The following is a 276385-nucleotide window of genomic DNA, read 5'->3' on the forward strand; positions in this document are numbered from 1 at the left end:
GTACTGCTATTGTTCTTTCTGTGATTTGCAGTCTTATATAAGGTAAGTTATAGTTTTCAATACGAAAATAATGTGATACTTTATTTAATTGTTAAGAAAGTATTTCCCTGAATAAGTTGAAGAAAGTCAAGGAAACCCAGCCTCGTTCTTAAATCTCGTTTTGCTGAAAGCGAACTTCAGATTTGGCCAAGACAGAGCTTATGATGAGATTTTAGCTGCATTTGTTTTGGCCTTTTCCCAGTGAAGGCCGCTCTGCTGTCCAGGATTTACTGCGTATTCTGGTTGCTTTGGCAACGGCAAAGCCGTTTGAGGATTATAGAGCTCCTCCGGCAGACCCTTTTGCGGTCAAAAGTTTTCTTGCCGGGCCAGAGAGCTTTCATGTTGCCTAAGGAAACTGTGAAAATACAACTAAGGAGCCTGCAGCATCGCAAATCTAGTTCTCTTAGACCCAACCAACTATGCAGATGCATTAATGCCTCAGTTTACACTTATGCCCATTTAGGGAAATTGTAATATACATATTGTAACAATGCATAAGAGGAAAAGCGAGCCCAGCAGCATGTAAATCACTCAATAATGGGCGTTTACTTTTACGACCACTGTATTTATTTGCGAGAATGCTTAATTGAAATGGACGCAGTTTGGCACCTATGTGCTGATCAATATGTGAATAATTAAATTGTAATTATTTTATTTACGCACATGGGTGCACAGAGAGCTCAGCCACAGCCGATACTATCAATCATATTTACGGCCATAACACACAACAGTGAGCCTGAATTGACAGCTGGGCAGGCTCTGGTCGTAAATTGGGGTTTGTCATTAATTACCGGCACAGTACCTTGTTGTTCAAAGTGCTAAATAGTAAATATGTTGAATAATTGCATAGATCTCAGTAGAGATCAAATTCAAATACCGATAAATAACGAACGATCGACAAATGTATATCGAAATCACAGAGCTACCACTACGTTTTTTGGTGTTTTAAGGGTACAATAAAATCGCGAATGTGGGCACACTGTTTAGCGAAGCGGCAATTTGCGGCGTCGAGACAAAACATTACAAGTTAAATGATATTTCACAACTCTTAAACAATTAAACGCCATGGAAACGATCAACTTTAATGAATTTACGCCCAAGGAGCGCTACGAGATCATCAAGGCCTTTCTGGTCAAGATGCAAGGGGCCAACTCCGTGCCCAGCCAGGACTGGCATGTGCAGAAATTCTTCAAGCATTATTTGCGTAAATTCTACAAAGTGCCCGCTAAATTGGTGAATGATATAGCCTACTGCCAGCGAGCCATGAAGTCTCATCTTGTAGCACATCAGGTTTGCCTTGATCTAAATACTATTATTAAAGAAACCATTTACACATGTTCTATCTTGCAGACAATTGTTGATGCTTTTGGGCAACAAGAGGATGCCGTAAGTACTCCTAAGATAGTTGTGTTTCTTTTATTTAAAGCCCCATTTGTCTTGCAGGCCAAGATCAAGATCAAGAACAACTACCTGCACGAGCTGGAGGAAATCTTGTACCAGTTAAATGCAGAATGCCAGTATTTAGTGCTGCGTCTCCAGGACGACATCGATCGCTTCTGCTTGGCCTTCACCGAGCATGACCTGAAGCCGGATGAACTGGTCATCACGGACATTGTCAGTCAATCCATAGTGCCGCTCATCGTTGACCCGGAAGTGTCCATCAAACCGTATTTCGTTGTGGAACGTCCCACCGAGGATCAGTTGCTGAGGAAGTATTTCGTCATGGACAATCCAGGGGAAGAGTCACTAAAACCCGTCGTGGCTCCGGAACCTCCACAACCGCTGCCGTTGGTCTCCCCAGCCAATGTGGTCACAGCAAGCCGTCTTAATCTGCAGGCAGCCCTCCAAAGAGCCCGCTCGCAGAACAAGCCAGCCGAGAAGATGCCGGAAAATGACCAGCCGAAACGCACCAAGGAGTTATTTCTGCAGTCCGTGGGACTCTGCACGCACAAGGAGTACCAGCAGCTCAAGTTATCAATGATACAGATCCAGAAGCGGAAGCTGAAGCCAAGCGAGAAAACTAAATAATGTAAGCAAAGACCAAGTGTATATTTAAAGGTTGAAGAAACGAAGAATTATCTGTGTTTTAACGATACATTAAAGATAAATTATTTAATTTACGTTATAATTAAATTGAACTGAAATATATTCCATTCATTTGTGATAAACGTGTATATTGCTCAGAAGTATTGTTTGTTTTTGTTTGTATTTTATAACTGCATCAAACTTGTATTCTAAGGTATAATAAAATATAAATATAAATATAAAAAATGGCAAAATTAATGGCTTAAAATGAGTTAAAAACAAGTATTTTACATTGAACCGAAGAAAACTGTAGTTTATTGAAATATTTTTCCAGTGTAAATACAAAAGATATAGTATCTAACAGATACATTAATGTATTAAACATATTATTCTCCTTAAAAAGAGATATTTCTGCAGTTGGTTGGTTCAATGCAAGGCTAGCGGAAGCCAACAGGCTCAAGTAGTAGCTTACATCCAGGCACATCCTGAAGTGTATAACCCCCGACAGTTGACTTCACTTCAAGGATCCCGAACTCTGAAAGTTGGCTGCACATTTTATTGCCTTTTTGGGGGACTGCTCTTCCTCGCAAGGTAATTGAAGAGCCAGAACCTGTTCGGTCAGCATGTCAAAGTCTTCATTACTCTTGTTGTTTACCTTAGGGGGGCCAGACTTTTTTAAGAACGTGCTCCACTGCTTGAACTTGTCCATGTCCAAGTCCTTGCCGTGCAAAGTGTACATTTTGATGGTCTTCTTGACAATGGAGGCCTGCATCTTTAGATCGGTTACCGTCTTGATAATGGCCACCAAGGCAATGTGACAGCGACTGTGCTCCAGATAGTAGCCATCGGTTTGGCAGCTGCTGATAATGGCCACCACCACATCGGCCAGAGGTTCCCCCACATCCTCGGCCAGCTTGGGTATCTCGAATTTCGAGAACACTGCTCCGGCCAGGGGAGTGAGCACCACCTCGCCACGCTTCACTTGGTGGGGCACCAGCTGGCAGTACTTGGCCACTGCCAGCAGGCTGGCCTGTTTGAAGGACAGCACCAGGAGGCCGCGCAGCACGAAGGGTTGGTTCTGCGGCGGTTCGCGGACCCAATGGGTTTGGATCTTCACCTCACTGCGGATCAAGGTTCCTTTGGAATTTTTCACAGCCAACTGCATAGACCATGACACGTCCTTCTTTTTAGCCTTGGCTGCAGCGGCCTCCTTGCTGTAGGCGAAGATCACATTCTCGGCAAAGCGACGACTGGTTGTGGATTGGTCGTAGGAAGGCTCCTCACTGAAGTCGGGACAGATTTCGGTAAATGTCTGCTTGAGTTTTACGAAATCAAAGACGAATTTTGGTTTTGAAAGATCCGACATAGCGCTGAAATATTAATATTTTAAATGGTTGTTTACTTGAAATGTAATAATCTAATTTATGTAGAGACTTGCAGGGAAGTGAATATATCAGATTTCAGGCAAAGTTCGATTCAAAATAAAAGAAATTTGTATTGGGTATTTGACTTCAGTAACAAGTCACGTACAACTTTGTAAATAATAATAGAGAAGAATTGTTTTGCTGGTAAAAAAAATATATAAAGCTCTCAATCCATATAGGAGTATATAAGCAAAGGTTCATATTCTTCCTCAAGATAATGCCTCTATGAAGTCATATAAAGTAAACAAACAAATCGCTGATATTGGACTTTTTTTAAAGCGTTTCTTGGTCGGTATATATTTGTGTGTTTATGAGTATATATACATACTTTGTTTTCACTTAAAAAAAAGGGGGGGAAATATATTTATGGAGGCTTTCTTGATTTTGCAATGCCTTGTTTTGAATTCATGGAAACTTTTTATAATTAAAGAAAAATTTTTAAATCAAGAAAAATATTTTTACGAGTGTATTCGCAGTTAACTTGCTTTCCGTTGTTCACCATCTGTTTTCCCTTTCAGTCCAAAGCTTATCAGCTTTTTAATTATTTACACTATTTAAACACAACACTGGGGTCTCAATATATATATTTTATATATATATACATATATACTTTTCTTTATCTTTGCACATATCTAGATGCCTTTTTATACACCCCAAAAATCACATAAAATGTTCACTAATTATTTGCAAAGATTCATGCCTTTTAGTAATAATTTAATTGTATTATTTAGGGCGCGAAAAAACTTTACTGAATCTTAAATAATATTTGTTTATTTATCTTACAAATATAGTATAAAAGCTGAGACTCAGCGATTAATGACGTTTTTATATAGCTTGCAATGCGCCCAGTAGTCGGAAACTGACTGAAATCCGAATGGAGCGCTGAACAAAGCCAAAGGCAATCCCCCTAAACCACATTCATACTATATAAAATGCATGCACACATGGATATATCCAATACTTTGGACTGGGACACGATCACTTGAGTGCAGGGCTGGAAAAATATATAGCCAATTATCGGTACTTATTTTTATATATTAATACTTTTACTTTTATATATTATTAGTTTTGAAATTTAATTTCTGCTATAGATAGTTTGTTGTTTAAGTTTGACTATGCTTATAATTTTTTACTGATTTATAAAATCCAAAACAATTTAATCCATAAAATCTTAAAATAGTGAATAATTTGTATATAATTTTTTAGAGTAAAGGGATAACTTTCCAGATTAAAATATATTTAGATATTTAAACACAGTAGCTAGAAAGTTAATTGTTAATAACCAGAAAAATCTCCCTTTTTTTGTTTTCAAAAACCGCACCGACCTAGTCAAGAAATCATAAATCCTGAGCTCCTACTGTTGAATTCTGCTCATGTAACATCCAGATGAAATGGAATAAGCCTGAGATTGTGCCACTTCTGTCTGTAGTCTGTATGGGTGGGCTGGGTGGTGTTCTCCTCTGGTCTCATTTGCATATGTGTGGGTTGGTGTGGGTGGTGTCTTGCTTTTCTTTCTTTCTTTTTTTTTTTGTTATTGACTTGCCCGTCTCTGACTTGCGAGCAATTTGCATACGAAATGTATCTGCACTTCCCCGCAGTGCCGCCACTATTCCGGGGTATTGATATGCCGCATCCGAAAAATGCACAGCAACAACAAAGGGCATGACAATAGACTGCTGTGACCAACTGACAAGTGACACTTTTTCAAATTGAATTTCCCCACCGAACGCTCCGTGGTGAAGTGGAAAACCCGATGGGATAGAGTTGAAGTGGCCCTTGCCGGGCATGTCAGATGAGTTGTCATAAATTCACATAAGCACACACAGGGCAACGAGTATTCTAAATTGAGCTGCAGTTTTCATTTTCATTTTTTGTTCTATTTTGACGAAACGGATTTAGCCCAATGGATGGTTGCGCCAATGACATCTTAGCCCCCATTATCCTGGCGGTAATGGTGGCCAATGGGCATCCCCTGACTCTAGACGAGATCGCCGATGGAGTGTCGGAGGTGATCTACTCTCAAAGCTTCGGTGAGGGTATGCTGGAGCCAATTGGCGACGCTAAACATAATCAAAAGAGGTCTCACCATAGGATAAACAAGATGGCAAAATTGTGAATGCAGTAATACCCTTAAAATTTTAAATAAATAAAGTAAAAGCTTTCAAGACCGCTTACAAAATTATTTTTAAAACCATATAACTTTAAATTCATCATTGTTTAACCTTTAAATTCATAAAGCATCACAAATTTTTAAAGCTAGGTGAGGATGCTTTGTATATTTTTGTACATTGTAAGGACCTAGTATATATACCTTTACATATATGTATTTATGTGTATGCTCTCATACCTTCCTCCTTGAAACACGTGTGGAAAATGTACGGACGAAGCGAGTTAAAAGTTTTTCAGCGTCGCGAAAAATTGTTTATGTTCCCGCCCTTAAAAAGGAGCAAAAAGGGAAACATTTTTTGAATATGTGAAGATGGCGGAAGATGGCAACCAAACTACGAAAATCGCACCCATGCGGCTCCGGCGGTGCGCCAATGTGGATGTGGTTAAGTCGTCGTCCGCGAAGGAGAACACACTCCCCTTGGGGAGCCGGGGTGATTGTCAGCACCTTTTGTAAGCGGAACCCCACACGTACGCTCGTTCGCCTAATAATCACGTTCCGTGGAAGCTCATTAAATTCGAAGGTGAAAAGCAGCCTTGCCTGTCTGTCGCCAAGTTACTGCATACTTTTTCACATAAATATATCCGCGGGCAGGTAAGTAAAAGCTGCGAAGCTCAATTACATTGTTGCTTTTTCTTAACACACGGTAAAGGGCTGAATTATTAAAGATTTATTTATTAAGAACGATAGGCTTATTACGAAGATCTAGGCCAAAAAAGGTACTAATTCAATTAAAAAATAAAATATATATATTCTAATACCCTTGCATGGTATTTTAATTTTAGTCAGAAGTTTGGAACGCAGTGATGAAGACAGTACATATTTTTGAATAGCATCAACAGCCGAGTCGATATAGCCATGTCCGTCTTTTCGTTTCTATGCAAACTAGTCCTTCAGTTTTTAAGCTATTTGAATGAATTTTTGCATTTAGCCTTCTCACTATCTCACTCATATATAAGTCGGAACGGGCCAGACCGGATGACTATATCATTTACCATAGAAGAGATTGACAAATAAAAAAAAAAAAAAATATTATTTTGCTGTTTTTCAACATATGTATGTATCTTAATCTTCTTTAAACCCGTAGAAGGTTATCAGTAATACAATTTCTGAGAACTTGACCGTTCTCGAGGTTCCGTCCGATAGGAAAACTTTCCCTCTTTACCCATGACTACAGTTAATATTATTTTAATGTTGCACATATATCTTATATGATTATTAAAGTCATATTCAATAAAAGCTTCGTTGTAAGATTATTGAAGAAATAATCAAAGTTATTAAGGGTTAAGTAAAAATAAATGTAAAATATTCAGTGTATTCGAATGTAAGATACCCAGTACTCAAAACTTTCTGAGTTCAAGTATACGACATACTCGTTTTCACCTAAAAATAATGGATAACATTTCATAAATGTTGTAGAAAAGGAAATAAACATTTATGTTTTGCTTATCTGAAATATTTATACTCTATGGTAATTCTCGGTCACCACAAACCTATAGAACCCTTGTTCCCTAGGGTAGCAAGAGTCAACCCTCGTTATCACTCAAAACAATAAAGACAATGTATGAATATTCGAATTCAGTTCACTTTTCTTCGTGGTGCAGTTACATTATGAAAACGGGTGTTTTCGTGTTTTTTCTGTTGGGTTTTGCGTTTGCGGATCCAGACAATGCTTTACGGCAGGACTCTGGAGGATCTAGAGACCAGTGCGAGGGATATTGTTTATCCATTTGCAAACCGTTTATTGATCATTTCGCTGAATTTAAAGAAGCAGCTGTGAAAGTTACCAGTGATTTGAAGAGTCAGTTAGCTATTGCTGAGGTTCAAATTGAGAACAAAAATGAGATAATCACCCAAAAAGATGAGCAAATGAGAGACAAAAATGAACTAATCAAAAACAAAAATGAACAAATTAGGGACAAAGACGAGCTATTAAGTACGAAAAACAAGGAAATCCAAGCCAAAAGTGAGCAAATAAAAAATATGGAGGATGAAATAAATTCCCTAAGGAATCAAACTAATTGGATTTTCGAGTGGTGTCCAGTCGTCGATAAAGAAGACATTTACAAAATGTATGTTCGAGGAATGAATGTCTCTCAAGCTCCTTGCACTAAGGAAGGCTGGTTGATCATCCAAAAGCGGATTAACGGAGACGTGGACTTTAATCGGACCTGGGAGGCTTACAAGAATGGATTTGGGGACATACATGGAGAGTTTTTCATTGGCCTGGAAAAGCTGCACCTCATAACCCAAGCTAAAACCTATGAACTTCATATTCAGCTGGGAGATATAAATGGAACTACTAGCTACGCTCACTACAATGATTTTGAAATTGGCAGCGAAAAGGAAGCTTATTATCTAAAATCGATTGGAAATTATTCAGGAACAGCCGGAGATTCGCTAGATCATCACAAGCGAATGAAGTTCACTACTTTTGATAGGGATAATGATATTGATTCGGGAAATTGTGCAGCAGACGCTAATGGTGGTTGGTGGTTTAAAAACTGTGCATACAGGTAAATGCTTTTAATAATTTTAATAAAATCAAATTCAAACAAATAATTATAATTACAGTTCGCTAAACGGAAAGTATTTTAAAGATGGAAAATCGGAAGATTTGAATGGAATTGCTTGGGGAAGTTGGCATTATTTCAACTATACGATCTCCCTTACCTTTGCTCAAATGATGATAAAACCAAAATTCGTACAAGGCGAATAATAAACCATCAACTAAACGGAATAAATGTAATTTAAAATTAGTAATATACATATATAAAATTTGGCAATAATGTAATGTTTCTCTAAACGCTTTTGTAATTTTGTTTTACTGATTTTTAACTTCAAAATTACACTTTGGTTCTATTTGAAAGCTATTTTAAGAACAATAAAGTGGAATGTCATTTATAAAATCCAATATATCTGTAGTACAGATTCTATACCTGAGGTAAAAAACCCTCTAATTGTTTTCTGTGTTCCATATATTTATCGAAGAAGAGAGCCTTTATTGCGATAGCTTTGTCGATCATTTTTTATTGCAGTCATGATTCATGAATCCAAATCAGTTACAGCCTGACTTCAAGGGGAGCCAAACGTTTCTGAGACGAAAACAAAACGCAGAAGTGTTTGTGTGAGTGCTTAAATCTTTACCCCAGATTATATACATAACTCAGCATTTTTTTGTAAACAAGACATAGCTTCATGATATACATATATGTGTACATATTGTGTAGAAGTTCCTGAAAAATCATCATTCTGCAACCAATCTTTTTAAAAATAAATGATTATGGTGTTAACAATTATCTTAAATATGTTTAAATTAAATAAAGCTTAAAAGAAAGTTTACTGACATAGCTTACAAGTTTCATTTGAACTTATACATCTCTACATTATAAAATATTTTAATGCCTTACGTATTAATTTTGTTTAATATTCTCCAGAAAATCATGGCCAGCGGATCCCAAAGGCGTGCCAACGAATTCGACTTTAAGAAGCTTTGCGACACTTTTGCCGAGATCTGTCCCGACTTTCGTCGTGGCCCGGAATCGCAAGTTCTGGAAAGCCTGGACTTTGCCAATCGGGTTTTATTCGAGCTGGGTCCCAAGATGCGCCAGCTGAAGCAGAGTGGAAGGGATCAGATGTGGCGCCTGGTCTTCAATGGTGGAGGAAGCGTCTATGTCTACACTTATACTTTCCAGAAGCCAATCACCGGCCAGCCTCGGCTTGGCGGCGGAAAGCTCTACCTGACGTTGAAGCAGGCCGGCCTGCTGGCGGCCAGCAGACTCTGCTCTCTTCTGCCGGTACAGCACAATCCTCGGGACAAGATTCTGCTGACGCCGCTCGCAAGGGCCGTCTTTGATCCGTCGAATATGTCGAGGATTGCCCTTGCCCTGGGCAACCTCTTTCGGCAAACCATCGACACTGGCGATGTGGTCCGGGCTGTGATCAGCAGCTGCCAGAGCGACGGCTTCCATCTGAAGCATAGCCAGAGTCACATTGCCTTGGTGGCCGTGGGTGTCACAACCCGTGACTCTTTGGATCGTAAAAAACTTCGCAAAAAGACCATTAAGCAGTATATAAATTGCGGCAAGGCTTTTGACCTTAATCAATACAAGATATACAGTCAGTACTCCAAGATGGACCAACAAATCGCTGCAGAGCCTCCGATTCCAGATGCAGATCCTCCCAAGGTTAAGCAAACCGGGCGTAATCTGAACGTGAGCGGTGTGCTGCGCTCCATTGCCAAGTCCACCGATGATCCACTGAGTGGCGAGACCATCGATATGAAATTCAAGCCTCCGAATTCGGAACAGCAAATCAAAGTGGAGGGCATGGCCATGTCAACAGAGGTCCTGTTGGAAGGCACAACCATGGAGCTTATGAGACGCAAGCAGTTGGGGTAAAGGAAGGCTTTATCTGGCTCGTCTGCTGGTGGCTTGTAAGACTACAAAACTACAGAGAGTTTGAGATAATCTTGCTATAAGTTTAATTCTTTTATTTTCAAGAACTTTTTAAGTCTCTTTTGAAACCTAAAACTCAATAAAAATATAAAATAAAATCTATATCTATATAAAATCTATTTAATAGAGAACATTTTTCGCTCAAAATGTATTTTCTCAAGTGTCCACGGGAGTTCCCATATGTATGTTCCCTTCGACCACATAAAATGTGTTTTGAATTTTATAATTTCCGCCGTGTCCTTGCCGCGCTTTGATGGTGGTGTCAATCAGACATTAATTTCAAGTGCTGAACAATATATATGGGTCTCAGAGGCGATGCCGCCGCAATCCTTAGACCGTAAAATTTTACGGCCAGTCTCATTTTTATCATCGAACCGGGGCGGAAAGGGGGTCGCATTGGTGCCAAAATAAAGGCGGTTAAGTGCACAAAAAGGGCGAATGCGGAAGATGAGTTCGCAGTTCATAAAACGGCAGACGGGCTGGCTGCTGCTCCTGCTGCTGCGACAACAAAGCAAATTGGTGGACAGCCAGGACATGGAACCTCCGATCCGGCGCAGGATGTCCGCATGGGCGAGTGTTGCTGCTGCGGGCGTTCCCTTTTACGGTCATCGGGTCACTAGTAAAAATAATCTTATGACCGCTTATCTGCCCCCACAAAGCGGGGGAGAGCTCTCTCTGTCGGCCTGCCATCTGCAGTGCTGCCTTTGAGGACGCACGCGGCTTCCGGAGCACCGAAGGACTCCTTCACGGCACTTGAATGGTATCAGACGAGGCTTTTATTTATGCTCAACGTGCATCGTAGCTTCAAGATGGAATAAGAATTAGTTATAGAATTAGATTGCCCTAAAAAGGGAGGTTGAACCTTGTGTTCTGGTAAATTAATTTTGAAATAAGAGAGAATTAAAATATTTTATAAATCATCTTTAAGCTTGTAGCATTTATAATTATATTACCCTAATTAGGTTCACTTAAATTTTGACTTGAAAACCTTTTGTTAAATGGGATTTGTTAATTAATCTTTATATATGGTTAAGACTTTAGGTATCTTCTTAAAATCGTCTTAAAGTGTTATGGCACTGTCTTCTTTAAATTAAGAGAAATATCTCAATCTTTCTCTCAATCTCAGACCATAACTTAGATGCATCCACATTACCTGTCTATATTTAAGCACAATGCAAACTACCTTCATTTTCTCATCAAATGTTTCACATTCTGTATGTGCCCATAAAGGATGGATGTGCGGTGGTGGTGTAGGCGAGGTAGCCGCCCCAAGAACATACATAAAAGCCTTTGGAATTGCGAACCAAGTTTGCAATGTACATATGTACACATGCGATTGGGTTTGTTACGAGTATTAGGCCACTCTGAAGGTGAATGGGTCCCGTGGGCGTATTTTGGAATCTCAACGAGGCCCGCGGATGTGCTGACAAGACCTTGGGCGTGTTTGCGATGCGATACAACTTTGCCGAATTTTAATTGATTCCTTGTACTTTGTTCCACGTACTTTGTCTATCCGATAATGAAGCTGGAATATATATATACACCCAAAGTGTATTTACCTGTGGGGTTGAGGCATATTCGGAGCCGATATTTATTGCTCAAAAGACCATTAAGCCAGTGCCATAGTCATTTGGATAATTGAGTCATCAATTCGCTTGAATAAATCTTTTCTACGACCTTTTGCTGCAACATGAAGAGGTGAATTGATTAAAAACATACATTTATTTGAATGCAGAAGGAGTTCTCAGTCTTAAGTGGATGAATGTCGTTGGATTTAAGTCAAGAAAACCTGCCATGGAAGGCCGAGGAAATTTCTTATTGATTTGCCTTCGATATACACTTGACCCACTCTCGTCGGGACCCACTGGGATTTTCGTCTTCCCCCATTTAATTTTATTTGTTTTCGGCGTGCTGCCAGGATTTTATATTTATTTTTTTTAAGGCAGCAATCGGCGAAGGCCAACATAAGTAACTACATACGTATAAAACCATATATATGTACATATTGGTTACATTTATCTATATGGGCTTGTACTTTTATTGGCGTATCTGCATCTGTGTATCTTTGCCATTTGAATGGCTTTTTCTGCTTTGTGTATCACCGATTTCAGCATTCGATTTCAGCTGTCTCGCCGTTTGCAATAAAAATGTTGATGGAATGGAATGCTGCTAGTGAATTTTATTGGCTAATCCGACTCCACGAAATAAATTCTAAAGGAAAACAAACAATTAAAGGCGTATTTATATTATGTTTTACAATGAATAAACGTTCAAAAAAAGGTATGTTTAACTAATTCCGACTTGTTTCAGACTTTGCAATCAATTGAAAACTATTTGAATTTAATTTTCTTTATTTTTAGAGCCCTTTTTATACCCTTGCAGGGTATTATAATTTCAGTCAGAAGTTTGCAACGCAGTGAAGGAGACGTTTCCGACCCTATAAAGTATATATATTCTTGATCAGCATCAACAGCCGAGTCGATCTAGCCATGTCCGTCTGTCCGTCTGTCTGTCTGTCTGTCTGTCTGTCTGTCTGTCTGTCTGTCCGTCTGTCTGTTTCTACGCAAACTAGTCCCTCAGTTTTAAAGCTATCTGAATGAAACTTTGCATATAGTCTTCTATATGGTCTCACTGCTATATATGTCGGAACGGGCCGGATCGGACGACTATATCATATAGCTGCCATACAAATGTTCGATATATTTTTCGGAAAAAAATTTTAACTTTGCTGTTTTTCAACATTTTTGCACCATTTTTTAGATGTTGCCATTTTATATTATTTCTGAATTTTGGTAAAAATTTTATGAAAATCGGACGACTATATGATATAGCTGCCATAGGAACGATCAGGAAATTAATAGGAAAAAAATTATAACTTCGTTGTTTTTCAACGTATTTTCATCTAATCTGAGATATAGTCTTATTTTATTATTTCAGAATTTTGGTATAAATTTCATAAAAATCGGACAACTATATCATATAGCTGCCATATAAACGATCGGTAGATGTAGAGAAAATGTAAAGCTGGGAATGCAAAACTGTAACTGTCAAACTGTAAACATAATAAGTATAGGTAAAATGTAATGAAATAATATCTGCAAGGGTATACAAACTTCGGCGTGCCGAAGTTAGCTTCCTTTCTTGTTCATCAATAAAATCATCAATCAAATTGTTTACGATTTTGGAATTAATTTTAAAATATTTGAATTTATTGTTGTACATTTTTAAACCACTCTTCTTTTTGCCTAAAAAAATACCTATTTAAAATGCTAAATATTGTAAGATTCAAATTTGCTTTTTCCCAGTGTAAGCTCCCTCAAACATAACAACACTTGCGGAAAATGCCGGTTCAGGCTCGTAAATCGCCCAAAAAACACGCTCCATGCATAACCAGACCATGAGTTTCCGCCTCTATTCGGGGCCAAAAACGAAAATCAATTGAAATGTAATTGAATTGCAAGCACTTGAGAGCGAAAACCGCCGAGGAAACGCATGCATATTTTACGTGAGCGATTTTCCTTCCAAGGCGAAGCCTTCGCGAACTAAAACGAAAAACGAAAGCCGCAAAGTTTGGGGGCAGAGTGTGGAAATCCTTTTACCCAAATTGCCCGCAAAATATGCAAAAACGAAAAACAAATAGGGCCCATGGAGCAGAGGATCCTCTGCTCTCTCTCTCTCTCTCTCTCTCTGCTTAAAAAAAACATTCGCCGACGGCGTCCCACAGTGCGTATGAGTAACGTCGGCGGCACGTACTCAACGTATTCGTCATATACGCCGACAGGACAGAGTCTCGGGCAATTGGCAAAAAATCGAATCGAAAATGTTCCTTTTTTTTCCGGTCTCCAAGGACCCCCAAAGGCGACATCGTCTACTTGCCAAAGAAGGAAGCGGAAATGTAAGCGATGGCAGAAAACGAGAACGGATGGCGAAGCGGCGAAAACACTGGCGTGGCCATGCATGAACGCCGGGCGACTACGAAGGCCCTACGGCCGTACACAGGCAGCCCAAGTGTGTGAGTGCTTGTGTGTGTGTGTGTGTGAGCAATTCCGCCGGATGCGCTGCAAGTGCACGAACGCGTCCACGAGAAGATGAGCAAATTAACCGACCTCACGCGGATGATTTTTTGAATTTGCGCCAGCCAGCCTTCTGTTTCTGATTCTGTTTCTGTGAGGAATCATTGATGTTCGCCTAATTGAAAATTCAAAGCATTTGGCCCATAAAAAGAAAAATGGAAATTCATTTCTCGCTCAGTGGGAGTCGTGGTTCTTTTAATTCAGAAAATATATTGACTTTGCATTTGGATTTATACTTGAAGATGGGTTTTAAGAGTAGTCTAAGAGGGGATTTAGTCTTTAAAGTATACTTTAAAAGAAGGTTAAAGAACAACAGAAAAATCCCTGTAAAGTAAGTTAATATTATGAAAAATATATGTATTAAAACTATTTTATATTTTGTAAAGAATATGTAATTCACCTGAAAAGTAGAATTTGCTTTGCCAGTTTGTTTTTCTCTTCATGAAATAATATTTACTAAAAGCTGTTACTAAAGACCCATGGGAAACCTAGTTAATTAGGTAACAGCTCTCCAACTTTAACGTTTTTCCAACTTTTTTTTTAATATAATTTATCTAAATTTTGTTTTACTAACCTTTATAAAAAGCTTGGCTGTGAATTAGCTGCAAACATCGTTGGATTCCCAGTATATGACCGGGCTTCAGTGCGCTACATAAACATTCCAACTTTACTTTAGGGTGGGCTTTGGGTTGTTTCCAACTTCGCGACGTGTCTCTGAGAGTTGGCGTTGTTTACTATGCGTTGTGTGTGTGTGTTTGTGCCAGAAGCTGGTAATTCATTTTTAATATTTTCCTTATGAATATTTGCATGAGCTTGTCTCTCACCTTCAAGCGCCAGCCTTTCGCTCCCATGAGGGGGTGTTATTTTCCCTCTCAACTTGAATCCGCCATTATGTTGTTCATAAACGTGCACACCTGAGTGGCGGGAGGACTGCTCCCAAGCAGCTTCCTTCCACATCCATTTTAGTTATGCCTTAGATTGTCATATTTCAGGATGTAACGACCAGGCAGATGGACAAGTCGACAGCTAGACAGTTTGCCATAAGTACACAAAAAATAATAATTACAATGGAATAATGGTAGCTTTAAATCAAGGAAATATAAGTTATACTACCTTCTTACTACTATATTTAGTATAATTTTAAGTATTAGTATGATTATATTAAATAATAAATATTATTTCATAATATAGTTTGCCATTTTCCCCGGTGTACCTGTTCCATTGCTTACATGTGTCGATGATAGGCCGCTCCTGTCGCATCTTTGCAACGTTTCCTTCGACTCGGTGCCGTAGTTTCCTTGGAAGCAGAAAAACAACAAAAAAAAAACTTGCTGATAGTGCAGTTTCCCCCAGGAACCTCCATCTCGTAAGGAAAGTGTGTTGAGTGTTGGGCTTTAAAGACCTCGCTTGGTCGTAGCCAAATTACCTTATCAACTACAGCCAGAACAGGCCTTTTAGAAGGGGAAAATTACCAGAACTACCAGATGGTGTGCTCCAGTTTTGATTGGACCAATATGTCCCTCATCAATGGCCAGGAAGTTATGTGGAGTCTGTGTGTTGTATAAGATGGTTTGCTAATTGATCCTAGGATGCTTTAAAAGTATAACTTAGTTTGAGCTTCTTAGCAGCTACTAAGCTTTAAATGTAATTAGTTTTCACCCACACAAAACATAAGCAAGTTTCCATAAGATTTGTATTTTATTCCCCTCCAGGTGTTTGGCAATATTCAATCCGAAAACGCTCTTAGCTAGTTGTTGTGGCCACTGCTCCCTTTGCTAGTTTTCACCTGACAAATGCAGCAGCCACTCGTAAATAACCCAATTCACAGACATTGGAACACAGACAAAAGTCAAATTTATGGCACCACAGCATTAACTACACCCCGGGGACGCAGCAGCGCTTAATTACGAGCCATGCTGGCCAACTCTTACAACATGGCCCGGCCAAATGAGCGTGCCAAATTGGCCTGCAGCAAAAGTAAATCAATTTCAAGTTGTAAGCACACGCACAACCCCAAAACGCTGGACACGGAAGGTAAGGTATCCTTGAGCTTGGGTCTCTTAAACTATTTGTAGTCCTGCTTCACGTACATTTCGAGGTTGAACATTTTCTATCCATTAAGGTTTACCGAGGCGGATATATTTAATACCTGTGTAGGTAATATGTGAACAAAATCAAAGCTCTTATTATATAGTACAGGAGAGCAGGGTAGAAAACGTATATGTAAATATAGCATAGGGTTTTTTAAGAATTTAAAAAACTAAATTCTTTATTTTAATGTATAAATATAACAAATATTTCTTGGACTTTTAAAAAATCATTCTTCTTAGATACAAATCCCATATAAAATATCTTAGAATCCATTGCAAACGTTAAATTATTACAAAAGCTTACATCACCTAAAACAGAAGTAAAAATATATTAAAATCATGACTGAATCTGTAATTCCCTTGGCTATATGCCATCACACATAACTGCCAATTACACAAATGTGTGTCATTTGTAATCCTACACCCCAAATACTGTGGGTAAATATCGAAGACCATGGGCAAATATCAATAACAAGTGTTCAATGTCTGCCCAAGATGAATTATTATAAATGGATTAAGGACGAATTCTGTGTAATAATTAACTGCTATTTGTCTTGCAAACACTGGACTGGCCATGGCCATCGCCAGGCCAAGTGTTCAATGGGAAATGGGATCCGCCTGTGTGCATAATGTGGTTTCCCAGCGTTCAGATGCAAGGATTGGCAGACAGGACACAACGCCTGATTTGCAGGGTCATCTGTATGTGCGGCAAATGGAAAATTTTGCAAATTTCCTAATTACTTACGTCTGGTTGGTTGGGGGGGTGGAGTGCGTTCAGTGGTCAATTGTCCTGGTCCCAGGAACTGCACCGCAAAATTTACTGTCTGATTTGCCCGGGCACACAGTTCGGAATTGATGTCTTTGACACACCATCGAGGGTGAAGTGGAGTGGTCCACTGAAGCAAACAGATTAGTGATAATTTATATTTGAGCTGACCAAATAGTCAGCAATTGCCCAGGAGTCTGGAGTTCAAAAGGAGGGTCCAGATCGTTGATGGAGAGGGTACAGGCAGGGAGCTGTTTTAGTTTTATAGGATATATTCCCTGGAAAAGAAAGTTTAGATTTTGTATTAACAAATTTATTAAATATTAAAATTACGCTATCCTTTTCTCGGGCCTACTGATCCATATTTCTAGATTTTTTTGTAGGAAGAATTACCGAGCGGCGTTCTTTAAAGATGCTGAGGATGCAATGTAAACATAAACATATTTTACATACATACATTTTACGTACATACATATATGAGCTTTAAGTTACTGGATCCTCAGTCAACTGAATAAACATAAACAATTTTTTCTATGAGTTAGCAGAAATTTCTTTATATCAATTCGGTATTTAAATACCCTCTCATTTCTTGTTTACAAGCATTATAATATTTATATATAAAATGTTGTATAATTTACTTATCATGGACTATTTTTATTAATTAATTAAATATCAAAGTTTAAGTTTTGCTATTTCGTTTCATAAAAATACAATACCACAAAAAGTCTTTTTAAACATATATACATGGTAATTCATTGTAATAAAGCTTTAATAACGAAATAAAGTTAAATAAAATATTTACAAAATATAATTTATATCTGCTTGTAATAAATAATTAATTAATTTATTAATAATTAAGAATTATATACTACACTACAATAGTTCTAGCAAAACACTTTAAAATTAGCTTAGAGGCATCTCCCCTTTAGTTTTATGGATTTAAAACAAAAATATTTTTGTTTTCACTATACCTAAAGCGTGAAATGATCCAGTTCCACCAGGGACCCCTGAAATGGAATGGAACTGATACGATTAAACTGTTTACGAAGTTCAGATCTTTTCGAAGTGTCGTTAAGCTTGGTTGTGCGAGAAAAAGCTCTGTAAAACTAGGTATGTATTTAGATATGTGTATAGTATATTAGTAAATAAGTATGTAGTATATAGATTCACGGTTTCTAATATCTGGATGTTTTTATAAGTGCTCGCTAACAGAGTTCTTTACCGAAAAACAGACGAGGAACTCATAGTTTCATTAAATAAATACAGACGTATAAAATACAATGTATATTATACATACATATGTACATACATTCTTAGATACCCTGCAGTACCATTCATCAACGTTTCATCAATAGCCGAAGCGTTTTGTTGATGAAAAGGCCGATGTGGTACTGCAGGGTAAATCTTGGAGCTTGAAACGTACATACATATGTAAGTATATATTTATATACATATATACGTACGAGCGATTTAGTTTCATCATTTCGTACGAAGTGATGATGAGACATGCAAAACTAAATTATATAAATTCTTAATTTTTGGAGTGTTTAATAAATTGATTTAAAAAATAAACTCCTGCTAAACTTATGCTATGACACAAGAGAGGTTTAGACAATATAAAAACATTATGAAAAAACAGTTACAATATGTTTGTATTAATTTCAGCAGATCAATCGTATTATCCAAAAGAAAACCAATATGGATGTTTGGTAAGTATAGAATAAACTAATTGAAACACCTCCTCAATAAACAATTATACATTTATTGGCAGGCTACAACCCGTCTTTGCCAATTTGATCGAGAACAAGAAGTTCTCCGACTGCCGCATTCTGGTGGAGAACGAAGCCTTTGATTGCCACAAAGTGATCCTGGCCAGCTGCTCCGAGTTTTTCGAGCGCCTGTTCCTGGGCTCCTTCCAGGAGGCCAAGTCCGATGAAATTCGTCTGCAGGAGATTAAGGCTAAAACCTTTGCCATGTTCATTCAATACGTGTACACCTACAGCAAGGAGAAGCTCAACGAGTGCAGCAACTCCATGATAATGGACCTCCTTACCTGCGGAACCAGGTGGCTGGTGGATTCTATCGTTTCTGAATGCGTGAAGATCCTCAAGGGACGGGTTAATGATATGATGCTCGACGATCTCCTTGATCTTTTCCAGAACGCGCACAGCATCAACCACCAAGAGCTGATAGAAATTTCGGTGAAGGTGAGATAACGAAAGATCTACGAGGTATGAATATTAAATCCAACTCTTCGTGTATTCTTATAGTTTCTGCGAAGCCGCTTTTCTACGGCTATGAATTGCTACGATGTCCTGACCATGACCTCGGATGTCTTTGAGCAGTACACCATCATTACTGGTGGCTACTTGCCCGAGATCGAGCGGTTCAAGATGATCGAGGCCTATGTCACTGTTAATGGTCTGATTGATTCCGATCCAGCCAAGACCTCGGAGGTTGAAGTGCACCGTAAGAAAGAGGGCGATAGTGGCATTGGTGAGTTGGTGGCCGCAAAAACATCATCCGATGACGACGAGCAAGAGTCTTCTGAGAATGAGGAATCAGAGGACAAGGAAGAGGATGAGGCTAAGGAACGTGGCACGGTTGAAAGAAATAATACAAAAATAAAAGTGCTGCACTCGAAATATGTAGAAATGCTGCTGAGCCACATAAAGTTCAATAAGATGATGAAGAGCGAATTTTACCACATCGTTGGCAAGTCTCCATTGTTGACCTTTAAAGAGAAATACGAAAATATGTACCTAACTCAACCAGATAAACTGGAATAATATCATAAAGATTTATAAATCTTTATTAAATTAATCTAAAAAACGATTATTCGTTGCGTTATAAAAATGAATTCATTGAAGTAAAAATGTAAATGTAAAATGCATTAATTTATGTTGAACATAACAATTGTGTTATAAAAATAAAGTAAAATATATACAAAATGCTAAATAAAAACTTCAAGCTAATTATTTTACCACAAATTTCTTTTCGGGCTGTTTTTTTTAATAAATAATTACAATTATATGTACTATACCAAAGTAGTTTAACCCCATTTAGTTACGGACTTGAATACTTTATCGTTTTTTGCCGTGTGTTCCTAAACTAATGATAAATTTCCTAACGTGTGAAACAATCCAGTTCCAGCAGGAATCATAGAATGGAATGGAATTGAAATGGAAAAATTCTTTTCGTAGCTCCGGTCTTTTTGAAGTGAATGTGGTTGGGGTTGGTTGTGCCGACAGAAGCGAGGTATGTACGTGTGTGTTAATGTAGTATATAAGCAAATAAGCATAAGTTGGATGTTTTAGTTGGTACTCGATTTTTTTTTAACTAATAAAACATTAACAGCTTATGAAATATGTTGGACAAAAAGAAAACTTACCAAAAAAGAGACGGAGACGTTACATACCGACGATTTAGTTTCATCATTTCGTACGATTAAGGGGGTTCCCGGAAATGAGACTTGCACAAACGAATAATTTAAATGCTTAATTTTATTTTCGATTTATAAATGCTTTTTATAAGACAAATTTTGGACAATATAAACTTAACACAATAGAAAAATAATATTTATATACACAAATGTATGTATGTTTATAGTACTTTCAGGAAATCAATCGTGCTATCCAAAAGAAAACCAATATGGATGCTTGGTAAGTATGTAATAAACTAACTAAAACACCTCCTCAATAAATGTAAAACTAATTCGCAGGCTAAAACCAGTCTTTGCCGATTTGATAGAGAACAAGAAGTTTTCCGACTGCCGCATTCTCGTGGAGAACGAAGCCTTTGATTGCCACAAAGTGATCCTGGCCAGCTGCTCCGAGTTTTTCGAGCGCCTGTTCCTGGGCTCCTTCCGGGAGGCCAAGTCCGATGAAATTCGTTTGCAGGAGGTTAAACCGAAAACCTTTGCAATGTTCATTCAATATGTGTACACCTACAGCAAGGAGAAGCTTAATGAGTGCAACAACTCCATGATAATGGACCTCCTGAGCTGCGGAACCAGGTGGCTGGTGGATTCTATCGTTTCTGAATGCGTGAAGATCCTCAAGGGACGGGTTAATGATATGATGCTCGATGATCTCATCGATCTTTTCCAGAACGCGCACAACATCAACCACCAAGAGCTGATAGAAATTTCAGTTAAGGTGAGCTAAAGACTAATGAAGTGTGACTTTTTAATTAACGCTCGTGCATTTTTATAGTTTCTGCGAAGCCGCTTTTCTACGGATATGAATTGCTATGATGTCCTGACCCTGACCTCGGATGTCTTTGAGCAGTACACCATCATTACTGGTGGCTACTTGCCCGAGATCGAGCGGTTCAAGATGATCGAGGCCTATGTCACTGTTAATGGTCTAATCGATTCCGACCCAGCCGAGGCCTCGGAGGTTGAAATATACCATAAGAAAGAGGGCGACAGTGGCATTGGTGAGTTGGTGGCCGCAAAAACATTCGCCGATGACGATCAAGAGTATTCCGATGCGTCTTTCGTTGAGGAATACGAGGACAAGGAAGAGGATGAGGCTAAGGAACGTGGCACGGTTGAAAAGAATAAGATGAAGAATACAAAAATAAAAGTGCTGCACTCGAAATATGTAGAAATGCTGCTGAGCCACATAAAATTCAATAAGATGAGCAAGACCGAATTTTACCACATCGTTGGCAAATCTTCATTGTTGACCTTGAAGGAGAAATACGAAAATATGTACCTAACTCAACCAGATAAACTGGAATAATATCATAAAGATTTATAAATCTTTATTAAATTAATCTAAAAAACGATTATTCGTTGCGTTATAAAAATGAATTCATTGAAGTAAAAATGTAAATGTAAAATGCAGTAATTTATGTTGAACATAACAATTGTGTTATAAAAATAAAGTAAAATATATACGAAATGCTAAATAAAAACTTCAAGCTAATTATTTTCCCACAAATTTCTTTTCGGGCTGCTTTTATTTAATAATTAATTACAATTATATGTACAATACCAAAGTAGTTTAACCCCATTTAGTTACGGACTTGAATACTTTATCGTTTTTTGCCGTGTGTTCCTAAACTAATGATAAATTTCCTAACGTGTGAAACAATCCAGTTCCAGCAGGAATCATAGAATGGAATGGAATTGAAATGGAAAAATTCTTTTCGTAGCTCCGGTCTTTTTGAAGTGAATTTGGTTGGGGTTGGTTGTGCCGACAGAAGCGAGGTATGTACGTGTGTGTTAATGTAGTATATAAGCAAATAAGCATAAGTTGGATGTTTTAGTTGGTACTCGATTTTTTTTTAACTAATAAAACATTAACAGCTTATGAAATATGTTGGACAAAAAGAAAACTTACCAAAAAAGAGACGGAGACGTTACATACCGACGATTTAGTTCATCATTTCGTACGATTAAGGGGGTTCCCGGAAATGAGACTTGCACAAACGAATAATTTAAATGCTTAATTGTATTTTATTTTCGATTTATAAATGCTTTATAAGACAAATTTTGGACAATATAAACTTAACACAATAGAAAAATAATATTTATATACCTGTGTATGTATTTTTATGGTACTTTCAGAAAATCAATCGTGCTATCCAAAAGAAAACCAATATGGATGCTTGGTAAGTATGTAAAAAACTAATTAAAACACATTCTGAATAAATTTAACACACATTCGCAGGCTACAACCCGTCTATGCCAATTTGATAGAGAACAAGAAGTTCTCCGACTGCCGCATTCTCGTGGAGAACGAAGCCTTTGATTGCCACAAAGTGATCCTGGCCAGCTGCTCCGAGTTTTTCGAGCGCCTTTTTCTAGGCTCCTTCCGGGATTCCAAGTCCGATGAAATCCGTTTGCAGGAGGTTAAACCGAAAACCTTTGCCATGTTCATTCAATATGTGTACACCTACAGCAAGGAGAAGCTCAACGAGTGCAGCAACTCCATGATAATGGACCTCCTCAGCTGCGGAACCAGGTGGTTGGTGAATTCTATCGTTTCGGATTGCGTAAAGACCCTCGAGGGACGGGCTAACGGTATGCTGCTCGGCGATCTGGTCGATCTTTTCCAGAAAGCGCACAGCATCAAAAACCAAGAGCTGATAGAAATCTCTGTGAAGGTGAGCTAAAGACTAATTAAGTAAGATTTTATAATCTTATCGGTCTTATAGTTTTTGCAAAGCCGCTTTTCTCCGGCTATGAATTGCTACAATGTCCTGACCATGACCTCGGATGTCTTTGAGCAGTACACCATCATTACCGGGGGATATTTGCCCGAGAGCGAACGGTTCAAGATGATCGAGGCCTACGTTACTGTTAATGGTCTGATTGATTCCGATCCAGCCAAGACCTCGGAGGTTGAAGTGCACCGTAAGAAAGAGGGCGATAGTGGCATTGGTGAGTTGGTGGCCGCAAAAACATCATCCGATGACGACGAGCAAGAGTCTTCCGAAAATGAGGAATTAGAGGACAAGGAAGAGGATGAGGCTAAGGAACGTGGCACGGTTGAAAAGAATAAGATGAAGAATACAAAAATAAAAGTGCTGCACTCGAAATATGTAAAAATGCTGCTGAGCCACATAAAGTTCAATAGGATGAGTAAGACCGAATTTTACCACATCGTTGGCAAATCTTCATTGTTGACCTTGAAGGAAAAATACGAAAATATTTACTTAACTCAACCAGATAGTACACCTACTTCTACTCTTTCTCGGAATACATTTGGTAGGGCCTATGAATGTCAACCTTGAATTTAATAATAATAAAGTTTTCTGGGTATAAACATAGAGATGTTACTCTCAGGGGTGGTGGGTGGAGCACAGATTTATGATGCCAGGGAGCGCAAATTTCGGCCACATGAAGCGAATTTCCACTTATCAACAGAGACAGCAAGGACGAGCAGCAAGAGCAACAACATTTTGCTCATTATAAATGTCATCAGGCATTATTTTGTCCATCAACTCGTCGCAGTTGTCGGAGCGCATTGTTTATGGCTTTCTGCCACATGGGGAGGCGGAGTTGGAGCAGAAGCTGGCGCTGGCGCTTTCACTGGCTTTACGAGCCAGAGCCATTTATAATGGAAAGAAAAATTAAACAGGAAATTGAAACCGGACTGGCGTGTTAATGAGAATGCGATGCCGTGCCGTGCCGCTCGTCTCGTTAACGGCCAGTTCTTAATTTTCGCCTGGGGACGTTCATTGTCCTTTAACGGTCGACTTCCAGTGGATTGTCGCGTCCTTTTACACGGAGGTGTCCCTGAAATTGGGTAATTACATTTAATGGCGAATGTAACCATAAACAAAGTTATGATGATGTCCTCTAGTTCCAAACTTTGCGCTAAATTTAGCTAACAAAAAAACTTTGTTGTGCTAGTTACAAATAAAAAAATATAATTTAAATATGTTTATAATTTCTTAGAGCTTCTGTTAAATATTTATTTACAGAGTTTAGTAAGTTTTAAAGGGATTAAGCTTCAATAAAAGTCATCTTTCTTACCATAAAAACGCCTCTCTTGGCTTGGCCCTATCCTGGCTGAATTTATATACATTTTACCCCCCGAGACAATATTCGCTGATTTGCGTGAGATTGTTGGGAGGACACAGCTTTATCCTGCCGCCTCCTGCCTGTATACAACAATTAGTGACTCTATTAAGTCGTCGCAGAATCAACAAAATTGAACAAAGCCCAGCGGAGTGCTCCGCTGCGGGGTCCTAAGCCAAAGTGAAAGCAATCAAAACAGAAACTTGTAAACAAAAAAAAAAAAAATTAAATAGAAAAAAAAAGCTGATATTAAGCTGGAATGGGTCTGTCTCGCCACCCCGAAAATCATTGGGATGTGTGTGTGTTTGTGTGTGTGGGACCGCTTAGTTTCATTAAAATTTAAGCAAAACTCAATGGACTGCAAATGCACGAAATTGGATTGGCGAGGATGTTCTGCTCCTCTGGGATCTGCTGGGAGTTCTCTCTTCTGGAAACAAATACCAGCGCGAGAAGGACAATGAGAGTTGACTCTGAACTTTGGCGAACTTTTCTATTCTTGCACAATTTTGATTTACGACCACTTAACGTTTTTTATGTCTCACAGACTTGGCGTTTGTATAAGCATTCGGGTGTATACATCAGATATTTCATATAACAAAGCTAGTAGAGTAGACATTCCATAGGAGCAGCAGCACTTACTTACTAAACACATAAATAAGAGCCAAAGTATACATTGCCATTGATTGATTAGGCATAAAAACTAAGTGGCTGGGCGGGAGGCAGGGGATATTTGGGATATTTTCTGATACTACTTCAAACCTAACTAAGGGGTTAAGGTATTTAAATATTTTTTCGTAATTTTTATTTTTTAAATATCAATTTTCAATATCTTAAGAATATTTTGTGAAAGTTTCACATCGATCATATTAAAAATGACCAAGTTATTCGTAGTTGCGAGCAAAAATAAAGCCAACAAAATATATCCAGAACTCCCTTAAGCTGAAATAAAATAAAACAACGTAGATTACAATTTCTTTTTTTGTTTTATTCGATTTATTTTTATGGTAATGCGTATCCCTCTATACGATTCTGCTGTTTTTTTTGTATTTTTATTTATTTTCTGTGTCTGTGTGTGGAGTATATGTAGCTATGCATACACGAATAATGTTTAGTTTTTTGTTTTTTTGATTTTTCCTTGGGTTTTCTTTGGCTCTTAACTAACCTAACACAGAAATTAAGAGAGATCCGCATATGCAGACCCCAATGAATAATCTCTTTTTAATTGCCTTTAACTGCAGTGCTGTGTTGATTTTTGATCCTGGGCTTAACACTAACTAGCTGTGTGTGGAATCTCTGTTGCAATTAATTCATTTTGATGATTTATATTGGTGATGTGATGTTTTCGTGATTAAATATATTGCGCTTAATTGTTATAATTAGCGTGAATCATTGATGCGTGTGCCCTACTTGTATAATACAGTCACAGAGAAAGCCAAGAAAGATTTTTTTTTTTGTTTTTGGTTTGCGGTTCGGAGGTCAGAGTTCGGCCGGTGGCTGCGTTGCGCATACGCCCCGTGGCACAGCAACATCAATAAGTATATGCGCACTGTGCATAATTTATGCAGAGCCACAACACCAATAAGAAGAGCTGCAAAACAAATATGGGCTAAATACTAGTATATTTATTATTATTTATTCATACGCCTATCAATGCATCCTACGGAAGTAAATTACGAGTACACACTAATTATTCACGAGGGTTGCCGCAACAGTTGCTTAAATGTTGGGTGGAGGAAGAGCAAATGTTAATTGTTTTTTTTTTTTGTTGAAAACTTTTCAAACTCAAAGCTTGTTGAACTACGTCTTTTCTGGAAGAAGTTCAAATATATATACATGGTTGTTTTTAGAGTTAAATAAAAGGAAGAAACAATTTAATTTTATGACTTGAAAATTATTATAAAATAGTTAAATTAAATGAATATATAAAACTAAATTTTATGATTTGATGATCTTGTTTTTAGTTTAAGTTTTCGTTTTGCAAATTATAATTTAAACTAAAAAATCATCAAATAAAAGTTAATCTCTTGTTTAACTCAAATTATTAGCAAAAAATTAAACAGAAATATTTTTAAATTTATTATAATAATAATATTTAAAGTTACACTATTGCCACTTATCAGAGTTGGAAAAGTTTCTATCATTAATCGCTCTCCTCCCTTCCCAAAAAAAAAGATACCCTTCAAACTGAACCGCCAACCAAAAGGCTTAACTCTGGTTTCATAATCCAAACTGGATATATTTTTACTGGAGCAGCTCGCTGACCGTAAAACTGGTTGCCGTGGCCGCAATCACTGCCGGATCTGTGTGATTGGAGTTGGAGTTCTCCCCCGACCCAGTGGGATGCCAGAAATGAATCCCAGCCAGCGTGGCCGTGGTTCGATTTGCCCGCTCTGTGGTCGGGTTTGGCTCCTCTCGTCGTTGTCTCACCGCCTGCGCCTGCGGTCACGAGGACATGTAGGTGCACTGCGTCTTGGGCTGCGGCTCCGTCTGCTCGATGGGCTGGATGGCCGCTCGCTTCCAGTAGTCGCGCACCGTCTCCACTGTCTCCATGATACGCAGAAAGTTCCGGCCCGCCAGCATGGCCACATCCTCCTCGCTCCAGTTGTGATCCTCCAGCAGGGCGGCCAGCAGCTCCGGGTATTTGGAAACATCCTCCAAGCCCAGTGGAGGCAGCTCAATGCCATCGTAGCCCGCTCCCAGGCCAATGTGCTGGATGCCGGCAATGGCGCGCACATACTTGATGTGCTCGATCACATCCTGGAGCCGCGCCTGCCGCCCGCACGCCACGTCCTCGGAGTCAAAGCTCAGCATGATCAGGCCACCGTTCTCGGCCACCAGGCGGAGTATATCGTCCGGCACGTTCCTCGTCGAATTGCACAGCTGGCGGGCGGCGGAGTGCGAGAAGATGACCGGCGCCCGTGTCACTTGCAAAACATCCCGAGCAGTGGCATCCGAGCTGTGCGACAGATCAATCATCATGCCCAGCCGGTTCATCTCGCGGACAATGGCCTTGCCGAAGGGCGTGAGACCCTGTTCCGCCGGCGAGGCACTCGAGCCCGCCCACGAGACATCGCAGCGATGGGTGAGGCTGAGGTAACGCGCTCCCAGGGAGTAAAAGGATCTCAAAACCCCCAAGGAGGAGCCAATGGTGTGGCCCCCCTCAACGCCGATCAGCGAGGCCAGAAGCCCGCGGCGGTGTGCCTCAACGATGTCCTGCGACGACGTGGCCAGCACTGTTTCCCGGGCATACATGTCGGACAGGCGCCGCACAATGTCGATCTGCTCGAGCGCCAGCTGGACGGCGTCCAAGCCTTGAGCCTCACACGGCACATATGCTGACCTGGAAAGGAGACCATAAAAGGCGAAAAGTTAGCAAAGTTTGGTTGGACGGCAAGGCAAAAATATGGTGAGTAAGTACAGGAAAAAAATATATTTTTTTGGATACTTGTTAAACATAAATCTAAGCTTGGACTCGTCTTTGACAAATTAATGCTGTTCCTGGAGGATTAATTTAGCTCCTGTCTGCTTCAAAAACTTTTACATTTCCAATGAGCAAGCATTTTTTACCCCAATAGACCCTCTCTTGGCCCTCACTAACGACCAACGAGTGCTGTTTAATTGGGAAATGCAAATTGAAAGTGCCAAAGTGGTTAGTTAGCAAGGATGAACTTTGGGTTTTAGTTGCCAGTTGCAATGATATGGCCATAAGCGGGTCAGAGGAAACTGCCGGGCAAGTTCAACGATGCCAAACGTTGAATTGAAAGTCGAAATTGGCGAAAAGTTACGCTTGCGCCATCTGGCAGTCACAGGCAGTGGGCGGTGGACAGTGGGCGGTGGACAGTGGGTGACTGGTGTTGGGCGTTGGGACTCCCCACGAAATGAAGTCAAGTCGATTGCCCATCAGCGTTTTTCCTCCAAAACTGCAGCTGTCTGCCGCCTGTCAGATTTTGCTTCGGGACCAGGCTCGAAAAAAAAAAAATACTGGGAAAGGGGGTACTTGGAGAAGCAGCTGAGTGTGAAAGGATTACACGGCCAGGATACAACAAATATTTAGATTTTGCATCACAAAATAGAAAATGTATATTGTAAATGTATATGAATTTTAAAATATTTTTTAAAAATATTTTGAATGCTTATTTAAAACCTAATTTATTTACAGCTACCTTATTGGTCTTTTCAGATTTTAGATACAACTTTTTGAAATATTTTTGTTCAGTGTAAGTAAAGCCAAGAGGGGGAAATGGGTGGGAGTAGCAGGAGACAGGTTGGCTGCTTGCCCTGAAGGCCTCCAGTTGGTTGCCAAATTTTATTTAGCAGTCAAATTGTTGGCAGCTTTTTATTGCCTCGCGCGGAGGGGTTGGGCGTAGGCAAGTTCAGGAGAGGGGGGCGGCTGGCCCCGGAGGGCGTGGCATCTGGTTGCATGTTGCCATGTTTTCGGCTAGCACTCGAGTGCATGCCACCCGTAGATGGGGTCAGATCTCTGACCGGGTCGCCTCCGCATCGGCCTGATTGCAGTTTTATGTGACTTTTCAATTTTCATGACTTGGCCGCCTGCGGGCGAGTCTCCATTGCGTAAATGTTGTAATTCCACTTGAGTATAACAATGGACTCAATTGGATTTAAATCATGGCCAATGGCCAAAATGATCGCAACGTAATTGGTTTACTTAGGGATTATAAGTCACAAACTATTTTTAAAATGAAGTAAGACAATAACTTGTTGTTTAGGAAATTCAGTGAAATCAATTTTATGGTGTTGAATAAGGAATTAAACCTTTCAATAAATAATCATTAGGCCTAAAATGACTATTACATACCACTTAAATAGTGAATGTTTCTGATATAATAATAATAAAATAAAATAAATAATCAATAAACAAATTAATTTTATAATAATATATATGATTATATAATTATATATTGATAAAGATCAACTATTTTCATTCTAAATTTAATTCACGTCTCTCTATAGAATATATTTACTAGATATATATTAATATTGGAAAACCTGTTTGAAAAACCTCCATTAAAATATACAAATTACAATTTATTATGATTTTCGTAGTGTTAATATATTTTTGATTAGCATTTCAGAAAGAACTGAAGGTTATCAGCAATACAATTTATGTAACGGTTCACGTGTTTCCGCGTGATAAGAAAAAAATCCCCTGTTAACCCATGACCATAGTTAATATTATTTTAATATTGCGCATATTTCTAATATGTTTATTAATGTCATATTAAATAATATCTTTGTTGTTTATAAATTAAGTTAACAATCGAATTATGTATTGATTTATTTAAAGACATGTAATAAAAATATTCAACAATACAATCAGTTTTGATCAACTTAATCGTTAAAAGCTAAAATAAAATAAAATACACATATAATTATTTTCAGATTTATTCAATAATCAAAGAATATTGAGGGTTAATAGAAAAAAAAAAAATAATAATATTCAGTGTATGCGAATGTAAGATACCCAGTACTCAAAGCTTTATGAGTTCTAGTATACGACATACTCGTTTTCTACTACAAAAAATGGATTTTATTTCATAAATGTTGTAGAAAAGAAAATAAACATTTAAGTTTTGTTTATCTGAAATATTTATACTCTATGGTAATTCTCGGTCATCACAAACCTATAGAACCCTTGTTCCTTAGGGTAGCAAGAGTCAACCCTCGTTATCACTCAAAACAATAAAGACAATGTATGAATATTCGAATTCAGTTCACTTTTCTCCGTGGTGCAGTTACATTATGAAAACGGGTGTTTTCGTGTTTTTTCTGTTGGGTTTTGCCTTTGCGGATCTTGACAATGCTTTACGGCAGGACTCTGGAGGATCTAGAGACCAGTGCGTGGGATATTGCTTATCCGTATTCAAACCGTTTATAGATAACTGCGCGGAATTTAGAGAAGCAGCTAATGCCAAAAACGAACAGAATGAGAAAGTTATCAGTAATTTGCAGAGTCAGTTAGCTATTGCTGAGGGTCAAATTGAGAACAAAAATGAGGTAATCACCCAAAAAGATGAACAAATGAAGGACAAAAACGAACAAATCAAGGACAAAAATGAGCAAATAAAAAATATGGAGGATGAAATAAATTCCCTAAGGAATCAAACTAAAACGATTTCCGAGGAGTTATCTACTACAAAAAAACGGCTCTCAGATTTAACCCAAGCCGAGTGGTGTCCAGTCGTCGATAGAGAAGGCATTTACACAATAAATCTTCGAGGAGTGAATGTCTTTGAAGCTCCTTGCACTAAGGATGGCTGGATGATCATCCAAAAGCGGATTAACGGAGACGTGGACTTTAATCGGACCTGGGAAGATTACAAGAATGGATTTGGGGACATACATGGAGAGTTTTTTATTGGCCTGGAAAAGCTGCACCTCATAACCCAAGCTAAAACCTATGAACTGCATATTCAGCTGGGAGATATAAATGGAACTACTAGCTACGCTCACTACGATGATTTCGAAATTGGCAGCGAAAAGGAAGCCTATTTTTTAAAATCGATTGGAAAATATTCAGGAACAGCCGGAGATTCGCTAGATTATCACAAGGGAATGAAGTTCACTACTTTTGATAGGGATAATGATATTGATTCGGAAAATTGTGCACTAAACGATAAAGGTGGTTGGTGGTTTAAAAATTGTGCAATGAGGTAATTACTTTTAATAATTTAATGAAATACAATTTGAACAAATAATTGTAATTACAGTAAGCTAAACGGAAAGTATTTCAAAGATGGAAAATCGAACAAAAAAAATGGCATTACTTGGGGAACTTGGCATAATTACGACTATACGATCTCCCTCACCTTTGCTCAAATGATGATAAAACCGAAACGTCTACAAGGCGAATAATCTACTATCAACTAGACGGAATAAAATTGTGTTTTTTTTTAATTTTTTTAAATTTTATACCAGCACTAATTAGTTTTCAAAAAATATGTTTTTACTGTTAATAAAATTAAAATAAAATTTGTCAGTAATGTAAAATTTTTCTAAAAGCTTTTGTAATTTTCTTATCTTAACCTAATAAACAAATTTCATTTTCTTGAATAAGCATTATATAAATGAATGACATTTATTTATTTTACAGAACAAATGCTGATCTTTATTTTGAGGTATTGATAAAAATATAATTCATGATTTTTCTGTGAATCTTTACTCACCACACTTGCACGCTGACCAGTCCCTGCTTTAGCCGCTCCATGTCCGTCTGCGCCCACGCCGGCCGCGCCCACAGCGACTTGTGATCGAGATCGTGGCTGAGATGGAGCTCCAGGCTGCTGTGGGCATACTTGCGCACATTCCAGGCATAGTTGTTGTGCCCATCGACCAGCGGCACCTCGCGCAGTATCCGGCGAACGATTCTCAGTCTTTGGGCATGGGAGTTGCGGCTGGGCGCCATGAGAAAGTGCTGGTACGCCAGCGTGGCAGCAATGGCCAGCAGGCAGATGGCACTGACCAGGGTGAGGGCCACCAGCCAAGAGCCACGCCTGCCTTTCTGCCCGCCATCAACACCGGCATTGGTTTTTCTTGAGGCCTTTCCCTTGACTTTTCCGACGGTGCCGCCGCCGGCCGTCGCCGAGTTAAGCGAGGTGGGCGACTTGGCGTCCAGTCCAACAATATCGCCACCCACGACCACGCCGCCGGATATGGCATTGCCGAAGTTGACCTTGGACTTTTGGATGCTGGCTATTTCACCGCCAGAGTCGCTATTGGAGATGGAGTTCTGGCGGGACAGAGTGCGGCGAATGTTGGAGTGCTCGGTGACGTCAGGCAATCCACCAAAGCCAGTGGTCTGCAAGGGGAGAAAGGATAACAAATTAAAGATCAGTATAACCTTTTTCGATTATGTTGTTTTCTAATGTTAAAAGACCCTAATATATATGTACTATATGTTTCTATATATATGCTTCTTCGGTTTCGAAACAAGGCTTAACTTCGAAGGGGTGGGTGGCAGCCGTGCGTCGAAAAGTTGCTTCATTAAAAGTGCGTCAAAGTTTCTTCGTTGATTTTGTGCCCTAATTAAAACTGCAGCAGAAGAAGCAAACTTTCGGCGCTCTGCTATATTCATAACTTGCATGAAACATCAACACGACTCATGGGGAAACTTTTTAATGAACCGAATAACCATATCAGAATCAATATAATGGCCCCAGACCTCCATTCCCTCTTCACCTCAGCACCTGCCCTTCATGGCGAGTGATGGAATCATGGCTGCCGTTGGGCTAATCTTGGCCTGACATAATTAAGCCTTAGTCATAATTCATGGACTTTGGGGACACATGTGTTCCAAGGGGTCCGAAAAAGCCATTTTCTACATTCCAAAAGGGGGGCGGTGAACAACGTACGAGAAGGGAAAGAAAGAAACTTTGTCGTGTGAAAGTTGTGACATAAAGTTTGTGCCAGGGGCAGGGCAATGATTTGTTTATATTGCGACTGCCAGAGGAATTATGCCAAACTGTGCAAAGTACAAATCAAATCTAAATGCGCACATTGCCCTTCCACATGCCTGGGAATAGTACCAAAGATGGAGACATTTCCGAGCATGAAATTAAATTGAAAACAAACTTTGAAACGTGGCCCTGTTGGATATAAAGATAACTATATTCCTCGGAGAGTTGTTAAATATACAAAATATATGCGCCACTTAGGAAGAGGTTATCTAAAGAAGTATATGCATTTTTTAATATTTAATATATTAAAGAATTATATATTATATATTTCCAGATAAATCTGTAAATGAAAAAGCTTACATAAAAAAATATTTGTAAATTAGAACAACTTCTAATTATATGTATTTTGATTTAATTAATTAAAAATTAAATATTAGGTGAACTTGTTAACATTTTTAAAAAAATCAAAAAGGTTATTTGTAATTTACAAATGTTTACCTATAAAGTTTATATATTTAATTACGTAGCCTTCAATTTAGACCCTTCTTTAATGCATTTTAACTTAAGTTTACAAGCTAATAAAAAATGCAGGCCTTTGGCAAAACAAAAAAGTATTTTTCATAGGTTCATTTTGTAATTTAAATAATTTATATTCAGGCTTCAACACCAATAAAGTTGGCTTGAAAAGTAAATTCAATATATTTTATTATTTAGTTTCCTTTTCCCTTTCCACCCCACTAACTACGCTACACTTTGGTGAAATGTTTCTATTTCTACATGAAAGCTTTTTAAATTATATTCATTCATTCTTTTTGCTGCGAAATAAGTATGGTTTACAGTTGTGCATTTTTGTAAAAGACACTGTCCTTCGCAGAGTTTTTCACTTGACGCTTCCGGGCCATGGCTAATTAGGTGGAAAATCGACGCCACACGGCGTATGAGCCTGATGAAAAGCACAGCCCTGGCCACAGAATTAATTAAATAAAATTATATAAAACGAAGCACCACAAAGGGACGATGACCGCTACTTGCTACATTTTCAACTATTTTTAATTATGAATTTCAAACATCAGGCAGCAGCGAAATTAACTTTCATAAAAGCTGCAAACTTTTTGCTGGGCTCCGCGAAAGTAATAAAACGATAACAAGATGACTGAGGGGAGAACTTTTTGGCAGCGCAAGAAATATTCATCTCAATTTATTCAATTTTTAATAAAAATGCAAATATTTTACGTGCTTCCGCTATCGCCGGCACCCTTGCATCGCACAGTGCATAATTTTTTCCCTAGATTTCCTGCTAACAAAAAAAATATATATAAAGAGAGAGAGAAAGTTTTGGAGCCACCGTGGGCTGCTGCTTAAAAGGCGCTTCATTGTACAGTGCACTGCACTTTTCCGCTGGGCGCAAGGACGCGGGCTGGCTTTTCCGGGCACAGGACAGCCAGCTGGCTGGCTGTGACGCGAAAAGTTTGTGTTTGCCAGCAGCAGCGGCAGCAGCGGAGGAGGTCGTCATCGCAGGCATGACGTTGTGGGAGCTCTAAAGCTGTAATCCGGCCAGCAGATTTGGCCACATTTCCCACAGACTTTGCTCGCATTTTGGCAGGCGACAGAGCCCAGGAACCAAAAAGCATGACCACGGCCGCTGCCAGTCGCCCCACAGGTTTGCCTTTAGTTGTGCCAACTTTATAATTAGTTTAGTCCGGGTGATGCCCTCCATTGACACGTTACTGGGAACCGAAAGTAAACCTAGCACTTGTGGGGAAATTAGTTTGTTTTTAGAAAGGTCAACTAATAGCAATTTAAAAGGGGAATTGGAACTAAACAAGCTGGGAAGGGGAAGATTTAAGAGGAGATATAATAAGCTATAATATTTTATAATAAAGGCTTTCTAGAAAAAGATATAATAAACCCCGCTTTGCTGTTTATTTACACCCACATAAAGTTTCCACTTTAAAGTGAGTGCAATAGAAATGGATGATGATGGCGGACGGCGCACAAATTGGCTCCATGTTGTTTGCCTGTTGCCTGATCCCTCGACCCCGGGGCAGAAATTCGTCCAATTGAGTTTTTAAATAAAAATGAGCAGACGATGCGGCAACAAGAATGGTAACTACTCCTGGCTCCGCACCAGCAACAGCAGCAGCAGCAGCAGCTGTAGCATCAGCAACCTGCAGCATGTCAGCGGCAGCAACATCAGAGTCATTCAGTTCGCACAAAAGGCGAAAGGCAGGCGGCAACAGGACCAACGTCAACAAGGACAATAACAATGAAAATGGAAACGGCAAAAAATAGAAACGGGAGCACAAGAAAAAACTGTTACGGAATGCTTTATAGTTTCCGCCATTATTTTCCCTTTTGCAGCTGCAGTTTTTAGTAGAACCTCTATATATATTTTTTCTTCATTTCTTTCTTCTTTTTTTTCTAGATGCAGTGAGAATTTAGTGCGAGACTAAAAACAAAACTAAAAATCTGTGCCGCCGCATGTGCAACAGCCAAAAAAGGGTGGGTCTGTGGGTCCGTGGGCTCTTTGCTGAAAAGTATTTGTCATGCCATATCTCATACCCGCCACATGCATATATCATGTTATACGCGCGGCACTCAGGGGAAACAAAGCAAATCCATTCCATAAATATTCCCCAGCAGCTCCGTGGAGGATTTAAGGAGCGGACTGGAGGGCTTCCAGCTAGGTGCGAGTGCCAAAATGATTCCACTTCCGGCGAAAGCTTACAACAAAAAAGAAGGGTAAATTGGTTGCATAACCTAATCTCTTACCCTTGGCTAGTTTGCTTTTGTGTAAGTTTTTTTGATTTACTATCGGGCTTAATGGGTTAAGAAGAATATTTAGTGAAAGGTTTTTATAACATAAAAAATTCATTCGAAATTAGTTAAACTTTAAATAGTAACTAAGTTACTTATTATTTAACTAGTTCTAGACAAGAGGAATTCAGCATATATCAAAAAACACAAGCTTAATTTATTACGATGGCTCTTGGTTCCTTGTTTTTGTCAAGTCAAGTTGTTATGAGACTTCCGGCAGCTTTTACAAAACTCTAGCCTTACAACTTTTGCCTCGTTTGGGGATAATAGGGAACCTAATGTACAAAGAATTTGCGGTCAACTTTATCAATTCGCCTCCATTGTATGGGTAGTAGTCCTCGACCGGATGCCAGGGACCCCGGAGAGTGTGCGCAGCAGGATGGCCCGGAGTTGTCGAGTGCGGTCGTTGCCAGCTGCTGCTGCTGTTCCTGCTGATGCTGTTTTTAGTTTTTCAAATGTCATTTGGCCATTTCACGCTGATGGACATCAGTTTCATCCTCGTCCTGCCAGTTTCCCTCCTCTCTCTTTTTCCCTCTCTCTCTGGTGGTCCTGCCAGCCCACAAATTGCCTTGTGGCTGCTACGTAATTTCTGCCTTCCGCACGGAGGTTGCTCCGACAACAGCCACATTCAAATATTGCAATGGTGGAAGGACCCGTATCCAATCCAAAAATGCACAGGAAAATAATCTGAGATATATATTTTATATTTCAATGAGTACAAAAGTCTTTAGTTGTTAGTAAAATAAGGGATTTTTGTATTTGTTGAAGGGTTTATACAACTTTTTCCCATTTCTCAGAAAGGTAGCCAAAGTCACTTTCTTTCCTATCTAAAAATAGTTTTATATAAACACATACATTATTAATGAGAATTTCTTTCTGTGCAGGGGCAGGGTCAGGGTTTGGGTCTGAAGGAACAGCAGACTGTTGGCCATCGGCGTTAGCCACAATGGCTGTGTTAGTGTTTCGCATTTTGTTTGTTTACTCTGCCGTCCCATTGCGACTTATGTGGGCGATGACCGGCGTCTGTCGGCACTCCCCCCCTGCCCTTTTTACAGCCACTTTCCGCCCACTTTCCGCCCACTTTTTGCCCGCTTTTCACCCACTTACCGCCCACTGTTGCTGCTTGGACCTCCGTCTTGTGTTTGCTTTTGCCAACGGAATCGAAACGTTCTAAGTGTTCATTAAACAATTTAAAGTTGATTGGCCCTGCCAGGGACACAGGAGTAAATATATATGTACGTAGGTATGCTGCTGCTGTCTCTATGGATTTCGACCCAAATGTAATTTGGCCTCCGATTGTGTTAAGCGGACGAGCGCTTTCCTAATTGTAATGCCTTGTGGCCGAATTAATGCATTATCCTGACCAGATTGATGAGTGTCTGTGTGTGTCTTATCATCCGAAAAACAGGCAACTTTCGATGAAGAAATGTTCTTTTTTGTCAAGGGAAATCGAATAAAAGTTTTGTTGTGTCTAAGAGAATGTTTGCTTGAAGATTTAATTCATGAAAAACAGGGTGGAAAATAAGAGGTCTTTGATTCAATAAAATCAATTATATTTCTAGCAAATAACATTCAATATTGTACTATTTTTATTTATATTTAATATTTACTAAAAAATGAAACCTGCTTTCTAATATTCACTAAAATCCCAAAAAAATTTTGTTCTCTGTACAAAACTTAAATTTCGAATGAATGTGTTATTCCCAGGAGTCACGTGCAGGCTCATGCCAGAGCTCTTCATCACTTCCACGTTGAATTCCTGGATCCGCACAGCCCTCAACACCCGTGAACAGCAGCTGGAGCGCAGGACAATGGATTTGGAGTGTCTGGTTTTGCCGAACTTGACACGCAGCCACTGCCACATCCATCAATCAAAACTCACTTGGAGCTGCGGTGAAAAAGGAAAAACTCCTTGAATGAATGGCGGAACCAGGAGCAACTCCTCCTTTCCAGAAACTATTTGCACACGAGAAACACAGGAAATTTTTCGGGCGTTTGAAAAGTTTGCCTACAACGGAAAGACGGAAAGTGCGGACTCGACGATTTTCGGCCAGAAGGAGGGTGTTTCAATGGAAAAGGGGCGGAGTGTCAGGTCTAACTATTGGCAAACTCAATGAAGGAGAGCATTGGAGCGAAGCCATCGACACGGATAAGCCAAGGCAGTGAAAGAAATTAAAGTACAATTTAAACATAAATTTTATGATTTTTAAATTAAATTAAATTAAATGATCTATTAAATATTTTCCGCGATTTAATTTAATATTCTAGACTTTATTCACCTCTAAATGATCTATAAATCCATATTTTTCTCCGTGTCCTGGTAAGTCCTGACAGTGGACAAGGCAACAAAGCGCGAAATGAAGATGGGAGGAGGACTGAGGCTTGTGGGGGAGCTAGAAAATAATGGCGATTTTTATGGCTTTGGCGGAACGCATAAAAAACCAAAGCACCGAGAAGCAGGAGCTGGAGGAGGAACAGGAGCAGGACCAGGAGCTAGTCCTGGACAAATGCCCGGGCTGCTGAAAGGCAACTGAAACTGAAAACTGAATCTGCAACTGCAACAGCACGACATTTGCAACATTTAATTTATTATTCAAATGTGAACAAATGGCGCCGGCGACCAAAGATGACAGCGTACCCGGTGAGTAATGGCACCGAAGGACAATTGCCCCGGCCCCAGGATTTTACCCCAATATTCCCCCTTTTACTATATATATTTTTTATTCCTTTTCGGTTCTTGAGCTTGAGTTTGCCAGTTCATTGTTGGTGGCTTTGGCAGTCGGATAGGAATCATGTCCTGGATTTGATTCACCCCAGCCAGCAGCCAAGTCCTAGCAAATTGAGTTACATGCAAATAATCGTTTGCCCGATTTGGTCACAGGATGTGTGGGTGTCCCTCGCAAATGTAAATAAAATCGGTAGTATTTATCAAACCCGCTTTCCCTGGCCAGTTTCCCTTTAGCTTTTCTGTCGAACAGCGACAGCAAATATAAACTATTGGGCTTTGAAATTTCACAAAAGGACATTTAGGGTTTAAGGAGGTATTTGCATTTGAACTATCAGGGCTGAAAATGGGTAACTTTAGGTAGTAACAAGGATTAAAAGGATTTAAGTACAACTAATTTCACAGAGTTTAAGTGCTTTTTAATGGATTTAATTAACTTTTTTTCAACATTCAGATCCTTTTATTCACTATTTAACCGCTAAATTATTTCAATATATTTTTTTTTTGCCACTTGTCGAACTTTGAATAGATTGATATAATCTTTTTTTTGCTGTTCAAATCAATGTAACCGCAAATAATTAAACATTCATCCGTTTTGGGTGAGTTATATTCACTTCAGTTTATACAACTTTTTGACTCCACACCTCGAAATTCAAATGCCACAACTGACAGAGGCAATTTGCATATTTCAGCAGGTGAATGAATGCTCGTCTGTCTAAAGTGCACTCCTTTCAATGTATGGATAAACGTTGCATATATTTACATGTATTTTTAAACATTAAATAGAAGGTTAAATGTTAAATTAAAGGTTGAATTTCATACAAAGTAAAATTATAACATTTGATATTATTTTATTTCCGATTTAGCTTTGATTTGACCTCTTTGTGTGCTCCTTATGTCGTCACCGCCACCAGTGAGCACATAAAATCAACTACGGGGAATACCGTTTAACGAAGGGATGCGGATATAGCGGATATAGCGGATATGTGCGGCATAAAAGTATACGAGCTTCTTTATGGCGGAATCTGCATAACGGATCCCTATCTGGATGAAATAAAAGCGGAGCATCTTCCATTCAAGGCCAGGTCGTTTGATTCTGTTAGGACAGACTCCACACAGAGGGAAAATATTGATTTTGAATTACCAATTCCATATTATATATTTCTAATATTTATTTATGTAAATGAAAAATATAACAGCAAGCGGAAAATTAATTTGTAACTAAGTTCTGGAAGCCAAGCTTTAGATTTCGGTTCTTCAACAACTTTAATTTGAAATTTTCCTATATTACAAGGCGTATTTCTCTCAGTGCCTCCATTGTCACTGGCTGTGTCGTCAGTGAAATCGCGGCACGAACACAAAGACCCGGCAATAATCGTAAATGCTTCCCCAACTCCATATCCAATTTCTGTGGGACGAAGGCCATGAATGCCAATTAGAGTAGCAGGAGCTCTCTCCTATCCTTATCAGAGTTTCACCTTCAAATGAAGATAGCCCAATTCTTTAGTTGGTTTTAATGCTTAAGCCAAAAATATATATATATTTTTAAATCTACAAAATGTAGATTTTAAACCTTATGAATTCTCTTATTTAATTTCCCTAATATTTTATTTTATCAACCACAAGTTTCAACGCTAATAAAATACACTTTTTAATGTTTAATAAATTTAAAATTAATATAATAATGTTCCCCATTTAAAAAACTCTACACTTTATAAGCAATTTTATACAATTTTATACTTCAAATATTTTCCATTTCCACTTTCCCCAAGTGCACCACCCACCTGATAGTCCATGTAGTTGTCAAAGTGCATGTAGGAGCAGCTGCCGGCATCGCCTGGCCCTGGTATAGGCAATCCATTCTCATCCAATTCCACGGCTGGCGGTGGCGGTGGCGATGGCGGCGGCAAATTGTCACCCTTGAAGGACACTCGCTTGGGCTTGCCCCCGGTCAGTCCGCCGGCCAAACGCCTGCCCCGACCCAATGTACCAGAACTCATCATGTAGGCCAGCGAACCGCAGCCCACCACTGCATCCTGTTGCTGCTGGGGGTGGTGTTGCAGGGACTGATGGCCGCAGCCGCCGAAGCGGAAGTGCGGCATGCAGGTGGTGGTCATTCCGCCGGCCCCGCATTCGCTGCCCTCGAAGTCCGACTCCACTTCCGCAACGAAGGCAGCCGGCTGGAAACCGCGCGGCAAGGTGGCCGCCACCGAGGGATTGGGATTGGCGGCGGCATTGGGATTAAGACTTGGATTATGCCCGGCTGCCGACGCCGGCATTCGTGGGCGTCCCAGCGTTCCTGTGCACAGGATATTCATCTGCTGTGGATGCTGGATTGTGTGTGGAATCTGTTCGATGCCTTGCAGGAGCGCCAATTCGCCGGGATTCGGTGTGGAGGCGGTGGTGTTGGTGTTGGCTGCCCCCTCGGCTGGCAGGAGGTGGTGCGTGGGCTGCAGCTGATAGTAGTGCTCCACCAGACCGCCGCCTGGGACACCACCCACCGCCCCCTCGGCTGGAGCCGGCAGGAGAGCTGTGGGTATCACCATAATAGGCATCATGGCTGGCGGCGGTGCCGATGATGCGGCCGATCCACCGGCAGCCTGCAGCATCTCCATTTGGCACATCTCCTCGTAGCTCATGGGTCGTAGGTGTTCCATGTTTGTGGATTTTTAGGGCGTGGTTTTACCTCACTATTTATGTTCTCACTTCACTTTTTTTTTTTAGCAATAACAATTACAATTCTTTGAATTCTTGAAGAGAAACCACTCTCCTTTGGCCTGTAAGGGTGTTCCACCTGTACAGAGACACCAATACACTTGCTCTTGGGGGGTGGCGAGAGTGGGTGGGAAGTTTTCGCGCGCGTTCCCTTTGGCTTCTGCTCACATCGCGCCCGGAAAACTTGATGCGCCTTTGTCCTTCCGACAATCTTTATCCCGCGACAGTCCTGCAGCAACTGAGCCCGTCTGGCCATCTCTAGAGATTTTTGCGCCACCAATTCGCCGGAGTCTGTGCAGAGGCGGAGCATGCGCCGGGAGAGTACTCAGACCAGGCTTGGCTCTTCGCCGCAGACGCACCCCCTAGTAACCCCCACTTGACGGGTTTTGTTTTGATTCCGTTTCGTGCACAGGAAAAATAAGAAATATATGACTACAACCATTTATAAAAGACTAGAATACTAAATTTTAACAGAGAAAGCCTTTTTTAACACGACATTTATCTTACTAAATTCATTCCTAGTTAAATAACTGACCAAAAATATATTCCCTAAAAACATTTACATCACAAATATCAATAAATTTCTTTCTTTAAACAAAATTTCAAATAAATTCAGCAAACATTTCTTCCTCTTAACAAAAATTTCAAATAAATTCAGCTGAAATTCCTTGCCATTTTTGTACATTCCCACAAGTAATTTATATGCAAAATAAACGTTAAATACGCTTTTTAATTTTCCCAAGTGTCGGCTTAGTCGGAAAGGGTTGGTGGAGTTGATTGCTTCCCCTCGTCTGCTTTGAAGCCATGTTGATTCTCCTACGTCGTGGGAAATTAAAGTGCTTCCCAGCTGCTCCCACAAAACTCGAATACGAGATTTTAATTGCCGCTCGCCGGGATATGCGATGTGGGAAAATTCCCAGTAGAACGAAAGGGCGGTGCAGTGCATCACGTCCCGTGGTGCTGCTGCTGCTGCTGCAATGCGCAGATGTACAACCAACTGTTGGGCCTGAGAGTACTGCAACTACTACCTGTTTATGCGGATGAAGAGCAGTTGCCGCCACCCGGCTCCAAAGGGAATGACCTGGCTGAATGGCCGCTGATTGCATGGCGGCGGTGGTAGCCTGCAAATGATTTTCTGATACGGCCAGCAAAATATTGACTGTGAGGGCTGAGAGCGTACATAAAATTCAGGAGGGAATACCAGATATTACTTTATGTTGGGCACTGAGCGAAATCGTTATGATAGTGAAATTGATTGAAAAAAAAACAAATTTAGGATGGATGCAAATTTGAAAAAATCACTCAACTGCAAAAAAGGTCCCAAGTGCCTGTTAGGGGCACCAGTGCGGATGAGTAATATTTGATAGTGGAAAAAACACTCATACGCAATGGAGAACTTGTTTATTTTGATTTAAAAAAGAATGATATAAGAGGACTTTATTGCTATGTATTTTAAAGGATAATATTTAAAGCCTTTAAGCTGCACATAATAAAGCATTCCCTTTGTACTTTTCATAATTAAAACTTCTGTTCCACACAAATACAATCAATATTTCTTTTTCAAATAGTTTATTGCAAGTATAATCCATAAATGTCCCCCTGCAGAGGTATTAAATGTCGTGTTAACTGAATTTTTTATGCTTTTTATAGTAACAAAAGAAAATGTTTTTGCATTGCAATATATTGTCACATAATTGCCATGGCATCAAATAATAAAAATACAAGGCAAACCTTACAAAAAAAAAAGTTTATATGCATGCAAACGGAATTCGTTTGATAAAAGCACAAATGAAAATAAAGAAAATGCCCGAGCTTGTGTGCTAAAAAACATTTTGTATCTCGACACTTTGGACGACCAGAGCCTGTAAATTTGTACATCCAATAAGTGAATTCCGACAGCATCAAGATAGAGCTTAAAATATTTGTCGTAGTCTGTGCAGTATCGCAACATGGAAATCTAGACAGGACCAACTTTTCACTACTGTTTGGGGTTTCCCATACCAGGTTCATAAATCCCGGAGCCACGCGTCGCGATTTCTGCTGCTTTCTTTCTTTTTTTTTGTCCATGGACACGACACCTGCGGCGATGTTCCATTTGGGACACAGATGCAGGAATAAAAAAAAGAAACACAGTTGGAGATGTCTTTAACAGATTTTTGAGTCAACGTTTCTGTGTCCCGATTTGTTGTGTTCGTGTCCTGTGTGTCCCGTTCTTTTCTTTTATTATTTTTATATCCATTGATTTTTAAGTTGGAGGGTATTTTAAATATATAGTAAATAGAGGGGGAAGAGTTTTTATTACGATATAAAAATCGTTACCATGTTTTTCTATGTTTTTAATATTTTAACAAAATTGGTAAGCTACTGAATTTTTACTTTCCCTTTTTAAATTAAACTTTATAACACTTTTCATTAAATTTTAAATGCCTTTACTGAGGGTTTAATAAACCTCGAACTTGGTATTTTTCTGTCGAGACACTAGAGTTGCCTTTGTTTTGTATTGTTTTATTTTTGTCGAGGGCACATTTCCCATTGCAACCGGCTCCCCCTGCCTCATTTACATTTGTTTCATCCTATTATCCTGGTTAACCGGCTCGCCCCCCTTGGAACTCCATTGCTCCACCGCTCTACCCACCGTTGCCATTTGTCAAGTTCTGCTCCCAACTTTAGCCCGCGGCTTTTTTGTAATTACACAGCCAGGGAGGAGACCCCCTCCTACACCCCCTACCCCTTACACCGTTTGGGCCGGGTAAATGAAAGCGGCTTAAAAAAGCAGAGCGCTGGGGTTTTGTGGTGCTCGTTAAAATTTGCCGCTCTCATTTCGATTGTTGCTGTGGTTCTGATGTTGCTGCTGCTGATGTTGTTGCTGTTGTTGCTGTTGCTTCCAGTTGTTGATGTTGCTGCCTTTGCTCTTATTGTTGGCGCTGCTCTGTTGTTTCTGGGATTGCTGTTGGCGCCGCTGTTGTTGCCGCTGTTGCTACCGATTTTAGTGCGATTCCTGGCCCCCGGCAGGCATAAAAGTTGGTCTCGGATTGAAGGCATTACGCTTAAATATGCGAACCAGATTGAAAAGCTTTCGCATGAAGTTACCCTCCGACCATGATTCATGATCCCTCCCGGGCTGGTCGCCGGGCACTTTAATGTTCATTCAATTTTCCGGATCCCAGATCCCGACAATTAAGAGTTTTTAATCATCGACTAGCCGGCCGCCACAGTGGAGGCCCAAAAGTGCCCAGCTGGATGGCAAACGACGGATGGCCTTTGTATGGCTCCATTATGCGGTTGATTTACTACCCAAACAGCTGTGAAATATCATGGCCCTCCAGGAAGCCTCTTGACCGATGCCCAACGGAACGGAAGGCGGATGGAGGGATTTGCACACACATATGTTTCGTAGATCCCCTTTATAGTTGTCAGAAGTTTTGCCAAGCGGGATTTGCCAGTGTGTGTTGGGATTATAAATGGAAATCAATATTATTTTGTAATAATTAGGTTCTTGCTGGTTATTTGTATAGCTTTGGGTAGCAATAATAAGCTAATAAATATTGTTCAAGAGAGCTAGTATAGAAATATGTTTTCATTATGAATTTTATTAATTTGTAATGACTTTAATTTTGTTATAATAATAAGGATTTAAGTTGTGATACTGTAAAGTATATTTATGTATTATAAATTTGGAATATTCTTAAAGACATTGATTTCAAAAATATTACTATGGGTTTATAGGTGTAACTATCACAAGCACTCAATCAACTTTGAAAGAGCTAAAAGATTCCCCTAAAAAAATATCCAAGTCTCTAGTAATGACTGCATTTCTTCTCCATTTACCAAGCCAAGTTAATACTTTGATCCCTGGCTTATCTTGGCTTGAATGAAGCAGCAATAGAAGCAGCAGCAGCATCAGCAGCAGCAACAGCAACAGCAGCATCTTGTTTACACCCGTATTTATCAATTCTGTCCGCAATAAGACTTCGACACAGCCAAGGAAACGCTGTCTTCTCCAAAAAGTTTGAACCACTCTTCCCCTAGATAAATCAAGTGGCATTAGGGCCAAGGGGTCGGGCGATGCTCCTGCGGCAAGATAAATAAATTAACTCGTTCAAGTTGGCTGACAGATGGACTTAGTGCCATCGTGATGGGACAGGGCCATCATTCCCTCCGGTTACCCCGCCCTTTGGTCCAACAAACAAGTCGTTAAAAACGCGTGAATCCTGGCTAATTTATGGCTAATTAAGTTGACGCAACTTTTATGCTGCAAAAGATGGTGAAGGGGAAGCAGCAGCAGCAGCAACAACATATGCCACGTGCTTGGAAGGCAGGCAGTTATGTCGTTTTCAGTACGAAAAGCGGTTAGGGGTTCCTTGTATGCACCCGTGTTCACTCCTCGTACACTTGGCGAAACAATGGCGGACTGTCTCTAGTGCTGGCCCATGAATACCTCGTTAATTAAGTAGCCTGTTATGAGCAGCTTACCCTCGTAATACATTTTTATGATCGCAAATGGAATTATAACTGCTGGGCATGTGGCTGCACAATGCGTTGCCAGCCAGCTTCCTCTTTTCATTTTCATCCTTGTACCCATTTCGTACAGTTCAAGATAAAGAGATACAATGAGACTAACAAATGATAAGTGAAATATATAGGTAAAATTTTAAATAAATAAGAAAATTATAGTCTAAATTAAACAACAAAACTTCAAAATATCATTCTGAACTTAAGAAGATCCTTTAACTTTTTGAAGAGTAAAGCTTAGGTTTACTTTCCCTATTTAATTCACTTTTTTTTTTGCTCTCTGTATTCGCACACAATGCCATTATGAGGGCATAGGTTATGGTCGGAGCCCCTTAGACAGACTCCCTGAGTCCGGAGTTTGGACGTAGCCCTCCGTCGTACGCAGCAGGCCACACATGACAGGCAGGGTTCTCGTAGGGTCTACTCCCTCTCGCCGGGGTAATTTCGTAGACAAACATCATTGGCATTTCTGTTTGAAGGCTCTGAGTGCCAATTAACTGAACGTGGCTGGGCCCCACCTGAACCGGACGGATGGAAGGATGGGTGGATGGATGGGCGTCCGGGCCAGATGAGAGTAGCCCAGGGGTACTCGACCCAGCGGCACCAGATATCGATCGTAGTACAAACTGCCGAAGGGTGTTAAACTAATTGTAGCTACAGGAAGTCTTTAAAGTTTAATAAATTATAAATGATAAGGTTTAACTGGTTTTTATTTCGATTAATAGACATATCAGTGGGGGTAAATTCATTATTACAGGCTAAATAATAATTAAATAACTGCCATTGTCTTCATTAATTTCCTTATCAAGAAAACATTCTATATCCACACTTATCTCTTAATTAATTAATGCCAAAGTGCCAAAGTGTTGGTGTTTGTGCCAAGCTATGGCATTTCCACTTGCTGATAACTTTATTCTACACTCGTTTTTTTTTTCTTGGTTAGCCAGCGGCGGTGACTTGGCAAACTTGGTCATCAACACGTAGTCTCATTTGGGATACTTTAACCACACACAGACACATACACAACTCATCAAGGACCCCAGCCGAGGCCACGTGCCGAAAAGCCCCCACAACTCCTTAGCCGGAAAAGGACTTCGCCGAGGGAAGAGGGACTGAGCTTTTAAATTAAATCACAAAATGAGGATAGAGCGACTAAAGCTACCGAGGCAGCCGCTAAACCAAATAAATAAACCCTTTGGCCGCAGTCCTTGGTGTCCTTGGTCTTAGCAGGCGTGTCCTCCTTGGGAGAGATAACAGTAAAGACAGGAAGTCAACTTGCCACTGGCAGGGAATGTACAGTGGGGAAAGGAAATTCATAGAATAATCTTAAGGAAAAATGTAACAGGAATAATAAATCTAAGACCATTTTTTTTAAGTTTGTAAAGGAAAATTTATTAAAAAGAATTTTCTTTTAGAATCTTCAAGACATTTTACTAGATTTATTATTACTTAAATTTAAAATATTTTAAACACCTTTAAAATATATTAATATTCAAGAGCCTTGAAAATTTCACCCACTGTGAGAAGAAACTGACTTCTCCTTGTGCCTGGCAATTCGGTAGCCAAAAGGACACACGGAGACCAAAAGGGATAATGGCATAAAATCCAACAAAATGAAAAGAAAGCGGCAAATCATGTTAAGAGATTTAAATTGGATTAGTTGACATGTGTGTGTGTGTGTGTGTGAATGGGTGTGCACATCCTTCGTGACGCTGGCCGTGAAGCCAGGTCGGCGTCTGCCTGTGCATCTGGATGTGGCTGTGAATGTCCTGGCAGGGCCGCCACTCGCTCATCTTGACATCAATTTTGTCACTTGATTTCCCTTTCTTTTTACCATTTTTTTTTATCCCAGGGCCGAGCCTTTATTTATTTTGTATGCTTGACACAATTCCTTGTCGAGGGCTCACGGCTCGAGTGTCCCTCTCCGGTCCTCGATGCCATTCACCATTCGCTGAGTATCTGCTCTTTCGCAGCCCTCGACGAAGGTCCGCCGAGGCTCTGCATCTGACAAGTCACCCACCCCGGACTCAGGGTGCCTACCTCGGCTGGGGTCACCTTCCATCATCGTCCGAAACGAGGGAGCGATGCTTGACACCCGGGGACATGGTGTCAGGTTGAGCTAGCGTCGACACCCAATAAAAGCATGTGTCTCTTTAAGCATGCTCGGCCATAGGGAATGATTTATTACGAGCTGGGGAATTTAGCAATTTTTTTAGTGGGAGATTTTATGTGTGTATTCTACTTTATATACAACACATTTTTTACTATTTAAATATTAAGCATTTTTAGCAAATTTCTTGCTCTTGTTATTTCCCCTTCTTAGGCTCAACCTCCTCGGTGGGCTTCTTGCGGTACTTGACCTGTGAGGTAAAGATGTCGTAGCCCAAACTTATGGTGTTGTCATACAAGACCCGATACTGGGGCTTGAGCAGCAGAAAGTTGATTAGCTGAGCCACAGGCCACACTGTCCACTCGGCAGCGTAGAGTATAAGAGCCTTCTCCCGGATCTCCTGCTTCAGTTCTTCCCAGGTGGTGTCCTCCAGCACGGCCATTGTTAGGAAAAAGACGGCCATGTAGAATGGTGAGCAAATAAACTGATCTAGCAGGATCTTGATTATCACTGTCTTAAGGGTACGCTGCGGATAATGATAGTCCAGATACTGGTACCAGTAGTGGCACACCACGCCCACCGTCAACCCGGAGATGCCCATCCGCACGGTGCGGGTACGGTTCCATTCGGGTATCTCGCCTACCATCTTTTCGTAGGTCTGCTCCATGGCATCGCCCACCATGCTGAGGCCCACCGAGATGCCAATGTTGGTGTAGAACAGATACTTGGGGCTGAAGGCTGCCTGGTGGAAGCGTTCCAGGAAATGTGCCAGCCTTTTGCCCAGCAAACGGCCCGCCATCTGGGATCCCTAGTGTACTAACAAGTGTGATTACAATTAACTCATGGCATCCTTAGAATATCTGGAGAACTGTCAGAGAACCTTCACCTTTAGATAGTTTCAAAAGGAGAGTAAACAAGGCTTAACTATTGGAATTTTCTTACTAATATTTGTTAATAAATTATAAACATTTCAATACTAATCTCTATATTTTTATCTTAGTTTGATATTTTATTTTTTATTTTATTTCAGTATAAACTTTAGTTTATTTAAAAAATTGACTAGCCTTTGGTTTTGAGAACTTGACCAACGAATTCCAATCAAAATGCTAACCAAATGGCCGCAGGAATCTCCATAAATATATTTGTTCAACTCAAAAAACACAACCGCAGCTAGAATATTTTCCATTTGAGCGCCAGGATATGAAAGGATTGAGTCTGTTAGGCATTTAGCTTAGGAAAACAAAGCACAAACAGGCAATGAAATCAATTTGGCGCCGGCAAACACGAAATGAGTTTTCGAAGGATTTGTTGAGGTAGACTAAGCAGGCTCCACCAACTTATATCTAACGCCTTGAGGCCAGGACTGGGTGCCGTTGAAAGGATCAAAAAAGGGTTGCTGTTGGCCACGCACAGAAAAAAAAATATATAGAATCGCTTGGCTCGGCATTCAAATGAGGCTTTGGCGCTCCTAATCCCTCCCTCTCCACATGTTGCTCCTCCGCATCGGCATCTGCCTGGGTATCCTCCTGCTGTTTTGGGGACGTGTCCTGGGGCTCGACGCCTTCGGCAGCGAATTTGTTGGCAGCCCGGTGTTGGGGAGTTAATTCTGCCAAATCATTCGCACGCGATTCGCAACCGCAGAGCCGGCAGCCGGGAACCGGGAACCCCTTTTCCCCTTAGGGAAATCAATGCCCCCTTTTGCATATGTGTGTGTGTGTGTGTGTGTATGGCGCCCCTTTACATCCTTCAGCCCCAGACCGGGGCCAGTGAATTGAAAAATATTTACGGCCTTCTACAATCTACGCTAAAATCCAATTTTATTTTTATATTTTCGTCGAAATCCGCCATAAAACCGGGTTCCACCGACATACCCGGTTCCGGCCTTGCCTCCTTCTCCCTCCTCTCTCCCCACCCAGTTGTCAATTCAAAAGCGGCAACCGTAAATTCAGCTTTGCAGTTTGTTTGCCCGGCTTTCCCATATCAACTCTGACTCTGACAGGAACCGAGAAGGGGGTGTTGGCGCCTCAGGGGGGATGGAAGCACTTGTTTCATTAGCGTTTATATTTCGGCATCCTCTCCCTCACATTCGTTGCAATCGCTGCATTATTTGCAGGCGCTAAATATACGAATTTTACAATTGCCAAAAAAAAAAACACGAGAGTGTCAGAAATAGCCATGCCATGACATCAAAAATAATAAAGGTAAACACCAAATCAAAAACAATAAAGGGAAAATGCATGAAAACAAATTTAATATAGTCTGGCAAAATAAATACAGTTGGTAGTTACACTGCAGTTCAGTTCAGGAATGTTTCTGTTTTTAATTTAAACCTTGTTATGTTGAATAGGATTTTTGAAAATTTAGTTTACTTTGGTTTTAATTATGTAGCTTACCATAAATAACTTGAAAATATAAATAACCAAAAGAATTTAAAGCAAAATTCTATACTGATAATCTACAAATAGTAATGCTTATTTTATACATTTTATACCCTATTCTTGTTACCTTAAAAATTTGTTGGCTCTTTAAAAAAAGGGTCGACAACAATAAACGCTGATTTTGGTGAGTTTCAGAGCAGAACCTCTCCCTTACAGGACCCCTTTCAGGAACCCCTTCTAGGTCTAATTCTTTGTGCAAATGAAATGTGTTTACAGCCCTCGCCTATTTACATACTGGAGCTCGCATCCGTTACCCTTTTCTGGGCCTAGAGTTGCTATAGTAACTATATGTAATATTGTGTTGGCCCGGCCTGTCCCCCGAAGGAGGTTCCTGGACATGGACACATGAGTATGTCTGGCTGGACGGCAGCCAGGCCTGTGGAGCATGACGGAAGACTTCCCGGAAAAAGGGAAAGAAAAAAAGGGGGGAAGACAAGGAAGAGAAAAGTGAAAGCGGCCATGCCGGGCGAATGCATTTTCATAGTTTTTCCCACTTTGTTATGCTGATTTTTCACATTTTTCGTTTCGTTCTTTTGCTCTTTTGCTGCCAGGAACGAGCCGGGTTCCTCGTTCGTTCCGCTCCCATTTTTTTTTGCTGGCACGGGTTCCTCTGGCCAGTTTTAGGGTTGGGTTTTGGAGCATGTGTGCATTTTAATTGAATTTTTCATTTCGCTCAATAAAAGCAAAAGCCGAATATGCGAGCAGCGAGGCGCAAAAAGTGTCATAATCCTTCCTCATGTCCTTGGACCCGTTGAATTCAACCGATAAGGGGAGGGGTTGGTGCTAGGGATGTAAATGTATATTGAGGAGAAAAATCTGATATGATATATTGATTAAAATAATAAATGAAACTAAGGTAAAGTTGATATGGGTAATTTAATTTTTTATATTTTAATTTAAGAATATATTTAAAGAGAGTGAATTCCCTCGGATATACCTGCCACAACATCACGCTATTTAGATTAATCCATTTCGAAATTATCGTAAACTTTAATAAAATTTGCATTTAACATTAAAATATATTAATAAATTTAATTTACCATTACTATTATCGATTTGTTTGATTTACTCCCCTGCAACTGAGCATTTCACTTAATACGAGTCTATAGTATATAAGTATATTTTGCAAAATCACTCTCTAATTGATTTTGAATCGCTTTTCAATGGCATTTTAGTTTATGTTCAGACCAAAGAGAGGGAGAGCTACCGTTCGGCCTCATTTTCCAGCGGCTGACTCGGCTTCAATTTATGCAAATTAAATCGAAATGTGATTTTAATGGTATTTCAGCTCGGGCCCGGGCTCAAATGATGATGAGCATGCTGGCAAATGAATGGAATGGAAGTCAAAAAGTTTAGTTAGCTCGAAAGGAAGCCAGCTATAACCGCACAGATTCCGTTCCGGAACAACTAACTTATTCAATTAGTGGACGGGAAACTTTGATTATTTACACTAGGCAACAAAATTAGTTTAAAGATTTCCAGTGCATCCGAAAATAAAGTATTATGTCCGATTAATCAAGTGATTCCACAATGGGTACGATAAATCACACATGGATATGTAAATTTATCATGTTTCTTTGGCAGACACATCTGCGGGTCAGCATCAAACAAACATCAACAATTTTTTATATATATATTTATTTATATATCAGAAAATACACATGGAACTGAGCAATCGGATTACCGAAAAAAATGCCTTAATTCTGGTAGTTTTTATAAACACAGCGGCACAGTGGCTCTGTTTAATCTTTTGTTAAATAAAATTGATTGGAATTAATTATCAACAGAAACTATTTTTCCAAGCTAAATAATTTCATCCAACTGGCAAACAATGGGGGAATTTCCAAACAAAACCCCGACAAATGCCAAAGGTCAATTGACTTGGATCGTGCAATCAACCGGCTGTGGGTAAAGGAACTCCCGGCATATTTGAATTGCAACGCCGAGGAAAATAAGTCAGCTCACTGTTAACGTAAACGAGCAAATAGTCAAACAGTCAACACGGCGGCATCATCCTCATCCCAGTTCCAGTCCCGCCCCGCCAGCCGCCAGCCGCCAGTCGTGCCAATTTCGTCAAGGCAAACAAAAACAAACAACATGGCACCTCCCCGGGCCTCAAATAGTAGAGCCCACCCCCTGCAAAAGGGGGCTGTCTGGACGATGCACAAAAACAAAAAAGAGCAAGAGCAGGCAGGTGGAACAGCTGCACTGGCAGAAATTGAGGATTTAAATAAGAGCATATGATTATATAAATTTGTATCGATTTTTGATACTTTGCTAGATCCTATGGCAAACTGCAAGGGTATACAAATTTCGGCTTCTGAAGTTAGTTTCCTTTTATGTTGTAAATATTAAAAAATAAAGACTGCGCTAGAGGCACAACATTAAGAACTCTGTCCCTTTGTTAGAGCTTCTTTTTTGTATCACAATTTATTTTCTTTACAATTTTCGATTCCCTTTCTTTAGTGTGAGTGTTTGTTATTATCTGGGCTAGAGGACAGGTGTTTATGAGGCGCAAAAATGTCATACATCATGCGACACGCGATGCCAGATGGGCACGGAAACCAGGACTCTGCCCGGAGTCCTTCCCACCTTCATGGAGCGCAACGAGAGCAGATTGGCTTGGTTTGCGAAATGGAACAAAACGGCGGCGGGCATGGGCATCACCGTCGCGGATTTGTAACTGAGATGGATCTGCTAACGCCTGGAACGAAAAATGAGTGCGCCAAAGGATGGGTTCCTGCTGACAGACTGCACCCATCAGCTCCTCTTGCAGCAGGGCAACATTACCACCATGAGTAGCGGAAAGGGAGAGATGTGACTCCTTGCCAGAATAGGCATTCATGGCCCAGCTAAGTGGCACACGAAGCGTTAAACTATTAAGCACATGTTGCCACTCCTCGCTGCTTGCTGGGTGAATTATGGAGGAGGAGGAGGATGAGGTTGCAGGATCACGCACACAGGAAGTGCTCTCACCGCCTTTGTTATGCGGCTTAGGATAAATCATTTACACAAGTCCTGGGCACGGGAATATGTCTCCGTGCCGTGAGATTACTACATAAATTCCGCTTGCCATCACATTTAAAAATTTCATTTTGTCAAGACCCGGGAAGAAACCATGTTTTATTCAGCTGTTGGTCCACGTGACGAATTATTGGATCGCAATTTTAGCTGAGCAGATGGTGCAGGTCTGGCGCCCTTGCAAATAATTTCATATTTTATTAAAATGTTGTAGCATTAATTTTAGAAGAAAAAAAAAGGCAAAAGTATGGGCTGATGAATGTAGCTAACTTAAGAATTTATTGTGTTGCCCTTATTTATTTACTAAGTTCTTTTAAAATTAAAAAAATAAAAGAAGATAAACAGAAATCAAAACCATGTTAGTAGGTTTGGAAGTTATATCCCACTAAACTTTAATATTAAACTTTTCTGTACATAAAAAAAAGACGGAAAACTACGTTGGGCAACTTTTTAAGGCCACAAGAATATCCAGAAAACTTAAACGTATATTAACCCACACATCTGATTACTTTTTTCCCCGCAAAGCTCTTATCCACACACACATTAGCTCTTTGAAGGGAGTGTAACTACTGGTAAACTAAAGTGCTTAGAGCGAAAAAAAGATATAGAATAAAACAGCCAAATTAGAAACATACACACAGACAGGGGTTTTTGTCCCGTTCCCCTGTCTAACTGAATAACTTTTCAAAGGCACTGTAAGGGATATCATGGAAGGGCGGTAGATGGGGGCTAGGGTTGGGGAACTCTAATTAGAATAATTTTGCGCTGCGTTGCGCTTGACAGCCCTGCAAAGGTGGCGCCATCTGGCGAACGGCGGCAACATGAAGGCTCTGCCTGCAGGACCTCCTCACACACACACACACACACACACACACTTCAATTCACAAAACAAATATAAGCACTAAGAAAAAAAACTTTAAAAAAGGGCTTTTGAAAAAATATTTCTCTTATAAAAAGTAATAATTAAAAATATCATAAAAATAGTTTGTTTAATTTTGAAAATTAATTTATAAATATAATATTAGTTTTTTTTTTATGTTTCAACTATCTTTTTAAACTTTCCTCAGTGTCCAGTGCCTACATTGGCCTGGCCTGCATAGCCCTGCATGAGCAGAGTAAATGTCAGGACGAAAGGTCACTGAACCCAGGTACAAGGATCCTGCGGGAGGCAGGCAGATGTGCTGCCAAGTGACACAACATAATCATGATAAAAGCTCACCCCCCCAAAACCCCAACCAGGACCCAGTTGCAGGCCGCCCGGGCCCGGGCTGAGCTTAAATTACAGAATTTAATTAATTTCGCAGAGATTTTTCATCGGTCGCCGCGCACTTGACTTTGTACATTTGACTCATCTCCTTTTTGCTCTTTCCCCGGCCACTAATTTCCCCATCATCTGCGGTTGAGTCGTTTTCATGGAAATCAACCAGGACTTGAGCCTGCTGCCACATGTGCAGCATCGCGGGGCTCCATTTCCATTTCCATTGCTACATCCCCATTCCCATCCGCTTCTCCGTTTCCATTTCCATTTCCACTTTCATTTTAATTTTAATTAATTTCAATGTGTATATGTGGCAGCTGGGACTGTCGCTCGCCAGGAGCCATGGCCATGGAGATGGGAGGCTGTGTCCTGGAGGCAGTCAAGCAGTAGCCAAAATGATTATGAGTAATTAGTTTTAATGGGCTCGAAGCCTGTCCTGGCAGCTGCAGAATATCACACCTGGGCCAGGTCTGGTACTACCTTTCGACCAGGTTGCCTTGCACACTTCAAAGATGAAAGATAACTCAAGGACCCGAGGGGTTGAGTTACCAAGAGCTAAATATTTCAGTTGTCTCTGCAAATTACCATGTAATGTAATCCTCATGGTTGTAATATATATTCGTTGTGGCTAACTGGAAAATTAATAGGGCTTAAACTAGGTATTCTGGTTAAAGTTTGGCTTTAGTTTTAATTAACCTTATGAATTTCAGTCTACTTAATTATTTTATAATAAGAAACTTGCATCTCTATTCAGAAAATGCATTAAAAAAGGTTAGTTGTTATTGTATGAAATTTAAAATATTTGTAAACTTAAGGAAGACGGATTTTTTGATAGCTGATTTAATTACAAGAAATATGTAATATTCATTTTCATTAATTTCAATTTATTTATTATTTATTTAACATTAGTCAGGTTCATTAAACTCTCTGATTATAGATTTCTTAAATTCTTTGTTTGTAGATTTATTAAATTATTAAATTAAACCAAAACATCACGTTTTTCACAAAGTAAAACTACAAATTATTACTATATATTTGCACATTTGCATTTTCCCCTAATTAATATTCAACAAATGCTAATTTATGATTGCGCCAAGCCGCAGCAATAAAGCAAATAAATAAATAACAAATAATTATATGTGTTTGCCATTTACAGAAAACTAATTAAAAATGGGGACATTTTAAGGCTACCAAGAGCAAATAGCATAATCCAGTTTCGTCGACGATTTGTGATCCGTATCAATGCGACTTTAGCTGGATTTTGTAAAAACACAGACTCTAGTTGGATTCTGTGAAAACAAAGTCATAAATCAAGGCCAATTTGTGTAGCAATCATAACTGACATTTCGCTGTCTCGGCGCTTTGATCGGTTTTGCAAATATATAAATGTCAACCGAATATTCACAAGGATTCCAGAGACTGCAGCTGGGGAAAATGGGGGAAAAAATCTAAGAATTTGGTGGGATAAAATTGAGTTGCGGAAATCAAGACTTTGAACATTGAGGAGAAAGTCGATTTGGGACACACAAACCCACACACACACTCACAGGGACATATGGAAGAGTACGAGGAAAATGAGAATGAAAATTGCAAAACCCGGGGGGAAGTGCGATGGAACGAGTACAATACAAAATTTAATGGTGCGCAAATTTTGATTGTTTTACTTTTCGAGATGGGAAGTTTTCTTGGTTGTTTTTTTTCTCCTCTTTTTTTTTGTTTTCCGCTTTCTGTTCCCATTTTGTTTGCATTCGCTATTTATTTATTTCGCAGTGCTTTGAATTCGTTTTCCCACATTTTATGCATATTTCAGATTCAAATATTTTTGCTTCGCTATTTGCTTTGCCTGGGCTGGTCCTGGTCCTGGTCCCTCGCGTATTTGTTTAGCTGCGGGGCTAGGGGCTAGGGCTCCAGCGGTCTTCCATATATATATATGTATACGTACATTTGGTATACTCATCTCACTTGGAAAACAACAACGCAAAACCGGGCAAATGTTTTGTTTTGGCCTTCAGGTGCTTTTTGTTTTCTAGCTCTCATTTCTCTAGTCTATTGAAAAGCCAGCGAAAAGTTGTTGTCAATGTAATTTGATTCCCATTCCCCCTACAGCCCATCCTTCAGCTTCCTTTTCCCGTCTCTATGATTACGCATACGCACCGTTGGACAGAAAGCAAATTGTAATTAGACGCAGGGGCCGGACAATGAGCGGAAGCATTTCCCAGATACATTTTCATCTCTAGAAAACTGACCTGCGAGTGAGGCTAATGAAAAGATACGATTACAATAGATGGACGTACGTGTTCCGGAGACAGTTTCAGCTTTGACAGAAAATACAAGGGCCGGAAGACACATTGTCATTGTCCTGAAAACCTAGATATCTAAGAAAAACCTGTCATAATCTAAACACTTTGGTGTAACCTTCAAATCGACTCAACACTCAGTAAATCGGTAAGTCATTTTGGTACAAAATCTCGGTCTATTTAAAGTTCGGTTTTTTTTCGATAGTCACATCCCGCTTAGACAATGTTGGACAGCCATGTGGATGGATACAATGTGGTTGGGCAAAGCGAGGCCCCTACTAGGGAGGTCTTACCATCAAATGTCCCCAAAGTCAAGCCCATTTCGGTCGATGTTCAGACCCAAAAATCAGATGTCGAGCGCTGCACGGCATCCATCTTGCAAGAATCCTATGAAGCGGACTATAGCCTGCCCGACGTTCCATTGAAATCCCTTATGACCCACATGGATATCATGGGGAGGTTAAGGGAACAAGGCAAGGTAAGGAATTTCCTTGGGTTTGAATCATCTTCCCAGTTGGAACGTGTGGCCGAAGATGATGCATGCCCAGTCCCTTACTTTATTCCGGAACTTGAGATGTACTGCGCCCGGGAAGAAGCTGGACACTTAAAAGAGCTAAACTTGGCAACCGTTGAAGAGACAAAAGTATTGGAAATGGAGGTATTAGAGACAATGGAAACTTGTCCTTCACAAGAAGAAGAAATAAGTTTTCACAAAATTGAAGAAGAAATAGAAGTGGCAGAAATCAAAGATGCACTTTCCTTCGAATTTGAGGATATTAATCTTACGAATCTCGAAGTATCCCAAGCACCCGAGATGGAAGAATCTTCAGGCGTGGAAAACACTCCAGAACCATTAGTAACAATACCAGTGATTGAGGAACCTATATCACCTATCACCATTGTCCAAGAACCCATACGGATCGAGGAACCAACGTCAAAACCTCTGCCAAGTCGTGGTATTGGTTTCATTAACTCCTTGATTGGTCTCAAACCCATATGGAGGCCTAGTGTGGGGCACTGTTTTGGCGACAGAGAGTGGAAAAAGATCCAGCACAATGAGGAGATTAAACAGCAAACTTGCAGGGCTTTGAAGAGTCTAATTCTGTGCATAAATCTATTCAAAAAATTAAAGGAATTGAGCCAGGGTAAGTAGACACAAGAATCATTAGAGCTCTTTCTATATTAACTAAAAATTCACAGAAGAAACCCAACCAAAGCAGTTGGAAAGAAGCAAAGGCACCTTGACCTACTCAAAGATATTCAAGCAAAACATTTTTCAAAACCATCATGGGGAACTTTCAGAAAATGCCTTGGCCGGCGGAGAACCTGTTCAACGAAATCCTCTCGTAAATCCTGAGAGAATACGATTATTTTACAAGCTAGATGCCAGCGATGGATGGTCCAGAAATGCCCCAGATTGGGATTCCAGTGGTAGTTGCGATAGCGAGGACTCCGGCATCAAGACCAACTTGAGCGTAACTAATAACTATTCCCGTGAAATCATGAATATACACCATCCGATGGCCGATCGGCAGGACATCGAGAGCAGCGGCAGGATTCTATTCAGCAAGCCTGTAACACTGTTCCGTTTCAGCAGCGTACAACAGGCGGGTAACTTACCAGGCCCCAACAAACATCCTTACTCGGGTGACATCAAGATCTTGGAACGCCATGGCCTGTACTACATCTTACTCCACGAGAAGGACTCTAGTTTCCTGCTCGTTTACACCCGCATCGATGGCAATTGGCACATTGGTTACAAGGCCAACAGGACGAATAGCTGCGGCTGGTTTAATTTCAATTATGCCTTCTGTTCGGAGGGGACTCCGGAGCACTTTGTGTGCACCTTCCAGGAGCCTAGTCATGCGGCCGAGTTCGTTGCCAGGGTGCGAAATCTGGTTATAAAGGCTCGTTTTCTTAATTTGCCGCGATTTTAAATTGATTTCTGATTAGCCACAAATTATTGTAAGCTTTGATTATATTTTGTAATTATTAAAAATATTTCAAATTTTAGCGAAAGGCGACGATATAGTTACATATAATTGAGTTTTGGATAAATTTTGAGAGGTATTTCTAGTGGGTATATAAATATAAAATTTTAGATTAAAATCCTTATTTATACTTCCTTGTTAATTTGCATAGATTCATATTAATTTCCCTAAGAAAAAGCTAGCAACCAATCTCTTTCCCCACTGTTGATTTAATCGTTGCCACAGCAACTTCCACATCGATTTAACAAAGGACAAAAGCACAGGAGAAATATCCTTTAAACGCTTATTCAAAGCAAACAGCACACAGATGAAGCCATGGAATCCGACAAGCTGAACGAGTTAAACCGACAAATAAATGAGATTAAAAAGCGCATTTTGTTGGCAGGTGAGTGTCCTTGAATCAACCCAAGTCAAGTGTTTGTTTCATTAAAGTTCCATCACTTTCAGAGGGCCAAAAGACTGCCAATGCAGCCGAGTGGCAGAAACAAAACCGCATTAATTGCGACACTATCGGCACCCTGAAAAAGGACATCAAGGAGCTGACTGTAAAGGCAAGTCGCCTCCGCAATCCCGTCCAGCGCCCTTTGGTTATCAAGGAGTCGGGTGGTGAGCAACGCCGGGCGCAGAGTTGCACGCCCACCCTAATTGTGGGCAAGGCTACGTATCCTGTTGGAGCCAAAAATGCTGACGATGCCATCTTCCTCACCGATCTCAAGATCACCGAGAGCCGAAAGCAAATGGATCTGCTGCGGCATCGCTTCAAAAGCCGGCAGCAACACTTTACCAAGCTGGTGGAGAAATATCGTGGTTTGCTGGCCAACAAGGAGGCCCAAAACCAGAATTTGGGCGAGAAGCCACCAGAAACTCTGGAGGAGGATGCCAATAGGAAGGTGGGATATTGTAATAAATAGGTATTTAAATAAGTAATCTTATAATTCTTTAAAAAAAAACCCCAAACAGCTCGTTTGTCAACTTGAGAACGAGATCCACCGCACCAATGTCCAGTGGATGGAGGCGGAGCACATTCGCAAGAAGTACCGATCCATTGAGGCATCCCTCATGACGGATGCCGAGCGCTTCGAGCGGAGTCTGCGGGAACTGGAGGCATCGCTTAGCGACCAAAAAGCAGAGGTCGAAAGGCTGCAGCAGGTCCACAATGAGGCTGTGGAGATGCGGGATGCTGCCAAAGTAATCCTGCAAAGGCAGGAGCAGCAGGCCAATCTTTCACAGAAGACACGCGAGCGACAGGCTCTCGACTTCCGGAAACAAGTGGAGGCCCGCAAGCTGGAATTAGAGCGTATAGGACGCAAACTCTTTGCGGAAACCAAGACGTTGATCCATCAGGACAGCGTGGGTTCCAGTTCCGGTGACGGGCAGCACACGGCCAAGACGGAGAATGGCGAGGAGGAGCCGGCTTCTCAGCTGGAGAGTGTGACCAGCGATATGGAGTCGCTGTTCAAGCAGTTGATGGAGGCCTCTGGCGCCACCTCGCCTTTTGAGGTCTTCGAGCGTTTCAGTGCCCAAAAGGAGTCTGCTGCCCGTTTGAATTATTTAAGAAAGGCAGCCGAGGCAGAGAAGGCCAATCTGGAGGCAGAACGCGAGGCTCTGACCAGCGAACTGGAGGCCTCCAAGTTCTCCGATGTCAAGGAGAGTGAAGTGTTAGTATAAAAATATTTATAAAATATTTAATTTAATTTAATTTGTAAACTATAAATGTATATAGCAACCAGGAGGTCATCGAGCAAATCAAGAACAGCATTACAGCCAAGGAGCAGGACCGCAAGCTGGACACCGATGAGGCGGACAAATCAATGGGTGTGCTAAAGTATCTGAAAGAACGCATTTGCGAGATTATCTTCAAAGTCCAGGAAGTGGATGAGAGCAATATCGAGATACCCGAGAGAAAGCTCCATGTGAGCGTGGCCGAACTGCCCAATTTCCTGGCCCACACTGCTGTAGATGAGGACATGATTGAGGTGAAGTTCTGCTTATCCAATTATTAAATATTCTCTACAGAAAAATTCCTTCTTCCTCCTTCTCCTGTAGATACTCAAATTAAAGATTAAGCGCTGTCAGGAGCTGAGCAAGACCGAGGATGTGCCACCATTTGAGATACCCAAGCTGGACATTGTCGACGAGGAGGAGGAGGAGATGTACAAATCGGAGCAGCCCAAGTCCCCATCTGCGCCCGAGGGCGAGAAGCCCCAACCGATGCCCATGTGTTATTACAATCTCTTTGCCGGACGAGCTCAGCGGGCAGCGGGCACCTCCTCATCCTCACCGGAACAGGCGCCGGCGGCGGGTAAGAGATTGATACCAGTCCCAGTTCGTGCCAAGCCCTTGGTTATTCTAAAATCATTGCCTCCCCACAGTGGCCACCACGGACGACGATAACGAAGTGCCCTCACGTAACTTCCTCAAGCGACAATCTGTACTTATTGTTGACTCCAAGTCCAGGCGAAAACCATTTAGACCTGCTCCCGGAGGAAGGAGAAAGTAAACGAGAAGCTAGAGGGAGCAGATGATGCCTCTTGGATTAAAGCATCAAAAGATTCATAGTTGTAATGCTTGGTGGAATAACTAAAAACATAATTATAAATAAACTTTAAAAACTTTATGCAAATAACAGATTAAAAAGGTTTTATACCTTTTTTATCTCTGAGGTTTGTTCTTTCGTTTTTAGTCCCTCTATAAATTTTAAATAAATTTTAAATAGCTCTTTAAGGCAGATTTCTTCCCTGAGGAAATGCATTTAGAGCTGCTCTTAGCCTTAACAAGTCTTGGACAAATTTTAAATAATTAATGGAGCTTCCATGAAATCCAATACTACTTCCTCTCTGTCACTATATATTTTCAAGGCTGAAATATCTAACAAAAACTGCACTGCAGTCTCTTATTGCCTAGAGGCGATTTAATATCTAAGGCGAGGCTTCCTCTGCATATTCCTTCGGCTGCTGGATAAATGTCAGCAGCTTCAGTCAAACGACATAACAAATAGCTGTCCCACCGATGCATCCACTGCAAAGACAACGACAGTCGAGCTGGTAAACAGAATTTACTGCCCCAAGAAGGATGACTATGAGGACTATGACGACTAGCAGGAGAAGAATCAACTGGGAGGATGGGCTGGCAAATGAAGTGCAAAGCGGAACAAAGTGCGGATCGCGTCTGTGGCAAGCAAAAATAACCTTTCAAAAATTGTTTACACCAACTTAAAGACAGTAGCCGAAATCAGTGATTTTTTTTAGGCCAAAAAAAGGAAGTGGAAAAAGGTTCCTAGAGTCCTTGAGTTTTTAGTTTTTATTGCCAAGAAACTTCTAGTTTCTCCGGGTAAACAAAAGCGAAAATTGCGATTTATTTCTTGTGGCAAAAATTTCTTTAAAATTCATACAAAATATTATTACAAAGAATTCGACAGCTTCAACCACTGTAGACCGAAGGACATTCTGATGGGCAAGAACGGACTCGGCTCTAGCCTTTCTAGTTAGCAACAATGAGAGAGCACCAGCTGACGAGGAACAATCAGGAGGACGAGGACTGCTGCCAGCTTCGGTGGCGATGTGTAAACAAAGGCGCCGATGATCCATTGCCAGGACCTCGACTCTGCTGTGTTGCCGGAAGTCCTGTTGGCCGGGACGAGGGGCATCCGAGGGATCCGTGTTGTGTGTGTCAACTAAATGTCAACAACGAGGACATAAACCACAGCAGACGCATACAAACAACCCCAGCCAAGGCAAGGAGAACCACTTTCAATGGCAACTCTCTCTCTCCGAAGGAGAAGGTGGCCGCAGTCAACCAGTTGGAAAAACAAAAGCATAGCCAGGAGCCAGGAGCAAAAGAAGCGAAGGAGTACCAGTGGCAGTGGCATTGGCCCTGACTGCATTGAGTAAACCCGGCCGGAATCGAGGGTAACTTGGGTGGCTTGGCTTTGTGCGGTTTTCACTGCCATCCAAAGAAAGCGCTTAACACTGGAATGTCGCAGCCTGCGGTTGATGGTGCAAGCTCCCATTGAATTGCACTGCTTGGCCCCGCCAGCCTTTGTCCTTTCCCGACTGCAGCATAATATTCATCCTTAAATGAGTCTGAATTATTTTTTAAATGGGGAAAATGACGAAGAACGAAAAGCCTGCAACAAAGGCATTTCTATGGAAATTGATTAAAAACCAGCCAGTCTGAGCTGAGGGCTTAACGTTAATGAGATTTAATATGGTTTATTTTTATGTACAAAAGATGCATGAATAAAAATGTCACATATTAATTATGATTAATTTTAATTGTGGTTCTAAAAAATGTAATAAACATGTAAGCTAGTTTGATGAAAACCAGGATTATGTGTAATTTAAATTAATAATAAAATTGCATAAGTGGGAGGACTGTTTCCAAAGTAACACCTACTTTATAGCCACTATAAATCCTCCCATCAAAGTGAAGTGAATTTCCTGGCTAAGCTGATAAATATAAGTGCAGAGTTAGCTGAAAGATAACATAAATATATCCCTATTACTTTTCTTGGCCGCTTTACTTCCTCCTTTTTTCCACAGAAACTTTCCGCGGGACAACTTTCTTTTGCCTTTCTACTTGTAAGGGCACAAAAGCCGAAAAGTCCTCTACAGCAATTACTAAACTCTAATCCCCGGAGTGCGCCATCGGGTAATCCCCGAACCACAATTGAGGGGGCCCCAAGACCTTAAAGGGAATTAGCTAATTAAAGGTAAGTGATGGCAGAACCAAAACGTCTTACTGCCTTGAGCCCGCTACATCGTGTGTAATAGGATAGTCACGACTTTTATCCTGCCATTAATTCCCCCTGCTCAGGCCTGTGCCTTCGCGGCTTTCCAACCCCCTCTCCCTCCAGCCACACCCACTTTTAAGGCAATTAAGCGATTCAATCTCTCGGCGCGACCGTTAATCAAACGCCCATCGATTCGCAGCAAGACGACGCTACTAATTTTAAGCCCATCGACTAAAGGTGGGCGTGGCCATTGGCTCCGCCTGGCAACCGCAAACAATAAATTTGAATTTCTGCTGGCGTCGCGGAAAACTTTTTAACTGTGCACAAACTAAGAGGGAAAGGGCCTCAATATATGGGAAAACAAAGAGAAAATGTTCAATGAAAATTCATAGGATTAAATATTTTATTTATAATATCTAAAGCGAAACTTAAATGGTCTTAGAATAAAGATACTCGGTTTGGTTTTTTTAGATTTTTAAATAATATTTATAACATATTTATATTTTTAATATTTTCTGCCTGTGTACGAGTGTGTGCGCTTGACAGTACGGCAAATAAATGAGCGGATACGGAAACGGTTTGGGCCACGTCTCGGGTCCTCTCTTTCTCGTCCCCTGTCGTTGGGTCGCCGCCACTCGGCAAATGATAAATAACGTAATTTCTTTACAACTTTTCATTCAAATTTTCGCTACTTTTAACCGCACTCGGTGGCTCCATGGATGGCAGCCTGTTGTTAAGTAAAATAAATTGCGATTCCGTGTAATAAAAGTCAATCATAATAATTCAATGACGCGACGTATTGTTGTGCCTCGTCATTGGGCTGACTGGTGTGCCCTGCAGCCATGCCAACCAACCCACTTTAAGGCCGTTTACTGCGCCACCCACCCCCTCAAGGGTATTTCATAAAGACAGCAGTCCCCAAGAGCAGCGAATATTTGAATTTTTCGTTGATTCATTTGATTTTCTGGCAGGACAGGGAGACTTCAACCAAAATATGTCTCTTGTAGGAGACGAGTTTTGAGTTGTTCAGGCACTTATCATAATTAGATATCATTAGAAAACTAATCAATTACTTTTAACATAAAATAACATTTATGTAAATATTAAAAAACATTTCAGCAGAGGCTTTAAAAAATGTCTTATATTGTAAGATTAGTAAAACTCAAGCTCCCAGGAAACCCTACTTCGATGATCCCTCAACCATCCATATAGCACACCCTGTGATTGGGAAATTTCCGGCTACACTGACCAGTAAGCTCGTCAAAGTACGGATAATCCTCGGGGCACTTTTCCGATTTCGTGGAGCGATAATCCCGGCAGACGGTGTACTCCCGGCAGCCCGTGTTAATGGTGGCCACCATCAGCCGGTTCATGTTCCCACAGCGATTGTAGGAGCAGCTAATGCCCTCTGGCGAACCGCAGCTTTCGCTCCACCACAGAAAGTGAGTGCCCCAGGGACAGCTGTTCCACTCGCCCACGTCGAACTGAGAGGTGCAGGTGTAGTAACCAAAGCAGGTCATAAGATCCGAAAAGCGCTGCTCTCCAGATCTATCCGCCTGATAGTACTTGGAGCAGATATGTGAATCCTTGGAAGGCGGCGTAATAGGCACCGTTTCGTCATCCTTGGAGCAGTGTTCCGGCAACCAGGACTGGCAGTGACCTGTGATTCTGTTGAAGTACCGACCAGCGGAGCAATTCAACGCGGTGGCAAAACCATTGTGACATTTGTAGTACTTGTTGCAGGTCTGGGGATCCGCCATAAGCAAGCCGTCTTTCATGTGGGAGCAGATGTTGTTCTGCGGGCAGCCGGCGACCTCTGCCACACAGGTTTGCAGCTTGTTGCTGAACACCTGATCCTCGCCACAGTCACCACCGGAGGCATACTCTCTGGCCTCACAGCTGACGAATCGCTGGCAATTGGCCGGATCGGCAGCATAGTCACCCGGCTGCAGGGTGGAACAGATCTCATCCAGGTTGGAATAACACTTTGTCTCCATGGCATTCTTGCAGGTTCCATCTCTGAAATTGTACAGCTTGCCCTCCGTGCAGCTACTTCGATGGATGAGCCTGTTGTCCTGGCAATAAGCCCAGCCCTGGCAGTCGCTGGGATCTCCTATATAGTCCTTTCCAGCCAAGAGTCGGCACTTCTCCTCCAACGAGTAAGCCTGGCATCTGGTTAAGTAGGCCAGTAAAAAGACCAAGTGGATGTGACATTGCGGAACTACGGTGAGCTATCTTTAGTCTTCCAGCACATATCTGACTCGGCTTTTAGTACCTCTCATTTTCTCGGTCAGACCGTCAGCTCTTCCGGAACTTAACGAACTGAATTCGTTGGCCAACTCTAGGCTATATTTAAGTTGAGAGGCCTGACAGACTTGTGTTGTGTTTGTAGATACCACAACAAGCTGATAAGAAAAGTGTTTCTTTGTTTTTACAACGAAATTAGAAATGTTCGGAAGTGAGTGACATGCGGATAAGACAGTATCGATAGACGAAAATAGAGGTCTTTTATGAAATGTATTGGGTAAACCCTCTAAAAATACTTGATAAAAGGGTGATACAGAGGTAATAAAATGGTTAAATTACCCAATACATCAGTTTCATAGCAATTAATAATTAATATTAGTTCAATGTAGTAAACTTATGACACTTTTCTAATTAATTTAAATCCAAAAAAAGTATAAAAGAAACCACTTAGCTCAGTTAATATAATAATTAAGCTTTAAGCTTTAATAATTTGAAAATATATAAATTTCACCTTTAAAGCTGCACTGATCATCCACTTATTCCTCAGCTCAATTTGATACCCGTGCAATTTTAGCGAAAATTCGCCTTTTCAAATACGTTTATCGGAAAATATGAGACGACTGCATAAAGATAAGCTTCAAGCATGTATAAGTATGTGTGTGTGATTGTGCTCTTCCGAGTTCTTTGCATTGTTAGCAAAGTTCCTGTTCAAAATCGAAGGATATTGGCAGGCAGGAGGGCACTGGAAAGTGGCAAGACGGTGCCTTAGTAGCTTGTCGCAATGTAAACTGCTTAGCATCGATTGGGTGCACTTATTGACATTTTATGCTTAAGGACATGCTTAATATCCACAACGTGCTCCACGCCTTTTAAGCCCCTTTTAGCCAGCTCCACTGGCAGTACAGTGGGATAAAATGAGGTTAAAGACACGAAAATATATAGAAAATTAAATAATATTTTTACAAATTTCAGAATTCAATTTAAAATCGATTTAACTAGTTTATATAATGATTTTGATATATGTAAAAAATGTGAGCTAAGAGTGAAGAATTGTCAAAACCACAGTAAATGTGAAAAAGGAAACCTGTTCTCTCGAGCAGAAAGAAACAGTTGCCATCAGCGGATGCTGTCTAGGGGCATAGACATCTCAATGTGTACTCTTAAATGCAAATGGCTTGGAGCATTGAGCATGGAGAACCCCCTGGCCCCCTTGGCTTTTACCACTTCCGGAGCACAAGGCTGCTGCTGGTCCCACTGGCGGCGCCGCTTGCTTCCGTTTCCTCTCGTTCCTGCCCTTCCGCAGGACATTTATGCTGCTCATCAGCAGCAGCAGCACAGACGTCACCGTGTCCCGCTGTCGTTGTCGTTGTCGAGACCATCTGGCGACCACCCGGCCAACTACTTGCCCGTAATTTTCTTTTCAATCAGTGGCTGGCTGCCTATTCCCCGGGGCAAGGGTAAGACCTTCGCTCCCTACCATATATATACACGCCCCCTAAACTCACAATGGCAAATTGTGTGACTGCGACTTTTTCAGAAAACTGTAGGAGGTTTAAGGGTGCACAGAAGAAAAAGAGTGACAACTGGATATTAAAAGAACCTATCAAAAATTACTAATTACCAAAAATATCTAGGTTAACTATTTATTTAAAAATATAGGAAATTTATTAAGAAAAATAAGGGGAAAAACTAGATCTAATCAATAGTTTTTCTTAGCTTTTCCGAGGTTATTTCAATAACCTATTCAAGCTTTTTTCTCCCAGTGTCTTTGTGTGTAATGCCTACTACTTAGGATTTCGTTACTCTGTCGAGTATCTGTCCCTCCATCTTTTTTTTCTTTTCTCTGCTTAGGTTTTCCCCTGCTTGCGTGCCGGATTCCGGATTTTTGTGCGCCTTTTCCGGCTCGCTCTTTGTAATTTTCCCCACATGTTCACGGCTTGAGTATTTTATGGGCTTAAGTACTTTCAGTTAGAGAGCCTTTGCCCGGCCCTGTGCGTTTTGCACCTTGCACCTCGTACATAAATTCATTAGTTTAGTTTGGCTCTTCGCTCTTGGTCATTGTTTGCTCCTTGTCCGGCCCAGAAGGAGATCCACTTGTTGAGGAGAGAGTTGGCTCTATTAACATACCTGCAATGATAACATACAGGGGATAAAGGTTAGAGAAAGGTAAAGGTAACTTGAAGGTGTAGGGAGCTGTAAGTGTGTAGATGTAAGTGCGTAGCTGTAAGTGGCTAAGCTAGTTTTTCCGCATGGTTGAAGGTGACTTTGACACCCTGGTGACTTATATTTTCAAGGAAATTTTATTCAATCGAAATTTTCCCTTATAAAGAATGCAAATACTTTTATATTTTTATAACTGATTAAGAAAGTTTTATTTAAAATATCCCACAAACAATACTTGAACTAAAAACACAGCTTACTACTTTGATTACAACATTAATTATTGATATTTTGAATATGACAGCTTTAAGAATAATCAATTTGTTCAAGAGGAAAATGACTCTAAAGTCACTACCATTTATTCATCATCTAGACTTCATCTTTTCCCATATTTCTTCTATTTAAAAATCCAATTTCAAATTGCCAGGCAAGACTTCTCCACCAGACCATATCTAAACGGCAAAGAAAAACGTTGAAAACATTTAAAACGAATGGTAAACATTTTGTGTGATAGCAAAGCGAAACATCTTCAGCTCAAGGCGCCACTTGGGCGACTGGTAAAATGAGCTCCGGCAAAGTCAGCAGGTCAAGGATTAACACGCTCTCCCCACCTGTCTCACATAACTCATTTTAATTAGGTTAAATATGCAATGGAAAACTGAAAAGTGCGGAGGAGTCAGGCAAGACGGGGAAAAAGGCAAGACAGGGACCAAGACCCGCAAAGTCTCTACCCTATACCGTCCCCTTCTGAGATACCGGAAAAGCATTTGTGAGGCAGGCAAGTGTAAGTGGGCGGGAGCAGGCGAGCTCAATGAGATGCAAAGGACGATAAACAAGCCCGCCAGCGACGAGGATGCTTCGCTGGCGAAATAAGGTTACGGGTCCTCGACTCAAAGACGCTGAAGGAAAACTGCACGGCCACAGGCAGCCACCAAGTCATATTTCTCTTGGCCAAAATGAAAACACCAGGCAAACACGAAGGGAAGACCCGGACCCTGACTTGAGCCCAGGCCCGGACCCACTCCGAAAGCTGGTCAAAGAATTATGGTGGCTTCGTTTCAAGTTGAAAGGCAAAGGGAAGCGGTGAGGGGCTCGGGCACGTACTTGGAGTATTTTGCCAAAATTAAAATTTATGAACAGATAAAAAAGCGTTAATGGCCACTCGCAGAGGTCAAGACTTAACGGACACACAGTGGTTCTAAGCTGGAGAGGGAAAGTATATTTACAGGGATTCTTGGAATAACTTTGAAAAGAAGGACTCAAAAAAGTCCTATAATTGTATTACTTTTAGTTAAAAATATTTTAAATTAAAATTACATTTAAAGTATAGTACAAATTACCAATTAAATTATTATCTTACATTTTTCCTTTTTCCTTTTAAGTAACATTTATTTTTAAGCAAAATTTTCCATTTTAAACCTACTGTGCATAAATGGAGTGTTAGTGTGTTACAGTTTCCATTGGAGAGTGGCAAATGGAGGCATGGGGCTTGAGGTGGACTGAACGTGGCTGCGGGGAAACCACAGCAAGGCTACGACAGCGACCAGCTATAAACGTTGCATTTTTATTGCACAATCCCCACGAAATTCTAGGTACCTCTCTGAAGGTCCAGATGGGCAACCAAAGTGCTACCATTTCCCATCTGGTGAATCTGATGGGAGGCAGACAACGATGGGTATGGGTGTGGTTTAGGCACTTTGCCAGAAGCCACGTGTTGACTTAGGTGGGTATGGCACCTGGGCAGAGGTTGAGGTAGTCCAGACATAAGTTACCTGGGTCAAAGTCCAAGCATGAGTGGTGGTGGAGTAAGACAATAAGATTAACATGGACTGGCTTAGGTTTTTTACATTTTAGTTATGGTTTTTGTTTATATTTATGTCTTACGGTCAATGTTTACCCTAAATTATAATATTTCAAGGAAATTGGTATTAGAAAAGTATTACTTTTGGTTTTATTTATTTGATAAATTGTAATAAAAAATTATTGGTTCAACTAGTCGTATACGTTATATGTTAGAACTATTCGTATACGTAATATCTAAGCAAAGTACACAATCCGCCCCGTAATACAGTTTACCAACATCTCATATAATTCATCTTAATAGCTATTGAACTCTTAAGGAGTTTGTTTAAATTTATTTAGGAATAAAAAAGCCATTAATCATATCTTTATAACCATTAATTTTCCCTAAAAAGCCTTGAAGACGTTAATAAAAATATATAAAATCATTTCAGCCATTAAATATTGCCTAGATTAATACATTTAATTTCGATTTTAACCCGAGGAGCTACTGATGCTTACATCCCTCTCCCAAAATGTAAGAATGCTAAATTTTGCTTGACTGAGTTTTGCATTGCGTCCGTGTTCATAATTCAAAACTACAGGACAAATGTCGAGCTGCCTTGCACACAGTGCATGTTGTCATTGCTCTTACGATTTGCTGGCGAAGGCGAATGCGAGTGTTTCAAGGCTTCAAAGTCGCATTTCTCGCTCTTGAAACAATGTCAAGTCGTTGACAGCGCACTGAAGTGCACCTTTAGCACACACTTCCCAGTGGCAGATGTAGCTGTGTGCCACGACTCAACGATGCTAATGGTGTTTACGTGTTGTTGTTGCTGTTGCAGACATTAAGGATGTTCTATTGCCAATGTTAACGCTGTTGCTGAGGCACTCAAAAAAATATAAAAATATTACAAAAAAAAATAAATATAAAATATAAATTATAAATCTATTTTTTTCAAAATATTTAGGAATATATAATGAATAGTAAAAGACTTTTAATTCCTTGACAATTATAGAATTTTCTCTGTGTGTTCACTCCACTTCTGTGTCGCCAGCAGTTTTCATTTTCCCAGTCACGCGCCGACGAGGGCAAAGCCATGGGCAGTGGCAATGGCAGGCACTTTGGCCAGATGCAAATACGCGCGAGTGGCGCCTGGGTCAGCTTCTGGCTAGGAAGGGCCCCCAGAAAAAGGGGTTCCCTGAGATGGGTCGTGTTGTGTTGCTTGCTGCGGCGTTTAACGACCTTTTAAATGTGCGTCTAATTATGTTTACGTGCCGTCCCGTGCGACACCCGAAACCCGGGAATGGATGGCTAAATTGCCGGACGGGTTTTGAAATGGGTAAGCTGACTAGGAGACGTGGGTGGGATGTGGGCCTTTGCGCAAATCCATTTGCTCACAACTTGTTAATAATGCGAGTTTACGGTCACTACGGCCGGCATCCCAACGTGACCTGTCCTCGGCGAAAGTATTGTTTTAATTTTTAATTGGATGTGGACCTTGGGTGGAAACCCAAGTGGACGAAAAACCATAACCTTTATGGGCGACCTTGATGGCTTTTCCGGGCCTCCTCTAACACTTAACTTATGATTTATTAATTGATGTTTTTTAATTGCTCTCTTCGAGGAATTTTGGCTTCTTACATCCTTTTTGATATTATAATTTCTTTATTATTCAGTAAAGAAATATAAAGGAAGAACTTTGTTTATTTTAATAATTTTGAATAACTTGTTTAGACAAAATATATTTATTTCAAATACAAAACTTAAATGAGGCTTACATTTAATGTTTTTTAGTTATATTTTCATGAATTCCTTTTCCAGGAAAATTCATATGAGCAAAAGTTAATTTCTTGTAGTTCCAAGAGGGCAATTTTCTTTTCAAGTTTTCTGTTTTCCCTCGAAGCAATAGAGCAATATTCAGTGAAAGGAAACTAATATCCCTTAAGGACTTGCCTTCTTTCGTGCCCAATGAACTAAACAAAACGCTATCAAATTACGTTGAGAGGGTCGGAAAATCCCTCACGTACCATCGTATCCCAACCACCCACTCGACTTTTTACCTTAACCTCGTTTCAAGGCTGACCCCTGACCTTCGCAGCTGCCTGCCTGGGGGCGTGATATTAATTTCTTATTTTAAAAGCGGCCCCTGCCATTTCATACGACCCTCCCTCGGGGGGTTTTCCTCAATATCGCGATGCATTTTAAAATAATTTCGCATGTTGCCACGCTCTGTAAATTAATAATCTGCATATTGAGGCGGGTGAAAAGCCGCTCGGTCTGCCTTTTCGCAATGAGAAGCGAGCGAGCACAAAGGAAAACTCGCCTGAATTATTCATAAATTGAGGACGGGCCAAGGCGGTATATATTGCGTTTTAATAGCCGCCAACTGGGGCAACGGTGGTGGTGGACGGCCGATGAAATCGAATCTTCCCCCGAAATGCATATAACTCATATCCTTTTGCGCCGCGCCGAAAATTCAAGCGTGAATTGTGGAACTGCCCATATGCGTTGCGTTTATTGCTGCGCCCGCAACAAAATGCTTTATGCGGCAGACAATAAACCATAAATGCAAACATGAAACAGGATCCCGCAAATCTGTGCCGGCATAAAGTGAAAACAGCTGGAAGGATGCTGTCGGAATAAATACGCGAATATATATATATATTTTATTCTCTGCACGGATAATTAAAGACGCACTGTGTTAATGGGCCGCATCAAGTTTATTGGCTCATCCTTTTGCAGGTTTCTCTGGTATCCTGAGAAATTTTTAATGTAGATACCAAGGCATTTTCCTTTTTATGCGAACAATTAACAAAGCGATTCGAGTGCTTGCATTTTCCTAAAAGCTAATTTAAAATTTAAGGGTTTTTAGAACAAGCTGCTTTGTCCATGAGCCAAATGTGTAAAGATGTAAAAATAATAAGCAAGCGGTGAGGACTTCTTCCAGCTAAGTTAAATGGGAATTTTATTTCGGAGAAGAATAGCTCTTTATATATTTAAAATTCAAATGAGAAATATTGTTAATTGTATTTTTTTATTTAGAAATGAAAACAATTCATACAAGAAAATTCTTTTGTTGCTTTTAAGGTTCCATTTATTTCTCTGTTTTCTAATTTCCTCCTTTGCAACTTCCTTCTTAATTGAATCCTGCAAGGAAATCTTATTCCTAAACTTCTCAGAAGTGATCCTTGTTCTTGGAATTTTCCACTGCCTTTGTAGAAATACCTTCAAAACAGACGGAGTGGCAGCCAGAGAGGTACTCTAATGAGGGAAACTCATTTGGTTAAAAGCACAAAGCAAAGCATTTCGCCCATTAAGAGGCATAATAATAAATACTTATCACCGGAGCAGCCAGCCGGCGGGGAGTTGCAGAGGGAGAAGAAACGCAGCAAACATATTGTCGCCGCAGCACCGCCCACAATCCACAAACCACCCGAACCACCCAACCCAACCACCTTTCTTTCGCGGAGCACAGATGTGTGGCAGCAAATGCCGTAAAACAAATGTAAAGTGAAATTGCTTTCGCTGTTGCCAGCAAACAGCGACCGCGCCCACCGACCTGTTTGCTCTACGCCCCAAAGAAATGAATGAATTTCTGACAGTGTGTGCTGCGGCACTGGGAGAAAATAGTACTTTAAAATCAGTTTAAAATAAATAATAATACAATTATTTAAGGAATAGTTCTGGCTTCTTTATTTACGTTAAAAAATGAAACAAGTTAACGGTCAGTTAAACTTTTCCCTACTACAAAACGGAAAACTCCGTTAAGGTTTAGTCCTAAATGGTTAACTGACTGACCCCATAAATACGAACTAATCATTCTGAAACCACTTTCAATTTCTTTCAGTGCCCCTGCACGTTTGTGTGGGCGTGCCGACAGACGGATGCGGAAACGGATGTGAAAAGTGCAGTCATAAATGTGCCGCCGCCCTTTCGGTAAGACGTTAATAATTGTCGACCAAAGGCGCTGCTGCGTTGGGTGTGGCTGGCTGAAAACATATTTGAGGCTGCCATGCCAACCCAAAAGAGATGAAATTTTCAAATTCGCGCATTTTCTTTTCACTTTATGGTCTTTTTCCCTTACCCTCCGGTAGCTCCTCACTCCTGGCTCCTTCGCCACAGGCTTCCCACGGGCGTGGCTTTGTAATTATGACAAATGCTAAAATATTGCATGTGTGCGCACACATATTTGCCTCAGTGTGTGCGTCGTTAGGGGATTTCTGATTTTGTACTTTGCTTTGCTGCTGTGGCGGATCTGAGCTAAGTCCCACAGTAAACATAAAAATCCGCGGGAAATCCGGGCATCCACACAAACTACTAAATCATAAAATTCAGAGCCGCTGGGAGCTAAAACAAAAAAAGTGTAATGTTATTATGTAAACAAAGAATAATATTTGAATTCTGACTGGGGATATAAATTTGTTTTGATTTTCATAATTTAGTAATAACTCTTAGCTGAATTTCGGTACTAATTTCTGTCTAAATTAATGTCTAAATTAATATAAAAATATTTTTAAAAATTCCTGTTTTATAAGAAAGGCATTTATGTGATATTTCTATCCAAAGAAATGGTTTTAAAGGAAAATACCAATGCCTAATTGTTATGTAAATATGAAATTGATGGAATCCTTCGGCCTGCCAATCATTCCTATGCTCATGGCCGGATATCAATGGCCAGAGTCTTATCGAATGGAGCCATGAATTTTGCATTTCCTTGCTTACTGTTTCTGACTTGGCTGCATCCGAACTCTGCTCTCAGGCATAATAAATTTGCCGTGTCCGGATTCCTTGGCGTCGGATGGTAAACTTGTTCACAGTTCAATATTTTCCAATTACATGCACGTATCCCTTGGCACTTGGTTCGATGTTCTAGCAACTGGCTTTCCCCACATACACACACAGACGCACATTTGGAACGCGGGCTGTGTGTGTTTGGGAACTCGGCATTGAATTACAAACTTTAAATTGAATTTTTGCGGTTTGTCATTGTTCACATCCGGCATATATGCCGCAGCCTCTTGCATCTACCATCAGAGCAATGCGACTCTCACTTGATCTAAGGGGTATTTTCTGCCTTAAAATGATTTTAAATGCCTTCAATCGATGAGTCATTTTTGATCGATTTATTTACTTAGTAAAGAATATAAATTATAGATTTAAATAAGAAAATATGGACCCATAAAATAATTTACAAATAATTTAAATTTTCTCGTATTTCGGAAAAGCATATCGATCATTTATCGATGCCTCTGTAATAAATCGATAGTTTTGCCGCTAAATCAGATCCCACTAACAGCACTTCAGCCTTGTCCCCAATACAAGCGGTCAGTTTTGTTCGTGAAAATGCGTTTCTAATTCAATTTGCTGTCAACGCGGTGAACAAACCAAAAAAAAAAAGGGAAAAACCGAAATCGCAAACGCCAGTTGAATTTTCAGAGGACAAAAATCGTGTGGGTGTGTCATGTTTGCATTGCTCTCCGCCCCTCTGGAGGCTAACTTTTTGCGGTTTGGAAAATTATTTTGCTGTAAGTGATATCTTTTAATTTGCGGAAATTGCACCACGAATGCTTCCCGCTGTCACATGGGGCAGCCTTTAAAAAGCCATTGCCATTGCCACTGCCACTGCCACTGCCATTTCCATTTCAATTTCGATTTCCATGGGAATATGTTTACGTTAAGCGGATTCCGCGTTCAAATCAAATAATGAATGGGGGGGGGGGGACCTCGTGGTGTTCGTCCTTGTGTTTAGTTATGTAATGCAACTGGCATAATGCGATTGCCACAATGTAAGCGCGACAATAGAAATTTAATTAGAATTTCAGTTTGTCTAATTATCCCTTTGATTCTACGATAATTTGAATTCGAAAAAGGGGTGAGCAAAGGATTGTTATGTCCTCGTATCGTAATATCCTAGTCAAGTTATCCTGTATCCTGCAGATTAGCAGACAATTTCCGAAAGAGTTCTCGAGTAAAAAACTTTAAATTGGATAATCGAGCTGATGCTAAAGTCGCTTCTGTCAGTTGGCAAGCATTTACCAAGTGCTTAGCACACATTAAGCACCGTTCTTATCAGCCATCGTTCGGCTAACGCTGCGTATGCGTAATTTTGCCAACGACTCGGTTGTTTGCAGAGCAATTTGCATGTTAAGCCAACAATACCATCCGGATTCCAGGCCCCGGGCCAAGCATTTATGAAACGAGGTTTTGTATATTTACGTCTTAACAAGGGAAACCACCAGCAGAGGGGTTTAAAAAAGGCAAAGATTAAGAAAATAAGTTTGCATAGATTAAGGTTGAATTAGCTCTAGGGAAAATATATTTTTTAAATATATGTAAAATATATTTTTTAGGATGTTCCACAATCCTTTCATCTTGTACATAATTATGTATTAAAAAAATATTTAGCACATCTTGTTGCAAGTTTTTACAGGTTACATTGAGGATCTTCAATCGCCTTTTCCCTATTTCTTGCCAATTTAAAAAGAACTCTTCATCAATATAAATTGCAGGCATTCACAAATGCAAATGAAATTCATGAAATTAAGGCGAGAAACCGCCAAGAAGAAAAGTCTTTCGGGCTTTCTTCCACACAATGATGCGGCGCCTTGAACGTGTCCGCAATTGTGAGTCCCGAATTTGAATTTCAATTATTTTCGTTCCGTCAATCGGCATTTGAATGCCAAGCGAACGCCCTGCCCCGTGCAGACACTCGATGCCGTGGCAATTAAGGAGCATAATTAAGTGTATTCCGGCCAGCCAGCCAGAATCGGGGTTTATCACGGACGTATCGTCGGGTTGTTGTGGCCGAGTTGATGCCAATTTAAATGCAAAAAGCCTTTTGAGCCAGTGCGAAGAAGGATGCCGGTCGAGTCGAAATGTGCCAAACTGGCAGTTTCACTAATTGCGTGGTGAGGTGAAGCTGCCGAGAGGTGGAGCTGTGGAAAGGTGAAGCTACGGAGGGTCGAAGCTGCGGCGAGGTGAGCTGGAGCAGAGGTGAGTGTCAGCAACGGATGCTGGGCAGGACATGACTTCTGAGCGCGTCAGCAGGACAAACAATGCCAAGTTATTTGGAACACAGAAAAAAATAACAGGGTAAGCCAGTAAAATATCAAATTTAAAAAATAATAATAATAATATATGGTACTAGAAGAATTGTTTAATAAAATATAAAATTTCTTTAAATAAAATTTATCTTACAAAAATTAAATTCAAACCCACAAAACACCAATGCTTTTCTAAAAATAAAATTTAAATATAATTAAATAAAAATCCTTAGCAAAACAGGTAGTTTTGATTTTGTTCTCTGCAGGATTTGCTGCCTTGAAAAGTATGCTACGTTAGTTTTACGAGTCCTGTAACTGGCTAAATGAATCAAACGAGGATCTAAAGCCTCGTCTCACTACTGACAGGCTTTTATTTCAGCCACTTGACATTGCAGCTGGCGTCGAAATGGCCGAGTACCAGCCTTGTGGAATTTTGTAATTAAAAGGACGAGGCTTACATTAGCACGTACTCGCCAAGGGCGAACACTCAACCAGGCCCACACTCATACCCTGCTGGCGCACATGGGACAGCAACTAGTGGTCAGTGGTTAATTAAGGAAGCCTGCGAGCGGCAGGATGGAGGACCTGTATGTATCCTGGCCAAACAATTGGGATGCCTCGTGCGCCGCTGGGTCAAAAGTTGTTTTCTATATGAAATATTCGCATTGACAGCCAGTTGGCCGCAGGACAGGTCTGCACTGTCACAGGAAAAAAGTACAAAAAAAAGGCAGCCCTGCGAGGGCTTTTACTTTGTAAATTTGTAAATATTTACACACCAGTGTAAGCAGGAATTTTTTTTACGAAATTCCATTAAATCAGTGGCAAAGTTTACCAAAGAAATAATTGTTTTGAATAAAAAAGAAACTACTGCGTAGTTCCTGTTGCCTTTAGGACAGGTGTTGTGGTTTTTTGCTTCTCCTGCAGTTATGCTTCTGCAGGTGAATGACAGGATTTCCCAGCAACAGGATGTGTTATGTGTGTATGTGGAGCAACCTCTGTGCTGCAACTCCTGTCCATAAGTTTGCCTTTCAGCAGAAGTAATCATCAGAAAGCTGGCATCGGACATGGCATACGATCTGCTGGAAATATACGTACTGCTGCTGTCGGCGAGCAGATAAAAACGTCACAGTCGATGGCGGGAAATTGAAAATGTAGCATATATACAGTGGTGACGAGTCAGCCGGCGCAGTATTGAATATCCTTTGATGAAGGATGCAATTCTATGTGGAAGCTTAGGCACTGAGAACTCGCTTGAATGCGGTTTAATATTTTATTTCAACTAATCCTGAATTCTGTCTGAAAAATATAATGGGATTATTCTGTTAGGATCTGGATTATTTGTTTTATCCAAATTTTCGGATATTCTCTTTTGGAATATTTTCTAGAAAAATAAGCAAGCAAAATCCATAACTCTCAGGGTATATACATATTTAATACATTCTCAACTTCTTCTCTTACAACATCCTTATGCTAATCTAGAGCACGTGGCCCTAGAGCACGTGGCCCTTGGCTGTTATGCTATTGTTTTTGCAGAAACATCGTAGGCCGTGGTTTCACCAACGAATATACTATTGCAATTTGGCGCGGCGACAACCGTAATTAATTCGAGAAACACATTTGGCCTGTGGGCCTCTTTGACTTCTCTCTGTTGACATTGAGGTTGAGGCCATGACATTCAGTCAACACAAACAAAATCAAGTGCCCCCCATCTGAGGGCGCATAAATGTTTCCAAGATGACATCAAATATGGAAAACACAGGATAACAAATATGAAGGCAGGCGGCTTATAATTGGGGAACCTGCAAGGCGGCCTAGGGAAGATAAACAAAGTGTAATAATATATTCCAATTTTATCATTCTACAAGGTCAGGAAAGTGGTTCAAGTTGATCATTTATAATGTGAAACATTATTACTGAGAGTAAGCTATTTAATAATGATTTTATTAATGGTTATCTTGAAAGATCTTTCTCATTTACGATGGCCACACTGCGTATGAGTGATATTTATTTAAGAGTCCCTTTAAAGCCTCTTAAAGCTGATTATTGATTTTTTTATTGCCTTTAAAAATGTAAATAGAACATTAATTATTCGCGAACAAACTAAAGTAGTTACATGTAAATCCCCTTTTGGCCACTGCGCCTCTGCCAGTTGGTAGGAAGCGCGGATGTGAATTGTACTTGGCGATAAGTACATATGGCTGTCAGCGGGTGTGAGTGTGTGCGTCATGTGCGGTCTTGAAGCTTTGTAAGTTTAAGTGGTAGATATTATTCAAAAGGAATTAAGACTGAAATGAAAAGCTTGTCGACGGCGACAAGAGGGAAAGTTGAAAAGTGGAAAGGCGGCAACGAATGCCAACCGCAGGACGAACGCTTTTAATAAATATGAATGCGCCTCAGTATGTGTGAATAATGTGTGTGTGGGTGATGTGTGTGTGCGCCTGCCAATGTTTACCTTTTGTTTGTCTGTTGATTTTGTGCGGCTGCTTGTGATGCAAATGTCGAAGGAAATGAGCAACAGCTGCCGCAGGGCCAAAGGGGGGAGGCAAGGACGCCCAAGGATCAGCAGAGGGCAAACTAGTTGAATAACTTTTGTGTGTACACAGAACCAAAATAACTTAAAGGACCTAGGACCTTAGGTATGTTACTCCTTCTTAAACATTAGTGAAATTAAACTTGAACTTGAAGGTTTAGGGAATTTAAAATACTACAGCTTCTGGTTCTTTTTGTCTTCTATTTCAAACATCAACTAAATTTGATTACTATAGTAATTTTCTCAGTGTAGTCTGAGCCGCACTTATATAACGAAGCCAAGTGTCAACAGGATAACTTCATTCCAGCGGGAGCGCGAGGCTATTTCGCCAAGTGCCGCCAAATGCGATTGTGGAGGATGCATCGCCATCGGCACTCGCCCAGCCGAAGCCAATTTAGGCACAAACAGCGCCAACTTTGCCCATTGCAGGGCACCCCCCTGGGAGCAGCAGTGGAAGGATCGAGGTCAGGTCGTAAGGGTGAGGCTCTCTAACCAGAACTGCGGCTCAGTGCCCGGCCACATATTCGCCTCGCTGCCTGCTAAATGAGTTTAGATTGCTGCACATAAATTACCATGGCCAGAAGGAGGAACAATCGCCGGCCCAGAGACAGGGACATCGACAAGGACAGATGCGGAGCCTGTCTATGACGATGAGGACATTAAAAAGGCAAATCGAGGGACGTACCGACCAAGTGGCAGGTCGTCTATGGCGATTAATCCCAGCCACATACAATGGGTGGAAATTAAAGTGGATTTATGAGAGCATCACCATTCTAGGAGAGATTTTTGTATTTTATATAAAATCTAAGGGTAAATTTGTACTATTTTTGATAAAGATTTAATAATGAAAAAATTAACACAATAGTAAATATAATTACGAGAGATTATTGCTTTATTTAGTCTTTATTTTATATAAATTAAAAATATTATCACTTAAAATTGAATCCCTAACCCCAGTAAAATCAAATTCCATCAAATCAATCTCTTTTGATTGCATTTAAATCTAATAAATTTCAAACCAAAAGCTGATAAATAGTTTCATGGACTGCCGCTTTATGTAATTGTAATTAACTTTAGTTTGCATAGCAGTTATGATTTGTTATTTTATAATTAGATTGCCATAGAGCTTGGCAAAGCAACAATCAAATCAAAATAGTTGGAATTAAAATCTCGACAGTGGCTAGACCTAATTAGTTTCCCAGCATATAAATCAATGTGGAAATTTCAGGAATTTCATGCAACCCCATTGTGCTACCACAAGATTTGGTTTGTCTCCCCGGGAAGGCACACACGAAAACACTGCTCACATGCCACAAACTGGTAAGCAGGACAATACAAATAGACACAAGGCACAAGGTTCCTGTGATTTACGCACTGGGTGACGGTGGCGGTGGGGTGGTGGTGCTACAGGATGCATACTGCAATCCTGTCAGGAGCACAACCCAGTCATACCTATTCATTAAGAAGCAAGACAAACTGCCGGTGTCAAAACAGAGGGATATACACTCGAATAAAGAGGGAGAAATAAGTAAATATTAACTAAAATTCTAAGAAATAGTATATATATATTTATATTGATTTTTATATAATATTTATATAATATTCAAATATTTAAAGAATATTTTCTTTAAACCCCTTTTTTCCAAGTGCATTCCAACCAAAAACCTAACATTTCCTACACCATTTGTGCCGCCACTGCTCGTGCCATTCGTAATTTGTTTTTATGGCACCCGAAGCGCATTAAACTTTTACTATTTTTAATTATTTAGCATTTATATACTCTATATACCGTGCTGTTCCCGGGGGAGCCATAAAACCCTAACTTGTTTTATGGTCACCTTCTGGCTGGCAGCCACTTAATGCGAAAATTCTTTGGCGGGCAAAGTCGTTTACACGCTTCACTCTTTAAATTTCGATCAACAGTGCGTATGCGCAATGTTCGGCTGTCAATTACAGGCGGCTGTCAAATGTTCGACTCGCAGCAGTCACGAAAATCAATTCCCCCCGCCCCTCTGTCAACTTCAATGGCACTCAATCAATCATAATTAACTTTCGAGCACTTTCACATGAATCGCTTTTTAAACTGCCTTCCACCTCCGTTCTCAAACTGAACTCATTCTGAGCCAAAAACTGAGCAGAAGGGTAGTGGGTGGTGCTGCTGCTAGCATTCCCCAAAGGTCTTAAGGCCCAAAAGGGTTGCCATATCATGCGCAAGGCAATAAATCTCCATGTAATAAGATTAAATTAGAACAAATGAGTTCATTTGTTCCAGAGCCAGCTGACGCAGCGCGAAAGTCGTTTGAACTGCTCAAGGCTGAAGGCTATTAGGCCAAGGCCGACCGAGTCTTTGAGGGGCCTTTTAACGGTTTGAGTAGTAAGCAAAGCTTGAAATTGGCCCATGTCACAGGTCAGGGCTTACGCGGCAAGTCTCTGTCTCTTTAAGAGTTTTCCCTTTTTTCCAGATCAAAGAAATTCTTGTATAAAAGGAAAATTCCTTTGGCCTTTTAGCATTGACTTTCAGTTGGCAGATTCAATTACTATTGATTTCTCAGCTACTTGCAAAATTGTAAGGTACTTATTAAAAGGGAAAATATATTTTGAAAATATTTTCACATGAAAAGAGGATTGGATGTCTTAACGAGGAATTAATATTCTAAAAATATACAATTATCTATCATTACTTGTCTACCTTTTTTTGTCAAATAAATATAAATAATAAATATTTAAATATTTGATCCTTGATAAGTAAAGAAAACTATGCTCAGTGTATGTCTTGCATATAAAATAATTCACAACATTTTTGGCAACTGTTCACACTTCATGGACGTGTCAAAGGCAATGTCGATAAACTCGCATAAAAATCACTTACAGATTCATAAACTGTCATGAATAAGCTAGTGGAAAAATCGACCCTTTTCCCAGTCTCAAAATATATACAAACGTAGCCTTGTCCTCTGTTATTCCTACAATTCAGTAGCTTATATAAGCTGAGTTATGAATAATGTGCAAGTGATGGTGAATTATTGACAACAGGGAAAATTCATTGGCATCGCCTAATTTCATTAATTTTATGCGCATTCAACGGCATCTGCAAATTTCCTATTCCCAATCCTCAACAACATTACCATTGCTATTCCCCTTGGTATATATTTACCTTCGATCTGACAGATTTATGCCCCCTGTGGCCGGGATGGTTAGGCGACATTCAAAGCCATTTGACCGGAAGTGACAAGTCAGCAAAATTGGCCCACTTACCTTCGGGGGGGGATGGAGTTTTTTCCCTCGGCTGATTGAGCAGGGAGTTGGGCAGGGACCTAAGCCCATACATAATGTATGCTATATGGGTGTGGGTGCCGCCTGCCTAATCATCCATGGAGGCGAATGGCAAATGTCATACGAGTTATCGAACTGTCCCTCCTGCGCTACGGCTTCCCTGATGTGCTTTGCCTGTCTCCTACTTCAGCATACATTAAGAAATCGATTCATTTCGGCTTGGGGCAATAAAAATTGAACATTAGGTCACAGTTTTGCCTCCGCTTCCAGTCTTCGTTTAGCATTTATTCGTATTGGTTTGGGGCACGTTTATGATTTTGATTAATGTTCTCCGGTATAGTCACCCAAATGTTTCTGTCCATCAGCATAATCATAATGTCGTAGCTAATGTTGATTTACATTTAATGTGTTGTGCTCAATTTTTTGTAACATTTTCGTTTACTCATGGAACTCCTGGAACCTCACACCACACAGTCACACACATGACTGGATGGATGGTTATTTAAAGAGGTAGACTTTGGGTTGTGGCAAGTGGCAGATGAACATGGTTTTTCGTTAAAAAAATAAATGTGGAAAGACAATGCTTACATGGTAAAATTTACATTTGTGATGTATGTACTTTTGGGGGAATTCTTTGTTTTAAAGCTAATAACATTTTGTGAAATTAAAAATTAAAAAGCTGAGTTAAAAGATCTAAATGAATGACACACAACAGGTAACAAATCAAGTTTATTCAGATACCAAAAACTTTAACTAACCCCCTTGACTTGCGATTACTCCGCTTAACTTTTATCCAAGATAGCAAGGATGTCACCGACTATGATAATGTTTACCGGGCACTTCCGTTTTCCGCAGAATTTACTGGAAGACTTTGGAGGGGGAGCGTGTCCTTAGCCTCTACTCTTTATTTTCGTCCTTCCGTTATGTTTGACACTTGTCCGACGTTGGGGTAACTTTTTGTGGCCTCCGCCCGGAGTCGCCACCCTCTGTTCTTGTCGCCATCCTGCGGGCACGTCCTCGCGGACAAACACGGCCATTGTTGTGGCATGTCCTGCTCGTCCTTGCTGCAAATTGCTGCCGCTGTTGTTTTTCATATTTCCTCGAACTTTTTGCCGCATCCTTCCATTTTTCTTCGTTTTCTTCATTTCGCCGGTTTTCTTCATCACTTTTTTCCGCCACCCACTACACCCTACTACTCCCATTTATCTTTGGGGGCGTGTCAGTGCCAAGGGTCTTTAATGTGCGAAGGAAGCTAAGGGAGCGCTTAAGGACCAGGGGTCCAGTGCAGCAGTTTTAATCTCTTTGAAATAAATAAAACTGCATTTAACAGTCGATTGTTCGCATAATTGGCCAACTGTCTGGGGCTCCATTAAAGTTGGATCTACTAAAGCGTTGGCACTCAGCCGACTTAAACTGGGAAACACGAGAGGAGAGAAAGGATTTTCACTTGAAATATTTTCAGTTGCATTAAGAAGAGTGTCCTGGGAGTAGAAAATACTTTCAGCATATAGAAAACTATAAAGTTAATCTGGCAAATGAAGTTCCAAAGCTCCTGAAATAATTTACTCCTTATGCTATGAACTTTAATTTTTTTTTTTGAATTTTTTCCATCTAGAAATATATTTATTTTATATATTTAAAGGAGCTAAATTTTCTTTACAGATATATTTTCCCTCTGTGCACAAGGTTCTCCGGATTAGCATCCTTTAGGACTACACAGCAGACGACCCAACGATTAATCAAACAAATCAATAATTCATCAAATCAACGTCAAGAACGACAATCAAAGTGAGTCCTGCATGGACCTAGTTGGACCGTCAGGACATGAAAAATCGAATCACTTGCATTTTCACATAAATTTGCTCACTTTTCCTTCAGGTTGGTCCTGGGTGGGCACACTAATTGCGAGGGGATATGCTGGAGAAATGTCTGCATCCAGCAGATGCAATCCTTCTTCCAAGGACTCCCACCCTAACTCCAACTCGTCCAAGGCACATTGATTGATGAGGCGGATCTGTATCTTGTGACTGCGACAAGAAAACAAGTCTGAGCGTTTACATTTGTTATTTGTTTCTCCCTGGCAGCGGGTTAACATGCTTTTTCAATTTCATTGACTTCAGAGCAACGTCGTTACGTGGTCGGCAATTGAATTGGAAGTCATATTTTCAATAACTTGTGTGTTCAGGATTCCCTCGCGGAAAATCCAGCCCAGTAGAAAGTAAAAGTTGAGGTGCGCATAAAACTAGTTTTTATGGAAAACCGGTGACCTGATAGGGGAGTTACTTGAGTTTAAAAGTTTTTTTTTTAAGAGGAGATACAGTGGTTGAAGTAATATAATTTTGTGTATTCTTTATTGATTGACAAATATTATAAATATAATTTAAATTGTTAGTTTAAAAGCTGTCAAATAATTGTAAAATATTATACACACTTTTTCTTTAAATCCCATATTTTTCTTAAGTATTTTGGACCATTGTATTCTCCCCTTTTGACAATAGCTCTTATTTCTATTTTATTACAACCATGCCAATCATAAAGTCTTTCCCTGTTCCGTGTGCTGTTTGAGTTCACAAAACAGGACGTGAAAAATGACTTTCAATGTCTCTGCCCTAAGGTAAAGTTGTGCGCATTGTTGTCCCTGTTGATGTTGCACATGCACAACAGCAAAACGAGGATATTGCCAAAGGTAGGTAGGGGACTCGCACTGCGTGCCACATCGTTAAAGGGGGAAAATCAATTCCCCGGCAGGCAACCAGCGACTCTCTCGCGTTGTTTGTTGCCTTTCCCGCAATGCAACTGCTGATGCTGATGATGCTGATGGTGATGGTGATGGCGATGAACGTTATGCTGATGACTATGAGGATGGAGGCGGCAAGTATGGTTACGGAAGAAAGCCCACTGCCTCAGAGTCAGGGAAGGGATCAGGAAATATTTTTAGGGATTTTTTAAGGCATTAAAAATATGCCAAAGATGGTGATTTTAAAATAATTAAATCATTTTAAAAGTTTGTACATAACAATCTTTATTATTTAAATATCTATAATTAATTTCCCTTATTTTTCAGGAAACAAAAAAATATTTTCGCCTCCCTTTTTGAGACACCACTGCTGACAGCTGGCGGGTTGATGCTGACTTGCAAAATGTTTGCAAATTTATGCAACACTCACCTGGGCTGAAGCTGTAAGCTGAATTACGGTAAATACACATACACCTCTACACACCAACCACCCGCATATATACATACATACATACTATACGCGCTGCAAACATGATTACAGTGAAAACAGAATAAGGAAGCGCGGTCCGCCGGGGGCAGGGATCAATCCGCTTACATAGCGAAGCCAAAAGGAACGTGTAACCACACGGTGAGAAAATATCCCAAAGTAATTTCATACCTTTTGGGGTTTTAAAGAGGTATTTAGAAGACTTAAAGACCTAATGTTGTTTTGTAAACTAAGTCACCTAAAATATGTTTCTTTTTATGACCTAAGGTTCATATTTTTCCCCAATTTTTAAGTGCAGCTTTCCTTTACCTTTCACCCCCAACGCGTGGCTGGCAATGCCTTTCAAGCAGCTGTAAAAACTATTATGCAAAGCTATGCAAACGCAGGCCAAGGCATTGCCACACCGCACACGCCTCTTAAATGCGGCGAGCAAGGAAGCCACAGGACTCGGCAAGGGAAAGTAAGAGGACGACTGGGGGTTGGGGAGGAAAAAAAATTTAAATTTCATTATCTGCACTCTACGGCAAATGCAATGCTGGGAAGCCCATTGAGGAAAGTCAATTCATAACGGTCAAGTAGTCAAGCAGAGCACAGTGGAGTGTACAGGTTAAGCCAAAGAGCTAATTTGTAAACTAAATTGTATAATAAATACAAGGAATATTTTATTAAATGAATTCAATTTATTAAATATGTGAACAACAAATATAAACTATTTCCACATGTAAGAAAATCAGATAAAAGAATATAAATACACTTTACAGTATCACTTATAATTCCCTTGAGACTATATATAATTTCTTCATAATTAACCCAAGAAAATCAATATTCATATTAATACATTGCAGTGCCAAAGTGACATACATTAACGCATTGGTCTTACATAGTCATACGTTTACCACTTAAGCTCTCCATGGGTCAAGGATTCTCCAGTCAAAGATTCCACTCGAGTGCTGAGCATTCGCCCGGAATATCCTGGCATTGCGCAAAGCTGTCTGTGGAGTATGGAATGGTGCGGCCGATACCATTCTTATTATCCTGCCATTTCAGGCCCCAACAACAACTACGATGGTCTGTTGTTTGGTGAATATTGCCGACCAATTGGAGATGGCGAGCCCAGAAAAAGGCCTTGATGGCCACTTCAGAACTCGAGCGGCGATTTATGGGTCAGCCGCCCGGCGGCGGCGGCTTCAATGGGTTGAAGTACCCAGGAGGCAGGCCAGGCCATCTTGGATTCTGAGCTTCCTGGCATTGATTTTCAATTTGTATGGCGGCACGTGAAGTTCTTCCGCTTCATTTGGTATGCGCAGACAAAGCGGCGGATCGAAGAAAGTTACCTTAAGTGAGTAAACAGGCTTTGAGCAGCCAACACACTAGTGCTGACGAATTTTTTATATGCTGTCTTTTGTAGCTAGTTTTGAGTTTATAAAATTTAAGTATAATTTCCGTTTTTAGATAGGTTTAAAATTGTTATATTTTAAATATAGTATGCAGAGCTTTAAACATACTAAAAACTAGCATAGAAATGCTTACTGAATTCTAATTAATGCATTTTTGGCTAAGTTATGATAGCTTTAATATGCGATTTCGGCTTCCCTAAGTTAGTTTCCTTTCTTGTTTTATTATAATAAATACCAACCAACTCTCTGTAATAATTGGTTATATATCCTTACCACAATTATGTTATATTTTTGCTTTATTTAACCCCATATGAAACCAGCTCATTAACCCCATCGCAGCACTGGCAATGGCAACTCGGTCTCGCGGCCACAACTATTTATCCTGCGGTTACTGCCAGCCAGCCAGTCAAGCGGTGAGTTCAACGCAAAACCAAACAGCCGCCTATCATCCGCCATGCAGAAAAGCTCTCCTTTGAATGATTAATTCCTCCACCCACCTTTACAAGGGATCTTAATGACAAATATAAATTGATAATTATATATATGAGCCGAAATGTTTTCCTTCCTGACTCATTCGACGAAAAAAAGGGCATTTTCAATCAGCTTCCCGAATCGCTTCTGTGGAAAACCTTTCCGACTTGCCGTTGGTTCCGGCAGCAATTGTCTGTCACATTCATTCCGGTTTTAATTGGAAACCACATTTAATTTGCCAGCTACAGATGCATGGCTATCGGATATTGTTTCATAAAATATGGAATTTCGCCGTATAATAGTTCGCTGATAAATGGATTTCAACGCCTGCCCACACAAAATAATTATGCATTGGGCGCATTTCAATTGAGTCCCTTGTTCTTCTCTTATTTTTTTTCCTATGGGCTTTAACCACAGCGAAGGTTTTTGCCAGCACGATTCTGAATGTTGCTTATGGCTGCATTTAATTTTTAATTAAATTATTCGACCAAATGCGTTTCAACTTAATGCCTCAATGATCGGCAATTTCAATTGAAGGCTCTTTCCCAATCAAAGTTGCGTGCATTTGTATTTATTAAATGTCAATAATTGCCGGTAATGTTAGAAATCAATTTGCAACGGAAAGCGAATTGAATAAATCCAGGCGGCAATAATTTAAATTTATTACCAATGCTAAAAGGAATTATAATAAATAACTAAGCATAAGTTGGTCTATGATTTAATGGAAGCAAATATGAGGTTTCATTAGAATTTATTTCTAAGAGAGATAAGTCACAACGAAGGAGAGAAATCATACAGAATTTAATTACACCAATTAATATTTCAGGAATATGCAGCTAGACTTAATACTTCCCTTCTTAAAGGCAGCCTTTATGAATGGAATGTTCTCAGCCATTGCCAAATGCCATGCAAAATACAATTTGTACATTTCCCTTCAACAATCCCTTCCCACTTGATTATAGTTTGCCAACAAAATTCCTGTCAGCAAATTCCCCATCGGGTCTGCAACCAAATACCTTCGATTAATAACGGAGAAATACTTTAGAGGTCCTTCGGTTTTATATTTTCTCGATCCGCTTGGCTGGGAAATCAATTGACAATGAACTTTCTGACCGAGCGACAGTTTCAAAATATTTTCGATGCCAAACAAAATTTATAAATAGAAATTTTTCATCTTTTCCCTTCGCTTGCCGTTTCACGCTGGAATGAGTTTTGTCGAACAACAACAGCAGCAAGGTTTTTTTCGTCCCGATAGTTTTCCACTTTCTCATTTTTTCCCATTTTCCATTGTGGGTCAAGAGCAGAGCAGTCCATAGCCATCTCTCCCGCACCTCTTCTGCTCCTGCAGCATCCCTTTTCCAGTCTCAATTACGAAACTAAGCACAAATCATTAAACAAAATAATAATTTCCGCAACACAGGACAGAGGACGATGGCGAGGTCGAGTGGGGAAAGCTGACAAATTGCAAGGCCCTCCCCCACAAGGAAGCCGAAGAAGGGGTCACCACCCTGCCGGACACACCTAAATCGGATGGGCAGGCCAGGGTCCGGGCTCGGGTCCGGCCGAATGTCAAGAGCAGGACATTAAATTGTCGCAACGTGAAAGGCACACTAAGCGAAATGGAGTGAAGGCTTAAATCAACAAGTTTAAACTTCCAAGCACGATTTTTGACCTTTTTTCTGAAGTAAATATCGAGAGTAATTAACATTTAAAGACAAACTCAAGCTCTTTGATCAGTTTAATTTGATTTTAAAGTAGGAAAAAGTTTACTAATTTGTTACTGTATATTTCTCGAAACCTTAAACAATACCTTACTATTTAATTTTCCAGTGCAGAATCTAGAACCAGAAGGATGTCCCCCCAAACCTGACGTTTGCTGCCTTTGGCCAGCCTGTGACTGTGTGTGTCCTGGGGGGCCACAAGGCACCACTGGCTAGTGAGGCACATTAATAATTTAACCTATTTTTGTGCGCACTTAGGTCCTCCTGCCACTTACACCGTGTCGCCCCAAGATGTGGCAACCAACGAGGATTGGGCAATTGTCAAATGTGAGCAACTCAGTCCTGCCAGCCGAGGAGCAGTGAAAAATGTGAAAAACTTTCCTAATAATTTGCGTACTTTTCGACGCGTCGAGGGAAACTTTCCCGCACGCACGATTTCAGCCATGCACCGTGACTTTAAGCCAATAAGTTTTTAGCGGAAAAACTATAAAGTCAAAGGGGAATAAAAATTTACTCTAAAGAAATGAAATTACTGCTTTTGTTAAGTAGAAAATTTTTAGCTAGCAGTAAAAACTGATTTTATTCGGACTAATTAAAAGTTCAGTTCATTGTTTTTTGGGAAAACTGTTAAAATATAAATCACTAAACATTTTAAAGACTTTGATTCACTCTATTTTATTTTATTATTATTATATTTTCCGTATTTTATTTAAATAATAGAGCTAATTCCACTGTTCTCACGCCAGTCACGGTACCGGCCACAGAAATTAGAGCGGGCGAGAGCTTAGAATAAATTTTCAGACTCTTCGCGAGCGCAAACAAAATTAACGGGCACGCAAACTTTAAGGCAGCCAGCTGACACGCCCCCTTAGCCCCCGTCAGCCCCCTTTTCTATCTGTGTGTTGTGTTGCCACCATAAAACGCAGAGCTGCACAAAAAGTTGCACGAATGCAAAAACCTTCTGCGAAAATGTCACAAAAAGTAGCAACAGCGGGCGGAACAGGCGGAGCCGCAAGGTTAAAGCGACCCGGACTCGGACCCGGACCCGGACCCGGATCCGTAACCGTAACCAAACCCCTGTCCGCCTTTCATGCTCTAAAGTCCGGACAGCGACAGCATTTTTACGGCAAAGCACGCTCTTTTTCCCCCGGAGCCGGCGGCTACTGGCGGCACTCTTTGTTGCCATTCCGCTGCTTTTCCTACTTTTCCCTGAGTTTTCCTTTCCCCAAAAAAAAAAAAAGAAAAAATCGAGGGACTAGGAGATACCTGATACTAATTTTAATGGTTTTCAGACCTAGTTTAGATTGGAAAGTGAATAAATAAATATAAAATACATAAAAATATAGTTTAAAGTACCTTTTTTTAGTTCCTTTTTAATAAAACAATGCCAAAAAATATTTTTATAAATATATTTACCCAATTTAATATCCCCCGACAAAGCCTCTACCAACTCATTATACCTCTTATAATATCTAAATACCCTGCACCAAAACGACGCGAGATCCTTCAGCCTCCGACTACTACTACTTTAGCCACATTATAGCGGTAACTTATCCAACTTTTCAGTGGTCGAGCTTTTGGTGGACTGTCCATACCAGGAGGAGGAGGAGGAGGTGGATTGTGCCTCTGGACAGCTTGTTGCTTCTTCCCTGTGGACAAACTGCAATTAGCAATACTTTCGCTTGTCTAAGGCAGATGCGGAAATCTTAAGCACAGTTTTGCTGCCTGTCCGGGTTTTGTCCCTCGAAAGTTTCTCATTTGAAAGTTGAGGGAAGTAATGAACAAGGATGCAGTATTTGATGGTGCTTAAGAAGTTCCCCAAATAACTTTGTTTGGAGTGGAAATGTGAGTTGGCAAGTGTTCGATCTCTTAAAGGTAAATAAATGGGGAAAAAGTTGGAAAAATTGGAAGTAAGAGTAAAAGTATCATTAAAGTTTTTGCTGGGGAAATAAACAATTCAATTAAAGGCAATGTGTTTCTTGTTTTCCAAAAATATAAGGAAATAGTAAAATCAAAAAAGGATAAACATTTCCTCAACGGAAATACCAACTCCTAGCAAACTGGAAAATATGTAATTAAAATTCTAGCCAAGCGATAACACCCCAGCTGATCCTTGGGGGACCTCAGAGGAATATCTTTAAATATATTGCCCCAATTCCCAGACCAGGAAAGCCAAACAAATACCCAATTAATTAGTTGGAGGCCACAAACTTGGTCATCGTGTTTGGGGTTTCAACTTCTTTTTTTAGCCAGCAGCCCCACAAAAATATATATATTCGGCGATAACTTGGGGAATGAATTTGGTTCGCGTCGCTTCTTCCCCCCCAAAAATTTCTAATGCGGGTATTTTCCCCTCGGCTTTCTGTGGAAATTATACATACACCTAAAATACACATGCACACACCCGGACGCCGAGCTGTTGTTTGTTGCTGCGGTTGAGCTGGGTAAATAAAACGGAAAACAAATGAATATAAATGTGAAACAAACCAAGTCCTGAGAAAAGAGGGAGCCCGATGCAGGACAAGCGAAATGAAATTGCAACAGAATTTAGTTGTTCTCAACACTGCGAGAATATTTGTATATATTTTTAGAATATTCAATTCAATTAAAATAATTTAAACACAAACTTAATGCAACTAAAAGTCAATATAAACATTTAACTGCAAGCTTTCCTTTGTTTATTCTGAAAACTCATTGTATTTAACTTTCCCAGTCTTGTTTTCAAGTGAACCGAACCTCCTTGGGCAACCTAATAATTTCTTTTTATAATATTTTCCTTGTTTATAACTCAAAGAAACCCAGAAACTTCTCCTGGGTGCAGCTCCTGATTGCTGCTGTACGTTCTCGCTATCATTGTCCAGAGTTTTTCCTGCTCATATTTGCTGCTGAAAACAAAGGATGGGAGTGAAGGTGGCTAGTGACCATTAATGGAAATCTGCTGAACGAAATTCGCATTGCAGAACGGTTGCTGTAATAAGAAAACTCGTAACATGGAACACAAACACAACACACACAGGTCGGCAGACAACAGGGCAAAACTTCAATTCCAAAATCGAGGCTAGTGTGCACAATGTGCTCGCATTACTCATGCGCCCCGTTGGCCGGCACGTAATATTCGAGAGTGCGCAAGAAAACAAAACGGTCAGAATGGAGAAAAACTCCTCTCCGCCTTATGCCATCCTTGTTGCCTTGGCCATAATAAAATGATAAATGAGTACGTGTACTCCAAGCTAAACGTATTTTAATTTGAAAAACGGAAGCAAACTCGGCTGCTGCAGGAAGTCTGCAAAATGTGGCAAACGGCACATAAAAAAAATAATCTGAAATGGCTGGCGAGGGCTTGCTCATTTTTCTTGTTTGCCTTAATTATGCATTGCCAGCTAGAGCATTGAGCTGATTTTTTTTTTTTTTATGTTCTCCTGCACTCCTGGCTGAATATTTGTATGCCCGGTAATTGCAGAATGCAGGTAATAGTGTGCTTTACCTGCTTTGGAATCACGGAAAGGCAGAAATTTAAAACCTATAAAACTCCTATTAAACTCTATATATTCCTCAAAGATAATAAATACTATAAAATATTGATATTTTTTAGAGAACCTCAGTATAAATGTAATATAAATAATATCAGAATTATTAGAACTTTAGGAATACTAAATTACTTTTGATTGACCATATATCTAAGGTATCTCCTGTTCCAGACCCTGGACCATACCTTCCCCAATTGATTTACCAAAAGGTACCAAGGGACTACTACTGGTCGACAATGTTTGTTTATGCAAAACTCATTTGACTCCCGAGAGCAAGGCAAACGCAATGTATTTCCAATAGTGTCAACTCGATGTGTGAGTGCAATCATCTGCACTTTCTCCGGCACTTTCTCCACCAGCTCCTCCTTCTGGCTATGCAAATATTGTCTGGCACCCAGCACCCTCACAGTCGGAGGCCTATTCAAATTTTGCTGCCTTCTTCCCTGGAGCCATCTCCCCAACCCTCAATGGCTCGACTTTTGAGCCGTGTCTGCCTTGTCACTACCTCCATCTGAATATCGACATTAAATTCAGTGATTGGCAGACGATATAACGACTGAAATTCCCTACGAACTACATAATGGTTAGGACTTTCTTTTTTGCTTTCAACTGAGAGTGAGTTAGTGGTCAGGGAATGAAAGGGGTTTTATAAATTTAAGTGGTTCTGTTGGTAATAACTAGTAGAAATTCTTGCAAGTTTTTAACGTGTTTTTAAATAAATTTAAACTGTAATTATATACGTACGAAGTAATAAAATTAAATTAAACAAATATATTAATTAAGAGTTATCAAAAAACTATCAATAATGGGTTGCTTTTAACAAAATCATACAATTTGATCTTAAGAAAACTTATAGATTCAAAATATAGCACCTATAAACGATGTTAAAGTATGGAAAAATATTTTAAAATTACCAGAAAATAGTAAACAACGAAATAGCAGACGTCCCACCGAGCGTCACCTTGTAAATCGGCTTAAGAGCCTACACGAATATATACATATATTCCTTTGCCATTGCATACTTTTCTGCAGGTGGCTCGTGAAAATAAAATTGTTTTCCGATGACCTGCTTTTAGGCTAGTTGGAATTATAAAAACATATATACATATATATACATATATATTTACAATGGTTTGTTTCACAAACAGAGGCACTCCAATTCGCTTTAGATTTAAACATCAATTTACCGGAAAACATGTGTAAGTGCCCAGATACATACACTGGCAATTGAATTTTGCGTAGATTTCAGAGCACGGATTCCAGCTGGCCTCGCTGCCCGAACTCACCTGCAAGTAAATAAACGGAAATAGAATTGAATTTCATTTTTGCGGAGAGAAGTGTATAATTTATTAATAAATCAAATTTATGCAGGCGAAAGTTTTTGGGTTTCTCTTTGTGTGAGTTTGTTGGGAAAACACAGTAAACCCAAACCGTAACCCAAACCCAAACCCAAACCGAAACAAACGAACTGAACGAACAGCTAAAACTGCAGTTTGGCATAGCCGGAATTGTTGGCTGCCAAAGCGGTCAAAACTGGGAGGCATTTGGTTCGGAAGCTGCCTTTGACTGGACTCTGTATAGTTCAGGCCCAGGGCGCTTCTAATGGAAATTATGGAGCTCCGGCTGCCTCCAAACGAGCAGATGATTGAGTCAAAGGCAGGAAAAGCAACATATAAATGATGGGCCACTCGAACAGCCCCCAGGCCAGTGAACAGATATATTCCGGGACTCGTGTCCTTCGATAACGAGCTGGAACCGAGAGCACTAGAGAAAAATCTACCCAGAATAAGGAAATATAGTTTTTTATAATTATTATAAATAGTTTTTAATCAAAAGATAGAAATCTTCTTAAACTCTGCATAATATTTCTTCATTTCCTGCTTTCTTATTCAAATATATTCTTTATTTATTGCTTCTCCTTTCGCTCAGTGTACTGTATATTCAATTTTCGTGTATCATCACCCCTGCAGGCCAAGTGCACTGCACTCGTTCGCCAACTGAAGAGTCTGGGTAAAAGCTTAAATTGCAACATTTTGTTTTGTTTCCCAATGAAGTGCAGAATCAACTTCGAGAGCTTTAGCAAACTTGGCAGCGAGAAGAAGCCAAAAGCCAAGGGTATACAGAAGAGCATAAGAGCCACAAGATTGATAAGCCCCAGGCAGTCACAAAAAAATAGATTACAAAACATCAATAGGGGAATACAAAAAATTCTACTTATATTAAAGGAATTAAATAGTTAGTTTAAGTTAAATTCACTTAAATTGGCTTTTTATAACCCAAAATATATAATTTATGGTTCAATGTCAACGAAACTATTTAAAACTTGAACCAAGTTCTTCAAACTTCCTCAGCAAATATGAAACTTTTTCCTACTAAAGATATCCACAAAAGTTTGAAGCTCAAGTTTAAGTCGGGCAGCCACACGGGAAAATACTCCTCAAGAAGCCAATTAAAATGTTTAAGCTAAGCAGATCATAACAGCAGGAAGGTAAGCTTTAGATATATCATATATAAAGGGTAATGAAAAAATGCCACACCACACAATAAACACCATCAAAAAAAAAGCCTTCATCAGATACAGATATAATATTACATGGCAACCGAATGGGCATCTGCAGATTTCCCTTCCATTAGGCCCAGACTCGAATAAACAAATTCAAAATCCCCAAAAAAAAAAAGAGAAAAATAACAGAAAACAAAATACATTTTATCCAGTAACCAGGAATCCTCTTTCGGCCGAAGTAACCAACATTTGTTGCCGCAGGAAAGTTGGATTGGGCGAACTATTTTTTATGGCCGAGACCGGGGCTCTGTAACATGTGCTGATGGGGCGGGAAAATGGGCATTGTGGGGCATTGTGGGGAGGCTGGGGCATCATAAAAATAAATGAAAAGGTCACTTTGTATTGGTTGTGGGACAATTTAACACAGGCAAATGTGTATGCAACTGTAATTTTTCTGTCGGTGGCAGCAGCAGCAGCAGCCACAGCCAGAGACCATATGAAACAGCAACAATTGTATCCACACACCGCACACACACACACACACACACACACACATGAAATACATACCAAATAGTTGGGGCTTGTCCTTGGTGTTTGGGGAGGGGTTTTGTGTGTTGTGTGTGGGATGTGGGATGCCCAGGCAAATGCTTGGCAAGGTCCTTTCATTTGCTGTCCCACGCACGCACACACACAAACATTTACTCATAAGCCTTAACAAGCGCCATTATTATTGGGCCCACACACACTGACACATACCCCAACAATTTCCCAACACACACACAGACACACATGTTGGCCAAATGAACATGTTAAGTTTTCAACAGCTATAAATTATTTCTTTACCAGCCACTCGGCTTTTTCTCTATGCTAAATGCCCCTAAATGAAAATAATTTATTGTGGTCATTAGAGCAGGTCCTCCCACCGGTTCCTCCTTCGAGGAGCCCACATCCACTCCCCCTCCGCAGCCCACCAGTTATTATTCCTGTTGCGGGTAATTATTTACACTCAGACAGGAGAGTACGAGAACAGAAGCAGCTCTCGAGTTGCCTTGATAGCCATCTTATGCTAATGTCCTGTCAGCGTTCGATGGTGCCAACTGTACTTATAGATAAGAAGGATTATTAATTCCATTTTGCCAAATTTTTATTTATGGAATTGTGATGAACAATTTTAACTAAATAGTGATTTAACTGGTAAGCTTTTGGGGTATTTATATTATTATTTGTAATGTATTTTATTATTAACTAAATAATGATTTTAATTTTAAGGTATTGAGGTATTTATTTGATTAATAATTATATATTTTATTATTATATACCCTTAAAGGGTATTATAACTTCGGCCAGAAGCTAGTGAAACAGTGAAGAAGTCATTTCCGACCCCATAAATCATATATATTCCTGATCAGCATCAACAGGCGAGTATTTCTAGACATGCCCGGAAGAAAAAAATTTTTCCGCATTTTTTTCAAAATTTGATAAGGGGTCAAATATCTCAAAAATTGCCAAAAATTTTGATTTCTTAAAATTTTAAACATAGTATAAGGATTTGTTAACCTTATAAAAACTAATTCAGAACAGTTTTCCGAATTGAAATAAATGCATTTTTGGCTTAGTTATCCATTTTAAATCTTTGAAATTATTTTATATTCTACACATTGTTTTCTTTTGTTTTTCTGTCATTCGTAAAATTAATTGTCTCTTAAACATCTCAAAGATTCTTCATTTTCTTGTGTTATTGTCCTGTTTCCATAATTTTCTTATAACTCTCTAAAATATCCGTAAATCAACCAACTAAAAGAGATCGTTTTAAAACATGTTTTTTCGTTATATAACATTTTTCTTAAATTTTCTTCTGGTGCTTTTCATTGAAGGAGACCGAGCCCTTACCGCAATCGATGAGGACAATGTGAACCAAGTCAATAGCGGCGAGTGGCTGTTGGTGCTGTGCTCAAAGCGCGAATCGGATTGCTTAAATCTCAAGGGTGTTCTTCACCGCATGCCTATCACGAGCAGTGTAAGCCTGGGTTTTGGGGATCTCTCCACAGATACCCCCTTGCGAGTACGGATGTCTGCCTTTGAGCCATTAACACTATACCATGTGCTAGACGGAGAGTTCCGCAAGTTGGACAGCAAGCAGGATGTGTTCACCTTGAGCGAGATAATGCGTCTGCGCCTTTGGTCAGAGATTCCACCACTGAAGTTCTGGGCACACCCAACATCTAAATTGACAAATTTTTATATGTACTTGTACAAGGCGGAGGAAAAACTGCTAAGGTCTGGACGAGTTGGCTGGGCATTTACCGGCCTACTGGCCACCGTACTGGTGGTCACCAAACTCTTGTGGCGCCAAGTCCCCAGCATCTTGAATTATTTAAAGAGAGTAGGAAAACCTGGTCCCGGTTCTTCTCTTCCAATCCAGACCCAGATGGCTTCGTTGCCTCACATAATCGCAGAATAAGGCTACTGTATTAGTTGATACACTTTGTTAATGTTTAAATATAAATTTAACTTCACAAACTAAATAGGTAGGTGCTCCGCCAAAGGTTTCTTCTTCTGCCCATTAAACGACCTGGATTATAAAGTCCCAAGTAGTGGCGACCTGCTCGGAGAAGGAGCAGACTTTTTGCAACAGTCCAAGGTCTGGGCTTTAAAAGATCTCTGGTAGATCTTGCCGTCGGATTTTTGTGATACTTCTAGCTCTTAGAATAAGTTAATATCTTGTGATCATTTATACATTTTTAAACTAGAAATTTGCACTAAAACCTATAAGAAATATGACCATCAGGCCTTCCTTTGCCATATACAAATTTCTGCACCTAAATCTGTAAAGTGAAAACCAAGAAGCTTGTGAAATTATGCAACTTATTGCAACAGTTTATTCTTGTAGCCAAGTCAACATTGGCTTAAAGTGGTCTTCATTTGGCTTTCCCAAGTCTTGTTTGCTGACTCACGCCATTTTCAAGCTCAAAAGCTGTGCTTGATTCCAGGAAATCAGGAATCCTGGGCGAGAAGTAGACGAGCGGCAAACAGGCCAAGATGGCAAAGAGATGGCCAAGATGGTGAAGATGGTCAAGAGCAAACAGTGAGAGAGAGATCGGGCCGGGCAAACATACTTAAGCGCGGCGCAAAACAGCAGAAAACGAGCATTATGTAAATGTGTCTGGGTTTTGGGTCTACGATCTCAGGTCTCCGGTCTCCGGTCTCCGGCATCGGATCTCTGGTTTTGAGCAAACAGAGCAGACTAGAAAGGGGCGAACCTATGGGCGGAAAGCCAAGAATGGCGAACGAAAGACTTCGGACACGAACTCGATCGCTGGGTGTGCGTGTGCTCTGGGTTCGATGATATCGGCACTGGGATTTTCCCGACGGCTAATTGCGCCCAAAAAGGATATTTGCGTGCGCATCCTGTGCAAACCAAACCGAGGCTGTCCTGCCCCATTTACCCTCCGTTATGTTTTCCTTTTTTCCTCCTTTTTTTTTTTTGCCGGCTGCCTGCTCGGCGTTCGCACTCTCGCGTGTTTGCTTTATGAGTTTACAACCTCAGCCTAATTGAGGCGGGGAAATTCGCTTAGGCGGCCATAAAATCGAATTGTTTGCAAACACACAAGCAGAAAGGATTGGCCATAAAGCGGCTACAATGCCGTGCGGTGAATATTTAGGGCAAGGACGCTCCCAGCGAAAGGGTTGATCGTGTCTATCGGTAGGTTGGCCTGCATTTCCGCGTACTCCTCCGAACGGATTCTTAATGAAATCGAGCGGCACCTTTAATGAATGACCAAACCCTGGGATATAGGTAGCCAGACATTCGTCACGGGTGCGACAACTACATGGCGATCCATTCGATTCACTTGTCTATCCGCCAGATACATTTCTCCATTAGCCAGCTCGCAGCACAGCCTCCGTCTCGGCCTCCCCTCCATTTTCATGAGCGGGCATTTTATTGAGTTCCCTACTCTGTTGATTTTTCTCATTTACCCCGTCGAGTTGTTGCCGTTGTTGTAGCACAGACCTTAAACTAATGGCCATCGTTGGCCGGTGTTTGTCTTTCAGCGCCATAGAATAGCCCAACTCCATCGAGCGTGTTCCCAGCTCCCCCTCCCGATAAAGTCGATCCATTGACGAAGAAGCAGACTTTAAAAAATCAAAATAAAAAGAGAAGTCGCTGCAAGATGCGCGTGATCTCAAAAATCATGAAAAAGCTATAAATAGTTGCCGCATTCAGGCTCATAAATATGTTTTAAATATCCCCCAGTAAACTTTCAAAGCAACTTATGATATATATTTTAGGCTAAGCCACAGCTATTTGCTTTATATAATATCCTCTGAAATTAGCACCCAAATTGAGGCAATAACGAAACAAATAATAAATATATTTTTAGATGTTCGTTTTTAGTTTATTTAAGGGTCTATAAACTATTCTAATTAGAGTTATCTTAAATAGAGGTGAAGGAAAATAAAATAACAAAAATATTTATTAAAATATTGAAATATAGTTAAGTCTGGAATACAACAGTATTATTATTATTTAAACAGAAACAATTCCTGTTATATTAAGAACTGTATTCTGGGCTTTACTATATTTCTATATTTCTTTGTTATATTTTGTATAAAAATCTATAAACTAAATCCATATTCTGTAGCTAAGTTATATTTTAAATCAATAAATAATATTCGACCCCCAAAAATGCATTTAAATTTCAGATTTCTTGTATTATTTCATGATTTCATTCAAAGTACAGTCTTCTATGACTTAACTATACTATATAAACGAGACTTTCAGCCATTCATCGTTCTAATTTTGATGGCGAATCTCGTCTGACCGAAACCTGTCACGCACCGCCCCAAAAAAAAAAAGCCCAGCAACTCCGCCCCGAGCCAACTCATATTTTGGCCACATACACAAATTGACGTACGCAGTCGTCAAATGTTTACAACTCGAAATTCAGCTGAAAATTTAACCAGAAAAAAAAATGTAAAAAAAGGAAAGAGTGTTGGAACGGCAAACCCGTTTGAACTACAAACAGAGACCCCGTGGAAAAAAATACAAAGTTTTAATTGGTTGCGCACACAAATCACGAAACGAGCGTCTAAACAAATCAAAGCCATTCTGCGATGGACAGTGACTCCAGACTTTAGCCACACGGAGAGAAAATCATTTAAATACTATATTCACAAGTCAAAATGGGATCAAATGGAATGCTTTGTCATGATGGCTTAGGAAGATTTTCTATATTGTTTGAGGTTTTAAGAATAATTTGCATAATATTTCAACTCTTTTAATTATTTTTCAGCAACCTCTCTTTTATAATCAGTAATGCATCATTAATTTTTAAATTATAAAACGCTTTTCCTTTCTTTTTTCAATATTTTCACCATTTAGTAAACGATACTTTTTCTCCGTGCATTGTTTGTGCTCAGCGGAAACACGTTTCACTTAATTTTTGGCGCATGCAAAGTTTGAACGATTATCCACGGGGACTAAAAGGGTGACCACAGCCACAGGACTCCAGTTTCCAATCCCGCTAGGTGTGCTCGCCCTGAGCTATCCAACCCACCTGAAAAGCCCCCGTCCAAGGCTTCTTACCTGTGGCCGCCGGTGCTGTTGCTTGGCGCAATGGCCGCGTTGCATAGGGACCTCACGAGAGGGAGAGAGATGCCTTGACGCCGCTCTTACCTGTTAGAGGGCGTGGCCTCACCTGGCCTGACCGATCACCGGGCGGGCCAGAGCGAGACGGCCATAGGAGCGGAAACCAGTTACTCTAGCCGGCCATCAGGGACAACAACAACTGACCAAAGACGAGGAATAGAGGCACCGAAAGCGCGGCTTGTGATGGTTGAAGAAATTAGCACCGATCGTCGATCATTAGCTCGGGAACGGTGGCAACGCAAACACACGATCGGCGGCAGCGCACAACTCGACGGAAAACTCGAATCGAATCGAAAAACTCAAAAAGCGAAACGAGACACAAGGGATAAACTCACGCGCTTCCTCTTCGCACCTTGAAAATCTCATCCATTCGAGAGTGGAATTGTTCTCAGATCCGCGACCAATTAAAGTGATCCTTTGAGACAGTTGTGAACGTAAAAGTGCGGGCTTTGGGAGTGTTTTAAGCTTAACTGAAATCTGAAAACTAATTGAAGCTGAGACCACGAGGAGCTCTTCCACTGGATTATATCGAGAACGCCGAATTGCGGCGGGGAAAAGGTTTCCAAATATGTAAGTTTAAAGTGGTGAGAGTCTAAGCTCTTAGGGTATTTGAGTTTGTTTTCTGTAAGAGTTATTCTGAAAACTAAATTATTTTATAAAATAAAATAAAAGATAGGGGCTACTTAGAATACTTTAAATATATTTAAAAAAGTGTATATGAGAAAGTTGTAATCTATAAACTACTAACCACAAAATAAACCTTGTTATTCTAATACAAAATTAAATTTGAATAATGTTTTCTTGTAAAATTTTGACTTAAAATGATATATATTTTTAAGATTTTTAACCCTATAAAGTGTATTTCTCTCTGATCTAGTCATATCTATTAGTGGAGTCTTCCAAAACAGGGGCACTGAATCAGAAATAAAACTTTAAAATATCTTGATTTATAATTTTTAATTCGTTTTGTAAAAGAATATGACTTTTACATATTTACTGAACTTAAGGAACTCCATAACAGGAAACGGCTTTGGAAAATAGATCTAAAATAAGACACAAAATATAGTTAAAACAATTAAAACCTAAAATGTTCTACAACATTCTCATATCTTTCAACCTTAACCCCTTATCCCCAATTCCAAATCAGGACTCTGAATACTGATGAAATCCCAAACTTGACCCCCAAACAGATGGCTCTCAAAGTGCCCGGCATATTACCTTATATTCGATTCTCCGAATCAAGAGCCCCATAAAATGTCAGTGTTTATATTCCCGTGTGACATATGACCATAAACGTAATCAAATAGCAAATTGGCAAACCTATTTAAACGAACGTGTGAAAATCAAATGCCGAATCCAAACACAACCACCAAACAGACACTTTTTGACACTCTTCCAAAAAAAAATGAAAGAAGTGTTGACGGGCGGCCCGAAATCCAACGGGCAAGTGACAAAAGCCCCCATTAACGATCCTAATAATACCTCTAATGACATAAAACAGCAGCAGCACCAGCAGCAGCTGGTAAGGGGAGGAGGCGGGAGGAGCTATATCTCTGGCGGCCGTGGGCGTGGCACACGTTCACACGCAAATTAGTGGGGACATAAGAATTTCAACGTAGACATGGATTGCCAAAAAACAGCAAGCGACTTAGATCGGCCAATTACGACGCATGTGAAAATTATCCTATTAAATGCAAATCAAAGATTCCCATAAACGAACCGAAGGCACCCCGTCCCCGCCACCGCCCCCGCATATATCGTTTAGTACTTGACAAATGCTTACTAATTAATTACAGTTTGTACAAAATTTTAGTATGCCCCTCATAAAGTGCGCCTATCACTGTGCCGTGCAGTGCAGAAAACAAAAGTGTGACAATCAGGCTCACCCACCCCCCTGGGAGTAGCAGTAGTCCCTTAACTATATTATCAAGGAGCTAAATTTTAAGGTGACAAAGGTCACGGAGGAGGTGGAGAAATAACTGTGAATCCCTGCCTTAATTTTGTATGCCTCAGAAACTGCTTACGCCTCTGCAGTGCCAGAAAATCTAAATTTGGTTTATTTTCATGCGAAGTGGTGTGTGAAATTTAGCAAATTCATTTTAATCGCCTCCGAGGGGCTACCACCACGAGTTGTCATCGAAGCCACCACCCGCTAGCATCCTGAGCAGGTGCGAAATATAATCCTTTTGAGCAAAGTGCGAAGTATGGCCCAGAAATCGATATACTTTACGAATCAATAATAATAATAATACACGTGCCAAGCCTGGAATTTGCGGTCGTTGCTTTATCACATCCAATTTAACAAGGGAATAAATAAAGTAGGGAATTAAAAAAAATATACAACTTAAATATATTTGATTATTTAAATCTATTAATTTATTTTCGGTATTTAAAAAAGAGGCTACAAGTGTTAATATAAACAGCAAATTAAATGTGCCATATATATATTGTTTTTTGTTTGTTTCGGTTTTTAAAAACAGATAATAAGTATTAATTTAAAAAGGAAACTAAGTATGCCACATATATTTGATTATTTGTCTATATTAATTTAATTTCGTAATATAAAAAGGGGTTAAAGAGTAAAAAAGAATAGCAAGTGCTCCATTTATTCTGGTAAATTGCACATTTGAGTTCACTCATTTAACACAAAGTATAGTTATTTAAATAACAGTTTAAAATGCCGCAAATAAAAGAGATGAAAGTCTATTTAGTGTGCATCCAATTAAAGCATATTTAAGCCTAATGAAATGCCATCAAGCTACTTTAAAAATAAATTAAAGCAACATCTCCTCTACCTTCTACGTAAAAAAAAAATCTAAATATATAGTATCTCTAAATCCCTCAATATTTTTCCATTCGCAACCATTAGTACGTGTTCGCATGTACTTTGTGTACTTCTATTTGAGTTCATAAGCGCCATATTACAAAAGGTTCGGTTCGATTTCGAATAGCGCGCATTTTTCATACGAAAAAAAAAATAAAAATAAGAAGAAGAAAAAAAATCCCTCTCAAAGCGTCTGGGTAAATATCAAAGTCACGAAATGATTCAAAAATCAACAAAGACAACAACGAGGCGGATGGGGAAAGAGTCCAATGCAAACCCCAAACCCGTCATGGCTGCCATCAAAAGTCAAAGTATACTATACTATATGTATATACCCGTAGAAGCGGGCACACACACGCGCCCTCGGCTGAGGAGACAACATACAAAAACAGCTTTTCATTAAGCTTAGTGATGGAGCCGAAGCTGGGACACTGAGCTGCCGGGAGTGGTGGTGGAGCGGATCGATGTGGAACACAAACACGCCGTGCCGAGCTGTGCCCATGAGCGGCACTGTCATGAAGAGTGAATTTTTATGGTGTCGTCTATTGGGGACATGAGAAAAACCCCGCCAAGAATTGCGTGAAAATTAGGATAATGCGGCGGGAAGCTGGGAAAACGGGAAAACGGAAACCTTTGAACATACATAAACTGCCTTCGACTTGGATCTTGAAAGGGTTAGCATGGTTAAACTTTGAAAGTCAACTGATTGAAATAAATATGATGTGGGAAACTTTTAATTGGCTGCTAAGAAAACGGAAAAGATTAAAGGATAAATGTGTAAGCTAATGTCTCAGTATATTAGACAAATAATATTTTGAAGAAACAAATATTAAACCAAGAAGTTTTATTATTTGATGTAATTTATGCAAAGTAAATAGGAGTACCATTAAGGCTGTTTTAAATAATTTCTAAATGAAATTTCTAATGTTTTAATACCTCTCTAGACTTGATTGATTTGCTCTTTCAACTGGATTCCTCCCTAGAGAACACACTTTTGCTGATTGATTGTTGTAGCAATTTTATATGGTTACAGTCTCACCTAGAACCCCATAGAAACCTGTTCGCTTGACACCATCAAATTAAATGGTTGACAAATAAGAAGGACACCGAACCACATTCGGTTATGGCCATCTTTTATGATGGAAGATGGGCACCGAGATTTCCCATAAATCAAAATTGGATCCAAGAAGCAAGAACAATCAGCTGAAGGTATGTTGGGGTAACCATAAAAAACAAAAAGAGAGAAGGAAATCCTAGAGACGGCGGCACTTGGCCTCCAATTCGTGGCCCAATAAAAACAAACAAAACAATTAATACATTTTGTTAATTTATGATTACAAAACATTGCGAGAAACACTTTCAACGTGATGGCGGCAGGGGCTCCAGAATTTAGACATCATCCATAACCGGCACATCTAAAGGGGTTTCGGCATCGCAACGGCATCCATGTGACCCTGGCCCGACCCCGACGCAAAACCCAGAGAAAACAGAGGTGTTTGTTGCCGGGGCCATAAATAAAAAGGGTGCCCGTTGTTTATGGCCAGCCAGCATCTCAGCCGACTCAGACGCAGAGCCAGACTCTCAGCCTCAGCTTCGGTCTCTGCCTCAATCCCAATACCAATCCCAATCGCAGACAAGATCCCAGGCATGGCTAAAGTGTGCAATATAATTAAAAGCCGACAAGAGTGCTGGACGAGCATTCTTCTAATGCTCCTGGGACAGTGTTGTAAATGCATAAAGCCGACACTTCTTTGACCAGTCGGATGAAATTGCTTTGATGTAATGCCAAGGCACACTGGTCACGGCCGTGATTACCCCAAAAAATAAGTTTTTTAAAAAATTTAAGCGGCAAGGAAATTATATTTAAGTAAACTAAAGATGAGCAGGATAAAGGAAGTGTTTACTTTTTGTCCAGAAAACAATCAGAAACTTAATCAAAGTATTATTTAGAAGATAGTTATTTTTAGGTAAATATCCCTTCTAATATTCTCAGCTTAAAAAATATAGAAATCTAAGCTAAGGGTATTTATTAGTAGATAGTTTTTATAGGTAATATTTTGAGGATAAAAAATACAGAAATCTAAGCTATGGGTACTTATTGCTAAATAGTTTTTAATAATTATTAAAAGTCAATAAATGCTGTTCAAAAATTCCTTCAGATTCTTAGAACACTGTGCCAACAAAATGGGTGCTAAGACCATCATAAAAAACTTGTTTAGTTAACAAAAAAGCTATACCATTCCTGTCAATAATCATTAACAGAGATAAAATTATATTTAACTTATTTAAAATGATTCTTTCAATTTATTTTATTTGATAAAAACTATATATCCCCTTGAAAATATTTAAAAAATCTTCGAAAATGAAAACTTTTATTTCATTAATAAATTAAAATTCGTTAATAAATAATTTCAATTTCATTCCTTTCTGCGCATTGCAGCTGACATGACCACATCGCACATCTTGTCCGCCGTGGATCCAACAACCGGACTCAGTGGCAATGTGTCGGGCGGCGGAGGAGGAGGTGGAGCTGGAGCTGGCGCTGCCAACGGAGGCAGTGGCTCGCCGCAGCATGTGACCCACAATGGACACGGACACGGACATGGCCACGGATTGGGTGGCGTGGTGGCGGTGGCTGCGGGCGGCAGTGTCAGCGCCTCCGGCAATGGCGGCCATCGGGTTGTGGGTGGTGCCAGCAGCCCCAGCGAACTGGATCGTAACCTGCGCGTCTCCCTAGACGACCGGGAGCTGTGGCTGCGCTTCCAGAATCTCACCAATGAGATGATCGTCACCAAGAATGGCAGGTAAGTGAGTCGACGGATTTTCTGGCGGAGGGAAGGAGGGGTGGTTTCACTTTGAAATTCGAATGTGTTAAATGGCGATGGCGGCGCATTTTGTTTTCCTATGCAAATTGGCAATGAGGTTTTGCGCTTTTGTTTTTTTTGCTGCATTGCTTTTCCATGTTTTTCATCTCGCTGCTCATCGTTGGCAGGTCATAATGAAGCGTTAACGTTTCTCCAGTTCAGCCAAAAGATAAATACACTCGGGCAAAATAATATATAACTCGGGTAAATATTTAAATGCGATTAGAACGAAAACTTGTGTAAATATTGTAATTAAAGCTAATTAAAAACTATTTCAAGTCTTATTTATTGAGAAAAAAAGTTGAATTTCAAGTTTTAATATAAAATATAAACGACAATAATTTATAGATCACTAAAAATATTTTTATTTTAGAAACTGTAGTATATCTAAAATTTTAAAAATATTTTTCCTCCACGAACCAAGCCCAAAATTGATCGAATTTTCTATATTTTTCTTTGAGTGCACATCTACGTTTGTACGTGTATTTATTTACATGCGAGCATTTGTTGAAATAACTAAAAATATTTACCAATTTACGGGCATATGTATGGAGTGTATGTGTGTGTGTGTGTGCGCGAAACGCGCGTTTAGAACTTGGAACCGGGCCGAGAGTCGGGTCTGCTGGCCTGGTCAGGTGCTAATTAGCGTGGCCCGGCAACAGCCGCCATCTTGTACTAATTGTTGTGGAACAGAGCCCGCATGAGCGTTCCAATATTTGCCCGCAACGCAATCCCAAGACCCTCCAACCCTTCTCCTTGCCCCCAAGAGCTCTTTTCATATTCAGATTTCATTTCAAGCCGAACTCCGGCGTTTTGGGGGGCTTAGGTCTGGGCCAAAGGCAAAGGCAAACAAGCCATGGCTCTTGGGTCTGTTGTTTGTCCACTATTACGGATGCAAGGCGACTGTTATATAACAGTTACAATTGCTAATTGCGATCCCCGTTCTCTTTTTGTCATTACCTTTCAGGCGCATGTTTCCCGTGGTGAAGATCAGTGCCTCAGGTCTGGATCCCGCTGCCATGTATACGGTGCTGCTGGAGTTTGTCCAGGTGGACACACACCGATGGAAGTACGTCAACGGGGAGTGGGTAAGTCTAATAACTAAGGAGACAACTAGGATTTATACGAATAAGATGCAAGAATAAATTCTATAAATTCTATTAAATAAAATATAACAATGAATATATAGATTTTCCTCTTCAGAGTTCCCTTTATAATTCTTGTTTCATTATCCTTCCAGGTCCCTGGTGGCAAAGCTGAGGTTCCTCCCTCAAATCCCATCTATGTACATCCCGAATCTCCAAATTTCGGAGCCCATTGGATGAAGGAACCCATTTCCTTTGCCAAAGTTAAGCTCACCAACAAGACCAATGGCAATGGACAGGTGAGACTCGTCCCCCAACCCAAGAAACCTCTTATAACCCCAACCAATTCCCTTGCAGATAATGCTCAACTCTCTGCACAAATATGAACCGAGGGTGCATCTGGTGCGCGTGGGTTCCGAGCAGCGGCATGTGGTGACCTATCCCTTTCCAGAAACACAGTTCATTGCGGTGACAGCCTACCAAAACGAGGAGGTCACCTCGCTCAAGATCAAATACAATCCTTTTGCAAAGGCCTTCCTCGATGCCAAGGAGCGACCGGACACGCTTTATCCACATGACACCCACTATGGCTGGCTTATACCTCCGCCCACGCACTACACCACCGCTGCTGCTGCTGCAGTGGCCGCTCCTCCACCGCTACCCATTGCGCAGAGTCATGGCCTGGTGGGTTCCTGTCCCAGCGTATCCTCCGCCGCGTCAGTGGGTTCATCTTCGAGTGCCACTTGTGATCGTTATGGACGTTCGCTTTCTGGACGTAGTGCGGCTCCTACACGCAGCACTCCTTACAGCCGGCCAAGAGTGGTCTCCGGGTCGGGTTCCAATGGAAGTGTGGGCAATGCCTCCTCCACATCACCGCAACCGCCTTCGGCACCGCAGACACCGACCAGCCTGCACTCCTCGTCGACGGGTTCGGTGAGCACCAGTGTGAGCAGCAGCAGCGGCAGCACGGGCGGCATTGGATCCACAGCCAGCGCCGGCTGCTTCAGCAGTTCCTACTCGCAGTCCGGCTTTATGCCGGTGGAGGCCAGTCCTACGGCCTCGGTGTTCTCGTATCCCAGCAGCTGGCAGAGCAATGGAAACTACTGGAATGCCACCAGTGTGCCAGGACCAATGCCCATGAATGTGTGCAGTGGCCGCAATATCTGTGAGTGGTGTTAACTTAAACCCTATATTAGTTATTAATACGTACTGATAAATTCATGAAATTTTATTGTTTCATTAATGACAACCCCCAAGAGGAGTAAGGCCACATAAAAAACCCCACATATTAACCCCTCTCAACTTTCCACAACTCATTAAAGCTCTATATAAGTTTATTTATTATCCATTAACTGGTGAAAGCTTTGCTATAGCTCCGACAACTCGTGGCTATATAGTCGGTAGTGATATATAGTTTTAATTGGTAAATTATCAACTGAAATATGAACATAATTTAATTGATTAATTAATGACAACGTCAAGTGGTTTAAACCGCTAAAAAAATAGCACTTATTAACTCCTTCTCTTCCCTTTCATCAGCCTCCCACAACTCTCCGTCTCCCACGAATGGTTCACCCAGCTATACAACCTCCTCGCCCAGCTATACCATCCACCACCTGACGCCGCACAGTCACCAGTACAACATGGCCCAGACGGACATCTATGGCACAGGAGTGGGTGTTGGAGCCGGTGTAGGAGCGTCGGGATCTCCTCAGGCTGCGTATGGAGCTGCAGCGCACCAGGTGTATCATCCCACGCCAACCTCACCCACCCATCAGCTGTACACGAATGCTGTGCTTAATGCTCCCTCGGCCTTGAGTTATCCCGCCAGTGGATGGCACAACGGTTCTGGGGCAGAGTACGGTCTGTACCAGAATGCAGCGGCCGCTTACTACCAGCCGGAGTACATTCCCCTGGAGATCGGGTAGGTTACTTTGGTGGGGAACTGTGCGCTCTTACCGCTAACGTAGCTATCAATGAATCCCGCCACCCGCCTTACAGTTACGCCGCCCACCCCCTGGAGCCTGTAGACGTTTCGAAGACACTGGACGATCCGCAGGCCGCCATGTACAAGCCGAGCGATGAACAGAGCTCGATTGTCACTTTGGAGTGTGCCAGTTCCGGCCTGAAGATAGCCCATAATGACATCAAGATCGAGACACCAACGCTGGACCACTCGGTGGAGCGGGGAGCTGTGTCTGGAGCTGTACTGCCCACCGCTGTGGTAACCGGAGCAGCCACCGTAAGTGCCGACACCTGGACGCCCCTCACACCGCCCCAGAGCACGCTGCAGTGATTGGATGGGAAGGATCAGGCCTTCTTCCCCAGCCCTTAGACGCATGACCCCCATGGATGTTCGATCGTTTTAGACTTAAACCCTGTATGTTAGTAACGCTATTAGTAATGCACTCCCAAACGCAATATCGCACTTGTCGTAGAATTATCTATATGCTGTACAACAATCTCCTATAAAGTTGTAATTAAATGGAAGTTAAATATCCTTATTAATTAGAAATATTGTCATAAAGATGAGTCTTTCATTATTTTTATAGAAGAATAATCAGGTGGGATTTACATTTAAAAGATAACATTTCCATTTCCTAATGAAGTTTCCTATTTATTTCTTTCATTTGTTAAATCAAACAGGAACACTTTGTTGCCTTAAATTCCTAGTCACCATTTTTAGAAAGCACACACAAATGCTAGATATTTTTGGTTTGCTGGCAAAGACACCACCATTTTAATACCCGAAAGCATTTCAAAAGTATCCTTTGGTATAGAATGTTGCTCTCTTGGGACAACTGACTGAATATTTACTGGGGAAAATATTTGCTCGTGCCAGTTTATTTCTGCGTGTTGCACGCAGGACCCTGGGGCCCTTGCACAGAGTGCAGCTATGTGCAACGCCACAGTAAAACAAAAGACTTTATCTGGGGTCAGAGGAGTGACTCTCTAGCTGTACTTGAAATGGCACCTATTAAACTTGAAATCGCCTTAACAATTACAGACAATAACGATGTGAGGGGGCTGGAGAGAGACCCGGGACAGTGCTTGAGCTGGACGGCCTCATTGTTGGATCCAAAGGAGTATTCAATTTAGTTTAAAAGTTTGCCCCATCCTGCGGGCCACTCGTCAGACAATGGAGAGCACTAGGCAGAGGGAGAGCCAAGCCAGTGCTCTAGGCGATCTCCAGGCGGCAATCTGCCAGGGCCAATCTAGCCGTGAGTCCGGAAAAAGCCTTGCTGATAATGAGTTTGGGTAAAACGCGTGTGTTGGCCTGGTTCAGTGCATTAGAAGGTGGAAAGTAATGGCCGGTGAGAGGGCTCAGGGCGGAAACAGCCGGACACCCGCAGTGCAGAAATAGTTGAAGCAATTAAAATTACACGGTAGAATCATTTGTGAAAGAATGCGAACTTTGTTGAAGGAGCTTTTGGCTTTTAGCAGGCACACAGAGCGAAATATTTGATACAAAAGCAAGAAAATATACCTGAAAGTTCCGAAAAACTCCTGGAAGCCTAATGTATTTTTAATATATATTTAAATTTCCTCCTCCACCCACCTGATAATCCATTGAGTTGCCATAGCCCATGTGATTGCAGGAGCACGAACAGTGCTTGATATGCTGCTCCAGTTCGTCGTCTATAACCGTAGCGCCGGTGGGCAGGTGTCCGAGTCCGTCCTGGTGGAAATGGACGTGCTCCAGGTCCCAGTGTTCTCGCTGCCGGTAACGAGCCTCCTTTGTCTGCTGTTCGACCAACTCGAGCTGATTTGCGGTCTGTTGAAGCTGGAGGCTCTGATGTTGCTGCTGCTGCTGCTGGGATTGCTGCGGATGCTGCTGCTGCTGCTGGTGTGCTTCCCCGGGCCAATCCAAGGAGGAGGATTTGAACATCCGCCGGCCCCCCGTCGTTGTGGATTGCATGTCGCGACCGGGACTGTTTTGGGGACTGTTATCGCTCTCTTGCGCTGTTAAGCTGCCCACTCGCAAGAGAGCAGCACTCCGCTCAAAGCTTTTAGAGGCCAGCTGCTGTTGCTGCTGGTGGAAAGCTTCGTACGCAACAGTTTCGTCCTCCTCGACATCGCTGACATTCTGGTAGCGCCGCATTGGGAGAGCGCCACCAGTTGCTCCGTTGCCAACTGCCGCTGCCGTGGGCGTCACAGTGACTGCCGAGCTGGCCGCACTGAGCATCAGGCGAAGGATTTCATTGGTGTCCTTTGAGGGCAGCGGCACACTGCAGGAACCGGTCTCAGCCTCCGAGACTTCTTGAGGCTCTGAGTTGACCTCATCGGAACCATTGGACTCCAGTTCGAGCTGTTGCTTCTGACGGGCACGTTGTCCCACTATCGAGGCCGCAGTGGAGTTTGCTCCATACTTCCAGTAGGTCTTTCCTGTGCCAGCGATCCGCTGAAGGTGACTGCCCGCCGCCTGCCGCTTCCGCTCCTGCAGCTGCTGGAGGTTCTTGAAGGCCTTGCGCACTGGCTGTGTATGATGCAGTGTGGCACATCGTCTCATGGGCGGCGGCGTATACACCGGGGACACACTGTAGCTGTGCGAGTGGCGTCCAGGCGACAGGGAACCACTGGACTTGGCCCCTACCAAGCGGGCCTTGAGCTTCCGCCCAAAGCCAAGTCCGCTACTACTTCCGCCAGCAATGGCGCTTCCCGTTCGCGAGGAAAGCGAATGGGCGGAGAGGGACAGGGCGCGACTGAACCGCAAGCCGGCTGACCTCTGCTGCTTGACGGCCATCAGCTGGCATTCGTCGATCGTCGGGAGCTTCAGCAGATGCGGATGTAGCTGGGCGTAGGTGAGCGTGGGCTTCCCAGTGGGGGCCGTCTCGGAGGTGGGATTGGGCAGCGGGTCGAAGAGATTCTTCTGGCTGAGAGCCAGGAACTCGCGCTGCTCCTCTTCCTCGAGCGCCTTCAGCGCACGCAGGTCCCACTCCCCGGAAGACATTTTTACGTGATGCACTCAGCCACTGGTCATAGCTGCTTACTGATTATTAATGATTGAGTCTACTTGATTTCAGGACACTTATAGCACTAGTGATGGGAAGGACACGTTTTTGCTTTGAGAATATAAAAGAAGTGAGAAAAAGGAACAATTTAATAAATTAATATTATTATAGATTTATTATAAACAAGAAGAAGTGAATTCAATTTGAAAGCTTCTACAAATAATTAAATATTTAAGATACCTGCTTAAATTCAGGCTTTTAATTAATTTAAATTTTAAACACTCTAAGCTATTGCTTTGAAAATGTTTTTAAATGATTTTATGATTAAGACAATTAAATCACAAACTTAAATATAATAATATATATATATATATATATATTAATAATAATAAAAATTCCTTTTTAATGACTAAAATGTCCTTGGTATATACCTCCCATCACTGCTTCTGTTTTAAAACTAATCTCATTTATTTTGTTGGCCACTTTTTAATTTCAATAAAAATAAACAATAAACTAATACGCACAGTCCCGCCAAGTTCCCGTCACATTTTCTGTTATATCCTAAAGATAACGTTGTCACTCGAATACCGTTGCCACGCGAGGCTGCCAGCGTACTGGACTCTGACTGGATGCGGTACCGTTACTTTATAACGGCTATGGTAACAGCTGCAGCAACAGTTTCCGCAAAGCGTGCCACACATGGCGGGTGGTGGATGCTGTGGATCCTAAGTGACCTGCCCCAACAAAAAACTAAGGCAGTGGGTCGCCATGTTAACGGCATGTTAAGTAAGGTACAAGAGAAGTACATTTTACTACTTCAAATTAAGCTCTAAATAATTTGATACGTGAATAAAAAATTTAATTGTTTAACTAAATAAATATTTGTCTATTTTTTTAATAATAAAACAAAATTGTTTACTAATTCCAAAAGCCTTTTTGTTGTCAATTTACAATTTAAATAACATTTTACTAAAAAAAACTCTCAATAAAGCTTGTATAAATAAAATTATGGATTAACTTGCCTGATGATAAATTCAATATTCTTCAATATTGTCAAATTAAGGATAGTTTTTATATTAATTTAGAAATTATCAGTCTAATTGAGTTAAATTAAGTTATATATAGTTTATGATTAAGTTCTAATTATTACAAACTAATCTTCAATAGGGCTTTAATCATTATTATCGGCCATCAAGGTTACCTGTATGTGGGGGCACATTACAAGATGGCTACCAACCTCTATTCGAAAATGAGTTTTCTTAAGCTTCAGCCAAAGGTGGGTCGCACAGGTGAGCCCGCAAGTGACAGGGCGGCAATGAAATATGCAGGTGCATTCATTTGGCATCCAAGGCAATTTCGCAGTCAGCAGGACGAGGCGCTGCCATTTTTGTTAACCTCAACTCTAAACTCTCAGCGCTGTTCAGGCCAACACTATAAGAAAAAGTAGGACTTAAAAATCTAGACTAAATAACTTAATAAATATAGCATCAAAATTAATTACAGTTACAGAAATAAACTTTAAACAAATCTATAGAACTTATAAAGCCTAAAAGATCTAAGATTTAAAGACTTTCCACCTATAGGATTGTATTTTCCTAGTGTTTGCATTCCTTGCTACCTGACAGCGACACCAGTTAACGTTACAACGCGTGGCCACATTTCTGCACACCTTCACCTGCGTACATATGTAAGCACTTGCACATGGCACATACATCCTGTGGAGTGCTCATCCTTCATCTTGATGTATGGCCATCAAGCATCGGACTGGATGAGTGCCGGGGAAGGGAAATGGAAAGAGGGGCGCCTGCACCGTTGCACTCCCCGAATGGTGTTAATGAAATTCAAGCTGGGTTCCAAAATTTGCATTGCCACATGATACGCAAATCATATGCAGCACACGAGGATAAGGGTTCCATTATTAATAAGATACGTGGAAAATATTTGAATTTCCTTGATATTATTCATTAATGATAAAATTATTCAAATTTTATAGTGTTTATCATTTGTAATTAAACAAAGTTATTGTATATTTGTATTTATAATAACCAAACGCAATTCATAACCTTATGTATAAATTACTAATAGCTCTGAAATTAAATATTTTAAATTGTATAAAATACTACAGAGATTAGTAAAAGTGAAGCCAAAGTTTGTATATCTTTACAGGTCATATATGGATCAGGGGTCGAATTTAAAATATATTATAACTAAGCCAAAAATGTATTAATTTTAAATCGAAAAGCGGTGTTGTGTTATTTATTATTTACTAAATAAAATTATAATACCCTTCAAGACCGGAAATATTAGAATTCCTTAAAATGCATATTTTCCCATATTTTTAAAATTGGTTGGAAAAATAATGTTCAAAAATGACATAACTAAATCACGCTGAAAACCCACAAAAAAAAGTTTTTCCAAACAATTAAAAAATGTTACCTTACTCCTAAAGTACACACATAGAAGTCAGGCCATAATTTATCAGGGACATGCTCAACAGCCACGCCCATGTCCTTGTGTGTAATTCCCATTCCCTGCCCCAAAGGATGTCAGAAGTCAAGATCGAAAACAATGAAGAGTTATAGCCAGCCGGCCCTTAGCAAGTCTGCGTTTAATTTCTTTTTCAGTGACATTGTGGAAAAGCGAACTGAAATCAAACAGACTCCTGCAGCTTGGCGAACTTTGGAATATCTGCTCGGCATGTTGTTTTAAGCAATACAAATCGAGCCCAAAAACTTATTGAATAGAATTTCAGTTTCGCTTACAGAAAACTTCATATTTCTGTTTTTTGTGTGCTCTGCGAAGGAGGCGAGGAAGGACGCCACTCAAGAAATCCAGATGGGGTTTGGTATCCGGCTCTCAACTTTACCCCGTTCAATTTCTTTATAATTTTACCAAGAAATTGCCAAAAACTTTAACAGCTTTACGAATTCGAATGGAAAAAATAAGCAGCCTGTTTAATTCCAAAATAAAATAAGGTATTGAGCTTGTAGTTTAATAGAGAATTTTAAGAAATTTATAAATAATATAAATTATATTTATAAATAATACTAAATATAAAGAAAAATTATGAATAGTAAATTAATTCAATAAAAACTTTAAATTGAATACAATAGCTCAGGTCAAAATTGAAGTAAAAACAATAGTAACAACCGAGATAACCCCACCAATTGGCCAAAAAGAGAGGAATGGGACACAATCAGAGAAAGTGGGATATTGGGGGCTTTCGGTCACAGCCGAAAATGCTTGGCAGCCATCGAGTGGCGGTACACAAAATTCATTAAACATTTCCAAACTGCATATTTGTCGTGGGCTCAAATGCGAGCATTGCGACCCGCGGATGGGCCCCCCAGTGGACATCAGGATGTGTCGAAGCAGCTGCACCCATTCCCCAGAGTGCACCCAAAATGCCCTGATTTATTGCCTCGATGCCATGCTGACATTTGGTTCGCAGCCAGCACCTTTCCAATGCATTCAATGCTATTCGATTGCCAGCAGAGGACTTAAAGTCAAGGGTATTTCTTGTTGATGTTCAATTCTAATAGGAAAATATTTTAAATAGGAAAATAGGTTTTTTAAATGTTAATTAATGTTAAATGTTTAATAAAAACATAATGGGTTTATTTTGGAAAAGATCAGTTCAGATAGGTGGTCCTAAATCGGCTTGTAGTCCAGCTTCGATTCTAGCTTTTTGTTGTCGGCTATTTTGCGAACCGCCTTCATAAAGTCCTCCTGGATGACATACTCACGATCCGAACGCAGGGCAAACAGCCCGGCCTCCGTGCAGATGTTCCGCAAATCGGCGCCGTTAAATAGGTCCGACAACTTGACCACCGCCTCGTAGTCAATTTCGCCGTGCTTGGCCAGCGGTTCTGCGTGTATCTTCAGGATCTCCATGCGCGACATCTCATTGGGCAGCGGTATCTCCAGCTTTCGATCCAGTCGCCCAGGACGAAGGAGGGCCGGATCTAGGGTATCCGGCCGATTAGTGGCCATGATCATCTTCACCTGGCCAAGGGCATCAAAGCCGTCCATCTGGTTGAGCAGCTCCATCAGGGTGCGCTGGATCTCGCGATCCGCAGAAGTGCCCTCGGAGAAGCGTCGGCCCCCAATGGCGTCGATCTCATCCATGAATATGATGCACGGTTGATGGTCACGGGCGTAGGCAAACATCTCGCGAATCAGACGCGCACTCTCCCCAATATACTTGTCCACAATGGCCGAGGACACCACCTTGAAGAACGGTGTTTCTGTCATTCATTACTTGATCCCCACACCAAAAGCTTACCTTAAGGAAATTGGCATCCATCTGTGAGGCGATGGCGCGGGCCAGGAGAGTTTTACCGGTGCCAGGTGGGCCGTAGAGCAGGCAGCCCTTGGGCGGATTAATGCCCACGCGTAGGAACAGCTCCGGATTGAGCAGCGGCAGCTCAATGACCTCGCGCAGCTCACGAATCTGCTCGCTCAGGCCTCCAATCTCCGAGTAGTTGACGTTTCCTGGATCCTCGTGCGTCATATTGTACACCAGGGGATCCACCTCACGCGGCAAGTACCGCATAATGGTCAGGGTCGTCACATCGAGGGCAACTCGCGTGCCGGCCTTCAATTTGTCCTTGTTTATCTGCCGCCGACAACCGACCACGTAGCGCGGCCCATTGGAGGCCTTCACTATGAAGTTATCCGGAGTCAGCTGCTTGAGGATCTCCCCCAGCATCTGGCCCACGCTCTGCAAGGCCTTCAGGTCCTCCTCGGATTTCTCGAACTGGGCATTGATGACCTTGAACTTGTCGCGCAGCGCCTTCAAGCGGGCCTCGATCTCGCGGTGCTCCAAGAGCTTGGTGCGGTAAGCGGTTAAAGCCTTTACGCGCTCGTCGTCCAGCGGGGGACGTGGCAGTTCCTGGGCGGCCATTGCAATCGGCTTTTCTTATGTGTATTTAATTTTCGAAACGAATGGGACAACTCCGACTTGCTCGAAATTGTGCAAACTCACTGTTACGATTTTGACGTTTGGCAAGTTTGAAGGACTTGATGTCCTGTAATCGGTACTAATATCGATATATCGATGTTGAATGGAGCTGATTATAATTGTATATTTACACCGACCTGAGTTACCTATCGAAATCGAAATTAACGCAATAAAGCAGCCTGGTGTAAATAGGCCCTTAAAATATTCAATATAAACAAAAACATTTAAATGTATATAAAATAATAAATAACAAAATTAAATAGTTTTACGGAATTAAAGATTTGGAGGGCGAAAGAGAAACATACCGAAACGTGGGGAAATTAAATTTCAGTCACAATCCTATGTGAGAAAATTTATAAATATATTGTGTGATTTCAAAATATGTTTACTTTGTTTATTTTTTAGATTATTTTAAATTAATTGAATTTTAATTATTTGTATTTTCTATCAATACCAATATAAAAACACAAAATTACTGCTCATTTTAAATTATTTAATTATTGAACACACAAATCAATCATTTAAAACTCTTTTGTTTTCGGGCCTTATTCACACGTTTCAATATTTTCCCCGCTTTTTTGTAGTAGTATTGAAAGAAGTTATCGAAGCTCAAACGAAGCCGTAAGAATCGATGTTGTCCCACCTCTAAAAAAAAAAGCAAATCACGATTGAAACAAGTGAAAAAGTGTTTTTTAAGTGTTTAAAGTGTTTTTAAAACGAAGTGCCAGTAAATAAAGCGACTAACTACTACATATGGATGTATCAGGGGATATCAAAGATATAAATATGGATCTAACGACTGCGCTCGCTATTTATTCCCTCAAATCTCAAAATGTTTCAGAGTTTGCAAACCTTGGCTTCTAAGGTTGGCTCTTTTTCTTAATTTTACTTGCTTATTCTACATATATTTTATTTTATACTTAAATTATGTTTATTTTTAGTATATTCTGTTTATATGTATATTATTTAGTTCAGGTGGAAAGGTCGTAAAAAAGTGGGAAACTGTATGAAAGCTGCACAAACTGTACTTCAATAATGAAAAAATCGGATTCTTATATGTATGTATGTACATACATACATTCATTCATATGTACCGTACTCTTTATTTGAATTTTTGCATCAGTTGATGAAAAGCTGCAAGGGAAAAGCTAACGAGGTAAAAAGCTTTCAATAGCTTTTTGTAAGGAACTGTCCATGATAACTTGGCTGTGTAGAAACTTACAGGTGGCGACATTCACTTACTTTTCAGATAGAATAGTGATAGTGCCCCTTATTGGACTTTATTGATGCATGCCCTGTAGGCGGTGCGGATGGATGTGCAGTTCTGGGTCACGGCATCGAAATACCCTTCGCCGCAACTGAGCAGTTCGCTCTCCTTATTGTCCAAGCACCTGTAGTAGTTGTGACACCCCTCCACTTCGGCAATCTCGTAGCCCTCAGTGCGTCCATCGCATCGATCCCAAGGACACTTCTGACTCTCCCGCGGCACACACTCCTGATGTTCCTGGCTGAAGAAGTAATCCGCTCCGCAGAATTGCCTGGTGGGTCGGGGGTCTGGTCCGACAGAGCCGACATCATGACAGTAGTAGTAACCACGGCAAGTGGCTCCATCCGCGACGAGCTTGTTCCTCAGAGGTACCTCTGGGGTGCCGCACACATTCTCCGGAACCGGATGATGCTCACAAGCCACGTGCTTCAGGGCCAGACATTGCCCCGAGGCCGTGTCGTAGTACTTGCCGGGTTCGCAGGTGTTCGACACAAGCTTATAGTTCTTGCATGTAAAAAACTTGTTGCAGTTCTTTTCGTCACGGAATGGCACTCCCGTTGGTACCACGTCGCACATTTCGAACCTAGCTCCACAGGTTGTGTTGGCCAGACACTTTTGCTGGGTTTGATCGAAGCTTAGGCCCCCATCGCATCTTCCGCTGGTACGCACTTTCTCCCTTTCACAATAATACCAGTTTGAGCAATTGAGGGTGTCACCCACATAGCCCTGCGTAGACGAACTGCACGGTGGATTGCAGTAGGTGCTATCCAAGGTCTTAGAACAGGCACCACTCTTTAGGTTGAAATAAGGAGTCTCAACGCCACAAACTCCTCCGTGGATGCTTACGGAGTTCCGGCAGACAATCCACTCGTTGCAACCGCCTGGCTTTCGTAGCTTTGTTCCATTGGCGAAAAAGCGGCAAATGTCCTCGGAGGAGCTCAAGTATTGGGTCTGACTGCTGAGATGTACCATCACCGCCAGCAGCAGGGCGGGCAGGCAACAAGAGCTGGGAGATCCTGAAAGTATTTAAAGGAATATTAGTCTGTATTTTAGGAGGTCGTTTAAACTGGATATTACCTGGCATTTTAAGTTTTGGTCTTTCGTAGCTGAAAAAGGTTTAACTAACTTACTGAAAGGCTTCAGCTCCCGCTTTTATACCACATTCTCTGCTAGATAAAGCAATTTTTATTCTCATTTTTGTAAAACATTCACAGCAGATAAGATTTGGTTCCGCAGTTCCCTAACCCAACATGGGTTTAATAAGCTTTTCTCCGGTTGAATGTCTCTTTAATTAAAGAAAAACAATGTCTTAATCAAGTGAAACTTTAGGTAGAAGAGAAAAGAGGTAAAGACAAAGCAAAGGTGAAGATTTGATACTTTTATGATTAATGAACTTTGAAATTATATAAGCTGGCATTGTTTTGTATTTAACATTTAACTTTTATGTTTATTATTTATTATATTTCACAGCTAGATTTTACAGAAGATTCAATTGACCAAACTCCCACTGAAATTAACTAAAAAATGAGATTGTAGTAGTTTAATTATTGCACCCTTTTATTTAAATTAAGTATTAATATCAAGCACAGGCATCGTACGATTTCTCAGCGTCCGTGCACGCCTGAGCTTTTACATCGAAGTACTGATTATCGGGGCAGACCATAGGATCTGTCTCGCGGCCATTCTCGCACCTGTAGTAATGCTTGCATCCTGCATCCTCCGCCACTTCGTAGCCATCCTGCCGGCCATCGCACCGATCGTGAGCACACTTTTGGCTTTCGCGTGGCATGCAGGCCTGTCGCTCCTGGTTAAAGAAGTTGTCCGTGTCACACTGTTGGTAGATGGGATCCGGATCGGGAATTCCGGAACCGAGATCCCGGCAGTAGTAGTAGCCCCGACAGGTGGCACCGTCCGCGACGAACTTGTTGCGCACGGCCAGCTTCTTGGTGCCGCACACGTCCTCCGGCAGCGGATGGTTGTCGCAGACGACCAGCTTCTTATCGATGCATTTCCCCTGCTCAGCGCTGTAGTAAAGACCGGTGGCACAAACGTTTTCCGTTAGCTTGAAGGTAGTCTTGGCGCAGGTGTAGTACATGTTGCAGTTGGCGGGGTCGCGGAAAGGCACGCCCGGTGGCACAATGTCGCACATATCGAACTTGGCTTCGCAGACGGTGTCCTTGGCCCAGACGCACTCCTTTTTTGTTTGATCGAAGTACTGGCCAGTGGTACATTTTCCCTGACCCATCTGGGTCTTGCCATCACAATAATACCAATTGGCACAATTTAGGGTATTTCCAACATAACCGCTCGTGGATGCGGTACACGGGGTGCTGCAGTAGGTGGTGTCAACGCTTTTGTAGCAAGCCTTTTGTCCCAGATTGAAGTATGGCTTGGCCGCGGTGGTACAGGCTCCACCCTCGACGGTGGCAAAGTCTTTGCACTCTATCCATTCTGTGCAGCTGCCGGGCTTTCGCAGTTTCACTCCATCCGCGAAATCTCGGCAAATATCCTCAGTGGTGTTCAGATAATGGGTCAGCGCCTGGGTGCTCAATTTAACCATCGAGACCACCACCAAGGCATGCAGACACCACGAGCTTGAGAGTCCTGCAATGAGTTATCAATTAGTGTCTCCGTTTCTATCCAAAGAGTCCAGTTCGTTGGCAGCACCTCGCATTTCGGTATGGGTCCTCCTACACTTCGCTTTCAGTAAAATAGATACAACTAACTTTTTGCCAAAGCCACCGCGGCATTTTATAGAATTCCCTCAACTCACTGATTTTCCCATTTCGATGACACTAATTTACTACATCCAAAGGAGATAAGATTCGGGGGGTTGTCAGATCAGATCAATTTAATTTCGTTGTGACGGTGTGACCAACATTATATCACAAAAGTCTACGTCTCTGTTTAAACTTTAAAGTTAACAATGGTTTGGGTAAACAATCCATTTTTAAGTTGTGAATTATAATTTCCCAAATTAGTTACAGCTTTCTAAAAAATTTAAACCATATTTATATTTAAATTTTCTTTGAGGACTTCAAAATATAAACATTGTCCTTCAACTTTAAGTTATTTTACTTTGTATAAAGACTTTTGTCAGAGAGTGTTTGTATTTGGCCTTGAAATAATGTTCATTGGACAACTTGTATTGTTAATTGAATCAGTTAATATGTCAAATTTTAATTTAACGACAATCTAAACACTCTTTCACTAAAATAAAATAAAATCCATTGAAGAACTGTTTTTGATTTGAAGTTTTAATGGAATGGAAAAGGTCTTTATAAAAATAAGAATAAGAAATTTAATAAGTTTTATTATAAAATAGTTAACTATGATTTTTAAGCTCAAGAGTAATATTATCCATTCCCAAGCAGATGTCTTTATAATTACAACGATTTCTCGCTAACAGTAGCCATATTATTTATAGCTTTTTGCCAAGATAAGAATACTATTAATTGTATATTATATGGCAAGCAATTACGCTAGAGTATGTCATGTCTTTTATTTATAGATAAAGGAACAAAATAAGACAATGTTAAGCTATTGGTGTATCGGTTGACATATTTTTTGTTGGATTTTCCTAACTTTGTTTGTCGCCTTCACTGAGATCACGCAAAGAACTTGAGAGTTTATTGTAGAGTTTATCATCAATCAAACTAAAAGGTTCTGTAGAGGCATTCTGTGACACTTTATGTCTCTGAAGCGATAACAAAATTGTTTCCATTGATGACTAAGCGAATGCGGTTCACTTATTCCGATCGTAGCCGGTCAGATTCACGTTTGCATTTCATTGGCTTCCCTTGGCAACTCGGTTGCCACTTGGCACTCATAACATGTTCATATACATTGCTTGCTTGGCTTTAAAGTTTAATCGAGTTTCTTGAAACGTTCACACAGTTAATGTTTGTATTTTTTCGACACTCTGCTGATTGGTTCTTATCAAAAGCACTGATTTCGAATGGTGCTAGAGTTAAATAAGCGGGTGTCTCCTTGATATCTATGCACCAATCGATCTCAGTTCTTCGATTCGAACTGTCCTCGGTATGCACTCCCTCAAATCCTGCGATCCTGCCGCCGCTGATGTCACAATTGGACTGAGAGCCGTATTAACAACGATCGTTGACAAGGCGAGTGCCGTTGATGACTGCGTATAACACAGACGCGACCCCAGTTTAAATCTGAGAAACCTGTTACACCTGAGAAGATTTTTATAATAGACAGACGGCAGAGCCCGTACGCTCCCTGTCCCTTAAGATGAATGTGTGTTTGCGATGGCATATCCACTCATATTTCCGCTGGGCTGTCTTTTGTTGCCCCTTATGGCCTCCTACGAGCAGCCGTCTCCGGAGCGATGCGTACAATGTAATAGATACCGAAGAGTCTAAGCCTTTCCAACTCAAGTGCCTTTGCTGGGCCTTAGTACCCACAACTTTTGCTCTTCTTTCTTTCATTTAGGTTTCCATAAGTTTGGTAATTTAATTCAAGCGTACTTGCTTAGCATTTGAATAATTAGAATTGCATTGTCTTGGGTTTCATTCCAACTCGAGAGGCGACAAGCAGGAAGCCTCTCACCGCAGTAGTCTTGGACTTGGACTATATGCTTCTTCTGGTTCTTCTATACCAATAACAGTACTTGTCATGAACCGATTGCATTTCTGTGACAAATATCTATGTATCTGCCCAGGCCGGCTGAGTAGCCCAAGTGAAATGACAGGGAAAAGTAATTTTTGTCATTAAAAAAAAAGTACCTAAACTATGCACACATCTTTCATATAAATTGACAAGTTGGAAGCTATTTTTGGTGGTTTGTTTAACCGTTCTGAATGGGTTTGCTATCGGGATATTTGAATCGGCAAGATTGCATGCAATTCTAGGAATTATAGAAATGTATACATAGACACACCTCCGCTCTTCGATAGCGGCTAAAATAGGTCCGCTTGGCTATCACCATCCCGAAAAGTACATACCCTAAAAATCAAAATAATTGTAAATATAAAATTTAAAAAAAAAATGTAGTAAAAAAGAAAGTATAATCACCACAATAATATTTTAAAATATAAATAATAAAAGGTGAATTTAAGTATTTAAAAATATTAAATAAAATTATATAGGGGTCAGTATTATTAGTTAAATAATTTTATAGCTTACACTCCCTGAAGAATTAATGGGTATTCAATTAAAGTAAAGAGCTTCTTATTTCCTGTAACTTTTCCACAACATCAATTGTGCTTTCGCTTAAAAATCCTTGGTGTTCATGGAGTATCCCATAGTCGAGCATTATCACTTGTGGCTCTGCTCCTGTATCGAGTGTATCCGCTTCAAAAGTACGCGAGACTGCCACTTCAATTTGAGCGACAATAAACGTCATTTAATTTCAAGTGTTCAATAAAGCGATGAGAATGATTAGGCAGCTTTCGTGTTGTGCTTATCGGGGAGTGTGCAAGAGAAACATAAATTAAGCAGACGCCAGGGCGGTTGCGGCGCCAAAAACACATTCAACAGTTGAGAATCCGCAAGACCTATGCCAAATTTTAGGAAAACTTTATGGCCATGTGAGGGAGCCGGGCTTGATAAGGGCCTCAAGTCCCGCCCCGAGCCCAAGGCATACACACACCTAATTATTCTGGCGCAAAACAAATCAGTTGGTGAACTAATCGACAGATTGATATGGTGATTGGTATTATCAGAAGATTGACTACTGATTTGGGGGCCTCGAGGCACAGTTAAATGCTGCCACTCTGCCTGGTTAGCCACTTAGTCGTTTGCGAATTTTGAACCATTCGGAAGCCAATCAGACGACAATGCGCCAAACCGAATCCAGTGGTGAGTAACTAGAGGAGCCAATCCCGGAATATGGTTTACTCTTACCCACTACAAAAAATTCTAGCTCTTTGGGCGCTACTGCTGCTGGCCGGAGGTCTTCAAGTTGCGGTAGCCCAGTTGGCGGATGTCTGCATTTATGAGGAGGACGGCACTCGACTTCCTCTGGCCACGCACTGCTCTCGCTTTGTGGTTTGCCAAAGAGGAGAGGTGTCCATCATTGGTAGCTGCCCGCGAGGCCTTCACTTCAATCGCGAGCTTGGAGAATGCGACTTCCAGTGGAGAGCCAACTGCCTGGGACTATCCTCCTTCGCCGGAGCAGATGACCAGTGTACGTGCGACTGCTGTGCTGATGAGTGCCAGGATCCCATAGATGAAGAAGATGTAGATGAAACAACCACTGAGGACTGCGGTCCGGACACCACCACCAAGTCACCAGTTACTCCGAGTCCCCCAGATTCCACTGATCCCACAGAAGTCACCACAAATCCCGATGACACCACCAACTCCTCCAACACTACGCCAGCGAGTCCAGGCGTGGTACCCACATACTGCTCCAGTCCCCGTACCGACTGCGTCGCGCAGGAGAGTGGCGCATTGTTAGATATGCCCGGAATTTGCGTCAGGTTCATCCAATGCAGCAACGGATGCGTGAATGAAATGCCCTGTCCCAGTGGCCTGTATTTCAGCAAGGAGCTGGGTCGGTGCGATAACCCGGATAAAGTGGATTGTGAGATAACTGCTGATGCTGAGGATGAGGTGGTGGGACCGTCCGGAATCGCATGCACCAGCGACGCTAAGTGCAATAAGCAGCCCGATGGAACGATGTTTGCGGACCCCAATTCAAACGGATACTTTATTTGCCAATGCCAGTGTGCCATTGCAATGGAGTGTGATCCTCAGCTGGCTTTCAATCCGGCGGTGAATGTTTGTGACTGGCCCAAAGGCAACAACACTGAAACCGGTGGCGATACAGGGGGCGGTGTCTCATCGGTTCTCTGTCCCAGTGGCCTTGTTTACAATGCAACCTCAGATCAGTGCGACTATCCTGAGGGCTATGTACCCGAGGTGCCCTGCAACAGCACCAGCCCTGTGTGCAAGGGCCAGCCCGAGGGTGAGCTCTTCCAGGTGCCCGGCTCTTGCAATACGTTCTACAAGTGCAATTACAACTGCGCCGTGGAGCAATTGTGTCCCAACAATCTAATCTTCGACCCTGAAAATGATATATGTGTCTACCCAGATGCTTATGAATGCGAATGGGAGTATACGCCGCCATCGGGTCCGAATGCTGGCCCCTCTGGCACATCCTGTGAGAGTAACGGTCGTTGCTTGGGCAAAAAGGAGGGTACTTTCCTGCCTTCAGAGACAAACTGTGGACGGTATGTGGTTTGCCAGTGCGAGTGTGAAGTCGAGATGGAGTGCTCAGATGGGTTGTACTGGGATCAATCCCAAAAGACCTGCAATTATCCCAATAAAGTCAATTGCACGCTCTAACTGACCTATTGTAGAATAAAGGAAATCATTATCAAAGCCATATCTTAGCTGTATTTATTAATGAAACTGGGGCTAATAAATCATTATTATCAGCCAGCAGCTGCGGGTTATCGGTCAGGACGAGAGCTGTTATAAATAACTATTACCCAGAGAGGAAAGGGGTACATGGAGATATCTTCTTTTATGTGGGGCCTTCAGCAGCAGTGAGAGGTCTGCAACAAAACAATTTCCTTCTGCACTCAGGGAGTTTGCAGATTCTCCACTCACCAATGTTTTGGGTGGTATAAATAGTGACAATATCTTTTGCTTGTATAACTACTGTAAGAGTATGCTGATAACATCAATAATGATGCCCTACTATCACCGGCACATGCTCTGAAGCAGGAAAAGACATTTCATTATTTTAATTGCAGGTTAATATAAAAGCCGATATGGACCAAAGGCACATCAGTGAACGTTTGATATGCGGAGTGCCAAGATGGCCCAATTCAAAACTAAGCACTATGGTAAGCAACCAAAGTAAAGCACTGAATGAATGGATATTCACCCTGAATTTATAGTGGTTTCCCTGTGCCTGGCTCTTTCCCTTTTCGTGGGATCCCTGAATGCAGAGTGCTGTACGGATGGCGAGACAAAATGCGACCCGGATGATTGCACCAAGTATAGTGTGTGCTGCCATGGCGAATTTGTTTCCAAGTCTTGCATTGACGGAGAGTATTGGAACCCGGAGATTGGAGAATGCGACACTAACAATGGAGAGTGCTATCCGCCGAATTGTGAGGAGGGGGAGATCGAAGCCAATCCAGATGACTGCGCCGGGTATCTGGAGTGCGTGAACGGTATCGTGGTAGACCAGAGCTGTCCCGATGGATACTTCTTCAACGAGACTGAATGCACTCGCGACACCTGTGGAGTTTGCGTTAATTGCACTGAAGGAAGCACCAAACCAGAGCCTTCCGGTGACTGTACTAAGTACCTGCTTTGCTCCGGTGGAAAGTACGTAACTGTATCCTGTGATAGTGGCTATTACTGGAACAACACCTGGGGAGAGTGCCTAGAGGACAATGGCGAGTGCAACGGCAGTCCATCTTGCACAGAAGGAGAGTTAGAGTGGAATCCTTTGGACTGTGCTGGTTACCGGTTATGCTCCAACGGCAGCTTGGTGAACAAGACGTGCCCCGATGGTGCCTACTTTGACAACAACATGCGTGCTTGTGTTCAGGATACTAATGGAACCTGCGTCAACTGTACCGAGGGAAGCAAACAGCCAGAGCCATCCGGTGACTGTACCAAGTACCTGCTTTGCTCCGGTGGAAAGTACGTAACTGTATCCTGTGATAGTGGCTATTACTGGAACAACACCTGGGGAGAGTGCCTAGAGGACAATGGCGAGTGCAATGGCAGTCCATCTTGCACAGAAGGAGAGTTAGAGTGGAATCCTTTGGACTGTGCTGGTTACCGGTTATGCTCCAACGGCAGCTTGGTGAACAAGACGTGCCCTGATGGTGCCTACTTTGACAACAACAGGCGTACTTGTGTTCCGGATACTAATGGAACCTGCGTCAACTGTACCGAGGGAAGCAAACAGCCAGAGCCATCCGGTGACTGTACCAAGTACCAAATTTGCGCGGGTGGAAAATACGTTACCATGTCCTGTTCTGCCGGCGAGTATTGGAATAATAAAAGCAAGATCTGCGAGACGGACAACGGAGAGTGCAATGGCACCCCATCATGCACGGAGGGCGACAAGAAGGCAAATCCGTCGGATTGCGCCGGATACTTGCAGTGTGTGAACGGCAACTATGTTGCCATGAAGTGCTCTGCTACTGAGTTCTTCAACACAACACTGAATAAGTGTGTTGTCGACACAAATAACGTTTGCATCCCCAAGACCTGCGACCCTCAGTGCTGCGATCTTCCCAACAATTCGATGTGGCCCGTGGAGAAGAACTGCTCGGCCTTCTTCCAGTGCGTCAACGGCAAGTACGTTCAGCAGAGGTGCCCCAACAATCTGCAGTTCAACAACATCACGAGTGATTGTGACTACCCCGAGAACGTCGGCTGCGACGATGGAACTGCGCCGCCCAGCGGTCCCAGCGCCGGTCCCTCTGGAACCTACTGTGAGAGTCAAGGGCGTTGTGTTGGCCAGCGCGACGGAACCATGTTTGCTGGGGCCAACGCTTGCAGCTCTTCGTATATTGTCTGCCAGTGCGAGTGCGAGGTGGATTTCAGCTGTTCATCCGGACTCGTCTTCAATGAGCAGATCAAGACCTGCGATTGGGCGTCCAATGTAAAATGCTGAATATCTCAATAAATACGTCTTAAGCAGCACAGATGGGTTTTTTGTTTCCAATGGGTACTTGTTTCGTGCAAATGACACATTAAATCTACAAGATATCAAAATGCGTTGACTTTTTATAAAACTAGCTATCGCTGACTTTCTGGGATTTAATTTAATTTATTTATTATTTAATTCGGATTGCTTATCTGTGTTAGTTTTTAGTAGGTTTACTAATCTGCATGATTCATTTAAAATGTTTGCGATATTTTTTAATCTTAAAAAAAAACATTTTTGAATATTTTGTTTATTAGCATTTTAAAGGAGAATTAAAGTATACATTTGTACATATGTATATGACATTTTATCGAGTTAAAAAAGTATCTGCTGAGTATCTAGTCTGGAAACTAAAAGCTTCTAACAGCGTCTTAAGTTAAAAACTAATATAATTGTTATACCCTTGCAGGGCTTTATATTTAGAGTCAGAAGCTTAATAGTTATAAAGTTCATTTTTCATATGGGGTTGTATCGGTCAAATTTTAAATTTAGTATGCAGATCTATTAAGCTTATAGAAAAGCTTTCCGAATGGAAATCAATGCATTTTTGGCTTGGTTATCATAAATTTCATCCTATACAAGCTTCGGCCACACGAAGTTTAATTTCTTTGTCGTTTTTAATTTATTTTAGATGATGAGTTTAACATTCTTCTAATTCTAATGCCCTCCCTAAAGTGTTGCTCATCTTCAGAGTTTGGAAGACCTTTTTGTAAATGCCAATATATTTGTATATAGCTACATTTATAAACATATATACATATACATATATTTAATAGTATATTGAAGAGTAACACAACAACAGAGGTTGAATAATATCCGACTCGTAATTATGGGTTTTGAATGGTTGGGTTACAACACACGAGCTTTGGGCCGGCGGCCATTCTTTTTGGACTTTGTTTTACTCTTGGTTTCCTTTTTCTTCACCTGACAGTTGGCAATCTTGGGATAGTCGCAGCGCGAGGAAGCGACATTGAAATGTAGGCCCACAGGACAGTCCATGACCAGAAACATCATATTGCTGCAGAGGAGAAACTTGCCGCAATCGCTCTGATGTGCAGCTAGGGAATTCTCCTTATCCTCTGGGCACAGTCCCCCCGTGACGGCAGGCTTGTCCAACATATTGATATCCTGACCACCGGCGGAACACTTGGCTTCCGATGCCTTCATACAAATTCTTCGCGTTGGACTAAAGTGCTGTTGGGCAGGACAAGACCGAAGACGGGGCTTTTTTGACTTGCACACATAGTATTCCCCACACGATCCCTTTTTGATCAGCATTACGCCATCCTTTTTACCCAAGCATATTCTCTGGGATATATCCGAAAGTTCTGTCTCCTGGATTACAGGTGGCTTTGTAGACTTAACCGTTACTGGAGCATCAGTTTGGTATGTCTCCTCAGAGTCCTCCTCACTATTTGAGCTCGATTCGTCGCTGCTTTTGTTATCCTTGGCATCAAAGATGCATTCCACCTTGTCGGCCGCATCGCAGTGCAAAGTTATTGGATTGAATAAGGTACCAGGGTCGCAGGATCCAACCACTGCTTTTCCATCTGCACACACATAGTATCCGGAACACGTTCCAAAAATGGGCAAGAGTCCGCCGTTTTTACCATCGCAAATAGAAGTTTTGAAAGCAAATCCATCCTATAAAAGGAAGCTTAAATAAATCGGATGATATGGCAAGGCTCCTTTTTACATACTTGAGACAGAGCCAGTGTTCTTTCTTGGAGTGTACAAATCGCCAAGAGCAGTCCGAAAAGCTTCATATTGTCGCTATCGAGTCTTTAATCGAACTGAAACTTTCCATTCATTGAACGCCGTTTTTATAGACTATCAATGATGAGAAATTTGCATGATTTGCCAATATGTAAAGTGTTCAACACTTGATTGTATCGTTCGAATGTGATAGGTGCTCGAGTACGAGTACTATCTACATTTTCTTACTGAGAATTGATAAGGGTTCATATAAAACATATGTAAGGTTTGATAAAAACATGACAATGTATGTATATATGTATTTAGTGGGAAATATCTGCACACAGACCAAGGTTCAAGATCTTTTGGGGTGGCACAGGGAAAATCTTAAATTTTAAATAATATTTTATTATTTTTATTTATTATTTATTACTTATGATTTATTATACATATACTCAAAATAAATGAGTATTATCGAAGAAAATCATAAAGTTAAATGTCTTAAAGGGATCTTGGTTCACTTTATTTTGCAAAGCCTAAAAGTAGGTGAGACTAAATCGAGTTTTTTGCGTTGTCTAGAGAAGGAATGCTTATAGGTGTCACCTAGTTGTACTTCTCTGATATCTCACTGAACCTAATTGGAAAGAAAACGAGGCAGATTATCATGGTTCTTTATTAAAAATCTTATTGTCTATTTCCTTGTTGTGCCGTTTTTTCTCAGAGCTTCTAGTCATGTGTTATCAATGTGTATTAGTCATTATCAATGAAGAAGAACCACTGAACGTTGGTTGAGATTGGCAGGCATTTATCAAATATTTGTGCTTAAGAATTACCAAAAAATGTAGTAAGAGCTCAGTTAATTCCAGACCGTAGAACCACCAGCACACGCGTTTATTTCAAAAGTAAATAAATATTTAAAAAGAATTTTTTTTGTGGGCAATAAACCATGACAATGCCAGGTAAACACTTACATGTTTCGATCAGTTATAAAAATAGAGTAAAATGTATTTTTTTATATATAGCCTGGAAGTACTTCCTTATCATTGGTTGGCTTTTGGCAACAACTTCTGGCGACCCTCTCGAAATGGATTCCTCTTTTTGTTCCACCTTATCGAATGGATATTATGAATATCCCTACGACTGCGGGGCTTATATTTGGTGCAATGATTCCTGTGCTGATTTGGAGTACTGCCCCGATGGAAAACTCTTCAACAGTCCCCTGCACATATGCGATACACCAGAAGCTGTGAAATGCACTCCTTTGCCAAACCCCGCAAATCCTTGTAAGGATGAGTCCAATCATACCATACTTCCTTCTGCTTTGAGCTGTAGCGAGTTTATCGTGTGCTTAAATGGACAAAGTGAAGAAAAACAATGTCCAGGAGAACTGCTTTTCAATCCGGATTTAAAAATTTGCGATTTTAAAGATAATGTCGTGTGTTTTGGTGATCAAACTACTCAAGATGAACATGAAACAACAACAACTACCGAAGAACCCTTCACAGAGTGTGAGGGCCAAAAGCTAGGAGCTATGTTTCCAGACATTCGAAATTGTCAGCAATATTATTACTGCTGGGGCAACGACTCGTACAGTATTTTTCCATGTCCCGTTGACAATTGGTTTAATCTGAAAAGCGGCAACTGCGGGCCTGATATCTCGCCGGAAGCGTGTCGCGAAGTTGTTACCACCAGCCCACCTTTGACAACTGTTGCCACCACAACAACTGTAAGTGACAAGGAGAATCCCTGCGCAGATCAGGAACTGGGAGCTAGCTTTCCTTTGCAATCCGACTGCCAGCAGTACCTGCTTTGCCTCGGTGGCGGTAAATCAACGACTGCCAAGTGTCCGGTTAATGCATGGTTCGATCCAGATACCGGTGACTGTGGGCCAAATGTATCACCTACCGCTTGCCTTGATGCCTTCACTACTAGCACCACCGTAACCACAACAAAGAGTTCGGAGGATGTTTGTGCGGATCAGGAACTAGGCGCCTCCTATCCTTTAGTAACGAATTGTCAGCAATATATACTGTGCATGGGAGACGGAAAGTCCACGGTGGCCAATTGTATATACAATGGCTTTTATGATCCTCAAACCGGCAATTGCGGTCCCGAAGTGTCACCAACGGCGTGCAAGGAAACTGGAGTTTCCACTGAATCGTCGACAAGTGAAGCTTCCACAACGCCTTCTCCCACAACACCTTTACCCACAATATCAACAACTTTACCTATAGATACCACGACTAATCCGGCAGATATTTTGGGAATATGCTCTGGTCATGGCGAGGATTACTATGCCACCTATCCCGATGAATGTAGCAAGTACATAGCTTGCGCTCAGCCTGTGCCAATAGCGTTTTACTGCCCGCAAAGTTTGTTCTTCAACGAGGCTCTTCAGAAATGTGTAGAGTGGGAGTCGAGTGACTGTCCTAAAGGAGAAACCACAACTCTATCGCCAGGACTAACGACACCAGCGCCGGAGGTTTCGCTCTGCTTTAATAATTCCGGCCAAAACTTGCCATATCTAGATAATTGTCAATGGTTCATACGATGTGTAGACGACTCCTCTTACATGATGGGCATTTGCAGCTTGGGAGAGTTTTTCGATCCACTGACTGGAGAATGTGGTTCAGATGTTTCACCCGATGCTTGTCGAGAAAACTACAACACCACTACCTCTACCACATCAGTTACAGATACCACTGAGAGCTCTACCACTGCAGTTACCCCAAGTACTCCCAGCACAGAAATCCATCCATGCGAAGGCGTGCCAAATGGAAAGCTAGTTCCCTATCCGGATGATTGCACCAAGTTTATAGCCTGTGTTCAACCTTACCCTCTGGTCTATGACTGTGTAGTTGGTCAGGAGTTTAGTGCCGCCTTAGAAAGATGTATGGCTCCGTGGTATGCAAATTGCTCTATTATTCTTACGACTACACAAACACCTTTGACATCAACCACTGAAGCTGAGGATACGACCTTGCCTAACAGCTTTTGTGATGATAAAAGCGAGGGAACTCTGGTTCCTTATCCCAACAACTGCAGCAAGTACATAGTATGTCAAGAACCTATTCCAGTAGGTTTTGCCTGTCCAGAAGATGAAGAATTCAGTCCCATTGATTTTATTTGCATGGATGCGCAGCTCGCTAAATGTAATTCCACAGGATATCGCCTTCATTCACCTGATCTTGGGTTTTTTAGTCATGTTTTTAAAGCGATTTCAAGCTTTTCTTTTGATTTTTAATGCAATGTAACTTTATTTAAATACACAAAATAATACAAAAATACAAATGAATATTCAAGAGTTAAAACCATTTTAGTTTCACTGGCAGCCAGCGCTTGATACACTGCAGGATAGTGTGATGGGAGTCCAATACAAGTTACCGGGACAGGTAAGCACCGTTGCAGTTGGTCCGCAATTGATAAACTTGTGACAGTCGCCAGGATATGGAATGTAGGCATTGGTCAAACTATTCCCGCACAAAGCATTTGGATCAATTGGCAGGGGAGCCGCAATAGTCCCGTCATAAGGAGGTGGAGTAGCAGCAGGACCATTTGGCCACATGGGAGTTCCAGGGCTTACAGGAGGAAATGACGGAACTGGAATTACGACTCCGCAGTTGGAAAATTGAGGCGCTACACAACTCTGATATTGGTCACTCCATTGAAGGTCATCCTCACAGCGAAGGACTCTAGTTACATAGAAGCGACTACAGTCGCCGGGGAAAGAGCTATATTGCACTGAAGGAACAGGACTGACAGGATTAAAGGGATTAATTGGATTGGCAGGCTCATCGGGCTGGCAGTTGGAGTACTCCTTGTAGTCGCAGCGGTAGGTCAACTGGCTCCAGTACAAGTTAGCCGGACACTGATGCTCATAAGCCTGTCCATTCTGGCAGGTGTAGTACTTGCGGCAGTCGTTGGCGTAAGGCAGCATTACCACATGATTGGGATCATCCGGTAGTGGGCATTTTTGAATGGGCGTGGCAGGCTATTACGAAGGATTTGCTTTTAGTTAAGACCTAAGGATATTCAAGGGATAACTTACTATCACAGGGTACTGCTGGCACTTAACAATGGACAAGACAGCCATTAAAGCCAAGAGTCGAAAAGCTGGTCCTTGCAACACTGGAATTATATTTATTATTATTAATAATACTACTGGATTTTTCTTTCTTAAAAACATTTCTTACTTTTGATAGCGTCCAGAGATGAGCTCGTTGTAAAAGTGAATGTTCTACACAGTCTTAAACGCCGCTTTTTATACTCAGTTTATTTCGAGTTTTGTTATCACCATAAAGTAATACTTGGGTTTTATTTATCGAATAAATGTCTTCGCGAACAAATAAACTTTGAGCCTTTATTCTAGGTAATTCCCTGATTGATAATCTAAACAAAGATTATTTTAATGCCAATGTTTATCCATCACTCAATGTTAAGTTCTTCACAGTAGCCAGTTCATCTTCAGGTTGAATAATATTAGTTTATTATGGGAATACTTCACAATGTAGAAATCTTGGTTTTTTAATCATAAATATATTTAAAAAATTAATATTTAATTAAGAGCTTGATGTTAAAACCACTTGACCGGACATATAATTTTTTCAAGGCCAAATCAGATACAGAAAGTCAATAATCGGTATCAATATGTCAATAATTTTGAGGGACTACCAAGGGTTTATAAATACCTGACAATTGCAGAGTTTCTTTCAGATGATCAGAGTCTTTACATTAAAAAGTATACCAAGATACTTTCAGTATAAGTAATAGTTTCCACCTAATATTCCCTATTTTTCATTAGTGCTTCTCCGAATTTTCCTGTATCTATTTTGTTGTGGAATCTCCATGGCGCAGGCTGTATTAAGGCTGCCTTATCCCAACGACTGTCATCGGTATTACGAAAAGTCCTTGATGAGCTGTCCCCCGAATTTTCACTGGAATGACCTACTCAAGCGATGTGAAATACAAACGCTCGGTGGCTGTGTTTTCAACGATACTCAATGGGATTCTACATCTCCCCCAGTCACCGAAGCTGTCAACTTACCCGCCATTTGTGACAAAAAGCTCGGCCAGTTGATACCATACCCAGGTGACTGCACCCGCTTTATTCACTGCGATTACCTGCCTTTCGTGAAGACATGTCCGCAATATCTGTTCTGGAACTCTCTCCTACTCACCTGTGACAAGATTTGCGTTTAGGAAAAGATTTTCTATGTTTTGGTTTGTGGTTTGTTATTAAATATTAATTACAGTTTGCAAAACGTACAAATTATTCAAAGAATGGCAGTGAAAATCTAAAATTATTTGCGAAAAACACTTAAATGCTTATAAACACGCTGCATCAAAATACAAATAGGTGTTTGTTTGTAGATGGTTAAGCTGTTCTACAAATTGAGCCCCTTTGGAACTGATCTACTATAATATGGGTGGGTTGGCGTGTTCAAGGTCTGTGGCATCATCTGCTCCTTTAGCACTTGCCATTGGCCGGTGCCTTTGGGCGGCAGATTTTGCTCCTTCCGTTCGCACCATAAACAATGTTGCACGAGAAGGTAAAGTACCCGCACGTCGATGACTTGGTGTAGTACGTCGACTGGAAGTTCTTATTCTCCTGCGGCGGGTTCTTGCTATTGTCCATGCTGCCAGTCACCGACTTGGTTACAGTGACATAGCTGTCTGGAGCACGTTGTGTTGGCTTGTCGCCCCGAATAGGGCCCTCGCCATCAGTGTCAGCAGTGATTTCAACCTTGTTGGTGGGGTGCAGCTCCAAGGCCTTGGTGTGGAACTTCTTTTGCACATTGACAGTGCCTCGGAATCCTGGAGGAATGGCCTCGGTTGTGGAGGGTACGGTGTAGGTATTGACCTTGCCGTTCTGCTTCTGGACGACTTGGTACTTATCCCCTGCCGTTGGTGCCACCACAGCCTTTTGTGTCTGCGTGGGTGAGGACTGTGTGTAGGCCTGTGGCTCTGGTGTGGCCTCTGGCTTGACTATGTTCGCCGGCTTGGGACTTTCCTCCAACTTGACCGGCTTTTCGTTGTAGTACTCATCTTCATCATACTCATCCGCCTCGTTTTCGTCCTCGTCTTCGTACTGAGAAGGCTCTGCCGGTTCCTGCTTATCATCCTTGACGGTTTCTTCCTTGGGTTTTGTGGACTTGAGTTGCAGCTCGGGGAGTCGTTCGGATTCGTCAGTGAGGGCTGGTCCGCTATAGACGGCATCAGCACGATCAGTAACACTAAAAATAGGATTTAAGATCCTTTATTTTCCTTCTAAACATTCCTCCTTTTGATTTACTCACGCATTGCCATTGTTGCCAAACTGACTTATGGTGTTAAACAGTTCTCGGTTTTGTTCTCTGTAAGAAGCCACTTGCTCCTTGGTTCCCGATGCGGACTGTGCGGCTCCATGGTAGGAAACTCCAAAACTGCAATTTGAACCAAATTAATAAACCCTTTAAAGAGTCCTTGCTCTTAAGTTACCTGGATGTTCCATGAATTTGTGAGCTACTCTGACTAGAGTGGGCACCGGACGAGGATGAAGCCTGGCCGCCACCGTTAGCAGCCGGCGGATTAGCTTCTTGACCGGGACGGAACCCAATCTGAGCTTGCGAGGACGTTTGACCAGGTCCGCTTGACTGAGCATCGGCCAGACCACCCTTGTCGTTAGCATGCACTTCGCTCTGGCTCTGTTGGATAATACCTCCGCTCTGCGAGGAGGCCTTGGTGCCGCCATCCTTGCCTACCTGCACCTGCGCCTGCGATTGGGCGGGACCGCCTGAGCCCTGCGACTGGCTTACCGCTCCATCCGCGTTTCCTGTCACCTGAGCACTGGCCGCTCGATCCGCATCCGATGTCATAGCACTGGCGCTGAAGGTGCCGCCCGAGCTGTAGGTGCCAGACACCTGGGTCTTGGCTGTTCCGCCGTTCTTCTTGCCTTGAGCACTGGCGGAGGCCTGTCCATCTCCAATGGTCGATTCTGCTTGGGAGAAGGCGTCGTCAACTCCCACGACACCAGAAGCACCAGGAACACCTGCAAGTAATTAATAAAAACCTGGCCAAGACTTTCAAGATGCTCCAGCTTACCAACGCCACCTCCAACGCCACCAGCTCCGCCGGTGCCAGGAGCTCCACCTGTTCCAGCTGTATAACGTCCCGGTGCTCCAATTTGACTGCCGCCACCAGGCAGTACCGCTTGTCCTCCTGTCTGCGGTCCGTAACCAGGTTGACCTGAACCGAAGTCTCCCGTACCTGGCGCACCCGGCTGACTGCCGTAAGCTCCAGGTTGTCCGCCAGCGCCTCCTCTCTGACCATCCGCTCCTGTTTGGGATCCGTAACCAGGCTGTCCGCCACCGATTCCTGTCTGTCCACCAACTCCTGGTTGCGCTCCGTATCCGGGCTGTCCTCCTCCGATTCCTGTCTGGCCACCAACTCCTGGCTGCGCTCCGTATCCGGGCTGTCCTCCTCCGATTCCTGTCTGGCCACCAACTCCTGGCTGCGCTCCGTATCCGGGCTGTCCTCCTCCGATTCTTGTCTGGCCACCAACTCCTGGCTGCGCTCCGTATCCGGGCTGTCCTCCTCCGATTCCTGTCTGGCCACCAACTCCTGGTTGGACTCCATAGCCGGGAGTTCCTGTCTGGCCACCAACTCCTGGCTGCGATCCGTATCCGGGCTGTCCTCCTCCGATTCCTGTCTGGCCACCAACTCCTGGCTGCGCTCCGTATCCGGGCTGTCCTCCTCCGATTCCTGTCTGGCCACCAACTCCTGGTTGGACTCCGTATCCGGGCTGTCCTCCTCCGATTCCTGTCTGGCCACCAACTCCTGGTTGGACTCCATAGCCGGGAGTTCCTGTCTGGCCACCAACTCCTGGCTGCGATCCGTATCCGGGCTGTCCTCCTCCGATTCCTGTCTGGCCACCAACTCCTGGCTGCGCTCCGTATCCGGGCTGTCCGCCACCGATTCCTGTCTGTCCACCAACTCCTGGCTGCGCTCCGTATCCGGGCTGTCCTCCTCCGATTCCTGTCTGTCCACCAACTCCTGGTTGCGCTCCGTATCCGGGCTGTCCTCCTCCGATTCCTGTCTGGCCACCAACTCCTGGTTGGACTCCATACCCGGGAGTTCCTGTCTGGCCACCAACTCCTGGCTGCGATCCGTATCCGGGCTGTCCTCCTCCGATTCCTGTCTGGCCACCAACTCCTGGCTGCGCTCCGTATCCGGGCTGTCCTCCTCCGATTCCTGTCTGGCCACCAACTCCTGGCTGCGCTCCGTATCCGGGCTGTCCTCCTCCGATTCCTGTCTGGCCACCAACTCCTGGTTGGACTCCATAGCCGGGAGTTCCTGTCTGGCCACCAACTCCTGGCTGCGATCCGTATCCGGGCTGTCCTCCTCCGATTCCTGTCTGGCCACCAACTCCTGGCTGCGCTCCGTATCCGGGCTGTCCGCCACCGATTCCTGTCTGTCCACCAACTCCTGGCTGCGCTCCGTATCCGGGCTGTCCTCCTCCGATTCCTGTCTGGCCACCAACTCCTGGCTGCGATCCGTATCCGGGCTGTCCTCCTCCGATTCCTGTCTGGCCACCAACTCCTGGCTGCGCTCCGTATCCGGGCTGTCCTCCTCCGATTCCTGTGTGTCCACGAACTCCTGGTTGCGATCCGTATCCGGGCTGTCCTCCTCCGATTCCTGTCTGGTCACCAACTCCTGGCTGCGATCCGTATCCGAGCTGTCCTCCTCCGATTCCTGTCTGGCCACCAACTCCTGGCTGTGCTCCGTATCCGGGCTGTCCTCCTCCGATTCCTGTCTGGCCCCCAACTCCTGGTTGGACTCCATAGCCGGGAGTTCCTGTCTGGCCACCAACTCCTGGCTGCGATCCGTATCCGAGCTGTCCTCCTCCGATTCCAGTCTGTCCACCAACTCCTGGCTGCGATCCGTATCCTGGCTGTCCTCCTCCGATTCCTGTCTGGCCACCAACTCCTGGTTGGACTCCATAGCCGGGAGTTCCTGTCTGGCCACCAACTCCTGGCTGCGATCCGTATCCGAGCTGTCCTCCTCCGATTCCTGTCTGGCCACCAACTCCTGGCTGCGATCCGTATCCGGGCTGTCCTCCTCCGATTCCTGTCTGGCCACCAACTCCTGGCTGCGATCCGTATCCTGGCTGTCCTCCTCCGATTCCTGTCTGGCCACCAACTCCTGGTTGGACTCCATAGCCGGGAGTTCCTGTCTGGCCACCAACTCCTGGCTGCGATCCGTATCCGAGCTGTCCTCCTCCGATTCCTGTCTGGCCACCAACTCCTGGCTGCGCTCCGTATCCGGGCTGTCCTCCTCCGATTCCTGTCTGGCCACCAACTCCTGGCTGCGCTCCGTATCCGGGCTGTCCTCCTCCGATTCCTGTCTGGCCACCAACTCCTGGTTGGACTCCATAGCCGGGAGTTCCTGTCTGGCCACCAACTCCTGGCTGCGATCCGTATCCGGGTTGTCCTCCTCCGATTCCTGTCTGTCCACCAACTCCTGGCTGCGATCCGTATCCGGGCTGTCCTCCTCCGATTCCGGTCTGGCCACCAACTCCTGGTTGGACTCCATAGCCGGGAGAACCGTATCCGGGTTGTCCGCCAGCTGTTCCTGTCTGTCCACCAACTCCTGGCTGCGATCCGTATCCGGGCTGTCTTCCTCCGATTCCTGTTTGGCCACTAACTCCTGGTTGCGATCCGTATCCGGGCTGTCCTCCTCCGATTCCTGTCTGGCCACCAACTCCTGGCTGCGATCCGTATCCTGGCTGTCCTCCTCCGATTCCTGTCTGGCCACCAACTCCTGGTTGGACTCCATAGCCGGGAGATCCGTATCCGGGTTGTCCGCCAGCGCTTCCAGTCTGTCCACCAACTCCTGGCTGCGCTCCGTACCTGGGCTGTCCTCCTCCGATTCCTGTCTGGCCACCAACTCCTGGCTGTGCTCCGTATCCGGGCTGTCCTCCTCCGATTCCTGTCTGGCCACCAACTCCTGGTTGGTCTCCATAGCCGGGAGTTCCGTATCCTGGTTGTCCGCCAGTGGTTCCTGTTTGACCACCAACTCCTGGCTGTCCGCCAGTGGCTCCTGTCCGACCGCCATAGCCGGGAGTTCCGTATCCTGGTTGACCGGCAGCGGCTCCTGTCTGACCACCAACTCCTGGCTGCCCACCAGTGATTCCTGTCTGACCACCAGCTCCTGGTTGTCCCCCAGTGGTACCTGTCTGACCACCTAACTCAGTTTGCGTTCCGTAACCGGGAGTTCCGTATCCTGGTTGTCCGCCAGTGGTTCCTGTTTGACCACCAACTCCTGGTTGACCGCCAGTGGTTCCTGTCTGACCGCCAACTCCAGGTTGCGTTCCATAGCCGGGAGTTCCGTATCCGGGTTGTCCGGCAGTGGTTCCTGTCTGACCAGGAGTTCCGTAGCCGGGTCGACCGCCGGGCTGGCTTCCGGATCCAGGCTGTCCAGCACCTCCAGTTTGTCTTCCTCCAGGCTGTCCTCCAGGTTGAGTTCCATATCCGGGAGTTCCGCCAGACTGAGGTCCTGATTGTCCTCCACCAATTCCGGTTTGCGTTCCTGTTCCATCTCCAGGTTGACCGCCAAATTGACCTCCAGAGCCCGTTTGTGCCCCATATCCGGGTTGACCACCGGCAGTTCCCTGTGATCCGCCAATTCCCGGCTGTCCCCCATATCCAGGCACTCCGCCGAATCCTGGCTGACCACTGGCACCTGGCTGCCCACCGGCTGTGCCCTGCGCACCTGTTTTAAAATATTTCTTAGATTAAGATGACAACGAAGACGATCTGACATTATACCTCCGCCTGGCAAGCTGATAATGGAATCGGGCCTTCCACCGGCAACACCGGATCCACTGGCGTCGAGTATTCTGCCGGAAGAAGGGTATTCTGTTTGGTAGCCACCACATCCACTGCAGTCTCCTGATGAGAACTGACTCTGGGCCTGGCCCATGCCATGGGTGCCAGCTGAGAAGGACCAAGAGAACAATTATAAAGGTTCTCATCAAACATGGAAGACATGGAGTTTGACTTACAGACAGTTGAGCGAGATCCATTTTCGGTGGCCTCTGCCTCCGCCTTGCCATCCTCCTCGGGCTTGCCGAAGTTTAAGTACTGAGACTGGGTCTGTCCCCTAGAACTGGAGAAGAAGAAGAGTCCACAGGTATTTCAAGTCCTTGAATGGGAAATACCTAAAAACTTACTAGCCTCTGCCGCTTCTCTTTTCTCTCTGAAGGTCGATCGCACTAGCAGCCTCGTCTTCGGTTGCTAGTGATTTTTCCTGTAATTTATTAAAACAATTTAAGTTCAATGCTAATGTCAGCTCTATCACTAAACATGGCTTGTCTGTGTATGTGTGTCCCCAATTCTGGGCTGTTTCCGTAACTGACCTTGGTCAAATTAGGTCTTATCGCCTTCTATTCGAACCGAGTTCATTTGCATTGAACTACTCTAGTTCCATTCAGCCGCTCATGATGGCATATATTTATGTATATGGACACACAACCCCAGACTCCCATCGGATTAATTAACAATTTTTGACACTTACGATGGCAGCTCCATTTGCGCATGTCACGAGGAGCACAACGCCAAGTAGCAGGCCCCAGCGAAAGGGCAACATTTCAATAAATCAAATTCTGAATCCAATCGAAATGCGACGGACGTTGTCTCGACACAACCAGCAAACTGTGAAATGGAATAAAATTGTATTATCAACACATTTTATTAGCTTATACTCCTTCGCTCATCATGGTCTCTGTGTCTGTCACTTTCAGGGGTTATCATTTGTTTTATTTAAAATGAATGAGCACAAATGATTATGCTAAATGCCAAAAAACAAAGTGTATTTGAGTGTATTTTAAAATTTAGAGATGATGTAATCACTGAAGGTGGCTAATATCAATTGAATGGCCTTTTTATTTATTTAGTTGTATTTATTTACTTTATATTTTTGATATTATATTTTTTATATCTTTAAATATATTTATTTTAAATTTATATTTATTTATTTTATATTTGTTATATATTTATATTTATATGTAAACTAGTCAGTTGTAATCTAAGCTACTGGAAGCTGCGTGGCGTTCGGTTATTCTTTTTTTCTTGGAAAAATATGAATACCTAAGATATTTAATTATTAATTATAAATTTTCGTGCCATATTAGTGGGCGATTTAAAACATTTCGAAAATTATTATATAATATTCCATAAAACATATTAAAAGATATATCTTTGTAAAAGATATTCTATGTATAATATTTATGTGTAATCCACCGATTTGTATTATTGATGTTGGATTTAGTCTTAATAAATTTTCTCGTTCGATGGTTAAATTTTCTGTGAGTGTTTGTTTTTATATACTCGTATATATAAGCATTAATTATATTTTTCACACACACTTAATGGATATTTTGTAAAATATCCTTTAATAAAATTCCACAATACACACTTGATCTTTAAATTGACGATTAAATAGTTCACTTGTTATGTGGACTTGTATGTATTTTTATTGTCTTGTCTTTATTTCTCTTTAATCCTTCATTTTTCTGCATTTAGCTTGGAGTATCCTTGCTTGGATTGTTTTTTATTTCAAAGTCCACATACTTCTTCGCCTGCGTGTGTTAGGATTCCAAGGGAGATTTTCCGATTTGCTTCCGATCGCGACAACTGCTGGATTGCGAATAACGCTGGCCTATCCGAGCATCAAAACTCTAGAGCTTGAGTAGAACTCAAATTCATTGAAGGCGAGCAATTTCCAATACATTTGCATTTAGCCAGCAGAAGCATGAATATTTATGTAGGACTCACACAACCTCAGGGTGCTGGTATCTGCCTTATCGCACATACAACACACACGCACACACAACACCCCTCAGAGACGGACCAGGGCACTTAGAGCCGCGAGCTGCGAGCTACGAGCTCCGAGCTTGGAGCTCGTCGCCAGTGCCATTCATTCGAGTGTCTATTCCATTACGTATCAGCGCTTTGATCGTGTCAATCGATCACTTGGTCGCCTGGCAATGGAAGGGGAAGCGATGTTTCTGTGGGCATTACAACATCATCGTCTTCGCCAACGGATGGGGGAGACTTTTGACCCATTTTAAGGAAATGTGCTGGCATTTATTAGCATATAAAGATACGCAATTGTATATCTCATAGATACATTTTCAAGTGTGTCCTCACTTTGGCTTATATTCTTTTCAAGTCTCTGGTGAGCGTATTTTTGCTGTTTCCCATCCCCAAGGAACCTATTTTATTGGCGAGAGGCTTTATTTTGATTCCGACGGAAGTGATTCTGCCTTGATAACCTTTGAAACTCAAAAATTTCGCTTTATGGTTAGACAGTCCATCGTCATATCTATATATAGATCAGCCTTTCCAAGCTCCCATCCCATGTTGAGTCCGGTTATTTTCTTATCTCTGAATGCTTCTAACAAGCCATGTGTTTGAATTGAAGTCAAGCATTAAATATTTAATTTTTAAAGGCCCAACGACTGTATGGGGTATGTTTCAAGGCTAGTAATATTTTTAATTAAAGCCTAGTTTGATAAGATCACGAAAAAAAATGCGTAGGAATTTTCTATGCCAAGCTTCCGACCCTACGGATACCGTTTGCCTGAGATTTCTAATGATAATAATTTTGCAAATAAATAAAAATCATATCTGGAATGTTTAGAAAGTTTATAAAACACAATTGGGCTATAATATAAAGCAGGGACTTGTGGTCCTGCCAGCTGTTTGTATGCTGAATATACCTTTAATTTCTTTGCTAAATGGGTATATACAAATGTTCAATGTATTTATGCATATTGAAATAAATTTGCCTGCAGCCAAAAAGCAAATCTATTCAGAACATCTTTGCACGACTAATTAAAATTGGAACGTTTTAGAATTGGTGCCTTTTAATAGGCTTGTTCGGTATTTTACTTTCAGTCAAAAGCTAACAAATCAGGCTGCCTTTCTTGTTAAATTTCCATCGCTTTATTAATTGAGAAAAATTGTAATACCAAAACAAAAACAATACAAGGTTCTCTATTATTGGGTCTCCGTCTCCAAGTGATAAAGCATCGAATGTGGTCATGTCTGCATGGGTTCTGTAAGGCATAAAACTATTAATTTTACTATATTTAAATAAATTAATCAAGAATATTCCAGACCTTCATTTATTGACAGAATCGTTTTGACTTTTCGCATACTGCCTTAATGGGGTTCCAGTAAAGATCTAAATCACAGCTCATCAGAACTCCCCTCGTGCCGAAACACTTGACATATTTGGAGCAGTCGCCAGGGTAAGCATCGAAAAGCGTGCCTGCTGCACAAGAAATCGATTCACTTGCTCGCTCATAGTTGCAGTGCTTATTCGACCAAACACATGACTTTATATCTTGGTTCCAATACAGGTTATCCGGACACTTCTTTTCAACTGGCTCGCCATTATTGCATTGAAAGAATATGGTACAGTCCGTTGGGTGAGCCACAAAGTCCACTCCAGGACCGCACACCTTCTCTTCGGGTTTCTCATTTTCTTCGGTACTATAACAGAGGGATGGGTCATCAGAGCAACGGTTTGCCTTGTAGTCCCAATACAGATTGCCGGCACACTCAAAGTTATATTCAATTCCGTTTCCACACTGAATGAATTTGTGGCAATTAGTTGGATGGGGAAGAAATTGATGTCCGCTATCACAAGAAAGAGGTGGCAATGTTGAGTCAGTGGTTGCAGACGATGAAGTTACTTCAGAGCTAGAAGACGACTCAGTAGCTGCTGTACTCGTCGATATGGACGGAGATGGACTCCATTCCGACGAGGATGACGCTTCAGTGCTGCTCTCCGGAGCTACAGAAGTCGACGTCACTGGTACGGTTGTCTCTGGCGCTTTCGTCGGCGGATCCGCTGTCGGTGTCGTACTTTCCTGTTTACCTGTGGAGGATGTCTCAGGAGGTGCTGTTGAAGAATCTGGAATCGAAGTTGTCGAAGGAACTTCAGTTGATGGATCCTCCGTCGTCGTACTTCCGTCTTTGGCAGTGGTGGAATCTTCTGTCGTCATTTTCTCTGGAGCAGAAGTTGAAGAATCTTGTGAAGCTGTGGTACTTTCATCTGGAATCTTAGGAGTTGTCACTGGAACCTCAGTTGATTGATCCTCCGTCGTCGTCTTTATTTCATCCTCTGCTGTGGTGGAATCTTCAGGCGTCGTTGTCTCAGGAGCTGCAGTAGTTGCTTCTGAAGGCTCAGTAGATGGATCATCCTCAGCCGTGGTAGAATCCTCATCCGTCGTTGTCTCGGGAGCCGCTGTAGATGTCTCTGGAGCTGCAGTGGATGTCACTGGAGCCTCAGTTGATGGATCCTCTGTCGTCGTCTTTATTTCATCCTCAGCCGTGGTGGAATCCTCAGCCGTCGTTGTCTCAGGAGCTGCTGTAGTTGTCTCTGGGGCCTCAGTAGATGAATCCTCCGTCGTCGTCTTTATTTCATCCTCTGCCGTGGTGGAATCCTCAGCCGTCGTTGTCTCAGGAGCTGCAGTAGTTGTCACTGGAGCCTCAGTAGATGGATCCTCCGTCGTCGTTTTTATTTCATCCTCAGCCGTGGTGGAATCCTCAGCCGTCGTTATCTCAGGAGCTGCAGTAGTTGTCACTGGAGCCTCAGTAGATGGATCCTCCGTCGTCGTTTTTATTTCATCCTCTGCCGTGGTGGAATCCTCAGCCGTCGTTGTCTCAGGAGCTGCAGTAGTTGTCTCTGGGACCTCAGTAGATGGATCCTCCGTCGTCGTCTTTATTTCATCCTCTGCCGTGGTGGAATCCTCAGCCGTCGTTGTCTCAGGAGCTGCAGTAGTTGTCTCTGAAGGCTCAGTAGATGGATCCTCCGTCGTCGTTTTTATTTCATCCTCAGCCGTGGTGGAATCTTCAGGCGTCGTTATCTCAGGAGCTGCAGTAGTTGTCTCTGGGGCCTCAGTAGATGGATCCTCCGTCGTCGTCTTTATTTCATCCCCTGCTGTAGTGGAATCTTCAGGCGTCGTTGTCTCAGGAGCTGCTGTAGTTGTCTCTGGGGCCTCAGTAGATGGATTCTCCGTCGTCGTTTTTATTTCATCCTCTGCCGTGGTGGAATCCTCAGCCGTCGTTGTCTCAGGAGCTGCAGTAGTTGTCTCTGGGCCCTCAGTAGATGAATCCTCCGTCGTCGTTTTTATTTCATCCTCTGCCGTGGTGGAATCCTCAGCCGTCGTTGTCTCAGGAGCTGCTGTAGTTGTCTCTGAAGGCTCAGTAGATGGATCCTTAGTCGTCGTTTTTATTTCATCCTCTGCTGTGGTGGAATCCTCAGCCGTCGTTGTCTCAGGAGCTGCAGTAGTTGTCTCTGGGACCTCAGTAGATGGATCCTCCGTCGTCGTCTTTATTTCATCCTCTGCCGTGGTGGAATCCTCAGCCGTCGTTGTCTCAGGAGCTGCAGTAGTTGTCTCTGAAGGCTCAGTAGATGGATCCTCCGTCGTCGTTTTTATTTCATCCTCAGCCGTGGTGGAATCTTCAGGCGTCGTTATCTCAGGAGCTGCAGTAGTTGTCTCTGGGGCCTCAGTAGATGGATCCTCCGTCGTCGTCTTTATTTCATCCCTTGCTGTAGTGGAATCTTCAGCCGTCGTTGTCTCAGGAGCTGCAGTAGTTGTCTCTGGGGCCTCAGTAGATGGATCCTCCGTCGTCGTCTTTATTTCATCCTCTGCTGTGGTGGAATCCTCAGCCGTCGTTGTCTCTGGAGCTGCAGTAGTTGTCTCTGGAGGCTCAGTAGATGGATCCTCCGTCGTCGTTTTTATTTCATCCTCTGCCGTGGTGGAATCTTCAGCCGTCGTTGTCTCTGGAGCTGCAGTAGTTGTCTCTGGGGCCTCAGTAGATGGATCCTCCGTCGTCGTTTTTATTTCATCCTCTGCTGTGGTGGAATCCTCAGCCGTCGTTGTCTCAGGAGCTGCAGTAGTTGTCTCTGGGGCCTCAGTAGATGGATCCTGCGTCGTCGTCTTTATTTCATCCTCAGCCGTGGTGGAATCCTCAGCCGTCGTTGTCTCAGGAGCTGCAGTAGTTGTCTCTGGAAGCTCAGTAGATGGATCATCCTCAGCCGTGGTGGAATCCTCAGCCGTCGTTGTCTCAGGAGCTGCTGTAGTTGTCACTGGAGCCTCAGTAGATGGATCCTCCGTCGTCGTTTTTATTTCATCCTCTGCTGTGGTGGAATCCTCAGCCGTCGTTGTCTCTGGAGCTGCAGTAGTTGTCTCTGGAGGCTCAGTAGATGGATCCTCCGTCGTCGTTTTTATTTCATCCTCAGCCGTGGTGGAATCTTCAGGCGTCGTTATCTCAGGAGCTGCAGTAGTTGTCTCTGGGGCCTCAGTAGATGGATCCTCCGTCGTCGTCTTTATTTCATCCCTTGCTGTAGTGGAATCTTCAGCCGTCGTTGTCTCAGGAGCTGCAGTAGTTGTCTCTGGGGCCTCAGTAGATGGATCCTCCGTCGTCGTCTTTATTTCATCCTCTGCTGTGGTGGAATCCTCAGCCGTCGTTGTCTCAGGAGCTGCAGTAGTTGTCTCTGGGGCCTCAGTAGATGGATCCTGCGTCGTCGTCTTTATTTCATCCTCAGCCGTGGTGGAATCCTCAGCCGTCGTTGTCTCAGGAGCTGCAGTAGTTGTCTCTGGAAGCTCAGTAGATGGATCATCCTCAGCCGTGGTGGAATCCTCAGCCGTCGTTGTCTCAGGAGCTGCTGTAGTTGTCACTGGAGCCTCAGTAGATGGATCCTCCGTCGTCGTTTTTATTTCATCCTCAGCCGTGGTGGAATCCTCAGCCGTCGTTATTTCAGAAGCCGCTGTAGTTGTCTCTGGGCCCTCAGTAGATGAATCCTCCGTCGTCGTCTTTATTTCATCCTCTGCTGTGGTGGAATCCTCAGCCGTCGTTGTCTCAGGAGCTGCAGTAGGTGTCTCTGGAGGCTCAGTAGATGGATTCTCTGTCGTCGTCTTTATTTCATCCTCAGCCGTGGTGGAATCCTCAGCCGTCGTTGTTTCAGAAGCCGCTGTAGTTGTCTCTGGGCCCTCAGTAGATGAATCCTCCGTCGTCGTCTTTATTTCATCCTCTGCTGTGGTGGAATCCTCAGCCGTCGTTGTCTCAGGAGCTGCAGTAGTTGTCTCTGGAGGCTCAGTAGATGGATCCTCCGTCGTCGTCTTTATTTCATCCTCTGCTGTGGTGGAATCCTCAGCCGTCGTTGTCTCTGGAGCTGCAGTAGTTGTCTCTGGGGCCTCAGTAGATGGATCCTCCGTCGTCGTCTTTATTTCATCCTCTGCTGTGGTGGAATCCTCAGCCGTCGTTGTCTCTGGAGCTGCAGTAGTTGTCTCTGGGGCCTCAGTAGATGGATCCTCCGTCGTCGTCTTTATTTCATCCTCAGCCGTGGTGGAATCCTCAGCCGTCGTTGTCTCAGGAGCTGCAGTAGTTGTCTCTGGGGCCTCAGTAGATGGATCCTCCGTCGTCGTTTTTATTTCATCCTCTGCTGTGGTGGAATCCTCAGCCGTCGTTGTCTCAGGAGCTGCAGTAGTTGTTTTTGGAAGCTCAGTAGATGGATCATCCTCAGCCGTGGTGGAATCCTCAGCCGTCGTTGTTTCAGAAGCCGCTGTAGTTGTCTCTGGGCCCTCAGTAGATGAATCCTCCGTCGTCGTCTTTATTTCATCCTCTGCTGTGGTGGAATCCTCAGCCGTCGTTGTCTCAGGAGCTGCTGTAGTTGTCACTGGAGCCTCAGTAGATGGATCCTCCGTCGTCGTTTTTATTTCATCCTCAGCCGTGGTGGAATCCTCAGCCGTCGTTGTTTCAGAAGCCGCTGTAGTTGTCTCTGGGCCCTCAGTAGATGAATCCTCCGTCGTCGTCTTTATTTCATCCTCTGCTGTGGTGGAATCCTCAGCCGTCGTTGTCTCAGGAGCTGCAGTAGTTGTCTCTGGGGCCTCAGTAGATGAATCCTCCGTCGTCGTTTTTATTTCATCCTCTGCTGTGGTGGAATCCTCAGCCGTCGTTGTCTCAGGAGCTGCAGTAGTTGTTTTTGGAAGCTCAGTAGATGGATCCTCCGTCGTCGTCTTTATTTCATCCTCTGCTGTGGTGGAATCCTCAGCCGTCGTTGTCTCTGGAGCTGCAGTAGTTGTCTCTGGGGCCTCAGTAGATGGATCCTCCGTCGTCGTCTTTATTTCATCCTCAGCCGTGGTGGAATCCTCAGCCGTCGTTGTCTCAGGAGCTGCTGTAGTTGTCACTGGAGCCTCAGTAGATGGATCCTCCGTCGTCGTTTTTATTTCATCCTCAGCCGTGGTGGAATCCTCAGCCGTCGTTGTTTCAGAAGCTGCTGTAGTTGTCTCTGGGCCCTCAGTAGATGAATCCTCCGTCGTCGTCTTTATTTCATCCTCTGCTGTGGTGGAATCCTCAGCCGTCGTTGTCTCAGGAGCTGCAGTAGTTGTTTTTGGAAGCTCAGTAGATGGATCATCCTCAGCCGTGGTGGAATCCTCAGCCGTCGTTGTCTCAGGAGCTGCTGTAGTTGTCACTGGAGCCTCAGTAGATGGATCCTCCGTCGTCGTTTTTATTTCATCCTCAGCCGTGGTGGAATCCTCAGCCGTCGTTGTTTCAGAAGCCGCTGTAGTTGTCTCTGGGCCCTCAGTAGATGAATCCTCCGTCGTCGTCTTTATTTCATCCTCTGCCGTGGTGGAATCCTCAGCCGTCGTTGTCTCAGGAGCTGCAGTAGGTGTCTCTGGGGCCTCAGTAGATGGATCCTCCGTCGTCGTCTTTATTTCATCCTCTGCCGTGGTGGAATCCTCAGCCGTCGTTGTCTCAGGAGCTGCAGTAGTTGTCTCTGGGGCCTCAGTAGATGGATCCTCCGTCGTCGTCTTTATTTCATCCTCTGCCGTGGTGGAATCCTCAGCCGTCGTTGTCTCAGGAGCTGCAGTAGGTGTCTCTGGGGCCTCAGTAGATGGATCCTCCGTCGTCGTCTTTATTTCATCCTCAGCCGTGGTGGAATCCTCAGCCGTCGTTGTCTCAGGAGCTGCAGTAGTTGTCTCTGGGGCCTCAGTAGATGGATCCTCCGTCGTCGTCTTTATTTCATCCTCTGCCGTGGTGGAATCCTCAGCCGTCGTTGTCTCAGGAGCTGCAGTAGGTGTCTCTGGAGGCTCAGTAGATGGATTCTCCGTCGTCGTCTTTATTTCATCCTCAGCCGTGGTGGAATCCTCAGCCGTCGTTGTCTCAGGAGCTGCTGTAGTTGTCTCTGAAGGCTCAGTAGATGGATTCTCCGTCGTCGTCTTTATTTCATCCTCAGCCGTGGTGGAATCCTCAGCCGTCGTTGTCTCAGGAGCTGCTGTAGTTGTCACTGGAGCCTCAGTAGATGAATCCTCCGTCGTCGTTTTTATTTCATCCTCAGCCGTGGTGGAATCCTCAGCCGTCGTTGTCTCTGGAGCTGCAGTAGTTGTCTCTGGGGCCTCAGTAGATGGATCCTCCGTCGTCGTCTTTATTTCATCCTCAGCCGTGGTGGAATCTTCAGGCGTCGTTATCTCAGGAGCTGCAGTAGTTGTCTCTGGGCCCTCAGTAGATGGATCCTCCGTCGTCGTTTTTATTTCATCCTCTGCTGTGGTGGAATCCTCAGCCGTCGTTGTCTCTGGAGCTGCAGTAGTTGTCTCTGGGGCCTCAGTAGATGGATCCTCCGTCGTCGTCTTTATTTCATCCTCTGCTGTGGTGGAATCCTCAGCCGTCGTTGTCTCTGGAGCTGCAGTAGTTGTCTCTGGAGGCTCAGTAGATGGATTCTCCGTCGTCGTTTTTATTTCATCCTCTGCTGTGGTGGAATCCTCAGCCGTCGTTGTCTCAGGAGCTGCAGTAGTTGTCTCTGGAAGCTCAGTAGATGGATCCTCCGTCGTCGTTTTTATTTCATCCTCAGCCGTGGTGGAATCCTCAGCCGTCGTTGTCTCAGGAGCTACAGTAGTTGTCTCTGGGGCCTCAGTAGATGGATCCTCCGTCGTCGTCTTTATTTCATCCTCTGCTGTGGTGGAATCCTCTGCCGTCGTTGTCGCAGAAGGAGCAGATGAAGAACCCTGTGAAGCCGTAGTACTTTCTTCTGGAATTGCCTCAGTAGATGATTCATCTGTCGTTGTTTGAACCTCATCTTTGGATGTGGTCGAATCCTCTGTTGTCTCTGTCTCCGCACTAGTTTTTATTTCTAGTCCGGTTGAAGAGTGCGTTGTCTGGTTGTCGATAGTTTGTGGGTTTTTATTTTTCTTTGTTTCATAGTTTTAGAGATTGTGTTCGTTCGTTGGTGATTCACTGTTTAAATAATCCACTGATCCACTCTTTGCTCGAAAGCTTGTCTCTTGTAAAGTTAATTCACTCTCTGCTTTTACGTGTATTATTTCACTAAATATAAATACCAATAAAAATCCTATTATTAATTCCGCGCTGGCCAACCTGTTATAATTCATCGTTACTGGATCTCGTATGAGTTTTGCAAAAACATTTGCTCAAATGATACCCGTGCGTCGTGCATTCATATTTATAACCCTTACTGGAGCTCATTCCCATCTTATCGGATCTTTTTCGCGAAGCTCGTTATCTTGAAGAGGAACTCAATTGAGCTGCCGTCTGCTGAAAGCCAATTACTTTGGATTGCTTTTGTTTTACTGCGTTTATTTCTGATTACATTTTTTTTGTGTGTTACAAAATTCTTCCTAATTTATTGTCCGTTCATTGCACCTGCTAGACTGCTGCGAGTTCGACTGTATTGTCGCAGGTAAAGTCGCATGACTGCAGCGGCTGGTTCCAGTATAGTCCGCCGGGGCAGCTGAGCTTGAATCCGATGTTATAGACGCACTGGATGAACTTCGTGCAGTCGGGCAGATAGGGCAAGAAAGGTAGTCCAGAAGCACAGCTCAGGGATGGAGCCTCCGTGGACTTGTCTCCCTCTTCAGTGCAGTAAGGCGAGTCCCAGCCGCATACATTCAGCTCACGATCCCAATACAGGCCAGCGGGGCATTTTTGCAGGATTCCTACTCCATATAGACATTGGTAATACTCCCGGCAGTCGGGTGCTGGGAGAAAGAGTTCTTCATCATCACAGAGAACAGGCGGGGGCAATGTCGTTATGGCATCCTCTTCAGTTGTTTCCGGATTGGTTGATTGGTCCGTTGTGGTTTCAATCGTAGTATCCTCCGCTGAATCAGCCGCGACACTCACAAGGAGTGCAAGCAGTGCGATAATTGCGAAGCCTGTTAAATAATTAAGGAATTTTTAGTTGCAATTCTGGCTAAAAAACAAAAACAGTGACTCTACCTCTCATGCTTTAAATAGTTACTGGTAAAGTACCAATCTTTACCGAGAGCCACTGCTTATATAGCAATTGTTTCAAGTTTACAGGGAACAACTACTCATCTTTTATCTGTCTAATCAATACAGTATATACCTATACTTATTCCGTAGTAAATAAATTATTGAATGCACGTTGACTCTTATCGGGTATTCATTTTTATGGCTTGCAATTTCCAAGCTCTAGATACGCTGTAAAGCGTCATAGTCTATATCAAGCCTATATCAGGTTATGACGCCTTACAGCGTATCTACATATAGGCATGAAAATTAAAATTGAATTGGCATTATAGACTGTTTAGAAACTAATGCTCTTTTTTAAGGAATTCTCATAAAAAGAGTTGTTTACAAATATTCTGGAACTAGCAAACCTTATCAGTATAAAGTGTAAATTATCTAACTGATTGATTGAGACTCAACGGAAGCAAGTTAAGTGTTCTAAGAAATTCTTTGTTATATCGAGTGAAATCGGAAACATTTGAATCACTATTTATAGTTTACTCCAATGCTTGTGTCTTTTGTAAAAAAAAAAAGCTAACAATTAAAGCATTTTTGCACAAGGTTTTGGTTGTCACAGTAGTTTGGAATATATATAATCGTTGCTATTAAAACTGTATGTATTTGAATGAGCAAAAGAAAAATATGATCTAACTTTATATATTTCTCTTAGTAACTGATACTGATAATAGCCCTGTCTAATCTAGTTGGGGAATTACAAGGCACATTAAAGCCAGCTAGTAAATAACCATTGAGTTTTTAACACCCATCACTTAATACGTTTTATTGTCAGTTTGTATACTCTTTCAGGGTATTATAATTTCAGTTAGAAGCTAGTAAAACAGTGAAGGAGTCGTTTCCGACCCCATAAATCATATATATTCTTGATCAGCATCAACAGGCGAGTATTTCTAACCATGTCCGGAAGAAACTTTTTTTTTTAAATTTTTTTTTCAAAATTTGATAAGGGGTTACATCATTAAAATTGTCAAAAATTTTGATTTTTTCATATTACAAATTTAGCTTGCCGATTTGTTAAACTACAAAAATCTAGCACAGAAATGCTTTCCAAATTGAAATTAATGGATTTTTGACTGAGTTATGGAATTTATAGACTTTTATTTGTCCAAAAAATTATCATATAAAAATATGGACAAATTCTGATTTAAAGAATGCGTTTATTAAAGGCGTTTAAAAGTCCCAAGAAGGAAGTTATTGCTTAAAATAATATATATATATCATTAAAATCCTATTTAATTAATTATTATTAATATATTATATAATGTAATATTTATATTTTTCTTATCGATTATAAATTCGACGTTTTAATTCACTTTTTTGTTAAGAATACCCTTGGGAAGATATAAAATATTTGTATTTCATTAAAGAACGATCATATTTTTATATCTTACCATTCTGCAAATAATATTTAGCTTTAAGGCCGTGTATTATGCAACATTTACCTTATCTTAAAAGCAGTATTAATGATCTAAACAGAAAATAAGAAAATGCTTACTACACATTGCCTTTAACATTGTATCTCTGATTTTAAGACTCTCCCATTTTTGTCTATCTTGTTGAATAACTTTTATCTTATCAAGAAGAATAAAAATGTATTAGAATAATTCGGAAACTTGTGTTTCACCTAGAATGACTGATCTAGAATGTGTGCTATCTACCGGAAGTGACTTTAATAACAAAGTTTAAATCGATATCGGCAAGTGAATGTTTTTCCAAATGGTGATAATTATGTTTATGCATTTTTCTTGGTGGTGGTTCACTTCATTATCACGAAGAATGCACGCGTGTTTTATCTTATTTATCAAAGATAGTGGTAACGAGAACTTGTTGTATGCTAATTAGAGAATTATTGATTCGGAAACGGTATAAATACCGCCCGGGATGTGGTTGCATTCATTGGACTCGGCTACCAGCATGAAATGTAAGTATCGGAATGGAAACTGAATAATATCCTTTAGCATTGAAGATAAACGTTTTTGGGTTTCAGTGGTCTGGATATTAATGTCCTTGCAGCTTATGCTGTTGGCTACAGCTTTGAGTGCACGGAGATGTGTCTCACCAACAGCTGCACCAGAGCCCACAGAGGATCCTGATGATCCCACTGATGACCCCTGGGATCCAACGGATGACACAACTGATGATCCCTGGGACCCAACTGATGAGCCATCGAATTCTACACAGACGCCTGTGGAGCCTACTGGACAAACTACAGAAGAGTCCTCGGTGCCAACGGGAGAGACTACAGAAACCACTGTAGAGCCCTGGGATCCTACGGGAAATTCAACAAATCCCACTGATCCCACAGAAGAGCCAACAGATCCCACAGAAAAGCCAACAGATCCCACAGAAAATCCAACAGATCCCACAGAAAAACCCTCTGATCCAACAGGAAATCCTACAGAGGAACCCTCAGATCCCACTGGGGAAACTACAGAAGAATCCTCTGATCCAACAGGAAATCCGACAGAGAAGCCCACAGATCCCACTGGAGAAACTACAGAAGAGCCTTTGGAATCCTCCAGTGAAGCTTCCACAGATAATCCCTCAGAGGAGACATCGAAAGCCACCGATGCGCCCTCTGAGCCAACAGTTGAACCAGATACCACTGAGAAACCAACAGATGAGCCCTCGGATAACACAACTTCCGAGGCTTCGGGTACAACCTATCCCACGCCCAGCGTAGATGCAAACGCCTCTTGTCGGACCCACCAGGGAGTCCAGTTTCTGCCCCACCCTTACGATTGTCACCTGTACATCCACTGCGTTGGGGATATAGGATACGTCATGGACTGTCCCAGCGATCTTTACTGGAATTCGGTGAACCAGACCTGCGACAAGACCTGCGCCTAGCGAAATAAAGTACTTAGAATAGCATGCTCTTAACAATTATTTTCTCACTGCTCCGACTTCCCTATCGACCTTCGAGCGGGGCCACGACCATGCTCATGACATTCATTCATAATTTGGCAAAATATTGGGGAGTGGTTACACCTCGATAGGTGAGGTTCTAGGAACCAATCTGGCCTGGGTTCACACCTCAATTAGACTGACATGATGGGCCCGTGTTTGACATGATCAACATAATTGATGGCGATAAGGGAAACTAAAGGCCGCTCAGGCAGTCACTAAACATGTATAAAAGGCCTTTGAATTTTTGGCAATGATGCGGAGTACATTTCGACCGACACAAGAGGAATACAAGTGAAGATGAAAGGTAAGCCAAAGCAGAAAGGATGCTGATGATAGCTCCTTGGTAACTAAAACACAAATTCTGGTCTCCAGTTACTCTGCTAGCTATTGTGGCACTCACTACAGTGGTTAGCCTGGTGGGAGCCGCCGATCCTGAATGCATTTACCGCAAGATACGCGGCCTCTCGACCCACTGGCCGAATCCTAGGAGCTGTTCCAGCTACTATCGCTGCTCCAACAAGAGCACCGTTCGCTCGGTGACGTGTCCAGCGGGCAAGGAGTACAACCCAAAGACCGGCAAGTGCTCCAGCGCCAAGCGCGGCCTGTGCAAGCTGAGCCTTGCGGCTCCTCTTGCTGATGTAAGTAAAAGTTTCTCCATAAATCTTTGACTCCCCCTTTGCAGCCTGTTTGGTGGATGAAGGAAACTCCGATTTAACCCTAAAAAAATCTCCTCTTTTAGGCCGTCAATGTGTGCTCCACAGAGGTAAATGGCGCCTACTTGGCCAAGTCTGGTTACTGCGGCGAATTCTACATCTGTGACGAGCAGACTGCCTACCCACAAAAGTGCGAGTCCGGCAGCTACTTCAATCTCACGGAAAGCGCCTGCGTTCCGGATTCGGATGATTCGTGCTGGCAGAACCTGTGCGTGGGTAAGGCCAGTGGCGCCTTTATCTCCAACCCTGAAAGCTGCGGCAGCTACTATGTGTGCTCGGACGCGGGTGCCACACTCCAAACCTGCCCCCAGGGCAGCTACTTTGACACCTCCTTTGCCGCCTGTGTGGTGGATGAGGGAAACTCCCATTGCTGGGTCAACTACTGCATTGGCAAGAGCGATGGCTCGACTGTGGCCGATAAGAGCAACTGCTCTGTGTTTTACGTGTGCTCCGATAATACAGCCACCTATCAGGTGTGCCCGGAAGGTAGCTACTTCGAGAGCAATAACTGGGAATGTGTTCCTGGAACTTGTCCCACGGAGCCCTGCGAAGATACGACCACCACTACGGAGCCCTGCGAGGAGGATACCACCACGACCACGGAGCCATGCAATGAGGATACCACCACTACCACAGAATCCCCAACTGGCTGCGATTGCGGTGCCATCAAGAACGCCGAGTTCATTCCTGATCCTGAAAACTGCCGTAAGTACTTCATCTGCATCGATGGCGTCCTGGTAGCAGGAGACTGCGGCAAGGGCAACCTGTTCAACTCCACCCTAACCGTATGCATTGTGGACGATAAAAACGAGTGCTGCGTGGCGGACTGCACAGAGGGAGACATGAAGGTGAATGTCCAGGACTGTACCCAGTACTTCAAGTGCCAGAATGGCGACTGGGTGGCCGAGTCCTGTGCTCCAGGCAGTTATTATAATACCAACCTAGACGTATGCCAAGCGGATATCGATGGAGTGTGCATCGACTCCACTACTACCACCACACCCAATCCTCTCTCGACCAGCACTGCAATCCCATCAGCTGGCCAGTGCAATGCTCGTGATCCGCCAGCCAGTGGCAAGAACTGCTGGAGCTACTCGGCCTGCATCAATGGCCAGTGGCAGGAGGAGACTTGCCTCAACGATTATTACTTTGATGCCGCCACGGGCATTTGCCGCGAGGACACCAACAATGCCTGCCCTGAGAACAGATCCAGCGGATCGCGCCAGAAGAGAAGCGTTGACCCGGAGCCAACGGACTGCAACTGCGAGGGCGGAATTGAGCAGGGCAGCATCGTGGCCCATCCCACCGATTGCGACAAGTATCTGACCTGCGAAAATGGCCAGCTAGTGGAGGGAACCTGCGGCGTGGGAAATGTCTTCAAGAACTGCAGCGGCGTCTGTGCTGTGGACACTGGTGCCACCTGCTGGGTGTGCGCCAACAAGCCCAATGGCTTCCAAATGGTCAATCCCACTGACTGCACCAGCTACATAACCTGCTGGAATGGCCTGGCCACGGAGCATACTTGTCCCTCTGGCCAGTGGTACACTGGTGATGGTGAGTGTGCCATTGATGTGTCTGCCAGATGCATTAATCCTTGCACCTGCGGCACCGGCAATGTGGCTCATCCCATTTGCACGGATTACTATCAATGCCTGGATGGAGTTGCCCAGGTGGTGGAGTGCCCCACTGGCCAGGCCTTTAACTCGTCTAGTGGTCAGTGCTCCGCTTCGGTGGAGTGTTCGGCTTTGAATTGCGCCACTGCCAGTGATGGTACCACATATCCAGTGGCCGGTGACAGCAGCAGGTTCTATATATGCCTCAACCAGCAGGCCACCATCGCAGCCTGTCCATCTAATTCTGTATATGAGGCCATTTTGGGTATTTGCCAAATTCAACCGAGTGTAAGTAGCCAAAGATTATCCTTGCCTTAAGATTAACTAACTCCTACTCTAACTTGACCTTAGTGCCAGTGCGACCAAAGCTTCTGCGCAACTGCCGCCGAGGACAAGACCTATCCCTCTCTGGGCAATGACACCTCCACCTTCTGCATTTGCCAAAACGGCGGTGGTTATATTAACTCTTGTCCTGCTGGACTTTATTACAATGCCACCGAGGAGATGTGCGATTTCGTAAGTAGAATGAATAATATTCAGACTTGGATATAGGTAGCTTATTATATATTGATTCTAGACTGGCAACTGTGATCCCCAAGTCTGCACGGGAGAGTCGGAGTACTATGTCTCCCCGGACTACCTCGACCCGAATAGCTTCTGCCTGTGCCGCGCTGGCGAACCCATAGCAGTGCCTTGCCCTATTGGCTATACTTTTGACTTGCAAGAACTAGAGTGCGTGCTCATTCCTCAGCCAGATGTAAGTCCTTGCCACTTCCTTTTCCCCTTTCTATTCTTACCTTTTTTCCCCCTAAAAAGCCACGTTGTTGCCGCAATGGCTGCGTGGGCAAGGCGGACTACCAAACCCTTCCAGCCGTGGACACCACCGATGGCTTCTGCATCTGCGTGGATGAGGTTCCGCAGTACAACAACTGCCCCGATAACTCCAAATATAACTCTTCGCTGGGCAGCTGCGTGCCCGTCCCTGTAAGATTCTCCTTCTTAAGTGAAGAAGCCTCCTCTGACCTCCTTCCTTCTCCCAGGTCACTTGCCCTGTGAATTCCTGCAATCCTAACTTGTGCGATAACACTGAAGACTACAAGGTGTACCCCGCTGAGGGCGATTCATCTGGCTTTTGCTACTGCCTAAACGACTGCCCAGTCTTCTTTGAGTGCCCCGATGATTGGGTCTATGACGAAGATCTAGGAGCTTGCCAGGAACCAGTGGTGAGTGGGGTATAATTCCATATCCTTTTTCTGTATAATAATTACAATTTCTTGGTCAGGATCCTTGTGCCGTAGCCAAGTGCAATGCCACCGAGTGTGACATCCTCTCTGAATACACACCCTATTTGCCAAACGATGGACTCGATGGCTTCTGCTATTGTGAGGGTGGAATGCCCATTTACAGCGAGTGTCCTGAGGGTCAGACTTTCGAAGTGTCTTTAGGTTTATGCGAGACGAAAACGGTGAGAAACGGGACTTAACTGTAAACAATTAGCGAAACGGTTGATAATCTTTAAAAAATCCTTAGAATGGCTGCGTCTCCAGCGACTGCGATGCTAGCAAGTGCTCCTGCATGGCTGACTACGAGGCCTTCCCCACGATTAATAACGACAGCTCTGCCTTCTGCTACTGTGATAATGGGGAAGTCAACCTGGGACAATGCAGCCCTGATATGGTATTCCTGCCTGATCAAGGACGTTGCGGCGTCTTAGCGGTAAAGAAAATGTAGAAGCTCCTCTAGAAGATTTTACTTAATTTTCCCCCCTGATTGTTAGGCTTCCGAGTGCGTCTGTGAGGCAGGTAAATGCGTCTCCGATGACTACTACGCCTACGCCGCTTTGAACACCACTCAGGGCTTTTGTCTCTGTGTGGCCGGCAGTCCTGTATTCAAGGATTGCCCCGCCGGTGAGAGCTACGACAGTGCCCTCGGCATCTGTCAGGTACCAACCGTCAAGATCGTCTCATCCAGCGCCTGTGATGCCACCCGATGCCTGACCCGTGAAACGGTCACCGCCGTCTTTGCCGCCTTGAATACCACTACTGGCTTCTGCACCTGCGAGGATGTGGGCCTATCCATTTTCCACCTCTGCGGGGAGGGTCAGGAGTTTGACATTGTCAAGGGCTTGTGTGCCATAAAGGATAACATCATGATGATTGCTTGCAACCTGCAAGAGTGCCATAAGAGAAGTCGCTTCGAGCCATTCGCCGCCCAAAACCTGGATACTGGATTCTGCTCGTGCGATGATGAGGAGAAAATCAGTGTGACCTATCATCCCTGCCCCGATGGCCAGACATTCTCGCCGGAACTGGGCCTGTGCGGTAGCCATGCTATCCAAAAGCGATCCCTGGAGACGGAGGAAAACGTAAGGTCCATGTCCTTGTTCAAGAGATTCTTCCATAAAATCTTCTAAGCTAGGTCAATACTAGCTCCTTGTAATCCTTAATATTCTACCTATGACATTAGTTGTTATTTATGAGTTACGTTTAATGTGAATGTTCCGCTTGTTCCACTTCTATACGTATAAATACCCAATTATAATGTACTCTAACCACATATGCGCTACAATAAATTCAAACTAGATGAATTAACCATTTTCGGCTTTTTATTTTTGTGCCTATAGAATGGAACAGGCAGAGAGGGTACTGGGGTTTCATTTGAATTATATTCAGGAAATCTTGATAAGTTCTCTATTCTTCTGTTCCCAGTCTTGCGACCTCGACGAAAAACGCTCGGTGCCAGCCAACTGTTCCCAGTACGAGGTCTGCATCGATGGGCACTGGCGACGACGCACTTGCTCCGACCAGCGTTACTACAATCCCGAACAGCAGCGTTGCCTGGAGCCTCGAGATGACTTGGTTTGTGCCTATGCCAGGGTCTCCCAGCTTCCCTCTTGCAGCAACCTTACCGAATCCCAGACCTTGCCCGCCAAGAATGGCAACTGCTTGCAGTTCTTCCGCTGCTCTGCTGGCAAATGGCGTCTTCGCAACTGCCCCAAGCAGCACTACTACTCACCCCTGCCAGGATCATGCCTGCCTGTGAAATTGGGTCACGAGCAGGAGAAGAACCAAACCATTTGCAATTGGGTGAGGACAAGGCAACCTTTGAATATTTCCACAGATTGCGAAGAGCGTGCCGTGCGTCCCTCAGCCATAGCTGGTTGCCATAGCTACCTCATGTGCCTGGACAATGCCTGGTGGCTGCAGCAGTGTCCCCTGGATATGTACTTTAGCAGGGAGCACAACTATTGCTTGCCAAACGATGCAGGGCAGTGCGCCATGGCGTCAAACCAGAGCCTGGAGAGCTGCTCCAGCGGTGAGAGTCGCTCCCTAATAGGCAGCTGCCACAGCTACGAGCTGTGCAAGGAAAATCAGTGGTTTAAGCAACGCTGCCAGGAGCGGGAGCAGTTCGAGCCCATGCTGGGATGTGTGCCCAGCGATGGCAGTTGCCAGGCCAATGGAATGCGTCGCATCTGCCGGGAGGGGGAGCTGCGTGCCCAGTTCGGACACAACTGCTCCCAAACCTTCTTCTACTGCCAAGCGGAGGAGTGGCATCTGGGCAGCTGCCTCAGAGGCCACAGTTTTGTGGGAAATCTCAATAGGTGTCAACTGCAGGCTCAGTGCCGTTTGCAGATGAAGGAACTTGCTGCAGAGAACCAATGCCTGGGTCAAACTGATGGCCTAAGTGTCCCCGATCCCTCGGATTGCACTAGGTTCTACCTGTGCATGCAGCAGGTGGCCGCCATCCCACAGAGCTGCCCCTCTGGCAGCTTTTTTGATCCCAACAAAGGCTATTGCCGGCCAAATGATGGCTCTTGTCAGCTGGCCATTTGCTCTGGTTTGGAGGACGGCAAGCTAGTGGCCCACCCAGAGGATTGTAGGGCTTACTATAGCTGCTCCAAACAGAATGGAACCAGTCTGGTTCAGTGTGCCGAGGGTCAGTACTTCCACAGTTTACTCTCCATCTGTCGCGTGGATAATGGCCAGTGTCGAAAGGAGTCCGACCAGAATGACACTGAATCCGGGACGAAAACATGCTCCGGTCTTCATGGCGTAAAGCGTCCCCACGAGCTCTACTGCAATCTGTACTACGCCTGCGTCAAGGGTCTAGCTATCCCAGTAGAGTGTCCCGTCCAGCATCAATTCAATCCCGTGCTCTCCGTTTGCGAGCCCGAATCCCAGGCCGCACAGCCCTGTCGCAACGGGCAGCTGGAAGGGAATGCCAGCTACATCTACAGCTGTGGCAATCTACAAGATGGCACCTTCCTGGCCAACCGGACTGACTGCACCCGGTACTTCATTTGTGCAGGTGGACTGGCCACGGCTCAGCGATGTGCTGCGGGCAGCTTCTTCGATGCGGAACAGCTGCTCTGCGTGAAGGACGATGGTTCCTGTCCATTGGTGGAACAGGTGGGCGATGACGAGGACCCCAACAATCAGCATGTGCCACCCGATCCGCTGGTGTGCGAGGGCAAGCACGGCTACATAATGCCAGATCCGGCGAACTGCAATAACTTTTACTTGTGCGTCTCTGGAAAACTGCGCCATGAGCTTTGCTATAAGGATTACTTCTTCAATGCCACACTGCAGCAGTGCCAGGCTTTTGAGGTAGACTCGCCAACGGAGCAGCCAGTCATAGATGCCCAGCAGGTTGATCTCAATGGCCTAGAAAGGGCAGGAGCCACTGGAACCTGCAGCGATGCAGCCACTACTTTTGCTGGTATCTGTGGAGTCATTGGAAATGGTGCCTTCATTGCAGAGCAAGGCGACTGCCGGCGTTACACCAGCTGCGAGGACGATGAAGCCCTCTCCCAGCGTTGTCGCAATGGTGAAGGCTTCGATAGTCTTTTGGGTATCTGCCGTCAGAACGATGGAACCTGTCTCATGGAGAACGGCGAACGTGTGGGAGTCTGCAATGGCAAGCATGGACAGTTGGTGAGGAATACGGACAACTGTCGGGGATACTTTGTGTGCGTTCATGGCCAAATCATAGAGGGAGAGTGCGCCCAGGGAGAGTTCTTCAACAAGGCGAGCAGCAGCTGTGAGGTGGATGTCCAGCAACAGTGCAAATCCGATGGTGATGATGTGATCTCCGGCGATAAATAGGAAAAGGTGTGCAGGCTTTGAGCTGAGCTAGTTAAGGAATACTTTTGGTGTTGGTTAAATATTTTGGGAATAAAAAGGTATAAATAAAAAAAGTTTTTATTTATTATTATTATATATTAATACATACATAATATTAAGGTACCTATTGTTGCCTCTGACCACCTGTTGGGAGTCGAAGCATTTCATAAAAAAGACACTCATTATTCGGTCAGAGATAAGGATAGGATTTTTGAATTATAATAGCAGAAAATAAATAAAATGCTGGTAATTAAGGGGTCTTTCCTGAGAACCAACGAGCTCTACTCCAAATACAAATATTTGTCATTTGAATACTTTGAATAACTGCTACTTCAGCAACAATATGATATATGTGGTCTGCAGTCCATCAGAAACAAAGCCGACCCACCAACAGTCTCATATTCACGCAGCAATCCCCGAAATAATAATGATTTAAAAGAGACGGGCCCCAAAGTATTAGAGACGTGCACTTAATCAAAATAGACCTACAGCCGTACAATAATAGTACTTACAACATACGAGTACGAGTCCTATCAGACAATGTCGCATTGGTGTCTATTTTTAATGGTCACGAATTTGAGCGGGTATTCATCAGGGGTACAATACAACGTTGCTTGGAGTGCCCCATGGGTATATCTATATTCAAGGCTTAAATTCACTTTGGTTATAGGTCAACCGCCATTACATATGTACGTGTCAAAACCGTATGACGTTTATAGACCCTGCGAGTAACTGACGTCATTTACACCAAGGATTGTACATAGATAATGGCCAGGAAACGTTCGGCCTGATTTAAAATTAGGAAGTCATCACGAAGAACCTCGTGCAGCGAGTCAAATACCATATTAATAGGATATTCGTGTTAAAAGTGACCAACCAGAGGCACACAACCTTACCAAATGCGTATGTTCAATCAGTGATGGGAAGGTATATAATAGTTTTAAGTAGAAAAAAAGGTTAAATGTATATATGGGAAGTATATTATTTATTATATTTTTTATCAAAGAAAATATAATTAAAAACGTTCCTAAAATCACTCAATCTTTAACGTTTAAGGTCCCCCCATAGGTACATCCATCACTAGGACTGGCACTCTCTCTCTCTCCAGCTCAAATACCACTCAACCAGAGAGCCGTAGAACCGTGATTATCTATCTGTCCCAGAGTGTCATTGTCCTGGAGCGCTCCTGGTTGGTCATTCGGTCGGAAACCTTCGTAGTGAGCGGTGCGAGTCCTTGCAGAGCGGAAAGTGTTAAAGCCAAGTGGCAGTCCAAGTGGATATGATGGACGTGCGAGCGTGTGCTTGGATAATGTGAACCTTGATTGAGAGATAGTAGCTACAAGCCAAACACAAAATCAATAGTGGGTCAGCTTGAACTGGGAATCGAAAAAGGTGTCCTGGAGACTGACATTACCCTCAGATCGATCGAGATCTAGTGACGATTGTTCAAGTGCATCTCAATAAAAGCCGGAAATCAATAATCGATTACTCATATATACCCAAATGGGACCCGCCGAAAGGAGCGAATCAATAATCCTTCAATTGTTGTGATTACTTCAATGGCATGAGACTTTTCACAACTGCCAACGAGCGCTGACATTTCCAGGACGGACGTCCGTCGCACGCTTATTAGTGAGTGATCCAGGTACGAGTTCGAGTCCGCGAATGGATTTGTTTGTTTGTTCGTTGTCCAGTGGCAAACCCCTGACCACCACCTGACATGCACTCTCCTCTATCACAAAATCTAGGGCAATTATTTACAAGTATTGTCATTTTTCGTCCGCCTGGGAAAGTGTTCACCACACGTAGCAACAAGTTTGTTTGACCAAGTGGAGTGTCTCCCATGGTGCACTGGCGGGACCCCCTTCCCCAGACCTTCATCAGGCTGAACAAACACCTTTCCATGGGTCAATGTCGAATGCGTGCGTGAGTTCACCTTTTGATTGGAACGCGCTTGCAAATGAAGATACAAATACTCGTAAGGGTATTAACGCCCTGCTCGAGGGCAGTAGTATAAACAAGCCTGAATTATTAATGTCCTGGAATCGGGGGATAAGAGTATGTGCAGCAGGACAACTTCTAAGCCTGACCCACTCCCACTTCCCCACGAGTTTTCGAACTTGAGGGACTTTAAATAGTTTATCATGGGTACAGGAGCAGGTGCGCTACTGACCCGTGTCTCCAAACTAGGCCAAATTAGAAAGTGGCCCCCATTTGACCTGCCGCCCATCCAATTACGCTCCTTCACAGAATTCCATGACGCCGTGGAGAGAGGAAGAGTAGCAACCGCAACCGCAATGAGCAGTCACAACGAAAGGTCCGGCGACAGGTCACATATCTTTCAAATACGCATCGATAGCGTCGATGATGAAAGCACTGCCCCCATAACGGAGGCCAGCTCACGAGAGGATCTCATTGGCAGTGCTGCCCGCGAGGGTGAGAGAACCAGCGACCAGTCGTCGGTTTTTCAATTTCCCAGTAAGATTATACTTCGACCATTAGCTTTTCTTGGTTAACCCTTCCCTCGACAGGATTCCTTTCGGTGCCAACTCTGCGAAGTCCACGCCAATCCCCAGATCCCTCCACCCGGAGGGAGGTAATGTCCAGTCCGGCCAAAAGCGAGCGCATGATACGCCGGACACAGACGAAACAGCGGCCCAGAAGACTTAGTCAGGACAGTGGCATTGTGGCGGGAAGATTGATAAGTTACGGGGTGAGTTTAGCCTTAGTTATGGTTACCCAAGCGATGACACTGTTGTATCCCCAGGAAAGTGCCCTAATTGACTCTGATCTGCACTCGCGGGTAATCGAAACGGATCACAAAAAAGCAGAAAGTATTTACTGCAGTCAGGAAGTGAATAATGTCCCAGCGGTGAGCCTTAAGCCCTCAACTCCCATCCTGCCCAAATCCAAGCTGAGTTCGACTCGCGCAAGGGCAGGCTCGGCGGCTTATACGGAAAAGTGGCTAAACTCCTCGGTGATGCGTACCAGTAATGGCAGTTCACTGTACAGCAAATCCAATCCCATTGCCGTGCCTTTGCCCACGCATCTGGAATCAGAGTCAGCGGAGCCAAGTCCAACGCAGGCCTTTGGTCCCAAGATTGTGGGTAGCCATGAGGAGGATATACCTGGCACAGCAATGCGTCGTAATTTGGGCCTGAATTTAAGTCCCACTCTGGGCTCTGGAGACAGAGTGAACCAGTCTTATGAGGTGATGGAGTCATCGCACTCCAACGTCTTACCTGACCAGTTTGGCTACCGTCAACTGATGCCCACGGAACGGAAGGCCTCAGATTCCACGAGCAGTGTGAGTGGCAGCTACTATGGCAGCCGAAAGGCCAGCAAGAGCAACAGTCTCGGCGGAGAGTCTGGAGACGAGAGAAGGGTCAGCAAACAGGATCGAGAGGGACTGGACCCAGAGTCACTAATGTTTCGAGATGGTCGAAGGAAAGTGGACATGGTGCTGGCCTGGGAGGAGGAGGACCTGGGTGTGATGACCGAGGCGGAGGCCAAGCGTCGTGATAATCGTCGTAGCTTCATGGAGAACCTTATAAAGGAGGGACTGGAAGTAGAACTGGAGGACAAGTCGCAGTCGTTCAACGAGAAGACCTTTTTCTTGAAAATACATCTTCCCTGGCGGCTGGAGACGCGACTGGCGGAGGTGATGAATCTGAAGCTGCCAGTTAAAAGATTTATTACCATATCCGTGAAGCCATCTTGGGTGAGGATTTTTAGGGTTCTAAAAACATATTTATCTAAAGTTTTTATTGTTTAAAGGACGAGGAAAATGTGGTGCTGAGGAATGTGCAGTATTGGAAGGATGTGTGGCAGCGTTTGACCAAAAAGATTCAACTAGACCAAACCCTTCTCGAGGGTGAGACCACCTTCAAGGCGGCCACAGCTAATGGCAATCCGGAGGAGCAGTAAGTATTAGTTTGTCTTAGGGAAATACGGTTTGGAAATAATATTCCTCCACAGGTTCATAGTGAAAGACCGCGCCACTGCTTTCACCAGCGCCCAGCGATCTCTGATGGTGATGCAGGTGCTCATTCGCACGCCCTTCGATGAAAGCGACCGGAGCGGCATTCGACGTCTGCTGAACGATGGCACCTATCTGGGCTGCTTCCCGCTGCACGAGGGCCGCTATGACCGTCCCCACTCCAGTGGGATCTCACTGGACCGCCGAGTGCTTTATCAGACGTGGGCCCATCCCTCGCAGTGGTACAAGAAGCAGCCGCTGTGCCTGGTGCGCAAATACTTTGGCGACAAGATTGCTTTGTACTTTTGCTGGCTGGGATTCTATACGGAGATGTTGGTCTATCCGGCAGTGGTGGGCACCCTCTGCTTCATCTACGGCCTGGCCACTCTCGAGTCCGAGGACAACACACCCAGCAAGGAGATTTGCAATGAGTATGGCACCGGGAACATCACCTTGTGCCCGCTGTGCGACAAGGCCTGTAGCTACCAGCGACTCTCAGAGTCGTGTCTCTTTTCACGATTAACCTATCTGTTTGACAATCCTTCGACGGTGTTCTTTGCGATATTCATGTCCTTTTGGGGTATACAAAAATTCTAATGTAATTTAGCTCTGTTTTTATATTTATTTTATTGTCTCCAAAATAGCCACCACATTCCTGGAGCTTTGGAAACGCAAGCAGTCGGTGTTGGTCTGGGAGTGGGACCTGCATAATGTGGATATGGACGAGGAGAACCGTCCCGAATTCGAGACAAATGCCACCACGTTCCGCATGAATCCAGTCACACGGGAAAAGGAGCCCTACATGTCCACCTGGAACCGAGCCTTGCGGTTTGTCGTGACTGGCAGTGCAGTTCTCTTTATGGTGAGCTTATTTCTTAATATTTTTTAAAAGGAAAATTATTAAAACTTCCCTGCAGATCTCAGTGGTTCTCTCCGCCGTGCTGGGCACCATCCTGTATCGCATAACCCTGGTGTCGGTTATCTATGGAGGCGGAGGTTTCTTTGTAAAGGAGCATGCCAAGCTGTTTACCAGTGTCACGGCTGCCTTGATCAATTTGGTGGTCATCATGATACTCACACGAGTAAGTTCAAGCTTTAATAAATTCTAAAGGAAGTCATAATTTATGGATAAATATTATTTCAGATCTACCACCGCATGGCTATCCGTCTGACCAATCTGGAGAATCCCCGCACTCACACCGAATACGAGGACTCCTACACTTTTAAGATTTTCTTCTTTGAGTTCATGAACTTTTATTCGTCGCTCATCTACATAGCCTTCTTCAAGGGCCGTTTCTTTGACTATCCGGGTGATGATCAGGCTAGAAGGAGCGAGTTCTTCCGCCTGAAGAACGACATATGCGACCCGGCGGGCTGCTTGTCCGAACTCTGCATCCAATTGGCCATTATAATGGTGGGCAAGCAGTGCTGGAATAACTTTATGGAGTATCTGTTTCCCAAGTTCTGGAATTGGTGGCGTCAGCGTAAGCACAAACAGGTAAGGGAATTAGTTGATTTTTCTTTTATATTTCTTTGAATAAGTAAAGCTTTTTCTTTAGGCCACCAAGGATGAATCGCATCTACACATGGCCTGGGAGCAGGATTATCATATGCAGGACCCGGGACGCCTGGCCTTATTCGATGAATATCTGGAAATGAGTAAGATTTTCATTTAATTTCTTGGCTATAAATTTAAAATTCTTTTTTAATTAGTCCTCCAATATGGCTTCGTTACCCTCTTTGTGGCTGCCTTTCCTCTGGCACCGCTCTTTGCGCTCTTGAACAATGTGGCCGAAATCCGACTGGATGCTTACAAGATGGTCACCCAGGCCAGGCGGCCGCTGGCGGAGCGTGTTGAGGATATAGGGGCCTGGTACGGCATCCTGCGAATCATCACCTATACAGCCGTCGTCTCGAATGCCTTTGTAATAGCCTACACCAGTGATTTTATACCCCGAATGGTCTACAAGTTTGTGTACTCGGAGACGCATACGCTGGCTGGGTACATCGAGCACTCGCTGTCCATATTTAACACCTCCGATTACAAGGAGGAATGGGGAGCAACGGTCAGCGAGAAGGATCCGGATACCTGTCAGTATCGCGGTTATAGGTGGGTTTCCAACATCCTAATCATCCTTACCTTCTACTTATAATTATACCTTTCTAGAAATGGACCCAAGGACTACGAACCCTATGGACTGAGTCCCCATTATTGGCATGTCTTTGCTGCTCGCTTGGCCTTTGTAGTGGTCTTCGAGGTAAATATCTTAAACAGTGATTCCAGAGGTTCTTGAATATAACTTTTTATAACAGCACGTGGTGTTCGTAATCACCGGCATCATGCAGTTCATCATTCCGGATGTCCCATCCGAGGTGAAGACCCAGATGCAGCGTGAGCAACTATTGGCCAAGGAGGCCAAGTACCAGCATGGAATTAAGCGGGCACAGGGCGACAACCAGGACATCATGAGCCTTTTCCGGGATGCAAGTAATCGGACTTCAATAGCCGGAAGTCAGACCACAAATGCCCGTGGCAGCTGGGCAAGGCGCTTTAGTAGGCTGAGCGATGGCCTGGATGCCCATGTAGAGGTGGCAGCCAGGCCGCGACGATCTGTGGAGTCGACGGTGTGGGAGGTCTCCTGACACGAGGAGGAGGCCGAGAGCGAGGTTCATGGTCAGAGCAAGGGATAGAGAAACCAAATTGTCATCATTCGCACCTCCAAGATCATACAAATCCGTTTATTTCATGTGTAATTGTTGTTATGTCAGGGTATTTGTAAATAAATAAATTATGTTCAATGTTGTGTAAGAAAAATAAGAACTTGTGTACAAATACTTGCCAGTTGGTTGCCACAGCAACCATCTTTTGGAGCTTTATTCAAGCCTTAGCAACTTGGTAAACAGATTTCTAGTTGGACATTTCAACATTTGGTTTTTTAAGCCAAGAAAATTATTAACAATGAACAAGAAAATTAGCCCCGAGGATGCCTTTTACGAAAACCTAACACTGGGACTTATTCGGACACTCTGTAAATATGATTCTCCTGCTCCAATCTTATCCCTAAAATCCTTGTTCCTCCAGCCAATGTCCCGAGAGTGTGCAATGTGACTTTGGAACGGCGGCAGCCGCTGAATGCCTGCCAGGTGGTCAACTGGGAGCAGAGGCACTGCGTCTATTTGCCGGAGGATATGAAGAAATTCTACCTCTCCACTGATGGCTTTGTGCTCAACTGGAGCTACCAGTATGCACGTGAGTGAAGGCTCCTCAGGTCCTAGTTTTCTGCTTAAACCTCCTCCACTTGCAGCCAACGATATCCGTCGGGTGGGTCACATCCACTTCCCCCACTTGCTGCAGGTCACACTTTTGCGGGAGAACATTGAAACCACGCACTCTGTAAACAGCAGCAACTCGGATGTGCTGGGAGCAGCTGCAGCACCAGTTGCTTCTGGCAAGGATAAGTGGGGCAATGCCACACCCATTATCACGCCCAAGTCGAAGATATTTGAGATCAACAATGTGAACGAGGTGGCCAAGGTGGGTTACCTACTCTCCTTCACAAAATTACCTCCTCTTCTCTCCCTAAATCTCGGCTCTTCCAGGTCTGCATGCTGTATGAATCCACCAGTTCCAACAATCCCAAATTCTATCTGCTGGAGCTGAGCACCCTGAGCTGGCAGTTCCTGGCGGATACCTTCAGTGAGTACCTGCGCATGGCTATTGCTCATCTGGGTCTGCCGTACTGGGAGCTGTGCTTCTCCAGCTGCGGTCTGCCCTCGTGGACGGAGCAGCTGTTCCTACTTCTAGCGCCGCATCTCCTCGAGGAGCATGAGCCCAGGCGGGGAAGGGTTTTAAATCCCGCCTGCGAGCATCCCTACAATGACCCCATCGATCCGAACATATTCCGGGGCAAGCCCAAGACGGTGGCCAAGACGGTGACCAGCAGCACCAAGCAGAGCAAGCAGTAAATGTGGGATTCTAGTAGAAAAAGTAAACAATTTATTTGTGTGAAGAAAACGAAAACTAAATGCCACAAAATAATGAAATGAAAATGGAGCCCCCCTGAGGTTGGAGTGCCACCAATTGGGAGTCAGTTCCTCTTCCAGGAATTTGTGAACTTAGTATTTAACAAGAAATTAGATTAATAACTCCTTAGCATATTGAGGCACTCCAAAGGGGTTACGTAGATGGGTTATTTCCTGCCTAGTAAAAGTCCGCGCTCTTGTCCTCCAAATCGGCCAACATTTTGTCCCTGATCTGCGGCCGTGGGTCCTCTGTGATCTCTGTGGGCACAGCGCCCGCCTGGCCCAGCATGAACTCCAGCTCCTCCGCGGTCAGCTTCTCGCCGCGCAGCTCCAGGGGACCGATGTACTGCTTGCGCAGGGCTCCTTCGTGGTAGATAAAGATGGTGGGCAGGTTCTTCTCGGGGAAGTTCGGTATGCAGGTGGTGGCCACAGAGCGCAGGAACTTGGTCTGCGGGAAGCGCACGGCCAGCTGCTGCATATGGTGATGTATCAAGGCGCAGAGGGGCACTCCGTTGGCGTACAGATGCAGGACAACCCAGATGCCCTCGCCCGCCTTGGTCACCTCGTTGACGTACTCCTGGCCGGAGATCTCGCGAACCGAACCGAAACGCGCCTTCTCGGCGGTGGCCCGCATTTCGGCGATGCGCCGCAGCCGGTATTGCTCCAGCACCTCCTCGTCCTCCGAGTCCTCCAGCTCGTCGAGCTCGTCCAGCGACATGTCGTCGATCTTCTTGTCCCGCTGGCCCTCGTTCAGCGGGAGGTCTGTGCGCCGCTGGATGGCGTCGTCCATCAGCTTCTGGATCTGGTCCTCTGTGATCTCCGCCTCCTTGGCCTTGGGTCCAATGATTCCCTTGGCGCGGAGCACATCGTTCCACTCGGTGTCTTCGTTGGGGTCCTGAATGGAGAATGCCATGTGAGTTTTCATTCAAGACTTCATACCAAATAAGGAGTTATTTTTGGATGCAGGCAGAGGCGGTGGTGCGTGGCCGCAACACACCCACAAGTGTTATTTGACTCCCGGAAAAAGGTGTTTTGTTGAATTACTATTTACCTGCATTTTTATTTGTTGTATTCACAGAATAAATGTATTAAAATTTGGCAGGGGCCGAGAGCATGCAGCTTTTAAACTAAAAATAAACTAATTTAAATGAAAATAATGACGTCACGTCGTGAGTCACGACCAGCGCTGCCAGTCGGGTGGAATAAGCCGATCTGGCACTTTTGGTCGCTCGTTCACTGACGATCTGGCACTTTTGGTCGCTCATGCACTGGCGATCTGGCAACGCTGGTAGCTCGTGCCATGAGCGACCAGCGTTGCCAGACTGTCAGTGCATGAGCGACCAAAAGTACCAGATCGGTGCACTACGTAACGCACGGAGTACCAGATCGGCTTATTCCTCCCGACATAGCGGGAAAATAGCTAAATTGGCAACGCTGTGAACGAATGACACTGGGCACACTGAAAGAAATTCAAGATTCGAATTCAAATTTGACGGTTAAATACATCTCTTGTATTTAAATAACTAAATAATATTTAATGAAATTAAAATGGCCTGCCAGAGTATAAAAACACACATAAGTAGATACATGAATTTATTCGAGCGTGTTCTGAGATAATGGACGCGTTCATTAGTTACATATTTTTCAACAATAAGGTACATCATTTCGTTTCGATATTTGATACTAACTTATCTAAGACGCGGATTAGTGTCAAGAGCGTTGGAAATGAGCGACTTTGGAGCCTTTATAAAATCATTTAAAGATCTTTTACTTGTGATCTTGTGGGTTTGTCGTAAAATGTGTGTTGAGGAGTAGACCTGCGCTTTCAAGACACCGATTTCTGCTCAGATACTATATAGTAGTCATTAAAATTAACAATACATATCAGGTCACCGATCTCCTCCTGGTAGCCAGAGGCGGCCGCCTTGTTGCCCAAATATATGAGATAAAGCATAAACTTATCGAACTCGGCCTCCTCCTGCAGCAATCTCTTGAAACGGGGATGTACAAACTGATTTTTCACATCCGGCATGAACGTTTGCGATTGTATTACTCTGGAAAAAATATTACAATAATTTCATAATCATCATTTGAATTTGTTTCCACTCACTTGCAGAAGCGCAGGACTATAACGAGCATATTGTCGATGGTTTCCTTGACCTTGGCACTCCTCCGGTTTAGAAAAGTCAAAAAGGCCATCCGCTTCAGGTAGGCCACATGGTGCCTGTAGAGATCTTCGATGGAATTGGCTGTGCACAAGTCTTCCTTGAAGCTCTTCCATGTGGCCTGCAGAGCCTTGGCCACCAAATGGGTCTGCAGGGCGGTCACAAAGTGCAACAGCTTGTGCCGCACCACCTGCAATTGCCGAAACTGGACAGAGCTCTGGAGCCCTCGGCCCAGCAGCTTTCCCACCCGCTGCAGGTGCTGGTGGGTGCCATCCAGAATGAAACTCACGTGCCTTAGCTTCAGCAAATACCCAAATATTTGTCCGTATTTCACAATTGTTTCCGAACTTATCACTAGGTTGAGGGGCCAGTCCACTTTGCAGTTTAGGGCCAGCATGGAGGTGGCTTCCAGGGACCAGAAATCCAGTTTATCTGGTATCTTGGTGCAATTCAGGTGAAGATTCTGCGTTACCGTGGTCTCATCCGCCGGACAGCAAGCCAAGGCATTGCCCAGCATGGCGTCGAGTACGCCCCTCTGGCTCAGACTCTTGGGATCGATGCCCGCTCGGATCCTGTCGAGAATATCGGAGGTGAGCATTCCACCAAACTGTCCGTCCAGCAGAAAGAAGTAGTTTCTTAGACGGCGAAAATGATCGTAGATGCGTAGCTCCTTGAATATTCTCAAGACCTCGTTACGAAGGAGAGCGTAGTGGGCATTAACAGGCACCATCACGGAGAGCTGGAGGCACCGGCGGGCCATGAAGGGATTGCAGGCCTCCGTTAAGATAACAGGTGTGGTCTCTGCCTCTTTGCTTTTCGTTTGAAAGTTTGTGGGGAGTATGAAAGTGGGCTTAAAGTTGGATAAAAGTGTTCCCACTGCTTTTACCGGATCAGGTTTACTCTGTGGCGATACGGTCACGGCCTCCACTTCATCAGCACCATCAGCAATGTTATTATTAACGGCATCCTTGTCAGCTGTGTGGTCAGGCGGCGTCAGTGGCCCAAAATCGGCATCGGAGGTGATGGACATGGGCGTTACCGACAAAGGCACTTCCACATGCAGCTTGTTGAGTTCCAGTGGAAGATGTAAAGCATCTACCCTGCCTTCGCCCAGCCTAATGCCATACTCGCTGCTCATTACCCGCCGCCTGTTAATGGCCCTATCCTCGGTGGACTGCATTTGACGCTGTATACGGCGGGTGTGGTCATCCTCGGTGGAGTTGTAGTTACCAAAGGAGTCATGCTGCTGCATGCGGAGTCGGTATCGCTGGAGGTCAGTGAGCTGGTCTTGGGTCTCCGTGTCCTTTACATTGGCATTAAAGTCGGGAGGGGGTAGGTGGGCTCTTAAACCGGTCGTAGTGGAGTCCTGGACATTGACCATGGCCTGAAAGTGCTCCGAGGAGAGTATGTGCTTGCGATTACGTTCCAGTTCCGATTGGAAGGTCACATGGTCATTGGAGTTGAGCTCGTCCAGCGGTCTGCGCAAGGTAGTTGGGGATTTTGGCTTGCCTGCCTGCTCCTCCTCCTCCGCCTGCTCCTCCTCTGGCTTGTCTATCACAGATTCTGGGCGAGAAGGGGGTCCCTCGAGGCAGGACTTGAAGCTGCGATCACTGTTGGAGCTGTCATCGGGACTTAAAGTGTCCTGGGACTCCAATAAACCCTGGAGTTGAGCCACTTTCTTTAGCAATGTTTCCTTCTCCTGCAGCTGCCTCTTCTCCTCCAGACGCTCACTTTCCTTTAGGAAAACCAATTCATCGACAATCTCCTGACGCCGTTTCTCCAAAACCTTCTGTTGGTTGAGCTCCAGCTCGGCATTGAGTTGTTCGTAGCGGAGTTTTTTCTGGGCATTTGCCTCCAGCTGCAGGACACGCATATGCTCCTCCCAGGCAGCCAGATGTGCCCGGGTGCGCTGCACCATGAGGTCTTGGGAGTTACGCTTGGCCGCCATGCGCTCCTGGAAGATGCTTTGCATGCTGCACCAGCCAAACCGTTGATAGATGACCGAATATTTCTCGGCCAGGCCACGACGCATGTCCTTGAGCTGCTGCTCCGTCAAACAAACTGTTATGGAAGGGAACTCCACATCGAAGACTGGGTGCTGTATGGATTTTGGAGTAATATTATGACACTTTATGGGGGCTTTCCCAACCTCACCTGAGCATTGTAGGCCTTGATTACGCGATTATACTTTCCGCACTGAAGAATGTCCTGCTCGCAGCCGTATAAGAAGGCTGGAACCTCCTCGTTGACCACCTGGTAGCCCCTGTTGAAGAATTCCTTGCTGCACTCATCCATTAGGGAAGGCGATGTGTTTCGGCAGCGACTAATGAAAATCTCGTTAAGCTCTTCGTCCAGTTCGCCTTTGTAAATCCAACTCTGCAACTGGCCAAAGTAAGTCTTCGACATCCTGCGCAGCAGATAAATAAGGAGCTGCAGGAAGTCGCTATGGGTACAGCTGTCGATGATCTGCCAGATGCAGCTCATCAGGAAATAGCCAGGAACTCCAGCCTCTAGATTCACTTTAATCAAGGATACATTTTTAAGAGGGAAATCAAATTTATAAATGGAAACTTACGCCTGGGCTCCTCCTGGAAAACATTCTCCAACTGCTGCAGGAGCTGCATAGCAGACCGGGAGTTTAGTAGCAACTGGGGAAGACTCTTAGCGGACTGCGAGAGCAGAAACTGGCGAATGGTGGCCAGGAAATCCTCCAGAATTTCGCGAAAGGCCTTTAAGAAAAAGAGAATTTAATAAACTCTTTACTCGCCTCCTTGTTTACTCCAGGACTCACCCGGTTGAGAGGTCTTTCCACACGGACATTGGTGAGGGTGCTAAAGCTGGTGCGGGCGCTCAAGCGCCGGTAGGCAAAACCCGATCTTAAAAAGGGTTCCGCAAAGTCCGCCAGAATATCCGGCAGCACACTGCGCAGGGTGGTGTTGGGCCTAATCATCAGCTTCTTGTCATCCGCCGGCGAACACATAAACGTGTCCGACTGGAGACCAGCAGCCGCCTTCTTGAGGTGGTCAATGAGAACAGCTTCCTGGATATAGCTGAGCACCAGTTTTTTGTTCATTGCGAGATATAGCTCGTTGCTCATCATCAGATCCGAGACAAAATGCTTCTTCGAACCAGGTTCTCCAGACTTCTGGAGCTTCTCGGACCTCTTTGTGTTAAGGAAATCCAGTTTCGGTATCGGTGGCATTGATTGCTGGCCACTCTCCCTAATCCGAGCTTGGGATGCCGTTAAAATCGAGATGTTTGTTGGGTTTATCCTGCCAACTGGCTTATTCATATTACATGGCAGAGGATCCCAAAGGGGCTCCCTTAGCTGCAGGGGCTGGCGTTCCCGCTTCAGTTGAGGGATTGATCTGAAGAGAAGTGGCTCCCTGAATATTTGGTGGTCCATTAGCTGCACTTCGTGGAGCTTAAGCACGCTTGGCCTCAAAACCTTGAACCCCTCTTTGGTGCGGGTTTCCACCTTCTTTTCAGTGCCCTGCAAGTCCCTCGTCCTTAGCTCCTCCAGCAATCTCTGGAAGGGCTGTAGCCTGCCTCGCTGCTCTGGATCCTTTCTTAATTGGCTGCTCACCTCGCACAGCAGCTCCAGAATTTGCTCCGAGGACATTGTCCCGCGTCGGAAGAGCGCCTCGTAGATTTCGGAGCGCTTCTTGGCCACCACAGCGGCAGATGTGGACTCATCGGTCACCTGCTGGTTCGATGCCAACAATGTGGCCAGGTGGGTGACCTGGTCGAGCACACTGTGGGTGCACTCAGCCAATCCAGCCATTGGAATTCCTCTTATATTTGAAATTTCAAGGATATTTCCATTAAACCAAATAAATAGAATAGAGATGGGAGAAACACGATTGAAATATTGGTGAAATCGGTACGGTCGATTATCGATTGGTTTTTGAAAGCGATAAGTCCCATCACTATGAAGAAAGCGCCAATTCAAAAAGTTTAAAAACAAAGAAGCATATTCTGAATAAGAACTAAAATTAACCGGATTTGTATTATTAATGAAAGATTTTATTTTGCTCTCCCCCGAAACCACCTTTCCCCTCGCTGTAGAAATAAAAGAAAACCAAGAATTTACACTAAATTAAAAAGTTTTAAATATATTGTTCTGCGGGTTCTTTTGTTTTTTATACAAATACACAATATTCTATTCGCCCTTTGGCTTACAATGTTATCTTAGATAAATAGCTTAGGTTCTGTATTATTAACACAAAAACATGCAGAAATTGAAATTGGATCTATTTAGGGTTTGCAAAGTTCTGTCTCCCTCGAAGTGTGTGATTTACAATTGGCTTTATGTGTGATTTACAATTGGCGTATGTTACTTTTTTCCCTTTAGTTTGCTTTGAAAAAAACAAAAAGTGCTTTATATACGTAAATGGGGATATAGAAAATCCAATCGAAAATCCGATTGAAACGGATTATTGCAATGCGGTGGTGGTGGTGGTGTTGGTGCTGCTGGTGGTGGTGGCGATTGGTGCAGCCACCGCTGCCACCTCCTGCTCCTGCTCAAACTTTCTGTCGTGCACGACCACGTTGCCCATCAGCACGAATCAAGAGGCGCTGTTCGTCTCGCCGTTGCTCTCGTGGAAGTTGGTGCCGTTGACAATGAACGAGGTGCCCAGGCCGTACAGATGTCCGGAGTACTTGGCATGGTCGATGTTGTCCTCGAAGAACATCTGAAAAGGGGGAGAAAAGAACGATTAGCGGAGAATATCAACGGGGCTGGGGGACGAAGCAGGGGGAGGCTTAAGCGAGCGGGTTTAATTCCAAGACTAAAAAGCGTTTGAAGCACACTAAAACCTACTTGGGAAGAGGCTTAAAATATATATCCCCAAGAGACGTACTTATGTGGTTTCGTTACATACCGTTTACCGATATAATTTTATAGGGGTTTTCATGATGGGTTAGGATGGGTTGGGGTTTAGGCTCTGCTATTTTCTTGATGGGCGGATTTACAGGTAAAAGCACTTGTAACGAATATACACACAGTTCATTGCGTGGAAATTAACGTCAATAAAGACCTTAAAATTTAAAGAAACATGAAATGTGGTTAGGTGTGAGTTAGGTTAATCCCAGCGATACTATAGACTATCTTTAGATTTTCTTTAAGAGTATTCAATGCCCAGTTACCAAAAAAGTGTAAATCAAATGTTTAAAAAGAAAATTAATTTCAATTCCTTTAATTCTCCATTCAAATCCAGGGAGTAATTGGTCTCTTCATAAGTCTTCTTCTTCGTTTTGAAAACGTTTAAAAACTAAAACAGTCATGTTTCACATGGTTCAGATTAACTAACAACAATTCAGTTTGAGGACTTCATTCATTAAATAGTGGTAAAAAGCGAATATATATACATATGCAAATGTAAGTATGAAAGTGAAAAGTGAGTGTCAATTAACCATGAAAACCGAAAAGACGATGATGATGATGGCTACTGCTAGCTAATTTTTCGGGACAACACACTCCTCACCACCCGGCGTGGCGGGAGGCGTGTCCACGTAGGTGCTCGCGGTGAGCAGCTCGCTTGGCAGGGATCTGCCGCCACCTATGTCCGCCTCAGAGTCATTGGAGGGGACTAAGCCCCCGCTAATGTAGGTCGGACGGTGGCTCAGCAAACAGATCTGGGTGACGGACGGCTTCAAGTGCATGGTGTGCTCAAGCAGGTAAGGAAAGAATACAACGGGCGCTTCTATGTCAAAGTGCAAATCATTTGTGTGATGATGTACCTCACGCATTTTGAAGAAGGCCATGCCCGTAAGCAGTGCATCGGAGCCGGCCTGGTGCTGCGGACCCACGCGGCGCAGCTCCAGCTGGTCGGCCACCTCCTGCAGGCCGCCCTTCAGGTTTTTGCACGACTTCATCAGATACTTGATGTCGAAGATGTTGGGGAAGTAGATGTGCAGCAGCTCGAAGAAGTCGCCCTCGTCGGCGGGCAGGTTCTGATCCGTGAGCAGCTTCAGTAGATAACCGAAATCGTAGCCAGAGTGGAAGCACAGCCACTTGATGTTCTCCACCAGCACGATGCCCGAGCTCATCAGCAGCTCCGCAAACTCTATGGGATCGATGCCGTCCTCCTCGTGCTTTTTGAACTGAATGCCCGAGTTCTGGAGAAGATCTATCGAGTCCTGGGCGTACATATCCTCGCTAAATGTATAAAAGAAAGAAAAGTTATTCAAAAGACCCACCATTTTTGTGTCTGAGAAGCGAGCTAACCTCAGATTGAACTTGAAGTTGAACTGCCAGGTGGAGTAGCCGGGCGGTGTCTTGCCATCGTCGTCCATGAATGTCAGGCCCAGTTGGATGATCCTTAGCAGGTCGACGTTACATCTCAGTAGCTGGTAGTGATAGTCTGCCGTGGATCGGAACTCGCCAACGGGTCGCGCCACAACGCCCGGGAACTCGGTGTCCATGGCCACATAATGATATTTCTGCACCACCTTCCGTATTGTGCGGAACTCCTCCTCCAGGTTATGCTTCCACACGTCCCGTATGCCGCACTCCTCGTTGCTGGGTATGTGTACCTGGCCGTGTGCCGCGCCACTGATGGCCGAGGGCATTGTCTGCGAAAGGTAACGGATATCCGTTAGAGGGCCAAGTAGGGCATATCTTTTTGAAAGGAAGGAAGTGTTCTGGAAGTGTGTGATTGTGTATTTGGACCGCCAAACGGAATTGGCGGTGATAAGTTCAAAGAATTGATGCATGATGAAGGCGTATATAACAAGATTTTGAAAAAAAAAAACGAAATAAAAGGGAAAAAAAGGAACTCTATAGAGTTGGTTGTATTTTCCAAAACTAAAAATTGAAATTTATCATTTTTGCTTATAACTTTGAAGTCTTTGTCAAAAGCAAGTCGATGAAATTGTCAATTTAATTGGTAAAATAAATAGACTTTAAGTCTGTCATTAAAAAAAAAGGGATTTTTAAATCTCAATCCATCATCATCATCAATTTTACAATTGTCTATTGTGTTGTGTGTTGTAGGGAAGGGTAAAGGTTAGCAACATAACAAAATAGCCGGACCAATTGGTTAAAGACATTAGCGAAATACAAATCAAATGTTTATAATCGAGTTTTGGCCAATTTCGCTGTTAGAAGTGCTACAAATTTTGCTGAAGAATAACCAAAAAAAGACAAACAATAACAAAACAAAGGCACATATAATATGCAGAAACGATTTGGATAATTTGCTTGGAGGTGGTTACGGTGATTGGGTGTTACGATGGGACGCTACTTACATCGTCGCCGGTCGTCGCCGCCTGGTGCGCACTCTGCGCCGCCGGATCAGCCACCTCTTCGCACTGACCTACAACCGAGCCTCAAGCAACAAGATCCTCTTGGGTATACGAGCTTACGGTCTGATTCTGCTCAATGGTCTTGATCAAGTGTAGGAGTAATCGGAAATTCAATAAGTGTAACTCTGCCCTTAAGCGAAACAATTAAGCCTTAAATATCGTACGAGTATCAGCCCCTTCAGTAGTTTTATACTATAATAAAGCAATGTTATTTGCCAATAAGAGTCTGTGATCATCTAACATAAATTGCTAAATAATTAGCTTCAAAATCTTGAATTATAATAACCTTTAGAATTAATATTATTAAAAAGAGTAATGCAGCAACAAACCAATTACTTTTAATTATTATTCAGCATTTTTAGAGAGCTACAAAACATCTAAAATATAGATCAAGGTCGGGCGAGAATGCCAAGTTTGGGAAAACCATTCTTAAAGTCATAACGACTAAGAAACAAAGCAAAGCATTGGCATATGAATTCTGTTGTTACCTCGACGATATGTACGATATGTAGGTTTAAGGTAGTCATTAAAACAAAGGAAAGCTCTGGAAGCTGGTTCAGTTTTTAGATCTTTCTATTTCATAATTTCAATGATTTTAAAGACATTTCCAGCAAAGCAGGCGAAAATATATTGTCGCATTGTTTCAGAGACGGGAAATTCAGGGAAGGATTTTGAAAACAGTCGAATAATTAAACCAAGTAACCAAGAAAATTACGTTTGCTGAGGAAATTGATCCCAGAATACAGTTAGGAGGCCCTCAGAAAACTGCAAGCACAGCCACACGCACACACTGACACACCCGACACACACCGAGTCATTGGAGATGCTGTTGCAGTTTTCACAATGGAATACTGGCCGTGGAAGTCGGCCCGTGAGTTGGAAATCCGTGTACCCGACCGCTTTTCGCGTAACTTACCCATTTCATAATATGTGTGATGGTCGGCGACAATGTTGATTTCTACTTTGCAATTACAGTCGGCGTCTCCTCGTTTATGGGCTGCGGGAGGAGGGCAGGGGGGGCTAGATGTCTGGTTTTCGGCACCTCGGCTTCCTGGGAGGCGATTCTTAGCGCGGGGGCCTCAGCGGCAGCGATTCTCCACTTTTGGCAATGACTTCCAAAGGATTTTAGTCAGTGAATATGATTTGCGAGCCGCGCAAGTGCCATAATATTGTAAAAAATCAGATTTGCAGGCCAGTGTTGTCAAACGGTCGCTGTCGGTTGCAGTGTTGGGAAGCGAGAACAGCGGGGATATCGATATAGGGCTGCCACCAACCTTAAATTTTGCACATCTGTATCTGTGTCCGTGTATTCTTTAAAAATATAAAATTGTAAATAGTTGTGCGTTTTATGTTCTCTGTTTATTTTTGTTATGTATTCGAAGTTTGAGTGTATGATAAATCATCGCCGACCAGTTTAGTGTTGAACAACACGAAACGGGTATCGGTTTCCAAACTTATCGATAGCTATTAAGTGTGCCCAGCTGACGTGGAGTCGGAACAACTATTAATATTAAAGAAGAATAGGTCACACTGATACAGCTGTTCGGTGGAATGCAAACAACTTTAGTTAGTTTAATTTAACCGGTAAAAGCAAGCTTTATAATTTAAATATTAGCTGCCTGCAGCTGCCAATAGTGTCAAATTCGGTTTAAGCAAACAGCAAGTGCTCGTTTGGTGCTCTTGTGCTGGTGCGATGCGGCTTTCTCTGCCCTTAACCCATTTGTTGTTGTTTTGCGAATCGCCAATTTGAAGAAAAAAGCTACCTCGCGTTATAAATAAACAAACGCGACTAAACAATTGGTTCCCCTGTTTTGTTGCGGCTATTTCTGCGATTTGTTTACACCAACTACGGCCACTATAATTAACAAAAACTAGTTTTCCCGGTAAGCGAGGGTAAGGGGGGGAAAAGAAAACAAAAAAGAGTGCAGATTCCATCACGCCGTCTGTCAACAATCTGCAATTATGTACAGACAACTTCAGTGTGTGTTTTCTCTGGGGCTCAATTACATACACACATAGTGTATATACATAAACGATCCGTTGTCCGGCAAAGAACAGATTTCACCAGTTTCATTTAAGGGCCAGGCCAATAAACTCTCCGTGCCTCACACGTTTTTCGAACTTTTTACAGCTTTGTAAATTTCCGGTTAATAATTGCTGATAAAACTTGGGTTCGCTACTGTTGCCCTACTGATAAGGCACATTTTTCTTATCTCGTCCTTGAAATCGATCGTTAAAAACGAGAGCATTGAGGAATTTAAATAGCTATGTTTAGAATGAACTTTAAATTATACAAATTCTTGGTAAAAGTTAAGAACATACATACATACATAGATAGATTTAAGAAGAATTGTAGAATATTAATATTTTAAAATGGAAGATGTTAAAAACAAATTAAAGAAGAAATGACCAATAATCAATACATCTTTTTAAAAAAATCTTATTTAAATATCTACTGAGCAAATTATAGAAATTGTATAATTACAAACGCCCATTCCTTAACCTGTATTTCTATTTCAATTAAATTCTTTAAAATCTCGTTCATGGACTACCTTCAGCTATGTTTATTTTAAATTCCTCCTGTGTACTATTGTTATTTTTCTTTATTTTTAGTTTTTATTGAGTTATGCAAATCTATATAGTAAACAAATCAATTCATTCAGCCTTCCCCCCTTAATTTATACAAATACACCACAAATTACTCTGTACTAATAGATACTTAATGTGCTTAAATGACTGCTAAACAATATGTAAACGTTTGCATTGTTCAACCCAATAAAGCCCTATTTTATAAGTGTGCAAGTGATCGCTCTATATCGCACAGACAAAACAAATATCAAATAAAGCACTTGTAAATTGTAAAATAAACGCTGGCAAAAAAAAGCGAAATTCAATTTACGTGCACATATCTCGTGCTTGTATTTGCTTTTAACGATCGAGCAATTTGATCACGTTTCAAGCGATCCCAACCGATACTTTCAACTCTGCTCCGCAGCTCGTTGAGCTAATTGAGACGGCCGGTCGGTCGTGTGATCACTGATCATTTGCTATTCTTCGGGCACGCGATCTGTAAGAGCGACCCGGCGGCTCCTTTCCTCAGTCTTGGGCTAGCTTCCGAACCGATCTGAGCTGCTCTGCCTGAGCTTCCAAAAGTATAGAATAGAAGTTCATACTTCTGGCATAGCAATACCTCGAATTTAACAAACTTGCCGCGCCCTTCGTACGAAACATTTGTGCAAATATTTACGTGAGTTTCTGACAAAATACGAAGAAGTGAGGTTGAAAATTAGAATGTTTCAAATGTTATTGCTATTTGTACCTTGAACTGAAAATATGTGTCGTCTTGCGTTGTAAAGTTCTGTCTAAAATTATTTCTAATAAACTTACTATTGAAGCTTAAAAAAAGAGCTATAAAGTCATGAGCTTAGACAGCTAAGGCATCATTAATAACTACTTTAGAAAAACCCTGAATTTCCTTGTGAATACTTAAAACCTAGCTTTCGGTTTTCGAGTGAATTTTGTTTACTTTTCTTATTTCTCTTATACATAATCTAGTTTATCCGGTGAGACAGTTGAAATCAATCAGTTTGTTTACCATAAACTCGTATTTCTTCTATTGTCTGGAATTCTTCACTGTTCCTTTTTGCTTTTTTGCTGTGAGCCATAACATTGGTTGATGTCTATTTTGTTTTTGGGATTGTCTGTCACGCAGACGTCTAATAATCAAACTTTGTAATTATGCAAAGTGAGCTTGAGAAGTCGTTGAACTTGGAAAGATGAGTGAGGTATTTATAAGATAAAAAGGGCGCTATTTTTCGCACGTTTTTTGTTGGCATTATATATTTTTGGCCAATGTTTAGAATGTAGTGAAAGAGTCAATAATATATATATGTATTTACTTATTATCATATATGTATCTATTTGATATTAAATCCCTTATTTTCCTTCTAGTAACACAAGTACCCAAATATGACCCTCAAAGACTGGGGATACCGGGTGCTGCCCGGTCTAAAGTGGCTGCACGGCTACAGCGGCCAGGATGCAGTGGCGGATCTTATAGCCGGCGTGACAGTTGGACTGACGGTGTTACCCCAAGGATTGGCATATGCGACTCTGGCCGGATTAGAGCCGCAGTACGGTCTGTACTCGGCCTTTGTGGGTGGCATCATATACGCCATGCTAGGCAGTTGCCGACAGGTGACCATTGGACCCACGGCACTGCTCGCCCTGATGACCAGCCGCCACACTGGCTTGGGACTGGGATCGGGTCCAGCCTACGCCATACTGCTGTGCCTTATCTCGGGTGTGGTGGAGCTGGGAATGGCGGTGCTGAAGCTGGGCGCCCTGGTGGATCTTATATCGCTGCCGGTTACGGTGGGATTCACCTCTGCTACGGCTGTGATTATTGGCACCTCGCAGCTTAAGGGTCTACTGGGGTTAAGGGGTGGCTCTGGCTCGGATTTTATCAACACCATGCGATCGGTGTTTGGTAATCTTCATCAGGTGCGACGAGGTGACTTTACTTTGGGATTGGTCTCCATCGTTGTTCTTCTGGTGTTAAGGGTAAGCCGACTTATTTACATTATTAGCATTTATTACTATTTATTTATAAATTTTTAAATTTATTTCATTAGAAACTGAAAGACGTAAAACTTGATGGACGACTTCGTAGTTTGCGGGCCCAGCAGCTGGTTAGCGGGAGCATATGGGTCATAGCCACTGGACGAAATGCCCTGGTGGTGTTGGTGACCAGTGTTCTGGCTTACAATACCTGCGACCAAATGGACAGCTGTCCTTACATTCTCACGGGTAAGGTGAAGAGCGGCCTGCCCAGCTTGGCGCTACCCAAGTTTGAGACTACAATTCTGGACAGGAATGGCACAGAAACCACACAGAACTTGGAACAAATGGTAAGGGGATATATTAAATCCATATTTTTCCATTAATTTGTTTACTTTTTAAAAATATAGATTTAAATTAAAAAAATATATCACATCTCTTTTCTCTTTACAAAACCTAGCTCTCTGAACTGGGCCCCTCAATGCTGATCCTGCCCATTATTGCCGTTCTGGGCAACGTAGCTATTTCCAAGGCATTTGGTGGCGCCGGTCTGAGTCCCACGCGGGAACTGGTGGCTCTATCCATGAGCAACATCTGCGGAGCCTTCTGCAGTTCCATGCCAGTGACAGGCTCGTTTTCGCGAAGCGCTGTCAACCATGCAAGTGGAGTGAGGACACCCCTTGGAGGCTGCTATACCAGCGTTTTGGTGCTCCTGGCACTGGGTTTGCTGGCACCCTACTTCCAGTATATTCCCAAGGCCGCCCTTAGTGCTGTCATCATTTCGGCGGTGATATTTATGATCGAGTTTGAAGTTATCCGTCCGCTGTGGCGCTGTAGCCGAAGGGAGCTGCTGCCAGGAGCCATTACCTTTGTGTTGAGCCTGGCAGTGGGCGTGGAGATTGGCTTGTTACTGGGAGTAGGCGCTGATGTGGCCTTTCTGGTTTACAGAGCCGCTCGGCCTGTGTTGAGCGTCTCCAAACTGCAGACTAGAAATGGCATTAACTACATCTTGATACGGCCCAAGCATAGTTCACTGTACTTTCCGGCCATCGAATGGGTTAGGTCGGGAATCTCTAAAGCTTTGGCCACGCATGGCACTGCTCCTGTGGTTTTAGATTGCGCCCATGTGCATGGTATGTTCCTAGCTCTAATAATTATAATTTCTCATAATTTATTAGTTGATAAACATATATTTTTGCTGCAGATTTCGATTTTACAGCAGCTCGAGGAATGGGCTCGCTGAAAAAGGAGCTGGCCAAGGCCAACGTTCCCTTGTTCCTGATGAGTGCCCACAAGGACATTGGTGTGATATTAAAGGAGTCCACTAATATTGATTTTCCCACGATAGACTGCCCCGATGATCTGGAACCAATTTTGGAGCAAAGTGAGACCTGCTTTGGTACTTTATCCGTTCTGCCCCGATCACAACCATTCTCCCAAATTTTCACGCTTTTATTCTATGCTTTTATTCGCAGCTTGCTCCACTGTTTGATCATGCCACTCTAAGCACACTCCATCTCTATCCACTCCCATGAATACTAGGTTTCCTTCTATAATGAAATTTTGCATTTTTCCAGCTCCAGACTATGTGCTCCACTTGCAGGTCACAGCACCGTTGGTGGAGTCGCGATTGGTGCACTGCGGTGCCGGAGAACCAACTGAACTGAGTAAACTTAAAGAAAAAACTACTTCATAAAAGAGAAAACTCGAAACTCACAATGCAGGATATGAGAATATCATTAAATTTAAATGTACTTAAGTAAGGAAACAATCTTCCTGCCGAATATTTGGCCTCTCTACGCTTTCTCTAGTACTTACTTTCATTTCCAACTCTTTCATTCCTATATTTAATGTCCTTTCACCGATCCGTCGTCATGTGCTTGTGCTCGATTAGCTTAAGCTTTAATTGTATATAAAAATATGTAGTTAGATTTTATAATGTTATAAATGTTTGCGTTTTGTACTTTTATATATATATATATTATTTTTAAATGTCAGAAAGACATCACAAAATGAAGAATATTATAAGGACATTTCGTTTTTTATTTTGGTTAGCCTTGCAAGCCTAGCGATAGACTCACAAATGCATCTACTATATATTTATTTCAGCCCACAATTATGCAATGAATTTTTCCAAGACCAAGCATAATCCCAAAAAGGCTGCCACCAATTATCTGTTTAAGGGGGTTGACCCAGTGACGGCCTTTTTTATATTACAATTTCAGTCAGAAGTTTGCAACGCAGTGAAGAATACGTTTCCGACCCTATAAAGTGTATATATTCTTGATCAGCATCAACAGGGGAATCTTTCTAGATATGTCAGGAAGAAATCGATTTTTTGGCCATTTTTTGAAAAATTTTATAAGGGGTTACATCATTAAAATTTTTGATTTTGATAAAAAATTGAATTTTCAAAATTTTTAAATGAAGTATGCAGATTTATTAACTGTAGAAAATCTAGCACAGAACAGTTTTCCGATTTAAAATTAATGCTCTTTTGGCCGAGTTATGATATTTTTAATTTTAAAAAAATTAAGAAGTTTTTTAATATAAAAAACCCGATTTTATAATACAAAATAATATTTTTCTAAGTCAAGGAATCATTTCCGACCCCATAAACCATATATATTCTTGATCAGCATTAACATGCGAATCTTTCTAGACATGTCCGGAAGAAATCGATTTTTTGGCCATTTTTGCGAAATCGGACAACTATATCATATAGGTGCCATATAAACGATCGGTAAATGTACAGAAAATGTAAAGCTGCGAATGCAAAACTGTAACTGTCAAACTGTAAACATAATAAGTATACGCATTTATTTAGGATCGTTTGGGGAAAAATCTAATTATTTTGAAAGCCAAATCTAAATTTTTAAATTTTTTTTTCTGAATTTTAAACATTTTTTTCGGATGTTTTACAATTTTTCTAAATAAAAATTTTTTTTTCTAAATATTTAAAACTTTTCTGAGTTCTTAAAATGTCGTCTGAATTTTTAAAATTTTTTTTTCAGATTTTTTATATTTTTTAGAATTTTTTTTTAGAATTTGTTAAATTTTTTTAAATGTAACTGCCAAATTTGAATTTGAATTTAACTGCCAAATTTGAATTTGAATTTAACGACGATCAGTTTCAGTGTGACCAGGTGAAGTTGTAAAATAACACCTAAATTTGGATTCAAAAGGTTTGAGTCTCCGCTTACTTGCGCCGGCTCCTAAATGGTTCGAAACTTGGACAAAGTTTACAATATGGTCACACTGGCACGCTTTTCGTGGCCCAAAGTTTTTATAACAGTTTATACCAGTTTTCAGTTGCTTGCTGCTGATTTCTGTTCGCCTGTTACCCCAATTTGGGAAACGGGCAATTTGCATGGAAATTTTTGGAAATTTGGATGGGCTGCTGTAGGGATGTTGTTGTAAAAAGGTTGTTGTTGCCATAAGCTGTTGTTGTCGGCAAAAAATAGGTATAAATGCATAAAATGAAATATAACAGTTTATACCAATGATTATTTTTGCCCAAATGTTTTTATAACAGTTTATACCAGTTTTCAGTTGCTTGCTGCTGGTTTCTGTTCGCCTGTTACCCCAGTTTGGGCAACGGCCAAATTGGATGGAAATTTTTGCTCACTTCGATCAGTGATGCTCACTTCCATCAGTGATGCTCACTTCCATCAGTGATGCTGACTTCCATCAGTGATGCTCACTTCCATCAGTGATGCTGACTTCCATCAGTGATGCTCACTTCCATCAGTGATGCTCACTTCCATCAGTGATGCTCACTTCCATCAGTGATGCTCACTTCCATCAGTGATGCTCATTTCCATCAGTGATGCTCACTTCCATCAGTGATGCTCATCACTGGCAGCTAGTGAGATGCAATTTTCTACCAATAATGCAAAAAAATAGCTAGATGAGCATCACTGATGCACATGCGCATCACTGACATTAAGCCCGACTTTATTGACCTCCAATATTGAAATATAGCCAGATGAGCATTACTGATGCAGATGAGCATCACTCATGACAGTTAAATTCAAATTCAAATTTGGCAGTTACATTTAAAAAAATGTAACAAATTCTAAAAAAAAAATTCTAAAAATTATAAAAAATCTGAAAAAAAATTTTAAAATTCAGACAAAATTTTAAGAATTCAGAAAAGTTTTAAATATTTAGAAAAAAAGTTTTTAATTTAGAAAAATTGTAAAACATCCGAAAAAAATGTTTAAAATTCAGAAAAAAATTTTAAAATTTAGATTTGACTTTCAAAATAATTAGATTTTTCCCCAAACGATCCCAAATAAATGCCGCCTTCACCAAAGAATTGCACATTGAATTCACCATCTTTTATTGATTCATATTTGTGTGTTCCATCATTTACATTTACATATTTAAATTGTATTTATAAATATTTTAATTATTTACGCCTTCCGCAGGCTTTCATATAGCCCGGAGCCAAGATCCGATCACCGACCTCTACTGCCATCCGGTTGAGATCTGTCCAGCCATCTGCTCGCTCCTCCAGCTTCATATCTGACAATCCTAAAGTTATATAAAATTACTTTATAGGGTGGGAAAGGTCTCCATCACTGCGTTGCAAACTTCTGACTGAAATTATAATACCCTGCAAGGGTATAAAAATTGTGAAATACTGTGGTTTCAAGAAAAAAAGCTAAATAAATAATCATTGCAGAAGTAAGCTGTTCTGAAGAGGATTTCTTCTCAGTGATTTAACTTTGTAACGAACTCAAAAATCACGATATCCTTTTAAACATGTTTTATTTATCAACACAATTTTATATTTCATGAAACCGTCACATGGGTCAACCCTCTTAAACCAGATTAATACTTTTATCCCTACAAATAAACATCTCAATTTAAATCTTATAAAATTCGCATTTATTTAATATTTATTATCGATAAGAACTGAAGCCTTAAAAAAAAGGATTTGTATAAAACTAATTTTTACATGCGTAGTCACACAATTAAAACGAAACTTTTAAAAAATATTACAAATTAATCTTCAGTGTGTTTAACTTACAAAAAAACATTCAAGGCAATAAATAGCATATATTTGAAGTAAGGTCTAGGGTAGCCCTAAGGTTAGCATAGAATAGAATTCGAATGGGATACGATGAGTACAACATTTCACAACAACAACTGACATTTACAAATCGGTGATCTCGTGGTGAGATTCATATGCAGCGGAGGAGGAGGAGACCCCGCTCCTGCCAGACTGATCCTCGCTGCTGATGGTTATCCGGGTGAGCAGTTCGGTCTGGATGCGTTTCAGCACCTCGACCACCTCGCATAGGACGCCGCTCTGGGCTGCCTGCTGCATGGCCTCGTTGGCATCCACCAGGGCTTCGTTAAGAGCTCCCAGCTCCATGCGCGCCTTTGCCCGGGCGTAGTAGCCCTCATAGCTGTGTGGTTTTTGGGCAATCGCCTGCGTGGCCAAATCTATGGAGGCGTCAAGTTCCTGAAATAGGATATAAAAAAGGATAAATAATTAGTTTAATTAAAAGAAAAGAAAGAAAATCTCATCTTACATTCAGTTTTCGCTTGCAGCGCGACAGATTCAGCAGGAGATTGGTCCGCAGCTGGGCAAAGATTGCATTCCTCTCGAGCAGCTGCTCCAGCCCCGAGATCTTTCGCAGGGCGTACTGGTACCGGTGGGCAGCCTCCTGAAAGCGGTTTTTCCTGTACAGGACATTGCCATCCTCCAGCAACTTGTTGAGCAGCACCACCAGTATTTCCGGCTTGCCCATGGCCATGCTCCAGGTGGTGGGTCCCAGCTTGGCACCCTTCCGCAGGAAAACCTGCACAGCCTGGATATTCCTGCAGGCTATGGCTCGATCCAGCGGCCGCATGCCATGCACGTCGATGTGCTCCAGGTTGCCTCCTTGATCCAGTAGATACAGGACCAGACTGGCAGCTCCCTGATAGGCGGCCAGATCGAGGGCAGTGCGTCCATTGTGATCCTCATGGTGGCGATTGCAGCCGTGCTCGATGAGGGTCTTGGCCGCCGCCAAGTGTCCACGCAGGCAGGCCCAGCTGAGGGCCGTGAATCCTTCATGATCTTGAGCTTCCAAGGCAGAGCCCCGGGCTAGGAGCAGTTCCATCAGCTCTAGATGGCCCTCCTCCGCTGCTATCATCAGCGGCGTCTTTCGCGTCTGTCCCAGTGGCTCGTCCAGCAGCGCCCCTCGCTGCAGCAGTTGCTCCACCACGCTCCAGTGGCCCTCCTTGACGGCCAGCCAGAGAGCTGAGTATCCCTGCCGATTTCTGGCATCGATTTGGGCACCGCGGGAGAGCAGGATGCCCACCACATCGACGCAGCCATGACGGGCGGCGGCGGTCAGGGCCAATTCTCCGCTGCTCGGCTCCATTCCATTCACGTCCAGGTCGAACTCGGTTTCGTTGAGGTCCAGCAGATCCTCGAGGATCTTGCAGTGGGCCTGCGCGGCAGCTCCAATCAACGCCTGCTGCAGGGCCATGGATCGGGTCACATCCTGGGAGTGCGGCCTGGGCGTCCAGTCACAGGCCAGCAGATACTTGACCACACTTAGGTGACCCATGCGAGCAGCATGAACCAGGGCACAGCGCTGGGTGATGTCCAGCTGGCCGAGACTGCTGCCAGCGGCCACCAGGGGACGCACTACATCGCAGTGGCCACGCATGGCGGCCAGGATCAGGGGAGTGCATCCCTGGCTATTCGTTAGGCCCACATCGGCACCAAACTCCAGGAGAAGGCTCACCATCGGCAGGATGCCCTCATGGGCAGCAATGCAAAGAATGGGCGCTCCTCCCATGTAATCCGTCCGATGATTAGGCGAGGCTCCAGCCAGGAGAACCAGTCGTGAGACCTTCAGATTTGGACTGTACACATTTCGCAAGGCGCCCAGCGAGGAGGAGATGTTATCCGCCGCTCCGGCCAGCCAATACGATTGCAGATCCCTGGGAGAGAGCAGAGCCTGAGTGGTGCCACCGTACAAGTGCGCCTTCAGCATGTGGTGACCCAGTTCCAGGGTGAGCTGCGGTGACAGCGGTGCCTGCAGTCGGGACAGTCGAAAGGCAATGGCCGCATGACCCAATCGGGCGTCGCAGAGAAACTTGCTGGACTCGCCCTCATCCCTACGCATTAGCCACTCCCGCAGCGAGCTGTGGAAGAACATGTAGGTGTTGTCCAACCTTTTGATGAGGAATCCATCCAACAGCTTAAAGCGCTGCATAAAGTCCGGCCAACTCAGAGCCTCCCGGCCGTGGCTCAGCGCCTCCATACTATAGTAGATCTCGTCCAGCGTCAGAGGATACAGAGCTGCCAGGCAGACATTCAGGATCGGAGCAGCCTGCTCAAAGCTTCGAGCGGTAGGAAAGCGCAGATTAAAATGCAGCAGGAAGATCTGAGCCAGCGACACGGGCAGGACCTTGTAGCTGGAGGACTTGATCACCAGCTGGCCACGCCCAATGAGATCCAAGATGAGCTTGGTGTACAGCATGGAACCCCTGCTCAGGGACTGCAGATGAGACACGAACTTGGTCTGCGGCTGGGTGCCTGCCTGCGCGTTCTGACCTCCTCCGCCAATGTTCATCCTGATCTCGGGACTATCCGCCAGGCGGGCTCCTATATAGTCAAGCATGTCCTGCTGCAAAGCCTGGCTGCTGGCCCAACTGTCCAGCGTGACCTGCGTGTAGCTGGGAGCCTTGACCAGCTCTAGCATCTGGGTCCGCATGGTGGCCACCAGCTTCAGCCAGGCGGGAAAGTGTGGTGTTAGCTGCGCCAAAAAACTGGCAATGGTGTGCCCATGATCGGGGCGATGGTACTCCGCCTCGCACAAGGCATCCACTAGGATGACGGCCACCTTGGCAGGAATCTTGCCCGCCCGATGCAACTGCGCCAGCGGCTCCAGTATGGCCAGCTTCATCACCCTCTCCGCATCCGCGATGCACTCGCGCACACTGAGAATGTCCTGCAGATGCGGTTCGGACAGGAGGTAATCCCTGTAGGCAGTCAGCTGTGGGGCCTGGCAGAGCTGGGCGGCCAGCGAGTGGACAAAGTCCGGTACCTGGCAGGTGAGATTGGCGTCCGCCTGACAGAAGTGGTAGCCAACCATGTGAGAGGCCAGACCACGCATCCGCTCGCAGTGGGCGCCCAACTGCAGCTGGCTGTAGATGCCATCCGGATCCTCCTGCATCTGTCGTCGGCCGAAGCAGGAGTACTCCACCAGCTGTAGGCAAAAGGCGGTCTTTCCAGTGCCGGGTTGACCATTGATCAGCACCACCCGGGTCTCGGTTCCTAGGAGAATGTTGGACAGCTGCTTCACTAGCCATTGGCGACCCACATATGGAGGATCGGGCTCCTGCAGTGGCACCTCGAAAAAGAGAGGCTTGAGGGCCAGTTGTACAGCCGCCAAGGTGGAGGCTGCAACCCTCGAGGCACCTGAAGCCGCCGCCGATGAGTTGGAACTGGATCCTTGCTGACCACGAGTTGACCTTCTGACATTTCCCTTGCGACTCTTGCCAGGAAGGGCTTCGTAGACATGGAGCATGGAGCCGCCGGTCTTGAATTTTCCACACAGACTTAGGGCATCCTCCTTGATGCCATGACTGGTGGCCACTGACAGCTGGCTGCCGCTGAGCAATCCGCCCCCGCTGGCCAGCGTCTGCTCTGGACTTACGTTCTGCGATGAGCCGCCGCTTGTGGTGGTGCTGGCCGCTCCCACTCCACTGCTGCTGGTGGTGCTGGTGGTGGAGTGGGCGGAGATGGGATCGCATCCGCTGCCACTGCTACTGCTGTTTCCATTGCTTCCAGGATCGTTCAACAGCAGACCAAGTCGGGCATGGAGCTGGTCCTTTTGCAGTTTCTCGTTTAGGAGCAAAGAGGAGTGATGATCGAGGGCGTCACTACCTGTAGGGACAAGAACGGAGAGGGATTAGGAGTAGGTCATAACAGGATTTACATGCTAGAAACCAAAATTCAAATAAAAATAAATCAAAATAATATTAATAACATGCTAAAATTAGTTCGCGAATCCTAAAGGATCAGAAACAACTGGGTTAATGGACAACAATAAGAGTGCATCATGCAGAAGTATGAAGGAATGCTGTTCCGTGCCTGCTAGCTGGTTCAATCCCGCCTCGCTGGAATTGGATGAATTGACACTCCACAGCGACTTGATCTTGCCAAAGACCAATGAAGACAGATGCCCCGCATAGACGGAGGTCCCTGCCAGGCTGAGCCTGTTCAGGCGGTTCTCGCTGCCCGCTCCATCCCGGGCGGAGGTCTTTAGGTTGTGGTTGCTCACGTTCTTGCGCCGCCTTCGGGTGACCGCCGAATCCGAGCAGGTCGATGTATTAAGAGCATTGGACTCCTTGCCGGTTGCCTGATGATCGTGTTCGTGGTTATGTTGATGGGGATGATCTGATGATGGATGCTGGGTGAGTTATCTTTGCGAATAAGCTTGATAAGAGACACTATCTATATAACCTATATTCCTAATTTTACTATTAAATCTTTGACTTTAAAAAATATATAATATAAATAAATAATCTCCTGCCAGGTAGTACTCATTCTCATCCAGGAATGATGTCTCTTAAGAGACTTGGTCTGTCTGGTAACCTCTCACCCCAAACCCCAAGCTGAACTTACCTCCCGATAGTATCGAAGCCGTGTCAGTAGGACAGCCCCCATTGGAGGCAGTGCGTCGATGGCCGCCGCTCACTCCTCCTCCAGCTGAGCCACTGCCTCCTCCTCCTCCTCCGATGAGGGCGCTGCGCAGATTCTTGTGGTTGAAGAAACGCCTGCGCGTCGGCGGTGTGGCAAAGGCCGGTGGTGCGGCACTCAGTTCACTGTAGACACCATGGATGTTGTGGCTCAAACTGCTGCTGCGACTGTGTCCAATAGCGCTGTTGGCCATGAACTGCTTGGCGGCAGCTCCTCCAACTCCTCCTCCTCCGTTGTGATGTTGGTGGTGCACATCGACGGTTACGGTTTGTGTGGTGCCAATGCCATTCGCAGAGGCCGCAGCCCGGGGCAGTTTGCCATTGCTCGCATAGCGGTGGTGGTAATCCGGCGACTCGGACTCCTGCCGATGCTGCTGCAAAAAATTTGTGAATAGAGTTGGAAACTTATCAATGATGAAAGTCTAAAGCACTTGGAAAAATAACCCTAATCTCACGGGTGCTGTTTTGAATATCTAAAGATATTTTTAGGTTTTCTAATATATTTTTTTCTCTGTGTAAAAATTAAGCACACTTCGTTGGTGCTGGACAGGCCTCTAAGGAAAGAGCCGTTGCATATTCATTGGTCACATATGTGTGGGCCATCCTAATATGAAAGCGTTCAAATGGGAACAGATTTAAGAGGAAACCAGGTGGAGCAGCTAAGCATTAAAGGTATCTCTTTGAAATGGTTCCAGCCTAATCCAAAGTCCCTCGGGTTCGGGCATAATTATCATGTCAAGTTCAGGCTGCCTAGGTGGGTTTCTAGTGTAACACTAAGAGAAATAGTTACTTGCTAAGTCAGAGGATTTTAAGGAAACTTTAAATTGTTTTTTAAAGCAATTTAAAAACAAAAATTATAAAAAAAACCTTTAAAAGGATACATAAATTCTACTTCTATGTCATCTTTATTTTAAAGAAAAATTTTTAGCACATTCTAGTTTAAATATTTTTCCCTAAGTGAAGTCTCCGCCTAAGAGGCTCAGGGCTTGTCCAGTCTCTGGACAGTTGTCCTCCAATCTGGCGGGCCTCAACCCGAAACCAATCTCATTCACATGCTCCACGACCAGGTCTTAGTCATCGCCTAGTCCTCGCCTCCTTTTGGAACAGAAGGGGATTCGTCTTAATGAACTGCAAATCATTTTCTGTCTGCGTTGGCTTTGCGCCTTCTCTGGCTTTCCTTCAATATTTTTGTTTGCTTTTTGTTTTTGGGTAGGCCGGGAGACTGGACGTGGCACAGAAAAAAGCTCCAAAACGTGATTTCCAGGCCGCAGAACCTGAGAACCAGTTTATGTTCTGTGCTGTGTGGGATAATAAGGCGAAATTGGTTGGCTCCGCCAGACGCAGACGGAGACCATTAATTGACAGGAGGTAGGAGGTGTGTGTGTGGAGGCAGGCAGGTGGCTGGGGAGGATCTTTGGACTTTGGATCCCGGCCCAAAAGTTATGGAGGGACTGTTATGAAATTAATTGAAACCCCAGGATTCGAAGGATCGAACTTTTTTTGTAGATCATCGATTAGAGGGTTCCTAAAAGAGTTGTTGAAATTATGGTTAGGACTTGGAGCTATTCAATTTGGACCACTTTGATGATTGTGATTTGGCTGGAGCAACTCTCTGACAAGTTGGACCGCCTGCGGATGTCTGGTCTGTTCTGGTTGTCTTCCTCCAGCGGATGTGTCTGGGTTCTGTAGTCACGACCACGATTCGCCCACTTCCGCTGGAGGATGGAAGTTGGGGCTGAGCCAGTCTGCCCACAGAAGACGGTGTCAACTTACTAACTACTTCCACTAGACTTTTTCTATTTCAAAGAGACTGATGAAGTTGTCTAGGTTAAAATTTATTTAATTTATCAAAAAAATATTTTATGAATTTAAGGTTTTTAGGAATGGTTATCTTTGGTCTTTTAAAAATAAAATAATATTATTTGAAGCCTTTTCCTCTTAGTTTATCTTATCGACAGGCTTCAATCTTGACTCTGACTGCTACCGGGATCAGCTGGGGAATTCCATGGAGCTGATCTCCTATCCATCGATTTGCGGATCAATGGATCCGTGGGCAGAGTTCCGCCTCTATCGCGTCGTAATTAAGCTGCGGTTCGCTTTGGTCCGTTTCGATGCGCTTCAAGCCGTTGCCCAGCCCAACCCAATCCAAGCCAAGATCAAGACGCCCCCCGAACCCAACCCCTTCTTCCATCAAATGCCTCCGTAGAAAGGCTTTCTTTTAAACTAGTTCGTCGTGGGGTCTCGGGTCTCGGATCTTGGATCTCTCGAATCTCTTATCGCTTCCCGCGGCGGCGTTTTAATTGGCCCCATCACTTTGATTAAGTTGTAGCCGGCACACGAGCTGTGCTTCGGAAAATAATTAACAAATTATGCCTGCCATACATGGGGGCCCGTGGAAAATTTGAAAATTGAAAAAAAATCACATCTCTGGCATTGGTGATTTTCACTTTTCTCGCTCGGCAATTTGTCCAACAGAGAAAGAGGGAGAAAAGAGGAGTTGCCTTGGCTACTGCCATAAAATTTGCACCGCTGGATGGCTGGCAGATACTGAGCTGCTGCAAACAGGATGCCATTAAATAGTGTAATTTGTTAAGGAACACACAGGTCATTGTCCATTACACGTTATGTGATCATGATGTTTAAATAAATGAGCAGGGGCATCCGAGGCATTTCTGTGATTTTTATGCTTTGTTTATTACTAAATGAGCAAATAAACACTATTGGATGGGTTTCTTTTATTGCTTATGCTTATGGGAAAATGTTGTTTAAGAGCTCTTAAAACTCTCTAGAAGCTCTGGTAATTTATAATCTTATAATCAATTCACGATAATGCCAAAAAATTACAAATTATAATCGTGAGAACACACCAAAAATGTTTAGAAAAAACAAATCATGCTGGAAACTCATGGAACTGTCAACTCCGAACTCTGGCCGCTCCTCCGGCAGCAAACAAATGAGCAGAACGAGCCAATTGACCAACTGACTTACTACTAGAGCTAACAGAAACTATAGTATATCGAGCGGAAAACCGGACTGGATTGGATTGGCATAGCCCAGGGAGCTCAAGGGGAGTCGGAGGAGACTTTGCGTCGCATTGAGGCGCAGGTGTAATAATGCCAGCTGCCACGGAGCCGGGCCAGAAAAAGCGCAAAAATCCAGTAATTGTAATATGACAAACCCGCATTAATTTGCCTGCAAAAAAAGCTGAGACTGAAACGAAACCGAAACTGAGAAAATCAGACTCACACAGAGAAAATTCTAAAGGTGATTTTTTAAAAGAAAATTGATAAAAGTCTTGGATTTTAGGGTATTCCCTTTTAAGGAATTTCTTTGGTTGACCTTTAGAAATATTTAAAAAGAGTTACTTATCAGATATAATAAGTATTTTTTTTTATTAAATATTATTTTCCCTGAATTTACTCCCCAAAAAATCTGGTTTCAGTGTATTACTGTGGAGGCATTTAATGACCGAGTCCACCGAGCCGGCAACAAGATTAATGGTTCATTCAAGAATTCGATTTCGGCCACAACAACAACAACAAAAGCAGGTTCATATCAAAAGCAGGCATTTTTTTCTCCTTTAAATTATGAAAAATAAAATATACATCTCATGGTTAGCCGCGGGGCGTTTGCAAGAACAACAACTGCGTCACAGAACTTGGCGGTCCCAGACATTGTGACACCAGCAACATGCAACAGCAGCAGCAGCAGCAGCAGCAGCGACAGCAATTGCAGCTCCCAGCCCAGGCCAAGACTCGTTTTTGGCCATTTCCACCGAGGGTGTGGACCCAGAGCCAACCGCCAACCGGCTGGTTAAATCAAATGATATTTCAACAAGCGTTGCTTGTGTTGAAAAATAATTGTTTAAATGTCATAAAATAAACAACACTAACCCAGCGGAGGGTCAGTGGAGGAGGAGGAGGAGCAAGAGGCGGAGGAGACCCCCAGAAATCGCATTGGAAACGCGCCAAAGTAAACCGAGTTAATGGATTATCTTAAAGAGTTAGATTCCATTACAGATTAATTAAATGCCTGAGATTATTAAGATCGCACTGGGGTGTGGCTTAAATTAAAGCCAACTAAAGAGCAGGTAATTAAATAATAATATTTAATTATGGTAATAAACTGAAATAGAAAGTGGTTACAAGTTCTCAGTAATTCATATTTTTTCATCACGGTACTTGTAACGCCCTCGAAACCTTGAAAAAACATTGCAAAACTTTACAAACTCGACGTTATTCATCCATAACAAATGTCTATGATCACGAATTGCATATGAATGAGTATGTTTGAGTATCATTTAGTTGAGAATCATTAGCAAATTGCATGCAAAAAGCCTTTTGTGCGATTTTAAACGCGCTGGCATTTGAGAATTGCCTGTAAAAATCGCCCACTTTGGAGTTGGTGGCGGCGTCTAATGGAAGTCGTCGTGCTTGCTGGATATACTTTTAGTATAAATCGGGACCTAATGCTTGAGCAGCACTTTGGCCAACATTTACGATTGCCAAATCTCGAAGCTGGTATTATTAAAACATATTTCTTGTATTGTAATCTTTGGCAGAATGGATTTTTCTTGTTGTATTAAAATCAACATTTTTTGCCCAGTGTGTGTGTGGAGTGTGAAGAGTGCACTGAAATCCGAGCCAAGACAAACAGCTCTCAAGACTTTGTTTAATTAAGATTTTGCATTAGGCTGTACTGTGTGTGCTATACTGATGTCAGAGCAATTTGAATACCAAATTTTATGGGGATTTCTTGGGGAGTCATTAAAATGGGCCTGCTATTCAATTGCAGTCAAGTGAAAGCTTTCCAATGGCCACTTGGTAAGTGGAAAAGCTTGCCGAACGGACAATAAACAAGAGCCGTACATTAATCAGTTGAATAAACAAATCAAACTGGGAAACTGCATGGCAAATAAAAGCCAAAAGAGATAAAGTTGTTGTCAGACGATCGCGGACATTTCGACAATTGCAGCCGAATTGAGTGAGAAATTAAAGACCGCGACTCTACATGACCATAATTAATTGACAAGCTGGGAATTCGTATAGCCACTCCGGTCATATAAATCAATTGCATGCTGAGCAGCCAGCCTACCTTAATTCTTCGAACACGGCGGTGAGAAAAATTAATGCATTTACTTAACGATCGATAAATCGAAGCCAGAAAAATAAAATAAAACCCCACTCGACGACACACCGAATTGCGCAAAAATATTATGACCATCGTCGTGTGGCATATATCAAAGGCCTCCGCCAGATAATCCAAGTCAGCCAGCAAGATCGACCGAACACAAGACCTGAGAAATTGTTTCTCAACATGCAAATGCCGTGCGATTTATTTGAGGAAGCGGCTCGCATGCCAAAACTAAGACCCAGACCGAAAAAACCCCCCCGATTAGAGGTAGATAAACGGGCAAGATATAGGAGACAGCCACAGCCACCTGACTTGGTGAAATGGGTGAGAAAATATACGAGTACGAGTACGAGTACAAGTATACTCGCATTCATATGCCAGCTTGCTAAAAATGCAAATGCAAAATTAAGTTGTTATTTGCCTGGCTCATTTATTTATGGCATTTCGAAAGTTGACAATCCTTTCGCTATCTGTCATCTGACCCAACGGACAGCTAAAGCTCCTGACTTCTACTTTGGGTTTGCAAATTGATTTTCCCATCTCAGCTTTCACGAGAATAATGGTGCACTTCCCACAGTGAAAACTCATAGCCAGGGGAAGCTGACTTTCCACCAGAGTCTATAAAAATTATAACTATGTGAAGTGCTTAGAGTCAAAGTTGTGAGAAGTTCACACAAAACTGAGTTTCAGTTAGTGCGTTAATCAATAAGCGGGGTTTTAAGGAGTGCACTAAGAAAAAATAGTACTTAAAAAAGGGGTAAGAGATGGTTTTTTATATAAAAATTATTAACTATTTCTTAAAAAGAAGATAAAGTAGGTTTTACTAGCTCAAGATAAGTTAAGTTACTTGAAATACCTAACTAATTACCTAACTAATATATATATATAACTCTTTTATCTTTTTCTCAGTGTATAATTCAACAATTTCCGTTCAAGGGGAAACGCACACCTCACTTAATTAATTTAGAGTTCGGCTTAGAGTGGCATCTGCGGGATTGATTGGAGCATAAAGGTGCTCGAACTCATCCCAACCCGCCATCGTGGGGCGTCTTCAATATCGCCGGCGAGTTATTGATTTCTGGGAAAGTGAAATGCACTTTGGAGCGGTTCAGTTCGGTCCGGTTCAGTGGGGCTGGGACGCCACTCGAACCAGAACAAGTTGGGCATAAAATGCCTTGCATGCGCACTTTTTTGTGGCAGCTTTCTAATGCCTCGGCCAGTACCTGGTATCCACGGCTCCATACCAGGTCGGTCATTTGTGACCCTGCGAGTGTGAAACGTGCTCGGCATGCCGAATGGTTATGGCAAGGGAAACAGTAATGGCACTGGCAAATGCAGAGGGAAATGCAATGCCTTCTCGCATCCATCTATCCATCCTCCAGTGGGCTAAGTACTCCACTTGAGCCGGCTTAGTTGAGCGTAAATAATCTTGAGGTGCCGGCTGCCGCCATTGACTTGTGGGTCAGGTGGAAAGAAGCATTCGGCACGCTCATGCTTAGTAAAAACAAACTGAGTAGGGAGAATGTGGCCGTAATGATAAGAGAAGGTGCTAGAGGGTTAATGAATTTATGGCCGCATTAAAGTCATAAGTTTTGCGGCAAAAAATAGCCTTAACCGAGGGTCTAACTTGGGGAATTATGCCTGGTAATAAGGGTAGAATAGCTTAGTGTTTTTGGAAGTTTCAGCTTTCTTTTAGTTGATCTTAGTTTATTATTTATAAAATATAAATAATATTTTTACAACACAGGAAACATAAACAGTATATAATTTACGGCTAAGCTTGTCTTTTATAAGTATTTTATTTAAAATATTTTATTGTCTTGTGATATTTCCCTGTCATGTTTCTCAGCCCTTTTTAAATAAGTGCTTTAATTACGCAACAAATCATCAACAGCCCTGAGTTTATTTCCCAATTTAATTAGCAGCATTTTAAATCAACAAACCGCCGACACTTTTACACCTTTTGCCAGACAAATCCGGAAACGGTCGCATGGCCCTTTTGCTTTTTTGTTTACTTTTTTGGCCCAGGCTAAGAAAGTGAAAACTTTCATGATCAATCCAAATTATAAAGGCCAAGCTAAAAAGCGTTGATTGCAGTTCGTGCCTTGCACTTTGGTAAACAATTATAATATTTAGAGTGTAAGTATTTCAGATTTGTAAAGTGTTTACTATGTTTATGGTGTTAATTTAAGGGTTTTGTGAGGAATTTTAAGTAGCTTCTGTAAGCTGAAAATAAACTTAAATAAACTTTTAGTATGAAGTAGCATTTATATATGCTTTCAATATTTAATTATACCTTGAAAGTGTTATGTGCATATTTTTTGTGTAAAATATATTTATAAAATATCTTAAAATTTCAAAACCGGTTACCTCATCTCAACTCTTCTTTAGCTCCGGTGTAAAGCTAAAGTTTGGACTTAATATTGTCTGCATATTATGCAAATCTCATCTCCCATTTCTCCATCGCTTCATCTGCTTTCAGCCAAAAGTGTCTGCATGTTTTATCACTTTTTTGGCACAGCCCCTTTGGCCAAATTAATTTCAGTCAAAAAAGCTGGAGTCGAAGCCCTGCCCTTGGGTTCCGCTTTGAGTTGGGTTGGACTACACCTCTGTAGGTGTGTTTTATCCGCTTGGCCTTTCTTCGCCCGACTTAATGATTAATTTGGCTACATGTATGTTTTATATTTCGCATTTATTGTGCCGGTCAGACAGACTTCTCTTGTACGCCACAATGTAGCTCATATTTCTGCTGACAGGCCAACCAAGATGATGTCCAGGTCTTGTCTTTCTTTATTCTCCCTTTTGGGGGAAGACGTCCGATCGAAAGCCACTTTCTTTCCATTTATCATTGGCTTTTGTGGCTTTTGTTTTAATCGCTAATTGCTCGCCATGGCAGGCCTTAATTTACTTGTTGGCAAATTGAAATTTGGGCCAATAAAGATAAGCCGTGTAATTTGTATTATACTTCTCCGATCTCCAGCTGGATGTGGGCAGTTCGCTTATATGGGTTTTTAGTTTATTTTGATTTTAATTTCGAAGCCGAACTGAGGTAATTTGATGTGGGTGTGTTTATGATATGGCTATGGATTTTTATCAGAATTGCTTTATAAATTATTATTTGCCATTAATTTAAAGTGGCATATGGCGAGTAGGTATTTACCTTTACTCCAGTTTTAATAACCAACTTGCGAAATGACTTGCGTTTTTGGATTATCAAGCTTGTAGTTGAATATTAAATTAATGGGATTTTCATAATTTATGTATCGATTTTTTTTAGAGGCAGTAAAAACATATGATTTATAATTTATGATGAAGATTTTAATGACTGATAAGTGGCTTAAGAAAATAAATTGAAAATTTAAACTCTTTATTAAGAATATATTTTTATAAAGTGTAAATAAAATAGTATAAACATAGAATAGTCTCTGCAAGTGTGTCAGACTTTAAGTTCACTATTTAAATACCTTTTCCCTTGTTTCCTAGATTTATTCCGACCCCCAGCTGACCCCTTCCTTGCCCCCATTTAGTGCCAGGCACATAAATGTCAAAGAGCCGGCTAATGAACATATTTTGCGGCATTTATTGAACAATTCCAACAATTTACGTTTATTAGCGGCCCACAACTAACTCGAGAAAAGCTGTTAAGCCTTTGACTCATTTGCATTTCGCATGCAAATGTGGTCAGCAGACATTTAAGTATACAGGTAAGTGATTTTTTTCCAGTAGCAGCCAATTAGCGACTTATACCGAGGTGGCCTTTGCATGGCGGCCCCCTGGGCGATTTCCCGACTGCAGTTCTAGGCATTCTCCTTCGTGACAGCTTTAATTACAGTCCAATTTTGATTCGAGAAACCATGAAAATTGAGAGAATTGATAAATTGTCGGCCATTAATAAGAGGGCTCTTTTCCGTTGCAACGACCAGCAGGTGGCGCTTTCCAGGGTGTTTGACAGCGAGCGGTTTTTGTCGCCCCCAAGTCGCGCCCAAAAGTTCAATGGCGCGCACGCGCGTTTGTGGCTTTGTTGCAATAATCAGTCGCTTGTTCGACATCGGATTATGATGGCTAATGATATGTTGGCTATGGCTATTTTCAATGTGCATTTAAGCCTGATTGCAGTTATTGTTGAGTCCGTAATTAAGCGAATGATTGTTAAAAGAGCGAAAGTCAAAATGGAGTCTCTAAATGGGGGGTAATTAATAATATGATTCTAATTAAGGGGTTTATATTGAAAATAAATTAAGTGAATTGATTTTTTTTAGATGAATTTGGTGAGGTTTGGTTTCTATATAGAGAAATAAATAAACCTATAAACCTTAGAAAGGCAAGCTTTAATTATAAAATGCAAAATCTAAAGTTAATAAAACTTTTACAACCCTTGAAAGAGGTTTATGCGATTCAATAATTAAGCAAACAAAAATATAAATAAATTTCAGACGAGTTCAATAAATAGAATAAATAAAAAGAACTTTAAAACTGGCTTACAATTTTATTTATAGAGATATTTTTAAAGAGACGGAAGTATATAGTAATATATACCACACCACAAATAAAAATAATGTGCTTCTGGTTGAATTTTCTTGAATTATTTAAAAGGTAACAAGTACTTTTAATTGCTTATTCATTATGAATTAATGGAGGTTTCTTATTCATTTAAAACCAAAACTGAGTCAGTAAAGATAGTGCTTATCTCAGTGCTATTGATATTGATCGAGAATACAGAGGTTTTGCATGCGATTTCCTGGGTCACACCTTTAAACCAACTCGAACCCATGAATATTCGCATACTCGCCGCTAAATCATGGCCATGTCACCGCGATCAGTAATGAATAATTGCACAGCGGGGCAGGGAAAACGACAATACAGAAACCCCGAGGTGTCTCACAATCGGAATCATTTCAAGATACGAGATGCGAACTGCGAGCTGCGAACTGCCACAATTCAGGCAGGTGTCGCACTATAGCTGGCCGGCTAAATACATAAATCTCTTGCGAAATCGAGGCAGCAACAAGCAGAGCTAATGATACACGGCAAGCAGCCATCCAATCGAATACCAATTACAATGTTTGACATTCCGCAAAGTAAAAGATACAGTAACCAAGGTGCGCTCCATTTGATTGATTGCCTTTGCCTAGGCTGGCGGTTTTTATTTTTTTGGCTTTTGCTAATCATTAATACGTGATGCTATCGAAATTGTGGATAATTAACGCCATATTTGTTGCCAGCAATGGACAATTAGACGAGAGGCACAGACCAAAAGGAAAAATAAATTGCATGTGAGATAAAATCGCGCTTTGCGTTTTTCCTTCGGCGGCTAATGGCTTGGAAAACGCGCTCGAATCGCTTGCGGGTCGCGCGAGTCGAGATTTGGCTTTATTTGGCGCTTTTAATGCAAACTATTTCGCATTTGAATCACAGGCATTTTCCAAGTTGATTTGTCGCCTGTGCATGTCAATCACAAGCATTGAGCTGGCTGGACTTGAGGGTATAAATGTGGTCAAGAATATAGGTTTTAAAATTACTTAATTAAGGAATTAATGTAAATTTTAAGACTTTTTAAAGGTAAAAAGATTAAATTAATAAAATAAAATATCTCTAGACAATAGTGACATTTAAATTAAACATAAAATAAAGCCCTTTATAAAATTATTAATATTTAAAGCCTTTAGAAAATATAGTTTTTATGAATTTTGAATCCTTCTTTTTATATTTATTTTGTTTAAATTCCTTAATAAACATTATTCCTATTATATTGACCACATTTGTGTCTCTTTTCGGCCTGCTTGTAACATGATTTCCAAACGATAATTAGACACAGACCACGGGGCCAGCCGCCACTTAATCTAATGACAGTTCTCGTGCTCTAACACACCCCACTCCCTCTTCTGGCTAAACGACTTCTGGTCTGGCTTAGATAGATAGTTATGTAAAGTGCTCGTTGGCTACCAGCTATGGCTAACTGACACACTTCCGACACACACCGCCATATCCATATATATATAAATTGATCGCGGAGAAATGGAAAATCAAGGCAACTCCGCCACTTTTGTGGCTGCTCCAATTGTCGCTGGCCAAAACACAGAGGCAGCCACTCATGCACCAAGCCATAAAGTCAATTCACTTCAATTGCCGGCCATTGAGCCAGTTTTTCCGGCGCATCTGGACTCATCTCAAAATCAAATCAAATCGAATCGAATCGCAACGAGTCGTCATATTAATCAGGCGCGATTGTAAAAGGAAACTTTCTTTCTTTGGCATTTCTTTGGTGGCATTTTCAAAGGCTTTGACTTGATGGCACTTAGGTGTCGAACATTTTATGATTTTACGATTGATGGCGATATGGCGATATGGTGTTATATGGCCTTGTCTGTCGGGGTTCTTCTCAGTTGGTCTTCGTTGATTAAATCAGGCAAATTGTTCAGGAAACAAATGTGAGCTTTGTTTACTTGGTATTATCTGGGAAAGTCTCTTAAAATTGTATGTTTGTTATGGAAATTGAATATTAACATGGTGTGGAATTTACCAAAAGCACTTCATTTAAGCATTTTAATTAAATATTTATGTGTTTAAAGGATTGATTAATTTTATAAAAATTAATATCTTTATTTAAATATTTTCTTTTGCCAAAAGAAAAACCTTTCTCTACTAGATATTTCTTTTAGCAATTTTTAAACTTTCCCAACTAATTCCAATCAATTTTTCAGTCTCCAAAATATGACAATAATTAGAAATCAATTTACACGTCGGATTTGAGATCTCTCCCGACTTCACCAGGGGGAGCATTGTTCGCCTAGCCCGTCCTTTTTGACTGTCGGATCAGAGTCCGCGGCCGAAAATTTACATTCATGTCCATGTCATGTGTCCGAGCGACTTGGCACGTTTATGTTTTGCTTATGCGCGGGTATTAAAGTCTTAAGTGAAATCCCATGTCACGTGTCAGAGATCGGACTGAAAATACAGGCCCCAAAAACCAAGCGGCAAGTTTGCAACCGAAAACTGAAAACAGAACCAGACCCAGACTGGAATCAATTGAGAATCGCTATGAAATAAATACTTCAGAAAATGCGAATGTTCATAAATATGAGGAAAAGAGGTAAACAAAAAGAGAACACTGAGAAAAGAAGGCTTTGGAAATATATAAAATGTATTTATCTTAAGGAAACAGCAATATTTTATTTATATATTGAAGGAAGAATTTATTTCTAAAGATTGTTTCGCCCAATAATTCGAAGATTTAATATATAATTGATTTTTTATTTCATTGCTAAAAATTCTCATTATTTTTCTACGTGCAAAGCCAGGCTTAGAAAGCAGAAGACACTGGCCAATATGGCCAGGGTTAGCCCGAGGCGACGGCCAGCCGCCTGGGTGACCCAGTTTCCTGCCATTGCCATAGCCATCTCCATCTTTCATCTACCATCGCCCATCGCTGTTCGAATATCTCCAGTTGCAGGCCCACAGCAGCTGCTCCTCCATCGAGACTTCTGCTGCTCTCTTCGCGTTGGAAAAACAAACTGTCAGTTTAACCATTTGACAGTCGCTTTGAGATACACGGGCTCAGATATGAGATACGACTGCTGCTGCTGCTGGCTGGCTGGCTCGAGTATCTGCAGCTACTTCTGCGGTTCGCGATGCGACTGCATCCTGCCCAGACAAGCTATCTGGCACCGGCAATCTCCCCCGTTCCACCAAGCTAAACTCCTCCAGAATCGGATCCCAGCGGCGCCCGACAATTGAAACTTTTGCGCCGTTTTGGCGTATTTAAAGTGACATTTGCTGACAGTCGGACGGCTATGATCCCAAGGAAAAAGATTCAAAGGAGTACGTGGAGGAGGAGGAGGAGGTGGAGGCAACTGCCTCTGATCTCTGATACAACTTTTGGCTGATCGCTGATTGCTGATGAACCGGTGATGGGTTCAGTGGGAAGAGCTATTGTCATTGCAGTTAAATCGAATTTAATTAAGAGGAAAGCAGCCAATTGTTGTAATTGTTTTGTAGATTTTCCGCTGATTGTTGAGTGATTTAAAAGGTATAAAAATAGAGGAAAATCAAGCATAAAGTTGGTCAGTTGAGGCTTAAAGAAACCAACGAATAAGTTAAGGAATTCTTCAAGTTTTTTGTATATTTTTATCTATTATTCTAAAAATCCATAGTATTTTTTAGTGTTCATATTAGCTTAACAGATAATCCGTTAAAAGCTTTCAAAAACCACCCAGAAAATAACGGATATGGTTTTTATGGCTGCTTAGAATCGCTTTGAACAAATCGGTTCACACTCTGTGATGGCTTGATTAAAAGCGAATTAAACCGTTTTACGATCATCTAAAGCCAAGGAAGGTGCTTCGCCCACGTTTTCCCAAATGGGAACTCCTCTTCTTGAGGAAATTGTGTCAAAGTGGCGCTGTTGATAACCCCAAAATGGGCGACAAAAGAGGCGCTTAGAAAGATGAGCGGAAATGGGAGTCGTCGATGAGATGTATAACAAAAGTCGCTTCACCGGCAGTTACAAAAGAGATTTCTTTCTCTTTTTCATTCTTCTGCGTTGATTTCTTTGGCTTTTCATTGCTTTTTTCCCCTCAGTTTTTCCATTTCTTTGATGGCCTCTTCTTCTCATCTCTAGTGGCAGCATAATCAAGAGGCCATTAAAGTAAATACACTAAAGACGACGATGGTGAGCCGATGGTGAGATGCTGAGGTGCTCCGCCACCTTCCAGCTCTGCAGAGTGTTATGATGGTATGGTATACTATATATAAAAGGTACTTTTGTGGGGTATTTGCTAGACAAATATCCAATTATTTACCAGATACCAGATATTTCATTAATTTTAGACAAGAAGTAATATATCCTTTAAATCCAAAAATAATATAAATAATAACTACACAAATTCCCTTTTTTCTATGTACCTAAAGCTCCAATCAAATAGGCACTGCCATCACTATATCTTTTAACGTGTGAAACCCGCAATGAGTATATTGTATCTTAAAGTACCATTGGGTATCTCACAGTACGCACTCACCTGCATGTAGCGCGCCAGAGCCGCGTTCCGCTGAGCATGCGACCTGAGCTGCGGCTGCGGCGATCCCAGCGGACTCACAATTGTCGAGGTGGATCCACCGATTCCGGTGTCATAGCCCTGAGCATTGGCGCCATCAACATCTGCGGAAAAAATGGAAAAAAATGAGCGGGAGACACATGCAAAACGATGTTAGTAATCAAGTCAAGAAGTGTTTGCACAAACGCACTCGGTGGAAAATGCAAATGCAAAGTTTAATTGTGGAAAAACACATGTGTGAGAGAGTGCAAAAAGTGCTGGGTTGAAAAGTGGCACACATGTGTGGCCCTTAGGAAAGAGGCTTTCCCGCCGTAACCAGTGGGTCAAAGATGACGGATGTGGGTCAACAAGTCAACCAGGGGATTCGTGAATATTTATTGAACTGTGGCTTGGGAAAAAATATATCCTGGGTTTCTTCATGAAATTAAGAATTTGACTTCGAATTTGGAAATCTCTTTAATTATGATTAATTTCCAATAATACATTTAATTTAATATCTCAAAAGCAATACTCTTTCTTTCTATTTTTTAGGAATATCATTTGTAAAGTTGTAACAAATCAACTAATATTTTGTTTCAAGTGCATCTTGCTTCGCCAAGTCTCACATAATTATCCTATCTAAATACCGTAACCACAACTGGATGAGGCAATTTCCATTCCACGAACTGTATCACTTAATTAGGTATGCAAATAAAGCAGAGCCCTGATCATAAATAACGAGCCAGCAGCAGCAAGTTGGAAGTTGAATCGTAAATTCTCACGGAGCCAGAGGAAACTTAAAGCAGGTGACACGATCGTGTACAATCGGCAGCTAATAAATCCAGTGGCCGGCAGGGCGTTGGGCCTATGGAATCGTGTCAGCAGTTGGCCAAACATGGACATAACTTTCGGTTTTCATGGGCTTGTAACCAGTGGGAGGAGTTGTTGCTGGGCCTTTGTCTCGTGGGCTTCTGGTTTTTATGAAGTTAACCGACAATACGAACTCTGCATGCCAAGCAATTTGTACACAATTCGAATATTAATTTTTTCAGAAAACAACAAAAAAAAAGAGGTGAGTCCCAGGTATTCCACATGATCAGGTAACCAACTGTGCGGCATTTGCAACTTGAACCGCTATTTGAATGGCAGAATGCCAACGCTTGCAAAAATTATAACAAAGGTATACTATAATATATAATATACAAGAAAACAGGGGTTTATATTTCTAAGAGGATAAATTTGTGAGAAAAATATATATTCTAAATAATTTTCAACTATTTTGGCATAGATTTTGTGACTATTTTATGAATTAGAAATATTTTCTTTACATCCCCCGCTTTCCTTTTAAAAAACCACTTAAAAATCCATTTGCTTCTGCATTCCGCTATACAAAAATACAAAACACCCAGCCTTTTTATGGCTCCTTAGCAATTTTGCACTCAACATGTAACAGAATATTTCCCAGCCTCATATGGCATATCCAAAAGATATGCCAAAAGAGCGTTGAGATACGTATGTATCTACAGCTCTGCCGATATGCTTATATGCAGCCAGAGGACTCTAAGGAGCTTGTACTCACCTTTCAGCGAACTGTTCATGCACATGGGACACTGGTCGTTGCGGAACATACAGGAATAGCAGCGCTCGTGGCCGCAGGTGTCGATCAGTTTCCGTCTCTTGCCCTTGTCGAAGGAGATGCGACAGGAGGGGCACACGGAGCCACTGGCATCGTGTTCCAGGAGACGTCGGATGGACTGGAGATCTGCAAAGGAGATGGAGACACATATGAGTTGAAAGGGTTTGCAAACAGGTTGGGATATATAAGTGAGGATATACACAAAAAACCAAACCGTTTAAAGCGTTCCAAAATGGTAATAAGAAAATTACAAGAAGCCCTTCAAAAAGGGGTGCCACAAGCAGGTGTTGCCAAGCGTTTATTTATAATTTCAGGTATTATTGTTAGCAGGAGAGTATAGAATATAGCGCTCCTTATTCAAGGAGCACATTTATAAGGTATCGCAAATTCTTAATTTAATTTGCTTTAATCGCCTTTACCCTGGAATATTTTTAAACAATTTTAACGAGCTAATATTGATAATAACAAATGCCATTAGTTTCGGTGCCCCTTTAAAGGCCTGCATTTTCCACTCCTAAACCGATCGATCGGCTAACAAAAAGCAGTTACAAATTTAAATCGAAATACACAAATCTCGTTGCACTTGTTTTATGGCCACCGTTTGCATAAATTGACTCTGTCAATTAAATCTCGTTTGTGCAACTGTCAATTGTCTTTGGACCCAATCTCAGTTAGCAAAAAAAGAGCCTTCGTTTGATCAGTTTTTTTTTTTTTGGCTTTGGAGCTCCAGCAGCACCTGCTTCTCCTCCTCCTGACCAAACTGACCATTTAATCCATTGGCCAGCGAGCAGCAATCAGCGGAATTCTTTTCTCGGACTCGTAATTGATTTAATCTGCTCCGCCTGCCTGGTTTATTATTTCTATTAGCACTTTGTCTTTCTGTGTCAATATTATGTAAAAATGCCTTGCCACCAATCGTCAGCAATTTCGCTGGCATTGGTTTTTATTTGAGCTTGTTTACACAATTTGAAGTGCATAAAAGTGCTGATCGAGGAGAATCAGAAAGCTAATTGGGTCTTCTTGGGAAGTTGTTTAAGGAATAGGGTTTATTTTCTGGGTAAACAAAAGCTAAAATGTATTTTTTTTTTACTTTTAAGAGAGCTTAAAAGAGGAGAACTAAGAACAGAGGGAAATATCTTTTTAAAATTGTATTTATCACCATTTAATGGGATATATAGAGTAGCTAGATATCTCTTTATTCTTTTTAAATACAAAAGTCTATAAAAGACTAGTAAACCTCTATTTGGCAGATGCTAGAAAAGCAACAGTTCCCCTTTTTTTTCGTATAAATTGATGGCCTTAAATAAACAAAATTTAGTTTGTGTCATCCGTTGTTTTTTTGCATTCTGTCTACCTCAATTAGATGTGCAATTTGAGGGACGTCAGTTGCAGTTGTAAAAATTCCATTTAACTGGCAACTTGCAACCCCAACATGCATTCTGCCACCCCTGTAAAAAAAAGGGGTTTGGTTTAGTTTCCCTCGCTTCTGTGGCATCTGCTGCATTTTTGCTGCTGCTTCTGCTGCTGTTGCGCCTGCGCATGCCATCGGCAGTTGACATTTTGTGCTGTATGCAAATTGCCTTTTGTCTGCGGCCAACCAAATGTCAGACGGGGCACACTTGTTGGCGGAACAGTTGTTGTTCATAAATGGTGCCATGTGCGGCAGGGGTCACACACTCTTGCGGTCAGCAGTCCTCCACAACCACAACCACGTCCTCAGCCATGTCCTCGTTCGACTCTGAGTCCGGGACTTTAGTGAAGTTCAAAGATAAGTTCCATGTGGGCTGTGCCTCCTCGTTGATTCCTTTCCACTCCAGAGACTGGCAGCTGTGACGGCCCACGCGGCAAATGCAGAAAAAGTGGCGAAAAAAAATCAAACTGCAGCTTTTGATTTTGCAATAACGCCAGTCAATGATCGACAGTTTAAATTACCAGTAGTTAGGGGGAAGAAAATGGTATTTTCAGCGTACAGAAAATTATAGTTTATATTTCTTGAATTAGGCCAAATAAAGTTATATTTTTCCTTCTTGAGTTTCTTAGATATACAAAGAAGCCTTTAGTATTTCTTCTACTTTTACCCCTTCAAGTTCCTTTCTTGGGTATCTTAAAGTCGAGTTAAATCACTTAAGCATACCTTTCAGTTTTTTTTATTTTTTTTTGTCAAGTGGGCATGAATGACTGTGGCTTTGGAAATGGAAGTTAAAGTATAAGTAGAAGTCGAACTCGAAGTCGAAGCCCATGCGCTTGTAATCCACTTTGCCAGCCGACCGACCGGACGTGGTTCTCGTTGGCGGTTGTCGTAGTTGTATCCCACTCTCGAAAGCCCCCGAACAGGAATCGATGTCGTCGTCTTCCACTTGGCCTGCCTTTTGGCCAAACGATGCATCTTGGCCTAGGCCAAAAACGGACTGTCCAACTGACATGGCTTATGCAATCGATAAAGTGTTATCGCCAAGACCAAGTCAAGTCACCTGCTGGACATGATGATTTATTGCCTGCCAGTCCACCCAGGTTACAATTTTCTGTGTGGGCTTTGGACATTGGAGAGAGGTTTTTGGGGTTATCGATGGCAGAAGGTATGTTATGAAAATTGTACTAAAAAGATTTAAATGTTATTTCCACTGAATATATTTAGCCAACGATCTCTGCTAAAATTGATTACTTCCTGTAATTGTAATTCCAGCCTTTCTCTGGGCTTCCTTTGAGAAGCAGCTGCTCAAGAAAAGCCTTTATGTTGTGGAGAGTGTGGGTTTTCCCAAGAGATAGCTTTACTCTTGTACAACATTTACATTTTTATAATCATGTCTCAGGGTAGACACGCACCTTGTTCTCTAGAGCGTGGAAAAATATACATTAATTTCATGGACTTTACACAAATTAATTGCGTGGATGCAATTTTGTAATTCTTGGCTCATAAATTATGGTCAAAATGAGAGAAGGCTGATTTACAGAGCCTGTTGAAGAGGTCAATAAACCCAGAAAGATCTTTGATGATTTTAAATCTAAATTGCTAAATTATACCAGAGTAGAAGGGAATTTTCCTTGTCTATTTTTATACGCATGCGCGGCACAATTCTGCCGTTCATTGGATTTATTCATTGCGGTCTCTGCTAAATTGATTTGAATTTTCCGCCGCATTTTCCTGCCTCTCTCTCTCACTCGCTCTGGTCTTTAATGAATGTTAGTTGCGGCTTGCCGGTTTGCCCCCTCAAAGCTTCCAAGTTGCCACGTCCCATGTGGGCGTTTTATTTCTGCTAAATTGGCAAACCGCCGCTCGGATCGTACGGCTATATAGTATAGTAGTTGGTATGTGGGCGAATCTGCGTGTCTGCATCTGTCTGCGCGCCAGTGTGTTGGCACTTGTTTTCCTTTATGTAATTTCTTTGCGAATTATTTTCTTAATACCCAACGCGGGCCTAATTCAATTTGTGGTTTTCCCTCAAGCCGAAACAGAAACGTTTCCCAGCGGAATGCCCAAGGAATGCGGAGTGATGAGACCCGCAGTTTGTGGCGGGTTTAGCCGCAAAATTCAAATCCGTAAGTGCATAAGTGGTAAATTGGTTCTCAGGGAGAGGAGGAATGTGGGAATCTTAGTAGAAGGGTCAAAAGGTAAAATAACCACTGTGATCATGACCATAATTATTTTCAGGAATTTTAATTTTGTTGCTTTATTTTAATGATAAAATTATAATAATTTGGTTAGTCGAGAAGTTATTGTGTTTTAAAGTTTCTTAACTATTTTAAAGCTAAATTTCGCTTGTGGTTTAATTCCTAAGGTAGATATTTCCACCCTACTCAAACCGCAAAACAAGATTCCATATCTGGAAGGTGAACAAAAGAAGCCCTTTATCTAATCTCAGCGATGAATATCTAAGAAACTTGTTTTTGATTTTATGAGCCATTAAAATAGGTTTAAACAAAACAAAGGGCACGAGCTGATCTTGTTCTTCTCCAAAAGGGCATAAACAAAAGACACGCTTAAAATCAGATTTGATAAAGTCTATATTGAAATTTTAATAGTGTCAAAATGAAAAAATAAAAACAAAAGACTAATAAATGGGAGTGTTAAGCCCTTTAAAATTAGTAAATAAAATCTTATCAATGTCAAAATGGCAATTCGTTTATTTATTTGTTTTAAGTTGAGCCTTAATTATATAAAGTAAAATCAAACTTTAATTTAAGAAAACCACAAAAGGTTCTTTAAAAATATATAAAAATATCAACAACAATAATATATTTAAAGAAAATAAAGCTAATTCATATATAAAATCAATAAAATCCCAAAATAAATATTATAGACAACCAAAGCAAAAAATATATAATCAGGCTTATTCATTCTATACCATGTAGTTCCATTAAATGTACTTAAAAACCATTATTTTTCCTATAAAACTTTTTATAAGCATTATTTCTTATTGTTCCAATGCCTATTTATAGAAACTCTAATTGCAAGCAAAAGTATTTCAAATGGTTTTAACTGTTTTGCGCAGGGCAGGTCAGGGTTATTCTAAATGGGGTTTCCTATGTTGATTGGACAGCTCAGGGTTAATCAGAGAAACGTTTTTGACCCAGCGGGTTAACCATGACAGTGGGTCTGAGGGAAGAGAGAGGGAATTACGCTCCCGCCGAGAGCCAACATAGAAAAATGCGTATTCATTACAATTGATTGACAGACGACTGGACTCCGAAGCCAGACCAAATCAATTCATGCCTGAAGTGCGCAGCCAACGGACCATGGACCATTTACCAGTTGCCACCGGAGTAAAAACACCCAGCACCAGTGGCCACCACAGAGCAGACGGCTTTTTGCAGTCCCAATTAGATTTTAGCAAAAACGCCAGAAACAAGCCCACACACTAGCCATAAAATACTGGCTTCAAGTGCCGAAAATAAAACAGGGTTTCAAGTATTTAGAAAAGAAAATGTAATGAGACAATTCCAGTTTTAATTTTTGAGAAATTCCTAAGGTGTCTTTTAATCTTATAATTGGTTTTTGGTTTTATTAAACATTTCTGTAATTTTTCCCTTAACTTGTAAAAATTATTTAAAATGTTCCAAACACTTTACCTATCTCTGTTTTAATTTATAATTGATAATTACTTAATTTTGTGTTCATTATTCATGTTTGTTTTAATTTTTAAAGCCTTCAATATTTTTTTGATTAATTTCTTTTCTACAAACATTTTTTTAAGCGCATTTCAAATCGATCTCCGTTGACATGGAACATTTTCTTTCCACTTCTGCGGTTTTCCATTGTTCACAGTTTTAACAACATTTTTACTAAATTGCTTTGACTTTGACTTTTTTTTTGTCTTGTTTTGCTTATGTTTAATTGCTTTTTAACATAATTTTCATGTTTTGTTTTATATTTGATGGCTTTGAAGGGCTTTGTTTCGATAAAACATTTTCAAGTTCACTGCGTGGGTTGAAAGTTTTGTGTTATATATATTTTTTTATAACAAATTTTATTACACGATTTCTGGTTGGCAGTATATTTTTTTTCCTCCCTTTGTGGTGCATATTTTGCGTGGGTCATGGTTGGCATTGTTGGTAACAATATCTCTCTTTGTGGATTGTGTTTGTCATCGTCGGATCTCTGAATGAGTCAGCTTCCCGACGACGAGTCGGAAGTGAAGCCAAGCGATATATAATTATACCGGTATTCCTGGATACTGTAATTTGCATTATTCCGAGGAAGTTTTTTAATAAACAAAAAATAATTCAGTGATGTGTCAATAAATGAAAAGTATATATTAAAAAGAGGTAAGAGATTTAAAGCTGGGAAAGCTGTGTATACTAAATATTTCCATTGTAGTTTCTCCTTAATATAAATTACTTGAAACTAGTTTAAAATTTCTTAAAAATTGAATTTTTAAATGTAATTTCAAATTCTCTCAGGCGATTTTGTAAGCAAGAACCACTCTTTCTTTAAACCATTTTAATTTCAAAATAGAACGCTTGCCTTCAAGTGGCGACAAAAGTAAAGAAACCACTTTGAAGTCGAGAAAAGAAAGGTAAGCATAATAAGAAAGGCAAAACGGTAGGCAGGTGAGAAAAAAAGCAAACAAAACAAATCAAATTAAGCGCGAAATTGGATGTTTCTCTTTTGGCTTTTTGGTTTTCTTAACTTTTCTTACGTTTTTTTTCGTCGAATTGCGAAGTAAAACCCAGAAACGAACTGTTAAATGTGTCATAAAACCGCGAGAGCTGTCCGGTTAAATGAGTCGCAAACAAATCGGCAACCATAAATAACCCAAATGGCCGCTCGAATGGCAAATTTCGTGAGATTCTGCACTTTGATGCGCTCTCTTGCAGTTCGTGAAGTCGTGAGTTGACTGGGCCGAGAAGAGTTACCTAAGCAAAGCCTGAGGGAAAATACTGGCCAAGAAAAGAAAAAAAAAAAAAACGAGGCGTTTCCCACTAACCAACTGGACTATGAGCTGAAGTGCAACGCCTTACTTTTGTAGGGAAAAGTCACTAAAAAACTGCAGACAAGATGAAAAGGTGTTAAAGAGAAGATATTATTGAAATTGCTTCAAAGGCCGCAGGAGGAATAAGTTAGAAAGGATTTTCTTGGAAACTATATTAGCATAGTTTACTTGGTTTTGAAATAATGTGTTAACTTATTTAATAATGGATAAAGTAATCTGAAAGGGTATAGAAAAATTAAGGATTATTATTGGGTATTCTTTTGCCTTAATGAAATAACGACAATAAATACCTATTTTCCATTTTAAAATTTGCTTTAACTACATTTTCTTTGCATTTTTAAAAACTCCCATAAAATAACAGCTCTTAAAAAGATCACCAAATTAATTATGGCTTCTAACCAAATATCACTTGGCTTTATGTTTTTTCCCCTCTACTTCTTCGCTCTACTTTGTTTTTCATTTCTTTTATCTAACATTTAACATTGACCCAGATTCCTGGAAAGGCAACAAGTTCGAGCCATGTGCGCGGCATAAGACACACCATCATCATCATCTCGAAGTGATCGAGCGGCGGGTGAAATGTCTCCATTAGTAGAAGCCAAATCAAATGTATGACGGCGTGGTAAATGAATATTTATGGCACTTAAAAATTTGTGCGACACATGCAAATGTGTGTCAAGCCGGCCGGAAATTTGCCAACACACACACACACACAAGTCATGCACACGCAGCAAATACACAGAAATAAAATCACCCAATGCGAATAAATCAAATGGCACTTCCGCTGCAACGTGGGCGCTGTGGTAGTTCCAAACCAAATGAAAAGTGACAATTTCATTGTGGAAGACGTCGAGTGTCTAGGCCCCAGACAAGCGCCCAAGTCAATGCCGCGGGATTTCGATGTACTTGTAAACAATTTTTGCTCGTTTTTCTTGTTTTTCTTGCAATTTTTTGGGGGAAGCCCACGCACCAAAAAAGAAAAAATCAGCCCAGACAAGTTGGCCACCTCGTCGTAGTCGTCGTCGTCGTCTATCGGGTAATTCATTCATTTCCAATACGCCCCAGCTGCATTCACAGCTGATTCATTCACTCGATCATTCATTCACGTTCCATTCATGAGACATTTTTGACAAACAGTCTCCGAGTCTTTGAGTTGGAGTCTCGGGTTTTGTGGGTCGTATCGTATTTGGGAGTTGTGGCCACGGTCCAGAGATCACTGTCCATAATCGATCAGTCGCCCGGCTAATGCGGGCTTGTAGGTTGCATTTAGCCGGCGATTCGAGTTACCAAAGATTTAGTGCATTGCCTTTGTTTTGGCTTTATATATGTTATATGCTATAGCCGATATGCGTTGGGCAATTTGTTAAGCTTTAATTGCCAAAATAATGCGGGTGCGTGGTGTAAATGAAGAGCAGGTGAGAAAAGGTTATAAATCTCTGGGTTGGTTGATGGGAAAGGTGTTAAGTTATATATTATATATTTTTTTATAATTTATATATATTGATTTAGTATTTAATATTTATAAAGAAGCAAAGTTTAAAATGGATTTCCATTAAAATCCATTTAGTTACGCAAAATAGAAACTCACGCTATTTCGTTCCATAAACCACTGATATCTGCAGCTTTAAATCTATTTTTAAAGGCAATAGAAAAAACCAAAACATTCCACATCATATCAATCGATTTAGATAAACTCTGAATTAACAAAAAACTTTAGCAGCGGATCGACCTTGGAGCATTAGTTTAAGGCATAATCACTTGGACTAAAATGCATAATTATGCATATGAAATATCATCTGCCCAAAATACTCATTTTGTATCTGACCAACTAGTCGGTCGGCTTTTGTTTTGGTTTCCCCCTTTTGGGCTTACAAATTAGATTGAAATTAATTAAACGAAATTAAGTGGCTAATTTGGGATTCGAATTTCTTTGGGAGTGAGAAGAAAAAAACAGAAACAAACCAAACAAGCCGCTCAAATTAATTTCTCATTTTCATCGAAAACGTATTAATTCAGTTAAGAAATGGACACACACAAGTTGGGTAAGAATTTAAAGATATCTGAAGAGTAGTATATATATATATATAAATTATATCATTTATTGCCAAAGTCCCTGCTACTATTGTTTAGCAATAAATCTTGAAAAAATTTGCCTTGCTAATTTATGCTGTCATCTTAATTGTTTATAAAAGTTGCTAATGTGCTAAAATTAATTTTCGGTTATGCTAAATTCACGGGAACATGAAAATGAATGGCAAATATAATGAATTTGTCAATATTTGCTAAAATTATGCTTGTTCTGTGATCTTAGATATCATATAGTTTTTCTGGGAAAGTTAAACATATTCTGACTAAACAAAAATATATATTTAGGTAGCCACTTCCCATTAATATTATCTGATATTAATCTCCATTATTTATTCTATGCTTATTTTATTTAAAGAGCCCCTTGGCACAAACTTCCATAATTTGTAAAAACAATATTTCTGTTTTGGTTGTCAAATATTGTTGGCGACATTAGCACATCATTAGTGGTATTTGTTGCTACTTTTAGCGCAGATTCTACGACTATTTGTGGTTGGAAGATCTTCCTTCTGGCCAGCATTTTGTCCATTATGCTAATGGGTTAAGAGCGGCAGAGAGGTCGTTGCAGAAGTTGGTAACAAATTATAAGATATTTCTCTCAACTGGATTGGGCATAAATTTACATAAATTATCCCCATCTGGGAAGCCTAGATTCCCCCCCTCCAGGGATTGACAAGTTTTCAGCATTTGTCCGGCGCGTTACGCGACGCCATTCGATGGTTATCTGGCCAAGGCAGCGATGAGCTGCATACCAAATGAGGATGGGGCTATGGCGAGTGGGCGCCACTTGGAGTGGATGCCACACAAACCGAGTTGAGCTTCAGAAAAAAAATACATTAAAAAATATATATTTCTAAGCTTCAGAAAAATAATATTCTTATTTTTTAGAAATTAAAATTGGTTTCATTTTTACTAAATTATTTTTCCTTAACAAGAATTTGATTCCATTTTAATCTTTACCCTCTAAGCCTTTAGGAAATTTCCTTTAAATGTGTTCCAAATATTTTTCCCAGTGCTTTAAAGCCCTTGTTTCCCTCACCTTTCTGGCCTTTTTCAATAGTGTTTAATAATGTGTGTAAGATATAATTTCCCCTTCGATCTAATACCGTTTATTGTGGCGTTTAAGGCACTTTCTCGGCTCGACTCCGTTCTTTGCTGAATTGATCATTAATCATTTATACCCTCCCTGGGCGTGGCTGGTAAATATTTTGACCAATATTTGTACCAGTTTTATGGTTTGTGTTTCTTCTCATTTTCGGTCTATGTTTTTTGTAGTTTCTGAATTTTTAATTTGCTGTAAATAGAGCGTGTGATTGGCCCCGCCGCCGCCGCCGTCGAGTCGCTTTTTTTTGGTATCTCAGAAATAACATTTTTAATGCCTTTTGATTGATTGATTTCAGATTTTTATTGGTCAGAATCGAAAAGAATCCGCACTGTGAGTGGAATATTTGTTTGTGCAATCAATCCGTGAGCTAGAATATTCGGTTACAGAAATCTGTAATTGTTTGATTGACAGATTGAATTGGCTTCTCTCGTTGGCAAAAGTCAAGTTGACAAAGTCGATAAAGAATTTCAAGATATATTTAGTTTTAGCTGTCATTGTTTTAAATGAGTCATAATTGGGCAGTGAATCGATGGGATGGAGTTTAGAGATCAATTATATCCAGAAAATATATTAAAACTGAAAGATTTATTCAAAAATAATATAATATTTGTGAGATATTAGCAACAGTTTAGTTTAAATAACATTTTATGAGACTTTTTTAATAAAAGAATTACTTAAAGCCTAGAAATTACCTAATAATTACCACTTTTAAAGGGTATTTATGAAATATAATTTACTAAGCTAAACAATCACTTGGCTGTACTCATCTCTAACAACTTGAAATACTATCTGCCCCATGTTACATTACCCACTTGATTAATGGAGCGTCTTGGAGCGATCGGCGAGCACTTGAAATGACACTGAGGCGCAGCCAAGCCCAACCAGATTAACCTCAGATTATGGGCAAACATGAGCAGCAACTAAGCTGGGAAGATGAAGAACTAATAGCTCAACTAGCAGCCAACCTCAAGTGGTAATACCTAGTTACCCAATCAGAGTATCAGGTGTGTGTGTGTGTGGATGACAAAACCAATGTAAAACCCATGTAAGATCGAGGCTTTCCACTCCCCTACTCTGCCCCCTCTTGGGCCACTTGGGCGATTTGCCACGCTCTTTAGAGTGTATCAAATTCGAACAACAAAATCCAGCAACAAATTGCCGTCGAAAACGTGATCGAGTTGACATTGAAATGTTGTTTTGTTGGCAAACAGACATGGAAAACTTAATACATAGCTCCGCCACACACATATCGCCCTATCAAATCAACTATTCAACTATTCTCTATAATGAACTAAACCGAATTGGATTGTCGGGAGTGCTTATAGTGAAAAGAACTGGGCGCTTCTTAATTGATAATGAAAATACACAATTAAGAGTTCAACTGATTTAACCCCACGAAATTGAAAGGCCTCAACATGAATTTGCGTCTCACTTGAAATCGGGCACAGTTTTTTATTTTTATATATTTAAATTCTATATTTGTAAGTTACTTCAAGATGACATAAGCCTCGCAAGTATTTGGCACTTATTGTTCTTGACACGGCTTATAAATCAAATCATAAGGCCAACCCAACTCCGTTATGAACTGATTCTCTAGGCTTTCAAGTTTAGAGACAAGAAATGGCAAATATGCCTATCAAAACTGTAAATCTGTTTGTTTTTCTTTGAGAAACCTCTACACATGACAAGGCGTAATAATATTGTCCAGAAATAGTTCTTTAAAATTTGTAAAATAAAGGTGTGCCTTGATTTAATACCTATATATCTGATTGATGACTGATTATTAATTACCCTCACATATTTCACTGCTTCTGTGTGTAAACATCCCATCAATTTCCTGTCTAAACTTTAGCTAGAAACACTAGGTGTGTGCCCAACGATCGGAACTTTATAATTAGAACCTTCCTAAGAAGCCCCGATCGGCCCATCAAAAGTTGTTGCCTGCCACCGCTTAAAGTGTTTACGATGTCTTGGCCATGGCTCTTGGTCTTCTTGAGATTGAAACGTCTCTTAATTGCATGTTAATTGCTCTAACCAACAGAAGAAAGAAAAGAGACTTGCAGATATTGGCGGCAGATACACAGGCAGAGAGGAGTTCCACTCCCTGGAGACTGTTCTGCTTTCTCGTCTCCACTTCTTCTGTAAACTGGACTGCGGCTTCTGGCCAAAACAGTTGCACTCATTTGTTGGCTCAGTCTGGGTCTTCATACTCATTCTCGGGCTCCCTAGTTGCCGGGTTCTCGAGTGCAAGTCCCTGCCTTTTGCCCCAGCCTCTGGCAGCGGAGACAAAGACAAGTTTTTCAAGTTTTCCGACCGACCGGGGGCACATGAAGTCATTCAAGTGGAAGCAACGAACTGGACGGTAGTCGTCGTCGTGGTCAGGCGAAAGGCTTGTGGTCTTGAGTCTCTTATATCTTGTCTCTTGTCTCTGGTCTCTCGTCTCTCTCCTACTCCGAGCTGTCATTCGCACTTGAAGATCAAGTGATATATGTCCGGCTGTCTCTGGGCAGCAAGACAAAAAGTAGAACCAGCATCGGACAGTCGTATATTTACATGGGTATCAGGCAAAGTCTATGGGGAGCCAATAAGTTTCGATTAGATAAGAATCGGGGTACTTGACGAGGAGGAGGTGTTGTGTTCCAATGGTGTAAGTCAGCAGGTTATAGACTGCCTTAGGAAACTGTAAAGTGCTCTAAATGCTCAAGAAAATGGCCAAGACTGATCTTGAGTTTGTGAAAAAGAGGGTCAGCGGGAGAGCTTTGTGTCTTGGAAAGCTGTGTTGAAGGACTTGCTGACTTGGCTTAATTTTATTCATAAAATAGATTATAGTTTTTGGCTTCTGGGAAGTTATTTAATAACCCAAAACAAGCCTTACAGACATTAAAAGTTAATTCTTCCAAGAACTTTGTGCTGGCCCTTAAAGTTTCAAATGGCTTGCTCTCCGATAAAGTTTATATATAACCTGGATTTCAGTGTAAATAGTCGGGGGCCGGGCTTGCCCCTTTATCGCCCCGTCATGGGTTTGTGTGTTTTATTTTGTGGCTTGGTTAGATATAGAAGAATAAACCCCTTTCCGAAGCACTGACCCAATTCAAAAATTGAAATGAATATTCCTAAGGTACCCATTGTGCTGAGGGGTATTCACAGCCAGGTGTTAATTAAATTTATTTAAACCGACTTGAGCTAAATCTACGAATTCAATGCCTCGATACGAGCCCATTGAAGCGTGCCCAAATGGTTTTGCCCTTTAGGGAAGGGTTTCCGATTCGAGCTGACAATTCAACCAAAACCAGAAATCTAACCACATTAGATTGGTTAGTGTAATGGCCAAAAGTTTTACCCATTTTTATCAGAAAAACCTGTCACTTGCACTGTCTGATGCCAAATGGCCTACCCATTACTTTTGGACATAATTAAGCCATCAAACCAAAAGCTCAACCGGCCATTTGCGTTGACAGTGGCTTGTCGCTGTGTCGGCCAACAGAGTTGTGCACACAAAACTAATTAATTAAAATAAACTACTCAAAATGTTGGCAACACTTTGGCATTATCTGTTTTGGCATTTCGTTACAACACTTTTGGGGAATGATGAGTTGCAGTTGATGTCTTAATGGAATGATTAAAGCGGAGTTAGGCGATAAAAGCCATAATTAAGAAAAGGAAAGGTTATAGAGCTTTTAATTAAATTGAGAAAAAATGAAATACATTTTTAAATAATTAAATATTATATTAAAGCCTTAAGAATGAAACTATATCAATATATATATCGTAAAAAATATTTCGAGTGATATATATATAAAAGAAGACCCTGAAAACACCCTCTTTCAACGCCAAGACAACTCACAATTGTGGAAACAAAAACAAAATCCATGGAAACCCCAACAACTCCCCTTAAAAAGATCCTTCTAACCCAGCCAGTTACTACCAATTCCCCTAACAATGCAGTATTCCTGGCTGCCACAGGAGCGACGTGAACCCGTTATCCGGGAGAGACCACCAGTGGTCATCTCCAGGAGTCGCTTCCAACGAATCTGTGCCAATGCCAGCCAGGCAGCCAAACAGGAGCAACTGCATCTGCAGCAGCTGCGCCATGAGGCTGACGAGAAACTCCGCATTGGCGGCGAGGAGCTTCTCAAAAAATTCGCTGGTCGCAATCTGTGCATCTCCCGGGAGGAGGAGTGTGCCCGGGAGTTGCAGCAGAAACAGAATCAAGAACTCGAAGCCAAACGCCTGGCGGAGGAGGAGACCAAGGCATCGCGCCTGGAGCATCAGAAAACCCGTCAAAAGCGCATAGAGGCAGCTCAGCAGCTGTTGGAGCAACTGCGTCCTGGTCCCCGAGAGCTACAGTGTGCCCGGCTGCAGAGTGAGGTCCTGCGAAGCGTCAACGCCCAGCGACAGGTGCAGGCGGAGTTTGCCAAGGCCAATCAAAGGCAGGCGGATCTAGACAGGCAGGTGTATCAGGAGCAGGTGTTCCGAGGCTTTGAAGAGGCCCAAAAGCGTCACGCGGAGCACTGCCAGCAGCTGGGCGAGCACAAAAAGGAGCTGCTGCAGGCCATTGCGGAGAGGGAAAGGGAAAGACAGGTAAGATATGTGGAATGTCATTTTAGCACACGTTTTCTACTCTTAACTTGTTCTTAAAATATTTTTGGTTGGCTAAAAGCACATTTAATCACGTTTAGAATCTACACTTTATAAATCTTCTAAATTAATACATAATTGAATTTAATTTCCATTTTATAACAGGCCGCTAAAGCCGAGGAGCTGGAGCAATCCCGCCTAGAACGGGAGCGCAATCAGCGCCAGTTGAAGGAGCAGCAGGACAAGGAGAAGGAGCAACAAGCAGCCAAGCAACGCCAGAAGAGGGAAGAGGCTCTGGCCTCCCTGGCCATGTCCGAGCAGCGCCAGCAGCGTCTCCAAATGCTGGAGGAAGTGGAGCAGGTGCAGTGCGATATCCACAACCAGGCCAAGGGACACCTGGAGAAGCTCAAGCGGGACAGGGCCAAGGAGCGCGTGCAGCAGCGAATTCAGCGGAATGAAAAGCTAGCGAAGGAGCTGGCTCCTCGCCTTCACTACAGCGCTCGTGAGGATGAGGAGCGCCATAAGCGTCAGCTGGAGGAAATGCGAAAGATTCATTCTGCAGAGCAGGCCAAGAAGAGAGAAGTCCAAGAGCGGGCCAAAAACGCTCGTTTGGCAATCCAAAAAGAGGAGGAGGAACTGGCTCGGAAGATCAAGCAGCAAGAGGAGGAAGACCGCCGTGAGGCTGTGGAACTTCGCCTCCAGAACGACCACACCAATGTCCAGTTCAAGCGGCAGCAGCGTCAGGAGCAATTACAACGCATGAAGGATCTACGCAAACAGCTGGACGAACAGGTGAAGAAACGCATCGAGGAGGAAACGCGTCCGGACACCAACTACAACAGGGAGGCCCAGTTGGAGGAGCTACGCGAGGATGCGTTCTTCTTTGACTATGCCCGCCAGTTGATGGGCGAGGCCACGGCCAAGGGTTGCCCACTGAAGCCATTTGTTCGAGCTGTTGGTCAGTACAAAAATGATAATCGTATTGGAGCAGGGATACGTGTTCCAGCTCACATGGTCACACACCTGCCAATGGGCAGACGCACTGAAGGCGATAGTAAGGCGGAGGGCAAGGCCAAGCCTGCTTCGGAACTGGAACCCAATGCGGAGAAGCTGAGCCAGGAGGAGCAGCTCCAAAGACAGAAGATTGAAGAGAATATCAAGAAGATTGAGGAGTTGATTTTGCAGGAGCAAAAAGCTAAGAAGGAGGCCAAGGATGTGGAAGGGGAAAAGTAAAGAATATTACTTTTATATTTGTAAGATACCTTTTTTATATCTAAGAAAATTTAAGAAATTTTATTAGTAATAAAATATAGCTAACAACATTAAAGAAACCTCAAAACAAAACTGTTGAAAATGAAACCCACCAACTTGACTTGGTTTGCGGTTAAGTTTGGCTGTAACTTGAAGGCAAAATATTTGTAATGGATACATTACAATGGCACCTCAAAAGTGTTCATCAAATGTATTGAATTGCCATTAAAAATACGAAATTTAATTCGCTGACGATCGATTTCCATTGGCATTACTCATGGGGTTTCAATTTCTTAAATAAGATACTTTTAAGAAACCCTGGATTTAAGTCAAGTGGTAGGTAGGTGTGTTTCTTTAAATTAAAAAAGAATTTAAAGATAAGAAAAACTATCCTTAACGTGGATTATGAAAATATAAACCTTCTTATACCTTTGTAAAATAGCTAGAATATTGCTAAACCCTATCTTTTAAGATACACAAACAAACCATTTCAAATTCATTATCAATCACCTTTGAATACAAGATTTTCCCTTTCGAAAAAACTGTCACAATGGAAACTTACAACTTTAAGCGGAAATAGAGCCCCAAATGATTTTTGTCACCCCCTTGAAAAAATAAAAAAACCATTGAGTAGGAGACTCAACTATTTCTATTGACTTTTTAACCAAAAGGGGCTTTCGGTGGAGAGGTTCAGCGAGTTTTTGGGCTTCTATTTACCTTCTAAGCAAAGGCCTGGCAATGAATGAGGGGTATTTGTGGTTGTTTCTGTTGCCTGGTGTTGGTGCTGGGGTATCTTTTGTGTATTTGCCCGACGCTTTAAAGTTTTTTATCTCTTCTGTTTTGGCCGGGCCTGGTGATGTCGTCGTGAACTTGTTGATTTTAGATACAAACTCGGAGTCGTTGTGTCGCTCGCTGTAGTTGTTTTATTTGCGCAACCAAACCGAAAAAAACAAAAATACAATTCAGAAAATTGTCAAAAAAGTAAAACCAACACCAACCCCCCTTTGACTTGAAGGTTAATGTAGCTTCTTCCAAGCCTCGTGCATTTTGTGTTTGATTGCAAATAAAAACGAAACGAAACTTCAGTCAAAAGGAAGTGAGTCTCAAAGCGAGCTTCGGTTTCAGTCGCCAGACTTTTTGGCCAGACATTTATGAAATATTGTGTCCACACTAAAGGTTCTCGGAATTGATGTTTGAAGTATGAATTTAGACGGACACAGGTAGAGGTCTAAGCTCCCGCTCCAACTCCTTTGTTCTTCTCTCCGCTTGCCAATTAACTAAAGGATTTGCCAGCCAAACAAACTGGTTATGAGATCATATCGTGTTCTGCCGACTAATTATGTTAAATGATTTGGCAAATAATGTACAGGTCTTGTCTAACCAACTTACAACTTAATAAGTAGAGTACGTTTCTCAAGCTATTGAAGCGTTTTCGATTGTATAAATACCCAGAGATGGCATTACTTCAAAGAAAGGCGGTTATTTTCAGACTTTGACACATTTGCTATGATCTAATCCAAGTGTAAATTTACCTTTAGGTTTTGCTTAAGCATATTTACTTACAAAAGTGTTAACCAATGTACTAAGTCAGCGGCTTTAATCAAAAACAAGACTTACCTGTAAAGAAAAATATAAGAAATTAGTTTTAGCTTCAAAAAAGATACTTATACTTATAAGATTACCTAAAATATAAATATAGAACTGATCTCATTACATGTCTATTATGTGGAAGCATCTCCCATAAAACAAATCCTCTTCATAAAAATAAACTTTCAGAGAGAGAGAGATTCGGTTTCGTGTTGTTCTTACAAGGCAATTTGCTCTTACACATGTCTCTGTGTTTACTACCAAACGATTCCCCAAACATTTTAATAGCTCATTAAAACAGAAGCCACAAAAACAAGAAAAAAAATACAAAAACACATACAATTCCGTGAAATTTAAGTAGCACACAGAATCATTAAAAGGCAAACACACATGTGACATCAAAAGTCGAGTGTGTCAACCACACATCGACTCGAAAAAAAAAGACTCTTACAAATTTGTATCTAGCGCGAGTCGATTGGAACTAATTGCTTTGACATTCCACCAGATAACCCTTAGACAGCCACCCCTTTTCTTCACACTTGAGCTGCCAATTTGGGGTTTGCAAAACACTTGACAGCAATTAAGAGTAAGTGCGACTGGCAGGCGTTACTGCCCTCCGCCCATTGTCACTTGAGATTTCACTTTGAGTCTTTTTTGCAATTCTTGAGAATTTACGAGGCGCCAGATCATGTAGTTATATAGACTCTAGAACATGTGCTTCTCGAATAAAATAAAAAAAAATTGTTATGGTATAGAGAAAGACAAGCAAGACATTACAAAAAATACATTTCTTTAGTAGACACTTTAGAAATTCTTGAAAAAATAATTTAATGGCTTTATTCTCGATTTGTCTAGCTTGTTCTCTTATTTTTTAATCCCATAAATATAGTTTTCAATGAGATTAAGCTCCTTTTATTAATTCACACATTTTTTTTACATTACATGCAAGTGTCAGTGTCGTCTAGATAATGCAGAAACCTTCGGAATAACAATAAATAGAATAACAACAATCGAAGAATCGTGGTCATGGCGAGACACGAAACGCACTAGACTTGATCTCAGCTCAATGTAAGAAAACCAAATCATAATAATACTGAAAATTAAGTCTGATAAATGAAGCCACGAATAAAAAATAATAATAATAATAATAACAAACTGTGTTGGATCAGCGAGTCTTCCGCTTTGTAATTAATCAATTTCAACCTCGCAATGCATACAAAATAAATCGCGCGCATTGTGTGAGAAATCAGCAGCCGGTACATACGGCTCTGGGGCTCTTATAATAAAAATGTTAAAATTTACGAGACAAAGGCGAAACATTGACGGCGGCAACATGTATCCGCCGATCCGCTGGAAGCTGGCAAGCAGCAGCAGCAGCAGCACAAGAGCCCAGCATCCGCAGTGCAGGGAAACTTTGCATTACGCGATGGAAACTAAAGCTAAAGCTGTAGTTGAAGTTGAAGTTGAAGTTCCTGAGCTCATGCATTGTGCTTATGCATTAGCCAACCCGACTGGACTTTCGTTAAATGTTTGCCAATATTATGAAAGTAGCAGGGGGAGGCGGTGGAGGCGGTGGAGGCAGAGCGAAAAGTGCTGCCAGGAAAGCTTGCCTTGGCTTTCCCACTGTGCCCCGTTGCTGGGCTCAACCCGAGTTTTCCTACTTAGCCATGGCCTATAATTTATGTTTGGCTGCATTTAACCGCCAGGCAGACGCTGGCTGGCGAGCGCATTTGGTAGTCGTGCCGTTTGGGCCTGGAAATTTGACTAAGGCCCGCCAAGAGTACTTCCTTGGCCCGAGCGAGTGGTATCGCCCATTGAGCATCGCAACGCATAAATCAAACTTCAGCAGACTCGGCGCAGAGGTTTTCCAGAGATATTCAGAAATGTTTGGCCATATCGAGTGGCCACTCTGGGCTTCTTGGAAGTCCCAGCCACAGAGAGAGAGAGAGCTCCAGAACGAGGCGAGTTGTCCGACAAATTTATTGCCTTTTAATGCTGCTAACTTCTTTCCTCGCGATGACATTGTGTAGCGGTAAATGTTGATAAATTAATTCACTGCAATGTTGCAACATTGCAGCGCGTTGCAGGTTCCTCAGAAGTGACTCAGAGGGGTCCCAAAAAAGAAACCGCTCAAGGGTTCCACAACAAACTTTAAGAAATGTCAAAATAACAGCAGGGATTGTGAAAGCTTTACAATCAATGTTAAGGTTTTTTTAAGGAATATAAAAATAAAATTCCGCAATATATTTCCTTCTCAGACAACATACACATCCATCAAAACCGAAACACCTTTAATCCTCTTTGGGGTTTCAGGTGTCAGATCAATTTCCCTGATTGCCAAAATTTTTGTAATGAGTAAAGAGAAAAATTAAAATTAAGAAAGAGAAAAAAAAGAGTTGAATAAACCTTTTTCTTGTTCCGCCCTTTTATTGTTGTTTCTGTTTCTCACTCGGCGATGAATCTTCTAATTAAATGAAATGTTTAGTCATTAGGCCGTAATTTCACTTTGGCGAGGTGAAAGTCATAAGAAAAGACAACCAGAGGAAAGGCAGAAAGTAAAGACACTAAATCATCTGAGCGGCAATTAAAAAGAGTGAGAAAAACAAGAAAAACACTTCATAAATTACCGTAATGCGACACGCCCACTTTACAAAGTAAAAAAGCAGCAAAGGTTTTTTATTTTTATTTTTGCTTAAAGAGGAAACAATAAGTGAATGAATGACAACACTCGAATCGCATATTCATTTGCCAAAAATTAGTCAGCCAAAGGGGTTCAGCTTTAAAAAACCATCACCGATTTTATGACAGCCACGAGTTTTTGTGTAAATGCGGAAAAAGTTGTGAATTTCCATTCGAGTGCACTTCATATTTATTGATTTTTTTTTGGTTGTTGTTGAAGCTCGTGGCCCACACTTCTTCGTTTTGGCAAACAAATTATTATTATTATTATTTTTTTGTGACAAACTGGAGATGTGAGATATGAGAAATCCAAGGAGGCTGAGAGATTAATGGGTCTGAGAAGAGACATTTTCATATTGTTTTTCAACATGTGGGCTTTAGAGATCTGGAGATTGATTTTTTTTGAATTTATAAATATGTAAATATAGTTTAGATACATCAATGAAATTGATTTAGGTTTAGGGAAGTATACGCTTACTTCAACAGATTTTTCCAAATTACCTTTTCAAGCAAAAGTGTTATTTTGGGTTAGAATAATTGAAAACCAAATATTAAAATAGTTTAGATTATATTGTATATATTTAGGTAAATGGTTTGTAAGTACATTTTGTTTATTTTTAGATCTTAAAGTTGTTATTTTACAAACTTTTTAATAATCAAAAAGCATAAAGATACATTTTTATACCCTTGCAGGGTATTATAATTTCAGTCAGAAGTTTGCAACGCAGTGAAGGAGACGTTTCCGACCCTATAAAGTACATATATTCTTGATCAGCATCAACAGGGGAATCTTTCTAGATATGCCAGGAAGAAATCGATTTTTTGGTCATTTTTGAAAATTTTATAAGGGGTTACATCATTAAAATTGTTGATTTTGATAAAAAATTGAACTTTCAAAATTTTTAAATGAAGAATGCAGATTTATTAACTGTAGAAAATCTTCCACAGAACAGTTTTCCGATTTAAAATTAATGCTCTTTTGGCCGAGTTATGATATTTTTAATTTTTAAAAAATTAAGATTTTTTAATATAAAAAATCAGATTTTATAATACAAAATAATATTTTTCTAAGTCAAGGAATCATTTCCGACCCCATAAACCATATATATTCTTGATCAGCATCAACAGGGGAATCTTTCTAGACATGTCCGGAAGAAATCGATTTTTTGGCCATTTTTGCGAAATTTGATAAGGGGTTACATCATTAAAATTAGCAAAAATGGCCAAAAATTTTGATTTCTTAAAATTTTAAATTTGGTATGCAGTTTTTTTAAATTACTAAAAACCAACACAAAACTGCTTTCCGAATCGAAATTAATGCATTTTTGGCTTATGTTAGTTATGATATATTTTAATTATTACCTGCAAGGGTATACAAACTTTGGCTGGCCAAAGTTAGCTTTCTTTCTTGTTAAAAATATTTTTATTAGTTTTTAAGAACCCCTGATTACAGATACATTTAAAAATAACCCGTACCTGTTCACATATCCATGGGGTACCTTCCCATGGCTCATTCCAATGGAATTCGGCACGCGAAATGTGACGACCTTTAAGATTAGATATAGTGACATATACACACACTGAAACACACTCAAACACACACATTCGTGGAAAAGGTTGTGCCTTGGCGTGGTTCACACTCTGTCCACCGACTGGCGCACCTGTTGCACAGCGATAAGGTTTCCAATTCTTTTTTTTGTTAGCTTTTTTCTCTCCGAGGCGCCAAGCTAAACGTTGTCTGGACTTTTTCAATATTTGCAAATAATTAAAAACGGTAATTGGCTTTGCTTGTTGTTGCCGTCTAATCAAACAATTGTGGCCGCCCTATCGGAACGCAACACAAAAAGTTTGCTTCGCAGAAACAGAAAATAGTTTAAATACTCAAAAATAGAGCTGGGGATGGCCCGGGTTTACTGTGCAAATATTATGGGTAAATTTGCATATGTAAACAAAAGTCAAGCAATGTTAGTTAAGCTCTTTTTGCACGTCTTTTCCTACATTTGGTTTTCTTTTCTGGCCCATCTATCGCATGTTGATCTTAACTTTAGTGCAGGGGCGGAGGAGGCATCGGTGAAAACGTGACTTTTGCCCAAAAACTTGCTAGCTGCTTTGAGCGTTTTTGTTTAATGGGGCAGATGGGCTAACTTTAATGGCGATTCCGAGGTCTGATAGGGCGCAGCGCTAGATGCATAAGTCAGATACTCAGCTGAAGTCTCGAGGCCAAGGGAAACTCCTCCAGCCCAGCCTGGTTAGAGATCGCTTTGGGGGCTCCTCTTTGAATGGGCTCTGAATTATTCTCCATAAAATTTTTTTTGCACACACATTGTCCCCACATGGTTAAGCCATTCAAGGCTATTTCCCATCGCCAATTAAATTTCATGAATGTAATTGCAAATCCATTGAGCAGATCGCGATATATACGATTTTGTATCTCCTCGCTACCTCTCTTTTTATTTTTTATTATTATTTTTTTTGCCACTCCATTTAATTTCGGCGGCCATGTCCTCGGCAACTTGTTCACGTCGCTCTTTCAACACATCACAGGCAGATACCGACAGGCCCAGAGACTTTGGCAAACTACCCACGCCTACAACTTCTCACTGACTACTGAAAATACGCTTAAAGTACAGTAATAAATGACTAAGGAGGAAGACAACAAGTTATCAAGGATTAAGCCGAAGATATGCCTCAAAATATATGTTATAAAAAACTATAATAATATATTACGAAAAAAGAAATAAAACCAAAACTTAAAGAAGGATTTTTAACCTGGGTTTAAAGCTTGCAGAAAGTGTCTTAAATATTTTTAAATTAATATTTAAGCTTTATATTTTCACTAATTTAAATATAATATATTTATTTTTTCACTCTAGTAACTATTAAAAATGATTCCCTGTACCCAACACAGATGAGATATGAATAGTTGTTTGGGTGTAGTTTTTTTTTATCTCCGCCTCACTGCAACAAAGTGTTACGCAGTGGTGGCAGTAGCTCTTTGGATGTTGTTTTTACTTGAATTTTGCAATCAACAAAATAGAGAAAAAGCACCAACAACCCAACACAATCAAATGTGCAAATAATTAATTGGTTTTATGCTTTATTGTGAATGCCTTTGCGGCATTTAAGATAAAAAAACGCTTTTAGAGGCTTATCCTTAGATTCGCATTCAAAATTTATTTTGTTTTGTGAATTTTAAGCGTAGCTTTATGCTTAAGACTACTGAATTTTTTATAAAGTTGCTAATTTTGTGTTTATAGGTGCAAATTGTATTGTTATGTGCGGTTAAAATGAAATTCCCTGTGAATAAATTCAAAAAGAAAGACCGATGTACATTAAAGATATGCCGCAATTATTGATTACTTCAATTAAAAGCCGCCCGAAGCCCAGGCTCCTTCTTGTTGTCCCAATTTCATATATGAAATGTTAATGAATAATATTCGCTTGCTAATGGGAGAAAGAGTGTCGGAGTACTTAATCAACTTGACTGCGGAGAAGAAAAGTTGCGCAAGTTGCACAGGCAGCAGCAACATCGTCGTGTTGCTGCTGCTGCTGCTGCTGCTGTGCAGTCAACTTGTCAGGCAGAAACTTCTGCAACACGTTTTCGCCCGCCAGGCCAAGTTGATTTCAAAATAATGAGTTAATAAACTTGCCAGAAGAAAGACCAGGCTGAAAAAGGGGGAAAGATGATACGCGCCTGCAAAGTGTCAAATAACTCAAAATGTCACAGCAAATGCAAAAACAAATGGAAAGTCATTTTTCCCCCCTTTAAGCTGTGGACATGTTTATGTTGTTTGGGGTGTAGCCAACCAGCTGCTGAGTAATATAAAGTTTTATTTTTGGTTTTATAAAATATTAAAATTAGTCAAGTTAAAACTCTGCAATATTGATGAGTTCAATAGGTGTAAACCCATAAACCTTAAACTCTTTTACAGACTTTTTTATGGCTTTGTAAAGACACCTATAGTTGACCTAAGTTGGCCATTTTTTGCTTGACTACTGCTCATTTTTTATGCTCATCGGGCCCTGCTTGCCATATGGCCAAGTTAACCATGTTGCCCAGTTGCAATCTTGGCAAGCTTAGCCGACACTTTAAGCGCTCATTTAGCCGGGCAACCCGCAGAGCGGCTGCCAACCTCCGCCCCTGTCTGTTCGACCCCCAGGGTTTTTTGCATTTCCAACTAATTCGCCGGCAGGCAGCCAGCATCAGCAGCATCAGCAGCAGCAGCAGCAGCATCCAGCTTGTCTATAAATCTCACTCAGAGTGCAGGCTAATGAGGCCCGAGGGTGTGTTTTGGCAGCAAATTAACTCATTGCCACTCACAGCTCGCAGTTCTTCATCATCCTCGCGCCGATCTCCCTTTCTAATTTGGTCGAATGCACAGCAAAAAAATATAGAGTCCTTGTTAGAGGTTGAAATAAATTGTTTTTCAGAAATACAGCTAGATAAAAACCTAATTTGAGTATCATAAATTCTTCTTCCCCAAGTTAAAAGAGAAACTTATCAATCCCAATTTATTAACATTACTTCTCTCAGTGTATGACATTGAATACTGACCGTCTGCGAATGCAAATACCCAGCTGCTGGTGGATCTAAAAATATGCAAGACATTGGTTCGACAGAGCAGACATCGCCTTAATTAGACTCGTTATGATTGGTCAGTTTTGCAATTTGCAATTAAAACCATCGCCAGGCAGTGCAAGTGGAATACGCATTTAAATTTTTGCTGGAATTGGAAGCGATTTGTGAAGCCTGCAGCCCAACACGCGTCGAGTTTTCGACTTGGCATCGGATTCGATGTTGGCGGCTGGGTTTGAAGGCTGGTTTCCAGATCGTTTGAGTTATTTGTTAACGATTCTCTACATAAAAAGTGGAGTCAATGTGCATCAATGAACTGGTTCTATGGGTTTTATAAATCTAATCAGAGGCTGTAAAGCGTGCAAAGCTGGGATTATAAAATTTAAGACTTTAACTGATGTTGCAGTTTAAGAAAAAATGCAAGAGATAAGCTAAGCAAGAATATAAATGTTTAAAAAAAGTTTACTAAATCTATACATTTACTTAAAATATATATAACATTTCTAAATATTTTACTATATATTTTACTTAAATTCTTGGCTCACAAATCTCAAGTTGAGTCACAATTTCCTTTCCCTTGCCCCCCTAAAATCCTTGAAAACCTGCCAAAAATCTGTCAGCTTGAAGAATACTTCTTAACCATTGAATTTCTGGTTCTCAAAAACAAAGGTCCTGGACCGGTAAACCTCTAAGAAATCCACTCGAACAAACAACAAAACTCTTTCTAATTCAAACGAGAAGGCTTCAGCTCAGCCCGGCTCAACTTTAACCTTCAACTTGAAGTCCCAGGCAGTAGACAAAGCGGAATCAGAGAAAAGAAGCTAACCCGGCAAACACTTGATACACTTCATATGGCCCAGGCCAAGCTGCAAACAACAACAAACAAAAACCAAAATACAATGTTCCCTATGTATTCGAGTTGCTTCTGTTGTTGTTGTTGTTGCTGCTGCTGCTGTTGTCTGCTTGTTAACAAATTTCGAAGTGAAATATTTCTGAGAATTCTTGGGCACACAACGACATACATACAATGGCATTAAATGCACTACAAATAATTAATATAAATATTAATATGAATTGTAAAGTGATTTAAAAAACTTCAAAAAAATCATAAAAATCATCTTTTTAACGGAACAAAGTTCTATTAATAAAACAAAATATTAATCTTGCAGAAAATTGAATTAATTTAGTTACTTTTTCTTTTTTTTTCAGTGTTTCAGCAGACAGACAAACAAAGCGCATGTGCCGACATCCCCATGCTCCTCTTTTTCCACTTTTTTTTTTGCAATGAAAAGAGCTCAGAAACGTGGAGTAGAAGCTTTTGGAGATTGCGCAAGCGCAACTGACAGAAGAACCAGTAGGAAATCATGGTAGATGCGGGAGTTAGGATTTTATGATACCCTTTTAACAGAAAGTCCTAAAAAATTAACAAAAATAATGAGATATTTATGCTAAACCTTTCGATTTAGCTAAATATTTAAACGATTTTACAACAATTAAATTTAAATTTTAAAGAAAGTAACAGAAAGTGAATTTGTATTTAAAAACATAGTAAAGTCTCAAATTTTAGTTTTAATATATTGAAATTTTAAGTATCTAATTAAGAACTTTAATTTCCATATACCCAAGAATTTGGCAAATACCCCGCAAGGCAAAAGGAGGCAAGAGCCCATTGAGAGTCTGGAATTTTTATGGCATTTCACATGGTTCAAGCTCACACTTACAATTACTCTTCCTGCAATTCCCCCACCAATCTCACAGATACTTCCCCCACACACACATGCAAACTCCCTCCCATGCTCATCACAAAAGACTTCCATTGTCTCTTCGGGCGGTTTAATGGTCTTTGGAAAAGAGACAACGGGTCGTCGGGGGTGGTGGTGCATTTTCCACTGCAATCGTCGGCGCGACATGTAAATTAGTGCAAAAGTATTTGCATTTTAATGTAAATACAAACAGCAACAATGCGGCGGAGCAACGGCAAACTCAATTTGGACAGAAAATTGCAATTAATGCAATTTGCATTGTAAATTGCGGCTAAAAAAGGTAACCCTTGGCGACATGCGGAAAAAAGGTAAATGCGATTTGTGAAATTGCAGCCATTCCAATGAGAAAGAGAGGAAAAAAAGATGAGATGGCCATAAGATAAAACTCAGGTGATCAAAGCAGCCGCCGAAATGGAGTGATACAACATTCAGGGCAATGGGCAGGGCCTTACTAATGGAAGACTCCCTTGGGAGAAATTACTGAACACAAAAGTATTGGTTTAATTAAAGATACAAGAAATTTTAAAAGAAGTTACTGCCCTTAATTGATCAGTTATAATGAACTGAATTAATAGCACATCATTTATATAGAAATATTTTTAAAATACTTTTGTATACTTTTAAAGTTATTCTTAATATTTTAAATTACATCTTTAAGTTATAAAACCTAAAGAATAGGTTTAATAACAAATACTTTTCCTCATCGTATTACTTTTAGCAAAAACCTACAAGAAACCCCCCAAGTAACTAACTTTATTTGAAATTTACCTAAAAAACTGCAGCTATTCCCGCTGCCAGATCGACGACCGGTCGTTTTATTGCAGCTCCAATTATTTTCAAAATTTCCTTTATCCTTGGCGTTGTTGTTGCCTCCGATCTGGTTGTTGTTGTTATTGTTGTTGTGGTTAATGTTGCTGGTAGCTCCGATTATAAAGCTCGTGGTCTGGTTGCTGCTCGTACTGTTGTTATTGTTGTTTGTGCGGTTGCCACTCGAAGAGCGGTTGGTTAGTGGGAACATGGCATGTATCTTTTGTGGTTCGCTGGCTGCCTCATGTATGTATGTATCTGTATCTCTGGGATCCGTATCTGGATGGATGCAGTTCCAGCTGCGAATCCTTTCAAGTCGCTGCTGCTCCTCGTTCTTTCTGCTTTTTATTTTACACTTTTTGCAACACGTACTTTTTCGGGAATTTCTTCCTTGGTTTTTTCGTTAAATTCGTTTTCGAAATACATCTACAGAGCCCGGCTTTTAACGCTTTACAAGATAAAAAAAGAACAGCACTTTAATTTAAATTTATCATTTGCATTTTTTCACACATAACTAACGGCTTTCTTTTGTAGCCAAAAAATGTGAATACATTTGGCAAATATTCTTTTGTCTTGTCTGTTTTTTTTGTTAGGTCAAGCGTTGAAGTGTGCAAAGAATTTATTTTTAAGGTATTTAACTCATGTTAAATCATGTAATTTATTAACTGAAAGATTAAGCATCTATTCAGGAACTAAATAAACATTTTAAACATCATATGAAATTTGATTCATAGACACCTTTGGGATTTTGTCAAATGCTATCTTATCTCAGGTGACTCAATTATGTCTCTTCGAATTTCGCCATGTAAACACTTAAAAACTTTGCACATTTTCGCAGACGAAACAAAATTCCTAGACAGTGACACACACACAGGCACTATTTTTATACAGGTATTTAAGTATATTTACTTTTAGCCGTAATGTGCTCACATTACGTATACGTCACAAGCACATGGAAACTTTGTTTAATTTAGAGATTTTCGCACATTTTCTTGGGCGAATCGAAACCGTATCCAAAGTGGCGTATAAGAGGGAGATGCCGGCTGAACGATCGCGAGTCGTTAGGCTTTTCCGATCCGATGCGGCTTTTCCGATTTGAGTGCGGCACGCTTGCGCGAGCTTTGAAATGCGTTTCGAAACTGAGAGCAGAAAGCCAGACAAGTGTCGGCGAACTGGAGAGTCGAGCAAGTCTTACAGTGGGCGAAAAAGGCATGTTTTTGGATTTATTATGAACTGGAATTTCTGTTTCAGTTCAACAGGTTATTCTATACCAATTTTATATTAATTTTTAAACGAATTTTAACAAAACATGAATTAAAAGGAAATATATTTAATATATTTTATTAAATATTCTTATGATTAATAAATTGTCAAATAAAATTATAAAAATAAAAGAAAATCTCATTCCAAGCAAAGAAAGTTGACAGCAAGAATTCATATCCCGTTGTAAACTATAATAATCATTATAAATTAATTATTATTAATAACTAATTAAATTTGTATCTAAATATTTTCAAGATTTGCCCATTGCACTATGGGGTTTTTGACCACTTTTTGTGGCATTTAATCATTTTTTAAAAGTTCTTATATTTAAAAAAAAATAGTGGGATTGTATTAACAAAACATCGAACTGTTATGCCTCATACTCAAAATGTTAATACTTAACAGCATATGTTAGCAACAGAGCTGTAAAGTCAGCTGTTGCATCCGAAAGCGCGTCTGCTAAGTTTGTAGTTTTTACGAAGTGATCTTTGAAATTAAACTATTCGTGTAAGACACAATTTGCAAAGGAAAAAACTAATGGACACTGATTTCACAGGTTTCAACTACATGTTAAAGGTATTAATTGTTTAAATTGTGCGTGTTTATACTGACATTTTGTCATTTTATAAATGCACCTTAAGCTGAATTTTGAGAAACAAATTAGAGCTTTGGGAAGACTTTTGAAATAGAAGTTCGCATTAGTTTTCAATGCGTCCAAGTGTATGTTGTAGCGTTGTCAATTCTGAGCAAAAAGCAGTTAGTCTTATCGTGCACTTTTCCGCACTTTTGTTGAAATTTGAATTTTTCTCAGATAACCTCACTGTTTTCAGAGCCAATTTGGTAGCTGTTTGTATGGAAAAACACTGATTTCCGGTATTTTGGTTATTTTGGTTCCTAGGGAAAGCGTTGTCCGATTTTGTTCAAAATTGCTATATCGTGTTAAAATAGCAACAAATATAAGCTCCTTAAATTTCATTAATTTATCTTTACTTTTACCCGATCGTTCCCATGGGAGCTATAGGATATAGATTCCTGATCCGAACGATTTTCATACTATATGTGCCTAGGGACAAATAATGATGATTGGTAAAGTTTCATGTCGATATCTTCAAAACTGATCGAGTTATTAATTAATGCCACAAAAACTGGTCAAAAACCCCATAGTGCATTGTGCACCGTAAGCCAGCTGTGAGCACACAAGTCTCCGAAACTCTCCACACACAGACCGGTTTTTTGTGCCGTTCTCCAACTCTCTGAGCGTGTTGGCTCTGACTTCGTCTCTCCCTCTGATACGCGATCTCAGCACGGCGCTCTGCCGCTTATCAGTTCCACTATCACTATCACTCTTTTTTCAATTTGCGCCGAGGAATTCATTCACGCTTCGTTGTCGTTGTATTTGTGTTTGTCTTTTAGTGCGTGGTATTTGTAGAGCTAAGGGGTATGCTGGGATTTATTTTTATAAAGGGAATATAGGGAAGAGGGAAGGGATTACGATTTGTGATCTTTAAAAACTTTATTCAAAAATATGCTCTAATTGAGTTGAGGGTCTAAAGATATTGCAAATTGGCTTCTTTTAAAGGCAATCATTTTGTAGCATACTTTTCAGCTTTAGTTTAAATAGCTTTAAATCCTGAAGATTTCATAGATTCAAATCAAATATAAAAATAATTTCTAAGAACCCATTTTCCAAAAATAAAACATTTAATTAAACAGAGAACATTTTAGTCTAATAAATAAACATAATTTCAAGGAACCACAAGTACCAGGTACCTCACAGTCGAAACAATCTCTTACTGGGCCCTTACATGTTGATTTTGTATTTATTCTTCTTGGGTTTTGACTGATTGAGGTGCTGACTGCAGGGAACTGTCGCTTATCACGGGTGTCAGTGGAAATAGCAAACATAAAAGACTGGGTAAGGGTCCGGTGTCTACCTCCCCGGCGTGTCTTCTTTTCAGCTACCCGATGACGCAAGCGTACGTGCCTCTGGTGCCTCATTAACCCGCCAGATACTCGGCACTCTCAGGGGGTTATCGTCCCGATAAGAGAGCCACTTCACGAGAGGCGTTCACGCCGTGAATGTGTCAGGATATGGTTTCTTAAAGTGGATTTCGAGATTTGTGGAAATTAGTTTTCCAATTGAGTCATCAATAGGTGCAAGACTTAAGAAATCTCTAGTAAAATAATATATTAAATATTTTAAATACATCCTTTTTATACCCTTGCAGGGTATTATAATTTCAGTCAGAAGTTTGCAACGCAGTGAAGGAGACGTTTCCGACCCTATAAAGTATATATATTCTTGATCAGCATCAACAGCCGAGTCGATCTAGCCATGTCCGTCTGTCCGTCTGTCCGTCTGTCCGTCCGTCCGTCTGTCCGTTTCTACGCAAACTAGTCCCTCAGTTTTAAAGCTATCTGAATGAAACTTTGCATACAGTCTTCTATATACTCTCACTGCTATATATGTCGGAACGGGCCGGATCGGACGACTATATCATATAGCTACCATACAAATGTTCAATAAATTTTTAGAAAAAAAATTATAACTTGGCTGTTTTTCAATAGTTTTGCATCATTTTTGAGATATAGCCATTTTATATTATTCCAGAGTTTTGGTAAAAATTTTATAAAAATCGGACGACTATATCATATAGCTGCCATAGGAACGATCGGAAAATGAATAGGAAAAAAATTATAACTTCGTTGTTTTTCAACATATTCTTATCTACTTTTAAATAGAAGCTTTTTTTATTATTTCAGAATTTTGGTAAAAATTTTATGAAAATCGGACAACTATATCATATAGCTGCCATACAGATCGTTTGGTAAATGTAGAGAAAATGTAAAGCTGGGAATGTAAAACTGTAACTGTCAAACTGTAAACATAATAAGTATAGGTAAAATGTAATGAAACTCTGTTTTGTGAGTGTTTTCAGCATTTAAATTTATAATATAAACATCAAAACCAATCTGCAAGGGTATACAAACTTCGGCGTGCCGAAGTTAGCTTCCTATCTTTAAGAGCCCTCAAGGCACTTGAAAATATTACTGCAATGCCCAGAACTGCCTCAACGTCATTACCAATTCTGGTAGCTTTCCAGGCCATTAGCAATCACAATGCGGTTGCTCAAGCCACCAACATTTTCGATAAGCATAAGCCCCTCTTGTCCGGCTTTTTTTCAATTAGAATTAATCTACTCATTACAAGGGAAAACAAAAAAGAAACAACAAGGAAAGACTCACGGGTCTCACGTAATAAAATGTTACCACAGGCTGTTGACAACAGTAATAGTTTGTAATCGCCCGAAACATTCGAATCGGATCCAATCCCCATAGACCATGAGTCGATGCCGGGTCTGAGCTTCCAAAATGAGCTAATACCTTTGACACAATCTTGATTAATGGGGCCTGATAAGGGGTGAGGGTGGAGGGATATAGATGTAGAAGCTGACGTTGAGACATCTGGTTCCAGTTTTCCTCGAGGAAATCTGGTCTAGGCAAAAAACATGAAGTGACATTTAATTGCAAGCTTCTAGCGATTAGAAATACATAAAAAATGTATCAGATAAGATTGTATTTATAAACAAATTGAGATAAAGAATAAACTGATTTTTATTACTCAATTTAGGACAGAGATTGGTTAGGTCATTTCTTTTGATAGCTTATCAATATTATTTTAAAAGAATATTGGAATATATTTTCATAATATACTTCTGTGATTCCCCCAATATCCTTCCCTTTTTTCCTAACAACAGACATTTAAATGTGTTGACCCTAAGATACATTTAGATACCTCCTTTCAATGGCAGGCACTTTCATTATCGCAGACTCACAAACTAACTACAGAGTTCAACTCATAAATATTGAAAGAGCAATTGCGAATTCAAATTCAAGTGCAGCGTTTCGATTGTGGGAATCGCCGACTCGCGGTTATCGAACACACAAAATGCATTCGAAGTCGCATTTGTCTGTGCGTGCGCGGGAATTTTATGAGGCTCGTATCTGAATCTGAGACTGGGTCGGAGTCCCGGGATCCTAACCAATAAATAGTTGGCCATCCAAGTCCAAGCTGAGCCTGCGGGCAACAAAGTTGCAATTGCAACTGCGTTCCAGTCAAAGTTTCTGTGTTGGAGTCTGCGTACCGTATTCGTCAGATACAAATACAGTTGAACGTCTTAAATAGAGACTTTGATAGATTTAATTGTGCAGAAAATTAATGTATATAAAATATATTTGTATTGTGAAAATTCCTTAGTAAATAATATCTTTAAGCTTAAGCCAAGGAAAAACGATCGGTGTGTGTACTTCTGGTCTAGATTGGCTGTTGTATCTATAAGTTGAAGTATCTTTTTGTGTATCTTTAAGTTCAGAGTTCCAAGTTCAAGAATTAACCAAGAAAAGGGTTTCTTTGGCACCCTTTTTATAACCCAGAAGTCATACTTTTCAAATAATTGTAGATCTACTGTAGTCTCTAGCCGGTTTGGAGTCTGTTGTCCATTCATGGCAACTACCGTTTGGGTCTTTTGTTTGACTTTGTCTTGCGGCCGTCAGTGCGCGTCTATTTGTAGATACAAGCCACCAACCAACAACTGCAGCTCCATCCTCCAGCGTCAATCCTCCTCCATGGATCTTTCTCTTGGCGGTGTGTGCTTAGGCTCTTCTGTGGAAGAGGTATATACCTGTTCCAAGCGCTCTTCGCTTCGCTTTGGCGCTCGTTCTCGGCACAATCTCAAGTGTTTTTTAAAAGTTTTCCAGCGATAAGCCATGTAACTTTATGGCCCATCCACTCGCATATCCGATGCCGCGTTTTGCCGCCGAAGCTTCATCATCATCATCATCCATCCTAGCTGGCCATGGTCGTGTGGTGTGGTTCGCTTTGGTGTGATCATGATGTATATGATTCATGACTTTTCACTTTTCCGCACACACAACAACAGCAACAGTTTGGCTGCCAAATTGCAGCACAATGGGGTGAAGTTAATAAAATCCATATGGGAAATGTGCTGTATTTGGGTTTATTTAGTAACATTGATTAACAAAATTATCAAAATATTATTGAAAGGAAATGGGGTATCTTTTTGAGGATTTGGGATGCCAAAGATACCAAGATGGATTTCCCGGGAAATATTAATTAAAAATCTTGCATGAATTTTATAAAAAATGTTTAATAAATTCTCAGACTGATATAGATTCTTTTTGTAAACAATTTTCTATAATCTCAAATCTATTTCGCTTCAGAATTCTCTATTTTTGTTCATACTAAACTATGATCTCATGACAAAAATATTTAAATAAATTTTTAAATAACTCCAACTAGCTAAACCACCCACTATGCATATACATATTGACGAGGCTGACACTTAACCCTTAGCATAAATTCTCATCAGCTTTGTGGATGCGGTGGTGTCTCACAGTTTGGCTGCCATTGAAGTGGCACGTAAATTACTGTGACATTGCACTTTGCAGCATCATTTGGCAATTTGTTGAACACTTTTCGATGCTCTGACTACGCAACATAGTGTGCGCGCTGTGCCAGTTTATTGATTAGTTTTAAATTAAAATGGAAGTCAACTGCGCAAGCATAAATCTTTGCCAATTTTCTTATTAGAAACTGTCAATGTCAGCGGGTTTTCACCCGCGAGGATCTCGACCAGCGGTCATATGCTAACCAAATGGGAGATGGATCAACCCGGTGAGTATATATCCTATCCATTTGGATGATTTATGACCCGGGCTGGGGCTAGTTAAACATCTGTGTGAAATGGGCAAAGTCTGGCCACTTGTTTGGCTTTCACTGGCTTTGTTTGCTCTTATGGCCAATCGAATTGTACGGATGTACACTGGGATGGAAAGGGGTTTTCAAAAAAAAGGATATATAGGGGGAACTAAGATCCTTTAATGGGAGAAAATATTACAAGATATTAAGAAGAAAAGGAAGTGTATATTTTCTTAATTGAAATTGAAAAGGGATCAGCAAGGATAGAATTTTTAGGGAGGGGTTTTATAAAGGTTATTTAATAATATTTCAAAAAATTCCCATAGAATTATTCTTATCCTTGAATGCTAGATATAGGATCATCTAACTTTACTGCCACTTTAATCATTATTTTTTATAAAATATTTACAACTCCTTCCCCTAACTTTCAATCATATTTTTAAGAGTGTAAAACATTTTCCCCACGGCCCGTGTCTGTTGATTTTTTGGACTAGGATACTGCTGATGATGTTGCCGGCCCAGATGCAGATGGAGATGCAGATGCCGTGGCCATGGCCATGGACTTAGGAATGGATGTGGAAGTGCTGGGGGTCAGCCGCCGCCTCGCGGCTGCCTTTCTAATGGCGAGCAGAGCGAAATGGGTCATTAAAACGCTCAGCCTGCCTGCATGTCCGGTAATGAAGGATTGTAAATGAGTTTAATGCCCTGCCAGCATTGATGAATTGCCATTCGGCGGATGAAGTCCCCATGAAAATGGTAGAGAGAAATCGCCAAGTGATCAATATAAATAGCGAGCTTTGTTTACAATTTGCTGTTAATAAAGTAATCATTGCTTGAAAATTGCGGTCATGGGCCTTGATTTAACGAGCTTTTTTTTGTTAACGAATTTTAATGATCCTTAAAAGTTTGTGCCACTTTTTCAGGTTTTAAATAAATACATTACCAAAAGATGTTTTTAAACCCATTAATTCATATAGATTTATTAGGAGTTTCTTAATAAATTCCTTAAAAATTAAATTTTATTTAAATAGAGTTATAAAATCCAGAAAAGAAACTCACCACTCTCTGCTGCTATCAGGCATTTGGCGGCCATCTCCTCGTTCAGCTCCTCGGCGGGATTACCATCACCAGAGTCCAGGACACAGCTAACACTCGCCGAACCCCAGTCAAGGGCGCTCACCCCATCGCTGGACATCATGGATATGTCCAAGGGCGGCACAGAAGTTCCCCTCAAGGTGCTGGTGCCACTGATACCACCGCTGCCCGAGTCTCCGCCACCCAGGGAGGAGTACTTCAAGTCCAGCGAAGAGCTCATAGATCCGCCATACATTGAGCTGGTTAAAGAGGCACAGGTGGAATCGAAGCTCCTGTTGCTCGCCCGTCGCTTTTCCGGCGTGGCATATACAGGCTCTGCCTCCTTTTTGGGCGTGGCACACTCAAAGTAACCCGGCGGAGCTGTCGAAGACACCTCGCTGGTCATGGAGCCATTGAGGGTTCCATAAACGGAGGTCATCATGATGTCGTTGCGATTGAAGCTTGGCTGCCAGAAGTCCTCCTCCACATTGCCGGAATCCACGAGGTCCGAGGAGCCCTCTTCCTGCTGCTGCTGCAGCTGCTCTTCGGCCACCAGTTCGTCTAGATAATCCGCCTCCAAGAGCCGCGACTCATCGATCATGGCAATCGTGTCGTCCAGATTCTCTAGGCCATCCTCCTCGCTGCCGGACTCATCCACCTCCTCGTTGGCATTCAGCTTCTGGAAGGTTTCGTCCGCCTGCTGCATCATGTCGTAGGCATGTGGAATGGATGAACCATGCAAGGAGTCCGAGTCATTCTCCTCGATGCAGGACAAGTGCCGAGTGCGAAAGCCATAGACAATGCCATTGGCCATCACCTTGGGTGGGGGATTTATGGGTAGCGGTGGTGTTTGTAGCTCTGAAAGTTCCTCATCCATTGGAAGCTTTAGCTTCTGATGCTGCTGGAGAGTGGCCATGCTGGAAGGGATTTCGATAGAAATATTATTAATTTTTAATAAATAAAATACTTAGAAATTAGTTTAAAATAGAAATAAGTACATTTGTAATGGCTTATTGAAGAATCTCTTCTCATTTATGGTTACATTACCTCCTCTTGGAACTACTGTACCTGGGCTAATGCCCCACATTAAATATAATTTGACATATGTAATTTCAGGGCTGGCTTGACATTAACGATCCACCATAAAGGCGCCCTCAAATATATGGATTTTCAGCGGAAATGAACTGAGACTCAGCTCAATTCTTACACAGAAAATAAATTTGAGAAGTAATAAACCAAAATGCAACCTATACTTAAGTTCAGAAACTTCTGAAAATTTATGTAATTTTAAAATTTCCAAGATTTTAAATTAAAGTATATAATTTAGAGTTCTATAAAGATTTTTTCCCCGTGCAGACCCCCTCTTGTAGGTGCGAGCTTGTGCGCTTGCTCGCGATAAGCCCGGACAACTTTAATGCCACTTAATGCCGGCTAACAGTAGGACGTGAAATTGTCCCAACATCAATCTCTAGCAGCAGAGGGGAGCTCAGGCACAGCAACTGCAGACACATGCACACACACAGATCTGGGGGACGGAAGTGTCCCCCGAGCGATAGACAGCGATAGACAACGACTTCCCCTCGCTTTTATGGCCACATGCTCATCTCGCTCACATTTGGTGTGCGCGTGCGTATCCGAGTTTGTGTGTGAGTTTGGGGGCGAATGCTAGTGTGAGTGTGCCCCCTGCAGAGATTCTGCTGTCGTCTTCATCTGTTTCTTCTTCGGAGCAAGGAACTCGGGGTACAGTAGAGCCTCCATAACTCAAACTAATAGTAATTCTTTTTCTAGAAAAACTTTATTTTATTTCATAATTCTTAGCGCTTTTCTAAGGATACTTTATTTCTTTTTAAAATCTCAGAGCTCGTCTCAGGTGACATAATTTCTTTTTAAAATTTCTATAGCTTAGCTAAAGGTTACACTACATCCATTTTGAGTAGGTTCAACTGTAGTTTTGAACCGACAATGTCGTCGGCCTCTTGACATACCCATTTCCCTGCCCCTGCTTTCTTTCTCCTAATTTTCCCCCTCGAGTAGGTGTTGCAATAGTTATTGTAGTCCCCCTTAGCTGGGGAAAAACTAACGTTTGGCTTGTGCCAATGCCAATGCCACTGTGAGTTGACTTTGGCAATGCAAAGTTTTAAATAAACATTCTGGTCACCCCAATCCTCGCCTGGTTTGTTTGAGTGCAAATTTGCTTTGGTGGGGAACGAACGAAGGAACGGTTTTTGGTTTGCTTGGGTTTGGCGAAAATGCACTGCAGTTTTTGGAGGGGTCTAGAAATAATTTGCTAAAATATTATAAATGTATATCTAAATATTATTGATTCTATTTATTAATTTAAAATATTTGTAAATTTATTTCAAATATATTCTTGTAGGAAAGATGATTATTTCATTTCAAAGGCTTAGGAATTAACTCTAAAAATTCCCTCTAAAGAACATTTATTTTATTTGTGAATGAGAAACAAAAATTACTTATTTGACAGTTTTTTTAAAATATTTTATCATACATTTTATTTTAAGAAGGGTATTAAAATTTCGTTCAGAAGCTTGCAAAGCTGTGAAGGAGTCGTTTCCGACCCTATAATTCATATATATTCTTGATCAGCATCAACAGGCGAGTGTTGTTAACCATATGCAAAAGAAATTATTATTTTTTTAATTTTTTTCAAAATTTGATAAGGGGTAACATCGTTAAAATTCTCAAAAATAGCCAAAAATTTTAATTTCTTAAAATTTTAAATTTAATATGCAGATTTATTGGTCTATTGAAATCTAACCAAGAAAAGTTTTCCGAATTAAAATTAATGCATTTTTGGCTTAGTTATAAATTTTTGAAACTTGGCATTGTCAAGAAAAATTATCATATAAAATTATGGATAAATATTTAAATTTAAATTAACCTTTAAGGCTATTATAATTTCAGTCACACATAAATGTTTTATGTATCCCGGTTAGATTTTCTTTTAATTCAATTTCTGTTAATTAAAAAATTGAATTAATGTTTGACACAAAACTTTCTTATACCCCAGATTAACCACAAGTTAGATAACAGATATCATATAATATTATCAAACCTATATAATGATTTATAAATTTATTACAAATTTCGCTCTCTGTAGAATTTCCACCAAACTAATGCAACAAACAAATTACTCGAGGCGACGAAAAACTACACATCCCAGAGCGGTACGAAAATAGATCAGGCAAACGATCGACGGAGGAAAACTAAGCGCGACGCGACTTGGCTGCAGTTGTTGTATTTTATTTGTAGTTGTAGTTGTTTGTCGTGCGCCATGGACTGGGGTAGGGGCCAGGGGAGTTGGAGAGGTGCAAGGGGGGAGGGCCCAGGATCCCCAGCAAACTGCATTAAACTACTTTCCGTGCAGTTTATTGCTTCGTCTGCGCGGGTTTCTACTTTTAGCTATGCCAGGGTGTACGAAGTGTGTGTTTGTGTGTGCCGAGAATCTTGAACTTGTGCTTCGTTCACTCTTTTTGTGTTGTTTACATTTGGCCGTCGCTGTTTTTTTTTGTTTGTTTCTTTATTTTACCCATCCTAGAGAGAGGAGGCATTGGGCGCCCCATCGAACACAGGCGACATTTTTCAGTTGGTTCCCAATTTAAATTCAGCTGCCTTTGTTTCGGCTCGCCGCTCCAGCAGACATTTCCACATTTCCACTTAAATGCTCTGGGATGTGGTCACCGAACGAATGCTCCCTTTTTAGGATGCCTCGATCGGGTAGATAATGCGAATTCCGCTGGCTACTTAGGGCCGACATCGAATTACTTTGGCATTACTCATTTCAGGGGATTATTTCGAGGTCTTTTGGGGGTATATATATTACGATATGGAGAATAAATACAAAGGATTTACTAAGTTTATATTATATTTCGATATATTTTTTGTAATATATCAATTTTTTGGGAGGTCGAATTTATTATAATACATCTTCATATTTTATCTTATTTTTTGGTAATTTTTTTCTGAGTAAAGATAAATATTTAACAAAATAATTTGAAGCTAAACGATATATCTTTATCTTTATATCATTGGAATTTTTTGGTAGTATCTTCTTTCTTTTTTTTTTTTTTTGTTTTGACCTAATCAGCCATCTCCGATTTATGTAATGCTTTTCTATATAGAAATACATTTCTAACTCCCCAAATACAACCATAAAAGTATGCTACGATCTATAACTAATATATATATCAAACACAAACCTTAACACAATTTTGTTAATCCTTCCTTTATGTAATTTGTGGAACTCTTGCGGAGTTACACTTTTCACAAATCTAATCACAAATCCAATCGGGATCACAATCTGTGTTTGTTTTTAAAATTAATTAGGAACTTTTCTCAATCACGGGGCAAGTTTTTTGAGTGTTGCCTCAGTTCTTTCCTCAATGTCACTTTTTCACTTTTCTATCACTGATAATCCAATGTGGCAATCAATTCGCCTCGCGGTAATGCTGCATCCGTATCTTTTATCCGCCGTAAACGTAACCGTATCCGCACCGAACGCGCGCTGGAATGCAATTGAGACTAGCGGATCGCCGAGCTGGCGGCAACTGCATCCGACGGATGAATATCAGAGGCAGCAGCAGCAGCGGCGGTAGGGCAGCGCAGCCGCAGCCGCCCTCAGCAACAGGAGGCGAAGATGCAGATACATCCGTGCGCACGGATGTAAGAGTACGTGTATCTACGAGTACGTGTATCTACGCCCCGGTGCTAACTAGACAGAGAGCCCACAGCCCAGAGGCGGCGCTAAAAATAGTCGCGGGAAGAACGTGCAGTCAGCGCCGGTCCATCACTTTCGTTATATTCCGTTTTTTTTTTTTGTCCAGAAAAATGCTTAGTTAGCTAAGTTTTAGCTTAGGGAATTTAAAGAAATTAACTAAAAGAAATCAATAATATGATTTATTTTTCATTATTTTAAAATGAAGTTTTTCTTGACACTGTATTATATTATAATAAATATTTAAATACCCTTTTAAAAACTTTTAATATTTTTAAAAATCCTCTTTATAAAATAATTTTATGAATATTTTTTTGAAGATCAGAGAAGTTAATTTTCATCCAATTAAAAATATTACTAAGCATCTGGGAAGTTACTCAATAATGTATATTTCAATTTAAAATGAAAATAGTTGTTAAATATTGTTTTTTAATATTTTCTTTTGTCTATAAAAATTAAATCTATCTTTTTCCTATATATTTTTCTTATCTATATTTTTCTTCCTTTAAATATACTCTGCATGGCACCACTGATCCTCGACAGCAGACGCTGCGTCTGTTTTCGTTGCACCCCGCGAAGCGTGCTCGGTTTCTAATGGGATATGCGCCCCAAGATGTGGAGCAATCGGAGCGGAGGTGGAGGAGGCGGAGGCGAAGGAGGAGGAGGGCAGCGGGTTGATGGCGGAACCAGAGTGTCGCTTGCTTGGTTGCCATTTAATTGCACTGCAATCTCCGCTCTCGGACTTCACTCGCTGCCTAAGAAGGGGAGCGGAAATTTCAAAGTATCCTAGAAAAGGGGTTCCAGAAATTTTAGCTAAATATCCAGCCTTAGGGGGAGAAACCAAAAATAAACTTAAGGACACATTGTTGTGTTATTTTTATACATTTTCAAAAATTTTGCAAACTATTTTAACTATAAATTGAGGATATGCAAAGATATATTAAAATATTCAGCTATTCAAAAAGATCTCCTTAAACGGTCAAGAAATTTATAAAACTTATAGATAAGGCAAATGTATATAATTTTCTTATTTTACAAATAAATAAAGAGGAATATAGTAGTAATATTTCCTATAAAATTAGTTTGATAATTATCAAACGATAGCCTTTTTGAAATACAATTAACTAACATTACAAAACTGGATATCTAATCCCCCATTTTAATTAATAATTTACCTTCAACTATCTTCAACATTGTCAGCCTGGTGTCCTTATCCTCCCGGTGACTGTACCATTCAAAAACCACTGCAACCGCAACCCCAACGAACTATCCTAAGCCCGAGTTCAACGCACCCAAGGTGGTGGTGGGATAATATGTCGCAATGCGGCAACAAGTCTGCCGTGCAGGACTGAATCTGGATACAATTGCAGTTCATTCAACCCACGGGGCCAAGGATGAGGCGAGGTGAGCACATGGAGCCGGCATCTAGGCAACGGAAATGGACTAATTTTTCATGTTTTGAAATTGGATGACAGCAACAGGAGGACACACTTCCCGCGAAGCGAAGATATGAGGCTCAGGCGCAAGCGCAAGCGCAGCGCAGAGTTTGTTCACCTCACGGATCGAAGCTACAAGATACATGCGTCTACTAAGTAGTTATAGTTACGCACGGATTGTATTACACGATGGATGAACGCTTCGCTGGAAGTGCTGGTCCTCGGGTCTTTGGTTGATTTTTCCAAGCAACTGTTTCAATTTTCCTGGCCACCCGCTTCCCCGTATTTATCTTTGGCCGCTTTAATATCACTTCCACACTCATTTTCCCCACCGAATTTCCCCCTGTCGTGTGTGAATGATTTGTGACACCTTCCTGATGATGACTTCTGATGGTGCGCCTGCGCCCGAAATCCCCTTAATCTCGGAAGATCATTTAGGCAGTCCTCGGCATACAGCAGCGAGATCACTTCATGTTCAATTGCCGGTTGGTTGTCGCTTTGATAAATTATTGTGGGAACCTCACATAAATTTCGGGAGTCTAGGCCACAGTCATGGCAATTGATTGTTTGTTAAACCCATTGAAATAAGTTATGGAAAGTTGGAAATGTAATATCGCGGCTTAAGATTAAATATATGTAATATATATTTTAAGTAATAAAAGTGAACTATTCCTGTTTTCGATATCGATATTAACTTAAGTCATAAATAGAACAAGAAAGAAAGCTAGCTTTGGCCAGCCAAAGTTTGTATACCCTTGCAGGTAAAAATTAAAATATATCATAACTAAGCCAAAAATGCATTAATTTCGATTCGGAAAGCAGTTTTGTGTTAGTTTTTATTAATTAAAAAAAACTGCATACCAAATTTAAAATTTTAAGAAATCAAAATTTTTGGCCATTTTTGCTAATTTTAATGATGTAACCCCTTATCAAATTTCGCAAAAATGGCAAAAAAATCGATTTCTTCCGGACATGTCTAGAAAGATTCCCCTGTTGATGCTGATCAAGAATATATATGGTTTATGGGGTCGGAAATGATTCCTTGACTTAGAAAAATATATTGTATTATAAAATCGGATTTTTTCTATTAAAAAAATTTAAATTTTTTTTAAATTAAAAATATTATAACTCGGCCAAAAGAGCATTAAATTTAAATCGGAAAACTGTTCTGTGCAAGATTTTCTACAGTTAATAAATCTGCATACTTCATTTTGAAAATTAATTTTTTTATCAAAATCAAAAATTTTAATGATGTAACCCTTTATAAAATTTTGCAAAAATGGCCAAAAAATCGATTTCTTCCTGACATATCTAGAAAGATTCCCCTGTTGATGCTGATCAAGAATATATATACTTTATAGGGTCGGAAACGTCTCCTTCACTGCGTTTCAAACTTCTGACTGAAATTATAATACCCTGCAAGGGTATAAAAATAAGACATTGAAAAATGTATTGTTTTGAATGAAAACCTACAAGCAGTCGATGAATTTGTATTCAGATTTTTAAAATTTGCTGCTGCTTTATATCTAGTCTAAATCATTAGTTTTCTACAGAAAAGTTTATAGTATTTGAATAAATCTTTCGTTTTTAAATTTAAATTATGACAACCTTTTCATTCTACAAGTGTGAGGGGCATAGCTCCTATATCCTTAATGTTTCCGCTGAAGAGGTATTATTTTCTAACTGATATTCGTTAATACCCATTTTTCATTCTGTTTCTTTTTACTCTTTAATAGACAGACAACCTCGGCCAGAGCTTCCAGGACAAGCAAATAAAAGGACACTACCCCTCTCTTGGACGTAGCGTTCGGAACCCTGAAGCCTTTTACAATTTCTTTGGGGCATACACTGAAAGAATAGCCCACGAAGCTAGGCGTTGCTGGCAGCAGATGTCCACTCGCCAGCGTGCACGGTTCGGTCCGATAAGATCGAGTAAGATCATAAAGGAAAAACTTAGGTTGGCCCATAGGAGGTTTAAAGGCCATGCTCGCCAGGAAGATATGAGATTCCAAAAAGCAATATCAGAGTTAAAATATAAGGAGTTTGTACCTAAAGAGAATTAAACAAAATTTTAATTATAAAAAATAATTTTTATGATAAAAAAAATAAGAAGAAAATAAGAATTATTTTTTACATTTGTTTATTAGATACTGTGGCGCCATTTAAAATGTGTATGGAGGTGGTTTTGAAAACTTCGAGTTGTGAGCTGATAAAATGGTGTGTGTATTAGCTAGTGGATCGTGTACTAAAATTTTTTGTATAAATAAATAGTAATATTAATAAAATATATATTAAATAGAATATAATAAATATTATTAATATTTTCTAAATTACACAAATGGAAATAAGTTTCAATATAAATCTTTGAATTGGTAACCATAAAGTTTGGTTATAAACCCAGCTGATCGATGGTTTATATATCGGCATGTGGATCTTGTACTAATTTTTAGCTCCACTCGCTATAAAAACTTTAAGAGCTATAAAATTTGATTTTCGTTTTAGATTATTGCATTGATTTTAGTCTAAAATGTACCAAAAATAATACGAATAACGTTCTTTTTCAGTGAAGTTTCTATCGTTAAAATTTAAAAAATGGCCAGAAATTTACTCCATTTTCAAATTTAAAACTCGGTATGTAGATTTGTCAACCCAGACCAGCTTTGCGAATTAAATTTGTTACTTTTATTGACTGAGTATGCAATGTTTACACTTTATTTGTCCAAATATTATCATAAAAGAAAACGATTTAAGAATTTAAATATTTCCAGTCATCTTGAAGAATATTATGATTTTATTACGTGAAGCAGTCATTTCCAAGCCCATAAATCATATATATTCTTGATCAGCATTCACAGGAGCGTATTTCTAGCTATGCCAGGAAAAGAAAAAAGACTAACAAAATTTTCCCATTTTTTCAAAATTTGATAAGGGGTTACATCGTTAAAATTTTCAAAACTGAAACAAATTTTTGATTTCCTAAACAATTGAATTCAGTAAGCAAATTTGTTACCCTAAACAAAACTAGCATATAACAGTTTACCGAATTGAATTTAATACATTTTTGACTGAGTTATGAAATTTTTAAACTTTTATTTGTCCCAAAAAATCATTTTTAAAATAAATTTGTTCCACACTTTGGTTAGTAAAACTCGCTTTATTTTCTCGTAGTGTACGTATCTTAGGCTCTATCTCGACTACGTCAGTTCGGACTCTAAAAACTACGATAAATTAAAGTTAAACTAAGGCGAATAATTAAACATAATTAAATATTGTTGAATATTTCGCTGCATGGCATTAATTTTGGGAAATTTAGCACATTTTCTTTCATATCTAAACAATTATTAACGGTCAGTCTCGCTTTGTTTTTATTTTTTATAATAAACTTAAACGATTTGTACAACAATTTAAAGTGACTCATATCTACAAAATTAAATGCAAAAACAGAGTGAATCTTATTGAAATTTTGAAATGTTTCAAATGGAAAATCCCCTAAAATACTTTCTCTTCTTAACTTTAAACTCTAACTAACTTAATCGAAACTACTTAGGTCCATAACTACCTCAATTAGCTTAACTAAAACGACTCAATGTGAGTCACTCAAGGAACTTTTTGCTTCTGCATCGATTCGGCGCAAAAAAAAAATCAAATTTATATATATCGTTCTAATATTTCCATGGCACTAGAGGAGACAGGCTACAGCCGGATCTAGAACTTTTCATCATCAATGTTGCTCCGGCAATTGTTCAAAGCCGACTGTCTTTTCAGCGTTCCCGTCTCGCAGTCATTATAGGTCTTGGCCAGGACCTTGGGTGTGTTGTTGTGATGCATGTTGTTGCGATTGAGGGTGCCATTGCCATTGCCATTGCCCAGATTGCTCGTCTTGGCGGGCATGCGGAAGCTGGACTGGCGCTTCGGTCGTTGGTCGTAGTACTGCCAGATAGAAATATATATTTATTAATATTTTTTCAGGGGGTATTTAGGTAAAGAGAACTCACATCTTTGGTGGGCAGGCTGGAATACTGATTGGGATAAGTGTCAAAGCTGGCTGTGGTAGTAGTGGTCTTGTTGAGAGCCTCCTCAGCGCTGAGCAGGAAACGCTGCTTGGTGAATCTATAGGTGGCCAGACAACAGGCCACAGTTATCAGCAGACAAACTCCTATAACAATGGGCACAGTGGCCGTAGAGGCAGACTGGACATCTGCAAAGATTCAATATATAGATTAATATTTCTATTAAATTATTTAAAAATCCTAGGCTTACCCTCGCATTCGTTGGGCACACAGGCGGTCTTTTCGAACTCTGCCCCCCGACACTCCTGGGCACTGGGCTGCTCCATAAGACAGCGACGATGCCTCAGGCGTATGCCATCGCTGGAGCAGCTAGACCACTCGCTCCAAGAACTCCAGCCCAGGAAATCTTAAAAGACAAAGAGAATTTAGTACTGAAGCAAGTTCAAGGACTTAAAAAACCCACCTTCACAAGGTACCATTTCACACTTTTGCTCTTCTAGGGCGCGACCCTGGCACATCCTTTCGTGTCCTCCCAGGCAGCGTCTTGTGCGCCGACGCAGACCCAATCCGCAGGTCACCGAGCAAGCAGACCACTCCGACCAACAACCCCACTCTCCATGCTCCAGCTCGTTGTCTATGGCATTGCCCGTCAGTTGGTCATCCGTGGGACAGGCCTGAAGATTACACACGCGACTCTGAGTGCCGCGTCCTCGTTGCCGGTGCTGGGTTCCACCACCACAACTCACGCTGCATGGTGACCAGTCTGCCAAATCCGCTGAATCCGTGGCTTCGTGGTCACCCTGTCGCTGACAGCTTCCATCAGCATGACAGCTACGGGACTCCTCCTTGGCCAGACTAATTCTCACTGAGCTGGCATCCGGACTGGTGGCCCGGCAGGCGTACCTGTAGCGTCGCTCCAAATGCGGCTCACTCGAGTTTCCACTGCCCGCAGACGTCAGCCAGGGCGTCCAGGCACTGAGCTTGCGCACTTCCTGGCAGCTCTGCATGTTACACTCCTCGTAGTCCAGCCGGCAGCCTGGACACTCCATGCCGCCGTTGAGGGGAGCCGGATCATTGCACTCGCGACGACGCATCCGGAAGCCACCACCACACTGGGCACTGCACTCGCTCCACTCACCCCACGGACCCCAGCCGCCGTCCACGGACTGCGGTTTGGCCACCGGACAGGGAGGGAGATGGCGGCAATAAATCTCCGACTGTTCCGAGCCCACGCAAGTGCGTCCGCCATACGCTGGCTTAGGATTGCCGCAAGAACGTCGCCGGATCTTTACGGCTATGCCGCAGGTTTGAGAGCAGGGCGACCAGGCTGACCACTCTGTCCACCCACCATGTTGAGTGCAATTGGTCACCTGTGTGCTGATGCCCTCGCAAGTGGAGCCTCCGTGCTGCGGCTGAGGATTATTGCAGCTGCGCTGACGGCACTGACAGTTGCTGTCTGGCTGCTCATGCTGCTGGCACACTGCCCAAGGGCTCCAGGTGGACCATCCACCATCAATGGGAGCATTTAGCACTGGACAAGTGAGTTGCGGTGCCTGATGCCAATGCTGCCACACAGAGGAGTCTAGAGGTTGAGGCATACAACGCTCCACCAGCTCGTTCCAGCCGCAGTACGGATCCATGGCGTTCAGGCAGCTCGACTGGGAGACATGCCGGCTGCAGTGCTGGGCGGGTATCCGGGTGAGGGCCAGGTCGGTGCCCAGGTAGAGCGAATCGCTAACCTTGAGGTAAGCCATGTTTAAGAGCGAACTGCTTCCAGTGTCATCCGCCTGCCACAGTTCCACCAGACAGGTTTGAGCCTCGCCTCCGCCGTACTTCACCGACAGCTTCTTGATGTGATTACCACTGCTGGCCACAAACAGTACATGCACCTGCTCCGTTTTCGTATGGATAATGTCCAGGGCCAGGCGACCAAACTGTTCCAGCTTGGAGTGATACAAAGGCTGGGCACCAATGGGTTGAACTGACTTGTCCATGAGTTGGTAACGGGAACTCTCCAGCCAGTGGCCAAAGCTGGTTGAACCGCTGGCACACTGAAATTGGCTCCTCTGGTTGGTGTCCACCGTTTGCCAGGCTGCATCCGCGTGCTCCTGGTGTCTGAAGGGTCCGTCGAAAGCTTCGTTAATGGCACTGAGGTTGTAGGCACAGACTGCAGAGCCAAAGATGCTGGATCTGGGGGGAACAATTTATTGGATTAATATGACAGGAAGCTTTAGAAAACCTTTTGTTGTAACCTACCCTGAAGTCCTAAAGGTGGCATATAGTATGGACTCGGATTCGGCATATGTCATGCCCTGAATCTCATCGAAATAATAGGGATAGTCCCCGGGCAGTGAGCAGTTCAAGCGAGCCTTCAAAAAGGATGTCCAGTTTTCCTTCAATAGCCTGCCACCACCAGCATCATTCTTGCAGACTCGAGCTATCCTGGAATATATTACCTGGGGAAGGAATATAAATAAATATATTTATTATATATATAAATATATATGTAGATATTAATAAGCTTACCTTGCCACAGCTCATGTGCTCGGCTGCCGATTCGCGGAGCAAAAAGTAAACAAAGTTGCCTGCCTCGAAGCTGCCCACGAATTGGGCTCCACTCAGCCAGTTATTGTTGTATTGTTTTGTGCGGAGGAAACGCTGAAAATAAAATATAAAATTAACATATATAAATAAAATATATAATTTAAATAAATAAATAAATACCATATAAAAAGCAATAAGAAATTTTAAGATTTATTAAATAAATTTGCGGCCTTAACATAAATTTGTACTTTAATTTTATGTTTATACATTTAAAATTGTATATTTAAAGGATCCTTACGTTAAATTAGCAAACAAAAATAGTTAAAATAAGTTTGAAATAAAACAAAGTCACTTTACATAGATAAAAAGCCAAAAAGAGAGATTAAAGGCTTGTTTAAAGTACATAAATTACTCATACGCAAGGTGTGCCAAGCTCATATAAAGGCGCCTATAACTGAGCAAATTAATGTCAAGTTATATTAAGGAAAATGTATAATAAAAGCAAGAAATTAAATAACAATAAAATAAAATTTAAATATATAACCATAAAAAAGCCTCAATTGATATTTTAAATTCGAAAAAAATTACTCATACGCAAGGTGTGCTAGCTAAAAAAAAAAAAATAACTGGAAAATAAAACATAAAAGAAAATTGCATAATAAAATCAAGAAATTGAATAGCAATTAAATAAGTAACCCTAATAAAACCTGAATATATATTTTAAATAAACAAAAAATCACTTATACGCCATGTGAACCCCGAATATATCCCCCTTTACCCACCTCGTTAGATTGCACTCCCGTTCGCAGGATCGCCACATCGCTACCCGAGAAATCTGTGGCGGTGCCTACAAACAATTGTCCATTCGACTGGAGCAGACTGGTGCTGTTCGCCTGCGGATGGAAGGGGCACTTGACCACTCCGCTGTCCACACCAGTGATGTTGAGGTTCTCCATCTGCAAGGGGGGAAGGGGTAAATGGCGCGTCAGTTTGGCGACTTGGACGACTTGGACGACGACGACCACGACCACTCACCTGGCGCCACGAGCAGCTCGGCTGGAAGGCGTTCGTCCCACACGCGTACAGCTGGTTCTCACCGTAGCTGTGGAGCACGCGCACATAGTTGCGACACCATCGCTCCGACTGGCCTTTTGCCTGGCACATGGCAATCTCCGATGGCGTGGCCCCCCAGCTGGCCCGCTCCAGTGGCTCCAGATCGAAAGACATGCGGAACAGAGTGTCCCTGGAAAGGAGGAGGAGATTTAGACAGGGATTAGACGAGGATTATGAAGTATAATTAATGATGATTGATTTCATTTAATATGATTAACTTCTTCCCAGTTATCTCCAATAGGCTTCTATAATCTCTTCTTAACTGATTAAATTTATCTTAAAACCTTTTTCCTTAAGCATAAGACTGGCACTTAAACTCCTTTATTTCTTTCAGTGCTCGTCTCTTGAAAGGCGGCCTATTGGCCAGCAATAACAGTTAGAGAGACGGCCCACAATTGTTTACAAATAAGGCAGACTCCGGCTCCGGCTCCAGCTTCGGCTGCGGCTGCAGCTCCTTCCCACCTCCTGCCTTCTCGATCCCCCCCTCTCCAGCAGCTGTCATAATTTTCAACTGGTTGGCCGCCAGTGCATTGAACTGCAAGGCAAACAGGTAACGAAACTTGGCCCCGGCACAGTGGTTGCCAATTTGTGAGGTGTGCGGTGTTCAGTGTGCCATTTGGAAAAGTTTTGCTCTCTCAAGTCTGGGATAACGACAAAGACATAGTCGAGGGTTAGGCATCGATAAGATTGACATGGTGTATGAATATATAATATATACATATATGCTAGACATACTATATGTAGTTAAGTCTTTGAATTAGGCAATATTTTGGGACATGGAAAGTCATTAATTCGCTAAAATGAATTTAAGATAATAGGAAATGTTTTTTATATCTTCACAAATATGTAAATCAAAATCTTTGAAATTCTTTACTTTACTACATATAAAAATATATCTTTTTAGAAAATATTTGTTATATCCTTTAATAACCACTGTAACCACACAACCACTGTGCTACGCGGATTTGGCGAAACGAACACGAAGATCAATAGATCAAGTGCATTCGAATGCGCGAGAAGCAATTGCTAAATGGTTACATCTCGACTTGGACAGCGCCATTTTTTCAATTGGATATGCGGGATTTTTAAGGGGGGGCTGGTCTGAAAGCTGGATTGGCTTGGATTTGGAATGGAATGGAGAACGCCGCCGTGCTTGGGCTTGAGAAGGAATGCCGCCGCCGACCAGACGTCGCCAAAGAGCTGGAGCTAAAAAGAGATCACTGCCCACAGTCCAGCCATCTAATGGTCACTTGCGGCTGTTTAGAGGCCTTAGGATATAGTATATATAAATATATATTGAAAGCGCAGTTGGGCAATGCTACACTGGGAGAAAATGGGGTAGTCTGAGCTAAATTTAATCTTCTTTGAGACATACAAAATCGTTTAAAAGAAAAATAAACAAATCAAAGGATATTTCAAAGGCTAAATGTTAATAAAGAAAAGGAAATAACTTGTTTTCAGAGGTTATAATAATTTTATAAATTGACAATAATAATAAAATATTATTAACGATTTATAAACAAATATAAAAAGAAAATACCTTTTATTTTAATCTGGAATATAGGCTTTAAGCAAAAATAAGCCACCCTATAAATATTTTCTTCTCCAGCTAAGAACACTAAATTTAAAATATTAAAGAAACCTTGCCACATTTTCTCCCTGTGCACATATAGGCTGACGATCCAGCTCGCCCAATATCAATCATTTGGATTGCAGCTGGCGCAAGGCGCGTGGCACCTCTCGACGACCAACCTCCGTCCAGTTTTACAGCTCAGGTTGTGCGTTATATCGCTCAGGTGGTAACCTGAGCTCCACGCGCTGCTGCCTGTGCGTTTTAAGCGGTACGTGATGAGGTAATAAACACGCCAACAGTTTGCGAAAATCCGCCCTTCCCTAAAACTCAATTCGATGTGCAAACGGAAAAGCAGCTGCCAATAGTCCTGCGATGGGCAGATGCAAATTTATAGTTTTATACGGTTTCCATCGCCATTTCAAGTCTAATTTATAGCCTTCAATTAGGCGATAATTAATTGATCTGTCACGCAACTGCCGGACAAAATGTCAAGACTTAGGTAGCAGCAGAAATTATAAAAGAGTTTTATGGATATTTTGCTTTTTTATAAAGTTATGTCATTGCTACACCATAATATCATTTATTATGAGTTAAACTTATGTTAAAGCTTGTTAATGGTTTTAATTTTTAAGGCTGTACTTTGGTTATTAAAGTTTATAGATCCCACATCCTCTGTGAACCTTGTTCTGGACTTATCAGCTTTAAAAACTCATAAGAACCTTTAGCGGGAAGCTAACATTTATTGACTGTTGTTAAGCTTGTTGGGTAAGGTTCCAAGTATTAGCTGAAATACCTGTAAATAGCACAATATATATTTATTGTTCCAAGGTAAGTCAGAAGTAATCAAAAGGCATTAAATCTCAAGATTACAACTGCGCCATGAGACTAAGTGTCTGAAAAGGTTCTTATAAAAAGACTTATGCAAGTGCTAGGGGAGTGGTTTGCAAGTCTTCAAGAGGGGCGTCAACGGAAATTGAATAACCCCTTTTGGCACCTCTCTGGCAACACCCCTCGACACAAACTCATAACAAAAAACCTATAAAAAAACTGGTACAAAAAAACCCTGTGAAAATGACGTGACAAAAGCCGGGAAATGTGCCAAACTGCAAAAATGCAAAGTGCAAAAAAAAAACAGTGCGAGAGGAAAAAAATTGCCTTTACTGGCCGGTCCGGTGTGTCGTGTGTGTAAATCTCTCCCAGACTTAACGGCTGCAAAAATTAATTACTGCTGATTGTGTTCGTTACAGAGCCCAGTTCTTGGCGGGTTCAGTAGCCCGACAAGTGCGGCCTCCTCAACGCTATGATTACATTTGCTATGCTCACTTACTACGTCTATACATCTGCATATATGGCCATAAGAACAGGTGAAAATTATGGAAAATAAAGTGAAATCATCAGGAAGACATTCCATTAGGAATAGGGTTGGTTTTTTGTACTAAATTATGAGTAAAACTATCACCAAATGGCACACCATTTGTTATAAAATGGTTTATTTTGCTTGTGACTAAATTTTTAAATATTATTTCAAGACCTTGCCTTTGTCACGTTCTAAAGAAAATCAAACAAAAATGTTGTAAAATCTGTCTTTAAACAAAAGTGTACTTATTTACCGTGGTTTTAGTAGATAAATGAGAGATTATGGCTCCTAAAATAATAAACATTATTAAGTATTTCTAACGAGTGACTCAAAAAATATTTCTTAGCACTCAAATGACTTTTAAAATTAGTAGAAATATCAACTGAAATAATATAAAGGGTATGGCTTACTTCCATTAAAAAAATCACTCCTTTCAGGTGTGTCTAAATATATAAATAGTACAAAATAATTGCAAATAAGCATAACAAATTCCAAAAGTTTCTGTTAATTTTAACACGATTCCTATCTGCACAGTAAACAAATTTTGACTATATAGATATTTAAATTATAAATTTATAATAATAAAGGCTCGTTGATTCTAGAATATTTTGACATCAAAAAATCTTTACCCTTCAAACAACCATTGAAAAATATTAAAAAACTTCAATTTAAATCTAAATAAATTAAATTTAAAACCCAATCTTTTATTATATTAAAAAAAAAAAACATTTTCTTCTCTCTGTACCTTGACAAGTTCATTGAGCTGTTTCTTGTTTCTTTTTAGAAAACCTCTTCCACTGCCAATGTGCACCACCCCGTGCGGCGATAAGCAACGGCCTTGTCAATTAGCATTGGCTTTCAAAAAAGCCATAGCTAACTCCCCGCACCCCTTTTCTCACTCATCACACCATCAGCCACTGCTGCTGCCTCACCTGATTTTATCTTTCGTTTCACCTGGCATTCTGCTTAGGTGTGAAAAAGGCCGATACACATGTTTCGCGCTTTTCTTTTACCCGCATTTAATTTCGACTAAGCTGTACTATCGTATCTTGTATGCTGTTTGTTTTTTTGGGTTGCTTTGTTTTTACTTTGTTTTGTTAGTTGTTTAATTTGTATTTGTCATTATTCTTTGCCATTCGCTATCTTTTTGCAAAAGCGCGTGCGTGCAAATATGCCTGAGCTTGGGCATGGAAATACTCGGATGTTTGCTCGCTCGATCACCTCAGCAGTCTCCTCTAAGCTACACCGCCATATCTAAGACATTATCTTTAGAATTCTGAAAACGTTACTAAACGGCACGTAATTAGTTTGTGATTTTGTTTAAATATTAATTAATATTGCTGGAGAAAGTTCCAGGGAGAGCTCTGAAGAGAATCTATAAAAATTATTTAATTAAATACAAAACTACATCAAATTTAATACCTAAAATTGGTTTAATAATTTTGTAATGCCACCTAATTTGTAGACTTAAACCTAAATAAACTAGCTTCAACTGTTGTAATCAACATCTGACGAGACAGAAATACATAAAATAAACCTACTATAAACTGCTCCTAAAAATTCGCCCTGACCCATTTGCATCATCTACCCAAAAACCCCAACATATGTGCATATGTATCTGAGAGCTTTTATATCTGTATCTGAGCATTGGCAGTGCGCATATTTTTCGCACACCTTGCGTTTGCCGGCAACTTTTTTATTTGAACGACAAGCGCGACAAGATAACAAAAAGGCCTCTTTGTAAAGCGCAGTGGAGCAAGTGGAGCCGGGGCTTGAGATACAGATACAGATACGGATACCAAATACATATATAAATATCTATATGGCTGGGCCCGCGACTGGAGCTATTAAAAATGCGGTGTCGCCGCCTGTCGCCTATTACCCATTGCCCGGTTACCTGTGCGAGTAAGTTGCTCAAGTGGTCGCCGGTGCGCCAGGTGCGTGGGCGTTGTGTCTGCCGCTCTGGCGGCGCTCTTGCTGTTCGGACTTAAATGGGTTACTTGTAATTAAAATTGCCGCTGCAACAACCGCCGCTAATCTTGGCTAAAACTGCGCCAATTACAGGTGAGCATCGCAAAAGGGAAAATAATAAAAGATAATTCTTATATCAGACTAGAACTTAAGAATTAGGGTTTAAAAATATTTTTAAAGCTCTTTTTCTACTATTAAATTAGGTAAATAATATATAAAATTATTTTTCTTATCTCTTTTTTATTTTTAAACTAATTTTTGATATTTCCCAGATTGTAGTTAAGGAGTCTCGACTGTACTTCTTTACTGAGCTCTACCTACACTGACTGCCGCATTCCTTGCACTCAAACTCAAACTCAATCCGCATTCGAATAGTTGTGTGTCAGTCTGGAGCCGCTCAAGAGGTTTGTTATAGAAATATGCAAAATGTTTGCCCCCTCCTTAGTTACGCCCCTGTCTCCGAACATGGTTTGATTAATTTTGATTTCAATTTTTGGTATCCGTGTGCTCCAGTAGCCGTCGCGCTGACGTTGGCTGTCACAGGTGCATATTTGTGGCTTGTACTTCCAAAAATTGAGTTGCTAGTAATTTGGGCATATTTTGGGTGGTTCTAAGCCAACGTTCATTATGATTTATTAAGGGGTAAAAATAATATTTAAATAATTCAAGTAAATCTATAAAAATCCTTGTAACTTTACTCATTTATTTATTTTAGTTTCCTGTTTCTTAGGCTGTCTATCCTCTAATTCCCATGGAAGTCACCCTACTGATATTCAAGTGGAAAAAACAATATTATGGTTAATGCACAACACACGAAAATAATTTCCTTGTTTATATAACTTTTCGTTGAGCCATATGTATAAACATTTGAAATGCTTCCCAGCAGGTCATTTGCATGCTCCATTTGCGACAAGCCACAATACGAAAAGCAGCGCTTAAGCGACCCCTCCGACCCCGACCCCTCCAACAAAATAATGCGAGCATTATGTAGTATAAATATATATATGTATGCATCTTCATGTACTGGTACTGCAGGAACTCACAAAAAGGTTGCGAAGGCGAACGAAAGCGAAAACAAAACGGAATATTATTTTAATGCAGTCTATATCAAATTTCGGCCAGTTGCAGCCCAAAATTACACTGAGAAAAATCAGGGAAAATCCAGAAAGGTTTTTACTAAAAATATTTTAATTTTCAAGCCATATAAAAACTAAATAATTTCAATTATAAGCCACAAAATATGAATATCTTTAAAAAAAAAGCTGATTTCAACTTTAAAAATATAAAGATATAAAAACTATAATAAATTTTACTTGTAGAAATTATTTTTAATTAGTCTTTTGGTCTTTTTTCAGTGCTGTCTCTGCTCCTGACAAAAAATAAAGCGAAGCAAAGCAACCAAGTTGCCTCGTCACTCGTCATGAAACACGGACAAGAGCGTTGTCGGAGTCCCATTCCCATTCCACTCCCGGACTCCATGCCCATTCCACTCCCGTATTCCATGCCCATTCCACTCCCGATTCCATTCCCATTCCCATTTACAGACCCCGTCAACAGGCGGCTGGCCGTAATCCGATCTTGCAGTCGTGTCAAGTGTGCTGCAGTCCAGATACAAGGAGCATAGCATGCACTCGCTCACCACCACAACTGAGCAGCGGCAGCAGACCCACACAGATACTATTACGATACCGGGGCAATTGCCCATCTGAACCCCAGAAATCATAAAACAATTGTACAACTAGTTTAGATACTACTATGCCGCAATTAAAATGCGGTCTGCGATTAGAGATGGTTTATGTGGCGGCAACATCGAGGGTCATTCGGTGGCTTACTTGCGGTACTTGCAGGTCTTCGGTTCGTCTTTAAAGACGGCTCTACACCTATTTTTTTTTTATTTTAGGGCGAAGCCTTATCGAAACCGCACTGGCAAGGATGATGGTTAACCTTAGGTGGTTTGTTTGGAGATTAGAGCCAGAGGTAGTTGGGCTTATCTGGTACAAAATATAGTGTTTGATTCTAGATTGTATTAATCTTTGAGTGTACATTTTGAAATCTTGAAACGATATGTAATACAAATAAATCTTGATATGTCTAAATTATGGTCCAAATTTTAGAAATATTTAGTTTATCATTAAATCAAGCTCTGTGAAAAGTTTAATATATAAAGTCTGCCTAAAATATTAAACTCATTTATTACCTTTCCAAGAATTGATATCTTATGTGAATATTTTTACAGTTCAAACTGATTGATTTATTTATTACTTTTTATCAACCATATATCACCTAGATATGACAATCTTTAGTGTTCTAAAAAACACAAATCTTCATAAAACTTTCACAAAGCGAAACTTGTACTATTTTTAAGAAACTCAAAAAAAGAAATCCCAGCGGCAGCGGCAATCTAAAACCCGTCTAGGCCCTTTGATTAGTTGGCTTTATCGCGTAAGCCTACACATTATAAAAATAAATTACATTTTATGTGGTTAATAAAGCCCACTTGCCTATCTGCCCACCTACTTTCGGTCTCTATTTGGAGCAGTTGCCCTTTGCTGGCAACGGTTTTTATATCGAGACCTTATCGTCATACTATAACTCACAAAACCTGGTAAATATGAGTGTGAAAAGTGGTAAAGAAGAGGGTATAAGAGTATAGGAAAAGATACTGAAAATGTCTGACAAATGATTGACGACAACGGCATGATAAACGACTTTCCTACGCCAATGCAGGCAGCAATGGGTTAAGGCATATCTTTTTATATGTATAAGTGAGTTTATCAATGTGACGACACTATATTCTATAGACATCTGCGTCCATGTGAGTATCTTATCGCGGGGCTTCCACTGGAGAGGTGTCGCATCTACTATGCGAGGCAGAAACAAATAGACTTCAAGCCTCGGGTTCTTATAGCGTAAATGAAAAACAAACTACAAGATACAGATACGAATGTGAGTACGAGTAGAAGTATGAGTACGAGTATACTCGTATATTAAATTGCTCAACAAATAAGTGGAGTACACATGGTCTTTCTCTCTTTTTTTCTGTGCCCTGCTAAATATTTTTTGGTTACCTTAGCGTTTTCCCTTTTCCTTCTTTTTTTTTTTTTTTTTTGTTCCTTTAATTTTTATTTTTATTTTTACACTCAATTATCTTTATTTATTCCCTTGCCCACAGCAGGTACTCGAGATAAGTTCTGTTCGAGGGTTTTTTATTCGTATTTCAAGCTTGCTGATATGCATGAGGTTCTGGTAAAGCGTACACTTTCATTTTTATACGTGTTTTGTAAACTTAATCTTCTGCCAAAAAAAAAAAAGAACATTATCAGCCAGCGTTTTACGTACGCAATGCATCTGTTTATTTTCCCTGGATCGCTGCGTTTTACGTAATCCCTGATAACCCCTACACGCACGCATACGTCTAAGAAGATTTATTTTCGGGGGTGTTTCCCCTATCGCTATCTACTTTGAAAATAATGACCCACTTATCGGTGCTACTAATTAAAAGTGAGTCTACAAAAAAATAATAATAATCTTTCGGGTCGTTCGGCGCAAAAGAACAGTCAGAGTGACTACGTACGTGCAGGGCTTAATCGTGACTCAATATTGGCCGGAAACCAAACCCATAATAACTAGCTATAATAACATAAGTAAAGGCTCCTGGTTTTTACCTGGCGCCGACAATCACTTGGCTCCTGGCCACGTCGAACAGCATTTCCGAATACCAGCTCGTTTCGGGATCGTAAAATCGTTTAGCAGTGGACATTAAATCTGAAAGAAATAAATTAAATTAATGTTTGGATTTTTAAAACAATTTTTATTGACCCATTTCCATCTTAACCCTCTTTTGCTGTTAATTTTAATATTCAAGTGTTTCTGAAGGGCTCTCTCACTTTTCTCGGAATTTTAATATTTAACTTGAGGTAAAGTCAAAAAAAAATAAACCCTATACAAAAATTAAAATCATTGTCACCAGAAACCTCGAGCTGAGTTCGCATTTCGTGTCCGACTGAAGATACATTCCGTTGCAAAACCAGAAAAAATAACAAATATTTTAACAAAATGCAAAACACGAAGAGCGATTTCTGATTAAAAGCCGGAGATACTCGGATTTATAGAGGTGTCATAAATGCGACTGGTTAAGCTGAGGGAATTCTTTGTTGACAAGCAAATAACAACAAAAAAAATAGTGGACAGGTGGGTGAAATGGCACCTGTTGGCCCTCCCTTGCGTAATATCGAGTGCAGACTCTGAGAGCCACTTGGAGTTCTGACAGACATCAACCCAATTTACGGCTTACAGTTTACAGTTCCCCTCAAGTGGCTAACTTGATTGATTGCCTTGCAATTGACACAGTTTTGGTGTAAGTTTTTTGATAATCCCCGCCCCGAAACGCACCTTGATAGGAGATGTATCGCGAATCGTTCTCCAGCAACTCCACATTCGATTGCGTCTTGTAACCACTGCCGGCCGTTGGCTGTGGGCCTTGTAGGGTTAAGAGTGATAGGAGCAGTAGAAGCCAAAGTTGGCTAAACATTTTGGGAAGTTTTAAAATTAACATGCTGGAAAGAAAGAAGAAAATGGGTTAATTATTATATTTTAAATAAAAGAAGAATTATAAAAATTAGTCGAATGATTTTAAATTGCAGGGAAAGGGTTATTTTCGAATCTAAAAATCATATACATATTTCCTTGAGCAGCATCAAAACCCGAATAGTAAATAATAAACTAAAATATTTCAGATTAAATAAAATAAAATTCAACAGAATACTTTATTCAATTTATTTACTCAATTCAACACATTTCTTTTTGTAATTTAAATTATTTTATTTAATTATCAACAATATCAATCATTAAACCCCCTTCCTACTTAACAAAAAAACATAACTGTTATCACTGCTTTAAACATTTTTAATCACACTCTCAATGTAATATTGTCGTATTGTTCGTGAAACATTTTACACTTCCTCAAAACGAAATGTATATATATTTTATAAAAAAATGTAAACAGTAAAACGGCCGATTACAGAGGCAGATTGTTGGGGACTTACTTCATTTAGTGTCACGTAGCGTGCAAAAAAGTAGATTAAAATTTATTCCATTCAACTTTAGCGGTGAGCAGATTGTAAAAAACCGTTGGTAAATTGTATAAATATAAGCATGTGCTTGATAACTAAGCAAATCGATAATGGCGCGCGGTTTTTTTTTTCTCTTTTAGATGATCATTACAGATCACTGATTTTCACTTTTCACACAATAAAACACACACACTTTTGGAACAATTTTTTTGTTAGAAATTTTTGTTAAAAATCTTGGTTGATTCTTTTTTGGAAATTCTCAGAAGAAAATCGAAATTTAGCTACCCTCTTGGGTTGGCTTCAAAATCATTGACAAAAGGCACAGAGATAGACACCAGCAACAACAAAGTCGACGTATATAGCGAGACGGGTTTTTTTCTGCTGCTGCCTCGGTTTCCTCCTCTTACAATTCTTCAGATTCAGATATAGGAGTCGCGCATGCCCGCCGATCGGCCAAGTTAACCGCGCAGAGAGTCACAAGAAACTGAACTGTCGAGCGGCGCTCGATTCCCAGTCAGCCGATCCGATACGGAGAGGCGAATGGAATGAAAACAAAAACGTAAAAACGAAGCACAAGCACAAAACAAACAACAAACGGGCGAGCAAAGAGTAGAGCTGAGAACAGGCTAAAAACGCCGACGCGCAATCGCTGCCCACGTCGCAGCAGCAGCGCTGTTTACGAAGAGAACCGGCTTCGGCAGCGGCCTCGACTTCGGCTCAGCTTCGGCTGGGCTTGGGGGATGCACTGGGAGAAATACGAGGTGTATTTGAGTTGGTGCTCTGCAGAACCAATTTATAATATTTTTTACGATTTTAGATTTTAAGCTAAATAAGTTATTAAATATTAAATTAACTTGCATTAAAAAACACAAAGCCAGCCGAAAATCTAGGCAGATTTCCATTACAGAAATGCTAGAACCATTTGAGAATTATAATTATACAAAATGTCCAAGGCTTCTGCCTAATTACAATCCAACTAATTATACTACTCCACTCATTCAGGAGGCTTTTATTTTCTCAGTGTGTGTTTGGTTCTTAAGGGGCGCGGTTGCCGCTATTGAGGCAGAAGCAACTGGGCAGGGCGGTCATATATCATGCGACAACGACAAAGACTCTTCAGAATCTCCGGGATCTGTTGCTGTGGCTCCGGGAAGAGGCAGAACGACCAGGAGGAGGAGGGTGTGACGCGGGTACTTGCTCTGTGTGCCTCGATTTGGTAGCCTGACAAATTGACATTAGTATTGCCGACGTCGCGGTTCGAGGACACGTGATCTTCAACCAGACCAGCGACTGACTGATCCTATCTCTGTGGCCCTTGGAGATTTGAGTTCATCAGCAAAAAATTAAAAAGGAATCATAGAAATGCCAGCAGAAAAGAAATTTAAGATCCTATAAAGGTTGGGAAAATAATTATTTGAAATTGGAGATTCAAAAAATGTTTTAAGAAGCTGGTGAAACGAAGCTAATTTAATCCACATTAAGAGGTATTATTTGTTGACTTAATTATGGAAGATATAACATACTAAACAGTGCTAAAGATTTCCTAATCTTGAAATAATTTGATTTCCCCCCAAAAAATATATAATTTTTATATACCCTTATGAAATGTAATTGGTTTAGGGAACCTATAGAACAAATCTTTATGTTCTTCTTAAAAAAATTACAACACCTATAAAACCTCACCTTGGGATTAGTTTCGCTTATTCTTTGGTTAAAGATTTGTTTTCCCCTTAAATTTCTGGGTAAGGTTTCGCTTTTTATTACAAAAGTTTTAACTGCGATCGCCTTTGTTTAGCTGTTCCTGCAGCATCCCAAGCTGGGCTATTCACATCATTGTCAACCTTGACTTCGAGAGTGAGTGTGAAAACACAGCTGGTCCCTAGAACAAACACTGCAACCATCAAATGGACCGTCTTCGAGTCAATGCAGCAACAACTATAACAACCTCGGCTGCAACTGCAACACGATCCTACGGTTTTGTTTATGCCACAGCACGAACCCAAGGGATACATAAACACGAGGAGAGACGAGACGTCCGATACAATCCCATTCGATCCGGGAGTTAAGTGTGGGCAGACAACGATCGACATTAGCATAGGCCCAAAACATAGCCAGCCCCTGACAATTTACGGCTACCTAAGCCATTGTCGGGCTCGGTTTCTTGTGTCTTGGCCAAATATGCTAATTTTGTTGGTATCACAGTCGAAACGATAGTTTCCTTTCTGTCTCCCGGTTACCCCTGATAATTTACAGCTTACAATTGTAATGTTAATGTGTCAGGTAGAGGTCTACCTACCAATTTCCTTTGTTACCAAATCTTTTGGCCAGCTACTGTGAGTCACTTTGCCAAAAAAAAAAGGGAAGTGCGTCCTTATCGAGGGTAATATTCCTTGTGTCCCCCGACTTCCTCTTCCGGGACAGTTTATGGTTTTCACCTGTCAATAATGTTATTAGCCCACAAAGGGTTTCATTTAGCTGAGTTTTTGGGCTCAGATAGGGATGGTTTTCAAAGGGGGAGATTGGACAACAGTCAGTTGGTTCAGTTGGGTCTTGTGTCAATATTTGAATATGTCATTTATTTGAACCGAAAGTGAATTATTGTGGCTTTGACAGATGATAAGGAAAGGGATTGAAGTAGGGTTAATGCACAAGAAGAAATTTCATCTTTTTATGAAATTACTATTATAATAAACTAATATAACAATAAAGTGGATAATAATAATGGTAAATTTATTAGAATAAAAACAGTTTCTAAATATATGTTTTTCTACACTTATGTTGTTTGAGTAAATACTTATATTATCTGAAAAAATATATACAATTTTTTTTTTTCAGTTAATATGAGAGGTTCTATATAGCACCCCAATTTTCAGGTATTATTTGAGGAGCCTTTAAATCAATTGCGGAGTAAATAGGTTCCTCAGTTGATCAACTGTTATGACTCCTTACACGAAGAAGAAAATATCATTGTTCTCAGAAAAACAAAATATACAATCATTTTATTTAATTCTACTCAGTAATCTGATCCAACACCAATATCCCCTTTACAAGTAAAAGAAAATCTTTGTTGCTAGTTTAGAAAGCCAAAAATAAATAAACTTTTACTGCGTAAAATGCTCCCCAGGAAGTCCAGACTTTCAAGCACTAAACCATAACGATCGGCCCATAAATTCATAAAAAAAACTAAAAAACTGAATCAAAGAGTGCAGAAATATAGACCAACGTCGGGACCAATCAAGTCCCACTGATGATCATCGATTGGGCATGCAAATTGAAAAGACCTTTAAATAGAATTGAAGCCAATGAAGGAGGAGGAATGGGAACGAAATCGAATCGAATCACTGAGCGACGAGTGCATTTCGATTTGGATCGGGGACACAAGGCGAGCCATAAATTGCGGCTCGTTGGCGAACAATTAAAGTGCGTTGGTGTTGCATGCTTAATTTCGGGGTGATTAAAAACTGACAGGGGGCGAGGCAGTGAAAGATGGAAAACCATATCGAGGTATGCATATGCTAAACAACTTTCCATAGAAATCCCATAAAAATTAGAAATAGAAATCCCCTTTATTAGTTCCCCCCCCCCCCCCCCCAATAAAACAACCATAAAATATTAGTGGCCAAAACATAAATTCTGACACAGTAAAAAGAATTCAATTGCAAGAGCGTTTCGAATCGAAATTGAAAATTAAATCAGCTGCTGCTGGAATGGTTTATCAATAATAAGTAATAGGTTCAAGCTCAAGCCACGCAACATTTCAAATAAATTTATGACAACGCACGAGGCGATAAGCAAGGGGTCACCCAAAAAAAAATATATATACTATATATTGCCGCTCCAGCGGCAACTTTGAAAACGTTTTTATTTAAATTGGAATTACATTTTTCATTTGGAAATTGTGTAAATATTTCAAGTCTCGCTACAAATAATGTGTCGAAAATAAATAAATAAAACCAAATATGGTAATAGGGGGCCACCCGAGCCAGGTGATCGAAATAACCATCTTAAAAGCTCAGCCATTAATTTGTGTTTCGTTGGTCGTTTAACATCGAAATTAAGCGAATAAATAACGAATAATATTGGTCATTGAGGGTATTCGGTTAAATTTTGAATGAATTTTTGAGACGAGAAATATTTTACTAACAAATATAAAGCTAAAAAAGAGAAAAAGAGTATCAAAAATAAATAAGTAGTTGCTTTTACTTTATTATATTAAAAAAAACGTAAATTTAACATTGCAAAATGCCCAAGAAAATGTTTATATATATATATTTATCCCAGAAAATGTTGAGCAACATGTTCATGTTGCAAAAGGAAGTCATTTTCTAGGTTTTAACAACTAAGCACCATTTGGCCTATAATATAAATATGTTAATATTTTTAATAATTATTTAAAACACTCAAGATACCAAGGCAACATTTAAGCAATATATTAGAAATTTTTCTATCATTAGGACATAAACTTTTTGATAAATATAAAAAAAAAAAAATAGGGGTACTCCTATTAACTCTACAAAACCCAAAAAATTCCAAATTAAACGGCTTAAGCCGTGATTTCATTTAAATCTCGATTTATTGCCATAAAACAAATTTATTATAATCTTTGGTGTGTAGCGCTTTTGTCGCTCTCCCTCTCCCCTGCGACTGCCAATGTAAATTAATAAGTTTTAACACAATTCCTACCGGACTGGTAGCGGTAGAGGGAGGAGGAGAGGTTTTGTATATATGGAAATTGTTGGCTTTAGCATTTGTTATTTATGAAAACATTCAGTTCGACGAATTCCACCTGCTGTGGCTCTTAATGATCTCAGTTAGTGAATTATATATTCCGATCATGCTGCGCGCCAAAAGTTTAAACATTTCGGACACTTTGGAGCAGTTTTTGAACACACTTTGGAATCGAAGTCGGAACTCTCCCCCCAAAATGGAAATACATCGCCTAGATTTATTACCCGAATGAGATCCATGAATGATTTTTATTTGTTGTGATGGCGAATTTTTAAAAATAACAAGAAATTTAGAGCGAAGCTGTCCGCCATATTTGGTGGCAAATCAATTTACAACTTTTGCCCCAACTCCAGCCAAATGTTTCTTGATTTCGCTCGGAACGTTCTTTATTTAGACAGATTAATGAGTGGCCTGGCTAGAGATCTGTAGCTGTAGCTGTGCTGTCTGGTGTCATTTCATGCCTCTCAGTTGTCAAATTAAGGCCTATGCAATATGTGTTTATTATACTTATGTCTGAGTGTGTATGAAAACTGCAAATGTCGCGTCGCTTAATGGTCTCACTTCACTGTCTCTCCTCGGCTGACAGCGTTACAATGGAAATTAGCTGGAAATTCGTATATCATTTTAAGTGCAAATTAAATGATCTCAAGTGCTAAGTGAGGCAATCGTCTAGGCCGCATAAAAACATTTAAAGTATTTGTAGCTTTGACAGTCAAGTGGAACAAGCTTCAAATAAAATGTAATATTTTATGTACATTTCTTTTGGGGATTTCGGTTGTGTAATTTATGAAAAGTTTTCTTTTATTTTGATATTTCATTTAATTGTTGGTGGCATAAAACCACCTGCAATAATTATATAAAAACATGAATCTTAGAGCTTACTTAGTTTATAACCTAATAAAAATCAAGGAACTAAAAAACAAACTTTCTTGGCATGGAAAGTATTCTAACTTAACCAGTTTAGGTCACATTTCATGAAGAAAATGTTAAGTTAAAGGTCTAGCCCAGCAGCTCCTCTTATATTATATTTTATTTGACGGCCTGGCTAATAGATTTGTGCCAGATTTTAGCATTTTAGCCACACCAACCGGTTAAACAGTAGCCAGACTTTTACATGGCTCTCTTACATTTCTTTTTTATGATTTAGTTGTAAAACAAAAAACACAAAAAAGCTAACAAGTACAACTCAAAAAAGAGAAGGCAAGTTGTTCTGTAAAGGTTTTGCCCTTATTTACAAGAAAAGAAAAGGCCACACACGGTGAAGGTCTTTGTGGGTTTTTTTGTTTTTTATTTCTCTCCTTACAAGTACAACGAAATTGGAGAAATTTGTACTGAAGAGCCATACAAATGTGTAAAAGGTAAATAGAAAACTTTCGAGTGGCAAAAGCCCAGCACAAATCAGTGATTTTACAATTGCAACTAATTGTGAGGTCAAGCCGAAAATTAAGCAGAGTGTGTGTGCGTAGGGGGACAGCCTTCAAAGGGGTGTGTCTAAGCCAGAAGCCAGTGAAAAATTTACATATTTTTATGTCCATCGGATTCGTTTGGCACACCTTGCCTCACATTTAGACATATACGCCGCCGCGCCACGCCGCCGCCGCCGCCGATTTTTGCCTTATTTGACGCGCCGCCGCCAAATTATGAAAATAACGGCGCGCCGCGGCGCGCCGCTGGTGCGGCATCGGCGCAGCTTCAGCGCGGCCTTCAGTGTCATTGTTCTTTATAAAACTTAAGAAAAAATAAATAACTCATTAAAATGGCCTTTTTGCCTTATTTGACGCGCCGCCGCCGCCGGTTCTTTCTGACTACTACGCCGCCGCCGCCGAGTCATTTTGACCTCTACGCCGCCGCCGATGCCTTTAACCATCGGCGTAAACCTCTACTCACATTTTGAATGTCTTCATTTCGGGCTTAATTTCCCCTGTGCTGTGGGAGTCACACACATATCAACAAAAAATTATATTTATGGGCGACAGTGAAAGCCATAGAAATATGAATCGCCCTGCGATCATATAAATCAACCCGGAGTGTCCCCTGCCACAGATACACTCCCTTTTTTTCGGTTTCCGCTTGATGTAGTTGTTTTCTCGATGGGGTCTTGGCTATTGTTGGGCTGCCCAAAAGGATTAAATACTCATAAATGGCACCCAAGACGCGTGTGGTCTTTAATGTGAAATCGGAGAGCAGGAGAACTTGTTTCACATAAAAGCAAGTTCAAGCGTAATTCCATTGAAGTTCGGGGA

The 276385-nt window shown here is 41.7% G+C and overlaps 37 protein-coding genes and 4 long non-coding RNA genes across 64 annotated transcripts; 23 read left to right on the top strand and 18 right to left on the bottom strand.

Moving 5' to 3' along the window:
- Window positions 1–1010: 1010 nt before the first annotated feature.
- On the top strand, window positions 1011–2225 carry LOC108073822 (uncharacterized). Its single transcript, XM_017165602.2, has 3 exons — window positions 1011–1329; window positions 1390–1425; window positions 1483–2225. Exons 1-3 carry the CDS (start codon window positions 1105–1107, stop codon window positions 2065–2067), a joined length of 846 nt encoding a protein of 281 aa, XP_017021091.1. The 5' UTR covers window positions 1011–1104; the 3' UTR covers window positions 2068–2225.
- A 114-nt stretch (window positions 2226–2339) lies between these two features.
- On the bottom strand, window positions 2340–4380 carry LOC108073821 (uncharacterized). The gene is made up of 2 exons (XM_017165600.3): window positions 4272–4380; window positions 2340–3434 (listed from the first exon to the last, which is right to left on the bottom strand). Exon 2 carries the CDS (start codon window positions 3428–3430, stop codon window positions 2579–2581), a length of 852 nt encoding a protein of 283 aa, XP_017021089.1. The 5' UTR covers window positions 3431–3434; window positions 4272–4380; the 3' UTR covers window positions 2340–2578.
- An 885-nt stretch (window positions 4381–5265) lies between these two features.
- Window positions 5266–5667, top strand: LOC108073833 (uncharacterized). Its single transcript, XM_017165612.3, has one exon. It carries the CDS (start codon window positions 5392–5394, stop codon window positions 5602–5604), a length of 213 nt encoding a protein of 70 aa, XP_017021101.1. The 5' UTR covers window positions 5266–5391; the 3' UTR covers window positions 5605–5667.
- A 2073-nt stretch (window positions 5668–7740) lies between these two features.
- On the top strand, window positions 7741–8175 carry LOC108073777 (ficolin-1-like). The gene has a single exon (XM_017165544.1). The coding sequence runs from the start codon at window positions 7741–7743 to the stop codon at window positions 8173–8175; it is 435 nt and encodes a 144-aa protein (XP_017021033.1).
- A 554-nt stretch (window positions 8176–8729) lies between these two features.
- On the top strand, window positions 8730–10185 carry LOC108073815 (uncharacterized). The gene is made up of 2 exons (XM_017165591.2): window positions 8730–8782; window positions 9093–10185. Exon 2 carries the CDS (start codon window positions 9099–9101, stop codon window positions 10053–10055), a length of 957 nt encoding a protein of 318 aa, XP_017021080.1. The 5' UTR covers window positions 8730–8782; window positions 9093–9098; the 3' UTR covers window positions 10056–10185.
- A 7889-nt stretch (window positions 10186–18074) lies between these two features.
- On the top strand, window positions 18075–20005 carry LOC108073814 (kelch-like protein 40b). 2 transcript variants are annotated; one of them, XM_017165589.3, is made up of 4 exons: window positions 18075–18151; window positions 18707–18750; window positions 18813–19248; window positions 19312–20005. In XM_017165589.3, the coding sequence occupies exons 2-4, from the start codon at window positions 18740–18742 to the stop codon at window positions 19828–19830; spliced, it is 966 nt and encodes a 321-aa protein (XP_017021078.1). In that variant the 5' UTR covers window positions 18075–18151; window positions 18707–18739; the 3' UTR covers window positions 19831–20005. The 2 variants fall into 2 exon arrangements, with proteins under 2 accessions (XP_017021078.1, XP_017021079.1); XM_017165590.3 differs by having other exon boundaries at window positions 18088–18151; window positions 18710–18750.
- A 233-nt stretch (window positions 20006–20238) lies between these two features.
- LOC108073813 (kelch-like protein 40b) lies at window positions 20239–21975 on the top strand. The gene is made up of 4 exons (XM_017165588.3): window positions 20239–20299; window positions 20651–20703; window positions 20763–21198; window positions 21256–21975. Exons 2-4 carry the CDS (start codon window positions 20693–20695, stop codon window positions 21787–21789), a joined length of 981 nt encoding a protein of 326 aa, XP_017021077.1. The 5' UTR covers window positions 20239–20299; window positions 20651–20692; the 3' UTR covers window positions 21790–21975.
- Window positions 21976–22619: 644 nt separating this feature from the next.
- On the top strand, window positions 22620–23820 carry LOC108073811 (kelch-like protein 40b). Its single transcript, XM_017165586.3, has 3 exons — window positions 22620–22663; window positions 22723–23158; window positions 23210–23820. The coding sequence occupies exons 1-3, from the start codon at window positions 22653–22655 to the stop codon at window positions 23786–23788; spliced, it is 1026 nt and encodes a 341-aa protein (XP_017021075.1). The 5' UTR covers window positions 22620–22652; the 3' UTR covers window positions 23789–23820.
- A 1717-nt stretch (window positions 23821–25537) lies between these two features.
- LOC108073797 (uncharacterized) lies at window positions 25538–113449 on the bottom strand. 2 transcript variants are annotated; one of them, XM_017165568.3, is made up of 4 exons: window positions 113294–113449; window positions 111470–112973; window positions 31763–32394; window positions 25538–27918 (listed from the first exon to the last, which is right to left on the bottom strand). In XM_017165568.3, exons 2-4 carry the CDS (start codon window positions 112859–112861, stop codon window positions 27021–27023), a joined length of 2922 nt encoding a protein of 973 aa, XP_017021057.1. In that variant the 5' UTR covers window positions 112862–112973; window positions 113294–113449; the 3' UTR covers window positions 25538–27020. The 2 variants fall into 2 exon arrangements, with proteins under 2 accessions (XP_017021057.1, XP_017021058.1); XM_017165569.3 differs by lacking the exons at window positions 111470–112973; window positions 113294–113449 and adding an exon at window positions 40319–41471.
- On the top strand, window positions 30315–31664 carry LOC108073812 (uncharacterized). Its single transcript, XR_011445007.1, has 2 exons — window positions 30315–31249; window positions 31307–31664. It is a non-coding gene; the product is annotated as an uncharacterized lncRNA (long non-coding RNA).
- Window positions 47910–48714, bottom strand: LOC108073826 (mpv17-like protein 2). The gene has a single exon (XM_017165606.3). The coding sequence runs from the start codon at window positions 48668–48670 to the stop codon at window positions 48068–48070; it is 603 nt and encodes a 200-aa protein (XP_017021095.1). The 5' UTR covers window positions 48671–48714; the 3' UTR covers window positions 47910–48067.
- Window positions 56209–56959, bottom strand: LOC138928603 (uncharacterized). The gene is made up of 3 exons (XR_011445008.1): window positions 56883–56959; window positions 56743–56829; window positions 56209–56634 (listed from the first exon to the last, which is right to left on the bottom strand). It is a non-coding gene; the product is annotated as an uncharacterized lncRNA (long non-coding RNA).
- Window positions 56885–58904, top strand: Sprn (Spermitin). Of its 2 annotated transcripts, none has more exons than XM_070285906.1 (3): window positions 56885–57033; window positions 57091–58030; window positions 58089–58904. In XM_070285906.1, the coding sequence occupies exons 2-3, from the start codon at window positions 57109–57111 to the stop codon at window positions 58820–58822; spliced, it is 1656 nt and encodes a 551-aa protein (XP_070142007.1). In that variant the 5' UTR covers window positions 56885–57033; window positions 57091–57108; the 3' UTR covers window positions 58823–58904. The 2 variants fall into 2 exon arrangements, with proteins under 2 accessions (XP_070142007.1, XP_017021065.1); XM_017165576.3 differs by having other exon boundaries at window positions 56886–57033; window positions 58086–58904.
- CCDC151 (Coiled-coil domain containing protein 151) lies at window positions 58890–61414 on the top strand. The gene is made up of 7 exons (XM_017165574.3): window positions 58890–58965; window positions 59028–59261; window positions 59324–59766; window positions 59837–60534; window positions 60600–60852; window positions 60923–61178; window positions 61249–61414. The coding sequence occupies exons 2-7, from the start codon at window positions 59192–59194 to the stop codon at window positions 61374–61376; spliced, it is 1848 nt and encodes a 615-aa protein (XP_017021063.1). The 5' UTR covers window positions 58890–58965; window positions 59028–59191; the 3' UTR covers window positions 61377–61414.
- On the bottom strand, window positions 64805–65906 carry LOC108073829 (peritrophin-44). The gene is made up of 2 exons (XM_017165608.2): window positions 65884–65906; window positions 64805–65829 (listed from the first exon to the last, which is right to left on the bottom strand). Exons 1-2 carry the CDS (start codon window positions 65888–65890, stop codon window positions 64805–64807), a joined length of 1032 nt encoding a protein of 343 aa, XP_017021097.1. The 5' UTR covers window positions 65891–65906.
- Window positions 100368–110375, top strand: byn (T-domain transcriptional activator brachyenteron). 5 transcript variants are annotated; one of them, XM_017165573.3, is made up of 8 exons: window positions 100368–100731; window positions 100871–101707; window positions 106402–106765; window positions 107793–107913; window positions 108066–108209; window positions 108268–109075; window positions 109450–109834; window positions 109881–109960. In XM_017165573.3, the coding sequence occupies exons 3-8, from the start codon at window positions 106407–106409 to the stop codon at window positions 109888–109890; spliced, it is 1827 nt and encodes a 608-aa protein (XP_017021062.1). In that variant the 5' UTR covers window positions 100368–100731; window positions 100871–101707; window positions 106402–106406; the 3' UTR covers window positions 109891–109960. The 5 variants fall into 5 exon arrangements, with proteins under 5 accessions (XP_017021062.1, XP_070142004.1, XP_017021061.1 ...); XM_070285903.1 differs by having other exon boundaries at window positions 100369–100731; window positions 109912–110375; XM_017165572.3 differs by having other exon boundaries at window positions 100369–101707; window positions 109912–110375.
- Window positions 113450–116430: 2981 nt separating the features above from the next.
- Rpt4R (Regulatory particle triple-A ATPase 4-related) lies at window positions 116431–117879 on the bottom strand. The gene is made up of 2 exons (XM_017165584.3): window positions 117148–117879; window positions 116431–117092 (listed from the first exon to the last, which is right to left on the bottom strand). The coding sequence occupies exons 1-2, from the start codon at window positions 117766–117768 to the stop codon at window positions 116514–116516; spliced, it is 1200 nt and encodes a 399-aa protein (XP_017021073.1). The 5' UTR covers window positions 117769–117879; the 3' UTR covers window positions 116431–116513.
- A 658-nt stretch (window positions 117880–118537) lies between these two features.
- LOC108073774 (chondroitin proteoglycan-2) lies at window positions 118538–128730 on the top strand. Its single transcript, XM_017165541.3, has 3 exons — window positions 118538–118690; window positions 126820–126912; window positions 126967–128730. Exons 2-3 carry the CDS (start codon window positions 126870–126872, stop codon window positions 128706–128708), a joined length of 1785 nt encoding a protein of 594 aa, XP_017021030.3. The 5' UTR covers window positions 118538–118690; window positions 126820–126869; the 3' UTR covers window positions 128709–128730.
- LOC108073776 (peritrophin-48-like) lies at window positions 119096–120176 on the bottom strand. The gene is made up of 2 exons (XM_017165543.1): window positions 120170–120176; window positions 119096–120108 (listed from the first exon to the last, which is right to left on the bottom strand). The coding sequence occupies exons 1-2, from the start codon at window positions 120174–120176 to the stop codon at window positions 119096–119098; spliced, it is 1020 nt and encodes a 339-aa protein (XP_017021032.1).
- LOC108073775 (peritrophin-44) lies at window positions 120643–121778 on the bottom strand. Its single transcript, XM_017165542.2, has 2 exons — window positions 121760–121778; window positions 120643–121696 (listed from the first exon to the last, which is right to left on the bottom strand). The coding sequence occupies exons 1-2, from the start codon at window positions 121764–121766 to the stop codon at window positions 120672–120674; spliced, it is 1032 nt and encodes a 343-aa protein (XP_017021031.2). The 5' UTR covers window positions 121767–121778; the 3' UTR covers window positions 120643–120671.
- On the top strand, window positions 123851–126446 carry LOC108073805 (chondroitin proteoglycan 2). Its single transcript, XM_017165579.2, has 2 exons — window positions 123851–124915; window positions 124980–126446. The coding sequence occupies exons 1-2, from the start codon at window positions 124894–124896 to the stop codon at window positions 126404–126406; spliced, it is 1449 nt and encodes a 482-aa protein (XP_017021068.1). The 5' UTR covers window positions 123851–124893; the 3' UTR covers window positions 126407–126446.
- Window positions 128731–129451: 721 nt separating the features above from the next.
- Window positions 129452–130549, bottom strand: obst-G (obstructor-G). Its single transcript, XM_017165599.3, has 2 exons — window positions 130442–130549; window positions 129452–130385 (listed from the first exon to the last, which is right to left on the bottom strand). The coding sequence occupies exons 1-2, from the start codon at window positions 130505–130507 to the stop codon at window positions 129591–129593; spliced, it is 861 nt and encodes a 286-aa protein (XP_017021088.1). The 5' UTR covers window positions 130508–130549; the 3' UTR covers window positions 129452–129590.
- An 840-nt stretch (window positions 130550–131389) lies between these two features.
- Window positions 131390–133680, top strand: LOC108073773 (chondroitin proteoglycan 1). The gene is made up of 2 exons (XM_070285902.1): window positions 131390–131395; window positions 131459–133680. Exon 2 carries the CDS (start codon window positions 131521–131523, stop codon window positions 133678–133680), a length of 2160 nt encoding a protein of 719 aa, XP_070142003.1. The 5' UTR covers window positions 131390–131395; window positions 131459–131520.
- A 10-nt stretch (window positions 133681–133690) lies between these two features.
- Window positions 133691–135677, top strand: LOC108073830 (uncharacterized). Of its 2 annotated transcripts, none has more exons than XM_070285909.1 (2): window positions 133691–133828; window positions 135238–135677. In XM_070285909.1, exon 2 carries the CDS (start codon window positions 135282–135284, stop codon window positions 135633–135635), a length of 354 nt encoding a protein of 117 aa, XP_070142010.1. In that variant the 5' UTR covers window positions 133691–133828; window positions 135238–135281; the 3' UTR covers window positions 135636–135677. The 2 variants fall into 2 exon arrangements, with proteins under 2 accessions (XP_070142010.1, XP_017021098.1); XM_017165609.2 differs by lacking the exon at window positions 133691–133828 and adding an exon at window positions 134129–134268.
- Window positions 133759–134558, bottom strand: LOC108073772 (uncharacterized). The gene is made up of 2 exons (XM_017165538.3): window positions 134485–134558; window positions 133759–134427 (listed from the first exon to the last, which is right to left on the bottom strand). The coding sequence occupies exons 1-2, from the start codon at window positions 134527–134529 to the stop codon at window positions 133759–133761; spliced, it is 714 nt and encodes a 237-aa protein (XP_017021027.2). The 5' UTR covers window positions 134530–134558.
- Window positions 135678–135903: 226 nt separating the features above from the next.
- prc (pericardin) lies at window positions 135904–143104 on the bottom strand. Its single transcript, XM_017165567.3, has 9 exons — window positions 143045–143104; window positions 141990–142126; window positions 141646–141722; window positions 141478–141581; window positions 141242–141409; window positions 137517–141185; window positions 136914–137463; window positions 136733–136858; window positions 135904–136669 (listed from the first exon to the last, which is right to left on the bottom strand). The coding sequence occupies exons 2-9, from the start codon at window positions 142059–142061 to the stop codon at window positions 135904–135906; spliced, it is 5532 nt and encodes a 1843-aa protein (XP_017021056.2). The 5' UTR covers window positions 142062–142126; window positions 143045–143104.
- A 1131-nt stretch (window positions 143105–144235) lies between these two features.
- On the bottom strand, window positions 144236–151978 carry Muc68E (Mucin 68E). The gene is made up of 3 exons (XM_017165537.3): window positions 151963–151978; window positions 144598–151619; window positions 144236–144534 (listed from the first exon to the last, which is right to left on the bottom strand). Exons 1-2 carry the CDS (start codon window positions 151976–151978, stop codon window positions 144604–144606), a joined length of 7032 nt encoding a protein of 2343 aa, XP_017021026.3. The 3' UTR covers window positions 144236–144534; window positions 144598–144603.
- Window positions 151979–152062: 84 nt separating this feature from the next.
- On the bottom strand, window positions 152063–152854 carry LOC108073828 (peritrophin-1). Its single transcript, XM_017165607.3, has 2 exons — window positions 152726–152854; window positions 152063–152661 (listed from the first exon to the last, which is right to left on the bottom strand). The coding sequence occupies exons 1-2, from the start codon at window positions 152730–152732 to the stop codon at window positions 152153–152155; spliced, it is 516 nt and encodes a 171-aa protein (XP_017021096.1). The 5' UTR covers window positions 152733–152854; the 3' UTR covers window positions 152063–152152.
- Window positions 152855–154580: 1726 nt separating this feature from the next.
- Window positions 154581–155662, top strand: LOC108073819 (uncharacterized). Of its 2 annotated transcripts, none has more exons than XM_017165597.3 (2): window positions 154581–154697; window positions 154764–155662. In XM_017165597.3, the coding sequence occupies exons 1-2, from the start codon at window positions 154658–154660 to the stop codon at window positions 155624–155626; spliced, it is 903 nt and encodes a 300-aa protein (XP_017021086.2). In that variant the 5' UTR covers window positions 154581–154657; the 3' UTR covers window positions 155627–155662. The 2 variants fall into 2 exon arrangements, with proteins under 2 accessions (XP_017021086.2, XP_070142009.1); XM_070285908.1 differs by having other exon boundaries at window positions 154676–154697; window positions 154743–155662.
- Window positions 155663–155686: 24 nt separating this feature from the next.
- LOC108073795 (balbiani ring protein 3) lies at window positions 155687–163160 on the top strand. Its single transcript, XM_017165566.2, has 11 exons — window positions 155687–155990; window positions 156059–156324; window positions 156426–158300; window positions 158364–158528; window positions 158590–158769; window positions 158829–158996; window positions 159053–159235; window positions 159295–159477; window positions 159543–159728; window positions 159790–160377; window positions 160721–163160. Exons 1-11 carry the CDS (start codon window positions 155984–155986, stop codon window positions 163115–163117), a joined length of 6198 nt encoding a protein of 2065 aa, XP_017021055.2. The 5' UTR covers window positions 155687–155983; the 3' UTR covers window positions 163118–163160.
- A 2272-nt stretch (window positions 163161–165432) lies between these two features.
- LOC108074017 (anoctamin-4) lies at window positions 165433–169757 on the top strand. The gene is made up of 12 exons (XM_017165884.3): window positions 165433–165613; window positions 165667–165848; window positions 165903–166856; window positions 166913–167058; window positions 167114–167694; window positions 167759–167976; window positions 168032–168196; window positions 168259–168612; window positions 168674–168773; window positions 168828–169224; window positions 169282–169372; window positions 169428–169757. Exons 1-12 carry the CDS (start codon window positions 165433–165435, stop codon window positions 169755–169757), a joined length of 3699 nt encoding a protein of 1232 aa, XP_017021373.1.
- A 252-nt stretch (window positions 169758–170009) lies between these two features.
- On the top strand, window positions 170010–171080 carry LOC108074018 (tubulin polyglutamylase complex subunit 2). Its single transcript, XM_017165885.3, has 4 exons — window positions 170010–170143; window positions 170197–170364; window positions 170420–170649; window positions 170715–171080. Exons 1-4 carry the CDS (start codon window positions 170074–170076, stop codon window positions 171078–171080), a joined length of 834 nt encoding a protein of 277 aa, XP_017021374.1. The 5' UTR covers window positions 170010–170073.
- Window positions 171081–171083: 3 nt separating this feature from the next.
- viaf (viral IAP-associated factor) lies at window positions 171084–172343 on the bottom strand. Its single transcript, XM_017165886.2, has 2 exons — window positions 172189–172343; window positions 171084–172032 (listed from the first exon to the last, which is right to left on the bottom strand). The coding sequence occupies exons 1-2, from the start codon at window positions 172192–172194 to the stop codon at window positions 171316–171318; spliced, it is 723 nt and encodes a 240-aa protein (XP_017021375.1). The 5' UTR covers window positions 172195–172343; the 3' UTR covers window positions 171084–171315.
- A 370-nt stretch (window positions 172344–172713) lies between these two features.
- Window positions 172714–177150, bottom strand: Grip163 (gamma-tubulin complex component 6). The gene is made up of 5 exons (XM_017165834.2): window positions 176094–177150; window positions 175878–176031; window positions 175457–175821; window positions 173248–175400; window positions 172714–173191 (listed from the first exon to the last, which is right to left on the bottom strand). Exons 1-5 carry the CDS (start codon window positions 177084–177086, stop codon window positions 172963–172965), a joined length of 3894 nt encoding a protein of 1297 aa, XP_017021323.1. The 5' UTR covers window positions 177087–177150; the 3' UTR covers window positions 172714–172962.
- Window positions 177151–177390: 240 nt separating this feature from the next.
- On the bottom strand, window positions 177391–181669 carry Pop2 (CCR4-NOT transcription complex subunit Pop2). Of its 6 annotated transcripts, none has more exons than XR_011444841.1 (4): window positions 179532–180105; window positions 179045–179462; window positions 178186–178341; window positions 177391–177996 (listed from the first exon to the last, which is right to left on the bottom strand). XR_011444841.1 is itself a non-coding variant. In XM_017165854.3 (4 exons), the coding sequence occupies exons 1-4, from the start codon at window positions 181533–181535 to the stop codon at window positions 177871–177873; spliced, it is 900 nt and encodes a 299-aa protein (XP_017021343.1). In that variant the 5' UTR covers window positions 181536–181669; the 3' UTR covers window positions 177391–177870. The 6 variants fall into 6 exon arrangements, 5 of the variants coding, with proteins under 5 accessions (XP_017021343.1, XP_070141337.1, XP_070141335.1 ...); XM_017165854.3 differs by lacking the exon at window positions 178186–178341 and adding an exon at window positions 181527–181669 and having other exon boundaries at window positions 179532–179878; XM_070285236.1 differs by lacking the exon at window positions 178186–178341 and having other exon boundaries at window positions 179532–180100.
- A 439-nt stretch (window positions 181670–182108) lies between these two features.
- On the top strand, window positions 182109–187139 carry LOC108074010 (sodium-independent sulfate anion transporter). 6 transcript variants are annotated; one of them, XM_017165873.2, is made up of 6 exons: window positions 182109–182194; window positions 184562–185173; window positions 185245–185520; window positions 185631–186303; window positions 186375–186569; window positions 186748–187139. In XM_017165873.2, the coding sequence occupies exons 2-6, from the start codon at window positions 184580–184582 to the stop codon at window positions 186864–186866; spliced, it is 1857 nt and encodes a 618-aa protein (XP_017021362.1). In that variant the 5' UTR covers window positions 182109–182194; window positions 184562–184579; the 3' UTR covers window positions 186867–187139. The 6 variants fall into 6 exon arrangements, with proteins under 6 accessions (XP_017021362.1, XP_017021361.1, XP_017021364.1 ...); XM_017165872.2 differs by having other exon boundaries at window positions 182140–182493; XM_017165875.2 differs by having other exon boundaries at window positions 182140–182493; window positions 186375–186554.
- A 2904-nt stretch (window positions 187140–190043) lies between these two features.
- rols (rolling pebbles) lies at window positions 190044–238669 on the bottom strand. Of its 4 annotated transcripts, XM_017165774.2 has the most exons (8): window positions 238457–238669; window positions 237509–237995; window positions 210629–210811; window positions 209035–209174; window positions 194814–195261; window positions 194280–194585; window positions 190717–194072; window positions 190044–190646 (listed from the first exon to the last, which is right to left on the bottom strand). In XM_017165774.2, the coding sequence occupies exons 2-8, from the start codon at window positions 237756–237758 to the stop codon at window positions 190335–190337; spliced, it is 4995 nt and encodes a 1664-aa protein (XP_017021263.1). In that variant the 5' UTR covers window positions 237759–237995; window positions 238457–238669; the 3' UTR covers window positions 190044–190334. The 4 variants fall into 4 exon arrangements, with proteins under 4 accessions (XP_017021263.1, XP_070141331.1, XP_070141332.1 ...); XM_070285230.1 differs by lacking the exon at window positions 194280–194585 and having other exon boundaries at window positions 238534–238669; XM_070285231.1 differs by lacking the exon at window positions 194280–194585 and having other exon boundaries at window positions 194814–195258.
- LOC108073754 (trichohyalin) lies at window positions 224142–226117 on the top strand. Its single transcript, XM_017165521.3, has 2 exons — window positions 224142–224887; window positions 225050–226117. Exons 1-2 carry the CDS (start codon window positions 224246–224248, stop codon window positions 226115–226117), a joined length of 1710 nt encoding a protein of 569 aa, XP_017021010.1. The 5' UTR covers window positions 224142–224245.
- A 14572-nt stretch (window positions 238670–253241) lies between the features above and the next one.
- On the top strand, window positions 253242–253900 carry LOC108073901 (uncharacterized). The gene is made up of 2 exons (XR_011444906.1): window positions 253242–253443; window positions 253511–253900. It is a non-coding gene; the product is annotated as an uncharacterized lncRNA (long non-coding RNA).
- A 1014-nt stretch (window positions 253901–254914) lies between these two features.
- On the bottom strand, window positions 254915–269898 carry Sema5c (Semaphorin 5c). The gene is made up of 11 exons (XM_017165813.3): window positions 269388–269898; window positions 268735–268898; window positions 268008–268107; window positions 259364–259571; window positions 259111–259284; window positions 258311–258442; window positions 258041–258240; window positions 256248–257974; window positions 256035–256190; window positions 255770–255972; window positions 254915–255704 (listed from the first exon to the last, which is right to left on the bottom strand). The coding sequence occupies exons 1-11, from the start codon at window positions 269390–269392 to the stop codon at window positions 255480–255482; spliced, it is 3294 nt and encodes a 1097-aa protein (XP_017021302.1). The 5' UTR covers window positions 269393–269898; the 3' UTR covers window positions 254915–255479.
- Window positions 263849–266528, top strand: LOC121503134 (uncharacterized). Of its 2 annotated transcripts, XR_011444844.1 has the most exons (4): window positions 263877–264435; window positions 264615–264746; window positions 265698–266179; window positions 266243–266528. It is a non-coding gene; the product is annotated as an uncharacterized lncRNA (long non-coding RNA). The 2 variants fall into 2 exon arrangements; XR_005991303.2 differs by having other exon boundaries at window positions 263849–264435; window positions 265698–266527.
- Window positions 269899–276385: the final 6487 nt, after the last annotated feature.

This window comes from Drosophila kikkawai, chromosome 3L (genome assembly GCF_030179895.1).
Source record: "Drosophila kikkawai strain 14028-0561.14 chromosome 3L, DkikHiC1v2, whole genome shotgun sequence".
NCBI classification, from domain to species: Eukaryota; Metazoa; Arthropoda; class Insecta; order Diptera; family Drosophilidae; genus Drosophila; species Drosophila kikkawai.

Excerpts from the sequence above, each read along its gene's own strand:
- rols (XM_017165774.2), bottom strand. The coding sequence starts at position 237,758 with ATGTTCCCACTAACCAACCGCTCTTCGAGTGGCAACCGCACAAACAAC. Across the intron at positions 195,262-209,034 it reads CTCTGGCGCGCTACATGCAG|CAGCATCGGCAGGAGTCCGA; the intron begins GTGAGTGCGTAC and ends AATTTTTTGCAG. Across the intron at positions 194,586-194,813 it reads GGCTTCGATACTATCGGGAG|ATCATCCCCATCAACATAAC; the intron begins GTAAGTTCAGCT and ends ATCCATCATCAG.
- LOC108073811 (XM_017165586.3), top strand. Across the intron at positions 23,159-23,209 it reads TGATAGAAATCTCTGTGAAG|TTTTTGCAAAGCCGCTTTTC; the intron begins GTGAGCTAAAGA and ends TCGGTCTTATAG.
- LOC108073813 (XM_017165588.3), top strand. Across the intron at positions 21,199-21,255 it reads TGATAGAAATTTCAGTTAAG|TTTCTGCGAAGCCGCTTTTC; the intron begins GTGAGCTAAAGA and ends GCATTTTTATAG.
- Sprn (XM_017165576.3), top strand. The coding sequence starts at position 57,109 with ATGTTGGACAGCCATGTGGATGGATACAATGTGGTTGGGCAAAGCGAG. Across the intron at positions 58,031-58,085 it reads ATTAAAGGAATTGAGCCAGG|AAGAAACCCAACCAAAGCAG; the intron begins GTAAGTAGACAC and ends AAAAATTCACAG.
- LOC108074017 (XM_017165884.3), top strand. The coding sequence starts at position 165,433 with ATGAGCAGTCACAACGAAAGGTCCGGCGACAGGTCACATATCTTTCAA. Across the intron at positions 165,614-165,666 it reads GTCGGTTTTTCAATTTCCCA|GATTCCTTTCGGTGCCAACT; the intron begins GTAAGATTATAC and ends TTCCCTCGACAG. Across the intron at positions 168,197-168,258 it reads TCATCATGATACTCACACGA|ATCTACCACCGCATGGCTAT; the intron begins GTAAGTTCAAGC and ends ATATTATTTCAG.
- LOC108073819 (XM_017165597.3), top strand. The coding sequence starts at position 154,658 with ATGTGGTTGCATTCATTGGACTCGGCTACCAGCATGAAAT. Across the intron at positions 154,698-154,763 it reads CTCGGCTACCAGCATGAAAT|TGGTCTGGATATTAATGTCC; the intron begins GTAAGTATCGGA and ends TTTGGGTTTCAG.
- LOC108073774 (XM_017165541.3), top strand. The coding sequence starts at position 126,870 with ATGCGGAGTGCCAAGATGGCCCAATTCAAAACTAAGCACTATG. Across the intron at positions 126,913-126,966 it reads ATTCAAAACTAAGCACTATG|TGGTTTCCCTGTGCCTGGCT; the intron begins GTAAGCAACCAA and ends CTGAATTTATAG.
- LOC108073797 (XM_017165568.3), bottom strand. The coding sequence starts at position 112,861 with ATGTCTTCCGGGGAGTGGGACCTGCGTGCGCTGAAGGCGCTCGAGGAA. Across the intron at positions 32,395-111,469 it reads GCAACTCAATGGATTATCAG|ACCACTGGCTTTGGTGGATT; the intron begins GTGGGTGGAGGA and ends CTCCCCTTGCAG. Across the intron at positions 27,919-31,762 it reads CTGGTCAGCGTGCAAGTGTG|GTCAGCATATGTGCCGTGTG; the intron begins GTGAGTAAAGAT and ends TCTCCTTTCCAG.
- LOC108073777 (XM_017165544.1), top strand. The coding sequence starts at position 7,741 with ATGAATGTCTCTCAAGCTCCTTGCACTAAGGAAGGCTGGTTGATCATC.
- prc (XM_017165567.3), bottom strand. The coding sequence starts at position 142,061 with ATGTTGCCCTTTCGCTGGGGCCTGCTACTTGGCGTTGTGCTCCTCGTG. Across the intron at positions 136,859-136,913 it reads CAAATTCATGGAACATCCAG|TTTTGGAGTTTCCTACCATG; the intron begins GTAACTTAAGAG and ends TTCAAATTGCAG. Across the intron at positions 136,670-136,732 it reads TTTGGCAACAATGGCAATGC|TGTTACTGATCGTGCTGATG; the intron begins GTGAGTAAATCA and ends TCCTATTTTTAG.
- LOC108073815 (XM_017165591.2), top strand. The coding sequence starts at position 9,099 with ATGGCCAGCGGATCCCAAAGGCGTGCCAACGAATTCGACTTTAAGAAG.
- byn (XM_017165572.3), top strand. The coding sequence starts at position 106,407 with ATGACCACATCGCACATCTTGTCCGCCGTGGATCCAACAACCGGACTC. Across the intron at positions 107,914-108,065 it reads AGTACGTCAACGGGGAGTGG|GTCCCTGGTGGCAAAGCTGA; the intron begins GTAAGTCTAATA and ends TTATCCTTCCAG. Across the intron at positions 108,210-108,267 it reads AGACCAATGGCAATGGACAG|ATAATGCTCAACTCTCTGCA; the intron begins GTGAGACTCGTC and ends ATTCCCTTGCAG.
- LOC108073826 (XM_017165606.3), bottom strand. The coding sequence starts at position 48,670 with ATGGCGGGCCGTTTGCTGGGCAAAAGGCTGGCACATTTCCTGGAACGC.
- LOC108074018 (XM_017165885.3), top strand. The coding sequence starts at position 170,074 with ATGAACAAGAAAATTAGCCCCGAGGATGCCTTTTACGAAAACCTAACA. Across the intron at positions 170,365-170,419 it reads CTGGAGCTACCAGTATGCAC|CCAACGATATCCGTCGGGTG; the intron begins GTGAGTGAAGGC and ends CTCCACTTGCAG. Across the intron at positions 170,650-170,714 it reads ATGTGAACGAGGTGGCCAAG|GTCTGCATGCTGTATGAATC; the intron begins GTGGGTTACCTA and ends CGGCTCTTCCAG.
- Pop2 (XM_070285233.1), bottom strand. The coding sequence starts at position 180,019 with ATGCATCAATTCTTTGAACTTATCACCGCCAATTCCGTTTGGCGGTCC. Across the intron at positions 179,463-179,531 it reads AACTTCAAGTTCAATCTGAG|CGAGGATATGTACGCCCAGG; the intron begins GTTAGCTCGCTT and ends TTATACATTTAG.
- LOC108073795 (XM_017165566.2), top strand. Across the intron at positions 158,770-158,828 it reads TGCTCATTCCTCAGCCAGAT|CCACGTTGTTGCCGCAATGG; the intron begins GTAAGTCCTTGC and ends CCCCCTAAAAAG. Across the intron at positions 160,378-160,720 it reads CCCTGGAGACGGAGGAAAAC|TCTTGCGACCTCGACGAAAA; the intron begins GTAAGGTCCATG and ends TTCTGTTCCCAG.
- LOC108073754 (XM_017165521.3), top strand. The coding sequence starts at position 224,246 with ATGCAGTATTCCTGGCTGCCACAGGAGCGACGTGAACCCGTTATCCGG. Across the intron at positions 224,888-225,049 it reads AGAGGGAAAGGGAAAGACAG|GCCGCTAAAGCCGAGGAGCT; the intron begins GTAAGATATGTG and ends ATTTTATAACAG.
- Grip163 (XM_017165834.2), bottom strand. The coding sequence starts at position 177,086 with ATGGCTGGATTGGCTGAGTGCACCCACAGTGTGCTCGACCAGGTCACC. Across the intron at positions 176,032-176,093 it reads TGGAAAGACCTCTCAACCGG|GCCTTTCGCGAAATTCTGGA; the intron begins GTGAGTCCTGGA and ends TTTTTCTTAAAG. Across the intron at positions 175,822-175,877 it reads TTTCCAGGAGGAGCCCAGGC|TGAATCTAGAGGCTGGAGTT; the intron begins GTAAGTTTCCAT and ends CCTTGATTAAAG.
- Sema5c (XM_017165813.3), bottom strand. Across the intron at positions 268,108-268,734 it reads GCGATACATCTCCTATCAAG|ATTTAATGTCCACTGCTAAA; the intron begins GTGCGTTTCGGG and ends TATTTCTTTCAG. Across the intron at positions 258,241-258,310 it reads AGCACATGAGCTGTGGCAAG|GTAATATATTCCAGGATAGC; the intron begins GTAAGCTTATTA and ends TTCCTTCCCCAG.
- LOC108073773 (XM_070285902.1), top strand. The coding sequence starts at position 131,521 with ATGGATTCCTCTTTTTGTTCCACCTTATCGAATGGATATTATGAATAT.
- LOC108073822 (XM_017165602.2), top strand. The coding sequence starts at position 1,105 with ATGGAAACGATCAACTTTAATGAATTTACGCCCAAGGAGCGCTACGAG. Across the intron at positions 1,330-1,389 it reads CTCATCTTGTAGCACATCAG|ACAATTGTTGATGCTTTTGG; the intron begins GTTTGCCTTGAT and ends TCTATCTTGCAG. Across the intron at positions 1,426-1,482 it reads TTGGGCAACAAGAGGATGCC|GCCAAGATCAAGATCAAGAA; the intron begins GTAAGTACTCCT and ends TTTGTCTTGCAG.
- LOC108073830 (XM_070285909.1), top strand. The coding sequence starts at position 135,282 with ATGGCGCAGGCTGTATTAAGGCTGCCTTATCCCAACGACTGTCATCGG.
- obst-G (XM_017165599.3), bottom strand. The coding sequence starts at position 130,507 with ATGAAGCTTTTCGGACTGCTCTTGGCGATTTGTACACTCCAAGAAAGA. Across the intron at positions 130,386-130,441 it reads GAACACTGGCTCTGTCTCAA|GATGGATTTGCTTTCAAAAC; the intron begins GTATGTAAAAAG and ends TTCCTTTTATAG.
- LOC108073821 (XM_017165600.3), bottom strand. The coding sequence starts at position 3,430 with ATGTCGGATCTTTCAAAACCAAAATTCGTCTTTGATTTCGTAAAACTC.
- LOC108073833 (XM_017165612.3), top strand. The coding sequence starts at position 5,392 with ATGGATGGTTGCGCCAATGACATCTTAGCCCCCATTATCCTGGCGGTA.
- LOC108073814 (XM_017165589.3), top strand. Across the intron at positions 19,249-19,311 it reads TGATAGAAATTTCGGTGAAG|TTTCTGCGAAGCCGCTTTTC; the intron begins GTGAGATAACGA and ends GTATTCTTATAG.
- LOC108073805 (XM_017165579.2), top strand. The coding sequence starts at position 124,894 with ATGCGCCAAACCGAATCCAGTG. Across the intron at positions 124,916-124,979 it reads GCGCCAAACCGAATCCAGTG|CTCTTTGGGCGCTACTGCTG; the intron begins GTGAGTAACTAG and ends AAAAAATTCTAG.
- LOC108073772 (XM_017165538.3), bottom strand. The coding sequence starts at position 134,529 with ATGGCTGTCTTGTCCATTGTTAAGTGCCAGCAGTACCCTGTGATA. Across the intron at positions 134,428-134,484 it reads GCCAGCAGTACCCTGTGATA|CCTGCCACGCCCATTCAAAA; the intron begins GTAAGTTATCCC and ends CCTTCGTAATAG.
- LOC108074010 (XM_017165873.2), top strand. The coding sequence starts at position 184,580 with ATGACCCTCAAAGACTGGGGATACCGGGTGCTGCCCGGTCTAAAGTGG. Across the intron at positions 185,521-185,630 it reads CACAGAACTTGGAACAAATG|CTCTCTGAACTGGGCCCCTC; the intron begins GTAAGGGGATAT and ends TACAAAACCTAG. Across the intron at positions 186,570-186,747 it reads GCAAAGTGAGACCTGCTTTG|CTCCAGACTATGTGCTCCAC; the intron begins GTACTTTATCCG and ends GCATTTTTCCAG.
- Rpt4R (XM_017165584.3), bottom strand. The coding sequence starts at position 117,768 with ATGGCCGCCCAGGAACTGCCACGTCCCCCGCTGGACGACGAGCGCGTA. Across the intron at positions 117,093-117,147 it reads TGGATGCCAATTTCCTTAAG|GTGGTGTCCTCGGCCATTGT; the intron begins GTAAGCTTTTGG and ends CCGTTCTTCAAG.
- CCDC151 (XM_017165574.3), top strand. The coding sequence starts at position 59,192 with ATGGAATCCGACAAGCTGAACGAGTTAAACCGACAAATAAATGAGATT. Across the intron at positions 59,767-59,836 it reads AGGAGGATGCCAATAGGAAG|CTCGTTTGTCAACTTGAGAA; the intron begins GTGGGATATTGT and ends AACCCCAAACAG. Across the intron at positions 61,179-61,248 it reads GGAACAGGCGCCGGCGGCGG|TGGCCACCACGGACGACGAT; the intron begins GTAAGAGATTGA and ends GCCTCCCCACAG.